The sequence below is a fragment of the Centroberyx gerrardi genome, chromosome 8 (genome assembly GCF_048128805.1).
Source record: "Centroberyx gerrardi isolate f3 chromosome 8, fCenGer3.hap1.cur.20231027, whole genome shotgun sequence".
NCBI lineage: Eukaryota > Metazoa > Chordata > Actinopteri > Beryciformes > Berycidae > Centroberyx > Centroberyx gerrardi.
In genome coordinates, this window is record NC_136004.1 from 1231735 (window position 1) to 1520092 (window position 288358).

The window sequence follows — 288358 nt, forward strand, 5'->3', positions numbered from 1 at the left end:
GAACATTTTTGACATTTGGGTTGACAAATGTTTGTCAACCCAAATGTCAAAAATGTTCCCATTTGTCACTGTGACATTTGGGAACATTTTTGACATTTGGGTTGACAAATGGGAACATTTTTGACATTTGGGTTGACAAACGGGAACATTTTTGACATTTGGGTTGACAAATGTTTGTCAACCCAAATGTCAAAAATGTTCCCATTTGTCACTGTGACATTTGGGAACATTTTTGACATTTGGGTTGACAAACGGGAACATTTTTGACATTTGGGTTGACAAATGTTTGTCAACCCAAATGTCAAAAATGTTCCCATTTGTCACTGTGACATTTGGGAACATTTTTGACATTTGGGTTGACAAATGGGAACATTTTTGACATTTGGGTTGACAAATGGGAACATTTTTGACATTTGGGTTGACAAACGGGAACATTTTTGACATTTGGGTTGACATTTGGGAACCCTGACCACCCATTCAAAAGTATGTCAAATGTCAAAATAGCCCTTATATTTTGACATTTGGCATACTTTTGAATGGGTGGTCAGGGTTCCCGTTTGTCAACCCAAATGTCAAAAATGTTCCCGTTTGTCAACCCAAATGTCAAAAATGTTCCCGTTTGTCAACCCAAATGTCAAAAATGTTCCCAAATGTCAACCCAAATGTCAAAAATGTTCCCGTTTGTCAACCCAAATGTCAAAAATGTTCCCATTTGTCACTGTGACATTTGGGAACATTTTTGACATTTGGGTTGACAAACGGGAACATTTTTGACATTTGGGTTGACAAATGTTTGTCAACCCAAATGTCAAAAATGTTCCCATTTGTCACTGTGACATTTGGGAACATTTTTGACATTTGGGTTGACAAATGGGAACATTTTTGACATTTGGGTTGACAAACGGGAACATTTTTGACATTTGGGTTGACAAACGGGAACCCTGACCACCCATTCAAAAGTATGCCAAATGTCAAAATACTGACTTTGGCATATTTTTCAATGGGGTGGTCAGGGTTCCAAAATGGACATGGCCATATCTCAAAAGCGCCTTGGACAAGGAGTCCAATATTTTACCTGTACCATCCCCTCATCCTTAGTGACCAATGCTGTGAAAACAAAGAAAATCGAAGCAAGTTGAATTTTCACGAAATTTCTCCTTTAGCCTAATGTTAAAATCCTGACCACCCCATTGAAAAATATGGCAAAGTCAGTATTTTGACATTTGGCATACTTTTGAATGGGTGGTCAGGGTTCCCAAATGGACAATTGCAAATGTCAAAAATGTTCCCGTTTGTCAACCCAAATGTCAAAAATGTTCCCGTTTGTCAACCCAAATGTCAAAAATGTTCCCGTTTGTCAACCCAAATGTCAAAAATGTTCCCAAATGTCAACCCAAATGTCAAAAATGTTCCCGTTTGTCAACCCAAATGTCAAAAATGTTCCCTTTTGTCACTGTGACATTTGGGAACATTTTTGACATTTGGGTTGACAAACGGGAACATTTTTGACATTTGGGTTGACAAATGTTTGTCAACCCAAATGTCAAAAATGTTCCCATTTGTCACTGTGACATTTGGGAACATTTTTGACATTTGGGTTGACAAATGGGAACATTTTTGACATTTGGGTTGACAAACGGGAACATTTTTGACATTTGGGTTGACATTTGGGAACCCTGACCACCCATTCAAAAGTATGTCAAATGTCAAAATAGCCCTTACATTTTGACATTTGGCATACTTTTGAATGGGTGGTCAGGGTTCCCGTTTGTCAACCCAAATGTCAAAAATGTTCCCGTTTGTCAACCCAAATGTCAAAAATGTTCCCATTTGTCACTTTGACATTTGGGAACATTTTTGACATTTGGGTTGACATTTAGGAACATTTTTGACATTTGGGTTGACAAACGGGAACATTTTTGACATTTGCAATTGTCCATTTGGGAACATTTTTGACATTTGGGTTGACAAACGGGAACACTGACCACCCATTCAAAAGTATGTCAAATGTCAAAATAGCCCTTATATTTTGACATTTGGCATACTCTTGAATGGGTGGTCAGGGTTCCCAAATGGACAATTGCAAATGTCAAAAATGTTCCCGTTTGTCAACCCGAATGTCAAAAATGGTCCCATTTGTCAAATGACAAACGGGAACATTTTTGACATTCGGGAGGGCACCCCCAAACGTCAAAAATCTTCCCGTTTTTCAACCCAAATGTCAAGAATGTTCCCGTTTGTCAACCCCAAATGTCAAAAATGTTCCCGTTTGTCATTGTGACATTTGAGAACATTTTTGACATTTGGGGTTGACAAACGGGAACATTTTTGACATTTGGGGTTGACAAACGGGAACATTTTTGACATTTGCAATTGTCCATTTGGGAACCCTGACCACCCATTAAAATGTATGCCAAATGTCAAAATACTGACTTTGGCATATTTTTCAATGGGGTGGTCAGGGTTCCCAACTGTAAACCCAAATGTCAAGAATGTTCCCGTTTGTCAACCCGAATGTCAAAAATGGTCCCATTTGTCAAATGACAAACGGGAACATTTTTGACATTCGGGAGGGCACCCCCCAAACGTCAAAAATGTGCCCGTTTGTCAACCCAAATGTCAAGAATGTTCCCGTTTGTCAACCCCAAATGTCAAAAATGTTCCCGTTTGTCATTGTGACATTTGGGAACATTTTTGACATTTGGGGTTGACAAACGGGAACATTTTTGACATTTGGGGTTGACAAACGGGACCATTTTTGACATTTGGGGTTGACAAACGGGAACATTCTTGACATTTGGGGTTGACAAACGGGAACATTTTTGACGTTTGGGCGGTGCCCTCCCGAATGTCAAAAATGTTCCCGTTTGTCAACCCGAATGTCAAAAATCGTCCCATTTGTCAAATGACAAACGGGAACATTTTTGACATTCGGGAGGGCGCCCCCCAAACGTCAAAAATGTTCCCGTTTGTCAACCCAAATGTCAAGAATGTTCCCGTTTGTCAACCCCAAATGTCAAAAATGGTCCCGTTTGTCATTGTGACATTTGGGAACAGTCCAGGGAAGTCAGATTGTTAAGGTTCCCAGCCCCACGCGTTCTAGGGAAGTCAGAATGTCGAGATTCTGCTAGAACCTTTCTCGCAGAGTCGGCCCCCACAAGTCTAGTCTAGGGAAGCCAGATTGTTAAGGTTCCCAGCCCCGCGAATCTAGGGAAGTTAGATTGATAAGGTTCCCGGCCCTGCGAGTTCTAGGGAAGCTAGATTGTCGATGTTCTGCTAGAATCTTTCTCGCAGTCGCCCCCCGCGAGTCTAGCCTAGGGAAGCCAGATTGTAAAGGTTCCCGGCCCGCAAATATAGGAAAGCCAGATTGATATGGTTCCCGGCCTGGCGAGTCTAGGGAAGCCAGATTGTTGCGGTTCTGTAGGGATTTTCCTAGCGAAACTGGCCTGGCGAGTGGGGTGACCAACCCTGACGCTAAAAGCCGGCCATACAAGAATACGATGGACAAAATCTTGCAGGACCGGCTGTTTTAGGTGCAAGGGTGTGGGGAGCCTCGGACCGGCGCCTAACACCGAAAGCCGGTTATACAAGGTGTCAATGTGGATCCGCTTAATTTGATTAATAATTCAATTTTTACAAACCTCCGATTATTGATGAATGTAAATATGGATAAAAAAATCCAAATAAACTAAATCCACATTAACGAGTGTACGAAGCCGGGTTTGCGAGATCCGACAATATGCAAATGACATGCAAATGAGGTACCGCCTCCCCCCGTGCAGTCACTGCGCCCCCTGGCAATCACTCGGGTGTACTTCGCCTCAAAAAGGCCAGAAAAATAATTAAAATAGGAGTCGCCGGGTCAGGGTTTGTGCCCCAATATATAGATGTGAGAGGGCTCGCACTGAGCGCCAAATCTTCACCACCATTCATAATCGCGTTTACTAGAGCATCCGGCCGCATTCGCAAGCTTATACATTTGGCGTTTTGTGGACGGAGTCCTTACCCTGACCTTCACCAACTTGTTTTAGTTGCCTAAGCATAACCTGAACGCAAACCTTAACCAAAGTACTTGCCTAAACTACCCGGTGTTTACGAAAGACTAGCTGCCATGGGCATAAGCCCGTCCCCCTCGGGGGCGGTGAGGACAGACATGAGCACCTTGCCATGCTCGTTGCCCAGGCATTCGTAGCAGCGGCACCGCCCGCAAGCTTCTTGGTCATCTGTAAAATGATGACAGAGACATAAAAAATTGAGTCGCCCATTATGACACATTACATTAGACAGAATCAGTTAAAGTGCAGGCTTCCTCAAAGCCATCATCATGTACTCATAACCAAAGCTTGCCTTCTTGGTGGAGTCCATCTTTAAGATGGACGTCACCCGAAGATGGACGTCACCCTGTCCTTTGTCTCCTCCAGTCTGGTCAGGGAATCCCTGACATAGACGGACATCAGCCAGGAGATGCCGGGTATGGGGTGCATTGGTGGTAGGGATCCATCCGCTGCGGCGTTGCACCCGGCACGCAAAGCTTGCGGAGCATGGAAAGGTAGCTCATCGACCGTGCCATCCACTCTCTGGTGTGCTGCTCCACCAGATACGCGTGGAGGCGAGACGCACCGTTGCCCAGAGTGTGCTCCTTTAGCTGCCCTATCACCGCCTTGTCACAGGACAACCTGTGAGAGAAAAGTACAGAGAGATGAAGAGGCAATTAGGACGGTCATCTCACACTACAATCAACATCACCTTGAAGAAATATTACAGTGACTCATTTCACTTTAGTATTTCATTTATTTATTTATTATTTATTCCTTAACTTACTTGTACATCAGAACAACTGGGAACTCCTCCTGGTGAGCCAGGTCCAGCTGATCCAAGATGTCCTGTGCCCAGCCTGCAAACTTCTTCTGACAGGAATGGCATTCCAGGTACTCCGTGCCCATGAAGTACCAGCTGTTCCTGTCCAAGACCCTCCGGACGGTCTTGTAGAGTCCAGCGCCCGTCAGCTTTCGCCCACAGACCGGGCACACGAGCTTGTATGCCCACATCCTGTAGGGCAGCCACAGGAAGAACGGGCACTGGAAGAAGGCGTGGGCCGAGGTGGGGGGCTGAGTGTACAGAGGCCGGGCTCTGGGGGGGACCCACCACAGGCGGAGGTCGGCGGTGAGGACGGCCTGCCCACCGGCGGTCCTGGTGAACAGAGCCCGGCCCAGCCACTCCTGGTGCTCCTCTGGCAGCAGCTAAAACACAGTAATATCAATTGGTTAATACAAAGAACTAAATACACACTGTCAAAAATACAGATATTCTGCTTGACTGGGCGTACCTCTGCGTCGGAGGCTGACTGCACAACAACAGGTTGCCCTCGTCTTTCAGCCGCGGCACGGGGGAGATGGGGTGGGGCGGCAGCTGGTGGGGCGGCAGCTGGTGGGACGTCCACGGCAACTGCAAAGGACAGACTCACAGTTGTCACTCTGTAATATGAAGTGCATATTGTTGATACACCAGTATTACACTAGTAGGCTGAAAATCAATCGCATTAGTGAAAGGTTATTCTTTAGGAAGCACAATGAAGAATGCTATACAAGTGAAATGAAAGAAAAGCATGGTTGAATGACTGAAGATGAAATGCAATTAGCACAGGTTAGAAGTATAATGACAGCTGACTACACTACAGACACTTTTAGTCAAATGGGATTATTCACAAGACAACTACATGTTCTACAACACAGAGGACTACACTAAGCCACAGTGGAAGCACACAATGATTATTTACAAGAGAGCGTTATGCCGTGATCAAGAGGATTCAATGAAATGGTGGAAGCAGCCACATAGAATTCACCAGGCAGTTGAGCCATGCAGATACAGGTAATGACCACATGATGGCCACACTTACCTTATCCCCACTAATATTACATCTTTTTTGAAAGCTTAAAAAAAAGGTTTAGTCAAATTATTCACAGAATTCACAGAATCTTTATTCATCATTTTGTGTGTGTGTGTGTGTGTGTGTCCTGCCTGTGTGTGTGTGTGTGTACTCACGCTGAGAGTCGACCTCCATGGCAGCAGCAAGGAACACACTGTCCGACGGCTCGGCAGGGTCCACAGATGTAGCGCCTGCTTCCACACAGAAGAAAAACATACAATTTGGAAGATGGGTTTTTACAAGCTGTTGTACGTGTGTAAAGAACAGGAACAGGGCACTTACTTGGGGGAGGAGGGCGCGTGGCCTGCCGGGAGGGAGGAGCAGCCATTGTCTTCTCCTTGTCCTGGCCCAGCACGAAGCACTGGAGCGTGTGCATCTTGGACCCCACCACCACCTTGTGCTTCCTCAGCCACTGCACAAAGCTACAGACATGACAACAACAAATCAGAGCAGTACTTCACACAGCATCACACATATCCTTCTGGTGGGACGCCAGCAGGCTGCAGGCATAGCCCACATCGTGGCTCAGCAGCCACTTGAACGTTTGACCCTGGTACTGGCCAAACTGGACCTCGCTATCACTGAGGAGCAGCTGGCAGCACGTGGGGTCTCCTCCGGCTTGGAGGACGCGAACCTTCGCCTGCTCCCTCACCTTCTCAGGCATCTTCACCCTACACGCCTCAGATGATCCTCGCCTGCAGTAGACTTGGACCGCCCTCGACACTTCGGGCAAAGGTTTGAGGGTGAGGTAGCGATACGAAGGCTCAAAACAAAAGCAAGGACGGAAATCCATTCTGCAAAGAGACAACACACATTTTGAGCTAGTTAGTCATGCTGGCATAACATTGTTTTTATCTTTAAAAAAAAAAAAAAACTTTGGAGGAAAAAATATTCATGACATGAGTAGCTTCACCATGCACTTTGAATGCTTTGTTCATGTGACAGAGCTTAAAATGAGGCACACAACCAAATGAGCCAATACTGATTGCATGCAACATTATAACGTTATACACATATCATATCCCCATAATGGGGGCACATGCAACCCTGAGAAAAGGGGTTCATATGAGAGAAAAGGGGCATATGTAAGTTAACATTAGCTTCACCATGCTTTTTAACCATTTTATGAACGTGACAGAGCTTACAGTAGTGTAGCATGCCAACGTTACAGTCTGCTAACACTGCACACAGAGCACAGACGATATAATGCACCGGTGGTGGATGAGTTGAGTCCCCCCCCCCAAATATGTGAAGCGCTTTGAGTACTTAGAAAAGCGCTATATAAATGTAATAAATTATTATTATTAATGAACATATGTGTATTTTCGATGTGTAGTTTCATTGTGCAATAGCATTTTAACAGCTTTACGGACGTAACGAAGCTAGAAATACCGTTAATACAAACGGGTGCGGGCGATTTCATGATCAATATTTGTCCATAACCTCTACAAATGCTCATTAAACACTGTCAAAAACACGGCCAATGTGTAGTTTCATTGTGCAATAGCATTTTAACAGCTTTACGGACTTAACGAAGCTAGAAATAGCATTAATACAAACGGGTGCGGGCGATTTTCCTGTCAAAAACCAAAAACGAGAAAATTTTCCCATGTTCCGTTTTAAACCAAAATCGAAAAAACGGGCCCATTTTCCGTTTTTCCAATGAACATTGAAAATCAAGTGGAACAAAGTGGAAAAAACGGCTCGTTTTTGGTTTGGTGTAATTTCCATTTTTCAATTTTCCCTTGCGAATTGAAGACCACAGGTGACTGAAATCAATGGAGAGGGTGAACCGGAAGTAAAATTAAACCGTCAAAATAAAAGTGAAATGTGTGAGAACTTTACTGTCAGGAGAACGAGGCACTTTGCGAATGAATTGGTTGCCTGTAGCTTCAGATTAAGCTAAAGTTAGCTAGTTAGTGTGATATATAGTGATATTATTTTATGTCATGGCCGGCTCAAGAACCATGACAAATAACAGGAGGTGACACAAAAAGTTAAAGGAACAACCAATCATTTATTGGTAACAACCAAAAATATCAAAAATGCTATGGGGTGTGATAGTCAGTGAGTCAGTGGTGAGGGCGTGTATGCATGAATGATAAAATAGTGAGTGAAGTGTTGTATGACAAAGGTAGAACAAAACAGGAATGGGAGTGTGGAGAGTAAGGAGCAGAGTTTCCCCTTTCTCTCCCATCATGGAACCAGTGAGATGCGCGCTTATAGGACTGGGAACACTGGGCCCAGGTGTTCTCAATCCATGAACGACCCGACCACACCTACTGGGCGTCTGCAACACAAAGCACAAAGACAAGCAGCCAGCCCAACAGTCAAAAGAGGCGGGGTCGAATGCAGCTTGAACGGCTTCTCCACACAGGGGGCGTCCAGCACTGGAGCACTACACAAAAGCGCCTTCACGTTCAGGAAAGCCTGCTGACAAACAGGAGTCCACACATATTTAACGTTTGCCTAACAAATCAGTAAGGGGTGCAACAACAGAGGAAAAATTCCTACAGAAACTGCGGTAGTATCCTACCATCCCCAAGAACCGCATTAACTCCTTTTTTGTTGTCGGCGAAGGAAACTGCTCTACAGCCAGCACCTTTGCTTGCACTGGCCGCACTTGGCCCTGGCCCACAACATGTCCAAGGTACGTTACTGTTGCACGAGCAAAATCACATTTCGCCAGATTAACTGTCAGTCGTGCATCAGCCAAACGTTCAAACAATAGGCGAATGCGCAAAACATGGCTGTCCCAACTGTCACTGTAGACAATCACATCATCCAGATAGACAGCCAAAAGGCATCACCTTAAATGAATACAAGCCAGTTGGGGTTATGAATGCAGAAATCTCTTGCGCCCTTTTGGACAATGGTACCTGCCAATACCCTTTAAGCAGATCGAATTTACTCACGAACTTCGCAGATCCAACCTGATCGATGCAGTCATCCATCCGCGGAAGTGGAAATGCATCCGGCTTGGTGACACTGTTAACCTTACGAAAATCAGAGCAAAATCTGGGGGTGTTATCAGACTTGGGGACAAGCAGACATGGGGAGGCCCAGCTAGAGCATGATGGTTCAGCAATATTATTTTCAAGCATATACTTGACCTCTGCGTCTAAATACCTGCTCTTATCGGCAGACACACGGTAAAAACGCTGTTTGATTGGTTTTGCATCCCCCACCCCTATGCTCTATAAGGTGGGTTTGGGACCAAACAGACTTGGAAAACTGCTAATTAGCTCAGCCAACTCCACACGCTTGGACTCTTGCAAATGGCCTAACAAATTATCCAAGTTGTTAAGAGCTTCAGTGTTTTTTAGCCGACCACACAATGCTTGATCAAAACTGAGAGACTCTTCCACCTCTGTCACTGCCACTGACTGAAAGGGGGAACCCACCACAGTGTTCACAAGAGCGGCAGGCTGGACAAACTTTGAACTATGTACCTTTACCACACTCGGCTCAACTGCACGAGAGTAGTACGGCTTCAACAGATTGACATGACAAAGCTGTGATTTCTTCCTCCGCTCTGGAGTAGAAATCAAGTAGTTCTCCTCTGAGGTCTGCTTTACCACTGTGTGAGGACCTGTGAACCTGGCCTGAAAGGGTGACCCAACAATTGGCAAAAGAGGCAGCACTTGATCGCCAGGACTGAATTGGTGCCGCTCAGCCCGTCGATCATAAACACGCTTCATTTTCTCTTGTGCTGTAGCCAATTTCTCCCTTGCCAATTCCCCTGCAACATATAACCTATGCCTGAACCCATTTACATAGTCAATCAGGTTTTTTGGAGGTTCACTGCTCTTAAAATTATCCCTCAACACTGCCAGAGGACCACGTACAGAATGTGCAAACACCAAGTCATTGGGACTAAACCTGGTGCTCTCCTGGGTTACCTCCCTGGCTGCCAACATTAACCATGGCAATCCTTCCTCCCAATCTCTGCCCAACTCTGTGCAAAATGCACGCAGCAGTGACTTAAGTGTCTGATGAAAACGCTCCAGTGCCCCCTGACTCATGTGCATGATAGGCTGACGACTGAGTGCTTCACCCGAAGTTGTTTTAACACCTGCGCAAACATATGGGAGGAGAAGTTAGAACCTTGATCACTTTGAACAACCCTGGGGATGCCAAAGATGGAAATAAATTGCGAGAGTGCTTTCACCACAGACCTGGTTGTTATTGACCGCAGGGGGTACGCCGCTGGATATCTGGTGGCCTGACACATCACGGTCAAAAGATACTTTGCTCCTGACCTAGAAGGAGGCAGAGGTCCAACACAGTCAATGATTATGTGTTCAAACGGCTCACCAATGGCAGGTATTGGATGCAATGGGGCAGGCTTAATAACCTGATTTGGCTTGCCAGTTATTTGACATGTGTGGCAAGTTCTGATATACTCGGACACCTCCTTTTTTAGCCGAGGCCAAAAGAAATACCGTAAAATACGGTCATACGTCTTCCTGACCCCCAGATGCCCTGATTGGTCATGAGACAGCTGCAAAACCAAGTTACGAAATCTGGCTGGTACTACAACTTGGAAAATTGGATTTCCCACACCAACCTCACTACAAGGCACCCACTTCCTCACCAGCACACCATTGTCAAGGAAATAGCCATGTGCCTTGTCCTTCACCTCTGCAACAGGGATTACGGTCTCCAACAGCTCCTTAATGGAGGGATCTGACTGCTGCTCTGCTACCAACTCTGCATGTGAAACAGACAATGGAAAGTCAGACAAGTTCACACATGGTTCTTCTGTCACACTCTCAGGTTCACCACCAGCCCGAGCCCCAGCACGCGTCACACCACATGCTGCAAACACCTCCGGGAAATCACGCTCACTCTCATCAGGTTCACCGTTACTCACAGGGACTGGATTAACAACTGGAGGTGGAGGAACATCCGGCCACACGCGCCCACCAGCTAGCCCATTCCCAAGAATGAGATGGACTCCTTCCACCGGCAACGCCGGGCACACCGCGATGCACACCTCCCCCTGCACCAAATCTGAAAAGAGATGCAGCCTGTGCACAGGAACAGACAACCCCATTCCCAGGACTAGCGCTGAATCATCAGTATCAGACTCCTCTGAAAAAGGGAGAACTGAGGCCAGGATAAATGAACCGAACGCGCCTGTGTCTCTCAGGACTAACAGGCACCTTCTCACTGTGTCCTGTCAAGGAAACATAACCACTTGTTATGAAAGGCAAATAAGCATCAGGAACTTTCTCATGCACTTGAGGACAAGGTAGGTCTGAAATCACACTCACCACCGGAGCGGCCAGTGCAACAGGCTTTACGTTCATTTGTTTGTTCCTTGTCTTTAGAGCATAGCAATCCGCTTTCACATGCCCCTTTTTGCGACAGTAGTGACATACTTTTTCCATGTCACCTTCACTTCCACCTCAGGCTTGACTGAACCCACAGACCAAAATCCATGCCCAACAGCACTACCCTTAGAGCCACCGGCACTACGCACATTTCCCCAATCACTGCGGTGCGTCAAGACATACTGATCTGCTAACGCAGCTGCCTCCCTGACTGTTGTTACCTGTTGCTCTGTTATATATGTGGCAATACGGCTGGGAACTGCGTTTTTGAACTGTTCCAAAACAATAAGATCACACAAATCATCAAAAGTTTCCACATCAGAAGCTGTATGCCAACGATTAAAAGTATTCAGCAAATCGCGTGAAAACTCAAGATAGCACTGTTTATCCTCCTTCCTACCATTCCTAAACCGCTGGCGATAAGCCTCGGGAACCATCTCATAGACCTTAAGAACAGCCACTTTCACTGATGCATAACTCAAACTATCTGTCACAGACAAAGCTGAATATGCCTCCTGCGCCTTCCCACTCAGTACACACTGCAACATGATTGTGTGATCAGCATCAGGCCAGCCCCTAGCATCAGCCACTCTTTCAAACAGAGAAAAAAATGTTTCAGGGTCCCTCTTATTAAACCTCGGAACAAGCCGCAAATTACCCACCAGATCAAAACGCGAAGAGGAGCGGTCACCTGAAGAACTATTTCCACCTAGCCCCTCACCAGCTTCCAGGCTCAACCTACCTTCGCTGATCAAACCCAACTTCTCACGCTCCAAAGTGATTCTAGCCTGCTCTGTGTCACACTTCATTTTTTCCAAAGCCAATTCTTTATCAACTCCACATTTCCTCTTCTCATTTTTCTCAACTTCAACCCAATGCTTTAACTTTTCATGTTCCAATTGTAACAACAGTAACTCCTTCTGCTGTTCAAACGACAAACCAGTACTCTGACCTATCTGCGAAGACAAACCAGCAGCATCCTCAACAACACCTCTCGCTTCACCTGGCAACACATTAATCTCATACAAGTTAGCCTTTAAAATAGACTTAACTGCGCCCTTGAGCCTTTTGTCACTGATTTCAACCTTACAGTGGTCCGCAATTTTTAACAACTGCTCCTTTGTGCAGTTATCCAAAAACAACTCTGATGGAGTCTCAAAAAAAACCTCAACCTGAGCCATTTTACAAACCCAGACCAATGGAACGCAATATAGTCAACACGCTGGCTGTAAAAAAAAAGGCAAACAGGAGCGTCCCCTCTATCTGCCTAACCAAATACTAAACTAACTCACCCCTAGTCTTCATGAGGTTAGTTGCGGCGGGTACTTATGCACTAGAGACCGCTGGTATGGAGAAGCAACCAGTATCTGGCAACCCCCCCACAGCCACGGACATGCTCCGGAGACAAAGCTCTAACCGCGTTCACCCCAACACTACAAAAAATAACAAACCAGCGAAGCTCAAAGGAGCAACGCTGCTACGCCTAACAGGGGAAAATAGCTTTAGCTCCAAAACAATTACAGCCCAGCATGTCAACACTTACCTTCCCTTGGTCAAACAGCTCCACAACTCCAACCATTCAGACTGACTGGGAAACCCCTACAATCAACAGCACCTGTGCGCATTCCAACACAAAGAGACCAACTGATTAAATGCACACAAACAAAAACCCCTAGGAACCAGACTTAGACGAGCCCCCAATTTGTCATGGCCGGCTCAAGAACCATGACAAATAACAGGAGGTGACACAAAAAGTTAAAGGAACAACCAATCATTTATTGGTAACAACCAAAAATATCAAAAATGCTATGGGGTGTGATAGTGAGTCAGTGGTGAGGGCGTGTATGCATGAATGATAAAATAGTGAGTGAAGTGTTGTATGACAAAGGTAGAACAAAACAGGAATGGGGAGCGTGGAGAGTAAGGAGCAGAGTATCCCCTTTCTCTCCCATCATGAAACCAGTGAGGTGCGCTCTTATAGGACTGGGAACACCGGGCCCAGGTGTCCTCAATCCATGAACGACCACACCTACTGGGCGTCTGCAAGAAGAAGATCAAGGCCGACTTTGTTTCCACGCACGCGCGCGAGGCAGTGCGCGCGTGCATGTGGTGTGTGCGTTACTGTGTGCGCTGTTGGTTTGTGTGTGTCTGCGGAGGGGCGGAGGGAAGGGGGGTGAGTTGTGTGCGTGTGGTGTGTGCGTTACGGTGTGCGCTGTTGGTTTGTGTGTGTCTGCGGAGGGGCGGAGGGAAGGGGGTGAGTTGTGTCTGTGTGGTGTGTGCGTTACGGTGTGCGCTGTTGGTTTGTGTGTGTCTGCGGAGGGGTGGAGGGAAGGGGGGTGAGTTGCGTGTGTGTGTGTGGTTCTGTGTGTGCTGTTCTGTGTGCCGGCAACGGCCACGTGGAGACTTTTGGTCACGTGGGTGTGGGGTGAGTGTGTCTGTGTGTCAGTGAAAGTGGTGTGAGAGAAAGGATGGGAGGAAGTTTAGGTGTCTGTGTGTCAGTGAAAGTGTAACTTTTATAATTTATAATTTAACATTTGCCACCGACTCTGTCCATTTGTCATCGGATGTATTTGTTATAATGACTTGTTTCGATAATGTGTATCCTATGTATGCATTGGTGTCAGAATGCCCCGTTTGGTCCATGTGGGAGGGGGGTGTGTCAGTCGGGAGTGTGGGAGAGAAAGGAGGGTGTCTGTGTGTTGCTGTCCTGTCATCATAAACACCGTTTCGGGGTATGTGTCTCGACATGTTTCCAACAGGTTCCAAATAAAAAATAAAAAATCCGCGCGGTATTCCGCGGGGGTCACAATTACAACAGTAACAATAACTTGATGTTTTGAAATAGGTGTCCATTAGAAATTGTGGGGTTAAGGAGACGTAGCTCATTCTATCTCCTACACAAGCCATTAGCCCCCGAGAGATGTGTAGTTGGGGGGGCGCCTAACCGTCTGGCTATCACTGTTAGGGGGTATTAAACGGGGGGTGTAATGATGGAGCAATCAGGGGGACTAAAATCTCAATATCATAGAGAGGATGGTGTTGTTGAGGGCGGCTATATGTCTGGCTATCCTAACACGTCTTACACCGGTTCTGACAGTGGATCCGGGACCCAGGTGTTTACAATCAAGTGTGACTTCCGTTTTATTTTTAAAATCTGCTGACTTTTAATGTTAGTAATCTAACCTTATTATAACGATTTAGGTACCAGTTTACCATCTAGGATTTCTTACGCCACACAGAAATACATTTTTCCATTCTGAATGAAGTAATAAAATCTATATCTAAAAATAGATATACATATGTGAGAACAGGAAGACCGCCTGTTAACTATTATCCCATCACCCATTAGCTCTATTTATTGGGTGAAAAAACAACACTAAAATACTTTTTGCACTAAACAGCAAAAGATTTATAATGAAAACCAGTTACTTTATTTTTAGCTTAAAGAAATGTTTTTTTCCCCAGCCACAACAGACGAAAACAGGAGCGTTTTCACACAACCCAGCAGGGGTTCTATCAGCTGTCTTCTTACAAATGGGTGGGGTAAACAAGAGAGGGGGGAGATACATCAAAAGAATAATAAAAAGGGGTGTATTCCGGTCAAGACCTATATATACCTGGTCCCTACAGACATTAAGCGTTGTATTTAGCTGTCAGATAGCCACTCTGTCAGACGACCCTGCTGATCTACTAGACCTACAGACCGCGATCCCAGATCTACTAGATCCTGCTACACTTTGGGAACCTGCAAAACCGAAATCTTTTATTTTTATCATGGCATCCGTATCTGGTAAGTGTCTGAGATCTTTCTTATTTCAAAGTATCTTTAAATATTATTTAAGAGTGTTATGTATATTATTTTAAATCCAACAAGGTTTGTTAAAACAGGTGTAAACAACATTCGGCGATCCCGTGGAGAGGAGAAATCCGGGGTTGTGAGAAGAATTCAGAGAGATTCTGCAGAAGGTAAATGTTTGTAATATTAGCCTACAATATTTTTAATATTAAATAGACTACTGCTGCGGGAGGGTGTCTAAATAGTAACCTAATAATAATAATAATATCGTTGTAGCAAACTGCAACGTCGTTCCAGACACCCCCAAGAGGCCTTCTCTGAAGAGATATTTGCCCAAAAATAATTCCCCCACCAAAAAGACTGACGGTTAGTCTCTTATTTAGACTAATTTCTCCTTATTACTACACACCCTACACACCCTGTTGATTTCAGGGTTTTGATGATGTGTTTTTATTTTGTTTAAGATACCACTCTGAACAACATCGATGAGCTGACAAAGTTTATATTGGCTTCAAACACCAAGAATAGACGACCTCTCTTTCGCCGTAAAAGATTGAACTTTGAACCTGGTGAGATTCTCTTGTTTTTAAATAGACAACAAACAGGGTCCTTCGACGTGTAGGCAATTAAGAAATCTTATACATTATTTTCTGTTTCAGCAGCCTGTGACGAAACTCCGGGCGCAAAACGACCTGCGGCTCAGACTTCCGCAGGACCAAGAAAACCCTGGAACCAGGAAGAAACTATTTGCTTATTCTCAGATTCAGAAGAATGGACAGATGCACAAATTCTGCCTGGTGAGATGCTAATGTTTTAAATAAGACAAATTTTGCTAAACTGGTGTTGCGAATTAAAATTCTTATACGGCGATATTTATTTTCGATTTCAGTATCCGGTGATGAGAATCCACAGACAATCACAGATCCAGAACCCCCAGCCGCAATTGTAGAACCAATCCGTGAAGAAGCTATTCATCTGTCTTCAGAACCGGAGAGGTGGTCTGAAGCGCAAATCCAGTGTTGGGATGACAACGAATTTCCCCAGGAAGAAGGGCAGCTAGTAGGATCATCCCGTACAACCTTCCGGGGGCAAGGGCAGCGAGTAGGATCATCCCGTAGGCCTACATCCTGCCGGGGACGAGAGGCCTCAACTGGACCAAGCCAAGCATCTGAGGTTGTATGCGCTCAAGATAAAATTGAACGTGTGGCAAGATTAGCTAAGGCCATATTGATGTCTGTTAACTATATAAAAATTGCAGAACGTAAAGCATGTATTGAAAGAAAACAACTAGCACGTATAATATTAAAATATTCCAAAATACAACAAGCTAACGCAAAAAAAATTGATCGGTTAATCCTAGGCAATTACCGCAAAGGAAATCGGGTGACTAAAAAATAGAGAGAGAGAGCGGCAGAGTGTGTTTATTTTATTTTATGTTCTTTCATCATGCCTCCAAAAAAGTGTCTGCGTAAATCAAAATATGGTAGACGTAGTGGATATGTTACTAGTGATGATGATGATTCGGATTATGATAATGATAGACACATGATTCCTACAAACCTTGACTTTGAACCCACCACACCCCTCATAAGTTTGTCTGATATAGAAAATGAGATTGATACCATGTGGCAAGGGATAGAGTCTGATTCGGAGGAATCTGTGGTACTTTTAGAAAGTGACAACGAATCACTAGATTTTGAAACAACTTCTCCCCTCAAAAATATATCCGATATTGAAGATAGCGTTGAAAACATGCTGCATGATGTAGAACAATCTCCAGACCCAGATCTTGAGTCCATGTCTCCTGCGGATAGTCTTAAACTTTTGCAAAGCTGGGGTATGTTCAAAGGGAGTGTGATAGAGTCTGTAATAGAAAATCTAGAAGATTTAGACCATTCTAATTTGGATTCTGAGCAGTGTGTAAAGCAGGAGGGAGGTACTGTTCCAGCTAAAAACGGTGCACCCTTAAACAACAAATCAAGCCCACAACTAATGGAGCGTATAAAACAGGCGGGTGGTATGCGTGATTTTACCATTACTGAAAGACGAAAATTTAACGGGGTCGAAATACGTCAAAATGTAAACTTGCGAAGCATTAGACTGGATGATTTAAATTCGGCGTTAGCGTTGTTGAGACACAAATTAACAGAAGTAGTTAATTTTTCAAACAGTTTAGCGGCGCCTGACGGTATTTTAAATGTTGTCCTAAAAGGTCCATCTCTGTCTAGTGACGTGTGCACTGTGTTAAATGCCGGAAACAGCTACAACGTAGAAACCTTTTTAAACACGATTGAACAGGTAATGCAAAGCAATGACAGAATGTTGTCAGATGAAGGGCTTGAGTTTGCGGTCACTATAGCTCTCAATAAACGTGGAGGCGGGGGCGCTCGGCGTAAGTTAGGGAGCATCCCATACGATCAGATTATTCAAAAGAAAAAGGCTTGTTTATACATCCCAACAAACACAGACAATAATCTATGTTTTTCTATGTGTATAGCTCGCTTTATGAACCCTCATCAGACAGAATCTGAAACTTTAGAACAGGCACGTCAAATCCACGCGGAGGTAGGGTTTGATTTGAACCACAAAGTCTCTCTGTCTGATGTATCAAAATTTGAACAACACATGGGTATCAAGATTCTAGTCTTCTATCACAATGATGGAACTAAAAAACTACAAATGTATCAGACACGTGAACAGCCCCACCCTAATACCTTATGGCTTTATCTTCACGACGAGCATTATTACGCCATACAAAGCAAAACCGGATTTTTCGCAAGTTCCTATGTTTGCGATTACTGCTACAAAGGCTATAAAACCAAGGCCTATCACAAGTGTAAATATTTTTGCAACATCTGCTTCTCTGACGACTGTCACAAAAATCGAGATTCAAAAAACATACGCTGTCCAGACTGTTTGCGCTTCTGTAGGTCGACGTATTGTTTTGATAAACACAAAAGTATTGTAAATACGACCCAGCGCGGGGGGAAATTCAGACCGTGCGATCGTACCAAATACTGTGCCGACTGCGGTCGTGTGTACGCTGTAAGTAACAAATCAAATGGTGTAGGCCATAAATGCCAGAAGGGAAAATGCGGCCATTGCGGAGATGTGTTAAATTCTGACATAGAACATCACTGTTTTATTCAGCCTGCAAGGGGTTCAAAACCGCAGACTAAATACATCTTTTATGACTTTGAAACACGATCGGATGAAAACATGCATGTGGCAAATTTTGTCTGTGCCATTGATTTTCGAGGCAAAAAATGGTGGGCGGCTGGTCCGACATGCGTCGATCTCTTTGTCCAAAAATTTAGACAGCCAAAACACAAATATTACACCTTCATAGCCCACAATGCATCAGGGTTTGATAACTACATCATGCTTGACTATTTCACAAAACAAGGTACCACACCCTACGGAAGCCCTGAGAGGCAAGTGAGAAAAAAAAAAAATCTGGTGATCCATTTTCTAAGTCTGATCTAAATTGTTTTCTCTCCTGTGTTTATGACTTAAGAACAGGTGAAAAAAAAGGTTTTGCCAGGATAATCTTTCTAAGTTCCTTAATTTTTTTTTTTCATCTGTGAAATAGGTGGGAAAAAAAAAGTTTTGCCAGGTGAAAAAAAAAAAAGGTTTTGCCAGGATCATTTTTTTCTAAGTTAATTTTTTTTTTTTTTTCATCTGTGAAAACAGGTGGAAAAAAAAGTTTTGGCAGGTGAAGAAAAAAAAAGTTTTGCCAGGATCGTTTTTTTCTAAGTTAATTTTTTTTTTTTTTTCATCTGTCAAAACGTGGAAAAAAAAAGTTTTGGCAGGTGAAGAAAAAAAAAGTTTTGCCAGGATCGTTTTTTTCTAAGTTACTTTTTTTTTTTTTTTCATCTGTCAAAACAGGTGGAAAAAAAAAGTTTTGGCAGGTGAAAAAAAAAAGTTTTGCCAGGATCGTTTTTTTCTAAGTTAATTTTTGTTTTTTTTTCATCTGTGAAAACAGGTGGAAAAAAAAGTTTTGGCAGGTGAAGAAAAAAAAAGTTTTGCCAGGATCATTTTTTTCTAAGTTAATTTTTTTTTTTTTTTCATCTGTCAAAACAGGTGGAAAAAAAAGTTTTGGCAGGTGAAAAAAAAAAGTTTTGCCAGGATCATTTTTTTCTAAGTTAACTTTTTTTTTTTTTCCATCTGGGAAAACAGGTGAAAAAAAAAGTTTTTTTTTGTCAGGCTCATTTTTCTAAGTGTTTGTTGTTGTAATACTCATTTCGGCCACAAGAGTGCACCACTACCCCATGTTCTAAATAGGACTAAGAGCATTCATGTTTTCTTCCAATCTCGTAATAGACGGGGTGGTGCCCGGCAACTGAATGCGGAAGACCAAAACCCTGTTGTCTGTAGCTTAGCCTAGCACGGAAAAATGTCCAGAAAACAATCAACTGCACCTGAAAGATGGATCTATCCTAACTGGACGTGACTCAACAGCAAACGTGCAATCGGTAAGTGTCGCCACTTTGTGATTATATTTACAGTTTATTCCAAGTACAGTCAGCTGTTGAGAACATGTCAAGGTTTGCTAAAGTTATGTTCCATTTGCTTGTTTGCGACATTGTGTTCTTGTTTATTTTACACTCTATGATGCTTTGTTGCTAAATCAGTTGCCTTATGTGGAGAGATGTGTCCGCTAACATAGCATGAGAATGAGAAATGGATACGGTAGTTTATGGTATTTCAGTCCGATTAGCATCGGGTAGCGACTTAGCTCCAGTCCTGATGAGACAGATGCGGGCCTGTGAATACGAGGAAGCCTGTTGGCCACAACGACAACAGTTAGCAATAGGGACAAAAACATGTGTAGCTAGAGTCGGTTATAGGCTACCTCCGCCGGCCAAAACGAGCACCTCGTCTCGTTAACCCGGTGCCGTTGGGACACACGTACTCAAGGTTAGGGGCTAGTGCCACTTGCAGCAAGCTAATCTAGCGTTAGCCGCTAGTGCTAGCCGCTAGCTAAGGTTAGCTCCTCTGGCTCACTTTGCAGACACATCTCCTTACACGAGACAACCGCAACTGTAACGTGGCAAAACTCGAAAAGTACTTTGTCGATCAGGGACTCTTGTCACCATGAATATTTCACTTCTAACGCCAAATGAATGGAAGGGAGTTACTGGCTGATGAGATGTAACATTTCACGTTCTGTCTTTGCACCTAGTCTTGTAAGTCTAGTCTTGTAATCAGCTGGGGTTGTGGCAACCTAGAAAACCTGAACAACGACACTACAAGAAATACTACCTCTCTGGAGGTTATAATGTACTATTTTCCTTGAGACTGTGTTGGAGACATTTAGAATCAACTACATAGTAATTATTGGGGCTGTAGTTTGTGGTAATGTAGTTTTGGATTGCAGAGATTTCAGAGTTGGATCTTCAGCTGTCCCCTTTGTTCCTCCACAACCTAGCCTGACCTCCCCACCTATCAAGAGACCATCCAGGAGACCCGTCTTGACCTAATGGAGGAGGAAGAAGATGAGGAGGACCCTGGGTCTGCTTAGCCAACCCCCTGAGCCAACTTTCAGTATGTTTACCAACACACATTTTTATTGCACACACAAAACTTTGTAAATATGAAAATTCAATAAATATACAAATGTCATAAGGTATAAACTATAGTATAAAGTAATCTATAAATGAAAATTGCAAATTTGCTACACACTAGTATGTGATGTACACTCTTGTAATGGAACTTATGATTTCTGTGTTTGTTACTCCACAGATTACGTCGATGAGTTGATGGACCTCATCTTTGATCACGTGTTCCAGGACCTGCACCTTATGTGAGCCAGGTTTTGAAGATCCCCGTCCCAGAAGACCCGTGCGCCCAGTCTGACAGGCCAGCCAAGGAGGACGTCATTGCAGCCACTTGTCTCGGTTCAATCAAGAGGCAGTCTGAACCCGACGTAGCTGGCAGCATCAGGGAGCTCGCAGCATATGCACAGCATCACACACACTGGTATCACTACTCTGACCCTGCGACCTAGAAAGCCCCAGCACTAGCTGACAAAGGATCTGTAGGCTAGACACTGAGAAGAGGGTACACATACTGTCAATATATTTCATTTGAATACTTAGTCTCTTCTTTTGTTGTTTTGGTTATCTGGCATGAGGTCAGGTTGTAGTTGGGTGTGTTTCACGAATACATAACAGATAACTAAAAACATCAAATTATAAATCATTTTTGTGATTGATACTGCACTACTTTACTACACTGCAGTAACTGCTACAGTGGAACACTCCCCTGTGTACACACAGATGTAGATTTTGTAGCATAACAGCACCCCATTATGGTCCTGCACAAGCAGTATTATGTTTCTACATGTGCCTTTTTTATGCCTTTTCTATAATAAAATAATTGTATTCTGTGAACAGTCAGTGTTGTGGTTACTTATTGGTTTCACATTTAATTTACATGGGTGTGTAAAGGGAAAAATATATATAATCCCACACACACTGTCTACACTTGCATGGTGCTTTATTACATTTCAGTCATTGAAATAAAAAAATAAAAAATAAAATAAAGCACCATGCAAGTGTAGACAGTGTGTGTGGGATTATATATATTTTTCTGTAACTTTTGTCCTATGCCTCTGTCACTAAAAGACTTGAGGGGAGAAACAGAGATTTTGATCTTTCATGATTGCACATTGGTTTTTTTTCACTACAAAAATGCTTGAAAGATGATGAGTTTGTGTAAAAGCTGTTAACTAGACTGCTAACTAGACAACTGAACCTCTATACCCCTTTTGGTGAGTTCTTAATCTGTAAATAAGTAAGTAATTCAGTGTTGTGACTGCAACATGCCAATAAAGTACTACTACTTCTACTACTAGTCTAATAAAAACAACAGACAAAATCTGTACTATTATACATGTTTATTAGTTGATCATATTACACAAGCTTTTCAGTATAACATTCAGCAAAATTTTATAAAAATTAAAATTCAGCAACATTTCATTTTAATAAAACAAAATGCAATATACAATTCATCAAAAAAGGCAAGAAACGAAACCAGGGACATTTAAGGGAAGTGGGAAACAACGCAACATGGGAAACAGCAAAAAAAACAAAAAAAGTGGCGATGGTATGTGCTGCAAATGAAAAAAATACAAACAGTTTTCTAATGACAAATATCTTCATATGACAAATTATTTGACCATGAGAAATAGGTTGATCAACAGACATTTCAGATAAAAATGAACTCTTGTATACTGAAAACATCCCTGTGTTAAGTCATGGGGTGTTAGGATTGTGAAGCACCAACCACCTACAGTGTTTTCAAAATCATAGGCACTCTTGTTTAGGATGAAGTGAAAAGGCCTGAAAGATGGATCAAGTAATGGACTATGGTTCATGCTCAAATGATTGGTAAAGTGGTATTATAAAGCATACTTGCTTGATATTTTACTTGCCATGGGTGCCATTAATTCTGGAGCAGTAAATAGATAATGTATTTGGGATATCTTAATCTTCTCTAAAATCAACTATGAGGATGCATGGTAACCAGAGACCTTGTGGCAGAAACCACTGGGTGGTGAATGCGTAAAAGCCGAACTGAGTGTAAACATTTTTCTATCAAAGAAATGTCTTTGTAACAAAATTTACTTAGATACTGATGATAGGGGTCTTTTAAGTCTTCAGCTTACTGCCTGGCTGGCATTACCAATATGGAACCGACTTGTCATTAAACAGACTGGTTTAATTAAGTAATATCTTGTCTACAAGAGATTGCATACAGTGAAATTAATCAGGTTGTGTAAATGTCTGATTATCTCCTCCAAAAATATAGGTACAACTCTGACAATACTGAAAAGCTGGAAACTTGTCATGTCCTCATCTGATCAGGTTCAGGTACTTGGCCAACAATAGAACCTTCAGGTGTGCTTGGACCCTTGAGTTGTGCACACTGTATTTTTTCTATAGATTTTATCAAGAGAAAGAATAATTCATTTAAATTAAATGACTCTACTCCAATCAGCAATAATCTTATATCGTATATCATGGCAAACAAAGGGAAGGGTCTAAAAGTAAAAAATGAAAGGGAAGGGGAAAATCCACTACTTAAAGTGAGAAGCATAATTATAATGTATTGAGAGAGTGAGCTAAGGGGTGCTGTTATGCTACAAAATCTACATCTGTGTGTACACAGGGGAGTGTTCCACTGTAGCAGTTACTGCAGTGTAGTAAAGTAGTGCAGTATCAATCACAAAAATGATTTATAATTTGATGTTTTTAGTTATCTGTTATGTATTCGTGAAACACACCCAACTACAACCTGACCTCATGCCAGATAACCAAAACAACAAAAGAAGAGACTAAGTATTCAAATGAAATATATTGACAGTATGTGTACCCTCTTCTCAGTGTCTAGCCTACAGATCCTTTGTCAGCTAGTGCTGGGGCTTTCTAGGTCGCAGGGTCAGAGTAGTGATACCAGTGTGTGTGATGCTGTGCATATGCTGCGAGCTCCCTGATGCTGCCAGCTACGTCGGGTTCAGACTGCCTCTTGATTGAACCGAGACAAGTGGCTGCAATGACGTCCTCCTTGGCTGGCCTGTCAGACTGGGCGCACGGGTCTTCTGGGACGGGGATCTTCAAAACCTGGCTCACATAAGGTGCAGGTCCTGGAACACGTGATCAAAGATGAGGTCCATCAACTCATCGACGTAATCTGTGGAGTAACAAACACAGAAATCATAAGTTCCATTACAAGAGTGTACATCACATACTAGTGTGTAGCAAATTTGCAATTTTCATTTATAGATTACTTTATACTATAGTTTATACCTTATGACATTTGTATATTTATTGAATTTTCATATTTACAAAGTTTTGTGTGTGCAATAAAAATGTGTGTTGGTAAACATACTGAAAGTTGGCTCAGGGGGTTGGCTAAGCAGACCCAGGGTCCTCCTCATCTTCTTCCTCCTCCATTAGGTCAAGACGGGTCTCCTGGATGGTCTCTTGATAGGTGGGGAGGTCAGGCTAGGTTGTGGAGGAACAAAGGGGACAGCTGAAGATCCAACTCTGAAATCTCTGCAATCCAAAACTACATTACCACAAACTACAGCCCCAATAATTACTATGTAGTTGATTCTAAATGTCTCCAACACAGTCTCAAGGAAAATAGTACATTATAACCTCCAGAGAGGTAGTATTTCTTGTAGTGTCGTTGTTCAGGTTTTCTAGGTTGCCACAACCCCAGCTGATTACAAGACTAGACTTACAAGACTAGGTGCAAAGACAGAACGTGAAATGTTACATCTCATCAGCCAGTAACTCCCTTCCATTCATTTGGCGTTAGAAGTGAAATATTCATGGTGACAAGAGTCCCTGATCGACAAAGTACTTTTCGAGTTTTGCCACGTTACAGTTGCGGTTGTCTCGTGTAAGGAGATGTGTCTGCAAAGTGAGCCAGAGGAGCTAACCTTAGCTAGCGGCTAGCACTAGCGGCTAACGCTAGATTAGCTTGCTGCAAGTGGCACTAGCCCCTAACCTTGAGTACGTGTGTCCCAACGGCACCGGGTTAACGAGACGAGGTGCTCGTTTTGGCCGGCGGAGGTAGCCTACAACCGACTCTAGCTACACATGTTTTTGTCCCTATTGCTAACTGTTGTCGTTGTGGCCAACAGGCTTCCTCGTATTCACAGGCCCGCATCTGTCTCATCAGGACTGGAGCTAAGTCGCTACCCGATGCTAATCGGACTGAAATACCATAAACTACCGTATCCATTTCTCATTCTCATGCTATGTTAGCGGACACATCTCTCCACATAAGGCAACTGATTTAGCAACAAAGCATCATAGAGTGTAAAATAAACAAGAACACAATGTCGCAAACAAGCAAATGGAACATAACTTTAGCAAACCTTGACATGTTCTCAACAGCTGACTGTACTTGGAATAAACTGTAAATATAATCACAAAGTGGCGACACTTACCGATTGCACGTTTGCTGTTGAGTCACGTCCAGTTAGGATAGATCCATCTTTCAGGTGCAGTTGATTGTTTTCTGGACATTTTTCCGTGCTAGGCTAAGCTACAGACAACAGGGTTTTGGTCTTCCGCATTCAGTTGCCGGGCGCCACCCCGTCTATTACGAGATTGGAAGAAAACATGAATGCTCTTAGTCCTATTTAGAACATGGGGTAGTGGTGCACTCTTGTGGCCGAAATGAGTATTACAACAGATGAAAAAAAAAAAAAAATTAACTTAGAAAAAAATGATCCTGGCAAAACTTTTTTTTTTTTCACCTGGCAAAACTTTTTTTTTTCCACCTATTTCACAGATGAAAAAAAAAAATTAAGGAACTTAGAAAGATTATCCTGGCAAAACCTTTTTTTTCACCTGTTCTTAAGTCATAAACACAGAAGAGAAAACAATTTAGATCAGACTTAGAAAATGGATCACCAGATTTTTTTTTTTTCTCACTTGCCTCTCAGGGCTTCCGTAACACCCAGACTGACAATGCGCGGCAGCAGAGTTTTGCTGATGTACGATGTAGCGTACAAACAGAGATGGATTGACTCATACAGTTTTTTACCAATGCGTCTGTCTAAGACTCCCGCGGCATTAGGTTTTGAAGATGCAAAAAAGGGGTACTTTCCACACTTTTTCAACACCCTTGAGAACCACAATTATGTAGGAGTGTACCCTGAACCGCGCTTCTATGGCTATGACAACATGTCAGATAAAGAAAGATCTGATTTCATGCAGTGGTACACTACCGTGTGTCACGAGGTGTTTGATTTCCAATTCGAACTGCGTAAATATGGAATAAATGACGTCGTAGTATTGCACAAAGCATGCGCAATTTACCGCGAAGCGTTTATAGAATGCACACAGCTAGATCCTTTTAACTACACCACTCTAGCCTCCTGCTGCATGGCCGTGTTTAAAACACACCTCCTCCCGGAAAACACAGTGGCACTGACACACGACGGGGCCTACATCAACCAACACAAGACATACTCCAACGCATCTATTCAGTGGCTTGAATTTGTTGCGGACAAAAACAACACCGAAATTCATCACGCGTTAAATCATGGCGAGGAACAGTTTGGGCCATATTACGTAGATGGCTTTTGTGAACATGACAATCACCGCACAGCTTACGAGTTTGCAGGATGTTTTTGGCACGGGTGTCCAAAGTGCTACAACCCAAGCCATAAAAACGCGGTCAACGGTATTGCTTTTGGTGTTTTGTACAGACAGTTAATGGAAAAAATACAGGCGCTTAGACTAACGTACAAACTAAATGTGACAACGATTTGGGAATGTGAGTGGGAGTCGTCCAAAAAAACAGATCCTGAAGTGCAGGGTTTTTTGAAAAATTATGACGCTCCTGAAAGACTTGACCCCAGAAAGGCATTGTTTGGCGGACGTACTAATGCATACCAGCTGTACTACAAAGCGGCAGAGGATGAAAAAATTCATTATTATGACTTTACCTCCTTGTACCCTACAGTACAGTCCCGCAAAAGTTACGCGATTGGACACCCCAAAATTATCTTTCGCGATTTCGAACCTGTTGAAAACTATTTTGGATTGATAAAATGCATTGTGCAGCCTCCTCGTGGTTTGTACCACCCAGTACTCCCATTCAGATGTAACAACAAACTAATGTTTCCCCTGTGTAGGACATGTGCTGAGACACAAAATCAGACCGGGGACTGTAACCACAACAATTCTGAGAGGGCTCTCTCAGGAGTGTGGGTCAGTTTTGAGCTACAAAAGGCCATTGAAAAAGGGTACGTAGTTGATAAAATTGACGAGGTGTGGCATTTTCCCCAAAAAAGCGACTCTCTATTTAAGGAGTATGTAAAAACCTTTTTACAACGAAAACAGGAGGCCTCCGGATACCCCAGCTATGCAAAAGATGACGAGTCAAAGGCTAAATACATTAAAGAATACCATGAAAAAGAGGGCATCCAGTTAAATCCAGAGAAAATAGTTGTCAACAAAGCCGTGCGAAGCATCAACAAACTGCTGCTTAATTCTTTGTGGGGTCGTTTTTCAATGCGTGAAAATCTACCCACATGCAAATTAGTAACAGATCCTGAACAATTTGCCTGTTACATGTTTGGAGATCAATATGATGTTAGACAGTTTGCATTTGTGTCTGATCATGTAGCGATTGTTCAGTGGCGATATGCAAATGCACAGGCAGCTAAAACCAAAGACATAAACATCTTTATCGGGGCCATGACAACTGCATACGCTCGACTCATGTTGTACGATTTAATGGACAAACTAGGGGAGAGATGTATCTATTCTGATACAGACAGTGTGGTGTTTGTGGCCAAGGAAGGAGACTGGGTTCCAGAGTTGGGTCCTTTTTTAGGTGACCTAACTGATGAGATTAATGGTGATACCGGAGAGGATGACTACATTGTGGAGTTTGTATCAGGCGGTCCAAAATGTTACGCGTATCAGACACTGCACAACAAAACCCAATTGAAATGCAAGGGTATCATTCTAAATGCCCGAAATGCCTCTGTTGTCAGGCATGACACCCTTGTAGGTCTAGTTAAACAGTTTGTGTCCCATGATGAACATGATGAAAGAACTCAAAATATAATGACAAAAACAGACACGATCGTAAGAAATAAAAAGACCTTTCAGCTTAAAAACACTTCAGTTGAAAAACGACATCAGGTGGTGTACACGAAGCGTAGGGTGTTTCCAGATTTCACAACATTGCCTTATGGTTTCTGAAATGGCTGTTAAAGAAACTACCGAATTTGATTTTAGACTACAACATCCTTTTAGTCTAATTGTATCAGGCCCGTCAAACAGCAGAAAGACTTTTTTTGTAAAAATGTTAATTGAAAATGCAGACAAACTCATGTCTAAAAACATTGAAAACATTGTTTATATTTATTCATGTTGGCAACCGTTATATGATGATTTGTTGAAAATTAGAAATGTGAATTTTGTTGAAGGTTTGCCTGTTTCTCTATGTGATGAATCTTTGCTACCTGTACATAAAAACAACCTGTTAATTATTGATGATTTGATGAATGATGCTAGCAATAATGTTGAAGTGCAAAATGTGTTTACAAAGTATGTGCATCATAGGAACTTGAGCTGTGTTTATTTAGTACAGAATTTGTTTTTTCAAGGGAAAGTTAGCAGAACAATTAATTTGAATACCAATTATCTAATTCTATTTAAAAATCCTAGAGATAAATATCAGGTTTTTCTTATGGCTAGACAAATGTTTCCTGGTAAAAGTAAATATTTAATGGAATGTTTTGAAGATGCTACAAGTGTGCCTTATGGTTATCTTTTGATTGATTATAAAGCCAAGACCCCAGATTGTTTACGTCTCAGAACAGATTTGCTCTCTGATATGCCTGTTGTGTACATGCCTAAAAGCAAATAAAGCATCATGTCAGAACGTATAAGAAGAAATTTGTCTTTATTACGATCGTTACATAAAGCGTCGCCTGCTCAGAAAAAGCTTATTATTCAATCTGCTTCTACAGACTTTATTTTGACATTGTGTGAAATAGCTTTCAATGTTTTAAAAGGGAAAATTCCTTTAACAAAGACACAATATCAAAAGTTAAAAAACAAAAAAGCGGGGATTAAACTGATTGCTGATAAAAAGGTGTGTTTGACCAAGAAGAAAAAGCTGATAAACCAATCTGGAGGATTTCTCCTACCTCTCTTAAGTGTGGCTGTACCGTTTATATCGAGTCTTATTGCAGCAAGACGGGGGTAGAAGATCATGGAGCATGCTCAGAAAATGTTTCTAGTGCCTCAACAGCAGTTAAATCTTTTAAGACAACAAACGGCTCAACAATCTATTCGGCAGACTGTGGAAAATGAACTGGACAGATCTATTAAAGACATCTTGGAACAAAAAAGCGACGATTTACATGAAAAAGCCCAAAAATACTCAATCGCCTTGCAAAGATTTCTAACAATGGTAAAGCAGGGAGCGCAAGAGAAGAATACTTTAACTTTATCTTTTCCAAGCAACGTTGATATTACTGCTAATGCTAATGATGGCAGCGATTCAGAACAGACTTATGCGGATAAAGATGCTGTAGTTGAAGAAATTTTGAAAAACATGCCTAAAAATTACATGACTAAAGCACAACACATTTTGGATAAAATGTTAATGTCAAGACATATTACTTCATGGACCAAGCAGGGGAAGTTTATTTTTAACGGAAATGTGATGAGGGGTTCCCATGTGTATGATTTAATAAAAAATGTTACGGCTTCTCACAAGATTCCTGATGATCAAAGACCTATAGGCTGGGAAGAATATTTGCATTCCTTAGCCTTATTGAATATACCTTTATCAGTCGTACCCAGTGGTAAAGTCAAACAAAAAATTATAGAGTATAAAAGAAGAGCTATTTCTACGCCAGAACCTTCTAAAAGGAAAAGGCGCTAATTAGAAATGGCGGATACCCCTTTTGTATCCCCTAAAACGAGTTTTAAAAAGTGGTTAGCTTTTTGAATATCTTTTTGTCAAAGTTGTACTGTGTTCAATGTAAATGACAAAGATTAATAAATGAAACAAACCGCCATATATCGTTTAGAGTTGTTTTTTATTTAGACATGTTTATTTAGACAATACATTTCCTGACTGAACACATTGCACACAATTAAAAACACTATTGCTACACACTACAGAGGGTCGTATTTTTTTCACAAATTTACAAACCATAAAATCATTCCTAGACAGATTGTTACTATATTTATTCATTACTTCATCATAGGTTAAGCCTTTTTTCATGTGGTAAAGAAAAAAAATGCAATGTTGACCACAAACAATAGAACATACATTCTGCACTTGTTTTATAGAATACTGTACAGCCTTACAATTGTTATTGAGAAATGTAGAAATAGATTCTGGAAAATGAGAATATGAAGGAGGGTTGCCAAAACTGTCAAAGAAGGAAAAGAGGAAGGAAGGAAGGAGGGAAGATGGCCGACCAAGGAGGGTGCAGTGAGGCAGGTGCTGCTCCTCCAAAGTCTAATGTCATTTTGCAATCACGCAGACCTCAGCAAAGAAAATCTCGCAATGAGTGGATACGCAATTCTGCGCCTTATTTCTGGCATGTCACCATAATCACCAGCTATGTAGCGGTATTAATGATCATGTCAGTGCGACCATGCTGGGATGTCACAATGTCGACGTCGGGAAAAGCCAACTTCCCTACAAAGCACGTCTGCTTGCCGTTTTTTCGGAGCGGACAGTATGGAGCATATCGTGATGTCTTAAACAACGGTCAAGCGTACTTTGTACCGCAACGTAACGATTCATCCAAGAGTCGAAACAACAACGGATACCACGCATTTCGGAAATTGCTCAGCTACCTGTTGACAACAACTCTCCTACTCTCTGGGGATGTCCAGCCCAATCCCGGGCCTAATAAACAAACTGAACTCACCACGGTGGAGACAGCCGGCGACGTGCAGGTGGTCGGCGAGTTGGGTGAGTGCCAAGGCCCGATGTTATCTGCATCTCCCTGTTCTTGTCCGGGAATTGACATGAGCCATAGAAAAGTATCCACTTTGATTTCAGTGTCTTCCGATATTGAACTGGACCCTGTAAATACCGTTACCAGGCAACTACCAGCAGCAGCCAATCAAAATAAGGCGACGACACAACAGCTAATCAAAAGGAAGCATAAACTCTTAAACCCTGCAATCATTAAGCGCAAGAGGTGGAACTTCTTCCAAACTGTCAATCAGGCACGAATACTGTGGGATCCGCGAGCAAAACCCAAGGGATTACTTGGAGGGCACATAAACATTCGCAGTGTCACTGGGAAAAGTGAACAAATTCAACATCTTATCGCAGACTCGAATTTGGATTACCTGTGTCTATCAGAGACCTGGCTACATAAAAACTCTCCAAGTGCAGCACTAAGCGTCCCGGGCTACAATATCTACAGGAGGGACAGACCTGAAGGAAGAGGAGGGGGGATAATGTTTTATGTCAGAGATAATATCAGTTGCCGTCAAATCCAGTGGCGATGTGATAATGGACTTGAATGTATTGGACTTAATATTACATTATCTCCACAAATGTCTTTCACCCTTGTTGGTTTGTATAGACCACCCTCTTCCAAAACTACTTTTTTTGACCAATTAAGCAGTATACTAAAAGAATGTAATTTCGACAAAGAGGTAATTTTAATGGGGGATTTTAACATAAATTGGGAAGATAAATGCAATAGAAGTGCTCTTAAACGAATTACAAATATCTTTGACCTGACACAGCTAATTAAGGGACCAACAAGAATAACACAGTTGTCAAAAACACAGATAGATTTGATATTCAGTAATAAACCAGAGAGAATTGTCAAAACATTTAATATGATCACTGGGCTATCTGATCATAACTTAACCCTTGTAGTTAGGAAATTGTCCAAAAAGCGCCTTAGTCCTTGTGATGTAAGAAAGCCCAGTCAGCTCAGAATACCTAAGGGAGAACAAAATAACTTTGAAAATGCAATTAAAGGGATTAAATGGAATAATATTCTGTCTTATTCTGATGTTGACTCTGACTGCCAGGTCTTTTTGTCCACAATCCAATGTATAATGAATACTTTTTTAAGGAAAACTAAACCTGACCGCAGACAAAAAAACGCTCTTCCATGGTTAAGTGGTGACATACATAAATGGATGAGAGAACGTGATGCGGCACTGAAAGCAGCTCTAAAATCAAAATTAGTTACTGATAGATTAAAGTTTGTGGGACTACGAAATAAGGTAACAAAAGAAATTAGGAAAGCAAAAGCAAAATTTTTTATTAATATCATTGACCAAGCAAAGGGAAATTCCAAATTGATTTGGGAAAACTTAAAGAGGTTGACAGGGAAACATCATACTGGTAATGAAAAGCGCCTTGAAATCTGTGTGAATGGCAGTATTACACAGGATGAAGCTCAAATAGCAGCAACTTTTAATTCATATTTTGTGGAATCAGTACGGACACTAATACAGAGCTCCTCCACCAATCTACTAAGTATGATGCCTGTAAATTACAATCAACCTGTGTTTGAGATTAGGGAAATTTCTGAAACAAAAGTAAGAATGATTATAAACTCCCTAAAGAATTCCAAAGCCAAAGATGTGTATGGACTGGACACAATGTTCCTGAAAATGTTTAATGAGTGTTTGTCTGGTCCAATAACAAATGTTATCAATAGATCCATTAATGAAGGGGTCTTCCCAAGAGCATGGAAGACAGCCATAATAACACCTATTTACAAAACAGGTGGTCCTTCAGAGGTATGCAATTACAGGCCAATTAGCATAGTACCTATCGTGTCAAAGGTAATTGAAAGATATGTAGCAGAACAACTTACTAGCCACCTTAACAAAAGCCCTTTCAGACTGCATCCCATGCAGTTTGGTTTTAGATCTAACCATTCAACGGAAACTGCTAACTGCTTTCTCCTGGAGAATATGAAATCTAAACTAGATAAGGGGGGAGTTGTTGGGGCCATATTCTTAGATCTAAAGAAAGCCTTTGACACTGTGGATCATGATGTCCTACTTGCAAAGCTTTCAATGTTCAACTTCTCCCCGAATGCTATTAAATGGATGCAATCCTATCTGGAAGGCAGAGCACAGAGGGTTAAGATAAATGGGGAGCTGTCATCAGCCCTTAGTTGTGATATCGGTGTACCTCAGGGATCAATTCTGGGGCCCCTGTTGTTTAGCCTTTACATAAATGATCTTTCCACTGTATGCAATGAGTCTGAGCTTCAAATGTACGCAGATGATACTGTCATTTATGTACATGCAGCGACCAAACAGCAAGCTGCATGTAAGCTCACGGCAGTGATGGCCTATGTCACACAGTGGCTTAATAACTCCTGTCTTCACTTAAACATAAAGAAAACAGTTTGTATGTTCTTCACTAAGAGGTCAACAGATAATCTCACACCTAACGTTTATGTTGCAGGGGAAAAGCTGACAGTGGTTTCTGATTTCAAATATCTTGGTGTAACAATTGATTCTAATCTTACATTTAAAAAACAAATTAAGATGGTAACAAAGGTAGTAAAGTTCAACTTGTCAAATTTCCACCATATCAGAAACTGTCTAACTACTAAGGCAGCAACACTATATTTCAATGCCATGATCATGTCATATTTGTCATACTGTTTGACTAGCTGGGCACAAGCCTCCTGTACAACACTCAAACCTGTACAGTCAGTATACCACCAGGCTCTTAAGGTGCTTGACAGGAAGCCAAACACCCATCACCATTGTTACTGCCTAAGAAATCATAATTTACTGAGCTGGGACAATCTTATCAAATTTACAGACGCTTGTCTTGTCTATAAGATTCTGCATGGCTTGGCTCCTCCCCCTCTTAGTGCTTTTATAAAGCAGAAAACAACTAATGATAGACATACTAGGTCTGTGGCAAGAGGGGATTGTATAATACCTATGAGGAGGACTGCCTTCGGACAGTCAGCTTTTTCAGTGAGAGCAGCTCACACATGGAACAGTCTGCCAACACTTATCAAAGACTGTGACACATATCGTTCATTTAAAATTAATTTAAAATCATGGTTAAAAGACAATCAAGTGTGTGGCCATACACTGTAACTTATTCAAATAATCTGAAGCGTGCTTTGTTTTATGTATTGTTGTCCTTGTTTTAAAGTATTTTATGTGTTCTTATGAAGTGTGCTCTGCTATATGTACAGTATTGCTGTTCCTGATTTAATGTATTTTATGTGTCTTTTGTAGCTGTCATTACACCTGCCCAGGGACTGCAGTTGAAAATGAGCTAAGATGGCTAAGCTGGCACATTTACAGAAATGTTTATTAATGTGCACTGTCCCTGTAACTTTAAACTGTATAAATAAATAAAAATAAAAAGATCCAACACCTTGTTTGTTTATGTAAACTGCTAACCAATGTTGACCACTCTGGTAAGAAGTGGCACTAGCATAGCAGGAAGTTTTTTAATAGGTGTTTTAGGAAGTTGATCACTGGCAAACACTCCTAAAAAGAGAGTTTTCTTGGCTATTTTATTAACAGAGGCTGTTAGTTCAATTGTATTCATTCTGTAGTCGTTTAGAGTGACTAATAGTAATCCAGTAACACCTGTCTACGATCAGATATTTCAATGACTGAATCAAATATCGAATAACATATTAAATTAACTGTTCGATTAAGAGCATTTCTAAAACGTGCATCTAGCCTGACATTGCTGTTTTTAATAAGTGAGATATGCTGTCCACAACCTTCATCAGGAGCCATATTAAAACAAAACAGGCTATAACCACGGCAAAATTCATCCCGAGTTATTGATAAAGGTTCGTTTTTAAGATACTTTCCAGTTGCCGAAACTAGTTGGTGATATTCTCTTATGGCGCTATTTCTTGCAAAATTGGGTTGAAACGGTTTCGCGGGATATGACTGCCCGTCAGCGTATATACATAAAAACTCTATATCATAATGATTAAATGCAAATGGGTTACGGGCATAACTACCTGTAAAAGCATCATTGTCAACAAACCCTATAACAATAAATTTGGGTATCTGCCCTAGAAACAGGTTTTCTTGATTACATACCCTTGTTCCTGCAGGTATGCTAAAGTTTTTGAGGCAGACTCTGTCAATGGGGTATTTTACAGTACCGTGCATTAACGCTTTGGCATGTGCTAGTTTAATAGCAGGGGATACTGTGACCTTTTTTACAAACAGACTCGCCGAAAGGATGTTGACGCGAAAGTCATCAACTGTATTGCGTAGTAAACAAAACTCATTTTTAGATCTTATAAATTTGAGCTTCAAATCAACTCCGTTTATCAACAATTTGTCTTGAAAAAACAGATCGGAATGTATGGGGGCAATCAATTCCACCACACGCCCTCCTTCTGTGTATGCAGATCTTTTGTTTAGGCCTTCATTATCTCCCCCGGCAATCACATCATCCATATGATTAGCTGTGTCCATGTAAAAGAGTCCGGATCCAAACTGGGTTTCCAAAGTATTTTTCCCATAATTGAGAAGACATTCGATGATACCCCGATAAGGATAAGTGTTTGACGACTGTGTTATAAGTCTATCTCCCAGAGAAATATCCACTTGTGAAAATAATGTACATCCCGGGTAGTTGATGAATCCCACTTCGTCCGTCTGTGCCAAATTTCCTCCATTAGCCTTGGTTATTTTTACACGTAGATAGAGATACGTGTTGTTTAAATCTAGATAATTCTCATTGCTTGCAGAAACAAAGAATTCCAAAGGAGCAGTATCCGATATTGCTGCTAGAGGAGGAATTTCAACGTAAACATTTTTTTGTGTGAGCAGCACCAGGAACAGATCCAGTTCGGATTTAATACATTCTCCAGACATGTTGTGTAGCAAAGCCATTTTTTGTTTTGTTTTGTTTTTGTTAAAATATGTTCTTTACACCGCTCCTATAACGTTTAGACGAGTCAGCTCTCCTTGCCTGTATAGCTTTTCTTGACCTAGGATTCTTCTTCTTATTTGGGATTCTGCGCCGCTTTCTCGGTTGGGCACTCCCCCTTTTGCCAGGAGGCCGTTTCATAGGTCTGCGTGCCATGGTCATCATTCCTGACCCCTCTTGCGTCTTGTTGGCGCGGGTCATGACGTTAGTGACACCAGAAACTATGTTTTTAGCGGCTGATTTGAGATGAGGGGCAGCTATATGGAGACCCCTTTTTAAAAGCGGAAATGCCATTCTAAACAATCCTCAGAAAATACCCCCTAGTCCGGCTCCGTATTGTGAACTAACTCCGCTGTAGCCCGGTAAATCACCGCCCGCTTGTGCCATATAGTACGAAACGTATTTATCCGTATTATGAACATATGGCTGATACATGATCGCGAGTTTAAAAAGAAGTCTTTGCAGGTCTAAAGTGTAACTTGATTATAACTTTCCCGTAAGTAAAGGGTATATTTTGATTCTGATCTGACTTGAGAGATATCTCTATGTCGTCGATGTGTGTCTTAGAGAGGGGTATGTAATGCGGCTTGTCATATGTCCTTGTGATCATTTGATTGTTTGGTCCGGCAATATGTACAATTCTCAAAAGAGGCACATAACAGTCCCCTACTGAATGATGCTCTATAATGTCGGTATAAACAAACATGTTGTACAACCCCGCGTTGATGTCGGCAGGATGTGGTGCCAAAAATCGCAGTGGCGAAACATCCTCGTAATCTATTTCCTTTTGCGAAGGGGTTTTAAACGTTACGCCGGGTGCAAATCCTAACATTTGTGCAAGTTTTCCATGAAATGTTATGTCTATATCAGATTCCAAAATAGACACCCTGTTTTTGATGATGTTGTACTGGAGAATAATGTACCCCATGTTATGCTGAGATAATGTTCTATTTATCTCGGTTATTAGCTGATGCATAGTTGTATAATATCCCACCGTTACACTTAGACAGGCATTCTTGCCAGACTTTTTATCTGAAACAACAAATTCATCATCTTTTGCCGAAAAGGGTGTCCAAGTCTTTGGATATTGTATTTCTATCAATCCTACTTCATATGAGCCTTTTAAGTGTAGAGCTTTGGCTAGTTTTGTTCCAAAATTAGCTATTGTATTGTTGGGGTAAAAAGTTGAGGAAGAATTGCTAGGTAATGTTACAAAAAATCCTTCTCCATCCATCCTTATACTGTTTATCCTTATGCTACTTTTTTGTTCAATGATACACATCTAGTTAGACACTGACTTATATATCTCATATGTACTCTTATTTCAAGTTTATAACTTGATTTTCAGGAATCCAAGAATTAAATTTGTCAGGCCACCCGATCCATTTCACCAAAACCATGGTTGTACGACCCTCCTTTTTTCTAGACAGAATTTTTTCTATTTTGAACGTGTTGTTTTTATCTACAATAATTTTTTGCAGCTCCTGCTCGTAGAAACATCCTTGTAATATTTCACCGTCATAATCTTTTAATCTGTAGACGGGTGGTTGACGCGGTACACATTCTGCTACGGTAAAATATTCATCCGTGTAATTTTGTTCATAACCTTTCTTAAAAGAACCTCTCAATTTTGAAATCCGTACCATATCCCCATTTCTAAATCTAAATTTAAGTAAACCATCCTCTTTTTTTTGTTTTTTTTGTACAAGTTATTAAAAGCAATGTCTTCATTGTCTTTAGTCACATTAACCGGTTTCACTTTAATACTTAATACTGTTATAGGCATGGGTTAGATCTTGTAAAACATCTACATAACGCTTAGAGTTGTTGGCTGTTAAATACCTCCACATTTTAGATTTGAGAGTTCTGTTGAAGCGTTCAACAACACATGCCTTTGTCTCGTTTGATGTGGCTAAGTGTATAATCTGATTTTTTTTCATTAGTTCTTGAAATTCCTTATTAAAAAACTCTGTGCCTTTGTCTGTTTGTAATTTTTTAGGTACCCTTCCTTCTTTTAAGATGTCTTTAAACGCAGCGGACACCTGAACACCGCTTTTATTTTTTAAACAACGAACCCATGCATACTTTGAAAACACATCTATACATGTTATCAGATAACGCACCCCATCATTTTCTTTAGAATAAATGCTCATATCAACTAGGTCTGCCTGAAACTGCCAATCTATGCCGTTTACTAATACCCTATTTCTTTTAAAAAGTATAGGAGCGCTTTTATGAAGAGTGTATGCATCTTGTTTAAGAATCCAACTTTCTAGTTCTGAGTCTAGATATTGTCTGCCGGTACTGTCAAACACAGCTTTTTTAAGTCTTTGTCTACCTCCATACCCCCCTGAGCTCTCTGGAGCATAGTATATCTTTTTCATGACCTCTGTATATAATGAATGAACACTTGTTGTCAAGTTTAACAGTCTTTATTGTTAAAACATGTTTACATCACAAATATCTTTGTTATTATCATTATTACAAAAACGGTAAAACATCAAAATCAATGATTAACTAGTTTAAGAAAATTCACACATGCCCCTCGGTTTTTTTTAACTAACAACTCTGCTAGATTTTTCATCACGTTATAAACATCTACATTTTCTTTTCTGTTTATCTTAAAAACACACAGATCAACACCAAAAGTACAAAAACAAGCAACATGCCCAATTCTAATACGATCATCGCTTAAAGGAAAACAATTTACAATTGTTGTGAGAGTAGTTTTTACATCTGAATATTTGTTTGCCCCTAGGAGCATCATGCTGGACCAATCTATATCAGGTAAATCCTTTGCTACAACTCTAACGCACATCATTTGCTTTTTAAACCCCTGGTATTGTTGAGATCTGTAAGCATTGACGTTATTGTCAACATCATGTAGCTCATTATCAACAGTTTCACACATCAACATTGTAAGCTTATACGACACACTCTGGTTTGTAGCATAATCTGTATTCCCCATTTTTGTCAAACGGTTTCACTTTTCCTCCATATCTCGAAAGACTGTTTGACTATATCGTTAAGTCTTTTGGTACCGCTCTGTTCTTTTATCTGCCTCAGTTTTGGAATGATGTAGCGACTCCCCTTTAGCTCGTGCACAACGGCTGCTGCAACGTCTTGAATTTTTGACAAAGATGACGGCACAATCCCGAAACAGTCCAGAACATACGCTTGAGCTCTTGTGTAATTTTCATTAAAAAGCTCTTTTGTAATTTCTTGAAAACATTCGTCAAAATAATATGGAGGTAATTCGTCAATACATGAGTGATATGGCCTTGAGAGAATGGTAATAAGGCCATAGTATGGACTTTGACAGATTGCACAAGCACTTCTCACTTTTAGAGTAATAATTTTGTACAAAAAATGTCCAATAGGTACCTTTACAACATTCCACATAGAAGGCGTGTTGGTTGTGTCTTCCGCGACATCATCATCATCATCATCATCATCCGAAGAGTCTGTATGTTCTTCCAAAGAAGTATTCTGTATGTCTACTTTTTCCTGGGGCAGAAATGTCAGATTTCTCTTTCCCAACTCCTCGCTGAATCGGTCTATCCAATTGTCATTGTTGTCATCACCCTGGGAGCTTGTAAAATAAGCAGGCTTGTCATGAGTGGCAAACTCCTGCACACCTGCGCAAACATATATACAGATTTTTAGAACCCTTTTAGTCCGATATAAACAAATCTCCCAAACATTCCAGCAGATTCAAAATCCCCTCCCATTCTACATCAGTAAGGGAGAAACTTTTTTCTCGAGCGGGTCTTGGAAAAGTCTTTTTTTGAGTCCTTCGTAGGATTTGTAGGTCTCATACCACTTGAACAAAACATTGATGTGAGTGAAAACATCTTGTGTTCTCTCCCAATCACTCCAGCGGATTAGAAATCCTGTAGTAAACCATGACCCCCATTCTTCAGCAGTGAGGGGGTATAACTTGGCCTCCTCAGGGGTGTCACGCCGTGCATTGTGGATAACAGAGTTATCCAGACATTTTCTGAAAAATATGTAGGATTCAGGATCCTTGATGGCTATATCCATTTCCACCCGGTAGGTTTCACCTTCCACTGACCCCTCCCATTGGGCCGTGAGTATTATTTAGCCCCGGGCATATTTTATCTCTAACCACACTCCAGTCTTTTTCAAAAAAACGAATGTGTGGTGTAACTTCTTTCAAAAACAGCTCATCAGCCTCTCTTGTATAAAGACATACTTGTCCTTTCTCAAACAAATACCCAGAGACGCGCCCGTCATCCATATTCCACTCATATAGCGGAGCCCATGCTTTCTGGCATGGCAGGGTTTTAGGAACACTCCTTTTCTTTTTGGGAGCCATAATTAACGCAGCATCAACCATGTTCACTCTACGAAGCGGTGTTGAAGCGTTAGAGGTCGTACCTGTGTTTTCCATCGTGATGCCCCGTAGCCGGAAAATACGATAGGGGTATAGATGAGTACGTGACGACGGAAGGCGCTGGAATTAAATGAAGAAAACAGATCGGTCGGTGCAGCAGAGAGCGGTGAGTCCTACAGTTGGTCGGCGTTGATTCTGTGTTGTCTGGGCATCGAAGAAGCACTCACACTTTAAATAGTTAGAAGCGTTTAGGCCACTCCTAGAACAACCCCAAAATTTAAATAAAGACCTACAAAACATGGCGAGACACAACCCCAAACGTTCAATAAAAAACGTGTTGAGACACATCCCCCAAACGGGATTTATGATGACAGGACAGCTGTCAATATGCGACTTTCTTTTATCTTTAATTATCTACCTTGGAGAAACAAATTCAGAGGAGATGGCGTATGGTTGTGAACCCCCCACCTCTAAGCTTCCTACACAGACAATGTCAGTGCGGGTCTCCGTTTTCGTTTTTTCTGTTATTGTCAGAGGGGTGTGACCTGGTTTGTTGTAGACCACCAGGAACCTAGTTCTGGTCAATATTGTATCTTCTTTTATTTTCAGACTGATCAGGTCTGTCAATACAACCCCACAACTTCTAGATGTCAATACACTATCGCTACTGTCAGTTTTTTCTATTATATTTGTTTCTCCAATTCACGTAACCAGACATGCCCCCCTTTTAGGCGATTCAACTAGCGGTCCCTGACCTGTCCTAGCATCCCCGTCGGCATTTATAGAATCCCGACTGACACACCCCCCTCCCACATGGACCAAACGGGGCATTCTGGCAGACACCAATGCATACATAGGATACACATTATCGAAACAAGTCATTATAACAAATACATCCGATGACAAACGGACAGAGTCGGTGGCAAATGTTAAATTATAAATTATAAAAGTTACACTTTCACTGACACACAGACACCTAAACTTCCTCCCATCCTTTCTCTCACACCACTTTCACTGACACACAGACACACTCACCCCACACCCACGTGACCAAAAGTCTCCACGTGGCCGTTGCCGGCACACAGAACAGCACACACAGAACCACACACACACATGCAACTCACCCCCCCCTTCCCTCTGCCCCTCCGCAGACACACACAAACCAACAGCACACACCGTAACGCACACACCACACGCACACAACTCACCCCCCTTCCCTCCGCCCCTCCGCAGACACACACAAACCAACAGCGCATACAGTAACGCACACACCACATGCACGCGCGCACTGCCTCGCGTGCTTGCGTGGAAACAAAGCCGGCCTTGATCTTCTTCTTCTGCAACACAAAACACAAAGACAAGCAGCCAGCCCAACAGTCAAAAGAGGCGGGGTCGTCACATTTAGTTGAGTGGCATTAATTAATAGTTATTGTGGAAACTGTTACCCCTATTCCATATTCCCTACCCAAATAAAGAGCATCTATAAAGTCACCAGCCGAGGTCCCCATCACCCACCGTGAAGGTTATAACATTGACATGGTTTTAAATAATATTAATAATAATAATAATTTTAAAAAAACATTTTAAATTCAATCTACATTCCTCTATCATTAAATGTGCCGTTATTGACTAATTCTAACTATCCTTTCCTGTTTTTTTTAATCTCAACCTCCCAACTTGGTTCGGTTTCCTCCTCGCTGCCCTGTGCATTGAGGCCCTCCAGACTGGGCCGCTATGGGCCCGACCACACTTCATGGTGAGCGGGGTGGTCCTCCTCACCGCTGGGCCTGTGCCTGGATCACCCGGCTCATTAGCTGTTCAGTGCTGATACTAAACCCTTCAACCGCATCCTCCATGCCATGTCTGATGTCCGGGGGGGGTCTCTGCCGAGTCAGTGACCCCGGCTGAGGCACATACTACCCATGTACACAGACACATACACCTTTTCAAGTTGGGAATGCAGACCAGTGAAAAGCCATAGGTTGTGAGGTCTGGCTGGCTAGGCTAGTGGTATTGCATGTAACTATGCATTCACAAAGATTATCTACCAGGGGGCAATGAAAAATAGATTAGACTACACCCTGACATAAAGAGAGGCCATGTCAGACCCTGTAACAAGATCTTACTTTTTGCCAATTTGAAAAGGGCTAAAGGGTTACAGGTTTAAGGACAAAGCTGACCAATATTGGGATAACATAGTTGTGCTGTAATATATAGAATAAAGCTCTGCTGTAACCCTCAACGTTTGCTATTCACAATGTGTGAATGCTTGCATGTTGCTCCTTATTCTGTGGAGTCTGCTGCACCAACAATATAATGGCAGTACATATTTGTATTGTGCACCAGGAAGACAGAAATAACATCTAAAGTGTGGAAATGTTCAGGAGGGTAAATTATGTACTTTTACAAAAGTGATTCATGCATTCATACACATCACCTAGTACAATCCGGGAATGTCAGTGTTTAGAAGTAATCTTGATCAGAAAGATCATACATGGAAAAGTCAAGACTTGTGTACAAATTATTTTATTAACAATATACAGTAGTGGGCCCTGATAGGTTCTCTCTGGGGACTTTAAAAACACGAACACATGGTGCACACCAAAACCTGCCCGGCACCCCTCCCAATCCTGCCAGCTTCACCTCGTAAGCTGCCTACCTGAAAGGCCCGAACAAAAAAAACACTAAACAAACTATGTTCACGTGGGCTAATTTTCTCCCAATCCTGCCAGCCACACCTCGTAGGCTGAACTGAACGAAACAGTCAAAATTAGCCCACGTGAACAAAAAAAAACCCTAAACCTAATCTGAAATGACATTGTGGAGGGCAGCCAAAACATCCTCCATCCCGCTCAACAAAAAAAATCTGCCCCAAAAGTGTCATCCCGGCATTTGGGGCAGTTTGGGGAGTTTAGGACTCACTCTCTAATGCAAGAGCTGCACCCCACCAGGCTCCTGCAGCAGGGTGCGACCACGATGCCATCCATCGCTCCTGCAAGAAAAAAGTATAAATGATCAGAACAATAGTTTTTGGTCATTATCTTCATGGCAGTTTCAAGCTGCAGTTTGCATCTCTGTGCTTTTACCTGCTAAATAGCCCAGAACAGAGCTCAATACATGGTCCATAAAGAAAACACAAAATTAAGGTTTTGCTCAAACCCACTCAAACTTACTGAACTTACTGAATGAAATCACATTAGGCACACCCAATAAAAGCTTATTTGTCCCTAAATGTATAGAGCTTACTGTATATGGTAGATTTGCTTATTATAGTTCTGTGTTTGGATAAACCAGACTTAAAAACAGTGGCGGCTCGTGAGTTTTTCCAGGGGTGAGGCACATGACTCATGGTGCTTGTCAAACTTGGGCATGGGCAAACGCCATTACACATACTTCAACTATCCTCTAAATGTATTATCTTACGATTTGAAAAGATGAAAAAAGCCTTATAAACAAACAATTCATGAGAAACACATTTCCAGTGGTACAAATAAATATAATGATAATCTAATGGAAAAAAGAAAATCTTTGATTATCACCAATTCCATGAAACCACTAATACCTGGGCCCATACTAAGAAACTCTATGCTTTAGTTTTAATGATTGAGTGAAAAAAAGACCCGCCTTTTGACAAAACACTGAATCGGCCAAATGTAATTACGGCATAATTCAAATAGCATTAATTCCATTCAAAGTAATGGCGAGTGCTCTGAGGGTGAGGCCGACCCCTCCCTCTGTGACTCTTTCCTTATTTGGACATGCTAAGGGAGAATCTGGAACTCCAGCTCATGTTAGCAGTGCGGCCTCGGCACAGGCAGCGCAAACAGAAAATATATACAGACGGGTGACAAATTAAAGGGAAAACTAACATAAAATGTCTTAGTAAGGTTTTTTCATGATTAAAAATGCTTTAAACTGTATAAACTTGTCTATAAACACTTAATATTTCATTATGTGTACTTATATAAGCAGATAATCATAAGTGAACTGCATTCAAAAGTTTAATTTTTAAATGAAAATGGAAATCTTGTAAGCTCATGGGGGGGGGGGGGGGGGGGTGCATTGTTTTGTTATTTAAATATCTTGGTACGTACTGGTGTTCATGATCACGTCTATCTTAACAGGTCCTCCAGGACCTGTATAACTTTTCATATTGAAAAAAAATAAAGACCACCCGCCATATTTCGAAATGCATGGGGTATATTCCTACATAGGCAGGTGGTCTTTATTTTTTTTAAATATGAAAAATTATACAGGTCCTGGAGGACCTGTTAAGATAGACGTGATCATGAACACCAGTACGTACCAAGATATTTAAATAACAAAACAATGCACCCCCCATCCCAATGAGCTTACAAGATTTCCATTTTCATTTAAAAATGTAAGTTTTGAATGCAATTCACTTATGATTATCTGCTTATATAAGTACACATATCATATAATGAAATATTAAGTGTTTATAGACAAGTTTATACAGTTTAAAGCATTTTTAATCATGAAAAAACCATACTAAGACACTTTATGTTGGTTTTTCCTTTAATTTGTCACCCGTCTGTATATATATATTTTAGTTACTGAATAGTTACTGAGGCTGTGCCTAACCTGCCTATAGTGACGAGCCGCCCCTGCTGACAAATCAAAGTGGAACATAAGGGTGAAAGTCTGTTATCAACTTAAACACTGTTGTGAGAAAAAAAACTCAAAAAAGTGTATTTACAATACAGAGTAACTTAACATGTAGGTTACAAACCTCTGCAAACAAGGCACCGGAAGGTGGCCTTGACAGAGGTGGCTTGAGCCTCCGTCAAGGCCACAGTGCGTCGTCTGTTGGTCTCTGCCAACGCGGCCATCTCCCGCATGGTCTGCGCTACTGCTGGCAGCTCTTGAGCTGCCAGGACCAGCTCCTCCACCCTGTTCAAGGCCTCTGTGTCGTCCTTGACACGACTGGGGGGAACAAGCAAAAAGTACAAGAAAGCAAGAATTTATCTGTTATTATGTCTATCCATAGTTTTAAAAAACTTGTTCAGATATCTTTAAAGGGACAGTAGCGGATGTTTGGCCACTATGGCGCTGTTGAGCAAAGGGGGACTTTATGTTTACATTTGTGCTGTGCACACGCCCTCTCCTTTGATTGACAGCAGGTGCTGCCCCCTCATAGGTAAGATAGGCTGTCAATCAAAGGAGAGGGCGTGTGCACAGCACCAATGTAAACAAATGTAAAGACAAAGTCCCCCCTTTGCTCAACAGCGCCGTAGTGGCCAAACATCAGCTACTGTCCCTTTAACTACAGGTTTGAGTATTGCTTTTTACACATACTGTACTTATTTAAAACAGATATGACGTTGAGTAACACCCACAACATTTTTAGATGTTTGTGTAACTTGAATCGGCAGCGAAAGGGAATAACATACTACTTATCCAATTGTACAATGTTCACACATTTTTCAATAGTATTCAGTATTATTTTTTTCAAAATTACGCAAATTCGGGGATATGGCCTGTTCGGTAGCGTGTACCTTAACAATGTTTGGAGGTTAAAAGCTGGTGTGACATCTCACGTTGCTTATATTTAAGGACTTTATAAACGCCTATGGCAAATAACATGGGACAGTTACACTTCCTGGTAACAGAAGACACGCCCCACTTCTGTGGTCTATTGTTAAATGATAACCTCCTGGGATTTTATCTTAATCCCTGTCGAAGTGAAGAACTTCGACAGGGATTAATAAAATACAACCATAACCATCCATAGATATTTAGAGCTGAGGCGGGAATGTTTGACAGCGCGACCAATGTTGCACTTGTACAAATAGGCCAAATAAAATGTATTTAGACAAATAAATGACGCTACAATCGAGCGGGGACTTCATACAACTTGCTACACAACAATTGGGCTTGGGAATATACAGTAGTTGTTGATTTAAGTGTTTGACCTCTTCTAAAAATGCAATAGAAAATACCTAGCTACGTTGCGATCTCCAAGCGTGTGATCTCGGCGCGCGCAACAATGTAACATCCTCGGTGCCAATATTTTTATATTAATGTGTTGGGAGTGATGTTTAGATTCATGCAGAGCCTTGCATTGAGTGTTTTTCTAATGATAATTGTACCGCATTAAAGGAATGCTTTACCCTAAATCGATGTTACCTCCATTTTGTGCAACATTCCACCCCTTCCTGAGTCTGAAAATATGTTTTTTGTGCATATAGCTGCTTCCTAGACATGGATATAGAATTTTGTTCTTAAAAGTCAAAATCCTCTCCCTGACGCTACGAGTGAAAATACTCGCCTTGGGTTCCCAGAGAGCACCACGCATTTTTGAGCACTGACACTGTTAACCTGGTCACGATTAGAGATTCCTACCACTTCGATACTGCCTGTCAATTAGTTGTTGCAACTGCCCATGCCCTAATTGAAACCACGCCTTTCCAAAGGGAGGGGGGTGGAGTGCATCTTGGGAATTGGAGTTACTGAGCTATTGACTTGATTTGGCAGAGCTAGGATCAAAACCTCAAAATCTTGAGAAATCCATGGATTTTTTTTTCTTTTTTGGGGGGGATGCAATATGCTATTTTAATCCAAATAGAATTGGTTTGATTTAGGGTAAAGCATTCCTTTAACAATGAACAGCAACCAAAACAGAAGGAGATTTGCAGAAGGATTACTCATCTTGTCATTTGCTAAGCACAATAGCAAGTCATTCAGAATGTTAAAATATGTAAAATTGTGTGTCAAAATATAAAAAATGTATATTTAAATTATTGATCTATTTTGGAAAAATGCAATGAATATTACCTAGACCTCCTCCTCTTCCTCCTCTGGAACTCTTCATACGCGTCCTCATAGAGGGCAACAATTTTCCGGGCGTTTTGTCACCAAAACCCCAGCCCTAGAGAGACAATATATCCTTTTTTATGGACAGTGAGGTAGGTGTTCTTTTTACAAAGTTACTTACCTCTATACGCATCTACACCTAATGGGAACCTCAATAAGAAGGATAATGGATTGAGAATTGATCGATCTCTTAGACCCTTCGGCCCGATTTCATAGACACAGATTAAGTCTAGTACTGGACTAAATTGACTTTTGAATGGAGATTCTCCACTCAAAATTTAAGTTATATGGACTTCCATAAATGGCACCAATCTGCTATTGGTGATTGGTGACAAAAAAACATGTTCTGTAAAAAAAATATATGAAACAATTATAACAGGAAAAAAGTACAACAACGTTCAGACTACGGACTTGAGAGTTTATACCTTACCCCCGCCCCATTCCTCTGATTTGTAAACAAAGTGGCAGGCCCGCCCAGCTGAAACAAACAAAGCTTCTGAGCTACGAAGCATTCAGCCTAGCCACCGTAATTGACCAAATAATTTTGGAATTGATTTTGTAAATACTCTATAGACTATCGTACCTGTTGTTCCAGACCCCTCCAAGAAACAGTTCCCCTGCCCATCACAGAGGATGATGTTCTCCTGGGTGCGGAGGTCAGCCTTTACTTTCTCACTGAGCATGGTGACGCTCGCCTCCCTCTCGTTAAAAAAAATGATCAGGGTAGCCCCATCTACAATCAGATGTCCTCCCTCTACCCTTCCTAGCGAGATGCTCCTTGAGACAGAGAGAGATAGAGGGGGAGAGAGAGATAGAGAGGGAAAGAAAGAGATAGGGGGAGGGAGAGAGAGGGAGAGAGAGGGAGAGAAAGAGAGTTCCAAGCCTTTATTTTTTACATTGAAAATGCCATCAACTTTATTTAGGCAACAAACAAATGCTAATACTTAGTGCATTTGGATTCATTCTTCTGTTGTAAATTCCTTGTGTGAATGATAATGCTTATGTTTATTAGCCTGGCACAGCCAGACAGATTTAGCTATGATCAACTTTGTTTCTCTGCACTTTATCAGTCTGGAAAGGGTTGCATTGAAACCATTTGAAATAGGGGCGGGACCACTGAGCAAGCTTTACTTTATTGACGGATTTTTACGTTCTGTCTGCGGTGTATTCATGAGCTGCGTGATGATAATCTTGTCGGCTACTGAGTGAGAATGTCATGCTGTAGCTTTAGTAGGAATAATGAATATCAACTCATTAATGTTTGTAATGAAATTTTTGCACTTGCAACAACAATTCCAAAAAACTATTCCGAAATGTATTCACTTCAGGTTTATGATAGTAACTATATTCAGATTACTCGTTTTTCAAATGTAACGCGAGCTGAATAGTTAGGTACTTAATTTTTGTATTCTGATTACGTAAACGCCATTACATGTATTCCATTACAACCCAACCCTGCGTATAATGCAGTGTACATGTATCATTTGGTGGTTTCACAGACAGATTAAGCCCAGTCCAAGCCATTAAAGTGCCTTTGGCTTTTTGTCCAGATTTAGGCTTAATGTGTCTGTGAATGTGCCCGTACAACATTTTTGTCAATTGTGCACTCAGTTATTGCTTTTTAATTTGAAAAGAATTTATTTGACTTGACCGGTCTTACTTGACTTGACTTAGCCTACTTGAGACTCAACGTATTTACTTGTGACTTCACTACTAGGATTTGAGATTTACGAGATTTATTTAAGTATTTTTGTTTGGCCCAACTTTTTTTTTCAATGTTCTTTGGTTTTGTACCTGGAATAGCTTCTCTGGGCTGGGCCTGGAGGTGGTGGAGGTGGTGGACGGCTTCCCGAAGCAGCACTCAAGGGCTGTGTCGCAAACGCGAAGCCCCTTGTCCCTTGGCCCTGGTCGAGGTGATGTTGAGGTGTTGGAGAGGAGGCAGTGCCTTCCTCCTCTCCATGAACCTGGTACCTTGGACCTACGGTCCCAAAAACATCGATGTAGCCGTCGCTACTCGGCAATAGGACGTCGTGATCTACTTCGGCCACCAAATAGACTGTTGCTGGCTGAAGCTGAAAATACAAGGATGACAACATTATTAGGATAAATATAAATGAGGAATTATACACATTTTACCAGATCTTTAAAAATGCGCTGCATCACCCATTGTGGATAATCACTAACCACTCTTTGCATCAAACGCAAACGATATAAAAATGTTACATAAAATGTAGTCATCACTCGACTGGATTTTTGAAACAAGGCCAACTGAAAACGTGTCACAACATTCCAGAATGTTTGACAGAGGTGTATCCAAGCAACCAAGCAGCCTGTGGAAAGGTCAATTGGGCAGGAGCTGTCTGGGACTCTGCACTTCTCATATTTTTATGTTTGAGTACCGGCACTTCTTTTTAATTCCTGTCACTATTTATATTAGAGAGTACTATGAATTTAGAGAACTGAGTAATGTTAGCAGGACTCATTTTTGTCCAATTCAAGCTATGAGCAATTCAAACACGCAGACAAACGCTAGGTAGCATTATTCGCCTATCTTCGGTTCGAGGATTTTACTCAACCAATACAGCCGTTTCGAATCAGGATGGATTTCTCCAGGCTAGCTGCTGCTGCCTCAAACAAATACAGCTGCATTTGTTGAGCAAAATCACTTCTTCATCCACGCTATCATCATCATCCACTGATGATGAATGATGCTCTGGGCGGCTCACTGTCGCTAACGTGACTCGCAGTATCGTCCATTTTCTTTTTTTAGTTCAAGTTCAAGGCGAGAGAAGGGGGGCGGGGCAGGTTAGTCACACCCCTTCACCTGTATTGCGATTCGATATTACAATTTATTGCGATTTTCGTTTGCTTTTTTAACACTAGACCATGGGAAAAAGTTGAATCATACACTGCTAGAGACTGTATATCATGAGTCATATTTCCAAAAGCAATGCACATCACGTCAGTCAGTCTTTCTGAGATTTATTTCAGCAGCATCATTGCTATACTGCATATAAAAGTGGTACATAAAATGTACAATAGAATGAATAAAAAATATATATACTTTTTGAAGTAAACTGCTACATTTAGCTGTTCCTGCTCATCAAGCTAGTGCTCAAAACACTTCCGGTGTGCCGTGCGATAGCCGCACTGACGAGGAGACATGAAGGATCCTTCATGCGTTTTTTGACCAATAGAGCTCAACAGTGACCGCCCACTTTTGAACGGCTCCGGTTCAGCCAACCAACTACGAGATGAATTGTGACCATAAATCATTTGATTCGGAGCAAAAAAAAAAGGAAAACAGAAAAAAAGGCAAAGTTTTTTGTTTTTTTTGTTTTTCCTGTTTTCCAATTTATTTATTTTTTGCTCCGAATCAAATGTTTTATGATCACGATTCATCTCGTAGTTGGTTGGCTTGGTTACAGGCTTAAAACTCTATATATAAGGATTTTCTGAAACGTCAATGGAGGAATTAATGGGAAATTCACTTCCTGGAACCGGAGCCGTTCAAAAGTGGTCGGTCACTGTTGAGCTCTATTGGAACGTCCTTCACGATGGCGGCTCATTTTTGGATGCCGAGTCAGCGAGGGGAGGAGAGGACGCATTTTGGCCAAATGGAATGCACTTGCTTTGCATTACTGGTTCTTTTTGCACATACGGTACTTTCACTCATTCAGTATGATCGGCAAACACTTTTGGAGTTACAATTGTCAGCCAGTTTGGACTTAAAGCCGACTTTTGACATCGCGGACCACGTACTCCCCTGGGTCTTTTGTTTACCTGTGTCCGACGGAGGAAAACAAAGAGAGGGAAGCGCGCCGGGGCTCTGTGCAGAACCCGACAGAGAAACAACAAACCCCCTCTGCCCAGCATTCTGCTAGCTAACGTTCAGTCCTTGGACAACAAACTCGACGAGCTGCACGCACGGATTAAACACCAACGGGACATTAGGAGCTGCTGCGTTCTGGCATTCACCGAGACGTGGCTGGAGCCCAGCGTGCTCGACTGTGCCGTCACGCCGGAGGGTTTCTCCGTCTATCGGCAAGACAGGACGGACTCAGGCAAGTCGAGGGGAGGGGGTGTGTGCTTTATGGTTAACTCTTCGTGGTAACTTCTTTCCACCTCGTCTAATAAGCATAGACTAAAACAAAGTAATTGAATTTGAATTATATTGATTCAGGAATAAAAAAATCGATTTAAAAATCGTAATAAAAAAAATTAATCAATTTTTTCCCCCACCCCTAATACTAATAACATCAATTATCTAATTAAGGAATATTACACTCGAGGGTGAGCTGAGGCGCTTGCGCCGAGGTCCGTAAGCATCACTGAAGTGCCAATAATGACGGTAAAGCTCACCCTCGAGTGTAATATTGCAATTATACAACGGTTACCAACAAAATAAAAGATATAAAGTTAATCAAAATTTATTCATATTGTGGGGCAATTTGCTCTCAAAATAAAAAACTTTTTGCTAGTGTTATCTCCGTTTCCCTGGAAATACTGGTCTGACTAATAACTGGAAAACAATCAGTCACGTCAGTAGAGTCCTATGTAATGAAACCTAGTTTACTACTCCAGCAAGTAGGCCACAACAGAGACGATTTCTAGTCCCTGTTGAGTCAGCCAGCCAACTTGAGCTAATGCTTTCTAGAGATCGTGGGATTTCCTAAACTGAATAAATACCACACATATAAACACAAAACTGCCTTGCTAGCTCAATCTTGTTGTAACTAAGATATCTGCTGAAAAAAATATTTTTTCCATGGACAGATAAAGCTACTACGTCCGCGAACTTCACATGTATTTTTAAGCTAGTAGCGCCGTGTCACCGACTCACCGGCACAACTGATACGTCCGCATACATAACATTATACGTGCTCTTTAATAAAGCTAAAGTATTTCTTATCCGATTACTCGATTAATCGATGGAATAATCAGTAGAATACTCGATTACTGAAATAATCGATAGCTGCAGCCCTAGTTGTGAGTGTACTGTGCGCCGTCTGTGGCTGCCAACACATAATCCAGTTGGGTGCTGCACATTGGTGGGTGGTGTTTGAGGTGAGTTTCCGTTTCCCCCTTCATTGTGAGCGCTTTGAGTGCCTTGGTAATGAAGCGCGATATAAATGTAATTAATTATTATTATTATTATTATTAGTTGTATCCAGGCAGTATCATTGACATTGATTTCCTGATCTACACCACAGTCCGGTAGGTGGCGGTAATGCACCTTTAACGTTGCTTGAAAGGAAGTCAGAGATGCGCGCGAAAACGATCTGCCACTTCCGCTCAGGACCGTTCTTCGTGACAGACCACAGACAGACGCAGAGATGGCGCTTGAGCCACACTACCAATTAATTCAAAACATGATGCTGCAAGCTAAAACTTTTAATGAAATATCTAGTACTTTGATTTCCATGGGTTTGGAGAAAGGTGCATCTGTCCCCAACGTTAAAAAGTTCTGCGCAAAGTACCATATCAGAAAAAATGGACTGGTGTCCAACACGCAATTGGACACCATGGCACCATTACGCACAGGAGATATATATCTCCTGTGCGTAATGGTGCCATACCGTTGATTTACGCTTACAAGCATAAGATGGATTCAGACGGAGGAGATGATCCTGGTCGGGGATCAATGCTATCAGTATTGATGGTGAATTTGTGAAATCCTCATCTGATTCTGACACACCTGTGTCCACACCTTGAGGGGAAAAATGCAAGTGGAAGTCTGTGGTTTGACCGACTGTGTAGAAAACGGAGAGCTGTTTATCAAATGGAAGACATTTGTCCAAAGGCAGCACCACACCAGTACACATCAGAGAATGACTCTTATTTCATCTATACTTATTTCATCTACTCTTATACTGTGTGACACTTATTCAGTCCATGCACTTTGCACTGAAACACGGGGAGCACATTGAATATTACGCACGGGACTACATGGCCAAACCAGCCTAAAACATTGTTCTAATCACATTGTTTTTATTTGATTATATTTTGTATCTAGGCTTTATAATGTATACAACAAATACACTATTATTGCACTTTTTCATTTAGATAATATTTTATTGTACTAAGTCTCTTCACCACCTTACGCCTGCTTCACTACGTTGCTAGGTTACAACTGTTACAACTGTTACAACGCTGAACCGGTTTCTTCAACATAAAAGCTTGATAGGAGACACATTTCCATTCAAAACCTTTATTTTGCACATAAAATAACAAATTAAGCATAAAAAAACCTAGCCAGTGCTGGTTTCTATTATTGCATGAAGATAAATTAGCTTTAATCTATATTCATAAAACGTTTATATCATACCGCTTTTATTGTAAAGGCTAAACCGGAAGTCTTGGGTTTAGTTATCCTTGTTAGCTTAACACTAGGACGCGGGACTTTGCAAAGGCAAAGGCATGAACACAGAGTTGCAGCTGCACTGCATGCTGTTCAGCCTCCATACCATAAGGAACGTCGCCAAGTAAGTTTGCACATAAACACCTTATTAGTCTCAAACTTTGAATTAAAAAGTAAATTGCAACATCCTAATATGCTTTCTGTGTAACCAAAAGACTATTGGTACGCATGTACACATGTTTTTTGAGTGTTCTTCAGTTAAACAGTTTTGGAACCAAGTGATTGACATAGTATCAGATATCATTGGGGTTCAGATACCGTGCCTCCCAAACATTGTATTGCTCAACGATGATTCTTCTCTTAATTTATTAAACCATCAGAAAAGGGTTCTTTTTGCTGGCTTAATTGCAGCCAAAAAAATCCTTATCACAAGATGGATACCCCCACATACTCTATCTATTAATCAATGGATATCTTCCTTTCATAATGTACTAGACTTAGAATTGTCAATTGCATCTGCAAACAATGCTAAAGGAGAAACATTGGAGGCCGTTAAAAGAGCTGCTGACCTGGTGATATCTTTTATGTAAAATATGATTGTAGATATGTATATATTTTTATATGAGGAAGAGTGAGTCTGAGTACATGCCTAGTTATGTGTACAATTATGATATGTTATATCAATATGCGTATGAATAGATGAACTTCTACGATTGCAGATAAGCAACACTATTATTTGTGAAGCAGCAAGAGGGGTGGGGGGTAGGGTGTGGGAGGCGGAGTGGGCAAGGGGATGGCTCCTTGCCCCCCTTTTTTTGTATTTATGTGTGTATAATTTGTATATTTGTATGTTTATGCCACCTTGTGAGGATGGCGTGGAAAAACTAATAAAAAGTTGGCCACAAAAAAAAAATTTGCAACATCCTGGGGTCTAGTCTAGTCTAGCCTGGAATCCAGACTGAAGCTCCGTTCGACTTGGATATATTACACTCCGCATTTCAGTCTGGCTTTGCTTGAACTTATCTGTTTGTGCCAGAACACCAGGTGTCCGGGCCAATCAGCTTCCTTTGAGGAACTAGGGGAGTGGTTTAGGTGATGGCGACAGCAATAAGCACGGAATTCGAAAAGCAACAAGTTGGTCTGATTGGTTGAAGTTAGGTTAGTGATAGAGATGGTTGATCTAATCACCTGCAAAGGTTTTTTTTCAACGCACATTGGTGCCACCCCTTTTACTATTGATTTGTATGACAGAGATTCCAGACCGAAAGCACTGATACAAATGTCAGAAAGTATAAACCAGTGCGATCGGACTGGATTACCAGGGTCAGCAACCAATCAGCCTGTGGAAAGGTCTTTCCCTCCCTCCCTCACATCTTTTCCAGTCTATGTCAGTGCTGTCCAATAAAGCAGAACAATATCTTAAAAGGCTGTGTGCCATTAGCTAATTTTTTTTGACATCCAAAAGTCTAGCTAATCACATGACCTCTTCTTAAAAACAATATCCATTATCCCATTTCTCTCTTGTAAGTCTAATAGCCCTTGTAATTACAGTGGAACCACAACCATACAAGTCTTCAATTCTCATACATCTGTCTCATCTATCCTAGGGATTAAGGAACCTCAATCCTGTTCCGTACAACGCGGCATATTTTGGTCAAAAACTCCACATGGATCAAAACGAGAAGATGGCCATGTATGGCGTCACATATGTTGTGGCCATAGATGGTTATAGTGGCAAAGTAGTTGGCCACTCAACCATGCCAATAAAAAATAACCTGGTTATATACGATGAAGTGTATAGGTGAGTAGGTGCCATAACCTTCACAAATGTACTAAATGTTTGTTGGTTGAATTCATCTACTTCATTGATTAAAGTTATTACCAACTTTACTTAAAAAGTTGATTTTTCGCATATGACATTACTCTACTACACTACAGGTCCTTCCACAGTATTTCAATGTTGTTTGGGTATGTCAACGTCAACCCAGACCATCTAAACTGCTGCATCACTTCTCATTTAGCCACTGTGATGTATATCTGCTTGAATATTTAGGATAGTCGTCTTGCTGCATGACTCCTTTGGCATGGCTTCAGGTCACAGATGCATGGCCTGTCATTCCTCTATAGAATTTGAAAGTAAAAACATAGAATCACTGATTTTCTCATAATGGCAAGGTCACCAGGAGCAGAGGCAATAAAGCAGCCCCCCAAAATGACACTCCCATCACCATGCATAATGATAGGTATGGTGTTATAATGGTGGATGATAATGCAATGACAATGTGAATAAGACACCTCTTGTTATAGCCAAAACCTTTGATATGCTGGTCCAAATATTCTTCCAGTGGACTTGTGGAGACTACTGAAATAATTTTGAATGGACATAATAAGTCAAAACTTGATCATTTTGGCCATAACAAGAGGTGTCTTATTTACATTGGCATTGCATTATCATCCACCATTATAACACTATACCTATCATTATGCATGGTGATGGGAGTGTCATTTTGGGGGGCTGCTTTATTGCCTCTGGTCCTGGTGACCTTGCCATTTTACTTTCAAATTCTATAGAGGAATGACCAGCCATGCATCCGTGACCTGAAGCCATGCCAAAGGAATCATGCAGCAAGATGACTATCCTAAATATACAAGTAGATGTACATCATAGTGGCTAAATGAGAAGTGATGCAGCAGTTTAGATGGTCTGGGTTGACACTGGTACCCAAACAACATTGAAATACTGTGGAAGGACCTGTAGTGAGCTGTACATGTGAGGAACCCCTACTAATCTAACATACTAATGCAAACCAGGATATTTCATGTTTAGTCATTGTATTTAGTAAACAACCCCAATATATTCAAACTATTTGTGTTTTCCTTTAATCATGTCATGCTTTATCAAAAAATGTATCTTAGATGAAGATATAATAAAGATTTATGCCTGAGGCGGCGTGGTGGTGCAGCAGTAATATCCGATGCGTTTGGCATCGTAAGTTGCCCACCGGGGACCTGGATCGAATCCAGGTCTTTCTGATGGGAGTGGGACGTCGCAATGAGAGAAGCACATTGGGCTAGCTGCTCTGAGGGAGGGTTCGGGTTGCGCAAGCGGCGGAGGTCGGCAGTACACGGGTAATTGAAATAGAATAGGGTATAATTGGCCAGCAAATTGGGAGAAAACGGGGGGGAAATCAGAAATAAATCTTAAAAAAAAAAAAAAAAAAAAGATTTATGCCTGAAATATGTGAAAAACAGACTATTCCAAAAGGGTTCACATACTCTCAAGCAGCACTGTATGCAGCTACAGGCAGATGATGAATCAAATAAAATGTGGAGTGTATCTTATTTACTTGTGATAGGATGTGGAAGTTGAGACACTGCCTCAGGACAGAATGAACCGGCTAAAACTGTCTGGTTAAGTTCTTTTTTTCTTTTTTTTCCCTTTTCACTGTTTAAGCAGGAATGCTGTTCTTACGTATGGCCTTTGGGATCAGCTCAGAGTGGACCATGGAGGAGAGTTTTACCTGTCACTCTATGTTCAAGACAAACTGTCAGAGTACAGGTTTAGCCAAGACAAGCCATCATATCTGCAGACGAAGTCGACAAGGGTACTTAAAAAAAAGCTTTTCTACACATCAAACAGTATTTCTTGCCTTTATATTATTTCATTCACATGTGTATAATGACAGATCTTAACCTAAATTAATATTACACTCATGTCTGTTCAAATTGTTGGCCAGTGGGACAATCATGATGTATGCCTGTGGGAGTCAAGCTCCATGAAGATCGTATCCAGCAGTAATACACTGTAAAGTAGATAGGTCTGTTATTACCTCTTTCAATGACAAAGACTCAGAGCAATTTGCTCTGTTAATTATAAATTCTTATTTGTCATGACAGACACTCACTCAAACCCCTGCTTTTGATAAGTTTCATTCATGTAACCCAATATCACTTATGACACACTCCTCAATCTAATGTTGCATTATGAAAAAGCCTGTGAAACAATTCAGAAATACATTACGTTTTATGTTTAAGTATAGCTGGCATCACCATGAATCCGTACAGTATACAGTGCCTCTCATAAGTATTCAGACCCTTTGTCGAAAAAGCCAAAATTAGCTCATGTTTAGTATTTGGTTGCATATCATTTGCATGGCATGCCATGACTTCCTGATGTCTGTGACCCATCAACATCAAAAGACTCTTGATATCTTATTTTCAGGTACTCTTACAAACGATACTATAACCTCTCTTCATTTGAATGGATCTCTATGGGAATTGAGTGGGTGGACTAGATTCAGCTGTAAATTACACTGGTACCGTATGGAACACATGGTTGGCTAAATGGTTGTAAGTCATGAAGGGTCTGAGGTATCAAATGAGCCTTGAACCATCACTCTGCTGCCAGATATGCGGTAGATGTGGACTAATCAATTTAAGGGTTGTTTCTCCCGACTCATTTTCCTATTGAACTCTATAGGAAAATTTCTCAGGAGAAGAAACCCATAAATTGATCCATCCACATCTACTGCATACCTGGCAGCAGAGTATTGGTTTGTGGCTTGTTTGATACCTCAGAACCTTGATGACTTACAGCCATTTAGCCAACCATGTGTTCCATACTGTACCAGCGTAACTTACAGCTGAATCTAGTCCCCTCAAGAGAGGGGGTCAAGTCTGACACGGGTGTCAACATTTGGCACCAACCCATTTGACACTCTGGAGGAGCAGCAAAATGCTGAAATGCTATTCAGTACCAAATACCCGGATTTGGGGAATTTATTTGACAGTGTAGTCAACAGACAGCCTGGGCCTTTCCAGGAAGCTGTGATGGAAATAATAGCTGTTTCGCAGAGAGAGTAACGGAGGATGTATTGACTGCCCTCAAGTAGATTTTTTTTATTATTAGGCAGCCACTCTAATTTTGACAGTTTCGTTCAGTTCAAACTGCAACACCACAAGGTGCCCCCGGCAGGTTTTGGTGTGCACCATGTGTTCATGTTTTTAAAGTCCCCAGAGAGAACCTATCAGGGCCCACTACTGTATATTGTTAATAAAATAATTTGTATACAAGTCTTGACTTTTCCATGTATGATCTTTCTGATCAAGATTACTTCTAAACACTGACATTCCCAGATTGTACTAGGTGATGTGTATGAATGCATGAATCACTTTTGTAAAAGTACATTGTTTACCCTCCTGAACATTTCCACACTTTAGATGTTATTTCTGTCTTCCTGGTGCACAATACAAATATGTACTGCCATTATATTGTTGGTGCAGCAGACGCCACAGAATAAGGAGCAACATGCAAGCATTCACACATTGTGAATAGCAAACGTTGAGGGTTACAGCAGAGATAATTTAGTCTCTAGATAGGCTTTGGTTACAGTATCTAAACTTCCACAAAGTCTGGTGCATGTTTGTGGTATATTTTCAGATGCTGTGGACTCCAGTGGCAAATCTGATTTGGCAAAAGTTGCCTACTATTATATTCTAAGTAAACCACCAACTGTTTGAGGAATGTAAGGGTGACAATGCTGTCAGAATCATCCTATAACCCCTAGTTAAACAAATACAACACAGACATTAATACAGTTCCTTTGTTTTATTGTATGGACTTCCAAACATCCAGGTCATAAATGGTATGGTATGGTTGTACTTACTATGAATCCCAATTTTCATGAAGCGGATATTTGTTGAAGTTCAGTATTGCACGACTATATTATCCCAATATTGGTCAGCTTTGTCCATAAACCTGTAACCCTTTAGCCCTTTTCAAATTGGCAAAAAGTAAGGTCTTGTTACAGGGTCTGACATGGCCTCTCTTTATGTCAGGGTGTCTAATCTATTTTTCATTGCCCCCTGGTAGATAATCTTTGTGAATGCGTAGTTACATGCAATACCACTAGCCTAGCCAGCCAGACCTCACAACCTATGGCTTTTCACTGGTCTGCATTCCCAACTTGAAAAGGTATGTCTGTGTACATGGGTAATATGTGCCTCAGCCGGGGTCACTGACTCGGCAGAGACCCCCCCCCCCCGGACATCAGACATGGCATGGAGGATGCGGTTGAAGGGTTTAGTATCAGTACTGAACAGCTAATGAGCCGGGTGATCCAGGCACAGGCCCAGCGGTGAGGAGGACCACCCCGCTCACCATGAAGTGTGGTCGGGCCCATAGCGGCCCAGTCTGGAGGGCCTCAATGCACAGGGCAGCGAGGAGGAAACCAAACCAAGTTGGGAGGTTGAGATTAAAAAAAACAGGAAAGGATAGTTGAAAGCAACATGGCAGCTACTTCACTTGGCCTAATATGATATAGAGATTTGCAATGTGGCCCAATTTTGTCTGCAACTTTTTAAAAAAGTTCCTCATCACATTCAAATGTTCAGTGGGAGCTAAGGTGTTCATCATGTCACATAAATGTTTTGCAGACTTGCAATAAAAAAATAAAATGTTCTGAGCCCTTTGATTAAAAAAAAAAAAAAAAAAAAAGGTTTATTTGGTAGTAGCCTATTTTACTAGCTGGTAGTACGTGTATAGTAAAATTAGCCAATAACGCCACATTTAATGATAGAGGAATGTAGATTGAATTTAAAATGTTTTTTTAAAATTATTATTATTATTAATATTATTTAAAACCATGTCAATGTTATAACCTTCACGGTGGGTGATGGGGACCTCGGCTGGTGACTTTATAGATGCTCTTTATTTGGGTAGGGAATATGGAATAGGGGTAACAGTTTCCACAATAACTATTAATTAATGCCACTCAACTAAAATAATATCACTATATATATCACACTAACTAGCTAACTTTAGCTTAATCTGAAGCTACAGGCAACCAATTTATTCACAAAGTGCCTCGTTCTCCTGACAGTAAAGTTCTCACACATTTCACTTTTATTTTGACGGTTTAATTTTACTTCCGGTTCACCCTCTCTATTGATTTCAGTCACCTGTGGTCTTCAATTCGCATGGGAAAATTGAAAAATGGAAATTACACCAAACCAAAAACGAGCCATTTTTTCCACTTTGTTCCACTTGATTTTCAATGTTCATGGACATTGGAAAAACGGAAAATGGGCCCGTTTTCTCGTTTTTGATTTAAACCGGAAAAACGGAAAATGGGCACATTTTCTCGTTTTTCGTTGTTGGTTTTTGACGGGAAAACGGATTATACTTTAGTACCCTGACCTATTTGTCCGTAACCTCTACAAAATGCTCATTAAACACCGTCAAAAACACGGCCAGTAAATCGTCATTTACACACAATGGTTTTCATGATTTAAGAGTTTAAAATAGCATTAAAGCATTAGCATTAGTTACCGCGAAGCGACGCTATGGCGAAACACACACATATTTCGACCTGTTTTTTCCTCATGTCCAACAGTGAGATATATTATCCATTACTCGACTTTATGGTTTATATATATTTGAACTTCAACTTATGTCTCGAGGTTGACGGAGATGTTGCCGGTGTGAAATCAAAACACAAGAATGACAGACTCCGCACTGTGGGGACCGAGTAGCCAATAGCGGGGCGGCTGACGTCACCAGAGCCAATGGGAAGAGCGCTGGCCGAAAGTAAGACAGGCCAATGAAACGTTGCAAGATTTTCCAAAAACGTAAGACAGACCAACGGCGAGAGACTAGAGGCGGACAGGACGTGACTGTCAAAGTAGGACAAAGTAAGACGGCACAGAGAGGAAGGCGCCATACTAGGCGCCAAGGATACTGCCCATTCTTCTCTGTGGGGGGAAGAGAAAAAAAGAGAGGGAAGGGGGGTTCCGCTCCCGTGTATCCGGCACAGAGCAGAAGGTTGGCGATTCGATCCCCGGCCGGACCGAGGACAGAGCAGAGCTTCAGGGGTCGGTTTAACCGCAGAACAGTGTGGAGTCTTAGTAAACAATGTAGTAGTGAAGGGAGAACAGTGAAAGCTCTTAGTAAATATGATGGTTTAGAGCTGTATTGTACGATGCACATCTCAGAAGTCTGAAGCCTGCGGACTGGTCTGACTATGTTGATGATATGTGATCATCAGAGAGGCTGGACAGCCCGAGCTTCGTGGTCCACACCAGCCAAGACACCCTGTCCCAAATACATCCTGATGACAGCAGAAATTAAAATGTCCACCGCTCATATACAAGCTTTATCTGAGTGTGTATGTATCATATAAAGAGTAATAACAAGTTTGGAGCATTAAAGTCCTATTTAATGGTGTATTTCTGGTATAATTCACATGAGCTGATAGATTCAAATGAGTTCTGTTTATTATAAATGTTAATAACAGCTGAAATGTTTGTTTAGTTTTCCTTATTTTGCACATTTGAACCCTTAAACTGTGTCAGCAGCAGCATGAGTAATCCATGTTGTGTTTTATTGACTTGTATTGCAGTTACATGTCATGTTTACATGTGAGAAGTTGTGGAATGCATTATAAATAATCAGAAATAATAAAGCTTCCAAACAAAGTGTAGTTTGCAGAGTTTTTATTTTATTTTACAGAAAAAGCTGTAAAAACCCACAGAGTCAAGCTGGTGAACATACAACATAATAAATAACAAATAAATAAAGATAAAAGAAAAAGAAAAATTGTCCCTCAGTCCCCCCCTTGGTCGCCTGCCTGTCTCCTCCTCATTTCCTCCTTCCATTCTTCAACACTCTTCCCGCCGGCAGCAGCACAGTACGACACACCCGCGATGCAAGTGTGGCCAGTGTCGAGCCTCTCGGGCTGGCCACAGACGTCGCAGACGTACTGCGCCATCGGCCCGCGGGTTTTGCTCCCGGGCAGCGGCCCCTGCCCTGCAGCAGCAGCCTCGGCCGCCTTCCTCTTCCTGTAGGCCGTGGACCTGGGCACTTGCTGCGGTGCAGGAAGAGGAGGAGGCCGAGTAGCAGGGGCAGGAGCGACGATGGTACCCGGGAGCGGTGCTGGAGCAGGAGCAAGAGGAGGAGGAGGAGGAGCAGAAGCTGGAGGAGGAGGAGGAGGCGGCGGCGGCAGACCCCTGTCTGAGGGTCCTGGCTGCTCCTCCGGGACGTGGAAATGAAAGGGCTGTCCTCGTCCCACCTGTACAGAGGACAGCCCTTTCGCTGGAGGGAGAGGCTGGGCGGCAACCGCCGGAGCAGGGACAACGCCAGTTCCCTGCTGCAGCACAGCCCTCCCCCCCTCTTTCTGGCGCCAAGAGAACCTGGAAGAGAAACACAGGCTGTTTTTAGGCTCTTCAGCTTTCATCAAAAGATAAATCACAGTACAGCTCACAACACATCGACACAGCTTCATGTTAAACTCTTACCACTGGGACAGGGTCCTCTGATTTAGCTCAAAGAGCTGAATTTCGGTCTGAGCCATCAACCTCGGGCTGTCCAGCACTGCCTCTCTGATGGCCATGTAGTCCGTTAGGATGAGGGACCACCGAGTCCTGGTGATCCCTCCGAACCGCGTGGCTGTGGGGTGGAGACGGCAGAGCTGGCTGCAAATGGCCTCCACCAGGCGACTGACGCTCGGCCAACTTGCAGGGCCCGAGTTCAGTCCGAGAAGGCAGCTGAAAGACAGCCACGGAGAGGACAGTGTGGGTTAATATACAGCAGCTTTATTAGAGGAAATGGCAATATTTGAAATGAGTCTTACCGTTGGAGACCCCCCTTCCCAGGACAGGAGGTGTCCTTCCCCTTCGCTGCCTTGAACCGCCCCCTCGGCTGCCTCTCCCGGTGTCTGGGAGGGTAGACAACTCGACGCTTGTCGCCGTCTGGCAGGCGATTCCAGAGTGTGACGAGTTTGTCTACCCTCCTGTCAGAAAGCCCCTGAAGGCTCCATGCTTCCAGCAGGGCCTTGGCCAGCTTCAGGACGTGCTGATATCCTGGCCGGCCATCAGGACCCTGCATCTCCTCCTGAGGAGAAACACAAGAAAGGAAGAGAAGGAGGGAGGAGGGAGTACTGCTGTGAGCAAACAGCCAGCAAGCATTATAATATCTTCACTGTTTTTATTATTATTATTATTACCATCAGTAGTAGTTTGTAGTTAGTGAACTTACCTCAGAGTCTGAGGAGGACTGTTGGGGAGCAGGAGCCTGAACCTCAGGGGCCTCGGGAGGGGCATCTTGGTCAGGGGCGGCCGGACTGGATGGCTCAGACCGGGGTGCGTCAGCTGGATCACCTGACCGGGCTGCTGCTGTAGCTGTGCTGGTGGAGGGGGTATCGGGCTCAAAGATGGTGGGGTCCTCAACGTCCTCCTCGATACCCTCATCCACCTCTTCAAGCGACTCAATGGCAGCAGCCTCGTCCGGAGTGTCAGGGTCCAAGCTGACATCCTCAAGCACTCTGCCTGTCTGCTGGTACAGGTACTCCACCCCGAGGAGCTCCCCTGGGACACAGCAAAAACAGAAAGCAAAGGATTTGGTAAATGCTCCTTTTCCTCACAGTTATGATGTGAACACACATCACAGAAAGTTTTCACATCACATACCTGTGTACTCAGCAGGCTTGGTGAAGTCCTTAACCATCTGAAGACCAAGCACCCTTTGGCTCTTCTGGTTAAGGACGTGCTTGAGGTGGCCACTGTAGGAGTGCAGAGGCTCCACCTGTCCCTCAGCTGCAACCAGTACTGCAGCTGCTGCTGCGCAGTCCTCATTCCACCTCACCAGTCCATCAACCAAGAAGGCCTGGAAGTACTTTCCACTAGCTTGCGTCCCTGAGGAAGCAGGTTTTAGATCAAAAATGAATTTACGTTTGCATGAAATGTGAATACAGAATATATTTTAGCTGTGAGACACATGCAAATACCTGGGATGAACCGGTTGAGTTGGAGGTGGAAGGACTCCAGAGATGTGGAGCCCCTCGCGCAGCGATAAACCGGCAGGCTGACTCCGCCCTTTGTCAGCCTGCCAGTCTGGGTGTACAGCTGAACGCCCGGTGGGTCCTTAATGCAGCTGAGGTGGCGCCTCTGCGTACTCCATATGTCCTGGATGCGGAGAGCGTCTAGCAACGGGATCTCCAGGTTGTCGCGTCCTGCTGCACCGCCGAAGGAGGTCCTGGATGAGGAGCGCTGTCTCCTCGGCCCCACGCGTCCGACGACGACAGTGGAGCCGCCACTCCTCCCTGGAGATCCTCCGGATCACCTCGGCGTCAGTCAGGCCGACCATCCCCTGCTTCCCCTCCAGCTGGGACCGCTTAGCCTCTCCGGGCATCTCCGGGGTCGACCTCGAAGATGCAGTGAGACAGCTGCCTCATGAAGGTAGGGTACAGCTCGTGGCTCTCGGTGGTGACACCCGACGCGAAGCGGCGCATCAGGGGCCAGATATCCAGGCGAACCACGAGCTGTCCCCACTCCTGTGATAAATAAATATAATCTGGTTTATTTTTCATCCGTTTGATTATTAGGGCCCGAGCACCGACCGGTGCGAAGCCCTATTGAAATGCAAGGAATTATTATTATTAGGGCCCGAGCACCGACCGGTGCGAAGCCCTATTGTAATGCAAGGAATTATTAGGGCCCGAGCACCGACCGGTGCAAAGCCCTATTGAACTGCAAGGAATTATTATTATTATTATTATTATTATTGTTATTATTATTAGGGCCCGAGCACCGACCGGTGCGAATCCCTATTGAAATGCAAGTAATTATTATTAGGGCCCGAGCACCGACCGGTGCGAAGCCCTATTGAAATGCATGGAATTATTATTATTAGGGCCCGAGCACCGACCGGTGCGGAGGCCCTATTGTATTTCAAGGAATTATTATTATTATTGTTATTATTATTAGGGCCCGAGCACCGACCAGTGCGGAGGCCCTATTGTATTTCAAGGAATGATTATTATTATTCTTAGGCCGAATGAATCGCATTTTTGAGGGGCTAAAGGTGCTCGGATAGTTGCTAACTTTGCACACGCATCAGAAGTGGTGAAAATTTTTATATTTTATGGGTTTTGCGCATGGGTGTGACAAAATGGCTCAATAGCGCCCCCTACTAAATTTCTAAAAAGTACCGCTCGCGGTACGTTTCACCTACATGTACGAAATTTGCCAGGCACATGTATCATGTCCAGACTTAAAAAAAGGTCAATAGGTCCCATGACCTAAACCCAACAAGAAGTCAGCCATTTTGAATTTATTGTGGCATTTTTGTGGCATTATTTACAGGGGTCATACTTTAACGAACTCCTCCTAGGAGGTTAATCAGATCCACCTCAAACTTGCTCAGCGGATATAAAAGACCTTGACGATGAAAAGTTGGTAAAAGCTTGAGTTTTCGTCCAACGGCGTGGGCGTGGCGAGGCGTCGAATTTCCATGTTTCGCCACGAAAGAGGAAGTGCTTTGTAACTCCACTGTACATGGTCAAATCTGCCCCAAACTTCACATATTTGGTAAGTGTCCCGGCCTGAGCACATCTACAGGCCAATATTCAGTTATGGTCATAGCGCCACCTACTGGCAAAACAGGAAGTGCTTTGTAACTCGACTGTACGTGGTCAAATCTGCCCCAAACCTCACATGTTTGATGAGAGTCCCGGCCTGAAGACATCTACATGCCAATATTCAGTTATAGTCATGGGCGAGGCGTCGAATTTCCATGTTTTGCCACAAAACAGTAAGTGGTTTGTAACTCCACTGTACATGGTCAAATCTGCCCCAAACTTCACATGTTTGAGAAGTGTCCCTGCCTAACGACATCTACATGCCAATATTCAGTTATGGTCATAGCGCCACCTACTGCCAACACAGGAAGTGGTTTGTAACTCGACTGTACATGGTCAAATCTGCCCCAAACTTCACAAGCCTCAAGACATCTACAGGCCTATTTTGAATCATAGATGTAGCGCCACCTACTGGCGAAAGGAAATTACATGTTTTATACTGAAAATTCATAGCCACATCGACCGGTCAGTGTCCCCGATGTGCGCAAAGTGCGAGGGCCCGATCATCGCTGCTTGCAGCTTTAATTATTTTTATTTTTATGATTTGAGCGCATTTTTGAGGGGCTAAACGTGCTCGAAAAGTTGTCAAACTTTGCACACGCGTCAGAAGTGCTGAAAAATTATGTGATCATCGCTGCTTGCAGCTTTCATTTTTTTTGCTCTTATATGTATCACCGGAAGATGTATGTTTTGTAAAATTGTGGTGTCCTATAATCCCATGTGGGATGGGCCAGATGTTTGGCATGACACAGAAATAAAAATAAACTAACTAACTAACTATAGAATGGCCATACTATCCTCTTGGCTTCTATTTTGATACATTTACTTTTACTTCCAGGTCACCTGTCTTGCTTTTCTTCATGTCTTTCTTCAAAAGGAAAAACGAAAAAAGGAATTTGCAAAAACCAAATTGGGCTGTTATTTGAATTTGGTTTTTTCGTTTATTGTTTTTTGATTCAGACAACAAAAACGGAAAAACGGCTCTGTTTTTCCGTTTTTTCTTTTTTGGTATAAAACGAAAAACAAAAAAACCATGGTATTTCCGGTATTTCCGTTTTTTTGTTTTTTGGTTCAAACTAAAAAACAAACTATCAAAACGTACACGGACCCTTTGATCATCATGGTTTTGGTTCTTGATTTTAACTTACAAATAGGCTACTTTTTGGTTACAATAATTTTTGTTTCATTTACAACTTTTTCAACTCAAACATATTGGCCCTGATTTGATCCCATAAAACATATCCCATTGCAAACTGTTATGTTTAAAACATCCCAGAGTTACTGAACTATCATGAAATCAAGTAACAGATGGAATCAATAGCTAGTGATGCTCTGTTATCAGCCAACCCAGAGGTCTAGCAAGCTACCTAACGCTAACCAACTATATCAGCCGCTTACAAACAACCTGTTGCTATAGCAACAGGTTGTTTGTTATCATATTGCTTGACAGATATTTATGCACAGTGAAGTCATTCAGTAGCGCCGCCGCTGTTGAAAATCTAGATTTTTCAACCCTTTGCAGCAATATTCACTCTGGTTTTGGAGCAGCTTTCTTACTGCGGGCTTTGTCAGGCTTTTGTGGTTGCACAAATGAAACTGAAAGAAGTCCCGAACTCAAGAGGGGCGTGGATCATCTCCACCAAAAGAGAGTATGGGCCAGACTGCTTGTTTAGGTAACAGTGGAGTGACGGGTTGATTAACAACACTTTCAAACGGCCCTGCTAATGTATTATGGTTATTTTGTGCAACAAGCCAGTAAAATATTACTGAGTATTGCTAAAATGATAAAGAAAATATTTAAGACCTCTGGGAATCTAATTTCAGACTTTTTAATGCCATTTAAGGCCTTAACTTTCGCAAAATTTATTTAATGCTTTTTCATACTTTTTAATGACCCGTGGATACCCTGTGCAAGTGCCTCGCTTAAGCCAGAACTTTTATTTTGAAACTATCAAGGTGGAAACCACATTAAAAATGTATTACTTCTGGGTCAGAATTAGGGAAACGCTGTCTACGTATGAATCATGTTTTACGAGTGAGGGCACAAACAGCCAAAAGTCCAAACGTAAAAAAATAATCTGTAAACGTATAAACAGAGATGCAAAATGAGAACTGAAGGCATAAATAGTCATTCGTCGGCATACTTAAGGATTTAGTTTGTAAAACATGGGTTACAATCCTGCTTATAGATTTACAGAACTGACTTTTGGTTTTCAGATAAGTTTTTTATGATTGAACCATTTCACAGTCTTGGGTTTACGTACAATTTATTTTGGCGGAAATATACCTCCATACAAGCCCATGTAACAATTTATATGCTAACAGAAGCACCTTAAAGTCAGTCCTGGTTTGAATTGGGAGCCGATGAAGTGAGGTCAGGATGGGAGTAATGTGATCACATTTTCTAGCACAAGTTGGGGGTAATCAGGTCATCAGTCAAATTATCACAGGCAGTGATGTAAATAGGTTTTCAATGTAGTGAGTCCCTGGGACCCACAGGTGGTAATTTGAGTGGGTCCCAGGGAAATTGAGTGAGTCCCCAATAATATATTTGTTTTAACAGCAAAAGCACAATTTTTCTGTTTGTATTTTTAAGTTAATTTTACCTACTCCTATTTATATATTTGATTGCAATGTTACACAGCTCTGGTTACACATTTCTTTATTCTAGTATATCTTTAATTGTACGTACATTTTTTGTTTTTATTTCACACTTGCTTTGGCAATGTAAACGTAGGTTTCCCATGCCAATAAAGCCCCTTTGAATTGAAGAGAGAGAGAGAGAGCCCAGCAGCCTGTGTGACACAGAGCTTCAGGAGAAAGCGAGGAGGATAAAACATTGTGCTTTTTTCCATGCATGAAAAAAAAACAACCGAGCCTGACATACAGTTGTAACAGTCGCAAATATGCCTACTATGCTTTTGGAACATTGTTTGAGAGTGAGACTGAGTTACAGCAATAGGTTGAGTAGGCTACTACCAACTACTCCCAGTCTACCCAATACTGACATCGTCTCGCTCTGTCATGCTATCCAGGAGTAACGTTAGCTTACTTCCCTAAAGCTAACAAGCACAAAGCTAATGTAAGCTAAGACACGACCAAGCAGTCTCGGGTCCCGTCAGGTTCGGGTCGGGTTGCAGACCTCTAATGTATAGTAAATGAAACGACTAGTTAGTGAAATCAAAGTCCGATATTGCAAACAGAATGGGCATTTTTATCTTGTGGCCATCCACAATGATATGAATCGATTTGAAGAAACATAGTGGCTGACGCACAGACATGTCAATCATGGCTTTTTTTCCCCGAATAATAACGAGCAACTTAGGGTAGAAGAAATATCTGTTTCCATCGCATTAGCCTATCTGTGCTTTCCCGAATAACGGATTCGGATTCGGGTACATCCCTACCTGCAATAGTTTGTTGGCCAGCAATATGTTTGATCTTTTTCTTTGGTGGCAGACTGAACAAAATGGGAGATATGCGCAAGATATATGTGCAGACGGTGAGAAAATCGCGGCCGGTGGATTTTTTTTTTTTTCCAACACGGCGCGTCCCCTGGACGGTAAAGCATCATCGGGTCATCATCGACATGAGTGAATACAGCATCCACGTGAGTTTATTTACCAATTTGTAGCTTTGTTGAAATGAAATCTGTGCGGCGAAAGTAGCATTGGATGCAGGCCCAGCAAGGGCATTAAGTCTCTCCCACGATGATTGAGACTATTTTCTAGGAAAAAATAGGGTGCATCCCCTGGACGCATTGATAGTGAGTTTACTGCGTCCTTTCGGATTTTAACGCGTCAGAGACGCAGGACGCGCACCTATTTACATCACTGCACAAGTGTCACAAGTTATCAGGGTATTTGTCACAAACATCATCAGAAATTGGGTTCTGGCAGTAAAATTACTTGGATCCCTAAAAAGAATCTAAAATACTGGAGGTGCCACAAGCCATGCCAAATAATGTACCACCAAGAAGAAAAATAGTACCCTCCTCTCAACCACTGATCCCAGCAGTTATTAACCACTCTTTGGCAATGGTACCACCTAGTGTCAGAAACAGGCATAGTTGATATTCTGATGTGTCATTCTGATGTGCAAATGAAGGAAAAAATCTCAGTAGTGAATAAGCTTAATAGGTTTCAAAATAAATTTATTTCAGACAGGAAATGCATGTCTTAAATTGATTTGCAGCTGAAAGAGGAGATTTGGTTAAGTTTTGAAAGTATTCCCTCATATTTCTCATGAGACCCTACAAATGGGAGAAGGAACTGGAAGAGAATGGCTCAGGTGAGTAACCTTGGGATTTGAGTGCTAAGGACTGATTGTATCTTGGAATCAACACCTGAACTGGTAGAGACATCCACTTCCATGAAGCAAGCAAAATATAAATTTTACAGTGAGTACCACGCTAGAATTATATAACCAAGGCAGATTTCTTCAATAAAATTAAAGAACCGTTCAAGCTGGAGAATAAGTTACCACTACAACTTGAGATAACTTAACCCACGCACAGGTATTAGAAATGGTTTTAAATAACCACAAAATCATAAAGTTGCAATTTAAACCAACTGAATCTTGATATGTAATAAATTATTCAGTTGTGTTGAACATCCATAAGCTTCAAATAAAAACTAAAGCAATTAATATATGATTAGGCACTTCCAAGCTCTTAGTTTATTTTTTATGGTACAAGAAAGTACACAGATTAGAGGTCCCTTTATTATTAGGATGACAGGTACATAATCTAGCATATTCTTACTCCACAATCTGAGGCGATTTTCTGATGCATAAACCTCCAAGTCACCTCTTTTCCCAGAATAACTTCACTAATCACTCCTATGTCCTTGCTACATACAATATAGGAAGGAAGCGATCTATAATAAAGCAATGCCTTTCACAATATCCATGAATTTGAACAATAAATCAAAAAACCAAAAGAAGAGACTGTAGTAGCAAAGGTTGTGTTAACAGAACACAATTAAGCATCTGCGAAAATAAAATTCATAAAAAATATGCAATTTGAAATTCAGAGCAAGATATGGTGATTGGTGAAAAGGCTTTGTTGACTGTTTTGGAGCACATTGTCAAAACTTAGGGTTGAACCATGGAGAGATGAGAGATTTGGAAATAATAATGACCAAACATCCACATTATTTGTAACCAGCTCTTATGCAAATATCTGAACGCAACCAAGATTGCATTCAGGAATCCAAGCTAACCAAGACAGAGAGAGAAGGGATGAATAAACTAAGGATCTATATACATTAAGAACTGGAATGTGACCCCATCTTTTGATTGTTCTGATCAGACCTTGGTGAGCACACAAACTAATGCATCTGGTTATTCCAAAATTTACAAAAATAAAACAGGTTTACTTTGAGAGCATTGACAAATTAATGCAGAGTGAGACTGTACTTGCACATTAAGGATAATACCATTGAATGATTGAGGTGTTTTATTGTTGCTGAACCAAGTCCAGGCGACATACACAAACTCAAAAGCTGAGAGGAGGGATGAGGAAGATTATACTAATATAAATTTATTTATCCTAGATTCAGTCCCATGGCTTACTCTTTTGGTTTTACTCATATCGGCTTATGAGTGAGGAAACTACTGTTGATCCCAGGAATAAATTTAAATGGCCATGTGGTTAACAAGCAAATACAAGTAAAAATGAAAAATCACAGGGCTGGATCCAGGCTAAGATATCTTAGCTTTCAACTGTTCCCCTCAGACATCACTATTTCTAGATTAGAATCCCTAATATAACCAGGGAAATCTAGACTTTCACACATTTTGACAGTGTATCTTGATGATATTAATATATTCATCTTTTCAGATTGACAGGCCATGTCAGATCTTACTTTGTCTCCAAGCAATTGTTGCCAGTCTCAGAAAATGCCAGGAGACCAGATTTAGAAAAGCCCATACACTGTCTTAAGAGCAGCTTTCATAAACAGAAGAGGAAAGCAAAAAAAGGAAATCTTCAATCACATTTGGCAGAAGAAATCTGTTTCAAGAATTGTCAGGAAAATTAGTTAATATTTCATTCCTATATGGTATCTATGCCCTGTACATGGTTTTGTACATGTACAACATGTTATTGGTTAATATATTTTGAGGTGAGTTAGCTAGTTACCTTGAGTAGCCTATAGCATACATACTTTGAAGAAACATTGGGGGAAAAAATGTGACCAATAGGAAAGAAAGAGGACAAAAATCGACATCTTGGCTTCAGCCTCTCCCTTATCCATATCATCGACAACAACTTGATTCAAAGTTCCATAAGAGTTAATGTTTTTCTTTTAGCCAAAAAAGTTAACGCATAAATGACATCTGGCACAAAGAGGACCAAGAGGGAGAAACAAGAAGAATTATCTACAAAGAAAAGAGAGAATCAAAAAATAAAGAGAAAAAGGGGGTATGTTGAGCAGCCCATTCCAAAAGCCTAGGCAGGGGTAAACTCAGTAAGTCAGTCAAGTCACTATGTTGAGGCCAGTAGTCTCATTCCTACCCCAACTTGCACTGACACTTGAACGCCACCACAAGTGGTTGCCGTCCTGTTTCTGGTGGTCTCATTTGGTAAAGGCAGCCACCACAGCCCACAGCAGCTCATTGGTGTTGGCCTTCACGCTTTCGCCCTCGGGCTCCAGTTCCAGCAGCTGCCGAACTCTCTTCATGGCCAGGTCGTATTGGTCGTCCAGCAGTGGGGCGAAGGCGTTTTCCAGGACGTCAGAGGAATGGGCCAGGAAGATGAGCGCCAGCAGACGCTTGTCCATTCGGTGAGGGTCATTCACCCACTTGTCTAACACCGCCTCCTGGACCTTCTTGATGAGGCGCTGCTTGATGTTGTTGTTGGTGAGTGGGTGTGTGGTCATGTCAAAAAGAAGGAAGTTCTGCTTCTCAGTGGTGAGGACGCCTTTCTCAACCAGGTTCTTGGCCAGCCGCTCACGGACGTTCCTCAGCTGGTAGTGAAGCTTCAGCGGGTTCCATGTCTCTCCTAGAGATGGACCAGAAACACAGCAAGACTGTTAGCACTAGTGCTGGGATAGCAGTGTTCCTCCCATCAAACTGTATTTTAAAAGTGGAATATAGGACATTGATCAAAAGAAAAAGTTGAATTGGATTGACCACTATATGATCTGGGCTGACTTTTTTTTTTTTTTTTTTCCAAATGCAAACTAATAGCAAGGTCACAATTTTCTTGATCAATATTTGCAAAAACAATGGATTAATTTTAGTTATGCCAAAATCAAGTTACAAAAAACAAAATGATTGCACACTATATAATCATAAATACATAATTATTTCCCAATGATCTGTTAAAGAACAGAATTATGCAGGCTCAGTCTTTGTCTGGTTCCTCAGGTTATTATCCATCTCAACACTTGTACTGGAATCAGGAAGAGCACAGCAAGCTATAATAGAATGGCTGCCAAACCGAGTGGAGAAATCACATGGTTTCCCTGCTTCCATTTCTGATTATTCATTTCTACAATATATACCTGGTTCTACAAAGGGGTATTCCATGTTAAATCACCGAAGCCCCGACACCCATCATCTCAGAAATAAAAAAAAAATAAAGATATTTATTGGTTGCATAGATATAACAACCAATAATACAACAGATATAAGAATAGATATAACTGTCAATAATTTAAAAACTATGACCCTGATTTGGACAAGCTTTGGCACAAAAAAGCCCCATATCAAGCCTCTGGACCCCACAGTTATATATAATAGAACATTATATATATAATTAACAGAACATTATATATATAATTTGTCTGACAAGATGTATGGAGTGGAATTTGTCAAATTAAACTCTATACACATTGCACATCATTCTGGTTGAATATGGTGATGGTTATTTTTTTTTCTATCGATTAATACATCTCCATAGAGGGCTCTCCATCGGCATTTGTCCGCTGACCCGGAGGCACATTTCCAAACCTACGGGCCAGTAGATTAACCTTTCAAGTAACCTGCTTGGGCCAGTAGATTTCCAAGTCCTTAACAGACAAAACAAATAATAGCACATAATTTTCCACCATGTACCATGTCTGACATTTATTGTAATACACTATGAAAGTGGTGACATCATTTGGTAACATACTTGTTACACTTGGTACCATATGGGCTTTTCACACAGCTAAAAAAGAAGTTAATGGGCTAACGTTCACACAGGCAAATTGCAAAATGGGATAACCCCGACTTTAGCCCAGGGATAGCTGATCCTGGTCCGGAGCAGGGTTATCCCCAGAAAAGCGTTTAAAAACAGGGTCATCTGCTGGCTGTGTGAAATGGGTTAGAAGGCTTTGCATCACTTGTGTGTTGTCCAATCAAACTTCACAACGTTGCTAACTTTTCATCAAACTTCACAACGTTGCTAAGAAAAAGAAAAAAATTAAGAAAATGTACCTGAATTTGGCATTCAGGTAAATTTTCCCCGTTTGGCATCTTGTGTTTGGCGTCTTGTTGCATTTATAATATGGCATTGTCTCAGCACCTCTTCTGATCCACTAGATCGAGCTGCCTAGAGTTGTTTTTTTAAAGATAGAATGAGGTCTCTACTTCTTTCGTTTAAAAAAGGTATACTATGCAGGATTTTACTTTTAAAACATTTTTAAATAACCACACTATCACCACTTCGCTGGACTGGCAATCTATAAAAATACTCATGACTGCCCTTTGTTGTGTTTGGGATGTTTCTTGGTGGTAACCTTTTTCTGTCAATCTGTGTGGGAGCTGTGTTCAAGTCAACTGGGAAACTTCCCACTTGGAGTGTTCAAGTGGTTGAGGTGGGAACAAATGGCCAAAAGAAAGTTGTATTTGTTTGGCTGCTTTCAGAGCAGCAAAAGCTTTGGAATAGCTGTTATACATCTCTTGCACATGAAGAGGAGAAAAATGTGTATTTTTTATTTTTTTCTAATCATCTGGTCATCTCGTTTGATTATGCCATGCACAACAGAAACTTTAAAAGCTTAAAACTAGGGATGCACCGATGCCATTTTTTGAGAACCGATCAGAGTACCAGGTACTTGATCAAGTGGATCGGTCGATCCGAGTACTTTTCAATTAATAGTCATTTATGGCATCTAGTAGGCTATTGGCCTCTAATAATAATTACAGGAACAAGTGTGCCAATTCTTTTTATTAATTTGACCACATTATACAGGCCATTTATTTCAATAAGTCAAAAATTGCTATGAAAGGCCTAAATTACAAAAAGTAGAAATAAAATAGCATAGCATGTGGTAGGCTCGAGGATAGCCTTTCATTATGGACGGATACAGAATAATGCCGATATACCTAATAAAACAGCCTATAGCCAAGATATCTTCTAAAAAAAGGTAGTAGTAATAATATTAAATGATGTAGGCTAATAAAGCAAGTTATGGGCCGTGACCTACTTGAATGTGAGGAAACGGTTATTGCGAACAGCAGCATTTCACATTTCACACAGCTACTTGGCTGCGCCTCTTTTGAAAATAATAATGATGATCGAAAAAATAATAGCCAGAATAACATAGGCTAGAGGTAATGGTGTCTCTTTCTTTACAGCGCATACAAACAGATTGAATAATGCGGTAGCCTACACCGCCGAGTGTCGGAGAAGCCGACTCATCAGTCGGCTTCTCCTCTCCTCCGCTATACGTGAGGCTGCACTGAATATTCTCTCTCCTACAACTTCAAATTTGCTCATATAACGAATTCCATTTCTAAAGTGGCTTATTTAATGAATTTTATTTCCTTATGCAAAGGACTAATAATTAAATATGAAATTCTATATAGGCAACAGCTGTGGACAATTTGTGTCATGAAAAGACGGACCTGCTGCTCCTGTCAAAAAAAGAAAAAAAGGTAACACTTTATTTGAATGGGGGTGAATAAGGCTGACATAACACTGTCATAACTATTGTCATGACAACTGACATGAACATTAATTAAACTTTATGAATGTTTATGACTGTTGTCATTTGGTTGATAATGACACTTTCAATGCAAAGTTGACACTGTTCTATATGTCTCTGTCATGACAACTTGACATTAACCAAAGGGACATAGCCTGTCATAAACATATGTCATGACAGACTTCATTATCAAACACAAATAAAACCCTTTTGTTGTATGTGTTAACATTGCATTAAACTGTTGTACGCTATTTGACAATGCCGTCACAAGGCCGTCATAACTGTGTCATGATTTCGCTGAACTCAAGTACAGTGGTAGAATTTGGTAAAAATAAAGTGTTATTTGACATGCTGGGTTATTTTATCTACCCAAACGCTGGTTTGAGCCTGTTGGACTATTTTTCTGGGTTATTTCCACAGAGTTGGGTAGTTTTGCGTAACCCAGCTGCTGGTTTAGTGGCTGGGTCAGCCTCAGTCACAGTTGAAACATCGCAGACAGACCGCCCCTCCCCCTCTTCACGTCACTACCCGGCCGCCCAGCTGCTGACTTGTCTGCAAAAAGTTTGTTTTGGTGTCTTTTGGGCTCCTCTTCTGCAAGGAAGCAGTCGTCCTCGTCCTCCTGTGCACTTCAGGGGCAAAAGTAAAAGGTTTGTATCCACTTCTGTACCTATCTAAGTCATCTACAGCCAAAATGATCATTCTGTAACCAGAGTCAGAGGTGGATATGCATGGCAAAATTATGCTAATTGTTAGCTAATGTTAGCGCTCGCTAGCGTTAGCGATCACGTTAACCTTAGACTTTTCTTCATGTCCATGTTTCATTTAAGGGTCATACATAAAAAAAAAATCGTTTTGGAGCAAGCCGCGATGTGTTTAACCCAACAAAATTGATCTAATGCTGCTTTATCGCGATATATCATGCTAGTAGAGATGAAAGTCAAGCTAATAGACGAACCACTGCATGTAAGCTAGCTAACCAGCACAATGTCAACAACCTGACTTGTTTCTAATCAAATGTTTCGCAGGTCTTGGAGAAATACCATAGCTGGTTAGCTAGATACAGATGTTATCAACTTAATTACTTATATGTGAGGCACATGTTTTTTGTTTAATAGCTAGCTGAACGTAAGTACTGCTTCACACTTCATCACTTTTGGAATTAAAAGGAGTGCAACCGCCATTATTTAGCTGGCAGGCTACAGAGAGTAAACTGGGAAAGCAGACTGCTAACTCCTTGCTTTTTAACTTTGTTTACATTATCTTCTCCTTTCTTTTCCTCTCTTCCTTTCTCTCCTTCATAGGTTGGAACAAACATGGTGGAGTACCTGCAACAGGCTGGGGTCAGGGCCATTATGTTATGGACTTTTTATGGGCTTGTTTAATGTTACTATTGATATTGTTATTGTCTCCAGTTTAATAGTGTCTCTGGTATGGAATTTAAAACTTGTAAAAAGTAATTTTAAAAAGAGTTTAAAATGCAGTGTTTAAAAATAGATTAGCTATTGGTTGTTGTTATTGATGATTGTTATTGTTATTAGTTTTTGAAAAATAAATATTTTTCTAAACTTTTCCAACATTGTGTTTAAAAATGTGTTTTTTTACTGCATGTATGTATGACTTGCATTACCAAAACTTGAATGTATTTTGAAGTAGGTCTGCAAGTAGGTGTAGTAACCACCCAGATTGGGTTGTTTTCAACCCTGCAGTTTTTAGGCTGTAATAACACTTTATATCTTTATGAAATGTCCAAATTCTACCACTGTACTTGAGGTCAGGGAAAACACTCATGACACTGTCATAAGAGCATTTGACAGTGTAATAACACTTTATGATATCTTTATTAAATGTCCAAATTCTACCACTGTACTTGAGGTTAGGGAAAACACTCATGACAGTTATGACAGTCTCGTGACAGCCATTGTCAAAGACAACCACATATGACAGTTTAATGCAATGTTAACACATACAACAAAAGGGTTTATTTGTGTTTGATAATGAAGTCTGTCATGACACATGTTTATGACAGACTATTGTCCCTTTGGTTAATGTCAAGTTGTCATGACAGAGACATCTAGAACAGTGTCAACTTTACATTGAAAGTGTCATTATCAACCGAATGACACTTAATGACAACAGTCATAAACATTCATAACGTTTACTTAATGTTCATGTCAGTTGTCATGACATAGTTATGACAGTGTTATGTCAGCCTTATTCACCCCCCTTCAAATAAAGTGTTACCTACAGTTGTTGCTACATAGAGACTGTTGAGGTGGCATGCATGACGACTGAGGTTTGAACACACACACACACACACACACATATACATAAACACACTCCTTACCCACTTAGCCTACATAAACTTACCTCCAGTTAGCGCTTCAGTTAACTCACTAAGTGCTGTTTGTCAGAGGCACCATCACACCATGAAATTAATACCATATCTCAGGTATTTTGTTGACTTTGTTGACATTTGTCAGACATAGTGAAATTACATTTTTACTGTCCTGTTAAATATTCAAATTGTGGGGTCCAGTGACTTCATGAGGCTTTTAGTTTTTGTTTTGGATTCCTCGTACCGTAATCATTAATTGTGCCACAGCTTGTCCAAATCAGAGTCATAGTTTCTAAATTACTGACAGTTAAAAGAACCATCAGAATCGAAATGGCCAACCTTAGCCCCAATTAATTAACTATCTATGTAACCTGCAACCTGCAACCATGCACATTTTTCAAAATTTTTCTGTCAGCAAGATCTAAGATCTAAGGCCAAGAGCCATACTCCGATAACTCCAGACAACAAAACATCATCTGAAAGAGGCGGCGTGCACAGTCACAGCAGCCCAGCGCTATCCGGCAAGAAGTAGCTTGTTTGTTGTTTTGTTGAGTATTTTATGTCTCTTAAATTTCGTAACTCAAATAGTCTGTGCATACAAATCTTATAGTCGACTGGAACTGCTGAGTTTAAGAGAAGCATATTCTCTACACGCCCTTCACGTGCCGAACTTCATTCCAGGGGAGCTCGTACACCAACCGGAGCCCACGAGGACTACCATCCCGGGAGGGAAACGATGTAGGTGGCGAAGGGATAGGAAGCAGAAGCAGGGCAAGAGAGCCGGGATACGGGCCAGGCTAAGAGCTTCCCCTCACGGACCTGCTCTGCCAAGTCTCTTTCTAGCCAACGCCCGGTGACTTATTAATAAACTTGGCGAGGTTAGACTGAGGATTACCTCGCATAAGATGGACAGCTCTGTCATGATCATAATGGAATCATGGTTGAATCACAACATTCCAGACGCTGCGGTGGAATTAGCAGGCTACGGACATTATTGAGAGACACTGTTCTCCAGATTTGGAGTTTTTAATGTTGAAATGCAGGCCTTTTTTTCTACCAAGGGAATTCACCACAGTTATTATTACCGCAGTGTACGTTCCCCCACAAGCTAACAGTAAGCTAGCCATGGGTAAGCTACATGATGCTATCAGTAGTCAACAGAATGTACACCCTGACGGTGTTTTTATTGTGGCGGGGGATTTTAACCACACCAATCTCAAGAAGGTCCTGCCTAAATTTTATAAAAATGTTGACTTTCTCACAAGGGAAAGGAACACATTAGACCAAGTCTACACCAACATTTCAGTAGGCCTTCCCCTCCCCTTGGATTATCAGATCATCTGTCCCTGTTTTTGACCCCAGCCTACAAGCCCTTTATCAGAAGTAAACCAGCCATCAGGACAGTACAAATTTGGACTGAGGAAGCCACATCAAAACTTCAAGTCTGCTTTGAAGATACAAACTGGGACTTATTTGCACAAGACACAGACATTGAGGAATACACCCTCACCCTCTTATCATATATAAACTTCTGTACTGACAATGCCACATCATACAAGAACATTAAAGTGTTTCCTAACCAGAAACCATGGTTGAACAACCAGGTGCGTGGGCTGCTTAAAGCACGCAATGTGGCTTTTAGATCTGGGGATGCACAGGCTTACAGGGGCGCCAGGGCAGACCTAAAAAAGGGCATCAAGGAGGCCAAACATAAATACAAACAGCGCATCGAGGAGCACTTCACTAACAACAACTCTCGCTGCATGTGGCAAGGTATCAAAACCATGACAGACTACAAAAATAATCACAGCCTCCCCCCAACCAACAACATCTCCTGATGAGCTAAATACATTTTTTGCTCGTTTTGACAGTCACAACAATGAACCCGCCATTAAGGCCATACCATCTGAGGGTGAGCAGCCACTCACCCTACAGCCATACCAAGCCAGGAGTGTGTTACGCAGGATTGACACCAACAAAGCGGCTGGGCCAGATGGAGTTCCAGGTCGTGTACTCAAGGTCTGTGCTGACCAACTTGCAGAGGTTTTTACCAGCATTTTTAACCTCTCACTAACCCAGGCTGTAGTCCCCACCTGCCTAAAGACTGCAACCATTGTCCCGGTGCCCAAGTCATCAGCAGCACAATGTTAAAATTACTTTCGGCCGGTTGCCCTCGCTCCTGATTAATACTGGCCCACATCAAAACCAGTATACCCCCTGACCTGGACCATCATCAGTTTGCCTACAGGGCAAACAGAGCAAACAGGACAACGGACGATGCAATCTCTGTCGCCCTACACACAGCCCTAACTCACCTGGAGCAACAGAATACATATGTTAGGATGCTGTTTGTTGATTTTAGCTCGGCTTTTAATACCATTATCCCCAAAAAGCTGTTTTTTAAACTTCACAGTTTGGGCATCGGAACCACACTCTGGATTTTAGACTTTTTAACCAACAGACCCCAGAGCATCAGACTTGGCAACCACATCTCCTCCACCCTCATCCTTAAAGGATAACACTGGTGTTTTTTAATGCATTTCTTACCATCAACAAATCCTATGAAAATAACAAAATCAACAATGCGTTTGCTCTACTCCCATTATTTTCCGACTTCCCACGTTCCCTTTTTAGCCTTCAACCCAAAAGTCATTGGCTCCAATTGTAAGTTAAAAACCTTTAAATACAGCTCACAAAGACATAGTTTCTATTTTAAAAATCGCTAACTGTTACCACGAAAAGTCAGGCTATTGTAGTTATTACCAAATCAAATGGGAACAAATTCTTCATTACGCCGGGGACTTTTTTCGGTGCTACAGAATTACTTTCCTGAGATCGCAAACGTGTTTACGGTCGGCTTATTAAGTTGTTTGAGGAAAAAGTAGGCTGGCCCGGTGCATCGCAATGATGAAATATGCTGCCCAGAGCAACGGCTCTTTGACGTGTTTTTAATCGTTTTTTTAATACAATGGAGTTCTATGGCTACTGAGACATGGCTGTATTGGGCATCGGCTACATGGACGAGACTTGTTGGCAAAACAAAATTATTGCTGATTTTGTTATTTTCATAGCATTTGTTGATGGTAAGAAATGCATTAAAAAACACCAGCGTTATGCTTTAACACAGGAGCTCCACAGGGCTGCGTCCTGACATGACTGTCTACCCACTCACAACTCCAACAGTATTGTCAAATTTGCAGATGACACTACTGTAGTGGGGTCTCAAACGACGACGAGACAGCCTACAGAGAGGAAGTACAGAATCTGGCAGAGTGGTGCTCAGAAAACAACCTCAAAAAGACAAAGGAACTAATCATAGACTTCCGGAAGTCTAGGAGGACAGAGCACCCTGCACTGCAAATACAGGGGGAGGAGGTGGAGCGGGTGACTAGTTTTAAGTTTCTTGGGGTCCATATTACAGAGGACTTCTCATGGTCGCTGAACACCTCTCACCTTGTGAAAAAGGCCCAACAGTGTCTTTTCTTTCTGAGAAAGCTGAAGAAAGCCCACCTACCTCAGCAGTTACTGGTCAATTTCTACCGCTGCACCATGGAGAGTATCCTCACCTACTGTTCTACAGTGTGGTATGCCAGTTGCATTGTTTCTGACAGAAAGGACCTGCGAGTAGCGAGATGGCACAGCGGATCATCGGGACAGAGCTCCCGGACCAGGAGGAGCGCTACCTAAGCCGCCTCCTCAGGAAGGCCCGCAGCATCACCGGGGACCCAACTCACCTCGGGCATCACTTGTTTGTCACCCTGCCATCGGGCAAACGCTACTGACTCATACAGGAACGCACAACCAGGCTAAAAAACAGTTTCTACCCCAGAGCAGTAGCCAGGCTCTCTTAGCCAGGCACTGTTAATTCCCTTGCCCACCAACAGACTCTCAACAGTGCAATTTTTGAAATTTCGTTGTATGCACAATGACAAATAAAGTAATTAAATTCAATTCAAAGCTCTGCACCAGTATTATCAATTGATCAACACAACAAAAAATTAATTATGGGTTATTGTGAAGGCATGTATCTAGCTAAATGATTTCTGATGAAAGAAAACAATGTAATTTAAACTTGCATTGACGCTGTATTCGCTGTATCATTTACACAATATTAGATCTAAGACAGGCCAACCACAAGTAGATTACCCACACTGAAAATAACATTAGAAGCATTTACTCCATTTCAACTCCCGTCTCAGCCTGCCACCACAACAAATAGCCAGTTGACTGACAAGTTTGTAGAGACGAGTACTGTCTCTGATGGATTGGCCAGCACAAAATCGCCTGATCTAAATCTTATTGAGTTTGTGTGTTATACAGTTATTTGAAATAGAAATAGTAGTTTGTAACATTGTCAATGTTTCTTTCAAAAACAATCATTTCTCAGTGATTCCTAACTTTTGAACGGTAGTGTATGTTTTTGTCTTTTCTGTTGCTTGAGATACTTCCCCTTGAGCAAAAATTAATAACTAGCCTCAGATTTAGGAGTGATGTCAACAAGTTACTGAACATTTCTTTTAAAAATAATTTTTTCCCCTCCCTGTCCCTCTTCCAAAAGCTCACCACTGCAGTTGCAGCAAACGCCGATGCCACACATCTTGTTTCTCTAATGCCATGTCTGTGTCTCCCTCTTTTTCTGGCACTGTTTTGACAGACAAAAAGTTCAACCCAGTTGAACTTTTTCTGGACGGACGGATTCTTCACCGTCCGTTCAGCCAATCAGAGACATTCCTACGTTTGTTTTGGAAAAAATAGCAGCGATCATAGAAACAACGGTACGACCAAAACGAAAAAAAGCCTGGTAACATTGGGATGACTGTCAGTTTCTTATTGAATTTATACTGTATAGTCTGTTTCTTCTTTTTTCTTGTAATACCGTTATGAGCAAAGCTGTATATCTGCCTCTCCCACCTTGTTGACATTCCAAAACAGCCCAGCGGACAGAAATATATCCTTCAATAATTCAGTTTGTTTTCCGATGGATCAGTGTGGCCGCAGCCTTAAGCACGTGCGCAACATTTCAATTTGATTGTGATTATCTTTTCCTACCTACCTTTTCAAGATGATCCTCACACAACCCACCACTAACTGGTTCCAGTCACTAGACTCGATAACTACAAAATTCTACTGGAAAAATAAAACAGCATGGATCAAATTGGCGACCTTACAGAAACACAAAAATCAAGGAGGATTAGAAGCACCAAATTTTCATAACTATTATCTAGCTAGCCAACTACAGTGCATCACAAATTGGATTCATCCCAACCAACAGAACATCCCATGGTTAGAAATAGAACAATCCAAATATAATGAAATCTGCTGAAAACTGCTTTAAAAACACTGTAATTTCAATAACTCTTACAGCCTGGTGGAAAATCAACAAAACACAATGAGGATTCACAATGAAACCCTGTAAATACACTCCACTATGGCACAACCCCGACTTCGTACTCAACAAAACACCACTTTGATTCACCACATGGGAACAAAGCGGTATCACACATCTTGACCACATCTTTCAGAATAACACCATCACTTTTAAGGACCTGGGGCCATATTCACAAAACATCTTAAGGCTAAAAGTAGCTTCCCAACTTGCTGATTTAGGAGAAACTCCTAAAAATAATGGGCGTGTCAGTCCTAATTTTAGGACTAGGACTTTTGGACTAAGAGTATTTCACAAAGCGTTTCAGCACTAAAGCCAGCTCCTAAATCTGTGAAAAGTTAGGGGTAGTCAAGAGGACTCCTAAGTCACTAAGACCAAATCACAAACAATCCTAATATGTCTGCTGCCAGTGTTCTGGCAATCCGCCTCGTAATCGAGTCAACATTTTAGAAACATTTAATGATACTGAGCTTTTAAAAAGGTATCGCCTTAATCGCGAGGGTATTATGATCATAGTAGAGCTATAGTCAGGGATGCAGTCACACAGAAACAACCCAATAACACCGGAGATCAAGGTTGTGACAACTCTACGCTACTTGGCCACAGGGAAAATGCAGCTATGATTACATGATTATGAATTATAGATTACATGTTAATATAATCTCGGATGACGTGTATAGCGAGGTTCATTTATGTATAAATACATTTATGCTCATTTTTGTATAGGCTAAATACATTGAATGATAGAGAATAAAACATTGTGGTCTAGCGTAGTTGAAAAGAATTGGCCTAATGTCCTATTATCTGTGGCAGTTGTTTGTCGCTTGAATTCTGCAATCTCTGCCCTTGCCTGAGACTGCAAAGAATACCAGCGCTTTTTACACTCATCGGTGGTTCTGGACTGAAGTGGGAAAGCCACATTCATTTGCAAGCATATATTTTCCCACGCTTCTTTTTTGGTTTTTGAGGTTATCCCAACTCCAAATTTTGTCATTATGTCATTCCTTTCATGCACAAGTTGGGCAAGAAGTAAAAGCTGTTCTTGCATCCAGTTTGGTTTTCGTTTTGGTTTGCACAATGTAGCGTCACACGTCTTACTATCAGCCACGGTTATTCTAGTCTGATAATTAAAAGGCTGCTTATATGAATATCCGCTAATTGTTTAACGAGCTGCCAGACATGTAAGAGGCTGACAATTAGCTGCACATATACTTGACTAGTCAGTATATTATTCTTTGTTTCATGTTAAATCAGTGACACTTAGCCTACATTTTTATTTTAAAATCTTTATTTGAATATGGCAACATGATACCTCCTACAGTATTTCTATGATGAATTCACTGACGAGACCCATCCCCTATCAGCCAATCACTGTTTCATAAAACACGACATCATCCATAGCAACGAGGTCAACCCCGCCCTTTCTCTTAGCTTAAGATTTCTCCCCATTCCTTAGTAAAGGTTGGTCTCAGCAGCTTCGTGAATAGGTTTTAAGAGGAAACTCTTAGCTAGGAACTTTTAGTGCTATTTGGGAGTCCTCCTAGTGGTAAGATAAAATGTTTTGTGAATACGGCCCCTGGTCCAGAAGTATGGTATCGGGGAAAAACAATACATTCAATACTTCCAAATATATGTATTAAATTCTAAAATTAACAACCTACAGCCTCCCCTCTAGTTAAAGACATTTTCAAACTGACAAATTTTAAGAAAATGTTTTCCAAATTGTACAAACTAATTTCCTCCGACGACAACTATTTTTTTTGTGACCAAGTTTTTTTTTATTTTTCCAATGTGAGGGATGCAGGTACCTTGACAATGATATTAATTATTCGAGAAAAAAAAAAAACATAAAATAAATGATAACAACAATTACAATAACAGTAGTTATAATAATAAAGATAAATATATACATATACATATATACACAGTATATATAAAATATATATAATAGTAATGATAAAATACATTCATATATACGTATATATATACATCCACACTCAAACACACACACACACACACACACACACACACCCCTACATCCTTAACTCCCCTCCCTGTGCCAACTTCCCTTTTTCCTTTCCCCCCCATTTTCCGCATCAATCTTTATCGTAGTCTAAATGTAATTTGAATAAAGAATGAGTGTAAATGGTTTTGCATCGGTCAGGGATGTTTGAAGGGGAGAAAACAAAAAAAAAGTTTCTCTTCTTTTCCTCTTTCCTTCCTCGCTATTTTTCTCTTCTCCCTTCCTCTTCCCTTTAAGTTAATGTGTATTTAACTAAACTCACTGCTTCCATCAAGGCCTCAAGATTCTTCTGACTAGCATGGTTCATCCTTGCTATGGACAGTTCTATGGATACATAGTCTGTTAAAGACTGGTACCACTGATGAATGAATGAATGAATGAATTGATAATGAATTAGAAGGTAGCCATCTTACAGCAACCATCTTTTTAGCAGCAATGATCCCCAAAAGCATCATCCGCCTCTGAGTTAAGTTAAGCATCAGAGCTGAATCACCATTTAATAATATTAAAAGTGGTGAACAGTCCAATTTCACTCCTATCATAATAGACAATTTTTGAGAGACCCTTTCCCAGAATGCTTTAACCTCTGAGCACTCCCAGACCATATGCATAAATGTACCTATCAGATTTAGATTACATAAGGTGCAATTCGTAGATGGGGATATTTTCATCAAATGTCTTTTCTTTGGTGTCAGATGAACTCTATGTACAAAGTCAAAGCTTATAATTTGATTATCGAAGTTCTGTGATGAAAGAGTAATATTGTTAAATAGTCTATCCCAATTTATTGAAGATCCACCACAATCAATGTCTTTGTTCCATACTCTTGTAATAGCAAGGGGGGAGTGTGATAATGAGGAGCTACAAAGAGAATCATAAATTAACGAAATACTACCTTTCATGGTTGTCAGAATCTTTTTTATCAATTCCATGAGTGGATGACTAGTGGGTTGCAGTGTTAATTTCGTTAACGAAAACTATGACGAAAAATGTTCGTCAATTACCTTTTTTCCATGACTAAGACGAGACGTTGACGAACTAAAAATAGATCTTTGATAATAAAAACTATGACGAAATGTATGTTTTGTTTTCGTTGACGAGACGGGACTAAAATGTTAGTGGTGGGCTATCAGACATTCAAAATGCATGATATTTGCATGATATTTTCCCCCAATTGTGCGTCTAGTCTGTCTGTCAAAATATAAGCAATGCATCCCTGTCATTGGTTGAATTGGTTGAGGGATGTGTGCAGATTCCCAGAATCCCAGCCATACAGGTGATGATGTCCCAAACCGACAGCGAGTTAATGACAACAACATGATGGCTTCAACGCAAAAAGGGTTTGGTCGGAAAAAAAGAATAGATGTATGGACACACTTTATGTATAATTCGGCAGAAAGGAAAACACAATGCACTGTAGTAACGGGAGATGGAGAGACGCCCTGTTGCTACAAATTAGGTGGAAGGAATACGACCAACCTGAAGAGACACTTGAAGGCGCACCACCCTGCTATTTATGCCATGGTAAGTTAGCTAACTGTAACGTTAAATGATAAGTCCTAATGTTAACTGAGCATATAAATTTGCTAACGTTAAGTCAATGTTACTAGCAGTCGGCTATGTCAACTTGTGGCAAATTTGCTAGCAAGCCACGTTGGCTTAGCCTGGAAGCCAGTCTTTCTCGCAAAAAAAGTTTTCAGTTTGCGGTAACGTTAGCAAATGAATGAGCCTGGCTTCCAGGCTAACGGGTTAATGTGTTAGCTAACGTCAGTTTGCTAGCTTCAAAGCTTGTGAGTGAAACATGCAGGGCTTGACAATTAACATTAAGGCTTGTCCGGGACAAGTCAACTTTTTGGTCGGACAAGTGAAATGCTTTATCATATATTGTCCTATCGTTCGAGTGAAACATATGGGGAAAAAATCATGTTGGCTTTTCAGACCTGTTCTGTTCCCCAATGTGTCTAAATGCACATCACGTGTTGCTGCTGTAACGTTTATAGCCTGCGAGTTTATTTATTTATATATTTGTACAAGCAACTTGTAATTATGCTCGATCCGTTTTCACTTACTTGTCCTTACCAGAAAAAGCTTAATGGCAAGCCCTGAACATGCATTGCAATTACTATCTAGTCAAACTGCAATTTGTTGTTTCTAAGATTACACAGCAATTTATTTGGAAGATATTTGTGTATGATTTGTTAGCTCTAAGGCCAGGTAGGCATATATAATAGGCTAGTTGTATTGTGTTATCACATAATTTGAATCTTCAAAATCTATACTTGATTTTATATTTTAATGATAATACTATTAGCGAAGTAATATCTTAAAGGGATTAGCCTACATTTAATTAATTTGAATTCATCTGTAGGCCTTTAGGAGGTCTGTATAGGGAGTAATTGTATCCACTCTTATTTTTTCCTCACCTAGATCCCAGAGATGACTACTCAAAAACAGCAACCTGGTGCAAAGAATGAGAGGACACAGTCAACTATCCCAGCAGCGTTCTCCTCAGGATCAAAATACAAAGCAGACTCACCGGAACAAGGCGCTAAAGAAAAGGCGATCGCCCAGTGGATTGGACGCACCGGTCTACCTGCCCGTACAGTTGAGGATGAGGATTTCATCCTTATGATGGAGACCATCGATAAGAGGCTGACCATACCCAAGAAAACAAAAATAAACAACTTAGTTGACAAGCTTTACAATGACGAAAAACAAAAATTCAAAGAAAGACTCACCACAGCACGCAAAATAACAATTGGGCTGGACATATGGACGAAAAAAGGACTTACAGCGTTATTCCTTGCAATTAGTGCATGTTACTTTTGCACTCAGGAGAACAAAGGGAAGCACATATTGTTGAGACTTGACCAGATCTTGACCAGAGTGTATAAAGACTTGTTTTGACCGATGCACAGAGGACTGGGGAATACCAAAACACTAAATTCTGACAGTCATAACTGATAACGGAAGCAACATGGTTGCAGCATTCAAAAATAATGAACATGATGAGCCCAGCAGCTCTGAGGAAGAATCCCAGGAGAGTGATGAAGACTCTGAGGTTGTCGAAGACCAAAGGTAAATTCTTTTAGTTTGTAGCTGTTAACATTTTCAGTAGCAGGCTAGATTATGTCTGTCATTGAGCTATGCTTGGTTATATTCTCTTTTAGCATTAAAGATGTGTGTTAATACATTGTTTGTTGTATTGCATTGTGTTGCTCATGGCAATTGAATTTCCTCTAGAGGATTAATAAAGTCTCTGTCCTTTTCTCTGTGTTTGTCTTATCTATCTATGTACGGAGCCATACAGAGGACCCCCTGCGTTGTACATACACTGCAACTCGTGGTGAACATGATCCAGAAAGAAGTAAGTGTCAAACGACTCCTTGACAAAGTTCGAGTACTTGTCAGGCTCTTTCGCAAGTCGTCTGTGGCAATTGAGCGACTGCTGCAGCTGTGTGGACTCACTCTGGTCAAAGACTGCCCCACTAGATGGTCCAGCGCATACCTGATGATATCATGCCTTCTCCAAGTGAAGGACTCACTTGTTCAGGTAGCTGATGGGATGGGCTGGGACTGTCTACTGCCAAGTGAGTGGCAGAGGCTGACTGCTCTCAGAGATCTGCTCCTCCCCTTCGCTGAGCACACCCAGATGCTCCAGAGCGACACAATGTCCTTATCCCTGGTGGTGCCTGCCCTCCTGGATCTGAGTGCTCACCTGTCTGAGTTCCCCCAGGCCCAGGGTTCTAGCTACAGGGACCTAGCTTCCCTGGCACAGAAGATGAAGGCAAACATGGACCAACGCTTCAGCTGCTTCCTTGATCCCAGTGATTCGAAGTTCTCACCCCTCACTACTGCTGCATGCTTCCTCAACCCGACAGTCTCACCTGAAGCACTCATTGAAAATGATGACGAACAAATTCAGGAGCTTCTGAGAAAAGCAGAAGATTACATTGCTCAAATGGTGTCACCAGTAATACGGGAGGAGGAGGCTGATGAAAATGAGGAGGGAGAAGAAAGAAGAGAGGCACCAGAGACAAAGCGACCCAGATTTAGATTCCTGTCAAAAGCAAGTGCAAGCCGGCCATCTAGATCTAGCCTCTCAAAGCCCTGTGTCAGGCAGGAAATGCAGAAATTCAAGGAGCAGCTGTCACAGCCCATAAACGAAGAGACTGCCCTTGACTTTTGGGCTGCACAGGGTTCTGTTTATCAGAGCCTAAAACCTCTTGCCTTAGATCTTCTGGCAATGCCAGCATCTCAAGCATTTGCTGAGCGAGTTTTTAGCATTACAGGTGACCTCAGTCGTGGTCGTCGAAATAGAGCAAGAGTCATTTTAGAGAGAAGCGCTTTCCTCAAACTGAATCGGGATCAGTAGCCTAATTCTGCTGACAGGACTCAAGGTTGTTAATGCTGCTACTCATATATCCTACTGTGTCTCTTACTTGCGACTTTGAGACTGCACTGAAGAGGGGGCCCCCTCTGATTGTTTATTAGGCCAAGTTTAATCAAAGTTTGTCTACAGTTAAAGTTAGGGTTAAGGTAAGGGATAGTTTTATAAACAACTTTTACAAGTTACTGCTTTGCACTGCAGCTTGGCCAACAAGTGATGACCCTCTGTTGACAGTCAACTGATAGACTGTTGACAAGTTACTGACACACTATGATAAATGTAGAGAGTCTACAATGGACTATAAAACTAAAATATTACCCAGAAATGGAGTTACCTGAATGAATCCTTCTTGTTTGAAATGGTAAAGTCCAAATGCAAAGTCTCAAGTCTTTCAACCTCAAGTATCAAGTAACTCCCAAGTCACTGAACTAAATTCAAGTCAAGTCTCAAGTCTGTAATTTTGTGTTCCAAGACTTCAAGTGTCATGTTTGTTTCATACCATTTCCAAATATGTATAACCTTTTCAAAGATTTTACCTCATATTTGTAAATAGTCATAAATAATATGCATCTTCTCCAAATGCACTGGCAGACAAGACAAGGTCAAGTCGGGCATATGTGTTCATCATTCATTGCTGTTTTTCGGCATATGTGTGTTCATTGCACTTTTATTTGAAGTTTCAGAAAATAAATATAACCACAATGGCCAAAGAAAGAATGTTTTGTTTCTTGACTTGGAGTAAAGAACATTCCACTATGTTACCACTTTTATCTGTGTGTAATGCACTATCCTTACCTAGTAGACCAGCAAGGACAGCACAGCAGCATTGCATCGATGGGAGAGCCTAGGCTAGAGATATCCAACTAAGGTAAGGAATCCGGATATTACACAAGTAAAAGTGTTAAGAGAGTGAAATGTTGCTTTACGAATTTCAACACTTGATACAACCTGTCACCCTGATTCCAATTTCCGATACCTGTATTAGCCTAATTGAATTAGTTTAAAGAGAGAAAACATTTTGACTAAAAGTAACGACTAAAAGTTGACTAAAATGTAATGACTTTTCGTCGACTAAAACTGGACTAAAATGTTTTGAGTTGTCGACTAAAACTAGACTAAAAGTATGAAGGATAAAAATGACTAAAATGTGACTAAAACTAAAAAGCATTTTCGTCTAAAGACTAAGACTATATCTAAAATAGCTGCCAAAATTAACACTGGTGGGTTGTATATTGATGGGTATTCCCGCTGCCCGCATAGCTGACCGTAACTGTAAATACATGAAAAAGGATGTAGGTGAAATGTTATACTTTCCACAAAGGTCTTGAAAGGTAGGCCTTTTTCATCCATTACATCACATCAGATTCAATAGTTTTGAGAGTTGGTCTATAGTTTTTCAAGACAATTTTTTCAACTGATGTATAGATATTTATACCCAAATATTTAAAATGAGTTACTACTGGGATGTTGAAGTTTTCACGTTCCTCCTTAGATATTTGATTCAGTGGTAACAAGGAAGATTTTGCACAATTTATTTTATAACTGAAAATATAGCTAAATTGGTCAAGTATACTAAGGACACTTGGAAGAGATTGCTTGATATTTGAGAGAAACAACAAAACATCATCTGCAAATAAGGATAAATAATGCTTTGTGAACTTGATTGTAATTGGGTCAATGTTGGTTGATTGTCTTATAGCCTGCGTCAGAGGTTCTGAGATAAAATAAATAATAATGGTGAAAGCTTGTCCTTGTAAATTAACTCACATATACAAAAAGCTATATTGGGAAGGTAGGAGTGAGCATCTACAACCCCCGCACCCACCCATGTACATACACTTGCATCCACAAACACTCATAGATAGCACATACATCTCCACACATATATCCCTCCCCATCCCTCCCCTGGGCAAACCCTAATATATAAAGCAAAATTGATTAGAGCTTCTGACTAGAGCTGAACAATTAATAGAGAAAAAAAACATAAATAAATTAATTAATATAAAAAAATATATAAAAATCCAAGTCACAGTATATTAGTTGCTTAAGAGGGTTGCATCCAAAGTGGATTCCCAAACAAAATGTTCCAGAGCTCCAGGTGATCCCCGGTCCACAGAACAGTATTAAGTGCAGTATTTCTGCAAACCTTTCAGCATACTCAAACTCACTTTTCTTAAAATATGACAAGAAAAGAAAAAAACTTGTGATGTCATGAATTGCAATTCAGATCGCAATCGCAACACTCACACATCAAATATTCACAATCAGATTTTGATATCATTCAGCCCTATTTCTGTTAAAGCAGGTGCTTACCTCATTAGACAGTTGACCTACCCACACATGTAAGTCACATATCACATCCCCTGTAAACAATTCTCTGCATACACTGAAATATTGGTATGCACTAATTTGTGATACAGTATAGTAATCGTTGCTATTCTCTCATACCGTGAAATACAAGAACAGACGGAGTTCATTCTTTATGTACACCAACACATTAATAGGAAATAAACCAAAATTTTCAAATATAATGCAGGGTTAAGACTCTCATAGAGAAGACTCTATTTTAGCCATTAGGTCTTTCCAGCTGTTGATGTTCTGAGGTTTGGCATAATGAAGTTTAGCAATGGATAGCTCAAGTTGTGCTATGTCCCTATAAGCTAAGAGCCATTCCCTGATTGCTAAGGTATGTGGTGGCTTCCAGCGACAGACTATCATCCTTTTAGCTGCAGTTAGGCCAGCCAAGAGAATATGTCTGTCCTGGATAGACAGTTCTGCAGAGGAGGTGTCATTGAGCAATAAGAATGTTTGTGAGTGTGGAATTGCCCTGGTCATAATAACAGACATAATGCTGGTTACATCTTTCCAGAATGAGTTTACTCTGGGACAAATCATATGTATATATGTGCCCAAGGTGTTACTTGGGCAGAAAGAGCAGTGCAGATCAGGTCTGTACTTCATTTGGTGTAGATCTTGATATCTTAAAAGGGTTGGGGCATATGTTACCTGTCATCACCCTTGCTGAGGGATTTGAGTACATAGTTTTAATCATGCCAATAAAATTGGATCCCAAGCCCATATGTTGCAGTACTTCCCATAAAAAGGGCCATGCGATCAAAGGCTTTTTCCGCATCAACAGATAGAACAGCAGTAGAGGCATGGTCATTGGAAGATGTGTTCAGTATACGTAATAAACAACGTATATTATCTGATGCCAATCTCTTTCCTACAAATCCACTTTGATCTATATGAACTAACCTTGGTAAATATTTCACTAATCTACATGTAAGGGTTTTCGAGAATAATTTAATATCAGCATTGAGTAAAGATAGAGGCCGATAGTGGGCACATTTAGTAGGATCCTTGTCATTTTTTAACAGTAATGATATAAGAGCTGTATTAACATCTCTACCAAAGGATCCTTTTTGAATAGCAGACAAATACATATTTAATAGGTGAGGACCTAATAATTTCCAAAATTTTAAATAGACTTCAGGTGAAATGCCATCCATTCCAGGTGATTTACCTTTATTCATTCTTTGGAGAGCATGATGTAGCTCCTCAAGGGTAATGGAGGCTCCGACGACACAACTATATCACTCCCAGTAAAGCAACGGGAAAAGGATTTATCATTCTCACCCGGTACTGACTTCTGGTCTCAAATCTGCAGGAACACATTCTCAATGACTAACAATACTAACTTACAACTCATACAGTATAACATAATCCACAGGGCACACATTACTCAGCACAAGATGTATAAAATGGGATTCATAGACTCAGACACTTGTTCACAATGCACACTAAACACCCAAGACAACTACCTACACTCCACCTGTCTCTGGAAAGAAGTCACTCAGACTATCCCTTATTATGAGCTGTAGCATTCCACTATCCCCATCATTCTGTTTACTTGGCGACACATCTGTAATCAACCCACCTATCCACAACACCAAACCCATACTCATTACCTTAAATATCGGCAAAAAAACATCCTCCTTAATTAGAAATCCAGAAACACAATAAACACTACACAATGGCTAAACCTCCTCAAAGAATACATATCCATGGAAATAATGACACTTGTACATCAACTCTTGCATTTTGAAAACATTTGGACCCCTTTCATTCATTTACTAAACCTGCCTGTTAACTAATCCCACTCACCCAATCCCAATCCATTCCACACCAAAACACACACACTCTCTCTCCTCCTCTCACATACATGCACTAACATATGCTTTAATCTCCCACCCTACATATCAATAATTACTGCTACCCCCTGCATGAATGTCCAGTGTCCTTGTCAATATGCATCCAGTCTACGTCTATTTATATCTGTCTAATCTAGTTGTTTAGTCTATGTCTGTATGTTTTGTCCTGTCTATGTCTGTGCACTTTGGTCCTTCAGTCTATGTCCTGTCTATGTCTGTCCACTCCGGTTAATCAGTCTATGTTCAGTCTATGTCTGTCCCCTTTGGTTGCATCACCAGTATTACTCTATATTGTATTCTGTATTGTTTTATCTTGTTCTGTTTTCTTTAATTTGTTTTGTTTTACCCTTCCCTCCCAGAGGCTTCACCATAATGTTTTGTTCATGCGCCCGGTTTCTATATATTTGCATACGTACTTTTCCTGTTTAGCGGTTAGGGTTAGGGCACGTAACCTTTTAATGCGGAATCTATGCACAGTTTTATAAATGAGGCCCCAGAATTGAGAACCACTGATGAATGAAAGATGTGGCATTCATTATGCACAAGGGCTGCACAATTAATCAAGATTACGATTACGGCCACAGCGATATGGTAATCGTGAAAAGTCACAATTACTGCATTCCATTTAAAAGGCTACTCCCACTGTGTCAAAATCAAGTTTTTCTAACTTAGTTTCAAGCTGCTCTAAACAGCAAATGGGCATTGTAACCAATCACAGACAGACAGAACCATTGAGCTTGTTGAGTGCACTGGCGAATCAGAGGCATTCACATTATATGACAAATCCCGAGCTGTGCTGCTGAACCTGCATGAGCATCTTTTAAGAAGTGTGGATTTCTCCTCTGTTTGCGGTAGCCTCCAAAACAAGGTAGGCCTCGATTAAAATGAGTAACGTTGAATAAGAGTTTTGTTTTGTTTTATGATGCTGCTAAGAGGAGCAATGTGAAGTTGAAAACATATTAGATAAATGACCCAATTAAGTTTTACATATATTCTCATAGGTTTGTTAATTGCTTCCCAAAAAAATGGATATTAAACCAAAGATGAATCTGTCATCTTAACACTTGTGGTGTATTTTATTGTAAAATGACAAAATTAAATAACTCAATTTAACTGCAAACATGAAAAGTCCGGAGTGGGCTTATAAGCCCATATGTGACCCAAATAAATCCACAAGAGTTTCAACAATATACACCTCACATTTTATTGATTCAACACTTGATATTTTATTGATATTTAAAGTCAGGCCTCAAATAACCAACTAAAATATATCCATATAAATAATAGTTTTTTTGCCCTGGCTGAGCATCAACCTGGATTTTGTCTCTGACTCTCTGTCTCAGGTCCCTCCTATCCACTCCATATTTCCTTGCTAGCGCAGCGAAGTTGTCACACTTGCCCTCATGAAACTCATGGCAAGCTTGTGCCATGTTTAGGCAGTCCCTATAATTTTTCTCTGCCTACTCATTTCGTCTCTACAATGAAAATTAATTAAGTAGTTAAGTTCAACAATGGAAAGGATGTGTTCTGAGTTAAACTAATTAATTTAAGGGCTCTTAATATGAAGTACAATGGGTTCTGGGCTAAGTGGGCTTATTAGGAACAACAGTGGGCCATGGCAAATGAACCTCACCAATTTATTATAAAGTTAATGTAAACTTGTAATATCTTAATGAATTGATTCTAATTACAGTTGGAATATTAAATATTTTTTGTGATTTAGAAGCCTTTCAAATATTTTCATTTATTCATTTATTATTATAACAACAGTTATTATCAATTTTTGTTGTTCTACAGTAGTGTTTCTCAACGGGGGCGTTCAGAAAACGTTGAGGGGTGCTGGAAGCAATATTTTTGAAAGGGGGGCGTTGAGGTGTTCTTGGGGGGCGTTTGTTTAAGGCGAGTTTACACCAAAGATTCACGACGAGACGAAACTTGCAACTACTTGCACAAGAATGTGGTCTGCAACATTCTAAAACCTGCCAGTTTACACCAATGAGACTAGTCGAGACGGTGTATCGTTTCCATACTCTTTACTTCAGTGTTTCTGTCAGCTTTCTGTAGCACAGCTTCATGCTGCCTTCACGGAAACGGGACGTCAGAGTATCATCTATAAAATTTCACCAACATGGCGTTTACTGTGTCAACTCAGGAAAATGGACGCTCTCTTCGTTGGTATTCCCCGTGGAGGAAATGAAGAGTTTCTTCCTCTTGAAAGCATTCATTTCTCCCGAGGATAACGCCGTGTTATCGCCGTGGTTACAAATTTACAAGTGGGATATTCCGCTGCCGGACTTCCCGTGAAAGCAGCTTAGCGTCTAGCATGCAGACACACACTATAACACTATTCAATTCAAGTGGCTTTATTGGCATGACTGCATACAATACAACGTTGCCAAAGCATATTAACACAAACTATACAATCATAATAAACATAAATAAACAATTTTCTAAAACAATATTCTAAAACCAGACACCTGCCACCTGACAAGCTGAGTCACAGCAAAGCGATCAGCCGGCTTGATTCCAGCTGAGACGGGGGAGTTTACACCGATGCAAATTTTCTCTGCAGCATTTCGTCTAGTTGTGAACTTTAAAGTCTTCATTAACCCTCTACACCCCATAGCGTCCGAGAGCGCCCGTTCTATATTTCACTATAGCGCCCAAGAGCGCCCGTCATTGTTAAATCGTTTAAAATGTACCAAAAACTGAAAATCAAGTTATCAGCTTTGTTTTATATATACTTCAAGTTGTCATCGATGAACCGGAACCGGAAAATTTATCTGGTGACACTGAGACGTTTGATTTTCCCCGGGTTTAGTCGTCCTCCACCGGTAGATCTAAAAATGGCTTCGCCGGCTAAGCATCACGCTTTTAAAACCTTCTGGAAGCTGTCAGATTGTGCTGTGAGACAGAACCTGACCCGCCGTATGTAGTGGAAAGTTACGAAGACATTGTGAGTTGAAGTGTTTTGATCAAAATCGCTTCTTCTTGCTCGATAAAACAAGACACAAGATCACCTTCACTAAACAGCGGGACCTACCTGGCTCTCACTGCCGGAGACGGACGCTGTTTTCTGGGAGGCAGTACGCCGAAGAGTCGGTAGGAGGACTGGCCGGGTCGCCGCGACTTTTATCCATATAACATTAAGTTTGGCAACTTTTTCCATATTTGTTTGGCGACTGTTACTGTCTGATCTTATTACTGTGTGGGCTGAAGCGCTGGAGGTTTTGTATGTATTTTGAAAGCTTATCGTTAGCCAAGATAGGAAGGATCTGTTTTGTTGTCATACTGTGAATGACACTTAAGTAAGGAGACGCCCTGCATCGACTTGCCATGTATTTGGTACCAAATTAAAGGGAAAGTTGTGTTTTTATTAAATGGAAAAACTTGTGATTGTCAATTTCTTTTTATTTTTGAGATATAGCTGTTTGTTTGAAATGAGCAAGAAAATGCTGATTTAAGTGAGAATTCTGTAGCGATACCAGGGAGACATTTGCAGAAAGCCCACAACCTTTCTGTTGCCTTCTTGAATCAACACCAAATGGCCTATCACAACAAGTGGCCATAAAGGTGTCGAATGGACACAGTCCATGGCTCAAGGAGTTGAGTCTATGCCAGCCAGAGATGTCTCCACAGGACAGCTCAGGAAATTAACGACAGGATACCAACCCGGCGAAGAGCTTTGAAACTCTCACATTCCACAATTAACGACCTTTATCTTTCAGCCATCAGGAGGAGAAGGACTCAAGAACTCAGGAATACTAATGAACTATACAATCACATATCCATACTTCTCACACATCTGAATATAGGGAATCACCCTCCTTTCTTCATTTGGAGTACCAGACTGTTCTGGTTAATCAGAAGGGACAGTCACCATTGGGTGAGAACGGGAATACACACCGTGTCAATACGAAGGAACCAATGACTGCTGTTGACACTATCCAGAGTCTCATCACTACCCCTCTCTAAATCAGGACAGTCATAAATCTCTTCCCTTTTCACATTCCTTTAAAACCTACTTTCAACTATATTTTCCCAATGTCTTTAATGGATCTATTTTGTAGTTTGAAGTATACTAGATGTGTTGACTATAGGCCCATATATATGTTGAAGATGTTCAATAGCTAAAGTTACATGCATAGACCATGATGCGTTAAATGATTGAAGTGTATCAGATATTCATCCAGAGACACTCCTATTTTCATGGTCCTACACTACCACCTTGTGGTCATTTATAGCGACGACATGTCAGTATAAAATGTCAGTGCGTCCAAATGTCTTAAATGATTAAATTGTTTTTGATATTGATCACGCAGTTAGAAACACAAGTCACATATATGAGTTAACTTGATGAAGACTTTATAGCCACAGATTGTACCAGGAAGGTTTATTTGATGTCCTTATATTGATGTGCTAGCTATATAAGTTTGAATGTAAGTTGACAGGTTTTTATTATTTCGATCAATTGACAGTAATTGGTGGAGATGTAAAATACCGACATATTATTTTAAAAGGAATCTTTATTAAGATCACGTAATAGATCCCAAAATAAAATAGACTAGAGGAATGATTCCTCTTGCATTCCTTTCCCCCCTCCCTCTCGGTTCGGGGTGAAATCTTCTCAAACAAAGAAATTAATAAGTAAACAGAAAAAGAGCGCGAAGCGTGATTTGCATGGCAAACCACGCCTGAGAATTCAAAGAGCTATAAAATGTTCTTATCTGGGTTTTCAGACAGTTCAACATTTCGCCCTCGCCAAGAAACCTGCTGAAGCCAAGACCAACAATTTAGCTACAATTCGACCTTAGCTGAAACTTAGAGTTTGAACCTGGAGTTAGAGACGTCTTCTCCAGATGAACTTAAGAATCGCGTACAAGAAGTTTGAACCTCGCGTCTAGTAGTTAAGAAGTTATCAACGCTCGGCCAAGCGAAGATCATTTTCGGAGCTATTTAGGAACGAGATAATTTAGTTTTATAACAGTTAGAAGAGCTAGAAACGTCAACTCTTCCAAGACCAGCAGTCAAACACTGATGCAACGTTGCCACAGTGTTCCACATCCAGAGAGGCCTGTTGTCTACAGTTGTGAAAAACCGGTAGCGCTGCTTGCCTCGACGTGACGATAACACATCAGAGACCAGCTGTTCCAGCGTCTGCCGTTGCCAGGTAACCGGCCAAGCCGAGCCCGTCTCTCCGAGCTCAGCTGGACCAGACAACCCGACCGGCAGGACTTCTCAACTGAACAAAGTAGGCTCTGATTATCCACGTCTTTACTGCTGAGAGTTGATGCAACAGCTTTGATTCAAATTACTTAAATAGATCAGGAAAAGTTAGGCTTTTATAGTTTAGTCGCCCCGTAGCTTTCCGCCTCGTTTCTCTGGTTGATTGATCCATACATACCTCCATTTACTGCTGCCAATTCTTATTCCCATATTTCATTATCATTTCCCTTTCATTCTTAATTTGTTTCATTGCATTTCATGTCTATTTTTAGTCTATAGTTTCCGTGCTTCATTCTGGTGATCAATATACGTGCCTTATATTGCTTATCTCATTGAATTTGTTATGCTTGTATAGTTAAATAAATATTCCCATTTATTACAGAGAAGTTGTTATGTGTTTCCTTACTTGCAGAGTAAAGTAATCCCTGTATTGAAAAGATTTCATGATCTTTAGACTGATGACTGATTAGTATAAGTAAAGGTCCTTCATCTACGAAGGTGGTGCCCCCTACGAGTGTAAATTGATATCTTTATCAAAGTTTCATATTTTCATGCCTTTACTAAATTCTAGATTTGATAATTGCGACTCTACACGCTACAATTCCCAGTGAACTGCAGCAACATTCTAGAATTCTACTGGGGTCTACATCTTTAATGAGTCTATGAATAAAAGGAAATGTGAAATCCCAAAACGTGGGACATTTACCAGGTTTAATTTGCCTGGAATAGCACAAAACAGTCAGACCAAACTCCATTCAAAAATCTGCTAAATTAATTCTGCCCTATTTAATGCCAAAAAGTTACATGCTGCATAATATTATAGGCTATGTGACATATGTGACCCGCACAAATCTGTTATTTGGCATTCAATGACATGCTTTTTAATGATATAACACAGAATAATAATCGTACTAATAATAATAGTAATAATAAGAATATAATAAGAATATAAATAAAGAATAAATATATAGGCCTAATATAAATATAATAAATTATATAAATAATAACAATAATAACAATCAGCATAATAATAATAAGAATCATAATAATAAACAGGATAATAATCCACATTAATATTCAGGGAAGACAATTAGCCTACATTTTATTTGATGGGGGGCGGTAAGGGACCTGGATAATGGATAGGGGGGCGCTGGCCCAAAAAAGGTTGAGAACCACTTTTCTCAACTTTTCAGCATCTGTGACCATCATTCTAACAGTGCCCCGTGCTCGCTCAATACACTCATGAATTCTATCTTTTGAAATACAAAATACTGTTTTTAAATGCCAAGAAAACGCATCATATAAGGTGTCGTTTAATTTATTAATCTCTTATTTTCATAATTCTTCTTACCAATACTCTAATTTTGGCCATCAAATCTGACAAAAATGACTTTTTGAGAGGACCACTCATAATGCAAAGTTTTGGGGTCACTTCTAAAATGCTTCTGCACAGTCAGCACATACTCATACATAACTCAAGAATGAAACATCAGGTTCGCTCCACATAAAAAGTAACGTGACAGAAACAATTTTATGTAGTTGCTGTAAAACAGATCATCTCTCTAATGTTTTGTGTATTTATTGTATTTCAGAATACAAGAGCAAGTGTGCTTGTATGGTACATGGGCTTAATTGGGTCACTTCCCCTTTTTATTGATTTATTGATGTTTAAAAGTGCAATTAAGTAATTTCAGTGGCGCACTGCCACAATATTGACACGGCCGCCACAAAACCAAAAGTTAGTGTAAATTGATCTAAATTATTCTAATTTGTCTAATGTGCGTATCACGTAGGGGTGTAATTGTTCAGAAAAGTCACGGTTCGGTTCATAGCACGGTTTTGGGGTTGCGGTTTTGGGTCGGTATATATATCTGGTTCACTGGGGAGGGGAAATACAATTGCAAATTCCAATTTACACAATGTATTTATTTAAAAAATCTTAAGTTAACTTAAAAAGAAAAATTAAAGTACAGTATAACAAAATCAACAGACTTTCTTTCAAAAGTAAATACTCCTCTTTGTTATTATAACATAAAATATCCCTGCATTTTAGGTTACGTAGGCCGACATCAACAGTGCAACATAAAATGCAACCTTCAGTGGCTTTACTCCAGGGGCCTCATTTATAAAACTGTGCGTGGATTCCACACTAAAAGGTTATGTGCGCACAAAAGAGGAAAAGTACGTACATACAAAAATAATCGGATTTATAAAACCGTGTGTACGCACACCTGCACGCAATTTCCCCTTTATAAATCACAATCCAACTTGAAATGTCGCGCACGTGAATGAGCCTCATACTTCGCCCCTTAACTCCCACAATTAACCATAGATGGTCAATGAAATGCCCTGAATTAATACTGATGTGTATATAAATGTGCTTGTCATTCCATTCTCTGAGTGAGAAAAACAGCGTGACACTGACATGACATTAGAGAGGAAGATGAGAGAGCTGCGACTGGCCCAGGTATCGTAAATGTGCCTTTTGTTTTTGGAAAGCGTGAACGTAACCACGCACTCATTTCACATTCATTTGATTTGAATAACAAACGCATAGACAAGTTCTGTATTCTCGTTTTCTGACAGATCATAGTGTGCGACCGCGTTGAACAGCTGGCTGTTCAACAGCTGGCGTTGAACAGCAGGCTGCGCCTGGCACCGGCGTCTCCAATACGCCCTGTGTGCCAACGCATCATTATTTTATTACCTTGAGACATCCAGTCAAACACCTTGAATTTGTCGGATTTAATTGTGACAAATTGGGGCTCTGCTAAAAGACTGTAATGTATGTACTTGAGACTAATTCACACCATATCAGCCTATCATGACCTCATAGCCTATAGATGCTTTTTGGACAAATGATCGGCTTTCAAACTAAAGCAACAAAGACGCTATTTAGTTGTAGCCTATAGACGTTCTTTCGACAAGAACTATTATTATTAGAGGGGTTTCTAAGTTGGTGTGGAGTCAGCATGAAAATTAACTTAGTGTAAAGGCAATTTTTGGCTTTGGCTTTATTTTACTACTTTGCCATCTCAGTCGCCGTTTCCCACTGTCTGCAAAATGTGCGCACGCATGGGCCAAAGTTTCCGTGGCGGTGCGCACATTTTCACGCCAAGTTTGTTTTTATAAATCTGAAAATCTGGGGGATCATGTGGGCTCTTGACGGAGATGGCGGCGTAAAAAGTTGCTCCGTGAACTTGACACCAGAAAATTAAGTTATCGATAATTACCCCTGTCTTTTCGCACAAGATAGTTAGTGGTTAACAACAAGAATAGCTTATCATCTCTTCGGAATCAAAATACCAATGCCTAATCGAGAAATCCGGAAGCCTCAGCGTCTCAAAAGATTTACCACCGACGCAACCGGCTAAAGCTAGCAAGAAAATGGACGCCTTCGTTAGCAGGCCACCAGAAGATGCACTAGCTGCACCATGTGCGACCGCCGGTGAGCCCACACTGAGTTTTCTTGCCTCAGAGATAAGAGCAATTCGCGTGTCCACACAGAATATTGAACATGACACAAAAGAAATTAAGGCTACTGTGGAGGACATCGAGGGGAGAATTGATACATTGGGCTCCCGCATGGAGGAGGCTGAAGGACGGGTCGCTGCGCTGGAAAGCGCCGTTGACACATCCAAATAACAAATCGATGCTATCCAAGAAGAAATGCAAAAGCTACGAGACCACATCGATGATTTGGATAATAGAGGACGACACTGCAATGTTAAAATCCTGGGAATACCGGAGTTGAAAGAAGGAAATGACATGATTCAGTTTCTACAGCATGAAATTCCAGTCATGCTGGAGCGCCAGTTCCCATCAGATATCCCATCCCATCTGGAGATACAGCGAGCGCATCGAGTTCCCACCGGCCCGCCGAGGCGAGACCAGAGAGAGGGGGACCGACTGTGGCCCGTCATGGTCAACATGCTCCGCTACCAAGTGAAAGAGGAGATACTTCGAGCAGCCAGGGAGAAGGGACAGATCTTATGGCAAGGAGCCAAGATCATGTTTTTCCCGGATTACTCCAAGCAAATCACGGATCGGAGGGTCTCCTTCAAACAAGTCAAGACTGATTTGAGGAACAGGGGAGTGGAGTATTCACTCCGCTTCCCCGCCACTCTGGAGATTAAACACAACGGAGCACGTCATCGATTCAACTCGCCCGAGGAAGCATCGGAGTTCATCAGGAAGAAGATTACCATGGAGAGCTGATTTAAGGACATAACCTGTGGGGTAAATGAATAACTACTGGTGGGCTCCTTTCTCTATCTTAAACATTAGTAATCTGTACTGGTACATATTAATGGAGCCTGTTAATATTTTATTTCTGCTCTTTATTTTTGCTTATTTTACTTACTGATCTAAGCAGAAAGTCAGATTTTCCCTAGATAAAATCTGTCGCTATAATAGCTGCCATCCAGTAGAGGTCGACAAAGACCACATTTAAGTTTTATTACTCCCCACCTAATACGGCTGATAGGGGGTACTACAGATGTATACTGGTGGGTTGACGGAAAGTCGAGTTCGGGTGACCATTTCAGGTTTTCCAGTTTTAGAGTCTATGACTTGGCTTAAGTTTTCATGTCCCAGCCCTCGGAACTTGGCTGGGTCTGTACATAGTTTGTTCTCTCATGTCTTAGATTTTTATATTTGTAAGACTTGTTCACCACCACACTGGACCATTTCGTTAATAATATATATATACACAATACACACACGATGTACGATCACTTTGCTATTCCATAGCCAATATAATTGACCTAAAAATGGCCAGTTGGAACCTTAAGGGACTTAACTTAAAAAATAAAATCTTGACATATCTAAAGACATCTAAAGTCGACATAGCCTTTGTTCAGGAAATACATTTAAATAAGAAAGAATCCCTAAAGCTGACGTGCTCTTGGGTGGGGAAGGTTTTTTCAAGCCCAGGAACGGGCAAAAGTAGAGGGGTCTCCATTTTAATCAATAAGACAGTTAATTTTAATGAAACGGAAGTGTTAACTGATTCGGAAGTTAGTCGCAATTACTGGACACACCAGTTGTTCTCTGTAATATTTATGCGCCTAATTCAGATAGGCCAGAGTTTTTTCATAACCTATCACAACTTCTCTTGGAACTAGGGAATATTCAGATAATATTAGGTGGTGATTTTAATCAAATACTAGATCAGGATCTTGATAGGTCCCTACCTAGACCTAATACAGAGAGTAGATCAGCTGTTGCCATTAGACAGTTAGCCTCTGATTTGGGTCTAAAAGACATCTGGAGATTGATGCATCCAGATAGAAGAGATTACTCGTTTTTTTCTCCCCCCCATAATGTTTACACCAGAATCGATTATTTTCTAATCTCTCAGTCATTAGTGGATTGTTCTGTTAGTTCTAATATAGGTAATATAGTAATTTCAGACCATGCTCCAGTTTTCCTTTGCCTAACTAAATTCTCACAGACACCTAGAAGCCGGAGGTGGCGTTTAAATGTATCCTTACTGAAAGACAGTATATTCCTCAAGATGATTAGAAATGAAACTTTGCTTTTTGAGGAAACTAATAGAAAGCAGGACAGTGCCCTTGCCATCTGGTGGGATACTCTGAAAGCCTACTGGAGAGGGAGAATCATTTCCTATGCTTCCTTTAAGAAGAAGTCAGCTAATGAGAAATTCACTGAATTGGAGAGCGAACTTAAAATACTTGAAACTTCATACTCTCAAACCAAGGACAGGCCCACACTGAACAAGATAATTGCCACTAAATATCAATTAAATAAATTATATCATAAGAAAGCAGAGTATGCCTTATTCCGAACCAATCAGACATACTGGGAAATGGGTGAAAGGCCTGGTCGGCTTCTGGCCTACCGCTTAAAACAACAAAACAGTATGAACCATATAGCTGGTATACGGCAGCCAGATGGAAATATCTCTACCTCCTCTAAGCAGATAAATGATAGATTCATTCTATAACACTCTTTACTCATCACAGTGTGACTTAGACAAACAAAAGTTTGACAGCTTTTTTGCTGATCTTAATCTTCCACAACTTTCTGACAGTGACAGAGACTTCTTGGAGGCACCATTAAAAATAGAGGAGATCTCTCAGGCGATTAAAAGCATGCCACTAAACAAATCCCCCGGGCTAGATGGACTTCCTGCCGATTTTTACAGAACATTTGAAGATATTATCAGTCCTTTGTTGCTTGAGGTTTATAACGATGCATTTACAGCTGGCACCTTGCCACAATCCATGCACGCCGCAGTTATATCTCTCATTCACAAAAAAGGAAAAGATGCTTTAGATCCTAGCGGCTATCGGCCTATTTCTTTACTTAACTGCGATCAAAAGATCTTAGCAAAGGTTTTTGCAAACCGTTTGTCAAAAGTTATTGGAAACATAATCCACATGGACCAAACAGGCTTTATCCCAAATCGCTATAGTTCTGATAATATTAGACGACTAGTCGACTTACAGTACCTTGCACACGACTCTGTCCATCCAACAATCGCTTTGTCGTTAGATGCCGCCAAAGCCTTTGATTGTGTTGAATGGAGTTACCTCTTTGAAACACTTGAAAGATTTGGCTTTGGGAAAAACTTCATTACATGGATTAAAACCTTATATGACACCCCCTACGCTTGTGTTTTAACAAATGGTCTTATATCTGATCTATTCCAGTTGCACAGATCCACAAGACAAGGCTGTCCCTTAAGCCCAGGTTTGTTTGTACTTGCCTTAAAGCCCTTAGCACAGAGGCTGAGGAATAGTACAGATATTCATGGGATCACAGTGGGCAGTAGTCATCATAAACTTTTACTGTACGCGGATGATATGTTACTACTACGCAACCAGAAAAATCTATACCCACTTTGTTAAACTGTATTGAGGAATTCACACTATTATCTGGATATCGTATTAACTGGGATAAATCAGAAGCTATGCCTATATCGGGTTATTGCCCATCTACCCTGTTTCATCAGTGGAAATTTTGTTGGTCTTCAAAAGGCATCAAATACCTGGGCATTCAAATAACTCCTGATTACAAAGATATGGTCCGAGAAAATATCAATCCACTACTACAGAAAATTAAATCTGAATTTGGTAGGTGGACCAAAATTCATCTTTCGCTTTGGGGGAAAATTCATTCTGTTAAAATGATGACTGCACCTGTGATTTATTACATACTATCCCACCTTCCTCTGAATATTCCCGACTCCTACTTCAGAGATTTTGATACTCTTATTTTTGATTTTCTTTGGGGCAACTCACAGCACCGTTTAGGAATGAAGAAATTACAAGCTCATACCAAGAAAGGGGAATTTTCTCTTCCCAATTTTAAATGGTACTACTGGGCTATCAATATAAAGTATATAAGAACATGGTTGCCAGATAATGAGGCAAGTGATAATCCAAGCTGGTTCCAGATAGAGACTGTAGTTAGCGGTGGGCTATCTCCCTGGTCTGAGCTATTTGGCACAAAGTCGCTACAACAGAAGGATCATCCTATTATCACTAATGCTAAATCAATGTGGCACAAACTGCATGGAGCTAGCACTTCCTAAGCTTCAACCAAATGGTAGATAAATATAAATTACCACGTAATCAATTTTGGAGATATGTCCAAATGCAAAGTGCCTTGTCTAAATGGTTAAGAAGCCCTCTTACCCGCCCCACGGGCAGCCCGATTGAAGAACTGCTGATTAGATCATTATCATGTAGGGGCATCGCTCCCAAGATCTATCATTTACTACAGGAACAATTAAGTGACCCCTTGCTCAAGGTCAAGGAACACTGGACGGGGGACCTGGCTGTGGACATATCTCCTGCGGATTGGAAGTCATGTTTGAATAACATTAATACAGTATACAAGGAATTGGGCAATAGGTTTATTCAACTGAAAATAATACACAGATGGCATCGGACACGACAACAACTATATAAATGGAACCTAATACCTGCAGATTCTTGCTGGAAATGTGGAGGAAATGGTGCCTCTATACTACATATACTTTGGACATGTCCAACACTTAAGGACTGGTGGAATAATATCCAAGAGATTATGTTTGAAGTCCCAAACAAAAAGTTCCAAATTTCTGCAAAACTGTCTATCTTGGGCTCAACCACTGAGCTCCAGGACTCTGACTTCTCCTCCTTCGAAAAGAGATGGATTATTTTGGCTCTTACAACAGCCAAACGGATACTACTGAGACACTGGAGGAAGAAACGCCCGCCTCATTACGAAGAATGGTCCACAACAATGGCACAGTTAGCTGCTTATGAGAGAGTGACATACTCTCTACTGAATAAGCTTGATCAATACGTGTTTACGTGGGGCCCTTTCGCCAACTGGCTATCTGTAACTTAGTGGTCAACTTGGTAATTCAATGTCATCAATGGACTGTTGTGCTTATCCTGGAGAAGATGTCAGTGTGGTGGTCTGTGTTTTGTTTTGTTTGTTCTTTTTTTTATTTTATTTTTTTTTTATTTTCCTATTTAATGAGTGAGTGGGTATTTAGTTTTGATGGTTCTGCGATTAAGTGAATCGATCCCTGGCTGTCTTATTTCTGTGTTTAAGTTTTCAATAAAATGTTCATTACAAAAAAAAAGAAATCCGAAAATCTGCGTGAAAAGTGGCGCACGCAATTTTCAGGCCAGTTTTGTCAATCTTCAAACCCACAGGTCCCGCAGACTTATCCGCAGGTGGGGCAGGTTAGGGTCGATTGAAGATAATATTTAGAACGAAAGGGCGGGTTCGGATAGGCTATGTTGTTGTGTCGGATCGGGCGGTCGCGGGTTGAAAAAAACCTGACTCGCCGAAGAGCAAGTTGTTTTGGTCCTACCGGCTCTCCTCCTCCTCTCCTGCGTCTGCCAGCGTGATTGCAGAATGACGTCGGACTCTTCTCCACAATATCGGCACGGAAGCCAAAACGTCATTTCTATCATTTGGCAATTCACAGACCAGCAGCAGCAGCAGAGCCTGAAACTGAAACTTAAAAATCCACAATTTATTCCATACTCGCTACAGCTGTGATGTCGTCGTAGATTGACATGCAATTCTGACAACTGATAGGACAGATACTAGGGGGGACGCAGAACCGAATGAACCGCGGCACGCATGCGTGACCCGAACCGTGGGTGGCGAACCAAACGGTTCGGATTTTTTTCGGGAACCGTTTCACCCCTAGTATCACGTCATGCAGGGATTAAAGCAAAAAAAAAATCTTCTGACTGAAATTTTTTTTTCAGGCCAAGTCATATCTACAATTTGTAAAACAAGTTACAGAGGAGGCCCCCACATTAGGGCGTGTACACACCGGACTGTTTTTTTTATAGAAAAGGCAGGTGCCGCACACATTATCACATTTCTGGACACCCTCCACAACAGACTAATTCCTAATGACCAGGGACCAGAGCAGCCCAGGTACATTATCATCTGGGACAATGTTAGTTTCCACCGGGCTGCTTTGGTCCGCAATTGGTTCACAGGTCACCCACTTTTCATCGCATTCAATCTCCCCCCATACTCTCCGTTCTTGAATCCTATTGAAGAATTCTTCTCTGCATGGCGTTGGAAGGTGTATGATCGCCAGCCCCACCAACGCATAGCCCTTCTACAGGCAATGGAGGAGGCTTGTGGAGACATCGATCAGGGGTCATGCCAGGCCTGGATACGGCACTCCAGGCGATACTTTCCACGCTGCCTCGCTCAAGACAACATCGCATGTGATGTGGATGAAGTCTTATGGCCAGACCCACAAAGAAGGCGAGATTTAGCCTAATTTTTTTCTGTTCTTTTTTTTCTAGCACAAATGCTTTTGTTTTCTTCTACTGCGCTTTTGTTGTTTGAGGAGTGTTACTGTAGAACATTTTACAGTAAGAAAAAAAATAAATAACTTTTTCCCCTTATTTGTATTGATAGTGTGTTATGTTCGGAATACACATCCATACTTTACACATTTGGATACCTGTGTGTATGTGTGTTTACTACATGTATGACAAAACTTTATTGCAAACTGCTATGCCCTGCACACAGAAAAAGCCACAAGTGTTGTTCATTTATACTATCAGTGCGTAGTTGGTGCTTCGTGTGCTTATTCAAATGATGGTTTGTGTGTACTGTATTGACGCAAAAACATAATTTTTTAAAGAGTTTTGCAAGAATTGTTTGCTTTTGCAAGAGATGTATAATGTTTTGCTGGTTTGGTGTAAGGTTTTGTGGTTAGTGTGTAGAGTTTTGCAAAAATAGCCTATAGTTTCAAAGATAGTGCCTAAGCAATCAGAAAAAACTGTAAATGTCAGGTCACTACCCTCAGAATCTTTTATGGTTAGTGACATTATTAGCAATTTTAAACTTGATTTTATTTTTCTGACAGACCTGGCTTGACAGCAATGGTCCCACTGTTCTTATTGAAACTGCGCCACCAAGTTTTAATTTTAGTAGCTCTCTTCTCTGACATATTTCAATGCAAGCAAGCCTCTTTTGGTGATTTTACTATTTTTGAATATCTCTTTTATTTTGAAATGTCTCACTGTTTACCGTCACCCTAAACGCTCGAGTGATTTTATTGATGATTTTGCTTAACTGCTATCAAAAGTCTCTACAGACTTTGATAGTATTTTAATCTCAGATGATTTTAACCTTCATATAGACAACTCAGCTGACCTTGACGCCAGAGAATTTACCAGCCCGATTGATTCATTTGATCTCTCAGCACATATCTGAGCCCACCCACAATCGGGGGCACACACTGAACCTCATTGTTACCAGAGGTATAAATGTGAATGCCACCTCAGTTGTTGATATTGCCGTATCTGACCATTTTTGTGGTCTGCCATGTCACTGATCATTTAGATCTACAAGTTGTTTTGAAAACTGTTAAAAAAACGATTCTATGTATGGGAAACCCTGTGATAACACTGCAGAGATCTTTAGGAACACCAACAAACTAACACTGCCCACTACAGCATCACCCAACGACCACGTGGAGAATTTTAACTCTAAAATAAGAGATCTTATTGAACAAACGGCTTCAAAGAAAACAAAGTCTCACCACAGGAAACAAAAAGCATCCTGGAGAAGCAGTATAAGCTTAAGGCAGTCAAAGAGAAAATGCCGCTAAGCAGAACGAAAGTGGTGTAAAACAAAACTCCAGTTGCATTACGATATTTATAAAGCCAGTCTTCATAATCACAATAATCAAATTAAAAAACGGCAGACATATTTTGCCAGGATCATCGACGACAACACAAAACAATCCACAGACACCTTTCTCTACCATTGACAGACTAATCAACCCACCTTCATCAGTCCACCCTGAACTTCTCTCCTCCTCTAAATGTGAACAATTTGCAGATTTTTTCAAAACAAAAATTACGAATATCAGACATGCCATTAGTAGGCCTACTGCCACGCCTGTCACCGATGATACAACATCAATCCCCTTTCATTTAACCAGGAGACCTAGTGCTATCATGGCACTTTTTTCTCCTGCAACTTCTAAAAAAATTCAGGAAGCTGTGGGCCAGCTAAAATACTGTCTGGACCCTCTCCCCTCAACCTTTTTCCCCACGGTGCAGCTGAGGGCATCACAAGGCAAATTCATGCAAAGACAATATGCTGGTTAAGGGTGTTACTCCGGTAGCACATATACTAAAATATGTTGGTTAAGGAATGATTTCAACAAATACTATGCCGAAACACCAATGAAAACTGTTGCATAAACTGTTCAAACTCTAGTCCCGCCCACAAAGGCGGTGATTGGCACAATCGTTTTTCCAATCAAGAAATCACCTTTGAATAGACACCAGACTCTCTGAATCGCTCGACCAAATCTGAGAGTGGGCAAGTCGCAATTCAGGAGTCTGGAACCAGGCTAGTAATCTGGGGAAAATGGTGTGAAAAAAAGAGTCTCATGAGTATATTAGTCAACTACATTAGGTCAATTTTCTTAAGAATTTATAAATGTATACATGTGAAACAAATAACATATATCAAGATATCAACACATCAGAGGTATAAAAAACAAAACAAAAATGCCTTACTTAGGGGGCTCTAGGCTCTCTGCTCCCCCAGAGAGAAAATTCTTTAAAAAAGCCCAACTTATTGGGGTCAAGTTAATGTCACAACAAAATCATTCTAAGGGTAACTTTGAGGCGCTGGTGTCACAGAATTTGGCATGGAGGGAGAAAGAAAGATGCAGAAGAAATTAAAACTAGCAGAAACTTCAATATTGTCAATTTTGTTAAGTTTTTGGCATAAAACGGATGATACCATTTGTAAACTACCCCTTCCCCCTTGCTTTCACCTGGTCCCATATGTTTGAGTTGCTACAGCGATATCTACTGAACAGTGTCTCCTTTTCTAAAAGCTTCTTAAGGCTAATATGATCATAGCATCTATCTTACGAAGCCTAGTTAGTTTGTAAAGTGTTTCCGAAAAGCATCGTAACACTCAAATTATGACTGCCTTTGACCAGTTTTAGAACACTAAGAGCATCTTGAGAAGGAAAAAACACACTGCAAGATTCATTGCAAAGTTAAAAAAAAGGTTTATTAGTCTTAGAGTCCAGTTCTTGAAGTTTCAGAGAAAATGTAATCATCCCTTTCCAGTCACTATAATTGAAAATCCACAAGGTGCAGTTTTGGGGTTTTCCAGTCCATTTTTACTATGGAAGTCAATGGAGAAATTGGACAAGAAAAACTCAACAATATTTCAAATTCTGTCTTTTCCCAAACTGTGATGGGAGGGTGATGATTTATATTTTCTGTGAAACTTCAAGAATTGGACTCTAATGTCATCCAAAAATGAACCATGTATCCCAAACTGTGTAGAAGTATTCTGGTGTCAGGTGGTGACAGTCCATCCTACACCCTAAAATCCCATTGAGTCCCATTAAGGGAGCTGGTCTCAGCTTTGTTAGCAAGAAAGACAAATTAAAAAAAAAAGTTTAAAAAAGGAAACATTGTTCAGAACCGCTAAATACAATCTAAATAATATAACCGCATGCGGCTATATTATTTGACGAGGGGTCCAAGCACAAAGTGCTGGACCCCTCTGAGTAATGACATCTGAGTAACAGATGATAAACCTTTGATAGTGTAGCAATTTAGCCTAAACGAAGCAAAGGGGTCATACTTATGCAAAACAGATTTCTGTTTATTTTAATTTTATGCCTCAACATAAATTTCTACACATTTGTTTTCACTTTGATGGAACAGATTGCTTTGCATATAACTCGGATATATTTATATATAGATATATATAGATATATATCTATATATATTGACAGACTGCTTGCCTGACCTGGAAATGCCTCTTCATACTGCCGTGGGAAAACAAGCACAGATCATGTACAGGTCCACTTAACGTTACTTCAATACCACAAGGTAATAACGTTTCCTACACTTAAAGTGTGTAGGGCAGCTAGAATACATAGGCGAGTTTGGTGAAAATTGTGGAATGTTAAGTTTCACTTTTGTTTTCACAAGAAGAGACAATTAAATACAACGCTGCTGGTCTGTTGGTCATCGCCAAATGACAGACATGACGTGATCTGCACATCAAGTGAATTAGAGATCAATTTAGATAAATTTCTATACATTTACCAACTTGTATTTTGCCTATGTATGGGAAACACTGCATCTCACAGTCAAAGACGCCCTTTGCTCCCAGCAAAAATATACATACAGCAACTTATACTATAAATTTGGTGGCGTAGAAAGTTCTAAAATGCCATTTAACTTTATGAGATTGCTTCTTAACTTCTTGTTAGTGATTGTGATTGACTACAGCTGGTAACTTCTCTGTGCCTGTATAAATAGGGCTTGATTGACTGCACGCATTAGATTAAGCTACAAACATCAAACAACAATGGGAAAGTCCAAAGAGGTCAGTACAGATCTGAGAAAGTGCATAATAGATTTACACAACTCAGGAATGTCACTTGGGGCCATCTCAAAGCAACTTCAGGTCCCAAGATCATCAGTGCAAATAACTGTTCGTAAGTACAGAGTACTGGGAACAGTGGTCTCTTTGCCAAGGTCTGGAAGAAAACCCAAACTGTCATCCTCTGCTGAGAGAAAATTGGTCCGGATGGTCAGATGTAATCCAAGAATCACCAAAAAACAGGTCTGCCATGATTTAGAAGCTGCTGGAACACAGGTGTCACTGTCCACAGTCAAGTGAGTTCTACATCGCCATGGGCTGAGAGGCTACCGTGCAAGACAGAAGCCCCTGCTCCAAAATCGGCTGATAATGTCACTTTCAATGCAGAGACATCTAGAACAGTGTCAACTTTGCATTGAAAGTGACATTATCAAGCCAATGACACTTCAAATAAAGTGTTACCATTTTTGCTTACATGCAAGTATCTCAAGCAACAGAAAAATCTGTCAACGCATTTATCAATACACAGGATATGATGTTAATATCCCTTGTGCCATAATCCATGGTGAGCATTCATATGGAGGCCCAATTCAGTTTAACAGAATGATACACTACCATACCATGAAGAGAACCATGCTGTGTTCTGGAATTTTGGAGTGCCGCTATCCCATGTTCCTCAAGGTTCTCTTCATGTTTTAACGATAGCAGAGCACCCAGCCAAAAGCATCAGGCTACACCGTCATAAAGTCGCTGCAACAAATATTCCATGAATAATTACACAAATATTCCACACATAAATGCAGGAAGGAGGGAGAAGGAGAGATGCAGAAGAAATAAACACTAGTAAAACTTAAATATCCTTGATGGGACTGTCGAACCTGGTTTTCCTAGTCATAAAACGCCCGATACCAGTTGTGTGGGATCAATGAATGTGGGTGTTGTACCTATGAGAAGGCTAATTTTGTACTTGCCTCAAATAAAGGTTGGAGTTAGACTCTGACCTTACTGTAAACACCATGGCAAAATTAAACAACAAATAGATCCAGAGGAATCAATGGGAAGACCCAATTGAGTCTGACGAGGGTTCCAATGTTGGATTTGGATGATGACTGACACCGCATGGCACAGTTTAAGTAGACAGACAGGTGATGCACAATCAGGGGTGTAGTGGGGAGGCGGGGGAAGCGGTGCTCCGTCACTTATTCGTTTCAAATTGTGTCTTAGACTTCATTGACTGTAGTGGGAAAAAAGTTCCACCTGGATTTAAACTCTTTATCAACTTATACTCATCCCATACAGCTCAGCTGAATGCGAGCGTGGTTTCAGCCACATGAATCTAATCATTGTAACTCCACTCCGTTCATGCATTCATATACTGCATGTATGCCTATCTGCTCTGATGTTTATCAAACAACACGGACCTCCACTACACCGTTACACGTTACAATTTGACTACAAGTACACCTCTGCAGAGAGGGAATGGCTGAGGACCCAGACCCACTTAGGCAGTTTTTTATAAACCTGGCAGTGAGCTTTTTTTAAATTGTCACTAATGCTTTTAAAGTATTGCCTTGTTAATTAGGCAGTTTTGGTAAGATGTGCATTGATGCAAACTGTCCAAATAATTGTTTAATGTGAAAGACAGCAGCATAATATTTGTAGCAGCCTATTGTAGCAGATGCAGTGCCTGAAAAATACTGCCCTGACTAAATGACTCCCCGCCCTGCAGTAGGCCAGTGAAGGAGCTTTACTCACCACTGAGGAGTTCGATCCAGCTCTGCACTGTCTCTGGTGGTTGGGTGTCTTTGATGTGTTTCAGGGCTTCGTCCAGGAGCACATCGCCTGTTGGTGCGTCCGACTTACAGATCACCTGGATATTGAAATATGATGACAGGCAATTACAAGTTATAGTCAACAGGAAGCAGTCTAGATCTGATGTATTGGGTATTTCGCTAGTTCGACTGGCTGGCAGAGGGATGCATGGAGTTCAGTTGTATCGTGTCCAAGAACAGTCATGACTCTCCAGAAGGCCTTTGAGGTAGACAACTGTGTGGGTGGAGGGTGGGATGGGGTGGGGATTCATTAAATACTACAGCACTAAACTGATAATTCTACAGCTAAACCAGCTTGAAAATGAATGCCTTGTCTATTAGATCTCTAGCATACAGTTCTTCCTAGGTAACATCCATCCAAGCAGTGTTCATTTTGTCAACAAAATTCATGATGATAAATTTTCGTTGACGACCAATATTACCATGACGATGACATGACGTTGGCGATAATGTACTGATCCTTGAAAATAAAAAATGACAAAATCTACTTACAGCTCTCCATGACAAAAATTATGAAACAAAAACCACAATGGAAAAAAAGACTTGAAAAGAAATTGGTGCTCCTAAAAAAAACCTACGCTTAGAGCCCTGGGGCCGCACAATGAAGGAGCAAATGTAGCCACATATGATTCGAGTAATTAGCGTAACTAACATAACTACTGGTATGTTCCCTTGTTACATAGCATACACACTACATAATCCATTCTGAAATTACCAGTGGCTACCAGAGAGGTAATGAATACATAAACTGTATAATTAAACAATAATAAATAAATAACTAGCAAAACTTAATGTACAGTGTTACTGTGTCATGCTGCCAAAATGTGATCCAGGTAGGGTCTATTTAATTATATTTAAAAATATAGCCGCAAGGGGCTATATAAATTTCTGACTGGTACATTGCAAAAAGAGTGTTAGTGGTTCTGAGGACATGGTCCAAATATATCCCTTAATATATCTGCCAAGTTTTGCGATAATTGAACCAAGGGATGTGGATTTACGGCCATTTTTGTGTTAGGCCACGCACATTTTTCGCATTTGTGGCGCCCCCTTCAGGCCGAATTGCACAAAATTTGGTACACGTTTGACATGCCTTTCCAGACAAGGCTGAGAAGTTTGGGACTGATTTTACAAATGGACTTTGATTTACCAGCAATTACATGGTTATTACACCATAGGCCCCGCCCACTTTGACCAATAATGACAAAACTTCAGATTTATATTAGTACCTTGTCCTAGAACATTTGTGCCAAATTTCACGCAATTTCATCATCTGGATTAGGAGATACAGTTTTTTGGCATTTGTGGCACCCCCTACTGTTCAATCTTGAAACAGCTTTGCAGACATGGTCATTGACCATATATAAACATGTTCACTGAGTTTCGTGACGATTGGACAATCGGTCGTGAAGTTATAACAATTTAGATGACAGGTCACGACCTCTTATAAATTAAAAAATGTATATTTTCAAAACTAAAGTACATATCAAAAATCCGAAAAGACAATTTAAAGAGCTTGGTCCATAGATGCTACTGACCGATTTTGGTGGTGATCGGTCAAATGGTGTAGGAGGAGATGTTAAAAATGTGTTTTTCAAAACTTTCAAAATATCTCAAAAACTTTCCAGGCAGATCGTGAGGGTCCTTATGGCAAAGTTGTAGCGCAGTGGTACTCAACCTTGCCCTACTCAGGAGCCACACTGACAAAAAAATATTTTTGCAAGAGCCACAATCCAAAAACGTCCCTTTCCTCCCTGAAACCATTATGCAATTAAGAATAAGGATAATAGTAATATGTTATTAAGGAATGAAAAGCATGATGTATAGTGCAATAACTGTAATTTATTATTACCATTGCAACCACGAATGTCACAACAGACAGCACATTGCTGATCATCACAGTCCATAACAGTAGGTAACAGACAGCCCATTGCTGATCACAGTCAATTGCTGATCATCACAGTCCATAACAGTAGTTAACAGACAGCCCATTGCTGATCATCACAGTGCATAACAGTAGTTACCAGACAGCCCAATGCTGATCATCACAGTCCATAACAGTAGGTAAGAGACTTTCGGTTCTACTGTACATTAGTATTTTAGACTAGAAGGGGTTGTCAGAAGAGCAACATTGCACTTACTTCACTCAGTGCGATTTCTGACACTCCTTCTGCCGCACAAGGGATTTGTAGTCGGGCTCTGCGCTGGAAACGGCGATCCGAAGGGCCTCCGTTGTGTGCCGCAGACTCAATCTGTTTCGGTTGCAACATTTTATTCTTGAGAGCGCAGAGAATGATGCTTCACACCGGTAAGTGGATGGAAACATTGAAATGATGCGTCTTGCAAGTCTAGAGATGTTTGGAAGATGCCCCACCAATTCCAAAAGTCCACGACATCTTTAATCCGGAACGGACGCTGAAGTTCATCCAAGCCCTTTAACTCCACAAACTCCATTTGAAGCTGCAGAAGTCCAAGCTGGTCGCTTATTTGCTTCATTTCTTCGACCTCAATCAGGAATGGGTTTTTCACAAGTAGAAAAACATTGCCTTGGTCCTTGAAGTCGCTGAATCTTGATTCGTAGTTTTGCTTGAGCTCAGTTAGCACATCACAGAATTCTGACTGACAGGACGGGGCAGCATCCGCATGCATCGGCATCACTTTCTGCACGTGGGGAAGAATCGGTAATCAGAACCGCAGACACTTTGTTCGTGTACATCCAATTTGTCAGAAAATGCTCTGATAGCCGTGTAGAGCTCATACACGGTCTGTTTCTTCCCTGCATCTTGACATTAAGTTTGTTCAAGTGCTGTGTAATGTCACACAGGAACGCAACAGAAAGCACCCACTCTGTCATCCAAAAAGGAAAACCGGGAAGTCTCCCCTTGGCCGACAATAAAGGTTTTCAGTGGTTCAAGCATATCCATGAAATGTGCAAGCATACGTCCTTTAGATAGCCATCTAATCTCGGCGTGTAACACCAAATCCCCATAGTGAGTGTCAAACTCTTCACATCATTTAAAATTCAAGTGGTTTCTTGCACGGGCCCTGATGTAATTAACCACTTCGATTACATTTCCCATCACATCATTCAGACACTTGAACTTCGCAAACAAAGCTTGTTGATACACAATACAATGGTATGAGAAAATGTCCTCAGCAACCCCTTTGTTTTTCAGTGCTCTTTCAGCAAAGCCACGGCTCCGTTTATCTTACCAAGCATCGCCGGTGCGCCATCCGTTGTGAATGCTGCGATTTTTTTCTGGTCCAATGTTAAACTTTGCCAAAGTTTGCAGTACAGCATTTTTGATCATGCCCATTGTTCCATTTTCCAGGGGAACCATGTCAAGCAGTTCTTCTGTAATGTCAAACTGACTGTTGATTGCTCGGATAAAGAGGAGTAATTGTGGCGTGTCATTTATATCCAGGCTTTCGTCCATTGCAAGGCTGACAAACTCAGCGGATGACAGTTCATCCTTAAGAATATTTTCAGTGTTCTCTGAAATGTCTGATGCCCTCCTAGCCACAGTCGAATCCGACAGTTGAAGTTTTTTTGCCTCTCGTTCCAGGTCTTTTTTTCTCGGGAAACAACGTTGAAAAGGCAAGCAGTATGCAATCTTTCACCATTTCTCCATCAGTATACGGTTTCATCTTTTTCATCAGTTCATGTGTGATTTTATATGATGCCTCTGTCGCCCTTTCACTAGTATTGGTGTGGAAGAAGTTTTTCTGAGCAGTTCGGTTCTGTTTGAGTCTCACCAGCTTTTCAGCCCTTAGCTCTCCACCTTTCGGGAAGTCGGTACTGAACCTTGGGTGTTTTGTTTTGTGATGGAGCTGCAAATTGGACCTTTTAAATTGTGAAATTACGTTATCACAAAGTAGACAGATGCATTTTCCCGAACCGCTGGACACGAAGAAAAACTTGAGTTCTCAGTCCTCTTTAAATGTTTGATATTCCTCTTCATATTTACGTTTCTAAAGTTCTTTAGCCATTTTAGCTTCATGCTAAGCTAGTTTTCCCAGTGTGACAGGGAGTTTGCACTTGCAGGTCTCGCGCTGCAAACAGACCGCGAGACCAGAGATAAATTGTAACTGGTTGGTCAGACGGTTGAGAGGTGGGGGCATAATAGATTGATGTGACTTATGGAGAATGAAATGTTGAATTCTGCTGACAATGTGTCAAACAACATTTATTTAAGTACTTTTTCGATTTATACATTTTTTTTAAGTAGGACTTTAAAGAGCCACAACTAGCCATAAAAGAGCCGCGTGCGGCTCGTGAGCCACGGGTTGAGTATCACTGTTGTAGAGTATGGTCAGCTGGACATGTGTACCAAGTTTCGTGTAAATCGGACAAACGGTGTAGGAGTTATGGCCTTTCAAACGGTAAAAATTTGGACCTTTAATTATAGCGCCCCCATCAGGCCGATTGGGTAAATATTTATTGAGCAGCAACTAGCCACCAATATCTATCTATGGGCAAAATTTCATGTCACAAAAAAAGTGTTAGTCGTTCTGAGGACATTGTACAAATATATCCCTTAATATATCTGCCAAGTTTCGTGATCATTGAACAAACGGGTGTAGAGTTACGGCCGTTTGTTGCTTAGGCCACGCCACACTAGCTTACTTTCGCTCCACGGATCAGTCTGGACTTCTAGCCGCCCACATCGATTTCAGTGGGTGGGAGTACTTGCCTTGACAGACAAACTCCTTCAGCCAATCAGCGAAATCGAAATTGAAAATGTCTTTTCCGCCGAGAAACTCCGCTAGTGCATAATCTTGTTCTTGTTTAATTGTTGTTATTGAGTCTATTTCTGCAATAACTGCACTTATGGTTGTGTTTACTCTACTAACGTTAACGTTACCGCTCGTTGCTTCGGGAGATGCATTCACGTCATCAACTACGACGCAGTCCCTGATTGGCCCGGTTACGTCATCAACTACGACGCAGTCCCTGATTGGCCCGGTTACATTGTCATTTCAGGAAATCGATGTGGGCGGCTAGAAGTCCAGAGTGATCCGTGGAGCTAAACAGAATGTGAGGTCACGTGATCAGGATGGTCTTACCAGGCTAACGCCGCACCACATTTCACGCAATTTCTTCATCTGGATTAGGAGATAGTTTTTTGCCATTTGTGGCGCCCCCTACTGTTCAATCTTAAAACAGCTTTGCACACATGGTTATTCATGATATCTGAAAATGTTCACCAAGTTTCGTGATGATTGGACAATCTGTCATGAAGTTATAACAATTTAGCTGACAAGCCACACCGTCTCATAACTTTAAAAATTAATATTTTAAAGCAGATATCAAAAATCTGAAAACTTAAAGAGCTTGGTCCATAGATGCAACTGACCAATTTTGGTGGTGATCGGTCAAACGGTGTAGGAGGAGATGTTAAAAATGTGTTTTTCAAAACTTTCAAAATATCTCAAAAATTTTCCAGGCAGACCTTGAGGGTCCAAATTGCAAATTGTAGGGTTAGGACACCTGCATATGTGTACCAAATTTCATGTAAATTGGACAAAAGGTAATAATAAACCAGCACAAAAACAATAGGGTTTCAGCCCTACGGGCTTGAACCCCTAATAAACCAGCACAAAAACAATAGGGTTTCAGCCCTACGGGCTGGAACCCTAAAGCCCTATATGACACGTATCTCATAAATTATTATTGCAGCAGGCTACTGAATTAATTTTGTTTTGCACGGTGTGTTTCTCACTCTCCCTATCTAGGCTTGTTTGTCCCTGCCTGCTGCCTGTCATTCTGTGAGAAGGGAGGCGGCTCCTCCTGTCCCTCACTCAGGTTGAGAGAAACTTTTTCCCTCGTCGAACGGAGAATGCGAAATATCACAATGTCAAACAGAGAAAAACAAATATATGATGCACCGCCAAACGTCTATAAATGCCAAGTGTGCCCACTTAAATAAGAAAGGCGGAAAACTGGACAACAGTGTGGCAGTATGCAGAAGCTGCTGAGCAGCTGTGAAACACACATGCAGCACTACAAATCCTGCGACCCACACCAAACCACACCACAGATTTGCTGTTGGAGAAAATGTAGCCTACCTGCTTCACCCTCTTCATCTGCAGGTAGTTCCAGTGATATTAGCACTATTATAATAACAGAAATGTAGAGTGGCATATCGTATGCAATGGAATTACAAATTACCACAGGTGGTCCTAAAATAGCCCACTCCCTTGCCTAGAAGAGCAAGAGTTTTTTGGTTTTTTTTTTAAGCAATTATACAGTACATGTGTACATTGTGTATATAACACTGCAGCAATGCATTATCAATAAACACCATGGCCAGTTTGACAGTATTATGTTGAGTTGACTGATTTTCAAATTTTTTACCATCAACAACAAATTAGATTCCAAGTAGGATGTTATCAGGTCATTTAAAGGAACCATTTCAATGTAAATCTTTCTCTCTCCTGTAACTGGATTCTGTTGATTAAGCCTGCCTACTAGATTTCTTATTGCAACCAGTGTTAAGGATGTAGTAGAATTAAAATGGAACCTTTTCCATGAGACTAACCTCACAGAAAAACGTCAAATGAACATGACTTGTTAACAGCAAATTACGTGTTGGTGGAACGTAAAGTGTTAAATTTACGTATTCCCAGCACGAAACGTTTACATGAAGGAGACACGACTATAAACAGGAAGTAGTGTCACATTGAAGTAGCGTGGTGGCCAGGCGTATGCGTTTGCCTTCGATGCCGGCGACGGGGGTTCGATTCTCAGTGTTTTCAAAGGACATTTCAACCATAAGTCACATTTTAATTCTTAACAAACGTTTTTCTTATTTAACCATGACCAAGCCCGTTCCCTAACCTTAACCAAGTTGTTTTACTTGCCTAAACTTAACCATAACCTTTATCCTAACCTTAACCAAACTTGTTTTACTTGTCTAAACTTAACCAAAGTTGTTTTACTTGCCTAAACTTAACCGTTAACCAACCTTTGGGACGTAGTTCAATTTGTGGCGGAGGAACGTATTTCAATTGGTTGCGGGGGACGTAATTTGGTTCGTGGTGGAGAAATTATTTATTTTCCCATAATACATGTCCACAGCACATAAATCGCCGCTTTAGAGTTCGTGTTCATTTCACGTATTTGTGTGAGATCATGTTGTTTTCCATTATATTGAATCGCATCGTATCGCATTCATATCGTATCGCATCTATACTGGGCTGAATTGAATCGTATCAAATCGTTGGCTGCATAAAATGTACCTTACATGAATCGGATCATTGATCACGTATCGAATCGTCTCAGAAGGAGAGATACACACCGCTAGAGAGGCTGCATTCAGCTCTTATGGTGGTCTCAGTGAGGACAAACAGGAAAGGCGGCATGGTGGGGGGAGTTGACATCAACAACCCTGGCCTGGATTCCAACCAATTGTTGGAGCCAGCACAGCCAAAGCGAGCCTGAGGGTTGACTGCAGAGCTGCAGTGCTACCTACTATTGGTCCATAATAGCCACTAGGAAAACAATCCTGTTTTACATCCGTTATATCCCATTAATGACACAATTAATTTGAAAATCGCCTTAAGGACACATTAGAAGTGAAATTAGCTAATGGGACCATAACCTGTTGCCGAAAAAATTTATTGACTTATTGTATTGTCACTGTATTGTATTGACATATTTTGAGTGAGAAGTTGGGTTGTGGTCCCATTGACTTGCACATAGTTGGGCCGGGTTTGGAGTCTTTTTGCAGCCAGTCCCTAGCAGACGTTAGAGGAATTGCTGCCTGCCGCCACTTCCTTATTGGCTTCAAAATTCACCGGTGGTTTTGGCATAGACCACTGAAACACTAAACAGGAGCTGCGTGCTTTGTTAACACAGAACTAATAACAGAAGTAGTAGTAGTGTTTACATTCTCTGAAGCTCATGTTCTGGGATATTTCTCACCATGAATTCAGTGACATCTGGTAGTCTTTATAATTTGGAGATGAGGGGTCCTACAAATCAATATATTTGCAAACCTCCTCAGCTCGTCTCTCTTCGATCTGCTCTACTGTCTTTGCTATCTGCGGACATCAACCAGATACAGGTAGGAAGAAATACAAAGCGGGCCAATCACAGTTCTTGCAGTCTTGCGTTGCCCTAATCGCGGTTACATTTTTGGAGAGGTGCACGTAAGCTACGGCGGCAGCCTCCACAGGCTATGCTGTACCACCGTACCGACGGTGTAGGTACGACGTGTAAGTATAATTTACCCTTTAGACCACTGAGCCACCAGGACGCCCATCAAGTGAAGCTTTTAAGCATATGCTTAGATTTTTGTGCAACACTTTAATTAAAGCTCAAATTGTTCATGGAGCTGAACGCCAGTTCGATAGATGATCCCCAAACTCTGTGGGATGCTATAAAGGGATGTATTAGAGATTCATCAATCTCGTTTGCATCATATCTCAATAAAAAGAGATTAAGTACAATCAATGATCTTGAAGCAACATTAACTCAATTAGAGCAAAAACAATACAACTCGTATTCCACCGAGACACAAAATAGGATAAATGTGACAAGAACAGAACTTAATTCTATATTAAGGTATAGATCTTAATTCCTTGGGCATAAAACTAGAAGAACATATTTCAGTAGAGCTAAACCAAGCCATCTCCTTGCGTTTAGATCAATACACCTCTAGGTTTGGTGAGCAATCCACGGGATATTAATGCAGAATTTAGACCATTTTATTCTACCCCTTTATACATCAGACATTTCTTTCGGCATTAATGTATGCAAAAATTTTCTTCAAGGACTTGATCTGCCAAGTCTCTCTGCTGAAGAGGCTAAGACTCTTTGCACCCCTATATCATTAGAGGAAGTGAAGGAGGCTCTGATCAACATGAAAAAGGGCAAATCTTATGGATGGTATGGGATGGGATTCCCAGAGCTATACCTCACATTTTGGGATGAACTGGGCCAATCACTGTTAGACATGATCGTATTCTCAATTGAAAGGGGTTCCTTCAATAAAAACACTAATTCCTCTATTATCACACTGTTAGCTCAGCCAAATAAAGACCTGACACAATGCAGGAGCTATAGACCTCTATCACTATTAAATTCTGAAGTTAAACTAGGCTATATGCCACAGTTCTCGCTACCCACCTGTAAGGTTATATGACAAAACGTATTCATAATGATCAGATGGGCTTTATTAAAACTCGCCTGGCGTTGGTTAATATTCGTTGTCTACTCCATGTCATTCATGCTGCTAAAGAGATCAGCTCCTCTAGTGCTGTTTTGTCCCTAGATGCTGAAAAAGCATTTGATAGATTAGAATGGGACTATCTCTGGACATTCTCTTAAAAATTCAGTAGCTGATCCGTCTCCCTGCCTGTTCATATACCAGTAGTGACACAATTTAAATACCTGGGTACAGATAAAGGAAAGACAAGAACCCCGAAAACTGTAACTTGAGCAATTTATTTTGCTTTGCGCATCGGCCAAACGGCCTTCGTCAGAGCAATCTGGTGTTTTGTGGGGAACCATCCCATAAGTAGACTATGCTCCACCCCATCCGTTCCATACATTGAAGGAGGGTGGAGTTAAGTGAAAATCACAGTGATCCAGTAGAAATAAAAGTTATCCAGGTTGTTTTTATTGTGGAACATCTTTATAATACACAGAGCTCTATGCAGGTGTCTATTTCATTGTTTCATCTCCACTTTAATGCACTTTTTGGTGGATAAAAAGCTGGGATGTTGTCTCCTCTCTGTTAGCTAATGTAGCCTCCACACACACATAAGCAGTGATTTTCTATCGTAAGATGTTTTGACAGGTACAGTCTTGTGCAAACGTGAGGCTGCATTCAAAAGCACAGAATCGCAGGCGGAGATACCGCAGCTTCTAAAATGCTTACCATTTGAAAACCGTGGCATTTTAACGTGTGGCTAATAGTGACATCGGTTAATCGCTGCATCCCTACTCTCGAACCAGTGCCCCTAAATTCAACCTCTCATTTTTAAAAAGGTAAGAGAAAATGCGAGCATTTTGCTTGCACTGTACTGCAGTGGTTCCCAAACTTTTTCTGTCAGGCACTTCTTTTATGATAAAGAAGTGCCCGGTCGCCAGTCGCCTTGATATTGCCTAAGATTGGCAGAAAGAGGACATGTTGTAGATGAAATGTGGTGAATTCCATCCATTCATCTAAAAATTTGTAATTTTGGCAATTTGTTGAGTTCTGTGATCATTTCATAATAGAAATGTGGGATTATCACCTATGACCAAGCACTTGTTCCTTTGTTTTGTTTCCCCACTGTGGCACACCAAAGTGGAAGTTGGCAGAGTGGTTAAGCACAGGACTTTGGACCACAAGGTTGTGACTTCAAGTCCCTGATGAACTGTAACCATTTTGAAGTTTCATGAAAAGTAAATCAACACTAAATCACATAGGGCAGAAAACTCACAGCAGGTGTTTGACATTTTCTGTCAATGGCAAAATACATGATTTGGTGTCACTGATTGGGGTGTGGCCAGATGTTTCAACCCATAGAGATCACTGCAGATCAGAGGCCCATGTGATTTAGTATTGATATATTTGTTAATGGAGAGCACTACAAAGTCCTATAGTTCTAAGTTCTTCCTTTTCTCTGGCGTAAACTACTAAATGGCTAGATTGAGCCCGGGCACCATATTGCTGCTTGCAGCTATAATTTAAATTGCAATTAGATTTTTTGTCAATATCTTTGAGTCCCACTTTCAAGCATGTTGACTGCTGGCCACACCCCAATCGGTGATGCCAAAGCAGGTATTTTGCTAAATCTGCTAATGGAAAACACCTACTGTGACATCACTGATTGGGGTGTGCCCAGCAGTGCAACATGCTTCAAAATCTCAACCCATCAAGAGAGCAGCAGCAATGTTCTTCCCTATGTGATTTAGTGTCGATTTACTCTTTGAGTATTGGATTTGACACTACAGGTCAAAAATGTTTCACTAGCTGGGCCTACCTTCCTGGCCAGCAGGCCTTTCCTCCTCATTCCACAGGCCTCCAGCTGCAGGCGTCCTCGAAGGGCCAGCTCGATCAGCATGCAGCCACGCAGCCCTGACGAAATGCAGTCATTCCAGAAAGAGGTGTAGCCCTACAACATAGAAAAGCCACTTCAGACGACTGTTTTGTTTAAAAGTGTGTAAGTATATTACAACAAGCACATTTGAAAAGAGTATATAGACAAACAAATGCGCTAGCGTTTCATGTTCTGTTAATCCGCTAAACTTGACTTAAACCCAAAGTGCTGTGGTAGCACAGTTTTGTTGTAACTAAGACAATCACTGAAAAAATATTTTATTCATGTGTCGACTTAGCCACTACAGTTACGAAATCACTGAGCTACTTCCTGGTATGTATGAATGTACTGCACACCAACCTAGAGCTGGATTATGCTTGTGTAACTTATACCGTACTGCCTGGTGTATAAGCGCACACTGCATTTTCCTTGTGCAGGGGTCTTAGGGCTCTGTGTGGCCTAAAGAGCACATACCACAATTCCCCTGTGCATTGCAAAAAGCGATATGCACGAACAGACAAAAGAATGAATGAACAAATGAACACACAGAGCCTAGTTCTTACAGAGGTGCTCCCAAGCACCTAAAATAACATGCCTGTGCTTAAGGAAAGGTCTTTGGCATTGGGCACAAAAATCATTAACCCAGGGTCTTACTGTCTCCGTCCAAAAAACACAGTTGTGTTGAGGAAAACTTACAATTCACAGATCATTCTCAAGTGTGTTGTCCAGGACACTAAAGGTAAAAATGCTTCATTTAACTGCCCAGATAACTGCACTTAAGGAACCGATATGACAGGATGCCAGCTATTTGTTTTTCATATCCTCTATCTGATAGACCTGTCTGCCAGCTTGATATTGCTCTAGCTCTATACTCAACTTCACCCTTTATCCAAATCACAAGTCCCATACTGGAGAATTAGCAATCTAAACGAAAAGAATGTAATAGGCGTATAATGTTTATTGTCGTTGCTATCATGTGTATTGTTGCATTTTTATTTATTTTATTTGCATTTTACTGTGTATGTATGCATGTCTGTGTATATGTTTGCGTTTGTGTGTGTTTTTTTTTTAACTTTTGTGATAATGACTGCGTATTGTGCATATTGTATTGTTTTTTAAGGAAACACCAACAAGCATTTTTATATATATATATATATATAGACACACACATACATACATACACACACACACACACACACGTTTGTCTGGTGTGTAGTTGAGATCAAAGTCGTATCTCGTTTCATCATGAGGCATTCAAGCTCTTTCTGACGATTTCTTTTTTTATTTAACCATTATTTAACCAGGAAAGCCTCATTGAGATACAGGACCTCTTTTTCAACAGGGACCTGGCCAAGAAAAAGCAGCATCAATGACAGGTTTAAAGGTTACAGACACACAACATAAATCAGTATAAAGCATAAAAACATACAATAAAATAACTTTAACTCCCTTCTGGGAGATCCAGTGTGTTCTCCCGCAGGGCTCTTTCAAATATAGATTAGGGCTGAAATGATTAGTCGACTACATCGATTACGAAAAGATGTCGATGTGGATTTTTATCACCAACACGTCGCATCTCTTTACATTTTCAGGCTGCATCAGGGCTATATACAGTCAATGATGCAATGCACAAAGGCAGCGCTAGGTGGCAGCAGTGCTTAAAATGTCCATCTGATCGACATGCAGTAGAGAGGCAAAGAAGACGTTTCCCTAATCCCTAATTTTCCTTAGACAGCTGAAAATACCATGGAAACTACAACCAGATCTGCGGGACACTCAAAGAAATGTACCGCGAGACTGCGAGTTTCAAAAGCTCTATCAAAAGTTTTTTCAGCTCTAAAGCATAGACGCTCTGAAGCCAATACTACAGCAGAGTAAAACCTCTGAAGAATAGAATGGCACCACACCAGCATTTAAAACAAAAGTATCCCGGAGCCACTTCTGAAACTGATAGTAGTTGGTGAGTAACGTTGTTTATGCTAACTGGCTGTCAGGGATGAGTAACGTGACTGCAGACCTATATGTGATGCTCGCTCTGGCTAGTTATAGTTAGATAATTACTAACCTTATATGACAAAGACAACTGACAGCTCTCGCGCTCAAATAACACAATGTTAAAGAACAAGCCCAAAGTTAAAGTAGTAAATTCATGTGGTCTCTCACCTCTACTTCCATGGCATTTGCAGGCATTAAATTACTGAATAAAATTCATCAATACATTTCTGTATTATCAACACCTAAGACAATATTATTCTATCATCATACTATAAAGCAAGGAATCTCTGTCTGTGAGTGAGTGAGTGTGTGTGTGTGTGTGTCCGTCGCATATCTCGAGAACCGTTCGTCCGATCGACTTCACACTTGGCGGGTGTATTGCTGGGGACCCAAGGACATGCAGTGTTGGATTTGGTGCAATTTGGACACGCAACACGTTCAATATTACTAAACTTTGAATAAACAAGCAGACAGCGTTCTGTGCAGCAGCGGGGCTCAAGCGGTACGAGCACGCGCGGTTCTCGAGAAAGCTGCACTACGGGCATGCGCAGTTCTCGCGAAAGCTGCACTACGGACACACGCGGTTCTCAAGAAAGCTGCAAGCAGCAATCGGCCCGTTCCGGACAGGCACGTTTTAAACGGGCACTGCACTAGTAACATACAAAGGTGTATAGATGATTTTCTCCTCAGCAGTCTTGACAGAAAGCATCCTACACCTGCTCCTCCAAGACTTGAGAGCTCAATAAAGCTTTGCATTTTGAGCTGTTCGATTCATTTTTATTTTGTCATGATTGATGTAACTAGAAAATAATCTTTAGATTAATCGAAAAAATAGTCGATAGATTAATCGATTACCAAAATAATCATTACCATTACTATCATTAGTTGCAGCCCTAATAAATGATGCAGCAAGGGTACCCCCATGAACGGATACCTTGCATCCACAAGTGCCAGAAGTACAACGTAGTTATATGCCCTATAGGCAGGGCTTGACATAAGCACTGGCCCGGTGGCCCGACAGTATATTTACAACCCCTGGGCCAGCTGATAAAGCCTTTAACTGGCCCAGTGTGCCAGTAGGATCCACAAGCCCACATAGTACACAAATGTAGTAGCCCTTGTGTCCCGTACCGATTACTTTTTACACGGATTTCCCACCCGCGTAAAAAGTAATCCCAATTCAATGTAAGCCCCGCACCACGCTCGGGACCGGCCTACTGTGCTTTGGCTACTGCTGCCATGTTTTTAAAATCCCCTGCTCCTGGTCAAAACGCCAGGCAAAAAAACATCTACTACAAAAACACAAGAAAAAAAACAGGGTGCAGACTATAAAAAAAAAGAGGAAAAGAGCCTTCATACCTCATTGGTTAGAGCAGTGGCCGTGGCTAGGCTATAATGAAGAAAACGGCCAAGTCTACTGCAAACTGTGCAGATCCTTGCCCGCATACGCAAACAAGTGAGTCAAGGTGGAAAAGTGACAGGAAGGTTGAATACAAAGTTTGTATCGAGCTAGCCAAATGGAGGGTGATGCTGCAGCAAAAACGTAACTTTCCTTGCAGAGTTACCACACACCGGTGAGCCCAAGATAACGTTACCCTGTCAGTGGCTAATGTTAGTTTGGTAAACAGTGCCACCAAGCGATTTTTAGGCTAATGTTACATAGCGCCAGACTTCGAGTGAACAGGGAATCAGTTGGCTTAATCCTAATCATCTACTAGGTTAAATACATCTCCCCAAAATAGTTATACAGTAGTTACAAATATATAGATATGCAAGTGAATAAATATGTAGATAAATATTTATTTTAAGCAGTCATTGTAAGCATGTATGTATTTTCAGGGATTCAGCTCTCTTCAAAGGGCAGCCTGTAGACAGGTGCACAGGTTTTGACCCCCACGCCCAAAGTGTCAGCCATATTATATGTGAGCAGAGGGAGGCAAGCCAGTCGGCCCTGCCAGTGCCAGCTGGTATTCATGTGAATGGGGAGATGGATGTAGGGTTCGAGGAGCAAATGACAAATATGTTCCACGTCAGTTACTACATCACCAAAAAGGAAAGGCCGTTGACAGACTTCGCAGATCTGTTGGCACTGAATGAGAGGACAGGAGCAAACATGCCTAAATGCTATTCATCTGACAAGGAATGTGCCAGGTGAGATCAATCAAACATAGTTTGATATAATTTACTTAATATTTCAAGTAAAAGTTGGTAGAAATATAATAATTTTGTTTATTGCAGATTCACAGTAGAGATCTACAGTGTTGAGAGGGAGGCACTCCTTGCAGACCTGAGGACAGCCAGATTTATCAGTCTCCTTATAGATGGGGCAACTGATTCTGGGAATCTGGAAAACGAGATAGTGTATGTCAAGTTTTGTGACACAGAGAAAGGGGTTGTCCAGAGCTTCCTTGGCATTGAAGATGTTCAGCATGCCAATGCAGATGGAGTTATAGCTGCAGTTGATTCAGGTACAAGTTCATTGAATTGTTGATTTTTAACTGATAATATTTTTGTAAGAAGTAGTTTTTTGGGCATGGCAAAAACTGCAATTACTTTCAATGTTTTTTTCTTACAGTATTCAAGGAAGCAGGGCTAGAGAAGTGGAAAGAACATCTTGTCTTCCTGTGTGCTGATGGTGCTGCAGTTAATATGGGAAGGCGGAATGGAGTGGCGGCCAAGCTGAAGGCAGAGGTGAAGCATCTGCTTGCCATTCATTGTGTTGTAAACTGACTTGAGCTTGGACTGGTAGATTCCATCAAAGAGGATACACAGCTCAATAAACTCCAAGAGCTCCTGCAGTTTCTGTACCAGCAGTACCATTATTCACCAAAGGCCCTGAGGGAGCTACGGATGCTTGCTGAAGCACTGGAGGAGAGGGTCCTCAAGCCCACAAATCTGAGGGGGGCGAGGTGGTTGCCCTATATTCATAAGGCAACTAAGGTAGATGTTTGCTCATTTAAATTTCCCGTTTTCAATACCAGTTATTACTCAACACTTTGTGTGTCTGTGTTTGTGGCTCAATTTGAGGACCAGATAAGCCCTGAACGGACACCACAGCTATACGCAGCTGTCATTGGGAGAGCAAGAAGCATTCTCAAATACCTCAAAGACCACAGAAATATCCAGTATATTCACTTTATGTGTGACATGCTGGATGTTCTGAAGACATTGAGTCTCCAGTTTCAAATGGACAACTTGACTCCCGGTAGGCAGAACAGACATTCTTACTTTGCTTAAAATTGTAAGTTCACAGTAGATAATACATTAACTTACCTTCCTAAATGTTTTCACACTTACCAGGTGAGGCACTCCAATATTTAGAGGCGTGCATTTCTGGGCTTGTGGAGCTGTCTTTTGAACCTGGACAGCAGCAACAGCAGATGCTCACTGAAGGAGCAAATGGGGTGTTCAGAGGTGAATGATGGTTATATTGTTGTTGGCAACTTGGTGTCCAATTTCTGATAAACAGATAAATTGTAATAGGCTTGACTAAAATAACAATGTGATTAAATTACAGAGATGTTGACAGAACACATTCAGTCCCGGTTGTCCGACTTGACTGAGGGGAGCCTGATCACCAACTTCAGTGCACTGGACTACAGCATGTGGCCTTCAGTGACTGAAGACTCCAAAGAAGCTTTCATCCTCCATGGCAAGCAAAAGATGGAGTCCTTATGGCACCACTATGAGGAAATTCTGGATCGTGAGGGGGCCTCGACTGGGCAAGTGCTGGCAGAATACCGGCTTTACAAGACCTGGGCCAGGAAGCGTAAAGTGCCACTCAGAGAGACAGTGAAGGAAATCCTCCAGAAAGGTAAGCATAGCATGGAAGTTTGAAGACTATATGCAAGTAAGAGTGGCTACAGTACACAATCATTAATTTCATGTCTATTTACTCTCTAGCTGACCTGAGGGAGAAGTTTGGCGGTCTGGGCATCCTGGCACAGATCTACTTGACCATGGCTGTTAGCACAGCAGTGTGTGAGAGAGGTTTCTCATGCATGAAGCGTGTTAAGAATGACTGGAGGTCCTCCCTCGCCACAAAAGAACTGAGCCGCCTCATGTACCTATTGAGGGACCACACATGGATGCATTCAATGGCAAAAGAGCTGTGCAGAGGTGGTGGAGGTCTGGTCCAAGACGACCTGGATATTCTGCCTGGAGACGCATCAACCAGCCTACTGAGGAGGAAATGGAGCAGGAGCTCATTGAACTCCATTAGACTATGGAATACAGTGACATAGAACTAAATAGGCTAAAGTTTGTGTTTTTCGAGGGAAAAAACCTCCAGAGCACTACCTGTTACTAATGGATGTAGCCTACGCCACACTGTTTGTGAGATTACTGTAATTAATAAACCTTTTTTTATTCCCATATTATTATTTTGGTCCTTTTTTTTATTTTTTTATTGTTTATAATAGTTCTAACCATCATTGAACACATATACACATGATAAGAACCCTTACATAAGGAGAAAATACATTTGATGTTAAAATAATGCCGAAACAACAAATTCTTTCAGGGCCAGTGGCTTTAATGGCAGGGCCAGTGAATTTGGAAAGTTACTGGCCCTGAGAGCCAGTGGAAAATTTTGCTCATTGTCAACCCCTGCTATAGGGAACCTGAGTTTGGTGATGCATGGATCACCACGTTTCCCATCCAATGCTCCCACACAGTTTGGGAAGTTCCACCTCTCATTGAAGCCCTGGGAAGTCCTCTTTCCAATCTGCAGCCTTTGGCACAGGCAGAAATTCATCCGCCAAGCTATCCCAAATGACCTGGGAGACATCTGGTACGATGGCTGCCACTGTGGAGACACCCACCCGGTAACTGGAAGTTATGGTGGCATTGCCAGTTGCCAGGTATCTGAAATTAATGATATAATACTTTAAGTCAAAATACAATTGCAAAACTATCCAATAATGTACTCTCATTTTGTCAAATAAAGAGATAACTAGAAATAACCACCTCGCGGTTGTATGCCTCCGCCAATAAACTTTGTTTTATCATTGCAAGGAGTCTTTATTTATCGAACATATATAATTAATGTGATTATTAGGTCAACTTAAAGGATTTTGGTGTCTGCAAAAGTAAGTGACAGCACTTCCACCGTTTTTGTAGAATGACCCAAGATTGTTTTCTCAGCTACAGTGGTAAGCAAAACATTATGATATCACAGTGAAGTTGACCTTTGAACTTTTGGATATAAAATGTCATCACTTCATCATTTTATCCTATTAGACATTTGTGTGAAATTTTGTCATAATTAGCGTATGAATTCTTGAGTTATGGCCAAAAACGTCTTTTGTGAGGTCACAGTGACCTTGACCTTTGACCACCAAATTCTAATCAGTTCATCCTTGAGTCCAAGTGGACGTTTGTGCCAGATGTAATGAAATTCCCTCCAGGCGTTCCTGAGATATCGCGTTCATGAGAATGGGACGGACGTGAGGTCACAGTGACCTTGACCTTTGACCACCAAAATCTAATCAGTTCATCCTTGAGTCCAAGTGGACGTTTGTGCCAAATTTGAAGAAATTCCCTCAAGGCGTTCCTGAGATATCTCATTCATGAGAATGGGAAGTACGGACGTATGGAAGGACAGACGGACGGACGGACGGACAACCCGAAAACTTCACCATGATTCATTCATGATCAGTTTGCTTGAGATTGACAACAAGTAGGCTGGTCCATAGAGTTGCAGAACACACTCTACATATTGATACATACATACAGACCTATGGATCTACATATTGATTCATACATACTATGGACAAACAGACAATACGATCTATTGAGCTGTGTTTTGCAGCTAAAAATGTCAAATAAGGTCAATAGGGACACAAATTCAAATGGTTGAGAAGGGTTGGAGACATCAAGAGTCAAAACGTATTAATAAATAGGCTGCATACTATGGACAGACAGAAAATCTGATCAAGCCGCGTTCCGCAGCTACAAAGTTTGGGATCCCCTGGACTAGGCTAGCCTAAAAATAATTAGCCTACAGACTCAAATGCTTAAAGGATAAGGCTGTGTTTTTTTAATGCATTGCTTACCGTCAACAAATCCTATGAAAATAACAAAATCAGCAATGATTTTGTTTTACCAACAAGTCTCGTCCATGTAGCCAGGGCCCAATGAAGCCATGTCCCAGCAGTCATATAGAACTCCATTGTATTAAAAAAACGATTAAAAACACGTCAAAGAGCCATGCCGTTGCTCTGGGCAGCATATTTCATCATCGCGATGCACCGGGCCAGCCGACTTTTTCCTCAAACAACTTAATAAGCTGGCTGTAAACACGTTTACGATCTGAGGAAAGTAGTTTCGTAGCACCGAAAACAGTCCCCGGCGTAATGAAGAATTTGTTCCCATTTGAATTTGATTTGGTAAAAGCCTGACTTTTCGTGGTAACAGTTAGCGATTTTTAAAATTGAAACTATGTCTTTGTGAGCTGTATTTCAAGGTTTTTAGCATACAATTGGAGCCAATGACTTCCAGGTTGATGGCTAAAAACGGTATGTGGGAAGTCAGAAAGTAACGGGAGTAGAGCAAACACATTGTTGATTTTGTTATTTTCATAGGATTTGTTGACGGTAAGCAATGCATTAAAAAACACCAGCCTTATCCTTTAATTATCACATAATCACCCACCTCAGACAAATTTCCAGACATTCTGTTGCAGTGATCAGCTGTCGGAAATTTGTCCTCATTCTAAGGACCCTCCCAAACAGACTGCCGAATTGCTTCCAACCTCAAGTAGGCCTACAATTGGTCACTGTGGAAGCGTAGCTCTTTGACAAGCCTCAACTCCCCAAGCTGCTGTCTTGCCCTGAGGATTTCATGCCCAGACCCTCTTCTTCCCTGCTGCTCCTCCTCTTCTTCCTAGCAGGGTTAGTGCTTGGCCTTTCTTTTGAAGAAGGGACACATACACTGAACAAAAATATAAACGCAACACTTTTGTTTTTGCTCCCATTTTTCATGAGTTGAAATAAAAGATCTAAGACTTTTTCCATGCACACAAAAGGCTAATTTCTCTCAAATTTTGTTCACAAATTTGTTTAAATTCGTGTTAGTGAGCACTTCTCCTTTGCCAAGATAATCCATCCACCTGACAGGTGTGGCATATCAAGATGCTGATTAAACAGCATGATTATTGCACAGGTGTGCCTTGGGCTGGTCACAATAAAAGGCCACTCTAAAATGTGCAGTTTTATCTTGAAAAAAGACATTTATTAGGCACTGAACTATGGATCTCACATGATTAAGGCTACAGATATGCATTTTTTGAAAACCAGTCAGTATCTGGTGTGACCACCATTTGCCTCATACAGTGCGACACATCTCCTTCGCATAGAGTTGATCAGGTTGTTGATTGTGACCTGTGGAATGTTGGTCCACTCCTCTTCAATGGCTGTGCGAAGTTGCTGGATATTGGCAGGAATTGGAACACGCTGTCATACACGCCGATCCAGAGCATCCCAAACATGCTCAATGGGTGACATGTCTGGTGAGTATGCAGGCCGTGCAAGAACTGGGATGTTTTCAGCTTCCAGTAATTGCATACAGATCCTTGCAACACGGGCCGTGCATTATCATGCTGCAACATGAGGTGATGGCGGTGGATGAATGGAACGACAATGGGCCTCAGGATCTCATCACGGTATCTCTGTGCATTCAAATTGCCATCAATAAAATGCACCTGTGTTGGTTGTCTGTAGTTTATGCCTGCCCATACCATAACCCCACCGCCACCATGGGGCACTCTGTTCACAACATTGACATCAGCAAACCGCTCACCCACACGACGCCATACACGCTGTCTGCCATCTGCCCGGTACAGTGAAAACCGGGATTCATCTGTGAAGAGAACACTTCTCCAAAGTGCCAGACGCCATCGAAGGTGAGCATTTGCCCACTCAAGTCGGTTACGACGATGAACTGCAGTCAGGTCAAGACCCTGGTGAGGACGACGAGCACGCAGATGAGCTTCCCTGAGACGGTTTCTAACAGTTTGTGCAGAAATTCTTTGGTTTTGCAAACCAACTGTTGCATCAGCTGTCCGGGTGGCTGGTCTCAGACGATCTCGCAGGTGAAGAAGCCGGATGTGGAGGTCCTGCGGTTGTGAGGCCGGTTGGATGTACTGCCAAATTCTCGGAAACGACATTGGAGACGGCTTATGGTAGTGAAATGAACCTTCAATTCACGGGCAGCAGATCTGGTGGACATTCCTGCAGTCAGCATGCCAATTGTACGCTCCCTCAAAACTTGCGACATCTGTGGCATTGTGTTGTGTGATAAAACTGCACATTTTAGAGTGGCCTTTTATTGTGACCAGCCCAAGGCACACCTGTGCAATAATCATGCCGTTTAATCAGCATCTTGATATGCCACACCTGTCAGGTGGATGGATTATCTTGGCAAAGAAGAAGTGCTCACTTACACGGATTTAAATAAAATTGTGAACAAAATTTGAGAGAAATAAGCCTTTTGTGTGCATAGAAAAAGTCTTAGATCTTTTATTTCAACTCATGAAAAATGGGAGCAAAAACAAAAGTGTTGCGTTTATATTTTTGTTCAGTATACATTACAAAAAGCTTTTTCCAGCGGGTGACCTTTTATACTTGAAAACTGAAAACCCTGCCTATGTTGTGCGCCGTACCAAACAGCAAGAGCAGAACAAACTGCATCCTATGTGAAGGGGCCTTAAAGGAATAGTTTACCCACAAATGAAAATTCAGTCATTATCTACATTACCAAACCCAGGGTGCTACGGTAAGCTTTTTGCCAGGAAGCACTGGTGCTCCTAAGTTGGAAAAAAACAGGAGCACACAGCAAAGTCTAGGAGCACAAACTGGTTATGAATGTCTATGTCCCTGTCTGTCTGCTGTTCAAACTCTAGCAGCCAGGATACTTTTCATGGAGTCTGCTATCTGCCCAATAATTGCACAGAGCAAATACTCTTTAGGCTGTGCCACAGGTGGCAATGGTTTGAGCTTTTGTTGGTACAATTGTAGTGTAAGGAAAAAAATCACGGTTTCACGATTATTATGCCAGGAAAATCAAATGAGAATTTTACAATTACAGGTTTTATTGTATTTCACAACATATCACAACATTTCTTCTGGTTCTACAAAAAAAAAAAACGTACTCTATATTAAAACCACATTTAAATACAGTGGAAAAAAGTATGTAGCCTAGCAGTGTTAATTTTGACAGCAAATTTTGATTTAGTTTTAGTCAATCAATCAAATTTTATTTGTATAGCACATTTCATGCAAGCAAATGCAGCTCAAAGTGCTTCACAACACAGATAAAATTGCAGTACAATAAAAGAACCAAAAAAGGAGAGGTCATAAAAATAACATAAAAATAGACAATGTGTATAAGAGTAGAATAAAATGGGAACATTAAAATTTAAAATAAACAATATTAAGACATTAAAAATTACAGGAAAGCTAGGCTAAACAGGTATGTTTTAAGTTTTCGTTTACAAGTGTCCACATTCTCTGTAGTCCTTAGATCCTCTAGTCATAGTCTTTTGACTAAAATGCCATTTAGTTTTAGTCGTATTTTAGTCATCTGAATTGTTTTAGTTTTAGTCTAGTTTTAGTCGACCAAATATTATAAGATTTATAAGTCGACCAAATCTACAGTAGATTTAGTCGATGAAAACTAACAGGTTTAGTTAAAGTGTAATGCATTATTTAAACATTTCTCTTGAATTTCCTATTAATTTTCTGTATATAGCCTATACACAGATTGCTCTATTTATCCATATGACTGTTCTTCTCTTTCTCCCAAATGCTAGCTGTGGCAAAGACATTTCTGAACAGTTTATGCTCGTTCATCAGGTCTTTTTATTCTTGTATTCTCTTATATTGTCAATAGGCTATTATCAATAAAGGATCCCATTACCTGGATGACTGAAAAATTATCTAATGTACTTTATTTTAAATAGTTCCATTTGTCAAACAAATAACTAACCTGTATCTAAAGTGCTCCCTTTCAAGTACTGTGTCAAAGATAACATAACTTAAAAATATAAACAGTGCTACACTGTTCTGTTTGTTGCTTGCTTTTGTCTACAAGGTACAGAAGAATAGAAATGAGGCCCCTTGTACAGAGAAATCTAAATAATAAATATAAATTAAATTATATTGTTTATGAATCAAAAATGAATAAATAATCAGCCGTATGTCCTAGAGAGTTGAAATTTTCAGAACATGTCGGCTCAAGTGAGATAAATCTTTCATACAATGGTACCTACCCCCAATTCTGAAGTCGCCCCCCTCTGTTTATAGCAAAAACTGACTGTGATCCCACAGCGTTGTCCTCCTAAACCGTACATTACAGAAAAAAACTAACATGATTTTTTAAATCAGCATTCCTTAATTAGTAAACAGACAAAAAGTTGTAATGACATCTTGAAAACTGAGCGTATGGTAAATCGCAGTGACTAGCTGCAAATAGTTTGATAAATTGAGAATGTGATATGTTCAAGATAGTTTGATCAATCTTTATCAAACTAAAGACAAATGATGTCTGGACTCTCAAGATCATATCTGCAGAGCCATGTTTAAATTGGCCCTATTTTTTTGTGCCATCTCAGTAGTATATCAGTAGCCTAATGGTTAATGAAAAGGTCTACAACGCAAAAGATTGTGAGTTCAAATCCAGTGTGTGACACTGGTTTCTCACAGCAACAAACTTCACCCTATGGTTGCAGTTGATAGTTATAAATTAGTTCGCAGAGAACAGTGACAAAATGAGTTCAATTACATCATAAAGCTTTTTCATTGCCTCCTCTGTTCGAGCAGATTCAGTGGCAAAAGATATTCTTGGACATTAGACCAAGAAAGATCTCTAAAATGCATCAGCTTTTTGAGCCATGCGCTTTAATGCGGCTTGAACCGTTTGAGCTATCGACACAGTTCCAACTCTCAAATGTTCAGCATGTTCGGGAATAGCATGCTATTACTTTTCTATGCGTTTGGATTTTTAGCTTTTTCACAATTTATGTTTAAACATATTTTTCCCCATAGAAATGAATGGAGAATGTTCTGCCTGCTAGAGCGTTGATGTCATCACACACTCTAGGCACTCAAGAGGCTGTGATTTTTAATAAATATTCCAAGTTTTGAAACTGTGGTAGCTCCCACATTCTTTACCTTACATACACATATTACACATCAAACTGTTCTGCTACTTCTTGTGCCACTCACAATGTCAATATCTAAGTCATAGCGTTTATAGGTTTTGAGTTACAAACATTTGTTTAACACTAGTGCAAAACTGTGTTTTACAGCACTCTCCTCTCATTTCAGCAGCTGTCCTGTACATTTTTAAACTGTCACTTTTCCTACAATTTTCACACCACATACATACATTTTACATCAAACTGTTCACATACTTCTTCTCTCTCTCAAAATGTAAATATCTAAGTGATAGCATTTTTGAGTTAGGAACGTTTGTTCAACACTAGTGCTTTACAGTAATTTTGCCTTTGTTCAGCAGCTTTTTCATTTTGCACATACAATATTTAATCAGTAATAGTTCCCACAATGTTCACACTACATACACATATCACACATCAAAATGTTCACACACTTCTTCTCTCTCTCACAATGTAAATATCTAAGTGATGGGATATGTAGTTTTTGAGTTAGGAATGTTTGTTCAACACTAGTGCAATAGTATTTGTGTCTACTTTCAACAGATTTTTTAATTTTAACTGTAGTCATTTACACAAATTTAACACTACATAAACATATTACACACCAAAATGTTCGCTTACTCCTGTCTCTAACAATGTAAATATCTAAGTGATAGCATTTGTAGTTTTTGAGCTATGGACGTTTGTTTCAGAGTCTCAGTCTCCACACAGCCTTTTCTTTTTTTTTTCCTTATGTGTGTGCAGAGTGTGTGATTAGGGATCAAGTACACCTGGTGACTGGTGGGAGACCGAGAGAGAGGCAGAGAGAGAGAGAGACACACACACACACACACACACACACACACACACACACACACAGGTTACCATTACATCTACAATGACTGACCCTAACCCTTCTACTTCCATTACAACTACTGCTGCTACTACTACTACTATTATTAGTATTACAACTACTACTGCAAATAATACCACTACTATTACTACTAATTGTGTTACTCCTACAACAATTAAAATTAAACCTGCAAGCAGCCTCGAAAGGTATTCACAGCGCGCGACCTCCTAGTACAACGACCGCCTAGTACAGCGACCACTTCTGAACATCACTCAGGACCGGTGTGAGATGTGTCCACAAGCAATCAGGAGTGAATGCGAGTAAAAGTTTATGAGTAGATGCTGTTAATGTGTGATTTCAAGCGTTAGCGGTTAGCTTAGCACAAATTGAAATCAGTACTGTGTTATCGTTCTTTGGTCTATCAACACCCAATTCGGTACAGTCCCTAAGGGTGTTGTCACTAATGCGCCCACCAAGTTTCAAGGTCATAGGCCACTGTGAAGTGGACTTGCGATAGATTGAATATTGTCAGAATCTGATTGGCTAATAACCCATTTTTTACCGAATCACTAAATCAAATGATAGTTTTGTTGAGGAATGTCCATGTACCATGCATACCAAATTTGGTGTAATTTGGACTTATGGTTCAGGAGAAGAAGATTGTCAAAAGTTTTTCAAAATTTCCAACATGGCGGAAAATCTACCCAGACAGCATGCCAAATAACAGCTATATACCAAGTTTCAAGTGTCTAGGTCAAACGGAGCAGCCGGGATGACCGTTTAAGTTTCGCTGCATGTTATAGCGCCCCCTGTGGCCGAAATGTCACCAAACCACTTGGACACCTGCTCACCGGGGTGTGCTATGTGTGCGCCAAATTTGAAAATGTTCTACCAATCAGACGGTGAGCTAGAGCAAATCTGCATTCTACTACTCATGGTAAGGCATTGCTTATTTCTAAAAAAAAAAAAAAAAGGAAACCCAGTTTAAATTTTACTTTCTTAGTCAGTTCATTGACATGGGTTTAAAAGACAATTTTTCATCTAACCAGATACCTAGGTGATTGTAACACTGGCCCCTTTTGAATTTGACAGACTAGACTCAGTAAACAGAGCCAGTTGCGTTCAAAGGCACTGGGATACTTTTCTCATCACTCCACAACAACATGTTTGGTATCGAACGAAACTACAGATTCCCAGCTTTCCAAGGACCCTAAACGCATCACAATCCTAGAGCTAAACATCGCCGACTTTGGAGCTATCTTACGCCCGCTTCCCAGCGAGCTAGCATAACATGTCTGGTACCTACGTATTCGTCTGGATGTCTAGTTTCCGTTAATAAAGAGCTCGTGAGAAGCTCCGTTAAGCGTTGGCCGACGCGCAGAAACCACCATACTCTGTGTGTGTACCTTAGCTTCAGTTAGCTTCAGCTACTGTGTGTGAGAAACCAGCTAACGTACCTCCCGATCTCCGCGGCGCCGTCCATCTGTCCCAAATGCATCAAGCCAGCCATTAAAAACTGCACTAGACTTTTAATATACAGAATAATAGGCCAAATACATCCATACTGATCTGATTCTACCTTAGCTTCAGTTAACTTCAGCTACTGTGTGCTAACATACCTCCCGATCTCCGCGGCGCGGTCCGTCTGTCCCAAATGCATCAAGCCAGGTAGATCTGATTCTACCTTAGCTTCAGCTACTGTGTGGGAGCCTCCCGATCTCCGCGGAGAAACAAGGACAAAACCAAACTTCAATTTCTGGCTCTGTGATCCTGTGATTGAGTCCACACGGTTCTCAGGTTCTCATCCTTTTACAATGTTCCAAATGCATCAAGCCAGCCCATGTGGGGAACTCATGGTCTCTGTCGCCATCTGCTGGCTGTGTCGAAGCACTGACATGAATGAGCTCGACCATTTAATTTCATGTCATTTTATACAGTAAGGTCAAGTTTTAAAAAATGCTGTCATCACATTGAAATGGTTACTATGAGGCCATATTTCATCACACATGAATGCAAAAGACTTTTAATATACAGAATAAAAGTCCAAATACATCCATACTGATCTGATTCTACCTTAGCTTCAGTTAGCTTCAGCTACTATGTGGGAGCCTCCCGATCTCGGCGGGGAAACAAGATGGCGGACAAAACGAAACTTAAAAATCTGGCTCTGTGATCCTGTGATTGAGTCCACATGGTTCTCAGGTTCTCATCCTTTTACAATGGGTGTGTATTGCGTCTAAAAATGCCATTTAATCATTAATATCTCAAAAAGCTTATGATGGATCTCTTAGTAATAGTTGAAGACAGTTGAATTCATTACAAAGAGTTTAAATGTCTTTAAATTTTGAGTATTTGGGTCTTATGCAATTTATTTGAAAGCCGAAAGTCCTGTCGTTATCAATACATGAAAGGATAGGTAGGCCTAATAATGTTTTTAAAGGTTTAGTTTTATGGGCATTAGTATTATGGGTTGTAGTAAAAGCAGCAGTTGTAATATCAGGAGGAGAAGTAATACAATTAGCAGTAGTAGTAGTATTTGGACTCTCAGTATTAGAAACAAGTAGCACTAGTGGTAGTAGTAGTAGTAGCAGTAGCAGTAGCAGCAGCAGTAGTAGCAATAGCAGGAGTAGTAGAGATGTGTGTATGTTACACAGTGAAATACACTGTAGATTAGGGCTGCACGATATTGGAAAAAATGTACATTGCAATATTTTTTTTTTCTGCGATATATATTGCGATATGAAAAAATACAGGAATTTTCACCAAATGACGTGAATAGCTCTATCAAGCTTGCCCCTTTAAGAAGGTGGCCTTGTGGGTAACCTGCGCGGGTGACGTAGTAGGAAGTGAGTGTGTTTTTAGCCGCAGCCAGAGTGAGTTGCAGGATGCTCAAGGAAACTATAAAAGAAGGAAGGGTCATTACGTCACTGTGTAGCGCGTGCACGCACATTGGTGCCAAGTGTGAAAACTTTCAGTTCGGCCGACGTTGAGGTGAATGGGATCGCCATCTCCTCTGTTGAGACATCCGGTTTTTAAACCGTTAAAAACCGTTAACGTTAGTAAGAAATAATCCTCGTGAAGGTGTAAAAGAAACAGACAGGGTTTGAAGAACTTGCATTATTTTTTCAGTCAGGGAGCTGTGGTGTTGGTGAGTGATAGCAAATGTTACAGCCTCTCTAGCTTAATCGTTGTCATCATGACTTATGTGTGTGCTAGCTAATAATATAGGCTAGATGACTAGTACGAATGTAAATCACTGAGGCAAACTGCAAGGCATTGTAGCATACGGTCAAGTCCTAGTTTGGCTTAAGGATATTTACCTAACTCTGACAGGCCATATCATTGAGTCCAGCCAGTTATAATCAGAGCCATTAATAAATTGATCTGGTTATAATTGCAGTCTGGTCAGCGATAATAGGTCGGACCTGCCCCATTTGGTCATGTATCATGATGTAGCTATCTTGGACCAAACAGGGGCTTGAGTTGAGCTATATGCAGCTGCTGGGCAGAGCCGTGATCTGTTTGGAGACCAATAACAAGGAAAACAAACGCGCACATTTAGATAAAAAACGTCAGTCAACATCACGTAATGTGTTTTTTTTTATTTTGTGGAAGCATTTTTCAGTCAAAGGTGAAACAACACAGATATGATGGGTTATAGTCGGACTTGCCATGCCCGCCCCATTAACTTAAATAGAAGTGGCACCAAAGTCTGGCACCAATGCAAAATTTGAATGCTGTCACATGACGTAATGACCCTTCCTTCTTTTATAGTTTCCTTGAGGATGCTAAGTGAGTAAAGTTAGCGGGAAAAGAGCTTAGAACGTCACCAAGAGGCCGTGCATTATGTTCGCTGCTGTACCGAAATAAAGTGCCAGTTCTCCACTGCAGAGTTGGTCCGGACTCTTAGTAAAAAGCTTGTTACCAGCTATGAGCCAGGCTAAGCTAAAGTAGGCTAGCACAACACCAGAGGCTTCCCAACTACGGTTCGGAGCCGCGAAAGCTGGAAAGGTAACATACGCTACTCTTATAACAAACCCTTAAATCGGAGTAAATTATGTTATATCAGACTTCTCTTGTAGGTTAGTCATGGAAAATGAGAACCGTGTGAGTTTTCGTTTTGTATCAAGCAGCAAAAAAGTTGTAGCATGACGTGTTTGCGTTAATTTGCCTTACTTGACATCGCATGTCCTGCGATGTGACTATTGCGCATGCGCACATCGCGATGACGATGCTGAAACGATATATCGTGCAGCCCTACTGTAGATGGTCATATTTGACTACAGCAAATGACTGGATCACTTCAGAAAAACTTTAGAATAATTAGGTGGCAGTGACTATAAGAAATGACTGAATACAAGCCTTCAATGTTAAGGGTACAATGTCAGTAGAGCTCCCCCTGGTGTCATAAACATGACACAACAGTACAGGGAGAATCAACAGTGTCATGTGGGGCTCCCCCTGGCGCCATAAACACGATACTACAGTACAGGCAGAATAAACAGTGTCGTGAATAGGACACCAGGGGGAGCTCTGCCGACAGTGTTTGCAGAGAAAGGCGAGAAGCCTTCTATCAGTAGTAGTATTTGGACTACCAGTATTAGAAACAGTAAAAGTAGCAATAGTGGTAGTAGTAGCAGTAGTAGCCGTAGTAGCAGCAGTAGCAGTACAACAGTAATAGTAGTAGTAGTTTAAGTGTTTGGAGTAGTTGAATTAGTAGTTTAAAATGGTAGCAGTATTAGTACCAATTGAAGTAGCAACAGTAGTAGTAGTAGTAGTAGTAGCAGCAGCAGCAGCAGTAGTAGGACTTCTAAGTTGCAGTAGTAGTGTTAGTTGTGGTAGTAGTACTTGTTTTTGTTGTTCTTTACGATTTACGGTTCAGAAGTTATAGACCAAAACGTGAAGTTGCTTGTTATTGCGCCACCATGAGGCCAATTGACGTGGGTTTTGATGCCTTAGTAGCAGCTGAGACTTTGGACCTATCTGCCAAGTTTGGTTGCTGTAGCTCTTACGGTTTTATGAGATCCAGATACTTTTAGGGGAGAAGAGGAAATGGAGGAAGCAAAATAATTGCCAATATAGCCGCAAGCGGCAATTGCGGCGTCCAAGCACAATATGGTAATTTGTCAAAAAATTTGAAACTTAAGACATTATGATTAGTTACGAGCGTATAGCTTGAAAAGCTGATGCATTTTAGAGATATTTGTTGGTCTAATGTCGAAGAATATGATTTTGTCAAAAACAGCCTGCAATACTATTCTCTGCTAACTGATTTAGAACCATCTACTGCAAACATAGGGCAAACTTACAAACTCCACAAAGAGAAGACAAGGGAAAACTTCCCAAACCACAAGTTTGGTGGTGTGAGGAGACCGTGTTACCCACGGGATTTGAACACCCACACCCGTATGTGACACCCACACCCGTATTATAACAACAGTAAATAGTGACAGTTAACAGGAGCGGTCTGTTCTGAGGTGAGTGATAAGAGCATTTTTAAATGAACCTAAATACTGCAGAGATTTCAGAGAAGTTGGTAGGTTGTTCCAGTCTCTAGGCGCCTTATAATTAAATGCTTTTTTTCCTAATTCAAGTGAAATGGTGTACTTGATCCCTAATCACACACTCTGCACACATATATGGGGAAAAAAAAAGAAAAGGCTGTGTGGAGACTGAGACTCTGAAACAAACGTCCATAGCTCAAAAACTACAAATGCTATCACTTAGATATTTACATTGTCAGAGACAGAAGAAGTAGGAGAACATTTTGGTGTGTAATATGTCTATGTAGATCTGTTGAAAACAGACACACATAGTATTGCACTAGTGTTGAACAAACATGCCTAACTCAAAAACGACATATCCCATCACTTAGATATTTACATTGTGAGAGAGAAGAAATGTGTGAACAGTTTGATGTAAAATATATGTATGTGGTGTGAAAATTGGGGGAATAGTGGCAGTTCAAAAATCTGTACAGGACACAGCTGCTGAACTGAGAGAGAAGTGCTGTAAAACACAGTTTTGCACTAGTGTTAAACAAACGTTCGTAACTCAAAAACTATAAATGCCATGACTTGGATATTGGCACTGTGAATGGCACAAGAAGTAGCAGAACAGTTTGATGTGTGTATGTAGGATGAAAAATGTGGGAGCTACCACAGTTTCACAACTTGGAATATTTAGGAAAAATCACAGCCTCTAGTGTGTGATGACATCACCACTCTAGCAGGCTCAACATTCTCTATTCATTTCTATGGGGAAAAATATGTTTAAACGTAAATTGCAGAAAAAGTAAACATCAGAATGCTTGGAAAAGTAATAGCACACTATTCCCGAACATGCTGAACATTTTAGAGTTTGAACCGCGTCAATAGCTCAAACGGTTTAAGCCGCATTAATGGGCAAAAGTCTGTCCGGAAGAATAATAATAAGTAAACAGGAGAACAATAGTTCTTCGCTCTTTATTAGTTGTGCTCTAGCAGTTACTTGATTTTGTGATGTGGCAGTAGCTGAAAAATGGGGAAAAAAATAGTTTAAATGTTAATCACTCCAAATCTATCAAAGATACCTCAATATCCTTTTACTTGGATTATTCGTTGAGTACTCAAGTGCGTTTGGCGACGTGCCTATAATATTTTATATAATAAAGTAATGGCTACGCCTCAGTTTCCCCCTGTATATATTGTATACACAGACACTTATTTGGTTGTGTTGCTTTTATTACAAAGATGAGGTTTTGAAGTATGGTGTTGTTTTCTACATTAGGTTATTAGATGCAGACAGGTTGTAATGCTGATGCGGTCTGTTGGTGTCTTTGCTTGGGTGGCAAAGCCTATAATCTAGACAATAGCTGAGAATGATGGTCTCCTTATTCCTTTTGGTTTCAATTATAAGTATTAATCATGGACTGATGCACTGATGCTGCATTCTGGAAAAAATTTAATTACGTATTCAATGACTTTTGTGTTGATATAGCCTACATATAGGCTTATTTGCCATATCAATGATGTATTTCAATTTCTGCTAGTGTATTTTGAAGCTTTGTTGTTGTTTTCACGCTTTTGAATGCGCAGCTAAAATGCAACTACAACTGAACCAGTGTAGACACAACGCAGGACTCGTAAGATATTGGCGTAAGATATAAGCGACTGTGACTGGTTGCGAGAAGAATTCCTAATAGCTAGGCCTATATATCTACTCCATACGTTATTGGTAATGAAAACAACCCGCATCTTCTTTTATCTGATTGGCTAAGCAACCAAAATGTGACATTGACGAGCAGCGCTGTTTGGCTTTCAAACAAAAGTTGGAAGGTGAGTCGCACTGGAGAGGAAAGCGGCAGTCGCGTCATACCAGAAAAATACAGTGGATTTCAAGCAGTGCGCTCCAAACAAAAACGTTAATGAAGGTGCGTGTGGCGGTTTCGGAGCACCGGAGGGTGGATATTTCAACCGGTAGCTCAGGCATGACACCGAAATGAGGCACCGAAATCTGCGTTGCATTTCGGTCCAGTAGGTACCGGTTGTATAGGAACCGGTGCCATAGTGGTGCCGGGTATCGGTACCCAACCCTAGTGACAAGGGGATGCTTGAAACTTTCTCCAGGATCCCAAAGATAAACCAAAAGCCAATAGGAACAAGAGCGCAGCTGATTAGTGATTACTCAGTAGTAACCTAATGCTTTGTTGTGGCCAGCAATGTAATACATTGTTTGCTGTGGTTATGATTGCTAAAAGTGCTAAGTAGCTTCTAACGGTGGCTAGTTAGCATTAGCAGAGCTAATATGGGGATGTTTACTGTTTAGCCTGAATACTACGGTAAGCTTTTTGCCAGTTTTGTAAGTTGAAAAAACATACATAGGCGCACACAGCAAAGTCTAGGAGCACAAACTAGTCATGAATGTCTGTGTCCCCATCTGTCTGCCATCTGCCCAATCATTGCACAGAGCCAGGCCACAGGTGGCAACGGTTTGAGCTTTTTATGGTAATACTAGTGAAGAAAAAAATCACGGTTTCACAATTGTTATGCGCTAATGACAGGGAAAATCAAATGAGCGTTTTATAATTACAGATTTTATTGTATTTTTCACAACATTTCTTATGGTTCTGCAAAAAAATAACGTACTCTATATTAAAATGTAAATACAGTGGGAAAAAGTATGTAGCCTAGTTGCTTTTTAGAATTCACAATAGTTGCCATTTGAAAGTGAAATAATACAGTAACTGCCTTTGGAGATAAATTTAAAAAAAAAAATTAGACTTGTGTGCAATAGGTTCGTTTTTTCCACCTAGCCTGATACAGATGCAAACAGGAAGTCAATAATTGCACCAAACGAGCTGATTCAGCCCTGCGAATGGAAGACACACTGCTGAGAAGAAACGCTGGAATACCTTTGGACTAGATTACGTCATGCCATTTTGAGCTTTTATAAAATTTAATGCATGTAAAGTAATGATGGGCGCTACAATACTTCCATTTCTGCTTTCCTGATGTTGGTTTACGTACAAGTTAAACCTGTTTCAATTTACTTTTATTACATTGTCTTGATCATACAAGGATGGATGGTGATCTGGAACATGTCTAAGTAAGTTCGATGTGTTTGAGCCATTGGTAGCTGCTTTTCATCGGCAGCTTTGCAAATTGGATATCAGTCTTCTTCAACAAACCCCGGTCATTTTGTAGGAATCCAAAATGCTTCCACAGTGCTGATTTAAGGCGTTTTTTGGTGGATAAAAAGCTGGGATGTTGTCTCCTCTCTGTTAGCTAATGTACCCTCCACACAAACAGTGATTCGCTCTTGTGAGAAGCTTGACAGGCCCAGTCTTGTGCGAATGTGAGGCTGCATTGAACATTGAGTACAGAATCGCAGACGGAGATACAGCAGCTTCTAAAATGCTTACCATTAGCAGTGATGTAAATAGGTTTTCAATGTAGTGAGTCCCCGGGACCCACAGGTGGTAATTTGAGTGGGTCCCAGGGAAATTGAGTGAGTCCCCAATAATATATTTTTTTTTAACAGCAAAAGCACAATTTTTCTGTTTGTATTTTTAAGTTAATTTTACCTACTCCTATTTATATATTTGATTGCAATGTTACACAGCTCTGGTTACACATTTCTTTATTCTAGTATATCTTTAATTGTACGTACATTTTTTGTTTTTATTTCACACTTGCTTTGGCAATGTGAGAGAGAGAGAGAGAGAGAGAGAGAGAGAGAGAGAGAGAGAGAGAGAGAGAGAGAGAGAGAGAGAGAGAGAGAGAGAGAGAAGTAGGCAGTAGTAGCATAGTAGGCAAATATGCCTACTATGCTTTTGGAACATTGTTTGGTTGCAGTAACAGATTAAGTCACTGGGTGGCGCTCCTTGTTTTTTTTACTGAGACTGAGTTACAGCAACAGGTTGAGTAGGCTACTACCAACTACTCCCAGTCTACCCAATACTGACGTCGTCTAGCTCTGTCATGCTATCCAGGAGTTACGTTAGCCTACTTCCCTAAAGCTAACAAGCACAAAGCTAATGTAAGCTAAGACACGACCAAGCGCGTTACAGTCTCGGGTCCCGTCGGGTTCGGGTCGGGTTGCAGACCTCTAATGTGTAGTAAATGAAACGACTAGTTAGTGAAATCAAAGTCCTATGTTGCAAACAGAATGGGCATTTTTATCTTGTGGCCATCCACAATGATATGAATCGATTTGAAGAAACATAGTGGCTGACGCACAGACATGTCAATCATGGCCTTTTTTCCCCGAATAATAACGAGCAACTTCGGGTTGAAGAAATATCTGTTTCCATCGCATTAGCCTATCTGTGCTTTCCCGAATAACGTATTCGGGTATATCCCTACCTGCAATAGTTTGTCTTTTTCTTTGGTGGCATTTTAAAATGTTTTCCTTTCACTCATTGAGACTGAACAAAACGGGAGATATGCGCGAGATATATGCGCAGACGGTGAGAAAATGGCGGCCGGTGGAATTTTTTTTTTTTTTTTTCAACACGGCGCGTCCCCTGGACGGTAAAGCATCATCGGGTCATCATCGACATGAGTGAATACAGCATCCACGTGAGTTTATTTACCAATTACCAAGTTTGTAGCCTTGTTGAAATGAAATCTGTGCGGCGAAAGTAACATTGGATGCAGGCCCAGCAAGGGCATTAAGTCTCTCCCGCGATGATTGAGACTATTTTCTAGGAAAAAATAGGGTGCGTCCCCTGGACACGTCGATAGTGAGTTTACTGCGTCCTTTCGGATTTTAATGCGTCAGAGACGCAGGGCGCGTACCTATTTACATCACTGCATTAGAAAGCGTTGTGTGGCGTTTTAAAGTGTGGCTAATAGTGACATCGCTTAATCACTGCATCCCTACTCTCACACCGGTGCCCCTAAATTCGCATTTTGCTCATACAGTAGAACCCTATTGTAATGTTGTTATGTTACATAAATGATTACTGTGTTTGCATATTTGGCAGACAAGTGGAAACGCTTGCTTTCTGTGGACATCAGCGTAAACAAGGTATCTGCAGGTATCAGCAAATTGAATTTAATGTTTTTTAAGACCTTTTTAATAGCACTTTTAAGACATTTTAATGCCACTCCGAGCCGTAACTGGTCAAACCATTAAGGTTACACAAAAGTAGTATGTGAAAGCAAAACCAAGCACAGTCTTGATGGGCTTTCGGTTCAGTACACATTACAAACTGAACGATTTGTTGGAATAATCCTATTACATTTGGAAAATAAAATATAGCCTAGCTTAAATTGTGTGAAATACAATGTTTCAGTGCCACTGCACTCAACAAGGCCTGTTACGACGTAACAGGCAATGTACTGTCTGCCCCTCCCTCCCCCAAACAAAAACATTCCCTACTCCAGTGAGGCACACCAGCCGGCACGTTACGCTAAAGGCGCTTTTCCACCGCATGATACCGGCTCAAATCAACTCGACTCGCTTTTGGTAGTACCACTTGGTACTCTGACCACAGACGGCTGGACGTCAAGGGCTACACAAAGTTATCGGACTGTAACGGCACATTACCTTACCGCTGAGTGGGAGATGAAAAGCCCCGTTCTTCAGGCACGCCCCCTTGAGAGTCACACCCCTAAGAACAGTCATCCAAAGGGATGACAGAAGCAGTAGAAGTTGGAGCGAGCTAATGTAACTATTCCTGTGACTACTGACAATGGCAGGGTATTTTCCACTGCACGTGACATCAAGCAGATCTGTGCTCTCTACAGAAAATGTGGACATTCTCATCTTTCTGAAAAAAAATAATAAATTGAGTAAAAACATACTGAGTTACATATAAAAACAGAATTGTTTCTTTTGTTTGTATTTGTTTATAACTACTACAATACTACATTTTATTTTTTGTAAGGAGCTGTTTTTGTTTTATTTGCTGCTAAGAAGACACCCCAGAAGATGGGTCAGGTATAGCTCAATCATTGTGTTCCAAGTAAAACAAAAATCATACTTTATGATGTTAGTTTTAATAAATTAAAATGTTTTAAATCAAGGAAATTTCTCTGGCATGTCTACTTTTTTGCTGTATCGAAAACGTACCGAACCATGACACCACTGTGTTGTATCGAACCGCACCGTGAATTTTGTGAACCGTTACACCCCTAGCAAGTAGTGTTACAGTTCAGCATGTCAAGTGAAGAGGAAACATATCCCATTGCACACTGTTATAAATGTTTAAAACATCCCACAGTTACAGAACTATCATGAAGTCAAGTAACAGATGGAATTAATAGCTAGTGATGCTCTGTTATCAGCTAACCCAGAGGTCTAGCAGCTCAAGCTAGCTAACGCTAACCAACTATATCCTTTCGCCGCTTACTAGCAACAGGTTTGTTATCATATTGCTTGACAGATATTTATGCGCAGTGGAGTCATTCAGTAGCACCGCCGCTGCTGAAAATCTGCTAGATTTTATTTTTAATCAAATGTATTTCTGCCGAGACGCATCTTTATGGTCGAAATAACAATTAGCGACATATGGTCGTGAAAAAAGCGTCAACCCCCTGCGCTGTCAGAAAAAAATACAGGGGAAACACTGGAGCTAACGTTTGCCATTTGGCATGTGTCGCTAACTTTAGCTACATAATAAATTGCTTATCTGTCCAATAAACGTAAGGCCAACTCCACATCGCTCTTGTTTTCAGAGTCCTAAGCTCCTCCACCTTTGCAGCAATATTCACTCTGGTTTTGGAGCAGCTTTCTTACTGCAGGCTTTTTAAGCTTACTGCAGTTCGTTCTGCTGTGGTTGCTTGTTTAGGTAACATTGAGGTAACAGTGGAGTGACTGGCATTGATCAACAACACTTTCAAACTGCCCCGCTGATATATTATGGTTATTTTGTGCAACAAGCCAGTAAAATATTACTGAGTATTGCTAAAATGATAAAGAAAATATTTAAGACCTCTGGGAATCTAATCTCAGACTTTTTAATGCCATTTAAAGTGGAGATGAAACAACGAAATAGACACCTGTATAGAGCTTTGTGTATTACTAAGATGTACTACAATAAAAATAACATTAAAAATAATAATAATAATAATAATAATAATAATAATAATAATAATAATAATAATAATACTAAAAGTAAGCCATTGTTGAGGAAATCCATTTTTGAAAATGCCTTAGGTCAGTTTGGATAATCTGATACGAGATCGCTGTATCACAACCAACCCGACCGTTCAAATAGAGAGAAAGAGAGAGAAGGAGAGATTGTCTCTGGGGGACGTCCTGCTGAGACACTGGATGCTCAATAAACAACAGGTGAGCTTATAACAGTACCTACATTCAGCCGCCACGGAAAGGTCCTTAGAGCATACCAAGAAACCGCATCACGTCTCTGCTAACCTAACTTTAGCAGCCTAATCCAGCGGTCATGGCCACACACCACAATATAATGATCAATACACCAATAAACCAAGTCAAGTCAAATCTAAGCACTTTCTGCACCACAAAGCAGGCAGACTAGGCAAAATAAATAAACAGTATGACTCACCATCAGAAGACTTGTCACGGTTGATCGCGACATTTCTCCTGGCCGGAATGTCGCGATTCGGGTTAGATAATAGATATCTGCTGCCAGCTGAAAACCGCTTGGTTTTGTGTTCCTGCACCTATCCTCCTCTCCGTGTGGATAATTAATTTTTGATCCTTGATGTGGAGACAACAAATATTGAATCATGCTGGCACTCCGGTTAAGGTTTGGCCACGATCCAGCTCCCTCCTCAACTGTCTTATCGGCTATGCATGTTCGCCATGCTGAAACCGTAAACCGAGATCAGTTCACTCTTCAGCCGCATCTTGTTGTCCTCTCCCGCTTTAGCCATTGCTTCTGCATATCCATATAATTAATCCCAAAGTCCAATTCTTCCGTGAAAACGGCAAATAAGAACTAGATCAGCCTGCACCACCTGCACGGTGCAGCATGTCCCATGTTTACAAACACCATGCGCAGTAAACGGCGTTCCGCCCCTTCACACAGCTCCAACTTGATTGACCCTACCCTGTCATGTTAGTTGTGAAAATATTCTATTTTTTTATTTTTTTTATTTCAATATATTATGATTAGCTTATAATTACATATAATTACTGTTACGATGTAGACTTAACTGACTTAACTGTATGATTATACAGTACTGTCTCATATATTGTGTGATAATTTAATAATTAATTAAATAATAAATTTTTTGTTTTAAATGAAATATTAATGAAATATTTAGGAGCACAGCTTTGGCAGTAGCCCAGCACACACATTTGAAGGCAGCATCTGCTTGCTATTGTAGTGACGGTTGGCGACGTGTAGAACAAGTATGGCAAATCTAGGAGATAATGACGTAAATATTAAGACTTTTTGTCTCACCGTGCAATAATTTGCCTGACTCAGGCTACGTTAAAAAAAAATAGGTATCAACCCGATGGCACCCAGCATGGAAACATTTTTGTGGAGAAGTTACCCAGGGATAAGATCCTGGCACTGGGAATACAGATGTCAATGTTTTGAATACTACACAACTCTACAAAGCGCGTTTATCTACTACCTAGAAGTTATGGCAGCTTGGTGAAAGTTTGTCTTTTTGCTTGTGCAGTGTCCTTCAAGGCTCCCTGATGGCCGATTGGAATGCGGTCGCAGACTCATCTAGTCAAACCAGCCTATGGTCAGACCCAACTAGCATTTTAGCCACACCCATCTCATAATGTTGGAGCAATAAAATAGGAAATGGAAGGAAAGGAAAATTCTAAAAAGGAGAATCAGAAAATGGGTAAATAGATTAATAGCCTAAATATGTGCATGATTGAATAAAATATCCTAAACAGACACATAGTTAAATAATTCAATGCAAAGGCTAAAAATGAGAAAATATTAAAAATGATAAATTAAAATAAATAAAACAATAAACTAATTAAAGCTGTGATTTGTGAGCAAAATAAGTACAAAAATATAAAGCACAGAGAACAAAGCATATCCATTTAATTAATTTTTCCACAGGGATATACGTGTATTTATTTAAAGCCCCTATGTGTAGAATTTGTATTTGATTATATCATCCTCAAATTAATTTTTATACCATAAACGTTTGTCAGTAGAAAAATGAAACCATAGAGGAGAAAATTGGTTTAGTCAATGTGTTGCTTTCATTCTGTTCATTCTCTCTGTCCCCGGACCGTGGCAACTGGCCGTACTGACTTACAGCAGAAAGATGGCGCCTCAACCAAACCAAGAACAAAACAGAGGCAGTTTGATTGCAGACTAGTTGCTTCGATTCAACAGCATGAAACTAATCAATATGAAGAGGCTAAAACAGCTAAGAGGGAGAGGGCAGGCAGCGTGAGACCTGGAGCTCTTGGTCGCCCCACAGATCGATCGGCTTGAAGTGCCCGTTACCAGCACCTCCGGAACACAGTGACTGTGGTCACCAAACCCCGGGAGCCTCACGGAACCATCGGCACCCAGCACTAGTTCTATAAGAGGCTAAAAGAGCTACGAAGAAGCGTGACAAAGCACGGTGTCAGACCAACCAGAGTTAACCGCGGCCGGGCGTTCACTCTTCGGAGAGCTCCAGGAGCCGAGTGCACCAGCTGGGCGTACGCCTAGGTGTAACGTTACGTCCGACTTAGAACTGAAAGTTATGACCAACTTAAGGTTATGACTAGTGCACCATTTAGACTTAAGCCCTGTATGTGTTGCGCCTGGGTGTAACTTTTACGCCTAGTATGGAGCAGGTGTAAATTGGAAAGTCCGACTAGTATCCATGGTAATAATGGAATATGAAAAAATAACGGTAATGGAAAAATAATGATCACACAACCTGAAAAGAAAAACAAGGATGGCAGCGCGTCTTGTTTACAGGATAAATAACGAAAGGGCATTAAGACGAGAAAGAGTCGTCCGTGATCGGACAAACCCACTGGACATCTATTCAGACAGTGAGCTGATTGAGAGGTTTCGCTTTGGCAGGCAAGCCCTCTTTGAGCTAATCGAAGGGCTCTCCCCTCAACTACAGCATGTAACGGACAGAAACGCGGCGCTGTCCCCCACCCTGCAGGTGCTGATTGCGCTCAGATTTTATGCAAACGGGGCCTTTCAAAATACTGTGGGAGATATGATTAATGTACATCGGACAACAGCATGCCGGGTTATTAGAAGAGTGTCCTTGGCTCTCCAACGCCGCCTCAGGCATTATATTCACCTACCCACCCAAGAAGAAGCAGCAAAGACCAAGCAGGACTTCTATTTAAAATCAGGACTACCTGGTATTGTCGGGTGCATTGATGGTACTCACGTTCGTCTCCAAGCCCCCTCTGACTATGAATATTTGTATGTTAATCGAAAGGGTTTCCATTCAATTAATGTACAAATTGTCTGCAACTCGGACATGGCCATTGTCGACCTCGTTGCAAGATGGCCTGGGTCGACCCATGATGCTCGCATTCTCAGAGAGAGTGCCCTTCATCGGGAATTTGAGGCAGGGAGAGTGAATGGTCTTCTCCTCGGAGATAGTGGATACCCACTGAAGCGGTGGCTAATGACACCTGTCATCGCAGCAAGAACTGCACAAGAGCGCAACTACAACACAAAGCATGCAACAACGAGGAATATTGTTGAGCGCTGCATTGGAGTGCTCAAACGTAGGTTAGTAACGAGTTTATGGGCATAAACACCATTAACAAAAATAAAAAAGACCAGTATGGTATATGCAATGTGTATAGTCTATAGCGTCTATAGTGATGTAGTTTTTTTTTGTTTTTTTTTGCCCTGATATATATGGTAAAGCCCTTTGAGACATGCTTATGATAAAGGGCAATATAAATAAACTTGACTTAGGCTATAACTAAATGAAGTTATGCCTATATTGTGAAATGGTATTGACTAGCCTATATTTGATGCTTGTTTTTTAGGTTTCACTGCCTCCACAGTGAAATGCGAATGCATCCTGAACGCGTCTGTGTCATCATTGCTGCTACTGTGGTGCTGCACAACATTTGTGTTCAAAAGAGAATCCCCCTTCCGAGGCAAGGAGAAGTGGTGCTGGAGGCGGATGAGAACCCCGCTGCTCCTGTCATCCCGGAAGATATCGGTGGACGACTTGTCCGCAATCATATCATAAACAACTTATAGGGCCTAGAACATGTTGTAAAAGAATTACTGCACTGTCAGTAAAATATTTGTAAAATGAACGCTTATAATCTAACATTGTTGTTTCAAATGGTTTAAATTCATTCTCATGTTGTTGTTTTTTTGCATTTAATAAACAGCTAGTCGATCTTTTAATTAGCTCACCTTTGTGATCACATATTTTTATTAGGTCTTTTTATAGCCTATTTTATTTAAACAACAAATATATAAACATAAGAAACATAACAACAGTAAAAGCAATCTCATACATCAATAACTTACAGTTCATTACAATTCGGCTCTGAATTATAGCCTACCTATAAATATAAATTATATTTATACTATTATTATTATTATTAGTACTAATACTATTATTATTATTATTATTATTATTATTATTAATTATACTATTAAATGGCCTACGTCTATCATATTTAGAGCTGAATTTGGCATAGAAATGTTACGCATATTTCATGACATCGTGGACAAACATTTGGAGAACTATTAACATGAAATTGAGAGAGGAGAAAGTAAATAGAAAACAAAAAAAATCAATTGTTTTCACTAAAGAATGGTGAATGACACATTGTCTTGTTCTGAGAAGTTATATCTGTGCTGCTGTCTCTCAAGAAGTTTAATTTCCAGTTTTAGTTTTTCTTTTTCGAGCTCCAACTTCTCATGTTCTGCTTTGAGTTTGGCAGTCTCGGTCTCCACACGAAGGATTTCCTTTTCCACAAGGATGCGCTGCAGCTCCGCAAAAACCTTCTTTCGTTTTGGGGGTGTGGGCGTAGAGCTATTTTGGGATTCCTCCTGCGTCATCGTTTGGGGTGTGGGACATGCTGTGGGGCTTTCCTCTTCTCTCGGGAGGTCGTTTGAGTCTGTAAAATCGCAACATTGTATTTTAAGGTTATTTGTAGCACTTAATTGTAACAATGTAGGCCTGGCCTAGCTGTAGGAATAAAGTCATTTCTTAGGGTAACGTTACTCTATTAATGACCTACCACTCATACTGACAGCTGTCACATCATGATCTGCGCTGTCCGAGTCATCCACTTCAACCGTTGGCGCTGACAGCTCTGAACTATCAATGCCGTTCAATCCTGTAAAAGCGGGGGAATCTTCTCCAAAAATATCAATGATGATACTGCTATAAATAGACGTTTTTGGTGAAGGACCTCCCCCTGTCGGCGGGTTTTTAAGAGCTGATGAATCCTTTTTGGCTTTTGATAAAAGATCTTTCCATTTCTTTCTGACCTCTTCAACTGTCCGCAGTCCCCCATCGCATTCGTTATTGATTGCACTGGTGATCGATTTCCATGCTGATAGTTTTTGTTTGTTTGTGTTGGTGTTGTTAAATTTAGCTGTGAGAACGTTTCTATGCTCTGCATACAACTCTATAAGTTTTCTTATTTCTCTATCAGTAAAATTTAGTTTTCTTTTCTTTGGGTTTGCGTTATCCATATCTTTCAGTTAGAGTTCGCTTTGGATAGAAGTGTGTTGCTTGGCAACAATCATCGCTTCGCGTGTATTCACGTGGACGCGGCTACGACCGTGGTCAGTCAGGCTTGGTGCACTCGGTGTAAATTCAAATCACAAAGTCGGACGTAGCTAAGACCGGCGTAAGAGTTAAGACCTACTTTTTTCCGCCCAGCTGGTGCACTCGGCTCCAGGAGCTGAAAAAGTTTAAGACCGACGTGCAGCTGGCTTTCTCCTACACATGTATGTGAAATACCAATAAGGGTCTCAAATTGTGTTACCGAAGCTTTTAACAATTTTTTTAGGACCATTGTGGTTTATATCTGCGGTTATGTGTAATGGCAAAGTTTATTTGTGTAGTCAGCTACCTGTACAGCTACTAAGCTATGTAACCTAACCTAGCAAATTAGCTTCACTTGTCGGGACATAGCCGGCTGACGACAGAGTGGAGCAACAGAAGGGAAAGAAACTATAGTGACTTACATTAGTGAGCAAACCATGGCGTTCCAGTGTGTGTGTGGGTTGTAATCGCGTTGTTTAGTCCGCATTTGCCGTCTGGTTCCCACATCCTATGTCGGTGTCCTGCCTTCTGCCAGCTTGATCACCCGTAAACGCCACATTTAATACAACTCCATACTCAGATTACATTACTTGATTTGTGTTTAGTGTAGTTTGTTAGCGGTAGCACTTTCCATTAGCTGCAGCTCCTAGCATCAGAATAGTAAATGTTGGATAGACTGTTCACAACGACAGCAATCCGCCAAACAGGGTCCAAAATTAACACCCGCCAAGCACCAAATGCGGGTAAATTTAGGGTTTGGCAGAAAAATAAAATGGGGTCACCAGCCAGTTGGCCGGTAAATTATTTTGGAATCACAACACACTGCGAGGTTTACATCGCTGTGTTTACGTGCTTAGACCAGCTGAGACTAATATAAATAACAGTGGTAATATGACCGTCATTGTACCGTACCTATCATAACGTGAGCGAATCAAATCAAAGAGTAAAGCAGCCTACTAACAAAATATTGGCTGTTCTGTAGCACGATTACTCAGACTTCAGTGTTTCCCCTAGATTTTGTTCTTACAGCGGCGGCATGGTCCAGGGGAGAAACACACACGCAGCAGTTATTAGCCTATAGTAAATGACTGAATGATTATAGAAAGATTATAAGCAGCAGTGTGTCTGTGTGCTTCTCTTGCTCTGTCCACAACGTTTCAGCAGCAGCTCCTAGAAACACTGGTTCTAACAGCAGTTTAGCCTACCAAGTGATTTAAGCCAAAAATTTAACTTCAACATCCGTCTATCCTTTTATTCATGAAAAAAAACACAGAGCGTTAGTTACACTTTGTTACCTTACAGATGTGGCAACACATAGCCGGTGTTAAATCACCAAAAGAAAAAATGAAAACAAAGAGGTAGACAACGAAAAAGTCACAGAGGGGATCTGCGTTTCAGCAAGAGGTGGCGTCAGAACGATACATGAGCCCCATGTGTGTGTGTGTGTGTGTGTGTGTGTGTGTTAAAGGTGCAACAAAGTAATGCCTGTTTATTTAGTGTTGATTTTTCATTGAAAAAGATTTGAATAAAAGTTGTGAGGCTTAACATGAATTTGCATACTAAGAACTTACAGTAATAATTTTAAATGAAATATTGCATGATGCAGTTTTATGGCCGGTAAAAAATATTTTTGGCTGGTACATTTTCTCAGTTTACCAGCCATCTGTTAACTCGAATTCTCACAATTGCAAACTACTTCATAGTACAATGCTGTGATTAGGAATAATATGGGGACTAATGTTTGAGCTACAGTTATCTGCAGCAGTATTTTGTTTACATATTCTAGCTGTATGAAGTGGGGTATCGCAAATGCCGCTACGAGGTTGCAAAGACAGTGCTGACAGTGTTGTTTTTTGGCACTACCACTAGGAGTCGCCAAAATCAACAATTTTCAAATCCTACACATAGGGGCTTTAAATATCTATATTTGATAGCATGTATTGTTGATCATAACAAATCAACAATACATGCTACAGCTCTGTAATTTTCTGATGTTATCGGCCCAAACAAGACAAAACTTTCATCCACTGGTACCTATACTAAATTATGAAGTCCACCACTCTGTTTTTATTAAAAACTGTAAAACGAATTAAATCTAACTAGTCCCACATACTTTGCACAAATTACATGAAAATGACTACAGAGCATCATAAGACCTGCCCAAATAAAACTATTGTGAGGTTTTCCATTTAATCAAAAATTGAGCCCACAGCTTATCAAAATGTCTGACTGTAAATGGTACTGTACATAGCCACGGTCAATTGCTGCTTACTCGATGTCCAATCTTCATGTAAAAAATAGAAAATATTTTCCTATGTTGGTAGATGAAACGTACAAAATTTCAGAGTTCTATCTCAAAAACTGAATTTTTAAAAATTATTTGAATTCTACGGAGCCCCTCTGGGGTCACATGGTAGAAAAAAAAAACTATGTGTAACGCATGGTTTACAAATCCGTTCGCACGGATTTACACAGTTTTTTTTTCTACCATATGACCCCAGAGGGGCTCCGTAGAATTCTGCCCTTATGCCCTCCTCACTTCATTCTCCTTTACATCCTATTTAGTGCACTTACTATTTCCTCAGCACCCCTTACTAGCACCTTGGTCTCTGCCACTAATCAACCTGATTGTGCTCACCTGTTCAGCCCTATTTAAGCTGCTGCAGCACTGCTCTCTCTTTGTCATGGGGTGGCAATCAGTTCACCTCTGTGCATGAGTACTGCTAAGTCAATTTCATTTGCTCTTGACTGTTTAGTTCCGTTATGTCCATATCTTCCTTAGTTTTCAAGTTATCCAAATACTACCTTAGTTACAAGTTGTCCAAAATATTACCTTATCCTTAATTATGGACATTTCATTTCAAGAGTGAACTGATTTGATTTATTGTGTTCATGTACATTGTTTGTTAAATGTTTTGATCTCTTTTCTTTGTCTTTGTCTGCTTTCCAGATAACTACCACTTGAAATCATCTACTTCATCAGCCCATGTGTGTCTTTTGTTTTCCATATTGTGTGTTAAATAAATAACCATTCACTGGACTTCATTGAGCCTCCTCATTCATACTGGCATTCTAACCGATGCCCCCTGATGATAGTCACCAGCCATTCCTAATTCCTATTTAATACTGAGTAAATGTGCTTTCTTTGCTGTAGCTCTCTTTTTCCTCTTACGGTACATCTGCCGGCCCCGTCCATGACTGCTTGCAGTCCTAGTTCTATTTGAGATCCTGGCACACAGTGGCCCCCATACTAATAACAGCTGGAAAAAAAAAATGTATTATGCATTTATTGTTTCCCAAATAAGTCAAATGAAAAGTGGGGAGGAGGGGGGAGATTTGGGGAAAAATAGATTTGTCATAGCATAATATCTGATTCAATCTAAAAATCTATTAATCATAACAATAAATTGGGTTTATCCTGTCATAACATTAGGAATACTTGAAATCATAAAGGCAATGGCAATCATCTTTTATGGAATCAAAGTAAAAGATCCCAGCCACCTATAAACATCCCTGTTGGGAATGATTGGGGGGCGGGGGGAATTCAGGAAATGGAGAGATTAATATTAACAAACTTATGTGTGTGCTCTGGTTCTCTTAGCCATGGAAAAATGAATAAAATTAGATTTAAAAATCTGTGCCTCAATTAGGACAGTGTTATGTTAGTCTGCGCTTGTTAAAAAAAAATGTCTTCTGTTTACCATCTCCTACTTAGTCTCCAATGCTCACCACATTCTCAACAAATTCTTTTTTTTTTGTATTAAAAAAAAAAGCACAATTTGTGATGTGACCGGATTGGTGTAGGTTTGGTTATTATGGCTTAATGCAATTGCGGCATGTTCTTAATTAATGTAAGACGAGTCAAAATAACTTTACTGGTCAGATAACGTGGAGCTACGCGGTCGCGGTAGCTGATGATCCGTCAAATACATTTTTTTCCTGGTTGAAAAATGCTAATAATTAGCGGGACTGAAAACTGAGTTTTTAGAAACGCTCTTTATAACGAGTGGGACCGTGTAGCTCCGCCATACTGATGTCATATTGATATTGTGGCTAATCAGAAGCTAATATGGGCACTGCCAGCGCTGTACCATTTACCATCTCATGAAGAACAAACGGCCGTGAAAGGGCAACCAGCCTTCACTTGCACATAAACACGTTAGTATGAAAAATAATATTTGATTGAGGTTTTAGGGATCACACTAATGTTTATAGCTAATGGTGTGGCTGCTGAGCTACTAAACTCACTGTAGTTTAGCCATCCATCGTTTACCTGTTTGCAAAGTGAGTGAATTACAGATTATTGTAAGGACTTGTGAGTTAAACTTCTATTGTATGTGAAACTTAAGTTCAGTTCTGGTCACTTTGTCAATTGTTATAGCTTACAACTGAGATAATTTACCTCGTCTGCGGCCATGCAGGTGCTCAGCAGCTGCTCCCAAGTTATGTGACAACAAACCGAGCTCAGCTCAGCTGCTGCTGAGCCGACAGGCAGTGGTTGAGGGTGACAGTTTCCTGAATAGCCACTAGAGGGCAAAATCAGACAAAATGGGCAGGCCAGGAGGCGAATACAGTAACCTCTTTCATATTAGGGAGCTAGAGAATAATCTCTTTCATATCAGAGAGGAAAGACATGGACACGACGATATCCGATATTCAAAAAAAAAGGCGGATATCGGCCCGATATATCGGCGAACCCTAATGCAAAGACATGCATATTGCCCCTGTTCCATGATGTATTGAAAATAAGTCTGGACATATTAGTCCATACATATAATATATATCGAAAATGAGTCGTCGCCCCACCCACCCCCGTCTGCCCCACAGGTAGACTACACTGTCAACCTGTGGTCTGCAGATATATCAGTGCGTCCCTGAGAAATGTTTATTATTGCATACGTTTTTATTAGTCTGCGCTACATTTTTTTTCTTTATGCTACAGAATTTTTGACCGTAATAGCACCAGTGCTACCAGCCAAAAAAATAAGCGCACAGCCCTGCGCCAGCCCCTCATTTCAACAAGACACTTTTCAAGGGAACCTTGAAGGGAATTTCAAGGGAGCTGGCCTAATATTTATTGAAAAGACAGCTCAGCTGGACTGGTTTAGACCAGATTCACATTGCAATACAGAAAAACACAATTAATCTACCTTAAGTACGAAATTCAGCCATTTATGCTGTCACCACTAACAAGTCATTCATCTGTACTGTTCAAACAGGTCTAGCTAGATTGAAGATAAGTCGTAAGTCATGGTTGAGAAACTTTAACAATCTATTGAGTTTGATGGGACACTTGAGAGTGCTGACTTTCTGAACATAAATCCACAGAAGAAAACCTCTAGTACATTAGGTTTGTACTTTTGTTAAGTAGCCTACCACTTGGGTGCATACATACCTTCCACTACTGTCTGGCTAGTAATAAGGTAACGTTAGCTGGAAGAACCGAATTACTATCAGTTCAATGCTTCCACTGTGCAACTGTATTCGGCTTGCCTTGGGACTTTTCAAACAAACATCTACATTGGGTTATCAACCTTCCTGCTTTAGCTGTCACAATTTGCTTGCTGGCTAAGTAGCTTGCTGGCTCGATGTAGACACACAGACATCACAACACTGATTGTGAAAAGACAACATGATGTTTAACCAGACCACTGGGTTAGCTGGAAAAAAAATAAAACCTTTTCGACTTGTTCTTTACCAAAATTGAGCGACGTTAACCACTGAACGCGAAGCCCATTACTAGTGTTAGCTAACGTGGCTAACGCTCTATATCAAACCAGACCGGTACTACAAGCAGGACACCAATGCTATCTAGGTTAGCATATAACCTGGACAACTTAAAAACGTCTAATCGGGCTTTCGCGTTTTAAGGTTACTTTAAGAACCAGTAATTGTCTGCTAACCTCTCGGTCCTTCAGTCCTAGTAGGAGGACTTCTTCCATCAAAGTGAGTCGTGTTTCTTTGGAGTCTCCGGTATCGTCGTCGTCCTGCTCATCTCCCCGCCGAGGCTCGTCGTCCTCCTGCCCGGACGGACGCTCTTTGTCGACGGCGCTACGTGAGGCCTCGGTCCGCCTCTGCACGAGGCCCGAACTCCGCTGAGTCAAGGAAGTCATGGCTACCGGCTAACTAGCTAAACAACGACGAAAAACAAACCGCCTCGGACTCTTCTGCCCGAGATTTTAGACTTAATCAGTTATCCTGACACATATAACAGTTCTGTCGATGATTCTGCGTGTTGACTATTATGGCCTTGCTGTCGTTACACACTGAGTTACTGTTTACCTCCTCTACGCCGTCCGCTGTTAGATAATGTGCAATTGTGCATCTAATATGGCGCCGAGCGGTGGATGTGGCACCAGGCTGAGCCAGCAGGTAAACTTACCTGAAGCCAAACAGAGTCCAGGTAACATAAGCTAGTTTCAAGGACAAATACGTACATTTACATTATTATATGTATTATTACGGAAGCGTAGCCTATTGCATTCACTTAAAAATCAGCCCGGTTTTTCCGAATTATGGTTATTCATAATTATGAATGATCTCGTAATTATGAGAAAAGATCTTAGCTGACATTACGTAATTTAATCAAGTTTTATTTCAGTCTTGGTTGGCATTGTCATTAGTTTAACTTGAGCAGACACATCAGGGGTGCATTCCATTTGGTAACGATTTCTCCTTGTCTCCTTGCCTCGCATCTCTTCCTCGACTCCTCGGTCAAAGGTCACGGAGGAAACGAGGAGAAGATGCGAGGAGGTATGGAAGGCCGATGGTGCGGAATCCGCGTTACAAAATACTTGTTTACACGGGCGTTTCTTACCTCTAGACATGACCAAAAAACCCACATTGAGAGTAGCAAAAAGCACGCAAAACACCTGTTAACACGCATTTTATACTGTGTCAACAGCGCAAAAACGTATAAAAAAGAACACGTTACTTTAAATACCTGTAAAGGCAAAACTATATACGTGACATCACTGATGACGTACAAGGAAGCGCTAAAAAAAGCTCTTGCTAATCTCCTACACACCTTATGCAGTATTTCCTTATCCCTTTCCACCACATCATAAACAAATCTTCCCCAGTTTATTTATAGTTTTGTATATAGCCTACTTTTTTTTTGTTTTTTATTGCCATTTGTTAGGTCTAGAGTTTAGAAGAAAGTTCCGAAGCGCCATTGTTGAATACACACTTGTGTTCCGCCTGCCTGAATGAGAATAAGACTTACGGTCTGATTTTCTCAGAATAAAAGCATAATTTTTACAAATCCACAAGACTCAAATTTGGACTAAAAAACATATTTTTGCACAACCCCCCCCCCCCCCCCCGCCCCCCCACCCCCACACACACACACAAACAAACAAAATGCAACTATACAATCTGTACAATGTTCAATAATCACTTTGTTGAAGGTTCCCCTCTACATTTAAACAGAGATTTGTCATTTTTGGACTACAGGCTACACAGATTAAACACTACACAGGTCACCTGTCATTGTAACAGCACAAATTCTATGTCAAAACACTCCTACAGACCTGTACTTTCACTACACACTAACTAATTTCCTGGGCAGCAGGACCATCACTGATAATATGTCACAACTGTATAGCCTGAAACAATTTCATTTGAAATGTCTGAATCAAGCGTGAACATGACTGGCTAGTAGGACATAAGCTTCTCTGTCCAAACCATGAGAAAATATCAGCCCCACTCCCCAAAATCATGTAAAACTGATGAGTGCAAAAAAACTCCACTAGATGGCAGTATGCGCACACAGATACTCCCGTTCCTGTCTTGTCTTATAAGCCTAAAAGCCAAAAGCCCATTCGACAACACAGTGTAGACTGTACACTAAAACGTACACTGAGTGGACAATCTATGCTATTTCTCGAGACCAGAATAAAGAAAATAGATTGAATGAAACTTCTTATTAATAAAGAAAGAGGGAAAAAGAACATGTTGTTATGACATGCTATTTATTCTGCAGACAGGTGATAGTCCCAGTCGTCATTTTTACAAACTGTAGGCTATTATTATCTTCCTTTCAAATGGTTACATTTCTAGTTAGAGCAAGTAAAAAAAAAGATTCCATTATGGTGTTATTAAAGCAGACTGCAGTAGCTGGTTGGAGGCGGTGGAGGCTTGTAGGCTCCGACTCGCTTTCAGAACGGACACAACAATAACCTTCACAATCTGGGAATATTTGCATTACTTTGAACTGATGGAAGAAAAGGGTAAGAACATTTTTGTTAACTGCTGTGCATTGGGGAACTGAAGCACCTGCCAATGTGTTGTGAGCACTATCCGCTGTTTATTTTTTAGACCATGATCAATCAAGGCTTCCTCTGTGATCGTACTAGTTTACCATAAAGACTCAACCCCGAATAAATGAAAGCTACCTTGTTTTAGATAAAAGTAGATTACAGTAGATAACAGTATTGTAGCATACTCTGTGATGACTTCTATACGAGAGGACATCACCAGAAGACATACAGGCTGTGACGTTTTTAAGTGGAAGCACTCTACTGAGTTACTTAGTAAAGACTACCTTAGTAACTAGCCTACTATTTAGAGCTATAGTAACGACGTAAAGTAACTGGATGATTGTCTGCCTCCATGTCTTGAGAGCAAATGACTGAACCTCGATGCGTTCTATAATCGCTCTAGTGTTTATACTTTTTATGAGCGACAGCATCCAAAATCAAAATCGAGCGTTAATGGAATGTTGTTGACAACATTAGCGATGTCCATCGGGCGATCATAAATCACTGTACTGCCCTTAAAAGTCTCGGCGATGGGCGCAGCGGCCATCGGGTGATTTGACATAGGCTACAGTGTCTGATATTCTGCACAGCTAATAGGCCTATGCAGTCTTAATAGTTAAAATGGCACATATTATGGCATTTTTCATTATTCTTATGACTATATAGCTATATGAATATAACACAGCGTCTTTACATGCTCTGAAAGGTGCGGAGGTGCTTACATACCAACTGACCAAGCCAACGTAGTAGTATGCAAATAAATGCAAATCTAAGGAACACTGTAAAAAAAAAAAGTTATTTCACAGAAATTCACTTTATTATTTTACAGGTTTTTTTTGTTTTTTCTACATTAAGTGTAAATGCCATAAAAATACAGTAAATTACTTTTATTAAAAATATTAACCATAAAATAAAGGTTGTAATCTGTAAATTAATATAATGGGAAATTATAGATTTTTAACAGGATTATTCAATTGCTTAATTGTCTTGAATGTTAAATTACATTGAATTCTATGTAAAAACACAAAAAATACACATCCTATTGCTGTATGTAAAATTAAGGCAACTTTCTGTTTTTTTTACAGTAAAACTTTAAATTTAATGTAAAAAAAATTCTTAAAAAAAAAAGGTAAAAAGTCAGGCCGCAACAGTTGCCAAACACTTACCGTCAAATGACAGTTAAAAACCTTTAGTTATTCTACAGAGATTTTTTTTTTAAATACATATATTTGCTGTATATTCTCTGCATTTTTACAGTCCAACTGTTGTAGAATAAAAAAAAATTCTTATTATAAAACATCTCTAGAATGTTAAACAAATGTATAAATCTGCACAAAAAATGAAAAATATTGCAGAAATACCTTAAAGTTACCTCATTTAAATGAAGACTTGTTTTCATACAGTATTCTTTGGTAAATTCATAGGATTATCCAATCCATCCACAAGAACTCCCCATCAAAGTACAGATTTCTGGATGTACATCCATGTACATGTGGTGTAACACAAAAAATTATGTAAAATTACATTCAAATTACCCTCTTTGAAAGCCCATTGACAGTATCTTGACAGCTTTAGACTTTTATTTTATGTGATTATCCAATCTATTTACAGTAAATTCCTATTAAATATTGGTTTTATACTGTACAAAAAATTAAGATCATGTGATAATAGCTTACAGAAACATAATTTTAACAGTCATTACTTTATATAAACATTACTTGACAGTAATTACAAGCAACTATCCAATATGTCTACAGGCTTTTCCCATTAATGTATGGGGTTTACCTTATATAAACATTATTTGATAGTAATTAAAAGCAACTATCCAATATATCTACATACTTTTCCCATTAATGTATGGGGTTTACCTTATATAAACAATATTTGATAGTGATTAAAAGCAACTATCCAATATATCTACATACATTTCCCATTAATGTATGGGGTTTACTTTATATAAACATTATTTGACAGTAATTACAAGCAACTCTCCAATATATCTAAATACTTTTCCCATTAATGTATGACGTTTACTTTATATAAACATTATTATATATATATACAGACTTTAAAAAAAAAAGTCTGTGATATACTCATCAGTGAATATTTATGATTTTACCCCATCCCACTATATGATCATCATGTTTTGGTCTGATGAATGAGTTGACAAAAGAACCATGCAGCCACAGTTCACGTCAACCTGTAGGCCCACTACCCTAATGTAGATACAGTATATGAGAATACCAGTACACAGAGGGCATACATAATAGAGAGAGCCAGAGAGCCGGCACAGAGAGCCAGGCAGCCTGCACGGAGTAAACCTAGCTTGCATTACTATCCTGACATGTTAGCAGTCACCATCTTTGGATTCACAGTCATTAGGGGGCATCTGGCGTCTTGCCTCATCCCACTTCCTTGGAGGCCATGGGCCCATGAGCCCCTAAGTCTACAGCCTATTCCAGATGCTGGCCCAGGGATCATTTTCCAGTGACTGCCTACTTTGCTGGTGTCTGCTGTGGTCTCTTATACTGTGCCCACTCTGGCTTCTGATGTCTGTTCCCGGCCATGTCGTGCGGACAGCCCAGAGCATCAGTGGATGTGAGCTTCCCTCCATCCAGGATACAACGGACGGTGTGTCAGCAAGGCCTGTAGGATTATCAAAGACCCCAGCCACCCCAACCACGGCAGCAGCTGCACTCTCAAGGTACTGCAGCCTCAAGACCCAGACCAGCAGGCTCCGGGACAGTTTTTCCACAAGGCAACCAGGCTCATGAACAATGGACACTAACGGCCTGTTGCCTGTTTGCCCGTTACACACACACACTCACACAGACGTAGCTGTGCATACACAAACACACACAAACATGCAAACAATCTACATGCACATATGCACATTTATTAAGGCAGGGCCTACACACACACAGCACTTTACCCACACTACACATTATCCATATTATTATTGTATTATATTTTTAGTACTATTTTTACTGTTATTTCTATTGTTGTTTTATTGCTATTGTTGCTATGTCGAGGAGCCAAAACCCAAGAATTTTACTCTCTTATACCTGTAATGGGATGTAATGGGATGTAACAATAAAGGAATCTTGAATCTTGTCTGCTGTGATGCCCTCTTTTGCCTTGCCTGTTTAAAGGGTGTCCCCTCCTGTGAAGGTCATGCCTACTGTGATGTCCCTTCTTCATCATGTCTCCTGCATTTCCCAATTATGTGTGGTGTCCTTTGTTGTCTGTTATGGTATCTCATTGTCCTCTTTGTCTGTTTGAAATGCTGCCTTGACAGTGTCTTTTGTTATCATACAAATTGACACGTGCAACATATATGCTTATTTGAGAAAACATCTGTGATTTCATTTCAAAAACTGAAGGGGTACACTGTAAAAAAAAAAATCTTAAAAAAAACGGTCAAATGACTGGCAGCAACGGCTGCCAAACAAAAACCCTAAAATTAAAGTAAAATACCTTAGTTCAAATAAAGTGCAAAAACAATAAAATTACAGAAATTTACATTAAATGTTATATAGACAATCACTGTTAATTTACAAATATTTGTAATATATGTTTTATTAAGCTCAAATACCTTCAATAAACTGTGGTTGAAAGTAATAACACATTCCAAAGACTGGAAAATAATGGTTTTAGTTTGGGAAAAAATAAAAATTGTCAGTAAAAATACTGTGAAAAAAACACATTAAAATGTTTTCAAACTTCAAATTTACAGTTTTTGTGATTAACTGTAGTGTTTAAATATGTACAATAACTTCAAAAAACTGTAGAAATAAAATCTAAATACAATATTTATTGATTAAATTATTGTAGATTTAAAGTAGAAAACTTAAATAAAATGCTCATTAAAAAATAAACTGTAAAATTACTGTGAAATATCCTAAATTAATTGAAAACAAATTGTAGAAAAGCAAACTAAATTGTTATATCTATGAGATATTCATGTATATTAAACGTATTGCCCATTGTATAGAATAGCCCTATTTAATAACATACTTAGGGTCTAAATTGAATGACAAATACTAGTAATAATAGTACACACCAATATTGCTTTGTTTTTTAAAAATCTTTATTTGCAGTATTCAAATGTAATTTTACAAGATCAAGTAATTATTCATTAATAGTTCAAATAACATATTTGGACACATTACACTGTCTTCACAATCCAAACCATACAGTATGTAAGTATCAAGCAAAATCAACATACCCCACAGAGACAATTAATTTGTACCAGATGTGACAGTGTTAGCATGGGCGGAAATTACGGGGGGGACAGGGGGGTCCGGACCCCCCCTTCCTGGGAAAAACAGAGAGTTGTCCCCCTCAATATATCATTGTAAACATAACTATATAATTTTAAATAATATAATAATATGCATTGAAAGCACTTGTGCAAATTATAGACATAAAACAATGCGTTTTTAAGTTTCTAAAGATTGACACCCCCCCCCCCCCCCCACCCCCCACCCCCTCATACGCCTCACAGTGGTTTGGTCCACTGCCTACCTGCCTCCCCGAACCCCCACACACACACATCAGCCCTCGGTACAAGTGTCTGTGGAGGATCTCTGGAAGTGTGTCAGTGGTGGCTGACCTCCAGTAAGTAGCTGCTTCGCAAAGGTTAACTTAAATCAAAGGATGTGTCAGACATTTTTCTTTACTTCTACCACTCAGTAGAATAAAACACATTCACAATTGTAACCAGACTACATTTTGTTAGCTCCATTACCTCGCGGTTAAATCTTGTGCGTCAGCGTGTTGGTGGAGCAGCCGCCCTTGCATGAGGAACAAACATAGCATACAACCAATAAACCTCATAGCCAGTGTGAGGGGATATGCCTCAGACTGTGAGGAAAGTCCTTCTGATCAAGGACACTGCAGTCCTGACCCCTCCACAGCTGAACACTCTGCCAGAGCTCCACCAGAACCACTGGTATCACCATCTGCAGCCGCCTCATCCAGCCAAGCCTCATCCAGTCAAGCCTCATCCAGTCAAGCGTCCCGTAAAAAAAGAAAACACAGTGAAACACTGGATTTTCTTAGGGAATACACAGAACAACAAATGCAAAGGGAGCTGGAGGACCGGGAAGAGAGGAGAGAACAGAAAAGACAAGAGCAACTAGACAAATTAATCTCCTTATTTGGCAAAATTGTTGAAAAAAATAATTGACTTAGTTTCGTGTTTTTGCAAGCCATGTCGTTTATTTTGTTTTCAATACAGAGGTGTCCTTGTATCTTTATTTTTATCACCATTGTTTATTACCATTGTTGCTTCACTTGTTTTGTATAAAAGAATAAAAGGACAACCTCAATTATCTTGCTGAAACGCATAAACAATTAAAAATTCCATGGCATGAAAACAAAGCTTGTTCCTTTTTGATTTACCTCACATTACACAATGAAAGGTCAGGTGTAAAACAAAAATAAAATGCACACAATAAACTGATCACACAGTTTACAAGGCTGCATAATCGTGGTCTCTCAGCATGATTGGCAGCTGAACTGGTGCTGAAACCTGGGCTGACAGTCTTTCCCTGATGTGTACACCACTTGTTTCCCTGAAGTCCACATGCTCTTGTGGTTCTGGAGGACCAGGGTCTTCTGGCAGAATGTCCTCCTCCATGGTATCTCCTACCATGACACATATATTGTGCAGGACAGCACAAGCAAGGATGACCTCAGAGCAAAAACCTGTGTCCACCTCCAGAGCTTTAAACAGGGTTGCCCTCCACCTTGTCTTCATCACTCCAAAGGCCCGCTCAATCACAGAACGAGCCCGAGCATGGTGTCTGTTGAACCGCTCTTGGGTTCTATCCCTTAGTGGCTGCCTGAAAGGGGTTATGATCGTAATGGGTCTTTCAAGGCATGGATAGCCTCCATCACCTAAAAGGAAATAGCCAGGTGGAGGATAGAGAGCGTCAACATAAATGGGGCTGTGTTTTAGAATAAGTGTGTCATGTACTGAACCGGGATATCCAACAAAAATGTCCAAAAACAGTCGTGATGCATTTGAATTGAGTAAAATTGTTTGTAGTTGAAATAATCGATGTAGTTGGATTTTGGTGGCTTGATTCTAATGTGGCACCCATCTATGGCTCCTACAGCTTTGCTAAAGGCATCATTTTGTGCCAGTCTTGAGAAGCCCTGACCAACTTCAGCAATGGTATTGAGGTTTGGGAAAAAGATAACCTTGTGTTTGTTCTTTCTGATGTCTGCTGCAATTTTGTGTATGATAAGATGTACAGTGGATTTTGGAACATCAAATACTTGAGCTGTGACCTTATATGATACTCCATGAGCAAGCCAGTAAAGAAAAATCAGAAGCTCTAAGTGGTATCCCCAGCCATGATCTCGGTGCAGGTGGAAAGTGGTGAGTAACATGTTGAAGGCTGCTCTGGAGATTCGGAATGTTGGTTTGAGATCCTCATTTTCATCCAGATAGATCTTCAACACTGGTGTGTTTGTGTTTATGGTGGTGTAAGGAGCCCTTGTCTGCAACAAGGGAAAAGAAATACCAAAATGACTAGCTGATATGAAGTTTTAAAATAGCTGTAATGATAATAATAATAATAATAATAATAATAATAATGATGATAATAATAATAATAATAATAACAACAATCAACATCATCATCACCGTTTTGGGCTAACACAAAAGTAATCATAGTAACTTTTCACAACCACTGCCAAACTCACCTGTCTTTCTTGCAGAGCAACCGCCTGAATGATTGGGTCAGGTAAAACAACCCTTGGCCTCTGGTATCGTGTAAGGATTAGAACGATTACATACACAAGTGCTGCAGCGATCACCGTGTGCTTGATTGTAGTTGTCACTAGACTGTTGCTTCGAACGTTTCCACAGCAACGAGTGAAACAGACTTGAGGCCTGTCTATCAGTGGCTTATATAGCCTTGCAGTCTCGCACCCTCGCAGACTTGAAGTGATGACGTTGAACACGTCACGGTACGTACGACTGAAGTTCGCGAGGGCTCAGTCCACAAGTCCGGAGGGTGGACATTTGGATTCAGCCACTCCCTCTCTGTGTCCTCTCTGGAGTGTGGGTAATTGCTTGCAGGTGGGGGTTTTACAATTGGATGAACCAGGTGATTGGAGGGGTGTGTCCTGTGTGCTGATTGGCCTGTGGATGACAGCTCCAGGGATATAAGGCCCGAGGACAGCTGATACCTTGGGCTCTCTCTTCTTCCCTGTTCCCAACCAGCCAGACCATGTCGTGATGCAGCTGCGGACTTTGTAACTAAGCTCCAGTAACTTGTATGCAGTTGCAGTATTTAAGGCCCTTGAGTTATCTGTAAATACCTGTTCTAGTAGCAGCTCCAGGCCTGTAGAGGTGGGTAGCCTTTTTGTTTAAGTACTCAGTTTTCTCTTGTTTTGTTTAGGGAGTTAGGTTAGCTACCTATGTTCTTTTGTTTCCCTTTATTTTTGATAGGTAAGTTAGACCTGGGGCCTGTACTACGAAGCAAGTTCAACATACCCAGGATATCTTTCCGTGATCTGGCTTGACTAAGCCTAACAACCGCAATCACGCTAAGCGGTCACATGATGGTGGTTATCAAATCGGTAAGTCAACCCAGGTTTTCCCAATCTAGCTATGAGCGTGTGCACATAAAAGGGGCGGGGTTTGCAGCATATGACCAATCGCAAACATGGACAAGTCAACAGGCAGCAGAGCGGCATATTTTACAAACGAAGAGCAAACTATAATATTAGACAAATGTGAAGAATTTAAACACATAATCCAGGCTAAAAGCAACACAGTTGCAGCTGCCAAATGCAGGAAGGACAGCTGGCAAAAAATCGCTGAATGCGTAAGTTAATGGGCTTATAATATCACTGCCCCATCATTAGGGCATGAGTAGATCTGACTATAATTACATTTGTGTATTCCATTAAATTAATGTGTTGCTTAGATGTATTCTTCTGGCGTGTATGACAATATCAGCCTTATTCTTTCAGCTGCAACCCCGGCGGGGTCAAACGTACTTGGGAGCAAATAAATGTAAAAACATAATCCAAAGTGGTAAGTAGGCTTACTTTAATATCTTACAAGTACAAGGCTTCAGTGCTCCAATCAGTCTCTGTCTCAGGATGATATCGGTATAGAAAAGCACAATGAAATGGCTTTGACATTGCTTGCAGCCAACAGGGGGAAAAAATGAGATGAAGAAGACAGGAGGGGGCCCTCCTACACAGGAGTACACTCCTGCTGAGGAGCTGGCCCTCTCCAACAATCAGGGTCGCCCCTTGATGGAAGGGGGTGTCACATCAGACCCTGGTGGAAGAAGCAACTCCCAACAGGCCACATTTGTACAGGGTATGTGTCAATGACTCACTGTTAAACTACTGGGTTGCTAATAAAACACAATTATATAATATACTAATTATTGTGGGAGTAAGTAACATGTACGCCTACCTACTGCCTCTACAGTTGATGGGGAGACATTGGTGTTGCTGCCACCACCCACTTATACACTGTCCCAGACAGAGGTAACAGCGAAAGCAACCTGTCATATACACTGGCATGTCATCTGTGGTTGCTGATCATGGATCAAATAGACCATTTACATGTCTTATTTTCCCAGGTGGAGGTCCTAGATGACGAGACGATGTCTGTATGCTCAGAGAGAGCTTTGGAGGTACACTTTAGTCCTTTGTTACCAATTTTATGCAGTGTTCAACTTGCCCATCTCAACACAGATGGTGAGAGTGTGGACACTTGGCTGTAATTGATTTATCTCCAATTACTTGCTATTGGTGGTGGTCTGCACATGGGACTAATAACTGCTTCAAGTGCTCTCTGTCCTAAAATGAATCAATTGCTTCCATTGCTATGATGTTAATCTTGCAGGAAGAGAGAAATCTTCCTCCCCCTGAGCCTGTGGCCTCCACTTCTAGGCCAAGAGGATCACACGTGGTAATCAATTAACCTTAATTTAAACATGGTAGTCAATGTGACATTTGCACCTTCCTTCAAGTGAGCCTTGCAAAGGGACAATGCTTAAATGTTAAAGCAACTGTATTATGTGTTTTATTTGTTTCAGGTTGGAGCAGACTATGTGAGGTCTCTCTATAAGAGGACCTTAGAACTCGATATTGAGCACAAAAAACATTTAATCAAAAAAGTGAAACTCGAGGTGGAGAAACTAGAGTACGAAAGAAGGTAATTCAGTAACGTAATTGATTTCCAGGCATGGGGAATCTCGATGAATGGTGATGCCATTTGGAGAAAAATTATTGGTCAGTGGGCGGTGCTTTTATGCCTGTTGATCTGTTATCTAGAACATAACCTGCTCCGGAGCAGCTTAGCCGTGCAGCATAAGTTGCCATGGTGATCTACCCCGGTAAGAAGTTAACCACCTTCGTCAGACTGAAAACCCAGGGTTAAACCTGAAGTTACCTCGCTAACCCCAAATCCTGCTTCGTAGTTCAGGCCTCTGGTTTTGTATTCCTTTTGTTTATTGTTTTGGCTATGCCCACTCTGAAGCAAAAGGTGCACCCGAGAATAAACCTGCTACTTCTGACTGTTATCCCGTTTCTCTGGTCTTCCTTGGGAGTGGGGAAAAGTGGGGAGTCACACTCATTTCAGTTGTGTCCAGTTCCCCTAGGCTGGGCATAACACTCCTGTAGCCCAGTAGTTTTGCTGTGTGTTTACAAAATGTGTTGCTACGGAAGAGGATTAGGGCCACATGTGAAAAAATTATTTGAGTTCTGAGTTTTAAGTCAGAATTCTGAGATTAAACTCAGAATTCAGACTTTTTTTCTCAGAACTCAAATACATTTTTCACGTGGCCCTAATCCTCTTCTGTATGTTGCTGTTTCTGTCACCCTCTAGTGGTCGAAAGAAATCGCTTAGTGTAGCTTTAAGAATGTTCCAATTGGCTAAAAGACACATGAAGAATTCAATTCAATAAATCTTTATTGTCCCCGGAGGGCAATTCTGGTGCAGCATAAAAAACATGGGAGAAACATACTGTACATACGACAACAACAAAAACACTATAAACAGCAAGTAATAGCAAACATCAAGTTAGCAAAGTGCAATGAGTATAAAAAAAAGTGCAAGTAGTAGAATATGCAAAGTGCAACAATAAAAGGTGGACTATAGTTGATGGTTGATGGCAGCAATTGCCTTATATTAGGAATGAAGGAGCCTTGAGCTCTGGAGCTCCTGAGCCTAGGGACCCTGTACCTCCGCCTAGAGGGCAGAAGGTGGAACTCCTGGTGCAAGAGGTGGGATGGGTCAGCCAGGATGCAGGTGGCCTTTCTGACCATGGGCCTATACTACGAAGCAAGTTCAACAAAGTCAGGGTATGTTTGAGTTAGCCGGCTTCACTAAACCTAAAATTGGCGATCCTGATAACCGGTCTCACGTAGCTGGTTATCAACTGGCTCTGTCAACCCAGGATTTACCTATCCAGCTATGAGCGCGTTCACATGAAAGAGGCGGGGTTTGTAACAAATAGCCAATCACTTGCAACATGGACAGATCCAGATCAGACAATTCGGATAAGATAAGATGAAACTACTGATCCCCGTGGGGAAATTAGATAGTTGTGCAGCAAAAGTAATATGATTCAGGGGAAAAGGACATAGAATATAAGCGCAAAACTATAAAAATAAGTAATGGCCTAAAAATAGGTGAAAATAATAACATAGGCTAATCAAACAATAAAAGCCATAAACAATAGACCTAATTATAGGATGATATAAGCCCTAATATTTCCTGCTGACATTTTCAACACATGGGTATCGGAAATTAATGGATAGCTACTAACATTGGGTTCTTCTCTCAAGAAGAACAAAGTCTTATAATGAATAACTGTCAGCATTACAAAACATAACCGCGAAAAGTAAGTTGTTTCTGCTTCCAAGGCTAGAGAGGATTACTGGAGGAACTGCCCCGTCATTAGGACACAGTGGGCATATTTTTCATTGATAAAATAGTTTGTGGACACATTGAGGCTGTAAAAAGATTTTCTATTCATAAAGTCGGCCTCATGTTCTTCGGGGCTGCGGTAATGGAATATGAATAGCCGACATTGAACCAAACACTGTTGGAAACAAATTAAATAAAGTCAGCGCAATTAATATATGCAACAGTAACTTTAATCCATCAATAATATGGTCAATTAAGTAGCCTACCTGCTATATCTCCGATATAATAAGTTATCATGGAAAACAACGTGATTCTACTGGTCTGTAAACACGTCGCCCTGCGAACAGCACTTCTTACTGTTTGTTCATTCAAAAATAACAGGTTTCAGTTTTTTATTGGAATTTTCATTTGTATATTTGTCCATATCGGGATCCTGTAGGAATGGTGACTCCCTGTTTCCAGAGAGCTGATTGGTCAGAAGGCGGGCCTTTCATACATTTTGATCCGATACCCTGAACTTAACCTGCTCCGGAGCAGGTTAGCCGTCCAGCATAAGTTACCATGGTGATCTACCCCGGTTAAAAGTGAACCACCTTCGTGAGACCGAAAAGCCAGGGTTAAACGCAAAGCTAGCTCGCTAACCCCAAATCCTGCTTCGTAGTATAGGCCCCAGGTGTCTGTTGTACAGAGCGGAGAGACTGAGCTGGGACACCCCTGTAATCTTAGAGCAGGTGTTCACCACTCTCTGTAGCTTTGTCTTGCTCCTCACTTTAAGATTCCCAAACCAGCAGATCAGGACAAAAGTTAAAATTGATTCAATAAAAGATCTATAAAACAGAGTCATAACTGTTTTGTCCACATTAAAAAAGTTTAGCTTCCTCAATAAAAACAGTCTTTGTTGTGCTCTGGAGTGGATGGCGTTTGTGTTGTTCTCCCATTGTAGTTTGTCGTCGATGATTGTGCCCAGGTATTTGTAGGTACTAACAATGTCAACTGTGTTGTCTGCTATGGCAGTCTGAGGTGGAGTGGGTGGGTTTTTCCTAAAATCAATCAGCATGTCCTTCGTTTTGTTTACATTGATCTTTAGGTAAAAAGCTTTACACCAGTCAATAAAATCATCTAAGACCTTCCCGTGCGCAGACTCATCGTTGTGAAGCAGACTGACAACAGAATCGTTGGCGTATTTTATAATATGCCTATTCTCATGCAGGCTCCTGCAACTGTCAGTATACAGTATGTACAGTAAGGGGGATAAAATACAGCCCTGAGGAGAACCAGTGGAGGAAGTTGACGAATAGGAGGCGAGCATGAGTTTTCCCTTGTTCAAGATGGCTGTAAAGGAGGTTATGTAAGGTGAGTGTAGCATCCTCCACCCCCCTATTGCTCCTATAGGCAAACTGCATGGGGTCCAGTATAGCTTCCGTTTTGTCAATGATAATAGATTTGATGATTCTCTCAAAACATATCAGCTGGGACGTGAGAGCAACTGGTCTAAAGTCGTTCAGCTCTTTGGCAAACTTTTGATCCTTCATGTCTCCTCGCCTCCATCCTCCAATGAGGATACTCAGGTGTATCCTCGATGCGGAAATACGCCTAAACCCAGCTCCATACCATCAGAAATGTGTTGGAAAAAAATGACAGATAAAATCCACAGTTGTAAGCCTTGATTCTTGTGAATTGTGCTTGTGTGTTGCCATGGAATTTCTCTTTGGGGAGAATACATTCTTACTAAACCTCATTAACAGCATTTCATTGTCTATTTTGCACATTATTTTCTTGCAGCTAAATCGATGTGTGACCGTAGGGTGCGAACACAGAGGGAACCTCTGGCGTAAACCTGACAACGCCACCCTGGGAATTGCGCCCAGAGAGTTAGTTTTACCAAAACCTCACACAAGAGAACACAAGTTCGTAAAGGAGGAGCAGAGACCAGGTTTCCAAGGTTAAAAAGATACTTTTATTTAGGAATAAAAGGATCAAAAGATGCTGCAGGGGAAGACCCAATGAATATAAAAAGATACCATTTATTTGGGCATAAAATAGTTAAAAATATTAAAATGGTTTAACCAATAAAGAGAATTTGCATTAGTTAGAGCGGGAAGTTACCGACCAAGGCAGGTGGTATGCCAGAGCCAGGGGGGACCAAGGGCCGAGCCTGGTTGGAAGAAAACTATCAGCAACCATTCGTGAGTTCACACACACAACAAATCACAAGGGTTAAAGTGCACAGTGCAGCACAGCAATAGGTTACACACTCAAGCATGCAGTGAGAGAGGGAGGCTATCGGCGCAATAGGCCCCCACCAAACCCCGGAAGGCAAGACCCCGTCTACAACAAGGGAGACAAACAAACATGGCAGATGGTTGTGAACATATATAATCAACCTATTCATAGGATGACAGGAGGCCTAAAAACACTAAACAATATAATATAAAAACAACATGGGCAAAACAGCAGTTTTGCTATAAAAAAGAAACAAAGAAATGGTTACACACTGGCAATGCTATGGTCCAACTCAAACATGTAAGGGCTGACTGTCCATCAATCCCATTTTTACCTTAACTTATCACACAAGGGTCAAGACAACGCTCCTTGCGTCTGGTACTCTGGGCAGGGGCTGCGATCCACTCTAGGCTAAAGAAATGTTAGATATAAGTGGCTGCCATGACCAGTCTGAAGGAGGTGGTGCATGCAATATGTTTAACACACCTTTGCCAGTGGGCCCACAGATACTCCAGCAGGTTTGCTGCAAGTCAGGGGAACAAATAGCCTTTAAAGTAAAAAAGTACTGCTGCCCAGTTTGAGGGAAAGGCCATACCTAGTCTGCCTACCAAACTGCCAGCTTATATAGGGGGGAGGGGGAAGACACACCTGGAACCTGTTAGGAGGGGAGTACCCTTTAAGGTGGACCCATGTTCTTAAGGTGGACCAGTTCACCCTGTTACATATGGTCATTTAGAGGAATAAAAATAATAAAACTTTGCTTCATTGCTAGTGAGATGTCAGACAGCCCACAGAATCTTTGCCATGGTATGGAATCCTTGCCTAACCCAAATTCCAAAAAAGTATCAAGTTGGACAATAACGCACAGACACACATCAGCAAGAAATTATTTTTTGGTGTTCTACCTCCATGAGGAAGACGAGGCTCATTAGAGGTTGACAGAAATGAATTACACATTAATATTAACTTTGTGAAACGTTTCTATGTTGACAAAACTAGATAGCTGTCATCCGTGGAGGGGAAGGAGATACTGTGCGCGAGGCACCTGAAATGCCAGTTAATGCGTTACCCTGGCCAGAATAAATGCATTAAATGGCCAGAATAACCAGAAAATAAGACTTCCAGTTTGGGTGTTTAGCGTTCAAAATAAAAGCACAAAAGTTTAAACATGTAGAAATACTACAGATTTAAACATATTTATATGTATTTAATCGTCACACCCACAGATTAATATTTGATGTCATAAAAATAATGAAAATATACCATAATATATATATGATATTACATTGTTAACCATAAAAGCTGCATATACACTATGCATACACTGTGCAGCACTGTGCACTGATTAAATTGGACACTGCACCTTTCATTGCTACTGCACAAGATATGTGTCAAAACACTCCTACAGACCTAGGGCCTGCCTCACAAAGCAAGCTCAACATAGTCAGGCTATCTTTGCCTTAGCAAAGATAGCCTTGGCTATTTTGGCTTCCCAAAACCTAACATTGGCAATCCCGGATAACCGGTCTCACGTAGCTGGTTATCAACTGGCTCTATCAACCCAGGATTTACCTATCCAGCTATGAGCGCGTTCACAAGAAAGAGGCGGGGTTTGAAACAAATCGCCAATCATATGCAACAGTGACTGCGTTTACATGGACTTGAGTATCCCGGTTATGATCAGGGTTTTTGAAGTATCCCGTTTTTGTGTTTGCGCATGTAAACATCATATCCCGATTTCAGAAACCTGGATAAGCCCTTATCCCGGTTTTGAGAAACCCGATTATGCTAGCTGGAGTACTCTGAAAGAAACCGGGATACTGTTGCATGTATACATCTAATCCCGGTTTCTGACCGCTGCCGACTACCTGCGCAGGCGCGGCTTCAGCCAAGTGAGGTAGCAGAAAAACACAAACAATGGCAGCAACGAGAGCGTCTCACTTATGGAGCGATGAGGAAACAGAGTTTTGTCTTTCGGTGATGAAAGAATTAAATATACTTGGCAGTTTAGATGGGAGAAAGCATCGAAATGCTGACCTATTCAAGTCTGTAGTATACAGACTACAGGACGCCGGTTTCCCAACACCTACAGTGGAGCAAGTCAGGTCACGGTGGAAAATACTAAAGAAGCATTACTACGTGGCCAAACATCAAAACAAAACAGTCAAATTAATTTAAGGTTAACAGTTACAGAGGAATATCAGATTAATGATATCAAAATTGTCGGTTTGTGTTGTAAACATCACAGGCGCCTGCGCAAATAGCATGCAGTAATCAGTAACCGGGATACTAGTATTTATCATGTATAAGGGGATATGAATAACCAGATTTCTCTGTGTTCCATGTAAACGCCATATCCCGAATATGATCAAAACCGGGATAAGCCTCATAACCGGGATACTCAAGTCCATGTAAACGCAGTCACAGACAGATCCAGATCAAACGATTTGGATAAGGTAAGATGAAAGTATTGATGGGAAATTAGATCATTGCAACGGCAAAAGTATTATGATTCGGTGGGGAAAAGGATATGGAACATAAACACAAAACTATAAAAAGAAGCAATAGAAATAGGATAAAATAATAAAATAATCAAACAATAAAACCCATAGACAATATAGACAATAAAATGGATTACTAACATTTGGGTTCATCTCTCAAGAAGAACAAACTCTTAGAATGAATAAATGTCAGCATTACAAAACATAACAGCGATGTTATTTGTTGTTTCTGCTACCAAGGCTAGACAGGATTATTGGAGGAACTGCCCCATCATTAGGACACAGTGGGCATATTTTCCATTGATAATAGTTTGTGGACACACTGAGGCTGTAAAAAGATTTGCTATTTATTGAGTCGGCGTCAGGCTGCGGTAATGGAATATGAATGCAATAGGCTGCATTAAACCAAACACTCTCGGGAATCCAATCAAAAAAATTGGTAACCCTTCATTTTACAGGTCCCTAACAATGTATGAACTATTTCTAAGTAGACGTTAACAAAAAAAACTATTACACAGTAACGTGGCTAATAATTATACAACAACATATTTGCGTTCATATATAATTATATACCGGACCTGTAAAGTGAAGCGTGTCTATTTTCTACAATTCAATAGTAATTCCTATGTAGTTACATGGTACCGGACCTGTAAAATGAAGCGTGTCTATTTTCTACAATTCATACGTTGTTAGGAACCTGTAAAATGAAGGGTTACCAAAAAATTCAGTGCAGTTAATATGCAACAGTAGAGTTCATTCATTGATAATATGGTCAATTAAATAGCCTACCTGCTATATATCTGATATAATAAATTATCATGGAAAGCAAAGTAACTTGTCATTTTCATTTGAATGCAGTATTTTTGTCCATATCGTGATCCTGTAGAATGTAACTCAATGTTTCCAGAGAGCTGATTGGTGAGGAGGCGGGCCTGTTACACTTTTTGATCTGATAGAGGCCATGCGTAAAATAGGCCACGCCCATCGTTAGGGAAATCACTGCACCGCTCTCCATTCACCTTGTGTGACTGAATGTACATCACTGTCATTATTCCCAAAATTAAACATGCCTAAAAGCTGTTGTGTGGTGGGCTTCAGTCAACAAACTTAAAAACAGTGGATTACAGTTTTTTGTGTTCCCGAGGAAAACAAGGGAGCCGTTAAGAAGAAAAATGTATGTGGCCAGTATTTTGTCACTGGTAAGTAAGTTACCAGTAATTATCTAGTTATATTCTTGTAAGATAACCTATATGTTAAAATATGTTTAAAAGCTACCATGCTGTCCTAACATTAGGTTGCTACTAAGCTAACATTACTGAGCCAATTTCTCTCTATAAAACAGATGAGTGTGTTCATGTGTGGGGTCTCAGGATATTTTTGGTCTGTATTGACTGCCATTCCAGGGTGCAAAAGTAATGAGAAATATCACCCTGACTTGTTACCTAACACAAGATAGTTAACTTAGCAACAATCCACATCAGTGTCGCTCAAACTTATACTCTGAAAAGCATAGCTGTATTTCAAAATTTTAAATATGAAGTGAAAATATTCAAGGTCAACTTATTATGGTGATTCAATTAAGGAGTGGTAAATGTTGAAGTATTTCACTTTCAGGCCACTGTGTGGGATCATTTATCCAGCTCTATTGGAGCAATGAAAAAGGACACTGATGGAGGCCAATTAAGTTCATTATTCATGTACCTTTCCCTCTCTGTTGGAGGCAGCATGCCAAATTAATTCTTTGACATATTTGTCTACTCGAAAACAGGAAAAACCTTGTCAAGCTGTCCATATCTGTTAAGATTTCCTCCTGACTGCCGCTATTGCCGGTTTGTTAGCGATATTGTTTTCCCCCACAGTGGGCGTGGCTTTCGAAGTATGACGCACTCCGCAGTGTGTCTATAGCCTGAACTTAACCTGCTCCGGAGCAGGTTAGCCGTGCAGCATAGGTTACCATGGCGATCTACCCCGGTTAAAAGTGAGCCACCTTTATGAGACCAAAAAGCCAGGGTTAAACCCGAAGTTAGCTCGCTAACCCACTAATCTCGCTTTGTGAGTCAGGCCCCTGTACTTTCACAACACACTAACATTTAGACAATTAAATCCAAATAAATTGGTTTGAATCTATTTCTACAGGTTTAAACTTTTGTGCTTTTGTGTTTTGTCTTATTTTCCAGAGTGGGCCTTCCGCCTGAGCAACCCTAAAGTCCTATGGTGCCTGCGCAAAGTTTAAGGCATACTGAGCAGGATTTTACCACTTGAAATTGCATAAATTCATCCAAATGTGATCCTACTCAATCATTACTTATTGGTAGTATGTGAGTGTCTGTGTCTGCAGAGACCCTGCCTTCTGCCTGGATTTTCTTATTTCTGAATGTTTGGTACGTTTCTGGGCATCAACCTTTTGGCAGTGGGTGTGTATGCCTGCAACCAAAACCACTGCTGAATCTGCTCTAATACAGAGTAACTGGAGTTCTGGTCAGAGCTAGTGTGGGTCGTGAGCTGGCAGCTAGCTACCATTGTCCGCGTCACTCTTCATCCCCATTCTCTCCTTCAATACGGGTGAAAGCCAACCCAAGATTCACTCTTGTTTTGGAACGTACCTTGTCTGCTTGCCGTTTCGCCTCGCTGTACTTTTTTACAATTTTTTTTACCGTTCAGGGAGGAGGCGTCAACTTTGAAAGTTGTGTTTACAAGCCACAGCCAGCAAAATCCTACTCAGTATTCAGTGGCCTTCTGTGAAATGCAGCTCTACAACCTCACATCAACATCTCAGCTCTGTTTTATCAAGATAATTATCTCAGAATTATGAAATAATTATCTCAGAATCAGGGCTCAAAATAAATTTTTGGATTGAGGAGGATTTGCCCCCTTATAAACATCTGGGGGGATTTTAAAGGTTTGGGAGTGAATTTGAGTCGGGGATGGGTGGCGGCAAAAGAGGTGCTGTAAAAGACAATGATGGACAAAATTATGCTATATGCTTTGATTAACTACTTTTAGTGTTGTAGTGTACGTAGTGCAGAAACACTATTGAAGTTGTAAGGATTATTATTTTTCTCTGCTAAAAGTATCTGGGGCTCAGAAACCGCAAGACCCACAGCAACCAAACTTGAATTGTCAGCCACTACTCAGGCCCCAAAAAAATTTAATTTTATACACATACTCAGTGGCCAGGTACTAATCATAATCCAAAATCCAAATTACTTCCGGTGGGCGTGGCCTATGACATTTTATCTTATACCTTGGCTTGTGATTGGACGATTGCTATAAAACTGGCTGGGCTCTTTAGTAATCCTACAAAGTTTTGTCCCAATCGGTGAAAGTAAGGCTGAATGGCAGTAATAATAACCAAGTCTCTCATAGACTTCCATTGTATTTATAAGTCAGCCACTGAAAACAGTAGAAACTCCATTCAACTTTCTGTCAGGAATCCAGCCGAGGTCCATTGATCTTCTCTTTTGCATATTCAGTTCATTTTGTGTTTGCCTTTTGCCTGTCTTGTTTTCTGCTCTGTGTGTCTGTGTCCAGTTCCCATACATCCAGCCCCTCCTGCTTCAGCTCCAGTGATTGGTTACCTGTTTCCCGCTCTTACCTGTTCCACCTTGTCTCCGCCTCCTCTGCACCATCTACCAGCCAATCTTCTGCCAGCCCATCAAAGCACACCTGTCTCCACTTATCGTTAGCTAGATGATGTATATATACCTTGGCTGCGGTCGAATAGTCAAAAAAATACGTCCTAACTCCTATTCCTAACCACTTTTCCTTGACCTCGTTGGAAAACGTCATGAGGTCAAGGAAAGATGTGAAGGAGAATTCATAAGGGCTTAGGAAAAGACAACCGCGGTGCTAAGAGAATCCGACTGCACTTACACTAGGCTACGTAATTATGCAACGGCGGATGTTAATGACGTGGGTCTGCCGTGGTGAAACTACAATGTTCCGGAGATGGACTACTAAAAGCGCATCTTAGATACTTCGCCCCGTGCGTTCTTACCGTGTTGTTTCATGCAGGCTGTATAAACGTGGACAACCCGGTGAAAAATATTGCTTCATCACCAAGGTTGGAATTGAAATAAAAAAGGAATATAGGCTACCAGTCACAAAAGTGAAACGAAATGGTTGTCACATTGAGAATGGTTGCTCACGCTCACCCTCCTGTTCACTCATATTTATCGACATGAATCCCAATTAGTATGATTGTATGAAAATTATTGTTAAATTCATGCAAGATAGGCATAACTTGTTAGGCCTACAAATCTACTACTGTACATATCATCATTCTTAAGTTTCAAACATGTTGAATTAAAAACATCATCTGTCTAAAAACGTCTCATATCCCTTTTTCTTGAAAGACAGACTTCTGTGTTATGGTTAATATGCTGATTATGATCTGATTATAAGCCTATGCATATAATAGCTTAAGAACCACCACACAACTCAGTAAACACCTTGAAATGTTGACTTGATTGTGCTTTGAAGTTGTTATGGCTGATACAGGCCTTTATTAAGGCAAGGGTTTCAGCATCTGTGACTGAAGTAAAATTAATTAGTGATATTCCTAAAGGCTGGCAATACAACAACGCTCAGAATGAAGAAATAACTAATGCAAACTGAGCATAGGTTACGCTACAATGTTAACTTCACTTTGATCATTTTACAACAGCAGCATAACGTTCATAGTTCGCCTCTATGGGTTTAACATATTGTTGATAGTTCAAAACATATAAACATATTAGCAAGTTATGGCATAAGATGGAACATGCTTAATAAGCAACGGTAACTTGCATGATGATCTGCGTCCCTTGTCGGTCATGATCGTTTGTTTTCGTGAACGGCCGAATGGTGCGTCGTTGCTGCCGCAAAGAATTGTGGGACGGCATTATCTCCTTTCCTTTCATAAAGGATGGTCCAGTGTATCCTATGCTAAAGGAAGCATTGAAGCACCTTTCCTTAGCATGTAGAGAATTCGAACAGCTCTTATCATGGCTGCCACTTAGGTACTTCCGGGTCATTTCACTCAGTTAGGAACCTTCCTAAGCAAAAAAGACTATTCGACCGCAGCCCTTGTGTTGTCAGTCAGTCTTTGCCAGTTTGTCCCTCCCCAGTGTTTTCTCCTGTGTGTCCAGCCTGTTTCCTGTTTTCCTGTAGCCCGTAACTTGTTATGACCTTTTTGCCTGCCTACTGGATTCTGTCTCAGCTCACTGTTGCTGTACTGTTGCCTGGCTTGATTTGGATTATCTAGTTCAGACTTGGATTTGGACTTTGGTTTTCGGCTCAGTAAAAACCCTTGAACTTTTACCCCTGCCTCTGCCTGGTGTGTTACGCTTTTGGGTCCTAACTACAAACCTGACACTTTTCTAAATACTCATTATGGCACACTGATCAACTGCATAATATTTCACAACAACTTTCATAGTTTTAGTTATATAATACATTGATGCCAATGAGCCATATCCACTACACGGTATATGTGGGCATTACATACAGCAGAATCTTCTTGTGTTTGTTTTTTTCCTTCTTCTGCTTCTTCTGCAAAAAGTAATCTTCAGTCATATTAGCGTGTTGGGCTTGAAACACTACAATTGTATTATTGCCATTATTTCTTGTAAACATAAATGTTAAAAGTAAAACAAATTCTATTTTATGTATAAAATATATGATCAAAATGATAAAATAAATCACACCTGCCCAGGCTACTGTAGCTGTGTTCATCACATTGTAGGTTTTCAACAGCGGGACATTTCATCATCTTCAAAAATGTAAGTTCCGTAAAATGTGTATTTGCCTTCTTCAGGACCGCTATGAACTTATTGTCATCCTGTGATTGTGCTACTGATAAGGCTTTGGGTATCGCATCATGTGATCTCTTGGCTACACATTTTCTTTTTGAAGCTGCATTATGACTAGCATCGACTTGTAAACCTCACAGTGGCATGTACATGGCATATAGAACAACTCAGTTCTTAACCATTGAAAACTAGCCATGCATATATACTTAGCCATTTTGATTAAAATTTGTCTTTCTTGCTAGTTGCACGAGGTCCCTTCTCGTTCAGAGTAGTTTCACTCTTGCTATTGCGTCCATTCATACCCACATTTGCTTCCACAGGCTCACTCTGTCGAGCACATCTTTAGAAGATCAAGCTGCAGTTTTCTTTACAAGCCAGCAGTCCATCTTGTTTGTGATTGTAGCCAAAGCTAGCAGAGGCTACATGCTTTCAACTAGTCTCGTATGATGGCTGGGGGGTGAGTGGCTGTTTGTTTAAATGACGTCTCCTCTAGCATTTCAGTAAAACAGCCGGCACACACACACACATCCCTAAACTAGCTTTTAATTGGAAATATATAGCCAAGAGAGAGCAGCCCTCAAAATTATATTTTTCATTGTAAATTATTAATGCAAACCAGTTTTCATGCTAATTATATCAGTGGGATTTTCCCGCTTTATGCCAGACATGCATGCAGGAAAATACGCCATTTGCGCAATCTCACCTTGAATTTTGAGCCTTTCATAATTACAAGATCTTTTACGAGATCTTTTCTCAGTATTATGAGATAATTATCTCATTAATTCGGAAAAACCAGGCTGATTTTTTATTTTTAGGTGAATGCAATACGCTTCCGTAAATTATGACAAATATGATTTAAAAAAAATAAAAACCAAACATGTTCTTTTGACCAGTTTTATTCAACAAGTTGATGATTTTATGGACTGGAATTTCAACACATGCATATCTCAAAAACTGGAAATTGCAATATTTTCATTGGGATGCATTATAAATGTATCTGGGGGCTTTCTTTTTGAGACTATAATAATCTTGTCATAATGTCAAACTTTTACTACCAGTGTTTGTCTCCAATCCCTCAAACTAGACTTTTACATTGTGCTTGTGAACTTTGTAATCATGCATGTGGGGAGGCTTATTAATCTCTGAAGATTTCTCTGTATCCGCGGGTACGAACTGGCGCAAAGTGTCGTACTGACTTATGGCAGAAAGTAAAACCAAACCAGGAAGAAAACAGATGCATGGAAGTAACATGGAAGACAGGACTCTAACTGCTGGACCCTCTGCAACAAAACAAAACAAGAAGCCTATAACAGAAGAGGCTAAAAGAGCTAAGAAGGAGAGGGAGGGCAGCTCGGGACCCGGAGCTCCCAGTAGCCCCACGGATCGATCGACTTTAAGTACCTGGCCCCCCGGAACACCGCAGACCGGAGCCCCCGGTCACCAAACCCTGGGAGCCCCATGGACCCATCAACGCCGAGCACTAGTTCTATAAGAGGCTAAAAGAGCTACAAAGGAGCGTGAGAAAGCATGGGGTCAGACCGACCAGAGTTAACCATGTTCCAATGGGAGCTGAAGATGTTTAAGACCGACATAGAGCTGGCTTTCTTTCTCCTACACATGTAAGTGAAATACCAATAAGGATCAAACTGTGTTACCGAGGCTTTTAAAATTTTTCTGTAGGACCAGTGTGCGTTATATCTGTGGTTATGTGTAATGGCGTACTTCATTTATGTAGTCTAGCTACCTGTACAGCTACTAAGCTATGTAACCTAACCTAGAAAATAAGCTTCACTTGTAGGTACATAGCCGGCTGCTGACAGAGAGTGGGGCAGCAGAAAAAGAAACTATCATAGCAACTTACATTAGTGAGCAGACCATGGCGCTCCTCCTGTCTTTCTTCCTTTCTTTCTTTCTTTCTTTTTAAACAGGGACGGACAGTGCACATTGATTGACCCGAGGGTAAATGTGCCAGTGTTAGCCAACTGGCTAATTTTCAACTGTAGTCCCTGTGGCCAGGTATTATTAGCCAAAAACTAAAGTTAAAAAGTACATACAAAAAAACACAACATGCAATAATATGGATGCAGGTACAGTACAGAACAAATATGAGGCAGTCTGACAAACACACAAGCTGGCACACCACCAACAAGTAAGCAACATGGCAGCATTTTACATGCAAAACAAGCCAGATCACCATTACATACAAATAAGTATTGGGCCTCACAAAGGGTTAGGATTCATGTTGACAGACTTCATTAGAAATGAGCCATTTATTTAGACTATGTTTAAATATTGTAATGCATGTGGGTTTTGTCCTTATTTAGCAGGAAAACACTGCTATTAATGCCAGAGCCTTTGAATAATCACAATGCGATGATGTGTAGTACAAAAAGGCAATCTTTATTAAATAGACAAATATATAAGCGACTTCATAAAATGGCGAGGGGTCTACAAACAATTAGGGGCAACTAGCCACACTAGGACAATCAAGGCTTCCACGGAGTTGAAGGACCACTACACACAGGGCTAGACTCTAGCTTTAAGGCACACCACTCGAACACGGCACGCTGGCACCCTCTAAACTGGAGGCACTGCAAATATCAACCAAAACAACACTGCACAGGCACTGCACTACACAACCATCACCGGCTTAAGGTGGAACTAGATGAATATCCCGCCTATGGGTTTACAGTTGCCCCTCCCTCATCTGTTCTCCCTCCCCACGCTATTAAAAACAGGCCTACCTACACACATACACACATACAGACATACAGGAATACACAATATTTTTAAGCATGTATGGGCTACTTAACTCGCCCACTCGGCGAGACCCTCCCCCGGGGTCTGAGCTTGAGACGCCGTCCAACTCCCCGGGGAAACGGCTTCGCTGGACGGCGTGGACAGGGTTCAGTCGGCGTCAGTGACACACCAGACGGCAGGAAGTAACACACAGGGAGCGGTGGCGGCTACTGCACTCTTCTACGGTCCCGGCCCTAACTTTCTACAGGAGGCAGCAGACCTCCCCTCCTAACACAGGAACAGCTAACCACCTACTCTGTCTGTCTTCATCGCCGGCAGTCCTAAATGACTGCGAACGATACCCTCCCTCCCAAAAGAGTGCCGAACCGCAGCAATAAGAGGCGTCTGATCAAATGCGGCGTCTGCCCAGTCTTTTGTCTGCTTAGCGTCTCTCGTCTCGCAATCAGTCCCACCTGTATTCACTTCAATCAATTCAGTCAATCGGTGAGTCCATACACATTACGTCACTAATTATGAGTCCCACAGCTCATTCACATCACAATATGTTGTAGGTTTTACTAATGCGTATGTATAGTGGCAGGGTATTCCAAAGATGTGCGGCTCTCACTGAGAAAGCTGACTGACCAAAAGAGCTTTTTCTGAATGGAATGATACAGTCTCCTCTCAATGTAGATCTAGTAGACTTGCTACTTTGTGAATTCTGCTTAATGAAATCATTAAGAGGTGGCGGGACTAAACCATGAAAAACTTAAGTGAAAAACAAGACAAGCATCTACAAATTTTATAAGATTATCCCAACTCATAAGATCATGCTTGGAGAGAATGGTACAGTGGTGATAGCTCTTAGCTTTCTGCAAGCACTTTTAGAGCCTGTTTATACACCCTTGAAACAGGCTTTAGACTTGCACTGCTGGCTTGTGCCCAACTGGTTAGGCAGTATGTCAAGTGTGGGAGGATCATAGCATTAAAATATAATTTGGCAGCCACTAAGGTTAGACGGCTTCTTATATACTTAAAATTTGCCACATTAAATTTTGTAGCATTTGTCATTGTTTTTACTTGTTTTTTAAAGGAGAAGTTAGAATCAAGAACAATGCTCAAATATTTAAAATTAGACACTACCTTGATCCTCTCACCAGAGACATATACATTTGGCTCAGGAACATTACAAGCTACCTTCGTAAAGAACATGCAGACTGTTTTTTTAACATTCAAGTGTAAGCATGAGTCTCTAAGCCAGTTGGACACACTGATCATTACAGATGTAAGTTTAAGCGCAGGCTGTTCTTTGTTTTTGACATGAACATAAATCAGTGTCGTCGGCATACATCTGAATGTAGCACTCACTGCAGGCACTGGGCAAATCATTAATATAAAGACTAAACAATAGAGGTCCAAGGATAGAACCCTGGGGCACTCCTTCATCATAATTCAGAGTGGACGCTATTTCGGCATCCACTCTGACACACTGAGTTCTACCTTCAAGGTAGGATTTCATCCATCTTAGAGACTCTGCAGAAAAGTACAAATTGGACGGCTTATTGATCAAGACATTGTGGTTAACAGTATCAAAGGCCTTCTTGAGATCAAGAAATACAGCCCCTACTATGCGCCCCTTATCCATTTTACACTTGACATTCTCAGTGAAAAAACAGTTAGCCGTTTCGGTGGAATGGTTAGCTCTAAATCCAAACTGCATGGGATGTAGCTGGTATGAAGTGCTATTAGGTATTGTTAGGTATGTGATAAGTTGCTCTGTGACACACTTTTCAGTAATCTTGGATACAGCTGGGAGGATACTGATGAGTCGGTAATTTGCAATATCAGATGAATCACCTGATTTAAAGATAGGTGTTACTATGGCTGATTTCCATCCCTTTGGAAACACTCTGCCTGAAAGATTCATTAATAATGCTTGTGATGGGGCAAGTGAGTGACTCTTTGTGTGTTTTTAAGAGCACAGGGTCCATTTCAAATATGTCTTCAGTGAGCTTAAGATCTTATTCACTTTTGATTCAGTGACTTCATATATGGAAAAGCTAGGTTGACCTTCATTTAATGGTGACAAATCTAAGGGACCAATGTTAAAATGTTGTGATAGGTCTCTCACAGAGTTAATAAAATATTAATTAAAAGCTGTAGAAATAATAGCAACGGGGAACTGATCTGGCTTCCCAAATGACCCCTGCAGTGCTCTCTGCCAAATCACACAAGGCTGCAGGAGCCTGAAGTGTCTGTGAATTAGCACCTTCATTTCCAGTCACTCTCTCTGTGCCGCATCCTTGGACTTAAAGTCGATACAGGCCTGAAGCTGCACACTGAAGTGTGCTATGAAATTGCTGAGCTCACTGATCCCAAATGTTGCCAATTCAACTGTATCCTCCGGCCAATTTGAAATGTCAAACAGGAAGGATGTACATTTGAGAATGCCCATCTCAAGACTTCCAAAGCGAGTTGACACAAAGGCGCAGAAGTCATTGGTGAGCTGTTTTTTCAAGGCACTGAATGTGTCATCTTCAGCTTCATTCCCTGGTAATTGTGTGCAGGCCATGGTCCAACTTCATCCATGAATTGCTGCAGCCTTGAACCAGGGTGGGTCTGTGGTGGGAATGTATTTTTTTTTAAGTATTTAATTTCAAAAGAGTAAATTACATTTAAGTAAACTAACACTGAAAGACTAGACAGTCTGTGCCTGTTGATACTGTACTGTTTTTTTATTGATACTGTGTTTTGGAAGACTATAAACTACAAAAGAATTAAATTAAAAATATTTTGCTTCACCTGCATTGCTACCAGAGACAATGTTGTCCTCTTTAGCCCATCAGCGACCATTTGCAGAGTCAGGCCATCCCTCTGGAACAACAGACTGAGCTCCTTCAGCTCTTGGATCCAACATCAGATGGATGAAGAGGAGCATCCTGTACTGCTTCAGGCTGTGATGTATCTGCCTAGCCCTACCTTTCATTGCTGCACTGGCCTCTCTGTCATTCATCTCACTTGCATGGTTTTCAAAGTGTAACAGGATGGGCTTGAGGTTCTTCACAAGTGCTTCAAGTGCATGTGACATATGAGGCAGCCACCTTGTGCCGTCCATATTCCCAGTCTTCGCAGTATTCAGTTCAATGGCTTTTCCAATAGCTTGGAGCTCCTGCATTGCCTTTGCTGACTAGGAGTAGTGCTTGTGTATGCCTGTTGTTGTTTCCTTGAGATCAGAAAGCATTGGAATTGCCTTCACACTGTCCAGGGCAACAAGCTCAAGGCGGTGAGCAACACACCAGATAGTGACAAGAGAGTCACAGTAGTTCTGTTTAATTTTTGCAGCAACCCCATTTGTAGCACCTATCATCACAGACGCTCCGTCACATCCAAAGCCCACTAGACGGGTTCTCAGGTCCTCCTCTGAGATGCTTGAATTTCTGAGGCCAGTGATAATGGCATCCAATATGCCTTGGCTGTGGGCATGCTCTAGTACAACCATATTCAGAAGGTGATTGACTGGTGTGCCGTCTTCAACATATCTGAAATTAGCTCTTGGTCCTTAACTGACCTATCCATGGATGAATCTGACATTAGAGAGTAGAATTGTGCAAAGTGCATTCTTGATTTTCTGCCTAAGATCCTCTTGCATACACTCTCCAATAGCTTGAACAAATGTACGGCTTGCCTTATCATTTCTGTATGTATTTCCCAAGTCTAGGCCATTTGTATGATAAAGATCTATCAGTTTTGGAAACATTGAAAATGGGACCTCTTCTTTTGCAGCGAAATAAGCTATGTTAAAAATCATTTTTTCCTTGATAGAATTGTCCATTGTCGCCAGTGCTGACATAAGAGGTGTAGTCTCAGGATTCTCTCTTGCCTTGGTGGCACTCTCACAATTTTTGTGAGCTGTGGTCTTCATGTGATCCTACAGCGCTCTGACTCTAATTTTATCCCCACTGATCCCATGGAACAGGCTATTGCCTTGTGCTAGCTGGTCTCCTGACCATCCCCACCTCCCGCCTCAGCACCATGGGTGCCAGGGCTTTCAGCTGCACTGCTCCCAGGCTCTGGAACTCCCTGCCCCCACACATTCGACAGTCTGATACCATAACATCATTCAAATCCCACCTCAAAACTCACCTGTTCAAACTGGCCTACTCATTGTAACCCTCACCGTACTATGCGTTTCCCCTTTTATCCTTACAGTTTTACTGTTTTTATTCCCCCTCCTACACGTGTCTGCCCACTCTATGTAATTTGTTTTGTCTATGCTGTTGTTGTTGCCATGTTTCGCTCTTTTTATCTGTTTCGAGTGTGTTTCTCTTTTTTATGCATTGTAAGGCGACCTTGGGTGTCCTGAAAGGCGCCCTCAAATTAAATGTATTATTATTATTATTATTATTAAATTTGGGCACTGTCTACAGATCTGGCAGTACATTACCGCTGCTTCTTTATCATATTGGGCAAATGGGTACTTCGACTGCCATTCCAGAAGCCATTGTCTTTTTCTTTTAGCCTCATACTTTGCTTTTGAGCTTTCAACCTGAAAAGACAAAAATGAGACCAGTGTTCAAAGCCATTTTACCAAAATCTATTATCATGCCAAATAAGCCCACAAGATGGCATTCAAACATAATCATCATGTCAGCCTATAAATTAGACTATGTGTGGTTGTTGACCAATACATAGATGGAATCAGCAACACTGTGCAGGTAAACATAACTAGGCTCTTGTGGATTGCACAGCCTGTTCTAGTGATCTACTGAACTATAGAAGTGGCTATAGAAGTGTTTGATAGAGTCGGCCCGTGAATGCACGTCCTCAATACGTGCCAACGTGGATCACACACACACACACACACACACACACACACACACAAACACGAACACGGTGGAAATACAGGTACGTTAACATTACGTAGCGTTACTCATTCATTGACGGAAAAAATAGTACCTTGGTAAATTATGTTTTCAACATCATGCAAAATGCCATCTAATAATTATTAATAGTCTCCCAATACATTTGTTGATAGCTAATGTTAGCTAACGCTAGCAGAACCCTTACGTTCGACAGTCAATCTAGTGTTAGCTAGCGCACATGCCTGATCAACTTTGTTAAACCTTTGCTAGCCATCATAAAACTCATCAATCACTTATGATAGCAATCGTTGCTGTGTCAGGAGGCTTGTTGTCAGTCCTGTCATGGTCATGGTCAGTGTTGCCATCTTCAACCTCAGAGTTAACAGATGTAACAGATGCTGATGCTGGCACTTTCCTCTTAAGGAATTTTAGGATTCCGCCACTTGCCATATTGTCGACTGACTACTAGTGATACACTAGCCCTGGCAAACAGGCATAAAAATGCTGCGCCAAAGTTTGCACGGCGTGTCACCCAGCTTTTTTGACACATTGTTAGTTGGCTTAACAACAGTAGACCACAGGCTCACCACCAACAAGAGGAAAAAAAAAAAAAAAGAATGAAAATTAAAAATCCATCAAAAATCCAACTGTCCCGAACCAGTCCCGACTGACAATTCTGAGCGTACAAAATCATTTTTTTTACGGCCCCAGGACGTCCTTAAAAAGTGCTATTTTAAGCGCATGATCCCGCTCCTTCATTAATTTCCAAATGTCTCCATTTAACCAAGGGAGTGTGCTCTTTTGACCATGTTGTAGGATCTGGTTATTCGCTCAGCTCTATTGGTGAAAATCAGGTCAATCTGAGACTGAGAGGAATGTGTTACTCTTGTGGGTCCTGTCACTACCTGTTGCTTTACTTGATCACCCAGATTAAAGTACCCACTCTAATCTTATTCACCCATTGCCTGGCAGTGAACTGATCAAAGCCTATCAACCTAGCTTGTGCTCTCGAAGCGATGTAAGGGAGTCACCCCTGATTCCAACTTGGTTCTTGTCCTATAGTTAGGCTAGGCCCTTAAGAACCTCTAGAAACTCATTCTGCCATAGCCCCTATTATTACACTCTTCTCATCCCCAAGCCCCCTTTAACCCGGTTGAAAGTTTTACGCACAAGTAAGTTCGGTCTGGGGGTTTGACACCCAGACACAGGATGATTTTAACCAGACTCAGGGGTTGTAAATGAAACACTCTGCCTACCGTTTTATCATATAGGACAAAACCACTTCAGTTCTATGCAGAGCTGAGGAGGGCTCATCCTAACAAACACAAAACTGCACTTCCTTTAAGTTATTTTTAGACACACTCTCAAGAGAAATAGAGAAATATATTTTAGAAAATTGTTTTTTATTATTCACCCAACAAAACCAGCAAAAGTTTGTCTTCAAATGCAGTTCAAGTTGACAGATTTATAGAAATCAAAATATGGTCCTTGTATTTAGCTATCTACCATACACATTCAAAGTTCTGCTATACTAATTTCAGCAAGAATTAAAGAGAATGTTATCCTTCTACGGAGTGTCAAAGAGCTCCGCTGCAGTTGTCCAAAAAGCGGCCCCGGACAGTAATTGCTCAGCCTCTTTATACTGTCCAAGTTACACACAAAGCAAGTTTCAAATGTCATGCATCAAACACCCACTCATCACGTGCCATGTATAGGACACACACACCTTTTTCTACTGAACCTTGTACAGGATTTACACACAAACAAGTCCCAGGGGTATATGCTTCACACGCACACACACACACACACACACGTTCCAAGACAAGTGTGACATTTTTTTCTCACAACGTGCTCGCTCAGTTCATGTGTAATCACCAGTTCAGTTCAACCGTGTGGTTTTATGTTCTTGCTTTTCATCGGTTGTGATGAGGGGGAGGTAGAAGCAGCTTGTACAGGTAACACTTTAGGTCACATGGAGGGCTTTGCACAGGGCCTTGCAGCAGTCCCATAAGATGAAAAGCAGGGAAGGGGAAAGATGGGGAGAGGCCGTTTAGCTGGGAATCTCTTGGTTGTGGCTCCAGAGGTGTCAGGCGATGCAGGAGAGGAGAAGTCAGAGGGGTAGTAGGGGATGACGGGAGGCGATGAGTAGTTGGCGAGACGGGGAGATTCATACTCGCATGCTCTCTCCTGTCGTTCTACTAACTCTAGTATCTCACCCTCGATCTCCTCTCTTTCCATCTCCACACGTGCAATCCTCTCTCTCATTGCTCTGATGACCAGCTTCTTCTTCTGACTCCTCACGTTGTTTCTTTCCCAGTTTAGTCCCCTCGGAAGTCCCGCGCCGGCTCCTCTCCTTATGGAGGCAGTACGTGGTCCTGACCGGACCCATGCTCCATCTGTCCCACGTTCTTCAACACTGTGTAAAGCCAAAATTCTTAATTACTCGTTTTAGGGACTCTTCCCGAGATTTATCCTGCCAGTTTACATTAAAGTCCTCCATTAAGATAACCTCTTTATCAAAATCACACTCCTTTAGCATTGAATTTAACAGAACATAAAATTCACTTTTGCAGGATGGTGGTCTGTAAAGTCCAACAAACGTAAAAGACATCTGAGGTGACAATGACACTTTCATACCAATGCATTCCAAATAAAAATTACTTGACCACACAATCTGACTGCAGCTAATGTGTTCTTTAATATAAAACATCACACCTCCACCTTTACCTTCTGACCTATCCCTTCTAAAAATGTTGAACTCTTTGACATTCAAAGCAGCCGAAGGTGAATTTTTATGCAGCCATATTTCTGTAAGGCACAGAAAGTCCAGATTAGAGTCCATAAGAAGATGTGTAATTTCATCCATTTAATTTGATCCATTTTTTTGTCCAGTGTGTGTGTGGGTTGTAATTGTGTCGTTTAGTCCGCATTTGCCGTCTGGTTCCGATGTTCCGAAATCCTGTGTCGGGTTCAGGTGTCCTGCCTTCTGCCAGCTTGATCGGCCGTAATCGCCACATTTAATACAACTCCATACTCCGATTATATTACTAGATTTGTGTTTAGTCTAGTTTGTTAGTGGTAGCATTTTCCATTAGCTGCAGCTCGTAGCATCAGAATAGTAAATGTTGATAGGCGATTGAACCTCTGAAACATCAATGTAACAATCACTAAAATTAGCAGTGAAACAGTTGCAGGTGTGGAAGAATTGTGATTGAGGTGAGATAAATAACTTATACTGCTGTTGATTCTGTTTTATCGCTGATCATGGCATAGAGATAGGATTGCTTATCTCTATGGAGGTTTCCAGGATGTATTCGTTCTAGTAATTCCAATTGAGGAGCACTGAGTTGAAAAAAGTATAAACATGTACGTAGACATGCCCTGGTCGCTGAGGACCCGTCGCTGAGGACGCATTGTGTCTCCGGGAGGCACAATGGGTGACAGAGCCATCGATTGCTTGAAGCAATAATAGGGGTATTGTCGTGGGCTCCGGGAGTCCCACTGTAGTTGCGCTGAGGCAACGAGAAGCCAGCTGTGTGAATCATTGTGGATTATTGTCTTATACAGGTCAGCCTTTTGTGTTTTGCGTGTTTGTTGTTGTGACAAGGCCTTTGTCTTTTGTTTGTGGACTTTAATAAGGACTTTAATTCAGAAACATTAGTTGGAGGGGGCCAGTTAGCAACTGCAGAGACCTTGCGGGGATCAGTGGAGACCCCATCCTGGGAGATGAGGTGACCCAAGTACTGCACCTCCTTCTTAAAGAAGGAGCACTTCTCCAACTTTGCCTTCAGTCCTTCCTGTTGGAGGCGGTTCAACACTACATCGAGCCGGTTACTGCCGGTAATCAACACACAAGCGAAGACTGCCATCCTTTTTCCTCACCAGGACAATAGGGGAGGCATAGGGGCTCCTACTCTCCCTGATAACCTGGGTCTCCAACAGCTGACGTATATGGATCTTAACAGCATCATAATCAGATGGAGGAATGCGCCTATACCTCTGCCTAACAGGTACATTATCCAACAAGAGAATATCATGGGAGATCAAGTTAGTGCAGCCAAGGTCACCCTCAAAAGCAGAAAACACTGACTCATATTTTAAGAGTAGTGACCTAACTCTGTCCTGCTCTGCTTCTGAGAGAACAGATAAAGCACTGGTCTTGATTTGCTGTGCCACTGAGCTAACCTGCCCTGTTTGAGTGTTAACGGTTGCTGTGGCTCCCCCTGACTTGCCTTCACTCTCGCTGACCCCTGTGGGTAAGCTCACAATCTGTGCCTGGGTTAAAAGCCCGATTGGACGGCGGGGGTTAAGGGAAACCGTGGTAACGCCCACATTGACAACTGGAATGTAGACTGTACCCCGGACCACATTAACCAGGGCAGGGGACACCAATAGCCCATCAGGTAAGGAGTGGGTGTTACTCAATGGCTCTACCAGGACCGAACCAGGAGACCCCAACTGAGAAGCACAGGTTGCAGCTACTACCTTAATGGTACCCCCTGGTATGTGGATGGGTTTCCTTCCACGAACCTTGGCAAGACTGAATCTTAGCCTGGTGACAGTGCTGGAGGGCTTGTTGCCATGACTCGGGGGCATGTTTTACCAATGGGAGGTCAAATAGGGCACGGCCGTATTGACTGAACAGCTCATTATAGCAACCCTGAATGATATTCATCCCCAAAATTCCCGAGACCTCGGGTGGAGAAGACTGACCAGGGGGGTCCCTAACCACCAGCACACCACGTCGGGGGATTACTTTATCGAGCACTTCCACATCAGGCTCCAAATAGCCGATATAGGGTATGTCTGACCCATTGGCAGCTTTTAACTGTAACCAATGACAAGAGTGGAGTTTGTCTTGAAAATTCTCTCTAAAGAAACTTTCAACAATTGTGGATACTATCGACCCTGTGTCGAGTAAACACTTCACCTCTATGCCTCCTAACTTGACAGTTACATGGGGGCAGCAAGCTATTAACCGGGATGTCAACAACTCATTTACTGGGCTGCTGTCTGGGGAGCCATTGATGTCCCCTCCTAATGTGTGGCTCTGCACATCAGAGGGAATCAGTTTTCCGCCTGCTGAAAATTGCCGGTTGCCTCAACCTGGGGAGCACAAACAAAATTATGGGCTGGAGGAGGAACACGTTCATTATCACAGTCTTTAGCATAGTGGCCTGACTTCTGACATCGTCTACAAATTACATGATTAGGGCGACTAGGTCTATTTTGGCGTAGGGGTACCTGCATCTTCAGCAGACTTTGAGTCAACTGGTTAAGTTGCTCATGTTGTTTCTGTAGCATTGAAGAAAGAAAAGCCAGCACTCTTAATGTCCTTTTATCTTTTAAAGTAGGGAGTAGAGCCACTAATTAATCGCCACCCTCCACGTGTCCTAAGACATATGAGCCCGACAACAAAGTAGAAGGACTGAGTGCAGCACATATCAATACACAACAAAGAAAAAACTTTAAATATGTATTCAAAAACAATTTCACAAATCCTAGTTCAGACAATTTCAGAGAAAAAAAATAATTCCTCATTCAGACCTTTGGGGTGTTCAGTTTGTAGAGTATGTATCCAAAACGCCTCTCTCTGCAAAAGTGTCTTATCCCTATCACCCCCTCTTTTCAAAGGTCTGACTTCTTCTATACCTTGGAACCTCAAGGAACACACGTCATGGCCTGCTGAGTTAAAGTGTCTCGCTACTGAGGACTTCTCATCCCTATTCCTAATATTACTTTTATGCTCAGATATCCGGGTTTTTAGTTCTCTTTTAGTTTTGCCAACATAGCACATCCCACATGGGCATTTCAAAAGGTAAACCACATGTTTTGTCTTACAAGAAATCCTACTCTTAATAAAAAACTTTTTGCCAGAGTGTGGATGTACAAAAGACTCTCCTCTGATCATAGCATTACACTGAACACAATTGGAACATGGGAAGTTACCATTGGGTAAATTGGATAAGAAATGTTGAGGACGTATGTAACAGTCAGCTCTAACTAGTGTATCCCTTAAGTTTCTAGCTCGTTTGTGGGCAAAAATAGGAGCATTCTTAAAAACATGGCCTATGTGGGGATCACTAGATAGGATGTGCCAGTGCTTCTTAACACACTTTTTAATTTCATGAGAGTTTCTGTAGCATTGTGTTGGGCTTTGATAGGGGCAGGTTTGGTTATTAGCAATTAATAATTAATAATTGTGAAATTATTAATATTCATAAAATTATTGACGGGAGTCAATATAAACGGGGCACCACCCTGGAATCAGGGACCAATAACCGAACCTTCAATACAGTCTCAGAATGGCTGTTCACCCCCAAATGACAGTTTTTAAGGACCACTGTACATTTATGAGTGAACAGTGAAGGGTGAATTCGTACACAGGCCCTCACAACCAGCAGTTATTGCAACACATACGCACAAGGAATCATAGACAACTTCTCTTTAAAAGTATAATGGAGTTTTATTTAACTTTAGCAATATCAATCAATAATCAATAACACTGCAGTTAATCAACAACTTATTATAGAACTATAACTATCAGTCTAACTAACAAGCATAAAGGCACAAACAGCATATGGCACGTATGGATGCGTGCGTGTGTGTGTGTGTGTGTGTGTATGTGTGTGTGAGAGAGAGAGAGAGAGAGAGAGAGAGAGAGAGAGAGAGATGGCGGACGTGACCACGTGAGTGGGAGGTCTCGCGAGAGTTCAAGATGGCGGCTGTGACCGCGCAGTTTGAACAAAGGGGGGTTTTGGAACCAAGATGGAGTTGGAGTTAGGCAGCTAAACCAACACCATCTAATTCTTAGGTAGCAATGAATGTGTAGTAGGATGTGGGGGTGTGTGTGTGTGTGTGTGTGTGTGTGGGTTAGTAAGGGAGAGAGAGAGAGAGAGAGAGAGAGAAAGGGGGAAACACTCAGGGTAAACCTAGAGGTTCTACTCGCCGTCTGGAGACACGACAATAGCCTTTTACCACACAGGAACTCGGGGTACGACTTGGAAATAGTACGCCGGGTTACTGGTCTTTGAACTGGTAAAAGGCAGTATATTGGCTTTATACGGTGGCTACTAACATGGATGCAAGCTCAGCGGCATGCAATTGAACACAAATCAGCTTCACATTAACACAATCAAATTAAGCAGCAAGCATAATGATTGAGGTATTATTCATACAGCATAATATGGACGCGGCGGTCCGATGCGCTTCCCAATACGCACAAATACAGCTTCTGATCAGTAAGCTTATTCAACACACCTATTCTAGTCTCTGCCCAGAACCAAAGCCTCTTACTTGGGATTCACTCTCGAGTGATTGGTGTGTGTTTGAGTCCGTCTTATCGATTCCAGGGGGTTTCCCAGGATATCTGCGGGGCCGTTATCTCTCCGTGCACGGAACAACGGCCAGCTGGCTTTCCTCGTAGGCAGCGAAGATGTCAGCCAGGAGTCGACTTGGTGGAAGAAACGTATCCTTACGTTGTCTTCTTGGAGGGAAGGAGTGTCCTTAGCTGTATTCTCTTCCAGTCCACTTCTGCAGGTCTGCTACACACGGCAGTGCGTGTAAGGAGTTAGAATGCCGGATGCACAAACAGCTAATCTAATCCTTCTGGATCCAACAGTGTTATGGCTAACACTAAACAGTCTGGTCTCGTCCCGCGAGTTGAAGACTGCGCCTCGGCTAAACAAAAGAATAGTTCGAACGTTTCAGGTACCACCTTGTTCAGCAACGGGGTCGCAATAAGGGGCCATGAGGAAAGGTATCTCTGGAATTTATACTCTTGGTGACGTCATGGGGACATCCCGGGGTTCTCCCGAGTCTCGTCCAATGAGAGACCAGAGGTTGGCTTTCAGCCAGTTCGCACCTAGGTGTGAACTTCAGGGCCTGTTGGAATTTTGGCGCTGCTTTCCTTTGTTTAAGGTCCTAGCCCAGCGGGTGGGCTAGAGTTCAGGTTTCTGATTCCCTTGTTAGGCCGGTGTTTTAGGCTTTCAATCTTACATGTAGGCCTTTCCTTTGTTTGACCACATGGCCTGGCCCAACATCCCCCCTTTGGTCTGAAGAGTGGGGTGCTGGCCGCAGTCTTTAGAGCAACTCAAGGGCCGGACAGTTCATATAGGTGTAATCCTGAGGGTTACGCAATCCATATGTTCCTGAGGATAGGAGAAAATGGGAACAGTCCATACAGTTCATAGAGTTCACAAGTTCACAGAGGGCTCTGGTGTCTGGGCAGACAGTGAGGCAAGGTCTGGGCAGAGTTTTTACTTTTCTAACTACAATAACCAAACACATCAAACACAGGCATCCACATCCTAAGTAAGCAATATATATTAACCCCAACACAATCCTTTGCTGCTTTTGATCCCTATAAAGAATTCTAAGAAAAGGGAGGAAAAGGAAAAGGGAAAGGTGGTTAGCGGTTAGTAGGCTTACTCCTTGAAAGGATTGGAGCCGGCCAGTGTGATGGTCTCAGACTGGTGTGCGAATCGTGGTGACCTGAGCAGTCCAGTCTGGCTTGTAGCTTCGATGTATTTATACATGAAGTGTGCGACAATAGCAGTGATGATTCAACCACTAAGGAGGATGTGGTAGTGAGTCCAGTCGGTTTGAGACTGAACTGCACCAATTTAGTCCCTTCAGCCAGAAGCTGCTGCTGAAGGGCGTTGTTGATTGTCGTTGAAGGTCCTAGGGCCTATGAAAAATAGGAAATTGCACTGCCAAGACTATATGCCAGATGTACCTGTGAGGGTTGCACAACAGTGGTAGTAGCTGATTTTAAGATTTGTTCAACAAGGTCTAGGGAGACCAGATAGGATGGAATCCTTCCACCACTCAGACTGTTGGCTGAGGAGCTTACTTCCCTAGTGAGGTCCTGCATCAAATCTCTAACTACCAATAGGTTATGTCTTCCTGGACAACTTTTGACAGAGTCTCTAAGGCATGCAAGGTGTTGTTGAGGAGAGCGGAGTGGAGGTTCGCCGCGACTATGGTACCCTGCAGGGTTTTACCAAAGATTATTACCAGGGGGAGGGGGATAAGGTTAGGAGCTAGTGCATGCCGGCGGAGTGAGTTGGGGCATGCGACTCCCCCTTGTGGTCCTACTGGGGTGCGGCCTCCTCCTATTGGAGTGGAGCCAGCTCCCCCCTTTCGGGTGTAGAGCCTGCCCCTCCTCCTGGGAGTAAGAACGGCTTGTAGGGTTTGACCAGGATCTGGACCAGAAGGTAGGTTGAACGACTGTTCAACTCAAGAAGGGGCGTGCCGCAGACTGTCAAGTGGAGTTCCCAGAAATGGGGCAAAGGTTGAAAGAATGCCTGTGTGCCAGGCATCTTCTGCCCTTTAAGAGTCACGAGGCGGATGGGGACACCTGCTGTTCGCGTGGGGATCATCACATCAAGCTCGCTGGCAACTTGACACACCTGGGGAATGGTCTGCCCTGATGTTATATGTTCTGGTTCAGTGGTCGGGGAATAGCTTATAGCGTCAGCTTGGGACCACAGGACCTGGTTGACTGTGTCCAGCTGGGTGCCGAACCTGACAAGAGGGTCTGCCCCTAAGAAGAATGGGGGACAGAGCTGAGGAACCATGCTCACAAAGCATTCGACCTGTTTTCTCCCAATCTGGATAGAGAGGGCGCATACTCCAATCGCCTTACAGAGAGTCTGTGGTGACTCTGCTGAAAGGAGGCGGTGGCTTCGCTGTGCGAAGGCTGGCGGAGGGTTCGGTTGGCACAGGTCGTTGTGCAGGTCCTGACTGATGGCGGATTTCTCGGACCAGGGCGCTAGGAGCGCGTCCGGGGTCGTGAGACCGTTGAGGTGTACACCTTCGACCACACGGGGGCTGTACAGTGCTGCGTTAGTGTTCTTCAACGAGCACAAGAAATACCTGTGATTGTGAAACAGGTTCAGGCTGCCAGCCTGCGGCGGACATGGTTTCACGGGCGGCCTAGAAGACTCGGAGCCAGGATCAGGCTCCGAAAGAGGCATGAGCATCGGCAAGCCTTTGGTGATGGGCGACTTGTTCTGAGTGTAGCTGGTGATGCTAACGTTGCAGGACTCGACTTGGAGTGGTTTGCCGAGGGAACACATCGCTCTGGCGACCTTCGCAAAGGTATTGGAACACATCAAGCTGATCTCGGAACCGGAATCGAGCAAGGCGAGGGTGCTTACACACCTTTCTATTTCCACGGAGGTGTATATGTGTCGGGCGTTGCCCTTGCGGACAAGGTCGCCCAAGAAGGTTAAGAAAGGTGGATGAGGGACGTTTGGAGTGGTTGCACTGGGGAGAGCCCTGGGCTTTGGTTCTGGTTCTCGGGGCGGCCGTCGGCCGTCCGAGTCATCCGGAGCTCCCGAGTCGCTCAGGTCGCCATAGCGATGAGGACTAATTCTTCCCCTTCTTGGTGGGGAGGGAGCTCGGTCACGGTGTGGGCGTGAAAGGTGCGACGCGTAAGGCTCACCGGTTGTCGGGGACTCCAAGTCCCTTCGACCACTCGGTAGTCGCATGTACTCCTCCTCCCTCCGCGGGGGGGATGGAGTTTGATCACGGCGCAGTCGCAAACTGCGTGACACGTAGGGCTCACTAGTGGGCAAGGGCTCAAAACCACTTTGTCCACTCAGGAGTTGAGTGCGTTCCTCCCCCCTTCGCGGTGGGGAAGGAGTCCGGTCAAGGCGCGGAACGGCACGGCAGAGGCTGGGCCGGGGTACGTCCCAGGGGGGTATGGCGCTTAGCTCCACCTGGCGGCTTGCCGGTGGAGGTGCTCTATAGTTATCCAATGTGATGAACTCAGAGACTGCGCTTTCAGGAGCTCCCAGGCTCTTGGGCATGGTCTCCGGATTGGCGGGGGTGGCCTGGTTGCTTGGTTGGCCACTTTCAAGCCGTTGGGTAAGAACCATTTCTCGTTTTTGAGCGGCCTGAGGTTCTTGACGCAGCCGGCTGGTCTCAGCTGGGTCGTCTGGGTTTCCTCTGACCGGGTTTGGACCAGGTGGGTCGAAGAGAGAACCCGTTGGGGAACCAGAGGTGGCGACAGGTGTTTCCTGACCAGGGGCGTCGGCAAATGTACTTACTTGACCGACCTGAGGTTCTTCGCTTCTGGTCTCTGCTGGCCGTAGGGCAGCCTGTAGCTGCTTGACCAGATCCTCACTGTGCCTCCTCATCCGAGAGTTATCTGATTTTGCGTTTTCTAATCGTTGACGCAGGTGATGATAGTCTTGCCTTATGTGGGCAAACATCTCTTCACGCGCTACAGCCTGTAGGTGTACTTTACGCTGGTGAAGGAGGTTTATCCGCCCAAGCACTTCCTGCTTGGTGAGCGGAGGTGACCTCGCTATTGGGTGGTTAACATAACCTATGAGCTTCTTTAGCTCCTCCTCACACTCGCTAATCGTATAGCTCTTGAGGTTGTTCCTTTCCTCAAGGGTGAGGGAAATAAGACCGACGACCACATCCAGTAGTTCTGGATCGTCTACCTCCCAGGGAGCTGCAGCTCCAGATGCGGAGGGGTCTTGGCTACTCATTGTTATCTTTCCTGATCAACACGTTTAGTAGCCCACTCCTTTGTTATGACAAGGAGTGTCGCTGTGATACCAACAAACGCACAGGGGAGAGGCTTTAGACCTGTGGTTTGTAAGCTGAAGTGTTAAAGCTAGTTACTCTCTGGCTGTCTATCCTATTAGGACGTTAATGAGGTGACCTCAGTAGCTCTGATAAGTAACAGCTATGTTAGTGTTAGAGTATGTCCAACTCAAGCTCAATCTGACAACTCAATAATTATCAAGTAATTTATCAATTACCAACCACTGGTACACACTGAAGCAATCCACAAACCACAACTGGCTATATGCTTGGCAAGTCACACAAAATGTTAATTTCCAAAAATAAAAATTTCAAAAATTTTAAAATTTCAAAAAAAAATTAAAATTTCAAAATTCAAAATTCTGGATTATTATGCATAAATATTGCAATAATGCTGGTATTAGAAGGCCTCACACGGGGCACCATTTGTTGGGCTTTGATAGGGGCAGGTTTGGTTATTAGCAATTAATAATTAATAATTGTGAAATTATTAATATTCATAAAATTATTGACGGGAGTCAATATAAACGGGGCACCACCCTGGAATCAGGGACCAATAACCGAACCTTCAATACAGTCTCAGAATGGCTGTTCACCCCCAAATGACAGTTTTTAAGGACCACTGTACATTTATGAGTGAACAGTGAAGGGTGAATTCGTACACAGGCCCTCACAACCAGCAGTTATTGCAACACATACGCACAAGGAATCATAGACAACTTCTCTTTAAAAGTATAATGGAGTTTTATTTAACTTTAGCAATATCAATCAATAATCAATAACACTGCAGTTAATCAACAACTTATTATACAACTATAACTATCAGTCTAACTAACAAGCATAAAGGCACAAACAGCATATGGCACGTATGGATGCGTGCGTGTGTGTGTGTGTGTGTGTGTATGTGTGTGTGAGAGAGAGAGAGAGAGAGAGAGAGAGAGAGAGAGAGAGATGGCGGACGTGACCACGTGAGTGGGAGGTCTCGCGAGAGTTCAAGATGGCGGCTGTGACCGCGCAGTTTGAACAAAGGGGGGTTTTGGAACCAAGATGGAGTTGGAGTTAGGCAGCTAAACCAACACCATCTAATTCTTAGGTAGCAATGAATGTGTAGTAGGATGTGGGGGTGTGTGTGTGTGTGTGTGTGTGTGTGGGTTAGTAAGGGAGAGAGAGAGAGAGAGAGAGAGAGAAAGGGGGAAACACTCAGGGTAAACCTAGAGGTTCTACTCGCCGTCTAGAGACACGACAATAGCCTTTTACCACACAGGAACTCGGGGTACGACTTGGAAATAGTACGCCGGGTTACTGGTCTTTGAACTGGTAAAAGGCAGTATATTGGCTTTATACGGTGGCTACTAACATGGATGCAAGCTCAGCGGCATGCAATTGAACACAAATCAGCTTCACATTAACACAATCAAATTAAGCAGCAAGCATAATGATTGAGGTATTATTCATACAGCATAATATGGACGCGGCGGTCCGATGCGCTTCCCAATACGCACAAATACAGCTTCTGATCAGTAAGCTTATTCAACACACCTATTCTAGTCTCTGCCCAGAACCAAAGCCTCTTACTTGGGATTCACTCTCGAGTGATTGGTGTGTGTTTGAGTCCGTCTTATCGATTCCAGGGGGTTTCCCAGGATATCTGCGGGGCCGTTATCTCTCCGTGCACGGAACAACGGCCAGCTGGCTTTCCTCGTAGGCAGCGAAGATGTCAGCCAGGAGTCGACTTGGTGGAAGAAACGTATCCTTACGTTGTCTTCTTGGAGGGAAGGAGTGTCCTTAGCTGTATTCTCTTCCAGTCCACTTCTGCAGGTCTGCTACACACGGCAGTGCGTGTAAGGAGTTAGAATGCCGGATGCACAAACAGCTAATCTAATCCTTCTGGATCCAACAGTGTTATGGCTAACACTAAACAGTCTGGTCTCGTCCCGCGAGTTGAAGACTGCGCCTCGGCTAAACAAAAGAATAGTTCGAACGTTTCAGGTACCACCTTGTTCAGCAACGGGGTCGCAATAAGGGGCCATGAGGAAAGGTATCTCTGGAATTTATACTCTTGGTGACGTCATGGGGACATCCCGGGGTTCTCCCGAGTCTCGTCCAATGAGAGACCAGAGGTTGGCTTTCAGCCAGTTCGCACCTAGGTGTGAACTTCAGGGCCTGTTGGAATTTTGGCACTGCTTTCCTTTGTTTAAGGTCCTAGCCCAGCGGGTGGGCTAGAGTTCAGGTTTCTGATTCCCTTGTTAGGCCGGTGTTTTAGGCTTTCAATCTTACATGTAGGCCTTTCCTTTGTTTGACCACATGGCCTGGCCCAACAATTGCCTTCAACCACCGCCTCCGCCATTTCAGATGGAGCTGAGCTACTGGATGAGTGACCAATCTGCCCTCAGACCCTAGAGCACTGCATGGCACAAAGGGAGGGAACAGAATAACTTCTACCTCTGTCATTTGGGCTACCCTCACGCTCCCATCGGATGCCTTCAGCACGAACATCAAGCAGGGAAAGCCCAGGGTTCTGGCGGACGAGCCGCTTCAGTTCCCTGCGGAGAGCAGAATTGTTGACATTCTCTACAAACTGGTCACGCAAGAGGATAGTAGAATTAGGCACTCTATTTGGGGCACTCTGAACAACCTTATCCATGAGCGAGCATAGAGCATGTGAGTATTCTTGTAGGGATTCCCCCTCGAGCTGTTTTCTGGAGAAAAAAAGGTTTTTGAACACCCATACACTTCCTGAAGAATTGTTAAAACCCGCTCGGGGTCCTCTTTCTCAGCCCTAGTTCTATACCTAATTTCGTCTTTTGCTTCTCCTTCTAGATGATCAAAAATGAAATAGGCTTGGTCAAGGAGCCCCAAATGCCGAGCTCTAATGCTTGCCCGTACTTCCTCCACCCACTCATCTACACCAATACCATAGTTGCCTCTAAACATAGGGCACTTCCTGTCCCTAGGAATTTAAAACATACGCTCAGAAGGAGCAGAGAAGTTAGAAGTTGTATGCCCTGTTATGTTACTAGCATTGGCGATTTTAGACTCTTTTTAGGGGTGTTCAAGCACACCTAAATTTCATCTCAGCACCCCTAAAAAATAATAATAATTAAGCCCGACGGACCCGCCGGTACCGGGTGCATGGCGCAGTCCGCGTTTGACGAGCTCTCGCGAGCGGAGAGAGAGATGAGCTTCTGGTATTAGTGGAAACTAGATATCCAGACGAATGCGTAGGTACCAGCCATGTTATGCTAGCTGGGAAGCGGGCGTAACATAGCTCCAAAGTCGGCAAAGTTTTTGACAAAGGTAAATGGGCATGACTATTTTCAAATGGGTCCCTTGACCTCTCACATCAAGATATCTGAATGAAATTGGGCTCATTAGAACCGCAAGAGTCTTAGCTTTACAGCCATGTCTGACATATGTCAGCTACATAGGGTATATGAGCTCCAGGGTCCTAAAGACACAGTGTTCTGCATGCAGTGAAAATTTGTTATTCTCGCCTTTTTTTCTTTCCCTATTTCTGCACACTGTGGTACCTAAACAGTCATGGAATTGTAGAAATTGGGTATGGTTACAAAGCTGAGACTCTTGTGAATCCAAAGAGCCCAATTGCATTCATGTGATGAAATATGGCCTCATAGTAACCATTTCAATGTGATGACAGCATTTAGGATAAGGATTTTCTAGGATAATCACAGCCTCATGAAACTCTAGACCCATAATCTAGACACCTAGACCATTCAGAAAATGTATGGGATGTCCAGGTACATTGAAGATAAATGGGTTTTTCTGAGCCATTTTCAGAAAATAGTGCTTGTCATCCAATCGTCAAAATTGTCAAAATCGCACAAATCTCCAATTTTCAAAAGTTATTGATACTGCATCACAGCATTAAGTTTTCTGAAGTGTTTTTCAAGGTCATGAGGTCTTCAGGTGGTCTTTTGGGGAGATTTTAACTGATGCACTTTATTATTTTAGTTAAAGTAGTCACAATGTTTCTTATTCTGATAGAATTAGGCTTTATGGTATATTTACAGTACATTTATGGACAGTGAATTGAAGCATTGGAACAAACCCTCACTCATTGGAAATGTCTGTTTTTCCATAGATGGATATACAATTTTTTCCCCCCCAAGGAAACAGCCAGGTTCAGGTGAGACCGTAAGGTCAAAATGACATTACCTGACTGCATTGCCCACAGCAACCCAATATTCAATTAGAATAATGTTATAAATTTATATGGATCAATTTATACCTCTTATTAGATTATAAATACTCTGTTTGGTTGTTATATTTGCCTTTTGGTTGACAGCACAAAGAGGGAGAGAGGAGGGTAGAGAGGGAGAGAAGGAGAGAGAGCAGGATGGAGTCAGCACAGAGAGAGAGAGAGAGAGAGAGAGAGAGAGAGAGAGAGCAAGAACCAGCTGAGAAAGTGGATAGGTAGTCAAGACCACATAGTTATAATGCCAAGGCAGCTTCTGTTTTGCCCACATTCATTCATTGCTTGATGATATGGTGGACTGTCCCCATGTGGTTCAGAGACTGAAACAATGTTTTGTACATTTCTCCTCATATCTGCTTTGCTATAACTTGATCTTTTACGTACTTTGGAAAGTTCTGGTCATTATGATTGAGTCTTTGCCTCAGGTTTTATTAACTAACTGAGGGCCCTCTCTAAAACAGGTGTATTATATTGAAATATGTGATTGTTCATTCTGAACCATTATTATACACTACAATAGACCACCCAACTAATTAAGTTGCTTCTGAAAGTAACATTGTGTACCTAATTGAATTGAGGTTTGCCAAAGTGAAAGGGGTTGAATACTTTTGCAAACAGCATATTCAATTTTTCATTTTCTTAAAAAATATTTTGTGGTGTAAAACTCATGTTACTTACTAGTAATTTATTAAAGGTATTATTGTTGTAAATTAAAATATCATATATAGAAAAATATTCATGTATTAATTGTTATCCAGTGAAATGAGTGATTTAGCAGGGGGGGGGGTTGAACACTTTTGCAAGGCACTGTATGCATGTCACATTCTCATTAGGGGCTGAGCCCCCCTAAAGGTCTGATCCTAGAATCGCCCCTGGTTACTAGGTCCAGCCTGTGCCTCTACTTGTTCTTGCAAGAGACGGTTGTTGTCAGCTTGGAGCTGTCATAGCAGTTCCTGAAGTTCTTGCAGTTCATTTGCCATGGCTGTAGAGTACGACAGGCCAACCTCCTGTAGCAGATGAATGCTCCTCCAACCAGATGGATCCTGAGGTCCCACATGGTGCCAACTGCTGCTTTGCCTCTATACAATGTACTGCCCACTGTTACAGAAATACAATAAACAGACTTACAAACAAAAAAAATTACACACGTCTCTGATGCAGATCCTGCCGACTACGCCAGATTGTGACCGGGCCGCGGGGATGACTCAACTAGATCTTAGCTATAGGCCAGATAGGTTGACTACGCCACCTTGGGACTTTCACCCAAAGGACTAGCTGGTTGAACTTGTAACCAACAAAAGAGGGTTTCCACATACACAGGTTAATTCTGCAGAATTGAGACGGAGACTCACAATAAAACGTAGAATTTATTTTCACCTATCCATCACAATTAAAAGTAGCAACACATAAGTTAATATCCTAGTTCTCTTAAAACAGTTGAGCGTAAAATAACGTTCACAGTTACCAAACAATTTACAATTCAATTGAGCCAATGGAGGGCTGCAGGCTGACTGCAGTTGGGGGGGGGGGGGGGGGATTTCACTGGCATTAATGTGTGCTCTGGCTAACACCACTCGTGTTGGAAACACCACACATACACTGCAAAGGAAAAAGAAGTGATCAATTAATACTATCACTACAGGAAAGCATGCAATAAGGAGCCGCTATACTGCGCACCACCCCAGAGTGAGTACAGCCGCAACCACTCTAGAGGAGCCAACAATTACAACTGTTACGGTTACTGAATCAGAGCCACGGGATCACTCCAAAATGTTGGTGATCGCCACGCTTTACAGAGGTGGATATACACTAAAGCCCCTGACACACCAAACCGACAGTCGGCCGTCGGCCAATGTCGGGCCGTCGGTAAGCGTCGGTGTCCCTAGTTTTTGCGGTGTGTCCCGCACCGTCGGCACTAGTCGGACCCTGTCGGCGTCTTTTCGGCCGATTGAGCATGTTGAATCGGCGTCGGAGCCGTCGGTGAGAGAGATCACTCTGATTGGTAGTTCGTGTTTTGCCTCTGGATGATTGGACTGATAAATTCCTTCAACATGTGGAACTGAACAGGAAAGAGCCGAGCGAAATTTTTAAAATCGGAGGTTTCATTTATCTCCAGCTCTCGACACAGGTTCGGGAAAGCCCCTTGAGCCTGTCGCTGGTGTAACTTTGTACTTGTAACTCTTCCTTTCTTCTTCCACAACCAAAGACCAAGGGCTGACAACGCCAGTGCCATTTGCAACTTCTTATCAGACATATGGTTATTTCCCTTCACGCAGGCACAGAAAGTACATACTAGTTGGCCGTCGGGTGTAGTCTTTGCGGTGTGTTCAAGTGCAACTTTTTGGACCAGACGCAGGCGACGTGAGGCGACGCAACAGTCGGCCTTTGTCGCCGCTGGTTCTTTGACGTCGGTTTGGTGTGTCAGGGCCTTAAGACAACTGATAAAAAAACAAAATCAAAATAGAACAAGGTAAAGCAGCAGTGGCAGACGTCCTACAAAATACAAAAAGTTTGTTAGTTGCTCTGTTGAGAGCACATCCACATGCTGTACACTAAGTGGGATGAACTAATGTGGAGATTACCTCAGTGGACACAAACATCTGCTGTGTCTCCTATCAACCATGGATCTCCCAGCAACCTATTGTGGCGGGCCTATGGTGGAAGGCCAGCCACCCGGTACCGTCTTCGCCCTGAGACCCTCGGAGTGCCTGAGCGCGCTCCCGCGCTCTGCCGTAGCCCCCAGCAGAAGCGCCTGATAAGAGTAAAGACAGAAAAGAAAAACAGCACCGCAAGCCAGCATGTAAAACCAAATCACTCTAAATAGGAAACATGCAGTTCCTTTACCACTACAAACCAAACCATGTGCACAGTTATGTCTTATCACTATACCACCTGAGGTGGGAGATGAGTGTCCCTTCCTCCACCAGCACCCCACGCCAGTAGCTGCAACGGAGATGGAAGCCACCACCCGACAACCCACCCAGGGCCAGGACGCGCCGGCCCAGCTGCGAGTCGGTAGCCAGCTAAAGAGGAGCACACCGACAAAATGTTAGTACAAAACAACATCGGAGCAGCTAGCGCTGCTACATATGGCGATAGTCTTGTATGGCATGATAGTCAACGCTGGCCAGTTACTCCACAGCAAACAACGTAAACGATATACTATTTGAAATAAAAGAAAAAACCCTATAGGAAACAGTGGCTGATAGCCCTGCACTCTTCTATTCATCTGCCCGTCTGGACTGAAAAGAACAAAAACAACATTACAATTAAAAATGTTTAGCATGAGATAAACAAAAAAAAGGAACACCCAGAACACATACTTGCTGAATGCCACGCTTGTGCCAACTGGGTCAATCTCTCCGATTCCTTTCCTATAATCCTGCGGGCACAAGGAGAGCACTTAAAACACAACCACACCGCCACACATGACGGACAGTATTAACATAAAACCATCGGGGCATACCCGGTACGAGAATGGAGCAATGCCCAGCCTGGATCCACTAGCACTCTACTGGTACTAATGGTACTAACCAGACCTCCCTCATTGCTCCCTCCACACGTGAAGTGTTGATTGTGCAACCTCGTGAGAATGTCAGGAATGTGTATTGACTAAGGGGGCCAATTGGACCTCTACTGGTTGGGCTAGGGCACCACATGTGTTTAAGAAAAGAAAGAAAACAATAAAAAGAATAGATATGGTGCGGGTTTCAGTGAACTACATGGCAATAGACTGTATATGTCTGCCTTGAGTAGGGGAGTGAATGGACGCGTTGGAAAAGCCTACTCAAGGAAGAGTATTGTTATTTTGCTGATATTTTACTTGAGTAGAAGTAAAAGTACTGGTGTAAAGGAAAAAAAGAACAGAAACAACTCCACTAAAGTGAATTGGTCAGATTGAAAACGCACAAGTAAAAAATTGCTGCGTTACTTTTCAGAAATTAGAGGTTAAAAATGATGTGCAGAAACAAAGGAGAGTCAGATTCCTCTTCTCAGTGAGAATGAATTCACAGTTGTTCGTTACATCAGTCCAGTTTCTGCTGCTGATGGAGAGATGAAGTGTCCTCTGTAATTGATGTGACTTAAATTGTATTGTACTTCAGGAACAAAAAGTAACATCACTGACGTAAAAGTACAGAAAAAGCCACTCAATTACAGTAACTTGAATAAATGTAATTAGTTACTTCCATCCTTGGATGTAACTAATTTCCTAAACCAGTGAATGAAGAAGTAGGATTATATTATGCTCAGCCTAGCTTCTGGATGGGCAGGAATAATTTTATGGGAGACTACAGACAACAAAGAGGGAGAGCAATCCCAAGGCAACAAGGTGTAAATGTAGAGAGGGACTGTTGTTTTGTTGACAGCCATTTGGGACTTTGGTCTAGGAATTTGCCCCCATAAGTCTGTCCCTACTTCTCACCTGCAGTTAATTTCACTGTGAATAACCCCTTTCAGAACAGCGAACAATAGGGGAGCCAGCAGGTATAGTACTAGAGAAGTGTGATGTGTGTGTTTTGCATTCCCTTACTAAAGGATGTAAGGAGACACCCACACTGAACTTGGATGTTAACCGTAAAACTGTTTAGTTTTAGTCGATACAGGAACAATATTTTTATCTGTTAGTCATACAGATGTGCCCTTATCGTCTTCAGGTAAAGAGGTGCTAACTGTAGGAATATCTGGAGTACCACAACACACTCTACTATCTGTTCCTGCAAAAGTAGCATTAACTATACATCCATTTACCACAAAGCATTCTTTGCTATTAACATCTCCAGTTAGTTTGTTGGGTAAAGACTAGTGAAATACATTGTACACCTGAAAATGTTTTTCTAGAAGTACCAGTTCATAGTTGATATTGTGTTTTGTTGGGAACTAACTGGCCTTCTATTCAGAATTTTGTTTCCATAGCATTAGGTGTGATCTAACACCCCTCACCAGAGCTGCTTGGATTGATCTTCAGCATGACACCTTGGCCAATTTGCATGGCACAGCTTCCTATTGGTATGGTAACGTTCCAGACGACTATCCACAGAGAGTGGACCCTCATGTTGGTAAAACTATAGCATGTCCAGCATTTTCAAATTTTATAATAACCCAAATTCTGTTCTTCTGTTGTCATAGCAGGGTCTTCTACCAACACATCAGGCCCTATTGAATGCTTGCAGACAGAGAAGCATGGGGATAAGGAAAATCTAATGGGTGGACAATGATGATTAAATTGGAGAATGAGCATGGCATCACATGTTCTTCCTTCACTGCTGAAGGATTATTCAAATTTACTTCCACCTCTCCACAGTTTGCTAAGTGACACCTTAGCGTTAATACCATATCACCAACTGTGAGCTAGCCACTCTTCTGAGAGTGAATTTGTAAACTATGCTGCTCTGCCACTCTATTATTTTGAAGCCTAAAACTATTGCCATTATTGCCCCAATTATCAATTGGAAACTATTTTGGTAGTTCTAGACTTCTAGATTTAGAAATAATGCTTCTATGCAGATGACAGCTCTACTGAACACTTGAATGGAAAAGACATAAATGCTGAATGTGTTATAGTCACTGATAATGAGGTCATTGAAAGTGCAAAGTTACCTAACGATTTTTCTGCACAGGCAGTTGAATTGTTAACCTGTACACGTGCATGTATCCTGGCCAACAGTAAGACTGCTACGATTTACGCAGGCTCTACGTAGGCATTTAATGCTCTTAAAACAAAGGTTTATCACTAGTGCTGGGATAAACTTTAAGAATTCCATGGATGAACAAGTCTCCTAGAAGCATGTTTGCTTCTTTGTTGATTGGCCATTGTGAACTGTGGGACACACACTTCTTCCATTTCTCTAGGTGCAAAGGGTAAAGCTAGGGCTGATATGTACGCAAAATGTGCAACAGTTAACCCGTCCCTGCTGGTGAAGCATTCACCTAGTAACATTGTCAGTGACCCTGTCCCTACTCTTAATGATGTCGCTGTGTTACAGGCTAGCACTGAAGCTGAGTGGATGGGAATCTGTTGAATGTTGGAAGGCGTCAAATGGCATCTGACGTCACCCTGCTGGTCGTGTTGTTGTCCCCAAACAATGCTTCCTCTTTTGATCAACTTGTAATATGGGCAAGCCCATGTTTCAAGAGGGGGGATGAGAGCTGCAGCCCATCCCCCTCCATGGGGACCCTTTTGTAAATACCGTATTTCCTCTAATAGTGGCCTGTAGTCAATTAAAAGCCGGGTCTCCGATAATGGCCGGGGCCGTCGTCGACACGAACAAATAAAGGCCGGTCTCAAATACAGGCCGGGGGAAAAAACAAAGGAAACAAGACTAGGTCAAAACCTAGTATATGGCTGCACCGTGTCCGTCTCCTCTCTCCGCCGCTGCCTCTCCACCGCGCCCACGGCCCGCATTGATCCTCCCGATCCAAGCCCCGGACCCCCGCCGAAATCTCGGCCGGATCACCGGGAACACATCGGCGCCCAGGTTCAGTTAGCTTCAGTTAGCTTCAGCTTACATGCAAACAACGGTGGATACCGGTGCCTGTTTGTAACTGTAGTTTGTAGTAACGTACAAGTGCCACAAGATGGCTCGGCCGGCGGAAGTCTCTGGAGCGTGCCGTCGTCGATTACCGTAATTATCGTAATGCATTGCAGTAACAAAAAAACGTCTACCTAACGTACCCCAACAGAAGCAGATCAGAAAACAAGGAGGCTTCGTACTAAAATATGAGCAAATATACTTATCAAACAGAGGGAATTAGAAATAAAGGCCTGTCTCTAATATAAGCCTGCTTCCAATAAAGGCCTGGTACCCTCTGCAGTTGAGGTAAATAAAGGCCCGGGCCACTATTAGAGGAAATACGGTATGCAAATAAGAGTTTGTCTAGTTAGAGAAAACTTTAAATTTTGAATTTGGTATTGTAAAAATGTTTTCTAAGTGGGTTGAGGCTTTTCCCTGCCGCCATGGGGACGCCCAGACGGTAGTGAAAATCCTTGTAAAAGAGATTATCCCCAGATTTGGTATCCCTCACTCAATCAATGGTGACAGAGGAACACACTTCACAGCTCAGGTGGTGAAGAACCTCAGTACTTAACTTTCACACTCCTTATCATCCACAGTCTGCAGGAGCTGTGGAGAGGCAAAATGGCCAAGCTCTGTAATGAAACAGGACTGAAATGGCCAGATGCTTTATTGCTTGTGCTCAGGTCATATAACCACATGAAGTGTTAATGGGAAGGCAATGTCAACTCCACTAACGCCTCTTCAACCCCTCTCTAAGGTCAAGCCATTGATGGCAGATGAGACAGCCCTGAATAATCACAAAGCAGTACACAACTAAACCATCTTCACCCACAGGTTCCACAGGTTCGACACAGCCACCTAACAGTCTGTGCCATAGCTTTGAGCCTGGTGATCATGTGTACATAAAAGTGTTCAAAAGCAAGAACAAGCTGTCTCCTAGGTGGGTTAGTCCGTTTCAGGTGCTGCTGACTGCGGATGCTGCAGTAAGGTGCAAATGAACGAGCCAGAGCACCTGAAGTCCCTGACAACCCCCTGGATGCAAGGCCATCATGAGACCTGGAGTGCCCGGACGTGACTCATTTCATCACCATCATCTTCCTGTTGCCGTATCTTGGACCCAGGGGACTAGGCCAGGACAAGAAGATGACATCGATCCCGTGCCAAGGGATCCAACGCCACGCACCCTGGATTAGAGGTGCTGAAGAAGATGACACTGATCCCGTGCCAAGGGATCCAACACCGTGCGCCTGGCAGCGCTGAAGAAGATGACATCTATGTCACCAAGACCCAAGACAAAAAATCTGAACATTAAAAGATCAAGAATGGACATTGCAACAACCTATGCCTCAACTTCAGCCGTACCATAGCCTTCATGGCTTACAAGACCAACTGCTACGTCTGTGTACTGATCCCTCACTCCTTGCCACTTATGATTTAGAATGTTTGTTCATTTGTTCATCAAAATCTACATTGGCTGCCGCAGCAGCTATTCTTCCTAGGGTCTACTTAGAACTTTACACAGCGGTAATACATTGTACAAAATATACAAAAGTACAACTAAACGCAATATATAACATTGCAGACAAAACAGGATGACCGCTTGCAGACAGATAAGACAAGCTCCGAAACGCAAATATAATCAACTATTAATTAGATATTGGATTTAGACTGCGCTGCAGTTCCCTTTAATTTACTAATAGCAAACCTGGTAGCCACCATATGATTATTAGGGGTCCAAACACCACAGGTGCTGAAGCTCTATTGTTTTGTGCAGATTATTCTTATGCTCCTTCTTCTTCCCTAAAAGTATCTGGATCTCAGAAACCATAAAATCTATAGCAACCAAACTTGACAGATTGTCAGATTGTCAGACTTTAACAAGCAACTTTAGCTTCTGGCCTATAACTTCTGAACTGTAAGTCGTAGAGAGGAAATTTTGTGTCCCTAGATTCTTTGGAGGGTGCTGAGTCCACACTTTACTTTCAATATCCACCATATTGGATTTTCCGCCATTTTGCATTGTTTCCAAATGAGTGTACGCTACTCCTCCTAGGCCGTTCATCCAATGCCCACACAACTTGGTGTGGATTTGTATGTTCTCCCTATGTTTGCAGTAGATAGTTATAACTCAGTTCCCAGAGAATAGTATTGATGGTTAGGGTTAATTGTCAAGCCTTTTCCATGATAACAGTGGCAAAAGACATTCTTGGACATTAGACCAACAAAGATCTCTAAAAATGCATCAGCTTCCCAAACCATGGACTCATAACTAATCATAAGGTCTTAGGTTTCTCATTTTGGGCAAATTACCGCTTGCGGCTATATTTATTATTTTGGTTATGAATTAATGAATTCATAAAAGACACAAACAATACAAATATTTACACCTAGCTTAAATGGTACTCACAAGGTCTAGTGATCATTTGTTATAGTGCATAATCCCAATACAAATGATTTGAGCATGTAGATGTAATTCACCTTAAAACACTCATTTCTTAGCAGTCAATGAAAATGTAAATTATAATGTTGCACATATAGTATATTCCAAGGAGTCCACTCACCAAACCCTGCTTTTGCTAAGTTTTCTGATAAGATTGATGCCTTTGTTACATTACTTTACATTATATTCTTTATGCTTTATTGTGTTGATATGTCTTTACTGATGATATACTGTTTAAAACATTAATCTCTTCTTGTTGTACTAAGACCTCTGCAACCCTCATGATAAATAGATATGGCCAATCTATTATCGAAGAGAATTAGGAACCGCTGAATCCCTTAGCTCCATACATGGGTTCCGCTAACCTACCTTACCTGTATCCTACCTGTACATAGATTTTCCTTGCTCCATTTCCCATTCATTGTATACTATTTTTATTGCATAGTTTGTTTTGATTTTCTTCTTCATGTTATTTTCATGATTTCATTTCTTATAAAAGCTACGCCTCCACATAGTATAAAGTTGATCTATATGATCAAACAGGGGGGAATGTGGAAGAATTGTGTATATATATGCTGTGCGCCGCCAGACCTGTAGGTGTCACTGCAGGCTGGTTGTCTGTAAGATTCTACTTCCTCTATAAGCTCCACCCCCGAGCAAGTATAAATACTGACTGGTGTATCTAGTGTCCGGTGAGAGAGATTCATTTGATTGCCACGGCAATGGTCTTCTCCCGTGCACGTAAAATAAAGCATAATCAACAGCAGTCCACTGAGTGGTTCTTGAAGGGTTCCACGACACAGGAAGGTATATATCTATGCCACACACCCCTGCTAATTGAATGATTGGCAGCACTCTGGTGTGAAGCTCTGAGGAAGTGGGTGTGTGGAACTCTGAGGGAGTGGGTGTGTCTGCCAACACCACCCACACTAGTAACTCTACTGGTTATACTATGTTCACAGACAGAGATCCCCCAAACATCTGTTAACTCGAATTGTCACAATAGCAAAGTACTTCATAGTACAACGCTGTGATTAGGAATAATATAGGAACTGATGCTTGAGCTACAGTTATCTGCAGCAGTACTTTGTTTACATATTCCAGGTGTATGGAGCCTCTTGCTCCGTGGCGGAGCATCCGTACCTGCAGCTGAATCTGCCAGGTTTCAAACTTCACCGTCGGTTGTGTACAGAGAAAGTAACTGACAAGCTTTGCCTCTGTATGAGGTGCCCTTAGGGACATTATTCAGAATTACCATGCATATACATGTATTTTTCCTCTCACATACACATATGAAACCAAACTCATTCACATACTATACTGAAAACCACACACACATACAAGTGAAATGCTTTTACATACACAACTGAAACACTCTCACACAAACAACTGAAAAACTATACGCTCACATACACAACTGAAAAGCTCTCATGAAAACTATTGAAAAGCTTTCACACATACTAGTAAAGTGTGCTCATATACACAGTTGAAATGCTCTCATATAGTATTGTGAAAACCTTTTACATAAACTATTGAAAAGCTTTCACACATACTAGCAGGGGTGGAAAGAGTACAAAAAAATCTACTGAAGTAGAAATACTGTTACTTTGATGAAATTGTACTTAAGTAGAAGTAAAATTACTGGTGTAAAAATCTACTTGAGTAAAAGTAAAAAGTAGCTCATTTAAAATGTACTCAGAGTAAAAGTTACCTAGTTACTTTTTTTTTTTTTGGGGGGGGGGGGGGGGTTGTTATATCATCTCTCCCATGCAATAAAAAAGTACAAAAACATATATAAAGCTCAAACTAGGTTCTTTTTTTATTAAAGAACACCATTGCAAAATAAAGTGCAGAAACGGAGTCAAACATGTCAATTCAATTATGAGAGGTAATAGTGCTTGTGTCAGTACAGACCATCCCATAAAACATTTTCCAGTAACACAACCATTCCTATCTTCAGGTATCTCTGTATGCAAGAAATGTGTGTGTGTTATCTAAACAAATCTAAAAGACAAAACATTCTGGATGTCAAAAACTTCGTATGCATCTATGAATGTAAAAAATTCTAACTCTGTATGTTTAATGAACACATGACATTGATTATTTATACAATGATGAAAACAAATTTTGTTCACAGAAGAAACATCCATCAAAGCTGAAGGCCTGATATCACTGTGCTCTCGGTGTGCAGCTGTTGCAAAACTACACCATTTATGTATACAGTACTGCACTGTATGTATGTTAGGGCTAGGCGATGGGAAAGGGGGGTATCACAATATTCAGAAGGACTTTTTTGATATTGATATACAGTATATAGATATCTGCTTAGCTATGGAAAATCACATGTTAAAGGGCAAGTTCAGAATTTTGGACCCGTAGCCCTATTTCCTACTTACCAATGATGTTGTCGATTAGTAGAGTCCTTTCTCTGGACAATCCATGCTGTTCTTCATACTAGATACCCGCAGCTCAGGCTAGTTACCCACAAACCAATGCAAAGTAAGTCAATGGGGCCACTCTCCAGTCTGTACAAGCCCTGAAATAAACGCTGAAACCTACTGCACAGTGCACCCAAAGTATGTTTCAGTGTTTATTTCAGGGCTTGTACAGATTGGAGAGTGGCCCCGTTGACTTTGTGTAATGCAGTTGAAACCACGTTGTAGTAGCCCCTTGGGTAAACGCACTCCTAAGTTAAATACCTCCACTTCGCTACCTGAATTAGATCCTTTTCAGGTGGTGGACTGGATAAGACCATGATATTAACTTGCGTGGTCAAGTGCTGCCGGTGAGGGGAGGGTTGGTGGTTCGAGGCCAGGTCGGTGACAAGTGCCCAGTGCAAAGTGCCTGCCAGTAGCTAGTAACCACCTGCTATATTTGCATTGGTTTAAAGCTAACTAGCCAGAGCTGCAGGTATCCAGTATGAAGAACAGCATGGATTGTGCTGAGAAAGGACTCTACCGATCGACAACATCATTGATAAGTAGGAAATAGGGCCAGGGGTCCAAAATTCTGAACTGACCCTTCAAGATAATCTAATCAATGTTCATCATAGTGGACTGCTTGGTGATGGGTAGCGTGATACAGTATTGAAATTAATCTGTAATTTCCAATTAACCTTCTCAAATATTTCTGAAATCATTGTTGTGAGAAATCTGACATAATATCTACGTTTTAGCATTAATTTAGACAACAAAATGTGTATCACGATTCATTACATCAAAAAATCCCACAATACGGTAATACAGACAGAAGATAAATGGTATATATCGGTATATTGCCCTGCCCTAATCTATGTCCAGATTACAGTTCCTCTTTTTATTTAATCTTTAGACCATTACTCTCTGAACTTGCTGTTTAGTTTGAGCAGGAGCTGGTTTCAAAATTAGTAGAGTTCATCCTAGCTCGCATTGCAGTGAACAGCAGTCCAGCACAGCTGAAGAGGCGCTCACAGGCGGCAGAGGCAGGCAGGCCAGTGTTGAGTTTGAGAGACAGTTTTTTGATATAAGGAAATGAGTTCAGTAGATCCATCTTGTCTGAGACACAGGCAAGGTACCCATCCAGCTCCCCTGTACCTTGTGACTTTCTGGACTTCAGTGACGAGAAGAAATCCTCTTCATCTGATGAGTGTTGGCCGACTTGCTCCATCTCATCCTCTGTCATTTGGTCAAGGTGATGTTTCACATAGGCCAAACCTGTAAAGTGACAAATACACATACAACACATAGAGTATATCTGACATTTAGGCTTTAATTTATGTGGCAACATAATTCATCATAATGTTGACATTACAATAACCAAAATGCTTTCCATATTTATGTAGACAGGCTCATTATATTGTTGCATGTATGACATTGTACTGAGTAGGAACACAGTGGACAGCATTGGGATTAATAATAAATAATAATAAAAATATGAACAACAATATTATTAAGCAATAATATTAAGTAATGAAATCATACCTGCTTCTGTGACATTAGCTTTCTCAGTCCAAGTGGTCTTGAACTTTGGCAGAAGGATTGCTGCAGATATCAGTTCAGGGTCTTCCATCATCCCACCAAAGTGCTTTTGGACACCATCTTGAATGGCTCTGATCAGTGGTAGACACACCTTGGAGGATGATTCTAGTCGTCTGAGTTTTGCTTGCAGCTGGAAGATCACCGGCAGCAGCCATCCTATGTGTGTGTTTGTCTCAGACTGAAGGATGTTTAATGACTTCACCACAGGCTTCATCACAGTGCAGTACTCGGTCAAGAAGGCGATTTCAGCCGGACTCAGCCTGTATGAAATAAAGCAAATGTCAACAGATAAAAACTATGTTTTAAATGAGAAGTTTGCCACAACCAAAATTCACAAAAGACAGGAAATTCAAGTTACCACCCCAAAGCAAAACAACTCTGTGCTAAGGATTTCCAGCAATCAGATGCTTTATTTAACTATCTCACTACTGATAATATTGATACCTTGTGATCATTTTTTTTCATGATATGAAATAACAAGTCCACTCATGTTCGATTCAGGCTGTATGCTCAAGGTGTGTGTATTTATGTACTATTCACCCTGTATGTTTTATATATGGGAAGAGGTGTAATTGAAAATGTAATGGAAAATGTGTAGGAACCCTGAGATGGAACAGTCATAATTCCAAACTGTGAATAGTGATTACATAATATATGAATATCCTATTTAATGAATACTCACATTTTCACCTTGAATTCTTCACAGACATTTCTGATGGCGCCCTCTCCCTCCTCTTGTATGATTCGTATGATCCTCTCCACAGCCATGTATGTCGATTTCCACCGAGTTTGATTTGGCCGGATGAACTGGAGCTTGCATTCATCTTCCACGATTTCTGCAGCCATGTATGACCGACCTGTTTTGTTCCACACTGCTTGGCATTTCCCAAAGGCTGCACGTGATAGCCGTTTGTATGTATCATTCTGCCTTGGCAGCATCTGTTGCGGCAATTAAGTTTAACAGGTGGCACGCACACCTTTGATGTGGAGGAAGTTGGTACTCAAGACCGTTGTCTTCTTCCAGGATGTTGAATGTGTCCTGATGGTTGGCTTGGGGCTCTTCTTCAGTAGAGTCTTGGTCTGACTCGGCTTCCTTGGACGGGCTCTGCTCACCAAACACACTGAACGCTTTGATGAAGTTTGAGCCGCTGTCTGTTGTGGTTCTTATCACTTTTCCCCTTATCCTGTACTGACAGTGAACATCATCAAGGGCACCTGCTAGCACATCGAAGGTGTGGGACCCTCTCAACCTCTGGCACGCAAGTGCAGCGGATCTTCTCTCGAAGGTTTCCTCATCTATCCAATGACAGGTGACCCCGATGTAACTTCTCTGGTGCGCTGTCCAACAATCAGTGGTAGTGGCGACATAGCTGACTCCACTGAGGTGCGACATCACAGTCCTCTTTATTTGAGTGGAAGCTGCCTGTATTCTGGTCCGGAGAGTGGGTCTGGAAATTACCTTGCATTGAGGATTGAGGAAGTTCTTTAAAAGCAGGTTGTTCAACCACAGCAAATGGATGAAGACCCTCGCAAATGAAGTTAATCATGACCTTGTCAACCTTCGCTTGCGGCACACGTCTGGTTCCACCCACTGCCATCAGGTCACATATTTTTGCTTGCTTGCTTGGGGTTTTTTCTGGTTCCAGGGTCCGCTTCCGTGCTGCCACGAGGTCAGTGTAGGCCTTCAGCTTTGATGGATGTTTCCTCTGTGAACAAAAATGTTTCATCATTATATAAATAATCAATGTCATGTGTTCATTAAACATACAGAGTTAGAATTTTTCACATTCATAGATTAATTCATAATTTTCATAGAGTAATTTATAGACTACATCATGGATGGGCAACTGGCGGCCCCTTAAGTGTGGCTCCCAGATCAGTTTGTTTGATCCTGCATATAAGATTACTGAATGAGAAACATTCACCAATGCCTATTTGGCAACAGACAAATTGATGGATATTACTTCTACCTTTATTTTGTTCAGAATAAAGACTTTATTAACAAGCAATTGGAAATATCTGAAAGCATGACGACAATTGGGGGGGGTACCTGTGCTCTCGATTACCCACTCTGACATTGGACGAATGGGACAAATATTTAAAAATACATTGTCATACAGCTAGTGAGTGATTATATCCAAGCATATCAAATAATTGGAGATGCTGAGAAAGCCGACATCCACGTGAGCAGTTGGCAGTGATTATTTACTATTGGGCCCCAAGTAATAATGCTGGTTGAAGACTGAGAGAATAAGGAGGTGGAGTAAAAAGCCCACAAGAAAAGGTGGTGTCAACGGGCGCATATATAATACGCCGTGCCATGGACTGACAGCGCAGGCAGTTGATCAGTTGTCTTTCCTATCTCTGTGTCTGTCAAGCAAAGTTTACTACCAAGTTAGCTAGCTAGCAAAACTAGCGCGCTAACGTTATACAACCAGGGTAGTGGTGATGCAAACCATTAACGACATGCTGCCACCATGGATAGATTGCTATTGTTAGCTAAGCTAGCGTTGCTAACATTAACGTTACCATAGATAAATTTAAGTATTAATGGTAGCTAACTAGTTATTTAACTTAACCTGACGTTATCTTACCTGTACATGCTTGCGCAGGTTTGATGCAGAGTTTCTGTGAACCGATAACCGCATCTCTGGGCGAACAAAGCTTAACTTACACTGCATAACAAGGCTGCTGCCGTTCTTGCACTTGAAGTCGAAGAAGTCCTTTAAATATGGCCAGGGATTCACCTCATTTTCTTCAAGTTCATCCTCAACTTCAACCAAATCCGATGGGGTTTAGGTCTGCAGAAGTTTTCTAACTCATCCGTCTCCATCTCCTTTGTGATTAAGCGCCAACGTATTCTCGTTGCTGTCTGACTGACCGTCATTCACCTTCTGACGCTGCAGTTAGCCAGGGCCAATAGACTGGGCAGTTTCTGGCGCGCAGTTCATAGAAAACTTGGGGAAACTTTGGATTTCTTTTACTCTGTAACGGAAGCAATTTAAAATGTAGCGAAGTACATTACTTCAAACAAAATATACTTAAGTAAAAGTAAAATTACTGATTTTAAAAATTACTCAAAAAAGTACAAGTACACAAAAAAGCTACTCAATTACAGTAACGAGAGTAATTGTAATTCGTTACTTTCCACCACGTTACACTTAACTGTATCTGAATACTTGCATGTCCAAATACCAACCTGAAAAAGGATGATCTGAATATTTTGATATTCAGAGCCAGACCTAACTTACTCTATAGCTTAGCTTGATATATTTATAGAATGGCAATTGTTTCCAATCTTATGTATTAACAGACTGTCACCCATTATCGACCCCCTTCTGGCAGGGACTGTGAACTAGAGATGCACCGATCAATCGGCCGGTTTTCAGCTGATCGGCCATGACCGGTGACCGGCAGATCAGTCTCATATATCCGATTCTGTGCCAGTCAAATTTAAGACAAGGTAAAAATAGCCCTGGTCGGCCTAGTACCCATCGGTGCCGAAAAAGCCCCCCCGAAATCTTGGACGGATCACCGGGAACAAATCGGCGCCCAGCTATCGGCCCTGACCGGCACCATGCCCCCGGGAGACTCCGGGAAGCGTCGGCCGATGCGCCGAAACCACCATACTCTACATGTCTCTCTCTCCGCCGACAGAACAGACGGCTGTCAGGTGGACACTGGACAGAGCTCGCGCATATGCATGGAAATAAACGGTGATATGATCTAATTGTATAGATTTTACTTTTCAAGCTTCAGTTTATCACATGCATGATATTGGTCAGCCTGCTTACTGTGTGGGAGAAACGAGCTACCTCCAGATCTCAGTGGAGTCAAAACAAAATTCATTTTTTTTCACCACAAGATGGCACTATGACTCTTCAAATCTCCATTACATTGGGCTGGGCTCCATGGATAATCTTTTGATGTAAATAAATGACATTAGGTGTGTTGTTATATAGATCTGTTGCACCTGTTTTCTTTTGGGAAAGTAAAACATGTTAGATAAAGTGGGATATACTGCAATTCATTTTCAGTTGGATTTTATTTGTACAAAAAAGCTCTGTCCAGTAACCTGGAGCACTTTTTTATTTTGAGATTTGTTTGAGTGAGAGAAGGTCCTGTAACCTGGTGCAGTTTTGGAGAAAATGTAAGTTATTAATAGTCAATGTTTTGAAATCTAAAATTTTCAAATCTTTATAAGTCAGAAAGTACCTCAACAGACATGGAAATTAACTGATTTCCTGATGGCCTGAATCTTCCTAGGCTAGACCAGGGGCGGAAATCACGGGGGGGACAGGGGGGTCCGGACCCCCCCTTCCTGGGACTAACAGAGAGTTGTCCCCCTCAATATATCATTGTAAACATAACTATATAATTTTAAATAATATAATAATATGCATTGAAAGCACTTGTGCTAATTATAGACGCAAAACAATGCGTTTTTAAGTTTCGAAAGATTGAGTCCCTCTCTCATATGCCTCACAGTGGTTTGGTCCACTGCCTACCTGCCTCCCCGAACCCCCACACACACACATTAGCCCTCGGTACGAGTGTGTGTGGAGGATCTCTGGAAGTGTGTCAGTGGTGGCTGACCTCCAGTAAGTAGCTGAGGTTAACTTAAAACAAAGGATGTGTCAGACATTTTTCTTTACTTCTACCACTCAATAGAATAAAACACATTCACAATTGTAATCAGACTACATTTTGTTCCGTTACCTCGCGGTTGAATCTTGTGCGTCAGCGTGTTGGTACGGAGCCGCGTCTCCTAATGCATGTGTGTGTATGGAGGCAGGAGGTCTGTCCACAATTAAAATCATCATAACTCGCTGAATTTTCGACCGATTTTCAAGCGGTTTGGTTTGTTACAAATGCCAGACATGTATTTATGATACAGGATAGTTGGTTAAATTAAAATGCGGGATTTCATACCAAAATACTTTATCTTTTGTAGATGGTAACAGTAATATTTCTATAATATAATATTTAAGATTAACTTACCCTATGTAATTAGGTTCTAAGTATATTATTTTTTTCTTACTGCATGTAAAATGGCTGCCACTATGTTATTTTGTTCATAATTTTGGAAATAAATGAAGACTTAATTAATAAAAAAGACATAATTACAACAAACATTATGTTAAATATAAGTACGTTTCTGGCAGGCTTCATAGCGTTCTGGACTTTTACACATTGACAGCAAAACATTAGAGATCTGCTTTTTCGGGAAAACAAAATCTAATTAGGCATATATTAGCTTTAGTTCAGTTAATGGGTGTTGCATCTCACCTACTACTGTAAATAACCTGCATGCTGTGTGTGTGTGTGTGTGTGTGTGTGTCTCTATTTGTCAGCCAGCCAGGTCAGTTAAAATGGCAGAGAAAAGAAAAACAGACATCCGATCATTTTTCAGTGCACCGAAACGCCAAGTAGAAAGACCCCAGTAATATCAAAGGCAATTTGATAAAATCTTCATAAGAAAGGAATGAAGTGCTTATGGAAATGTTTCATAATGGACCTCTATATACATTAATACAACAGTACTTTTGGCGGCACCTTTGGTGTCCCCTTCAGGAATTGCTCTTGAGAAATTTTTCTGTTTATTGTCCCCCCCAACAGTGAAATGAAATATCCGCCCTTGATGAGAGAGGGACTCAATCTTTCGAAATTTAAAAACGCATTGTTTTGCGTCTATAATTAGCACAAGTGCTTTCAATGCATATTATTATATTATTTAAAATTATATAGTTATGTTTACAATGATATATTGAGGGGGACAACTCTCTGTTAGTCCCAGGAAGGGGGGGTCCGGACCCCCCTGTCCCCCCCGTGATTTCCGCCCCTGTGTCTGGTTAAAACTCCAAAAATCATACTAGTGTTAGCTAGCTACAACAGGGCTTGTTAGTAAAATACTTCTATGCTTGAAACTAATGTGGGCCCACCATAATGATGACGACAAAATTGTTTTAGAGATGAACCAACAGGTACTGTACTGGCTTTTTGTGTGTACTTTATGTTGCTATCGTCTTCAAGTTAAAGCTGGGTGTTATAGTACGGCTTGGGGAAAAAACACACATGCTCTTAAAGGGCCGACGCACCACAACATGAAAAGGCTAGAAACCAGTCTATGCTAGAAACCACATAATATCACTGCAGTAAGTTGGAAGGAATACACAAGTACATAAAACACTCTTAATTCCAAGAAGGCAAACTGTACTTAAATAAATATAATAAATTATATTTGCAATTCGGTCTACTAATTGAGAGGCTTGAGTTGATATAAATTACTAGATTACTTTAAATTCTTTGATGTTCAGCACTAGCAGGTAGACCTGTCTGTGTCCCAATGTTAAATAATAAATCTATGTGGAAAAAAATATGTGATTTGGCTATTAATGTGCCAGGGTATGTATAGCTTAGAAGGGTCAAGCTACAATGTTATTATAATCAGGAATTTCACTGTTCATTCAATGGTAAAATTCAACCTAATTAGATCTTATTGCCTACATTTTAATGTTATTTCTGGCCACCCACATATCCTATTTGGCCACCTAGTGATAAAATTATGGCTACACCACTGGGTATGGAGAGTTGAAGTCAGCGGCCAGCCATGTCAGATGAAGAAGATGACAGGGAGAGAGATAAAAAGCTACATATACACCACATACATTTCTCCGCAGTTATAAAGAGAGATGTCTTCAGCCATCTAGACTACCCAGCCATGCATTTTTATTTTTGCAATATGATATTGATATCAACCACCAAGGAGCTAACTGGCTAGGTAAGCTAATGTGATTTGTGTTGTTTTTTTTATTGCTAGGTTCATCAAGCCTGTATGTAAAATAGAGAGGTTGAGGGAATGACTAATGCACACTCTAATATGATATGTGAACATGGATAAGTACTTAGTACACAATGAGTACAAACTACTGTATGCCATTGGACTGGGCAAGGCCCAGGTCAGAGGTCAGCTGATGTTGGTCTCTACAAGTATAACATGTCTTTATACTGTAGGTATATGCAGTGTTAATTTTGACAGCAAATTTTGATTTAGTTTTAGTCATAGTCTTTTGACTAAAATGCCATTTAGTTTTAGTCGTATTTTAGTCAGCTGAATTGTTTTAGTTTTAGTCTAGTTTTAGTCGACCAAATATAAGATTTTAGTCGACTAAATCTACAGTAGATTTAGTCGATGAAAACTAACAGGTTTTGTTAAAGTGTAATGCATTATTTAAACGTTTCTCTTCAATTTCCAATTAATTTTCTGTATACACATTGGCCTATACACAGATTGCTCTATTTATCCATATGACTGTTCTTCTCTTTCTCCCAAATGCTGGCTGTGGCAAAGACATTTCTGAACAGTTTATGCTCGTTCATCAGGTCTTTTTATTCTTGTATTCTCTTATATTGTCAATAGGCCATTATCAATAAAGGATCCCATTACCTGGATGACTGAAAAATTATCTAATGTACTCCATTTTAAATAGTTCCATTTGTCAAACAAATAACTAAACTGTATAGCCTACATCTAAAGTACTCCCTTTCAAGTACTTTGTGTCAAAGATAACATAACTTAAAAATATAAACAGTGCTACACTGTTCTGTTTGTTCCTTCTTTTGTCCTGTCTACAAAGTACAGAAGAATAGAAATGAGGCCCCTTTTACACACATTACTCCTGTACTGAGAACACTTCACTGGCTCCCGGTACAGTATAGAATTGATTTCAAAGTATTACTGCTTGTTTACAAGGCCCTAAATGGTATAGCTCCTAAATACATTTCCGACCTGCTCACTGGCTATAAACCAATCAGATTCCTCAGATCATCAGGCATGTGTCTCCTAAATGTACCTAGAGTTAAATCTAAATCAGGTGAAGGTGCATTTAGTCACTATGGTGCTGTTCTCTGGAATAAACTACCTGATGACCTGAGATCTGCTACAACTGTATCCTCTTTTAAAAGCAGTCTTAAAACATTGCTTTTTTCTCAGGCCTTTGGTAGTTAGTGTGTGTATGCCTTTGTGTGCGTCTGCTGTAGTCCGTGTGAGTGCTGTTGTATGAATAGGACAGGGGTTATAAAAAGCTGTATTTTATGTATGTGTGTGTGCGTTGTATGTGTGGCTGAAAGGTTATTTTATTTATGTGGAATATTTTATATATGTGTGTATTCTATCTCCTTATCTGTTTATTGTTACTATTTTGCCTTTTTATGTGAAGCACATTGAACTTACCTGTGTATGAAATGTGCTATACAAATAAAATTGACTTGACTTGACTTGACAGAGAAATCTGCTTTTCTCTCTGTGCTATCAGTTTCACCTGTATCTTTACATTGATAAATTACTAGCTTTTAACATTGTTACATTATCTGCTCTGTTTTACTGCTTAACAGCTCCTCTGGTCCAGACTGTCCCTGCTCCTCCTCAGGACCAGTCCTTTTCCTTCTTTGAAAATATTTTTCAATATTAATCTGGATTGAGGGAGCAAACATTCAGAGTCAGAGTTAAAAAGTTAATATTAACGTTATCAGTCCACTCAGTGGATACTGACTAGCAGCTATATACAGCTAATCTGCTAATCTCGGAAACCCAGCTGTATTCCGAATAACGTTAATAACTGTTAGTTCTTCTTTTCGGGAATTCAGCCGGTCATCTTCTTGGCATGGAAAATAAATATCCCTCACGCCCACGTGTGCAATGGGAGGCAGAGGGGTCCGGTGAGAGCGCGAGCGAGCAAGCGAGAGAGACAGAGAGAGAGAGAGACAGAGACCGAGCGACAGAGAGAGAGAGAGCGTGACACAGGGAGAGAGAGCGAGAGACAGAGAGAGAGAGAGTGAGAGACAGACCACACAGAGACTACTTTTGTTTGGATCTCTTCCCAACTTGTCTCTCCCTAACATTTTCGTCTCGTTTTTATTCGTTGACAAAAGTGTCAATACATTTCGTCATAGTTTTTGTCATCATAAATTATTTTTTATTTAGTTATTGTCTTGTTTTCGTCAATGAAAAATAATACGCCCCATCAGTAATGGGAGTAATAAAGTAATACATGTAAAAGTGTGAAACCCGGTGACAGTTACAGGGACAGTGCCAGCCGGGGACAAAGCACCAAATCCGCGTGCTGTCCCCAGAAAATGGGGATGTCTGGTCACTCTAACACTGTAGATGTTAATTATTTCACATACCTCCGTTCTTTGTAAAGACAGCGGTAGACTTAAGAAGAGGTACTTCTGTTTTTCTTACCTAGACTTTGGATGGCAATTGTCTGAGGAGAAATGTTCACTACACACCCAGACTGCACAGAGTGATTCAATGGAGAAGTTGACATCCAGGCCAAGAGCAATTAGCCACAGTCTCTCTGGGTCATGCAGTGGTAGTTTGTGAGAAGAAACATTTGCATCCCATCTTACAGGCTTCTCTCTGTTGAAGCATGCAGGAAAAGCACACACTTGAACCATTTTTAAATGATCAGCTAGGGAGAGAAGCTTTACACAGCTTAGTTACAGCCCAAAGACCAAAAAGTAGGGATGTACGATTCCAAATTTTTTGGCGTCGATTACGACTCCTTGTAATGGAACTAATGGAATCGAAAATCAACACAAAAATGTAATTTTTACGTCAGTTGGCATTCTACCAATGTGCCTTGAATTTCTCCCTCCCCACAAGGCAAGCAAACACAGATTAGTATAGATAGGCCTAAATCAGAATGAATTAATTACACATTTGTTTAAATTAATCAGTTTCTTTGATTCTCAGTTTGGAGTCAAGATTGCAGCAGGAGTCGACTCCAATTCCTTTATTAGTAGAATCAGAATCAACGTAATGGGATTGAGAATCGCTTCGTCAGATTTTTTTTTCAAGTTGTGTGACGTAGACCTATGTGTAGCAGTGTAAACACGGAAGTGTGCACGTTTGTGTGCAAGTGTGAACAATTTCAAAAACAACAGCTCTAGTGAAGGTTTGCGCCAAATAATGGTGTAAATGTAGGTCTTTTCCACTCACAGTGAAATAGTTTGCCTTAAGAAGACTTATGCTGCATGAGCTGTATGGAGTAATTTTAAGGTCATTTTTTGCTCTTTTTAGAACTCTAAAGAACTGGTCCCTACTGACTTCAATTGTGTTTTATAAGGACAAACAAACTTCACCTGTGTTTCAACTGACATGAAGGTGAGTAGATAATGTTAGAATGTTTTGTTTTGGGTGAACTATTCCTTTAGTACTTTCATGCAACGTGAGTTTTTATGTTACACTTGGAAATAACAGGTTAAACAAGTACTGGAATAAACATAAGAGTGATCTTTTATTAGAAATCAGAAATTTACAAAGCTATGATTAGATTCAACAGTGTGACACCTCTGAACATTTAGATGCTTGCACCAGTGGTGTAACATACAAGTATATTACAGTTTCACCATTCTCTCTCAGTAGTGCAGAGAAAATATAAAGGTTTATAAAAATACAAAATGACGATTTTATCTTTCATACAGTAGAAAATAATAGTACACCTTTTCATCCCTATTTTCAGTGTTCCCCGAAGCTTAAAGGAGAATACCGGTATAATTTATAGTTATAGTCCATTTACTTCTTTACCTATGTCTGATTTCACCTTATCAATGGTATGCAATGCATACCATGTGTAATTAGATTTTTTTAACATTTACTTGGTTTTTGTTGTTCTTAAAATCCTAACTTTACAGTGTCAAACCTAGCTTGAATTTAACTGCTGTGTCGGCTTACAAAGACACCCTGAATAAAAAGACATGGATGTCACAATAAAGTTTGTAAGGCGACATGTTTTGAGGCATTATTTCCTGGTGGAGATTTCTATTTCTTCCTGTGAGTGTCAGGTGATTGACAGTAATCAGAGTATAATGTAATGCGCTTACTAACAAAACCAAATTAAGTCTTCATGTTTACTATGATGGATTATCTAGTTCGGGCAATTTTGAAGTCTGTGGAAGTCGTTTTTCATACTGTACAAGAATGATTGGCAGCAAATGGCTTGTTCTGAAGGCAGGAAAACAAGCCCTGATGGTGACTGTGAGCAGACATCACCAGGAATAATGGAAAGGAGACGGGGAACCTAGACCATTGGCACAAACTTTAAAAAACACCGGTATTATCCTTTAAGGTACATACATAGTATTAGATAGGCAGCAGTACAGTTGGCTAACCCTTGCCCACAACAGGGCTTTTCACACAGCACATTGTTAGCCTTGATTTGTCTTAAACCTGGGCTAACAGTTGGCCAAAGGTTAACATTTAACCCATGGCTAACTCTTAGCCCAGGGCTAATGATTCACACAGTGTTCTCAGTCTTCTAACCCGTTTCACACAGCCAACAGATTGTTTTAAAACAATTTTCTGAGAATAACCCTTAAAAGTAAAGGGTAATTCATACTTCTGCATCTAAGCTATATAGCACATTTCATGCACAAGATAAATTCTTTGCGGTGCCGGCATAGCCCGCAGAGGTTGCTGCCTGGTCTGTGTACCTCTCCAAAAATGTAACTGCACAAGAACTGTGATTGGACAGCTTGATATTTGCTCCTACCTGTAACCGGTTGATGTCTGCCGATAGCAAAGACAATGGAGCAGATTGAAGAGAGACTATATTCATTTGTAGTACACCTCATCTCTGAATTATAGACTACCAGATGTCATGAATTGTTGGTGAGAAATATCCCAGGACATGAGTTTCTGAGAATGTCAAAACACTGTTATTCTGTTATTACTTCCGTGTTAACAAAGCACTCCACTGCCGTCTAGCTGTTTGGTGGTCTAGGTGCAGAATCACCAACACAGGACCATATATGCTTGCACCGCCGGCATAGCTTCGATGCATAAGTATAACTTGCCCTTAACCCTTTTCCAGAGCAGGGACAACTAGCTCTGTGTGAAAAGCCCTAATCAATGTTATCAGAAGTAATGGAAATTGGTTTGAGATTTTAATATCCCATTTGTATAGCCACAGTGTGAGTATACTGCACACTACAGTTAGGCTTATGAGAAAGTTGATCAAATACCAATTCAACATATCAAATATGTCTTTAGAGATATGCATTTGACATACAATGGATATCCAAGACAGGTCATAAGTAAACTCAAATCACTTGAGACATTGTGTTATCACTAATGTTGGATTCAGATTATTTATGATAGCAGTCATGTTTAATACTTACAACTTCTAAATAGTGAATCCTAATTAGAAATAGCTTCCATCAAAGATTTAAAAATTAACCTATAACATCACTTCCATAGGCTAGTTGCTATTAGTTATTTACCACATACTTAACAACTGTGAATAAACTATAAAAATGTATGCATTTCATTCTAAAATAGTCAATAGTAAAATAGTTACCATGTAGGGGGTTGGGGGGGGGGGTACAAAACGGAGGCCAAAAGCAAACCAACTCTCTCAAAATCTGCCTAATCTCACCTGTTTTATTACAGCTCCATTTTATGTACAAAATTGGCTAGACATTGCTCTAATGGCTCTGGTGTGCATATTTTTGGCTTTGTTGCATTTGGTCCACCAACCACTACATTAGAAAAAGCAGCATTAGGCCCCGTTCACACATAGCATTTTTTCCCCAACTGCCAGCACCCTTTTCTCACTAAAAGTAATGGGAAGCAGCTGCAAGGTGCACAAAAGGCAGCCGCTCCTGAAAAGCACTGCAGCCGGTGTTTTTTTCGTCAGAGTGGAGCGCTGGCAAAAGTTGAGAAATGTTCAATTTTTCAGAAAAGCGCCAGGTGACGTGAACCACTTTTTCTCAGCCAACCAATGGCGATGATGGAGACGCTGGCCATTTCCCATAGCAACAACAAATATGGAGAAAGTGAAAGTGCCGGTGGAGAAATAGGTTGTTGTAATCAGTGAATTTCCGTTACCGCAGCAGCGATCATAAAGGCAGTATGGATTATGCTGGACATGTATTGGAAATATCTGGTAAGCCTTTGCTTGTTCCACAACACTGTATTGTCTGGTAGAAGAGCTAACCACCTGGTTACTGAGCTAGCAGCTGCTCAGCTAACGTCAGGTGACGTTATCATGATCCGCTTTTTATTTCTTCTCACAAAAAGCGCTCCAGGCAGCGCTTTCTCCACACAAAAAAACGCTATATGTGAACGCAGCCTTATAGGGGACATGGCTTCTTTCCAAGGAAGCAACCTCTGGTACATCTACCCATTTCAAGAAACCTCATCTATCTATCTAAACTGTATACAGACTTTGGGGACGTGTTCACCACCCTGCAACCTCTAATGCCAACTTGATGAAGACATTAAATGTTTACTAAGATGCTACTCAATTGTCATGTCTCAAAGCTGTACATTCAACAATATACCACCCTCTTTGGATAGTACTCGCATCAGTATGGTAAAGCATTCATCACAGTTAATTCCTTGTATAGCATTATTCTTGGAAAATGTTCCAAGCTCAGGTTTCACCAGTGCACCACTGGTATCACGTTGGCCATTGTTCTTTAGTTTAAAGGATAAGTTTGCTGATTTTGGACCTATGTATAATTTGTCTCTTACATAATACATGGATCCGCAGACAATATTGGCTCCAGAGTCATCTGTTGGTTGAAACAGCAAGCTCCTGTTGCTAGCCTCTTGCTGCTAACAAGCAGTCCAAAATGGGTATGTCAAAATAACAATAATAAAAGCCAGTCCGTGAAAACGATATGGCAACCCACAGACGTCTTTATTTTCATAGCCCGGAAAGCTATAATAAATAATCTTCTACCAAACTCTAACCGGCTCCATGTGCAATTATTTACAATCTGACCTGACCGTCTGCAAAACTAGATCACATCACCAGTAGCGCACTTTCACCTCACAGCAGTCTGAGAAAAATAGTTCTGTGATTTCCTGATTGGTGGAATTGCATCATGAAATCAGAGCTAATTTAAATTTATTTACTTTGCAACTCTTCTGTTTACTCTTAAAGAAGCCTACAAATGGCTTTTTTGGAGATATTTCGACACCCTGTTTAGACTGCTTATTATCAGCAAAAGGCTAGCAACGGGAGCTCACCGTTTCAACCAACAGCTGACAAAGGAGCCAATAATGTATTACAGGCTTGAAATAGACAAATTATCCTGTATAATAGGTCCAAAATCGCCAAACCTGTACTTTAAGGTTGCATCTTGATTCATTATTCTTAACCTTTGACCACCTCAAGGGGAAATTTAGAACCAGCATTACTAATGAGATCTTCAAAACTACCCAATTATTCTACTGGTGGTGTATGCTACTGTCAGACCATAGATTCTGGGTCATTATCATCCTCCTTGTCTTCTAAGTTCCCTGAATTCATTAGGCTCTGAAGAAGGCCAGTGGGGATAGCTGGCTTATAGGACCAATTATTTCTCAACGTGGTGAAAGGAAACGATGATGAGAGGCGCACAGATGATCTACTACCAGTCTCAGCTGTGGCTGTTTTGGCCCTGGTTCTTTGGCGATAGGAGGCCAAGATGCAGCCATGATGGTCAAGTTGCCTCTGCAGCTCCTGAACTTCATCCAGCAGGTCAGACACTTTGCTGAGGACGGTTACCAGGCCGCCGCCAAAGATCTGCACCTCCTGGATCCAGCGGAGGTACCTCTGCATCCAGACCCGGACTGCAGGGCCATCCAGGCAAGGCAGCAGTAGGCCATGGTAGTCCAAGGGTTTGCGCTGCCAGGTTTCATAGAACTCTCTGGTGTTGGAGGAGGGTTGCGGAGAGTCTGGGGAAAGCATCCAGCGGCTAATGCGTTTGACCCGCAGCATCTTCTTCAAGCTATCTGCCTCATCCTTAAAGAAACCTTTCTTTGGAGGGGTCTTGAAGGCTGAACTGGGCAAGGACAGCTGCCTCTGGTGCTAGAAGTGAAATATGCATTTCAAATTTTACTGAATATCATTTTAGTAAAGCTTAAGTGATGTTATGTTTTGGCAATGGAAACTATCAAAGGCACGGTTCAGTATTTTGTGTATCTTATTCATTATCAATTATCAAGCCTCCACTTAGCACTATCAAAAAGTTTGCCAGATGGTGTTTTTGTTTTTATGAAAACTTTTGGCTCTTGTTTGCATTTGTTAGAAAGACATTAAAATGGCATTAAAACAGTCCTATTTCTCATTAACATTATTAGTGGGGAAATAGAATGGCTTGCGTGTCATTTGGAAAGAAATCCTCATTGACTAGCATGAGCACTGATAGCACGTCAAATGAGGCTGCTACCAGTTTCTCAAAAACAAAATGGTGTATTTTTCTATGTCTTAAGGGGAGGCATGATTAGATATAAATAAGACTGGCTTCTAAAAGTCCTTAATCTTCCCTTTAAAGGAATAGTTCATCCAAAAATGAAATGTTGTCATTATTTACTCACCGTTATGTTAGTGGAAACACCAGTGAAGTTTTTATGTCCACATAACACAATGAGTTAGATAACGCAGCTCCATGTCAGCCTTCTCCAAAACAACTGAATTGAACGGGAGCTGGTTCTTTAGAGTTCATGACCGTAAAAGTACTCCAAACAGCTCATGCAGCATACTCAAAATTTTTTTGGGGTGAACTATTCTTTTAAGAGTACTATTCTTTTAACAGTAATTACATTAACATCACAGACTTGGCTTCATTGAACAGGAAAAAGAAAGCTCTAGGCTATTTTTTTTTTTTAACCTTAGGCCGGTGTGACTTCCTCACAGACTTGTCCAGTTTGGGCTTCTCGGCATACAGAGGGTTAACAAAGAGATCCTGGGCCTTGCAGTCAAACTGTACTGACCAGTCCCACACAGTGGGGCAGTTCAATGGGCCTCTTTGTGAGTGTGGTGACTCAGCCTGCCAACACAAGAGAACGGAGTATGAGTTAGGCTTAGTAAACACTACAAGATTTCCTTCACTACAAGATTTCCTTAGTTATGTAGAAAGTTGCTGTCTGAGCTAAAAAAAATTCTAGATTGGAGAATGAGAATACAGCGGCTAGCTGTAATGAAGAATATAGCAAAATGAACCGGGTTGAGAGCAGCAAAAACGCTGTAGCAGTAGCCTGCATATGAGGCGTTTAGGGAACATCTGTAATTTGTAGCTACAGAAAATAACCTGGGTTACACTTACGTTATTGTGTGTTACTGGACAGGTAACTAACTTTGCAGTCTGAGCCATCTTACATATGTGCTGTATCACACTGCAGCACTTAATTTTTCTATTAGGATATTTATTTTGTTGAGGAAAAAGGACTGAAAAAAGGATTTTAATAACCATTGGTTTTGGCCTTGGTGCCCTACATTTTGGCCGCGATGCCCCAATAAATTTCTATTTATCAAAGGCCAAAGTGGCCTTGCCCTAAAAATGACTTAATTCCAGGCCTGAAATCTCATCTCACACATACAGGGGGTTCCCCAAATTTTTGAGTAGCCAGCCAGATGGGAAAAGTAGCCGGCTAAGGGATGTTTGCGATGGCAAGATACATTTTTCCCGTGATGCATTTTTACCGAATAATAAACAAACCTTAAATATGTTTATGAAAGCATGACTTAAAATAACATAAATAAACATTTTTATTACAGGACCAATGCTCAATTGAAAAATAAACTGATAATGTTTTTTAATTGTGAATGTTTAATGTACTTTCTTCAATCAGTGCAGAAGAAATAAATAATAGTCTAAAACAAAAATATTATTACAAATAGTAAAAAATATAATACCAAAGTGCATATTGTAGTCTTCTCAGAGCAAGACTGGATCTCTCTCCTGAGTACTACTGCACTCACAGAACTGAGATCCAATAATGATGGAACCATAAATCAGTTTAAATAATGATTTTACATGGTCATGGTAATGTAGCCCCTAAAATGATCTCCTCAGCTAAGGCCTTGTATTTAGCGTTATACAGTAGTTTCAGCTGTAACACTTCTGTCATGTCCATCGTTACCATGGCAACCATTCACTGTGCGTTGCGCAGAGGCTCGGCAAAGATCGCTATTATTTTGAAAGATCTAAAAAAAACTCACAACTCCCCTTGCAATTTCACACACAGTTCAGTTATTAAGGAGAATGACAACCGCATTCTATAACCAAACTCACTACCTGAAAAATTCAGGTACTGATACTGAATTTGAGAGCGGCCTTTGGCCCAAATGTTGCGGTTAAAAGTATAAAGTTCCTGCGATGGAAAAAGAGAATATGACGCCGCTGTCAGTGGCGGTTTATTAAGATCTTATGGATAAACTGACGCCTCTGGTTACTGGTGTCAAATAAACTGAAAATACAGGTGATGGTAGCCGCCATATTGGTCTGAAGTAAACGTTACTATGGTTACAGACATTATTTCCAGCCATCGTGAGATCGGAGGAGTGGAGTGACTCCTGTTACCCGTACAGACACAGGCAAATTTATGGTTTCTGCGGTGTGCCCGGTGTTCGCGGTGCGGAGGGTCTGTGCGGCGAGTGCGGAGCTCTGCAGGGGGTCTGCGGAGGGTCCGCACCGAGCTCTGCGCTCCTCTCAAAAAATGAAACTCTGCGGAGGCCTCCGCAAACGCCGCAGTCAGTTCAGAGGCTATGATTGGTTAATGGTTGCTATGTTAGTTGGTTACCAGGGAAGTAAGTCTAATCGAGCCAAGTGACAGCTGACAACCGGCAAAAATGGACAATAGGAGGAGATTCTTTGCTCTCCGCGAACACCGCGCTGCTACCGCATTTACCATGAAATGCTGTGCCTCTGCGGAGAGAACGGTCTTGCCGTGAACACCGCGAACACCGGGCACACCACAGAAACCATAAATTTGCCTTGAGTCTAGTCATTTTACTTCAGTCTGCTCCAGTGTGTACCAGACATGCGCAGTCACTCTCATTAAAAAATTCTGTTGTTACTACCAAATTCTGGTAGTGTAGTGACATTCAGTTATAAAAGCAGCCGGCCAGACAGAGGTGAGTAGACGGCTAAATAGCCGCCAGCCGGCACTTGGGGAACCCCCTGCACATACCCTGCCGAGGGCAGATGGTGTCTTTGGCTGCAAGATGCAGTGTTTCCCATATATAGGCGAAATCAAAAGTTGGTCAATGTAGGCTACAGAATTGATCTGAATCGTTCTCTAATGTGCCTAATGAGCACATCACTTCATGTTTGTCATTTTGCGATACACAGACCAGTAGACCAGTTTTGTACTCAGTATCCCGTTGTGAAAATGAAAGTGACCCTTAAAAATCCACAATTTGCTCCAAACTCGCACTTGATAACACGTCTTTTGCTGCCGTACAATATGATATACAGTACTGTTTTTGGATATTTAGACATTTTTGAAAGCATTATCGCTTTATGGATTTTTTTTTACATGTGCCTAAGACTGTACTGTACATATACACTCACCGGCCACTTCATTAGGTACATCTGTTCAACTGCTTGTTAACACAAATATCTAATCAGCCAATCACGTGGCAGCAACTCAATGCATTTAGGCATGTAGACATGGTCAAGACGATCTGCTGAAGTTCAAACCAAGCATCAGAATGGGGAAGAAAGGTGATTTAAGTGACTTTGAATGTGGCATGGTTGTTGGTGCCAGACGGGCTGGTTTGAGTATTTCAGAAAACTGCTGATCTACTGGGATTTTCACGCACAACCACCTCTAGGGTTTACAGAGAATGGTCCAAAAAAGAGAAAATATCCAGTGAGCGGCAGTTCTCTGGGCGAAAATGCCTTGTTGATGGCAGAGGTCAGAGGAGAACGGCCAGACTGGTTCTAGCTGATAGAAAGGCAACTGTGGTGAGCAGAAAAGCATCTCAGAATGCAACACGTCGAACCTTGAGGCAGATGTCACTTTGGTAGCCGGTTGACACTGAGCTGAAAGCTGATACCTACCCAGTATTAGTAAGGTGTACCTAATGAAGTGGCCAGTGAGTGTATATATTAAGATGATTTGGGCATTTCTGCTGTATTTTGACAGTCACAGTAGAAGGGCACGGGCCGGATTCAAACCTGTGCCGCTGCGATTAGGACTTAGCCATAATGGTGTGCGCTCTATCGGTTGAGCCGGACATTTAAGGTGGGGGATCTGGGCGTTCTCCCCCAGAAGATTTTTTGCTCACTATGGTTAATTTCATGCATTTTTACATTATTTGGCATGGCTTGTGGCATTGAAGATCTTTTTAGGGATTCATTCATCAGTAATTTTATTCCCTGAACCCAATTTCTAATGGTGTTTTTATCATTATTTACCCTCAAAAACAAATTAGGCCGTATGACAAATACTGTGATAACTTGGCAGGTATTGTGATAATTTGACCGTCGACCTTATTAGCCCCAAACAGAGCTTTTCACAGAAACAATGCATATGTCACTATACTCTAACATGAATCAACAGAATAATTAACAGACCTCTGTATTATATTATACTTGAATGGAATTCTTTTATTTCATTATTATTTTTGGATGGAAGATTTCCATCACACTTAGCACTAACAACTGCATACATAAAATAAACACAATAAAGGCTTTAGTGAAGCCATGGGTTGTGCAGTATCCTGTCTGACAGCTTCTGCATCACTATGGATTTGGGGTTTGGTTGGTATGACTACTCTCCGCTGTCTTCCTGACCCTGACTCAATCTCACAGGGTTGCATATATTGCTAGCATTTCCCTGTTTGAAGGTGATCGTACCTGGCTATCACTAATATTTTTTGCCACTTCTCTTCCATTAATATTTATTGTTAGGGCTGCGAAAATTAACATGTAAATTTTTGCGATTCATTTGAAATGTTTAACCTAAAAAAATTAACCCAATTGACGCAACATTCTTTTTTTTTTTTTTTTCATGTCGCAGCAGAGGGTAGAGGGGGTCTTTGGCTGCGAGATGCAGTTTTGTCTATGTATGGGAAAATACATAGACAAAATCGTTGGTCAGTGTATAGAAATTGTATAGAAATTGTATAGAAATTGATCTAAATCGATGTCTAATGCACCTGATCACATCACCACATCATCAATCAAACAGTGAAACTTTAACAATTTGCTCCAAACTCGTATGTGGGATTTGTAAACAGTAACTTGATAACACGTCTTCTGCTGCCCTACAAACTTTAACGGTAGGTAATGTTATGACCTTGGGGTATTTAAGTAACATTAGCAGAATTTGCTAATTTATGGCAATGCTTCAATGCATCACACTGAATTGATTTGAATTGAATTGAATTGAATTGAACTGAATTGAACTGAACTGAACTGAACTGAACACGCATGATGTGGGCCTACACAAGATCTGTGTTTTTGTTTACTTCCTGTAGTGGCAGACCCGCCATTTTATGGATATTTTCTGTTCTTTTTCTGCTCTTTTTTCTTTGGAGAACGCTGCTTCCTCCCCAACTCCCGCCAACAACCACTGCCACAAGTAAATTGTCAACCTGTGGGAAACACTGGATTTGTTTTGGTTGTTTGTACAGAATACAGGATATACAGTTGGCAACACAAAATAGGTATTTACACCTGCAATAAGTGATATCAGACCTTATAACCAATCCTGAAACTAACGTGTGCTATGTGGAGATTTCATTGGGACATACTGATATAAACCAATATCCACATATGCTATGTTGCTATTTTCACCCCTTTTCTAAAGGTTGTTGTCAAATTCCGCTCAAGAATGAAGCTCCTCCCTGGCCATTCAGTAGCTTTTCATTTTTTTTTTTTTAAACTAGCTTGGTTCCTCCCTCACTGTTTAAAAGCTGCCCTCACCCCATCCCTGAAAAACATTCTCGTATTGGCGGAATCGATGAGGCGAGCGAGTAAACTTGTGAAACTAGTAAACTTGCTACCTACCCCTTCACTTGTCATTGTGGGACACATAACCTTCACTAGATAATTTGTAGGTACTGTGGTTTTTCAGAGTGCCAGCTGGGTGGTACTCATTGTTTTGTATTGTATTTGCAAGAAGCATGGCAAGAGAGGGAGTTCTCAGATTATTTATGTGACAGTAGTGCACTGGTTGCTGGTTGTGAGCTTAGTGGCCATGTTGAGCGGGTTTTGCATTGAGCAATTGGATTCAGGTTGTATTTCCTTTGCTCATGTGTCTGTGTGAAGTAGCTAAGTGTTCCCTTGAGTTGGGAAAATGAGTGCTTTCTCTGTCTCAGTCTGTGTGTGGAAATGGCAGCAGACATAGAAGACTTTATTAGTGCTCCTTCCGAGGACCTATTGGAGCAGTTCAACAAAGAGCAGTTGCTAAACCTCGCTGCCTACTATGAGGTTGAAATTACAAGTAGCGAGCGAAAGCTTAAGGAAAGTGTCAGTTTGATGTTAGTAAGCATATCAGAATGGTTCCTCAGTTTGTAGAGAGGGATGTGGAAAAATATTTATATTTTGTGGGCTTATGAACTGGTCCCAGAAGCATATTGTCAGCGCTTCAAATTTGACAATCAGACTTAAGGGCAGTTTATAGTACAACAATTTATGATCGCCCGATGGACATCGCTACAAAGTCACCAACATTCCATCATCGCTCAACTTTGATTTTGGACGCTGTTACTCATAAAAAGTATAAACACTAGAGCGATTATAGAACACATCGCAGAGGTTCAGTCATTTGCTCTCATCTAGTTACTTTACTTTGTTACTTCTAAATAGCAACTAGTTACTTTACCAAGTTAGTCTTTATTAAAAGTAACTCAGTCGAGTGCTTTCAAATTACCTGCTTAAAAACTTAACAACTTTTATGTCTTCTGGTGATGTTCTCACTAGTAGGCTATAGAAATCATCACCGAGTACACTGCTGTTATCTACTTATCTGTTATCTACTTAACAGGCAGCTTTCATTTATTCGGGGTCTGAGCGTCTTTATGGTAAACTAGTATGATCACAGAGGCAGCCTTGATTAATCATGTCTGGTCTAAAAAATAAATAGCGGATAGCGCTCACAACACACTGGCAAGTGCTTTCAGTTCTCAGATGTACAGGTAACAGTAATGTTCTTGCCCTTTTCTTCCATCAGTTCAAAGTAATGCAAATATTCCCAGGTTGTGAAGTTTATTGTTGTGTCCGTTCTGAAAGCGAGTCGGAGCCTACAGACTCCAGCTGCTGCAGTCTGCTTTTAATAACGCCATGTAACAAAATATATTTTCTTAATTGCACTAATTGAAAATTTAACCATTTGAAAGGAAAATAATAATAATAATACAGTTTGTAAACTAGTCTGCAGAATAGCCTAATGTACCTACATGTTATGTAACTGCTTTTGCAATGTTATTTTTCACTCTTTCTTTTTAAATAAGAAGTTTCATTCAAGTAAATCTATTGTCTTTATCCAGGTCTAGATAAATAGCATAAATTGTCTCCTCAGTGTACGTTTTATTCTACAGTCTATTACAAAAGTACGGTCTTCCAGAGCTGTTGATTACCGTTTAATTTGAGCTCAGAGAATTAATCGACGTTAGGATAAGAGAGTTCCATAATGTTGTCATGACAACTGAGCCAGCGATGGGGTCAAAGTTCAATCCAATTTAAGTCTCAGCGATGGGCGCAACGACCATCGCAACGATGACAGATCGCCTGTCGCTGGAAGTATTAACAACATGTCATTGCGACCGACGATAGAATATGATCATTGCCGGTGGTGACAAATTACCATATTGTGCTTGGACCTCGCAATTGCCGTTTGCGGCTATATTGGCAATTATTTTTGCTTCCTCCATTTCCTCTTCTGCCCTAAAAGTATCTGGATCTCATAAACCGTAAGAGCTACAGCAACCAAACTTGGCAGATAGGTCCAAAGTCTCGGCCGCTACTAAGGCATCAAAACCCACGTCAATTGGCCTCATGGTGGTGCTATAACAAGCAACTTCATGTTTTGGTCTATAACTTCTGAACCGTAAATCGTAAATAACAACAAGAACAAGTACTACTACCACAACTAACACTACTACTGCAACTTAGAAGTCATACTACTGCTGCTGCTACTACTACTACTATTGCTACTTCTACTGGTACTAATACTGCTACCATTTTAAACTACTAATTCAAACACTTAAACTACTACTAGTATTACTGTTGTACTGCTACTGCTGCTACTACGGCTACTATTGCTACTACTACCACTATTGCTACTTTTACTGTTTCTAATACTGGTAGTCCAAATACTACTACTGATAGAAGGCTTCTCTCCTTTCTCTGCAGACACTGTCGGTAGAGCTCCCCCTGGTGTCCCATTCACGACACTGTTGATTCTGCCTGTACTGCAGTATCGTGTTTATGGCGCCGGGGGAGCCCCACAGACAGTGTTGTGTCCTATTCATGACACTTGATTCTCCCTGTACTGTTGTGTCATGTTTATGACACCGGGTGGAGCTCTACTGACATTGTACCCTTAACATTGAAGGCTTGTATTCAGTCATTTCTTATAGTCACTGCCACCATTATTCTGAAGTTTTTCTAAAGTGATCCAGTCATTTGCTGTAGTCAAATATGACCATCTACAGTGTATTTCACTGTGCAACATACACACACATCTCTACTACTACTGCTACTGCTACTACTACTGCTGCTGCTACTACTACTACCACCACCACCACCACTAGTGGTACTAATGTTTCTAATACTGATAGTCCAAATACTACTGTAGCGATCTCCCAGTATATGTCACCAGCCATCACCATACAATACAATACCTCTATCGTCCTGCCTCTGATACCCACCTCCACACACCCACCAGTCCTGTCTACCAGTAATATGGCTCTGTTTACCCGCTTGAGACAGACCAGTCCCACTACGTTTTTTTTTATCATGGTGACTCAAGAAACTATCATGGCGACTTACATCGGCAAGTGAGTAGATCATCTCTCCTGTCCTGTGTGTCGGCTGTGATCGCGTCGTTTAAGTCCGCGTTTGCTGTCCGGTTGTCTGCTTGCTTTGTATCTGCCTTTGGCCACCTTGACCGCCTGGATCACCACTGAATACAGCTCCGACTGAGTAACAAAGCCTTCGGAGACTTGACAAAATCACGGACGTTCTGACTCTCAACCGTAACTGTGAGTAACTAGTGGTTGCTTCATTGACTAATTTTCTTTTGAACATTGACGGGTTTTGTGGATATTCTTTTTTGTTATTGGGAAGAGAACTGAATCTTGCTAGACTGTCTTGTGTTGAACTGTGATTGGCTGGATTACTTCCTTGTTTGGATTTTGACCACTGGATTACCGGGAAAACCTGAAGTAGATTTTTTGTTTCTTATGAACTGAACTGAACTGAACTAAAAGGAGCTATAAGCTCTCGTTATTATTTCATTTTGTTCTAATACAATTATCACTTGAAATAGAGAACTTTGTGTTGCTTGTGTTTATTTACTTGTTGAGTGTTTATTGCTATTTCCATTGCAAAGCTGCATTTGGTTGTTTTTATGCTTGGTTATTATTCCAGGGGTTCATGCATCCTTTGTGGGGTTTGACTCTTAAAACGACCCAGACTAAACAGTCAACCTTTTCTCAGACTGTTTTGGCTGGCACCCCAGTTACACTTTGTCAAACCGCTGCACTACTACTACTGCTAATTATATTACTTCTCCTCCTGATATTACAACTGCTGATTTTACTACAACCCATAATACTACAACCTTTAAAAACATTATTAGGCCTACCTATCCTTTCATGTATTGATAACGACAGGACTTTTGGATTTCAGATAAATTGCATAAGATCCAAATACTCAAAATTTAAAGACATTTAAACACTTTGTAATGAAGCACACAAATTTTCTTCAGAAAATTTAACCTTTTCTAGTTTTAGATTGTTGTTGTGTGCCAGGTTGCTAGTAAACCTACTCAAAAAATACCCCCAGCTCCCTTGCACCCTATTCCTGCTATTGGTGAGGCATTTGAGCAAATTTTGATCGGCTGTGTTGGTCCTCTCCCTCGCACCAAATCAGTAAATCAGTACTTGTTGACGTGTCTGCAGCCCAAGGGCGTAATTTATTTTTCTAATTTATTTATTTGCGACCCCTCCAATATCACAAACAGGCCAGTAAGACCCCCCCAATAATATAGCATATAACTTAACTCCATATAAGACAAGGATAAACCGATAAAATCCGTTTTTTTCCTCGCCTTTGTTGCGCGTTTGTTACGGCCATCCCAGACCCACCCCCCCTCCTCAATTTTACACTTGGTTGTGCCCATGTTGCACCTCCGTCTCAAGGGCCTTTTGCACGGAAAGTGACAATCACCTGGTCCTCGTTCATTTTAAATGAGAGGTGCGCTGGAGAGATGCGGAGTAGCGGGCGGAGTAGCGGGCGGAGTAGCGGGCGGAGTAGCAGGCGTGGGCTCGCGAAAAAGTCGCGTTCGTGCTCGTTTCACGCACACGCCCACCCGCGGGCGCCTTCACTTTTTGACATGGCGACGCGGAGTGTCACCACACAACTGATTACAGTGGGCACCATGTCGCCTGACAAGTGAAATGACAGTTTGTAAAATTTTAAGTTTGAAAAATTGAGGAAAAGTTGATTCTTGAGGTCTGTGATTTCACAAAACTTAATGACTGCTTTCTAAGCAGCTACCGGGACATTAATGTGAGCACAAAGTGTCGGTGCAAGAGTGGGTGTATGAAGTAGGCTATGTACATTACAATTCAGTAGTTATATGTGGCTATGTAAATATGCAAACGTTAGCTAGCTAGCTGTCATTATAGCAGCATCTTCTGGACTACACAGCTGTGCGTTGCAGCCGTTTCTATGGTTACCACGCGCAGAGCACCAGCTGTTTTTTCCCCTTCACATGAGGCGCGGTGAGTGCCACGGAGAGGCGGTGCGAGTCTGCATGCGGCTGTCGCCTCCCGTGTAAAAAGCCCTTAAGGCCGATTGGCAACTGACAGACAACTTGGCAACAAAAAGCATAGTTGCTACTGTTGATAAGGCTAGGCTTCTTATGGAAAACACACTAGCTTCTGCTGTTTATTACACCATGTCATGAAATATATATGGCCTTTGAACTGCTTTCTGCTGATTGTTGGATTGAAAGTGGTCTAAAAGCATTTAGTTCTTGATTTTTACAAATAGGCCGATGTCCCAGGTGTGTCCAAGATGTGTGAAGATCTTGATCGTGAATGAGGTTCCATTGCAGTGAGCAAGTGCACAAAAGACCATTCTTTATAAAGACATTAGTGGGGAAAATGTTCTAGAATCAAGCATTAAGCTGTTAGTTGGTACAAAAATCTCCCAATAATCAGGGGTTCAAGCCCGTAGGGCTGAAACCCTATTGTTTTTGTCAAGTCAAGTCAAGTTTATTTATATAGCCCTTTATCACAAGCATGTCTTAGAGGACTTTACAGAGAATGTGTCTAGCTAGATCTAACTAAACACAATCAGTGGTGAACAAAATTATGTAGGACAAACATAGCGCTGGTTTATTTTTTCTTGCAGACATTTTTTCATTTTCAAAATGTGCGCCCTACATCGGGTGAGTGCGCTTGTGTTTTTCTAAGAGATCTGTCTTGAGGTTTCGGAGATATTAACTATAAATCTAAGCTGATACTTATATCTGATCTGGCAACACTTAATGGCAACAACCCAGACAGGCTGACAGTGAACTTCTGCTTTGTCTGTGGACTCAGGGAGAGACCTCGCTGCTACAGTTTAGAAGATGTTGAGAGCAAGAGCAAAGCCTGCTAAATGTCTTGTTGTTGGATACAAGGCTGAACACAAATAAAAAAAGGAAAGAGTGGTTGGAATGTATTTTTGACAATACGTTCCAACTACAGTTAACTTAGTCCAAATTTGTATGTTTGAGCTAATGGCTTTGCCTCGGATCGTTCCTAAACGAGTGTCAGTACAAAGCAGGATTTGCAGCAAAACTGTCCCGATCAAAAGAGCTATTTTGGTGGTTTGTGAAAGATGGATCAATTCTAACTGCACGTGATCCGGCAGCAAACGTGCAATTGGTAAGTGTCGCCACTTTGTGATAATATTTACAGTACAGTCAGCTGGGTTTGAGAACATGTCACGGTTTGCAAATGTGTGTAAAGTTACGTTCCATTTGCTTGTTTGCGACATTGTTTTCTTGTTTATGTTTTAAAATCAGTTGACTTGTGTGGAGAGACTTGTCCGCTAATGTATCTTGAGAATGAGGAATGGATACGGTAGTTTATGGTATTTCAGTCCAATTAGCATCGGGTAGCGGTTTAGCTCCAGTCTCGATGAGACAGAGTTTGTTGTGGGCCTGTGAATACGAGGAAGCCAGTTGGCCACAACGACAACAGTTAGTTAGGGAAAAACATATGCAGCCAGAGTCGGTTGTACCTCAGCCGGCCAAAATGAGCACCTCGTCTCGTTAACCCAGTGCCGTTAGGACAAACCTACTATCATCAAGGTTAGGGGCTAGTGCTGCTAGCAGCTAGCTAATCTAGCATTAGCTTTAGCTAAGGTTAGCTCCTCTGGCTCACTTTGCGGACACATCTCCTTAAACGAGACAGCTGCACCTGTAACGTGGCAAAACTCGAACAGTACTTTGTTTATCGGGGACTTTTATCACCACGAACATTTCACTTCTAACGCCAAATGAATGGAAGGGAGTTATTGGCTGATGAGATGTAACATTTCACGTTCTGTCTTTGCACCTATTCTGGTAACTCTAGTCTTAGCCTATAGCTGTTTTTCCTAATGTCCGCAGAATTAGGGATTTTTTTTCTGCAGAATCCTGGAGGGACTAACTGATAGCCTACTGTTTCCAATACTTGCAATTCAATAGTTTCATATTTACATTTTAAAACAATACTTTTTTCGTTACCTTTCTTTGTTGAATGCAATAACATTTTATTATGCAATGCCGTATAACTTATAATATGCTTATTTGAATTCTCCAATAAAAATGCCAATAAACTACTAGAAAATACTATTCAATAAGTTTCAATTCCTTTGGAGGCCTTAAAATTGATTTTGATACAAAACAAAACTGTACAGTACTGATAAGTATCACTTGTTTGACATCCAGCCCTGTGTGTATGAATGTGAAGGTTCTCACCCTGAGGATGCTGGCCTTGTGGTAGTGGGAGTTGAAGAGGAAGGTGCTGAAGACTGGGACATGAATGCTGTCGGACAGAACAGTCAGGTACGTCTCTGAGAACTGGAATGCCGGTCCATACTGCTGGAGGAGCTGCCATACACACTCAAGGAAAAGCAGGAACACTGGAGAAGCATTCTAGGTGGAAGGGTGCAGTTACAATCAAATCAGTCAGGTTTTTCAAGAAGCAGGATTACACAGATGGCCAGTGTTGTCCATAAAGATATAATTTATTAGTATTGGTAGGGCTAAATGACTATGGCTAAAATTATCTTGTAAAGTCTTGATTATTTTGCCGAATATTCCAATCTTGTAATAACAGCAGTAATAAAACTAAATGTAATAAAGCTGATAATGTAATAAAACGCCAATAATGTAATATAATCTTGAACCAATAATGTAATAACATGTTTGTAAAATAACTTATTACATTATTGGCTAGTCATTACATTTTTGGCTTGTTAACTTTTTTGGGCTGAATAATATACTTATTTAAACCAATGATGTAATAACACTGAAATCTCTTAGAATGTCTTTTAATCTTTGCACAATAAGTGAAATAAGTATAAAATAAGTGTTGATTAATTGTCCCAGTAATAATTAGCCTTGTGACAGCAGGGGCTGTATGGATGGCATTGTTCGTTGGTCGCTCTGTTCACTACTTTATGGGTCACAATAATAATTTTTAGCCCCTTGACAGCAGGGGCTCTATGGATGGCATTCTCAGTTGGTCACTCTGTTCACTACTTTATGGGTCATGTGGACCGCAGGGAGTTAGATTGCAGATTCTCAAGCGGGAGACCCGAGCTCGATTCCTGGCAGGAACGCTTCCATGGGGCTGTTAGACTCTTAGTCTTTTTGACTAAAGTCTTTCATTTTGATTTTGTATTATACATTATGCAATTTGTCATTAAAAGGTGTTTTTTTTATGCATTGTTGGGTGTAAAAAACAACATGTAACTGAGAATCTGAAGGTGTTTCTACACTGAGAAAAGCCTATCAGTTGTCGAGCAGCCAAATGAGCAGTTTTGCTGGGGAGGGATTAAATTACTTTCACACATAAGAGTGGGGGATATCCTATCAGAACACAACCTCAACAAACCGCTCTCTCTCCAGTGTAGTGAGAACCTCGCTTGACCAAGACTTGTAGCAATGTGTGTTTGTAACTAATCTGGCTAATCTATGCAGACAAAAAATATTTTTGCTGGCAAATGGTTTAGTTACAATTACATTGAGCTAGCTGAACTGTGTTTGTGGAAAAGGTTTGGAATTTATTAAAGGATAAGGCCGGTGTTTTTTAATGCATTGCTTACTGTCAACTAATCCTATGAAAACAACAAAATTAGCAATGATTTTGTTTTGCCAGCAAATCTCGTCCATGTAGCCGGTGCCCAATGAAGCCATGTCCCAGCAGCCATAGAACTCCATTGTATTAAATAAACGATTAAAAACACGTCTAAGAGCCATGCCGTTGCTCTGGGCAGCATATTTCATCATCGCGATGCACCGGGCCAGCCGACTTTTTCCTCAAACAACTTAACAAGCCGGCTGTAAACACTTTGCAATCTCAGGAAAGTAGTTCCGTAGCACCGAAAATAGTCCGGCGTAATGAAGAATTTGTTCCTATTTGAATTTGATTTGGTAGTAACTACAACAGTCTGACTTTTCGTGGTAACAGTTAGCGATTTTTAAAATTTAAACTATGTCTTTGTGAGCTGTATTTCAAGGTTTTTAGCTTACAATTGGAGCCAATTACTTCCGGGTTGACAGCTAAAAACGGTACGTGGGAAGTCAGAAAGTAACGGGAGTAGAGAAAATGCATTGTTGATTTTGTTATTTTCATAGGATTTGTTGACGGTAAGCAATGCATTAAAAAACACCGGCCTTATCCTTTAAGTTTGCACCTCTCATGCATGCGGCTGAGCCTCATTTGGAAGGAGGAGTTAAGGGAGCGAGGGAGGGGAGGAAGCAGAGAGGGATTTTTTTTTGTTGTTGTATATAAGGCTGGAATGATTATTAAAAAAAAAAAAAAGATTAATTTGATCCTAAAATATTATCCGTAAAAATTTCTAATATAAATCAAAGGCGCTCTATGGCATTCAAGGGCTGTTCAGTGCATTCTAGCCCCACCCCACTAGCTAGGCAACTCTGACAGGCAGCACAGGGCAACAAACACATACACTTTCAACATGGCTGAAAATCAGGAGAGCTCTCAACAAGATAGCCCTGCTGACTCGAGATAGTTTTTCTTACAATCTGACACTTGCCTTCTATCTTGACTCAAACGCTACCGCAAACACTGTATTTTGCAGTAGCAAAATTGCCCGGAAATGCCGTTCTGCAGAGTTATGCATTTCAAAATCCAATTCTGATGCAATGCTCTTGTAATTTACAATCCAATAATAGTCCACATTGGTATGAAGTGTCCACTTGCCTGATTTCCATACAAAAATAAGCTTAAAAAAGTGACTGCGCAAGCACAACATCAATCATCCACATCACGTCCTCATTCCCCATTGTGCTTGTGAGGAGGCTAATGTTACCCTAGGATTTTTTTCATGTTTTTTCATGCCCATTTACTACAACTCACATATACTTTACATTACTTCTGACAGTTTTCCAAATCACAGCATGTGTTTTTAGATTTATGTTTTTCCTACCTTCCAGGCAGCCACTGGCTTCAGATCATTCCAGTACAGTATGAAAATCAACTTGCAGAAACTCGAAACTTGGTTTAGATAGGTAATCCATCACAGTGAACATTTAGTCGCCTTTATTTTTTTGGCAAAGCTTTATCGGAAGTCTTGTTTCTGGTAATTGGAGCTAGTCTTACCTATTTAGGCCGGGGTGTGCGCAAACATGACGAAAACAACAGGTAGAGTGACGATTTCAGATAAATAATGGTGTAAATGTCCGTCTTTTCAAGTCACTTTGGGATCGGTTGGCTTCAAGAGACTTGGATTATGCTGGATGAGCTGGATGGAGCCATTTTATGGTTATTTTCTGTTATTTTTTGAAGACTGAAGACAGGTCACCAGCAACTTCAGTTGTTTTGGAGAACGCTGCAACTTACAACAGCTGGCAAGCTCTGGGACTGTTGTATGGACTAACAAACTTTACCCGATTTTCTACTGGCATGGGGGTGAGTAGATAATGACTGAATTTTCATTTTTGGGTGAACTATTCCTTTAACATATTTATCTGCAGAGTAAAGCAATGCCATTCTGGCCTCATGTGGTCCACCAAATAAATGTAGCGTGTAAAGTAAGGCTGGGTATTGGCAAGGACCTCACGATACGATACGTATCACGATACATGGGTCACGATACGATTGTATCACGATACATTGCGATACGATACATATTGCGATACATTGCAATACTCTACATAATTTACTGAAAATGTAAAAATAGAGCTGAAAATACAACTTGCTGTGTACCACCTGCAGGCCTGGAATTAAGTCATTTTTAGGGCAAGGCCACTTGCCACACGCCTTTGATAAATACAAATTTATTGGGACATTGCGGCCAAATGTAGGGCACCAAGGCCAAAACCAATGGTTATTAAAATCCTTTTTTCAGTCCTTTTTCCTCAACAAAATAAATATCCTAATAGAAAAATTAAGTGCTGCAGTGTGATACAGCACATATGTAAGATGGCTCAGACTGCAAAGTTAGTTACATGTCCAGTAACACACGATAACGTAAGTGTAACCCAGGTTATTTTCTGTAGCTACAAATTACAGATGTCCCCTAAACGCCTCATGCAGACTATCGGTAGACGCTACAATTTACCGATGTTCCCTAAACGCCTCATATGCAGACTACTGCTACTGATAGCGTTTTTGCTGCTCTCAACCCGGTTCATTTTGCTATATTCTTCATTACAGCGGCTAATTACCCGCTGTACATTTAAATTTACACTAGTTCTGCTCAAACACTCATAGCTCTCTCCTTTTAGCGACTTTCTCGCTAACCCCACAGTTGTTTACACGCTTTTCAGATCTGCTAGTTACTTAGCTTAGCAGTTAGCGATAGCTTCTCTCTCTCCCTCTCAGTTTAATTAATAATTAGCTGTTAATGTTTACGTTAACACATATATTTGCGGGAGTGGGAGAAATCTTGCGCTACTGTTGATGTCCAGCGTGATGACGGAGACTCTGGGAAACGTGAGTTTGTTTATTTGCTGCGTCGCATGTAGTTTTAAATGAGGAAATCCGCAACTTTCTTTTAAGGGCACAACGGCCAGTTCAAAACAGGGCATGCCAAACTGGCCATGTGGATAGTTAATTTTAGAAGGGGCATTACGGCCACACTCCGGGGCATCCACGGCACTGGCCGTTTAGCCATGGTATACATTAATTCCTGCCCTGCACCTGGGTAGTGTAATATGTACATCACATTATATTGATAACTCAGCGGACAAATTGAGTCAAAACTATTTAATTCAAAGGGATTTGAGGGAAATTTAAGGACATTTTAAATCTGTTTAAAACATGAATACATTTTTTAATGTATCGATATGAGGGGCTGGAAAATCGATACAGTATCGTGGAAAAATCGATTTTTTTGCACAGCCCTAGTCACAATGTATAATTATTTTGATTCCTGAAATGAGAAGAAAAACACTTCAATTTTCATTATTTACTTTCATGTATACAAATTGTTTTTATGTTATAGTGTTTTGACTTAGACTGTTGTAATTAACATAGGTAACCTCATAATAAGAAAGTAAGCATTTTTGTAATTGGACTATTGGCTCTAAAATATGTAGTTTCAGAAATAAAGCCACTGAGACAACTTACCAATGTGACAACTTGCCCTGTTCTCCCCTACTCAATCTGCCAGAGCCCCCCGTTGAATTGAACGCGCTGTGGGCCTTTAGAAATCGGTCCTTGTTCTTAGAACTTGTTTTGCAAAACTCTTAGTTATTTCTGTAGGCAAATTGTATTGTATTGAATGGTAAAGTTTTACATCGAATCACAGTAAAAATATATATATATATTTTTTTAACATTGTTTTTGTCTTGAAATAAAATTCTGGCCCCATTTACACTTGTCATTTCATGCGTTCCTTATCCGGCTAGTATCCAGATATGATTTATCCACATTCCATTTACACCTGGCCACATCAATGCCTCTCCGTTAGCCAGATAGAAATCCGATTGCATCTCTCCCTGCTTTCCCGCGATGTATGCAAATGTGGAGTGTATTCTTCAAGTTAGACGGCAGGCGCTACTTCACACAGATTATTAAAAAAAATCACTTGTAGTGAGAATGTGCGTACCGCTACAGAAACTGACCCATGTGTGTGCACATTTTGGACACAGTGGGGAATTGCGACTTCAATGGTAAAATAGTGAAATAAAGTAAAAATGGCTTTTACTCAGTTCATTTCCAGGCCTACTCTACAGCAAATTAGAAATACCTCTAATAATAATATTCCGTCAGAAGAATGTCTACAACTAAATTGTGTCTTTGTTGCCTATCGTTTGTCCAAAAAGCATCTACATTTCATTATAAGCTCTTATGGTGCGAATTAGTCTTAAGTGCATTACATTCTTTTAGCAGAGCCCCAATTAGTTCCATATAATTGCAACAAATTCAAGGTGTTAAGCAATTGGACTTAATGTCATAAGGTTATAAATGAATGATGCGTTATGGTTTTGTGGCGCACGGCCGGGGCGCATTGGAGATGCCGGTGCTGGGCGTACAGCCGTCCTCTACAGCCAGCTCTCCACCACCGCAATGAGCTTCTTGGGGTCAACCTTTATATCTTCATATATATTTTTTGTTTTAGTTTTATAAAGGGTCCGGCTCCTGGAGCTGGCGGTGTACTGCTGCTGTGACATGTTGCCACTCAAACTATTTAGTTGGTGATGCCCGAACTGAGGCCACCGGGGAAATTTCTCTTTTCCATCTTTGTCATTTTCTCACACAGAGAATGTAATGACAAGCACATTTACATGCATCAGTATTCATTAAGGGCATTGTTAAGAGACGTTTTTCCGTTTGGGAGGAGTTGATGGTTGACGTATGCGGCTTGACAAGACCGATGCATTTACACTTGGCAAACTCGAGGATACAATTAGTCTCAAACCACCTCAGAAGGTGGTTTGACCAATCGGATACCAAACCGTCTCCAATGCGTCTTGGTTGCATTTACACTTGGCTTTTTTGCGTCTTGAGCAGATTGGATGCTCAAGACGCATGAAGTGGCTCAGTGTAAATGGGGTATATGAGTCCTCTTTGTCAGTGTAAAAATGCAGTCGATTCCGAGACGAGACAGAGACCTTCAAAATGTGGTCATAAGACCGGTCTCGAGACCAAGACCGATGTTGAGTACTACAACTCTAGGTAAAAAGGCAAACAAATGTATAAAGCAAACTTTGTTCCTGTGTTTGAGAAGGTGAAACAAGTATTGGAGTGCTGGAATTCCTTTATCCTAGCTAGGGCGTGTATCCTTGGCAAAAATTAATATATTACCAAAATTATTATACCCTATTCAAATGATTCCTGTTATATTCTCAAATATGGTAATGAAAGACCTAAATAGTTGGCTAAACTCCTTTATATGGAATAAGCACAGACCAAAGTTTAAGATTGATGTATTAAAATTACCTGGCTGTGTGGGGGGATTAGATTTACCAGATATTGGAAAATATCAGCTATGTGCTCATATGAGATATATTTTTGATTGGATTACTAGTGACATTGACTCTTTCTGGTTGGATGTCAAAGCCTCTCTGTCAACAGTCCCATTGAGAGATCTATTGTTTTTTAAGGACTTTAAAACTATAAATTGACAGTGTTTACTCCCATTATAAACAACCGTGATTTTCAGCCTGGAGCTACTGATGCTGGTTTTGTACAATGGAGGCATTAATGCTTTAACAGATTGAAAAACTTACTCTCTGATAATACTGTAATGTCTTTTGAACAAGTAATCGAGAAATATGGTATTTCCAGGCAAGACTTCTTCCGTTATTTATAGATAAGGCATTACATAATACACAGTACAATGTTAGTTAACAATTCCGACCCATCACCTATTGAGAGAATATTATTACGTACAACTAGAAAATGTACTATGAGTCTGTGTTATAAAACTATGTTCAGTCTCATCTGTGAGTAAAGAGGGAAGTAAGGGCAAATGGGAGAAAGAGCTATCTATTAAAATTAATAATAAAGATTGGGAAGATATTTGGAGACATGCAAACTCAATTTCTGTTTGTTATCATAACAAAGCAATACAGTTCAAAATTTTACACAAAGTGCATGTGTCGCCTAATTGTAGACACTACTTTAATTCTTCTTTTTCTCCCATGTGCCTTAAATGTAAAACAGATATTGGTACTTTAACCCACTGTGTCTGGTCTTGTCATCAATTACAAATATATTGGTCCAACGTGTTAAATGAAATAGAAAGAATATTGAGTTTAGAATTGGAGCTGGATCCCAGTGTCTCTGATATTGGGCCTTCCATGCAAGGGTATAAAATCAACTAATAACAAAAGATGATATTGCATCCTTACCTTCTCGGCAAGGAAAAATATTTTATTACAATGGATTAATGACAAAGTACCAACAGTTAAAGGTTGGCAGAGAGTATTGTTTGATTTAGTACCATTAGAATATACATGTATTTTGCATACTAAAATTGATGCTTTCTTTAAAATACGGGGACCCTTTTTGAATTATGTAGAGCCTGGTGTTGCTGCAATACTGCTGCTGGGATTTTTGGGAGTTACCTTACTGTACACCGCCGTGGTTAATAATTTATTAACCATTTATTAACCTGAGCTGAGAAAATTTTTTTGTTTTGTTTTTTTGTTGTATTATTGTCTACTAAGTTATTTTTGAATAAAAGGAAAAAAAAAAAAAGGCAAAAGTCCTTAATTAGGGCAATAATTGAGATATAATATTTTTTTTCTTTCATAAAGGGCTCCCAGATTCCTATGTGTGAAAAAGGCAGAAAATCAAGTAACTTTGATTTCTAGACTTGATTATTGGTAAAGTGATCTTATACTGATACTGCGACAGAGAGCCTACCTCTTTGTCCTTGAGGTGCAGCTGATTGCAGCGGTCCAAGAAGCTGTGGCCACCTGCCACCCATTCCTTCTGGACCAGGCTCTGAAAGCCTGGCAGAGTCCTGTAGAAGGAATCCAGCATCAGCTGGGCCAGACTGGAGATGACACAGCAAAGGTCCGAGCCGCCCTCCTCTGGAACAGACAGATATCATCACCCTCAGCTAGTTGTCATTACTGTCTTAAGTAGACAAAATTAGACTCAGTGAGGAATTACACTATTGAAATACGTGAAATTCATGCAAACAGCTACACATCAGGCACTTCTGAGTTTCCATTTCTGTTTTAGTCACTCTATTGATGTTTACTTAGCAAGCTGAATGCCACTTAATCTTAGATGGATGGCTAAATATTAACAAGTTTAGTCAGCTATATAAATTAGGTTAAGTGGTATTCAGTTAACATAGCAGCTAACGTGAGCCGTAGCTAACTTTAACTAACTTCACTAACATGGCACAAAAAGGTTCTATATGGCTTGTTAAAGCTGCACCAAGCGATTTCCGACCACTAGAGGGTGACAGAAACCGCAACACATTTGTAAATAAAGCACAGCAAAACTACTGGACTATGGAGGCCCCTAAGGACAAACCGTGCATAAAGGCTAAAAGCTAAACGTACCTACGGAGATGTGTCGCCGGTTACTAGTCTCACTTTGTTAGATTTTTCTCCCGCTGAAGGTTACATGTCCCACAATTACAAGTGAAGAGGTAGGTAGCAAGTTTACTAATTTAAAAGTTTACTCACTCACTTCATCGATTCCGGCATTACGAGAATTTTTTTCAGGAATAGGAGGGGGTGAGCGGTGCTTTTAAACAGCGAGGAAGGAGACAAGCTAGTTTAAAAAAAATGAAAAGCTACTGGATGGGCCGTGAGGAGCTAGTTTATATCATTATGTCTCCAGAAATTCTCCACATAGCACACGTTAGTTTCAGGATTGGTTATAGGGTCGGAAATCGCTTATTGCAGGTTTAAGTGAACAATGATAGAATGGCTAGAGCAGATTATTTGATAGCTACAAGTCTTTCTAATTCCATGAATCAGCCTCTTCAGCAAATTTATCAGGCCAGCAGCAGCACTTTACTGCTCTGGGTCCTCCTCTCAGTTTAATTTTGTCACCCAGTCCTCTGTTTTTTACCTGTTCTGCCTTTACTGACGTAACCCAAAAGAATCCCCAAAAATTTGCCAGACTTCTGCTGGTTTCAAGTTTGTGATCAAAAAGTACCTGGAAGCACCTGACGCGTAATTGTTATGTGAATTTCACATATAAATGGGTAATATCACAGGTAAGTGGTAGTTCCTTCATATTAATGTTTTCATATGTCTTCATATGTTTATAGTTGTACTTAAACATCCCCTCAATGACTGTGAGATTAAATGTTAAATTACCTACCCATTATTAGAACATTGGTGTTTTCCTTTTCAAGGCACTCCACTACCTCCATTGCTTTGTGAAGGCACTGCCTGAAGTACATCAGTGCAAGTGTTAACACATGTATGCTATAGAAAAAGGCTGATACATGTATGCCTGCCTGGGTAAAATACTAAATTTGAGGATTTTTTCTTTGAGCTGACCTGATGATGTCCAACCATCCACAGTTGTCAAGTGAGGAGAACCATTTCATATCCGATACCCAGAAGTCTGTTGTGCTGTCTATGAGAAAACAGAAAATGTATAAACAAACCATGCAACCTGTAAGGTAAACGTTTGTATGTCAGTGTGGCATCACATTCAGCTTCCTTATTTTGAAACAAAGATAAGAGTGCGTGTGCCCCACTAAGCTACTACTCTCATTCATTTCTAATAGTGATTCCTCTATTCCTACTTTTACCCCAGTATTTCCTGCTTCTTGCATTGTCCAGATACCATCCCTGTCTCTAGTGAGAATAAGGCCTCACAAAGCCTTAAGTGAGACAGTCTGAAAGTCAACTGACCAATGAAGAAGAACTGTTTAAATTTGTTGTAAGACAGCTGTACATCCTGGACGGTAGGCAGAGTGTCAGAAAGGTCCTCTGTCTTCACTGAGAAAAGGTAGTTATGAGCCACAGCTGTCAACATTCTGCAAGACAACAAAAACACATTGTGAGACAGTGGGAAGTTGATTCAACCTTATTTCAAAAGACCTATTTTCTAGAGTAGAAGAAATAAAACTGCACCTATCCTTCTGAGCATTGTTCTTACTTTCCCGTGTCATATGACAAAATCAACATTGTCAATCAATACACCCAGCATGAAGAGCCACAATGCCATCTAAAGGGTAAATTATGCTTCTGTGTCGAACCGACGATATAGGTACCAACAGCATAGGTACTGCGGAGCCCACAGAGGCTGCTGCCATAGCTTACGTGCACCTCTCCAAAAATATAACTACAAATAGGGTGACGCAAGACCGCAAGAACTGTGATTGGCCTGCTTTGTATTCCCTCACACCTGTATGGATAGTGTCGATAGTGAAGACAATGGAGTAGATCGAAGAGACACGAGCTGAGGGCTGCAAATATATTGATTTGTAGGACACCTTGTCTCCAAATTATAAAGATATACCAGATGTCACTGAATTCATGGTGAGAAATATCTAGAACATGAGCTTCAGAGAATGTAAACACTACTTCCATGTTAACATAGCATGCCACTGCCGTCTAGTGTTTCAGTGGTCTACACGCACAATCACCGACAGAGAACCATAAACACTTGCATGCAGGCACCCGCGCCATTGCTACGGCGGCAATTTGACGCAGAAGTATAATTTTCCCTTAAGGCTATTGAGGTGCCGTGGGAAGTGGCTGCCTTTGAAGAACTCTGCTACTGTACGAAACTACAGCAGCTCATATTATGTGTAAATTATCCGATTTGCCTAAAACATTGTTTTCTAGTTCACATATGAATTAGTGTTGTAGAGATTATAAGAACTAGAAGAGAATAGCAGAGCTTCTAGTGTGGCAACTGGCAAGATGAGAGAGGAACACATCCAAAATGTTACAGTACAGGATCAATAGAGAAAGAATGCATTATCTGTCTGATTCTTACTTTTCCATATAAGAATGTGGGACATTATCCTCCTGTAGCAACGGCAGAGATGCAGTTTTGAAAAGTGCACATCCACTGTGATGGGACCAACACCAAATCTGGCAGGACATAAAAATATTTTTTGCCTTTTTAATCAACTACTCTACAATATCAGTAAGAGCACAAAAAAGTCAACAAAACGATCAACAAAAAGTCTGAGGAAAGAATGCCATATTTGACAAGGTCCCTTTCTATACCAATAAATTGCAATATCAAATGAAAAAAAAAACTACAGGAATCAACATGAATTCATGTAACTCTATTAATACCCAATGTTAGAAATGAGAGGTTTAGGGCTCGATTCAGACAGCGCAAATTTATATAGGTCTTCCACAGATTGAGATCTGCATGTCTGAGCTTTTCCTATTCATGCCTTTGCTTGCTTGTGGGTTTATGAAAAACCATACACAGAAAAGGACAAAAAACACCCATCCCAACACTAGGTGCCAAACAGAATCCTAAACATGAAGAATGTAGGATTTGGCATACTGTTCTGCTCCCAAGGTGTGTAAATTTATTAATGGATAATACCTGTGTGAAAAAAAATAAAATACATATGTTTAAAATGATGGATTGCATCAGTCACGGCAGCAGTATGTCTCTGTGAGCTGTTTTTTTTAATGTATTGTTTTAATGTATGTATGCTATGACTTCCAGGCGGTACAGCATACCTGCAGTGGAACAGATGGCAGCTTCTGACTGTGGCAAATACATTGGTGGGTTTAAACTTTTCGTTATATATTATTCATTGGGTTAGACTTTGTGTTTTCTACACCATTAAAGTCACACTGTGAAATGAGAAATGAGTTTCACCTTTTTAGCTCATTCCAACTATCATACCATACCACCTCATATACCTATTTGACAATTTATGACAAAAACAAGACAAAATTTGTATCAAAATCTTATTTTTACTTCCTGGAAAATGGAAAATTTTTCGTGACTTTAGTGACTACAATCCCGCCCCTCCCATCAAAAAAACTCCCTGTCAAGTTCAAGTTGTATTTGTCATATGTACAGGTACAAGTACAAGTATAAATAGTATCCCTGCCTTCAAGTGGTGTCAGATTTACGGTCTGAACGAGTTTCCGACCAGGAAGTGCCACATGAACACCTTACTACGTCGGATGGTCAAGTAAGAGAAATCTGGACTGTAGATCTGTTTCCCTGATGGCAGGACTATGAAAAGTCCATAGTTGGGGTGGGTTGGGTCTTTGATAATATTGTTGGCCCTTCTGACAACGTGTTGTATATGTCCCCTATGGATGGGAGTGGCGCTCTGATGATGCATTGAGCTGCCTTCACTACACGCTGGACGGACTTGCAGTCAGAAGCAGACCAATTGCTGTATCAGACCGTGAGACAGTTTGAGAGGATGCTACTGTGCACCTGTAAAAGTTTGTTAAAATCCTGGGTGGCATGCCAAATTTCCTGAGTCTTCTGAGGAAATAGTCTCTTGGGCTTTGCTGAGCAGGGTGGTGGTGTTATGCGACCATGACTAGAGTTGTCACGGTGGTGCCATTTTGACACCGGTGTTGTTTCCCTCCTCAACACCGGCCATACTGGTTATACCGCCTGTCGCCAATAGGGGGTCTAAGCACTATCAAAGTCAGCCACCACAATGAAAGCGAAACTTAAAATTCCTCTCCAAACTCGCGTGTGTTAATGGCATTTGTAAACGGTAACACTTTTTAATCAGAGATTTATTACTGCTCAACACTCAGAGAGTTAATGTGAGTGCAGTGCAGACTCTGTCATATTGCCCTTCTTTAGGCTCCCATTGGATTATACTGGACATATTACTGTCACTAGGTAAGGACAAATAATTAATACTATTCATCCTAATCCATCATATTAGTGAGCAGGTATTAGTGAATATGTGCTTTTATTTTACAAAATTCAAAATAACGGTATTCCCGGTGTGGGGCTAATAACACCGGTGTGGACTCCAAGACCGTATGCCACCGGTAACACCGCCCACCGCGACAACCCTAACCATGACAAGTCCTCAGTGAAGTGTACTCCGTGGAACTTGAAGCTGTTCTACCTCCGCCCCATTGATGTGAATTGGGGTGTGTGGCCCGCTTGGTTTTGTTCGCATTAAGTGACAGGTTGTTGTCAGTGCACCACACTACCAGGGCCCCGTTTCACATACGTGGCTAACTCAGTTAACCGGATAAGTTTGTTGACAATTTGGCATAAGCCCAGGATTTTCCGTTTCACAAAGCGAGATAACAATTTAGCCCTTTTTACCAGGGCAACAGAGCCTTAAGCCCAAACCTGCAAAAACCCAGGTTTAAGCTTAAGTTAGCTGGATAGTATGAACACATATAAGCCAGAAATCACAGACACCCAACAGCAGAAATAAATGCAGTGTTTGTAAGAGAGGTTCTTGTTGATGAAGGAGCGTGTTTTTACAGATTGATCCTTTAGCGCACGCAAATAATCACTTTATGAACGCTATCGATTTAGTCGTGAGTGAATTATTTACCTACAGCAATTAATAGATAGCAATTAATAAATTAATTTATATCCACAGCATAAATGTAGTGTCTCATAACGTTCATACAATATTGAGAGCAATAGTAACAACTCTGATGCAAAGAATAATGTCCACTTACTTGCACATTACCTGGTTGAAAGTGTAGAATTACAATAAAGAGGCTACCTGTTTAAAATATAATTTTATATTTGATTTTCACTAGTTGTCAGGTCCTTGTCTTGCCACTGCCAGACACCTGAGGAAAAATTAAAAATAATATAGCCTACTATTTAATATTTAATTTCATTTAATATTTATTTAATATTTGGTGACATTATTAGAAAGCACAAGAGTCCAAATATTATGGGTTTACAACCACTTCAAACTTGACCAAAATTAAATTAGCCACACTCTTTAGTGAATAAAAGTTTTTTTATTCACTAAAGAGTGAAACGTTTTTTTATGTTCTCTGCCTCCTTCCTCCATCAGTTAAGCCGCTCTGCCAGTCTTGGATTTTCTGGATAATATTGTTTTTTCTTCCGCTGACAAAAATGTAATTTGGTAAACTGACACCACAAAAAAAATCAAAGCAATATACAGGTTACATTATGAGAATAAAAAAAAAGGTGTTGCTTTGGTCAATTTCAATATGTTATGTCATCCTGCAAAGGTATCCTCGCCTCGCCTCATGTCCATATAAGGAGTGTGATCCTGTTTTTGGCGTGCGATTCATCTCCCCTTTGTAGCAGAGCGGGAGTGCGCAGTTATCCAAGATGATTTAATGCGGGATTGACTAATCAAATCCGAATCCACATTTGTGAAACGGACTAAGCCTGAGCTCAACTGATAAGATAATTCGATATGGCACGCATCCAATTATCCTGGATTGTTTAAGCCACGTACGTGAAACGGGACCCTGGTCTTAACTTCTTCTCTGTATGTTGACTCATCATTATCCATAATCAGACCAATAACTGCTGTCGTCCACAAATTTGACAATGACGTTGTTGCCATGTCTGGCCTTGCAGTTATACGTATACAGGAAGTAAAGCACATGCTGGAGGTTTGATTCCCAATCCTGACTGTCAGTGGTCTGCCTGTGAGGAAGTCTAGCACCCAATTGCAGAGGGAGTTTCTCTCCCCCTAACTGATATCCCATTGGTTTACACTTTCGATTGATCCCTCCCTGCGTTATATACCACCCCAATATCCTTTCAACAAAATGCACCACAAGAAAGATGCTCTCAAAATGGGGTTTCACTGTGACTAAAAGTACTCAACAATACTAGACCTGATGTACAGTCATGTTTTCTCTAATTCATGTGTATATTTTGTATTGTATGTCCTCACAATAGGTGTTAATAAACACCTTGGAAGCAGATAACAGTGTGTAGACTCTTTTTGATTCTTTATTCAAAAACATGGCTTCTTTGTCCTCCCCAATGGTACGGTGGAAAGAGTTAAGGACTTTTTTTCTTGTCTTGCTGCTGAAGCAGTGCCTTTAAACCTGCAATAAGCGATTTCAGACCCTATAACCAATCCTGAAACTAACGTGTGCTATGTGGAGATTTCCTAATGACATAAACAAATATCCACACACGTGGGCCAGCTGTGTTGCTGTTTTCACCACTTTTCTAAACCTTGTTGTCAAAATCCAGACCAACTCAAATCTCCTCCCGGCCCATTCATTAGCTTTTAATTTTTTTAAAACTAGCTTGTCTCTTTCCGTGCTGTTTAAAAGCACGACTCACCCCCTCCCGTTCCCGAAAAAAATTCTCGTAATGGTAGAATTGATGAAGTGAGCGAGTAAACTTGTTAAACTAGTAAACTTGCTACCTACCTCTTCCCTTGTCATTGTGGGACATCACCATAGGTATGTTTAGCTTAGCTATTAGCCTTTATGCACGGTTTGTCCTTAGGGGCCTCTGTAGTCCAGTAATTTTGCTGTGCTTTATTTACAAATGCTGTTTCTGTCACCCTCTAGTGGTCGGAAAATCGCTTAGTGCAGCTTTAAATGCCATGCCATGCAACAATGAAATATACTTTACAAAATCTGAAATTATTTATTCTATTCCACATTTTGTGAGGCGTAGCCTTATCCCATGCTTCCGGGCACACGACTGAAGTGATGCCTCATTATCCAAGTCAAAAGTGGGTAACCTCTATCACTTATAACAAGTGAAGTGTATATTTGACCTTTGGAAAGTGTTTGGAATCTGCCGTTGACTGTGAATCTTTGTGAGTCATGGCCTAACTCCAGGACTGGAATCAGCGGGATGTAAAAAATGAATTAAGGACCACCGTATGACGCTTTAATGAAGGTCTGAATCGGGCCCTTACTGAATGGCACCTACTGGTAATCCCTTTCCCTGGAAGAGAGTCATGTCTGCTTCAGAAACATTCGCTGGAACAATGAAAAACTGGGGCAAGCTGTCAGGGGGGAAAAAAAGTTTTATCATTCAAACCACTTATGCCAATCCATGGCATACTCATTTCTGAAAATTCAATGTGAGCACTCCCAACTTGGAGCACATGTTTGATTATAGCTCTCTGGATCACACTTTTACAGCATGAAAGAAATCCATGTTTGCCATCACCCAATTAACGATTGGTAGATACCTTGTTTTGTCATTTTCATCGTGCCAAAGAAGGGGCTTTTACATTGCTTTCCTGCTCATCTTTGACTGAGATTGGTGGGCTTAAACATACTCACTAGGGTGAGAGCCCAAAGTTGGCATTCTCAGTGACCAACCGGCAGCTCCCTTTGGTTCTCTTCAGGTCCTGGGCCCAGTCCTCAGCTGAGTCAAACATCATGGTCCTCTGTTGCATCTGCATCCCTGAAAAACATTATAGAATACCAAACAAAAGAAAGGAGCTTTTCTTCAATTTGCGGTGTAACAGGCTCACCATGAACTCGGAAGTTCTGGCCAGACATGGGCCTATGTCCCACCTCCCCTTCCTGTTCAAGGATATCTGATGGCACTTGGTGCTGGGTTGCCCTCACTTGTCATTACCCTGAACCGGCAACATTTGCACTACTGACTGTGCCATAGTGAACATCGGCATTGCCCTTCCAAGATGGAGAGTACTTAAAGATGAGATGGGACTGAAGAGAGATGCAGTTGTCGCTCTTTTTCTTTCATTTTGACTGGTAGGTTTCGCTATTGATTATTTATTTATGCTGTGGTCTACATTGAGTGTCTCCATTATTATGCTGGGCAAGTACCTATACTGAGTTGCAGTTTGTTAGATCAATTGCTACTTAACTTTAGCTCTGCAACGTTCTGATACTGGAATTTAAAAACTTTGGGCTTCCAACTCCAAACTTGGACGCTCCCCCTTAAAACTTGTCCCTCAATAATATGGACAAAAAACGTTAGTAGTAAATCTAGGTAATGTTACATAATCAAAAGGCCAACACGCTTTTATTCTCCTTAGTCAAATTATCATTATGTTATGTAACAATGCTGCTTTTGTAGGTACAAATTACTATCGTCAAATTAAATAATTTAGCACCCATATCAATGTTTGATGTCCACTTAAGTCTCTGTTCTGTATGTATTCTGCAGTGTAATACATGCATCGTTTATAGTTAAAAATGGCACATTTTATGGCATTTTTCATTATTATTATGACATCAAACACTAATATGGGTGCTCACTTATTGGATTTGACGATTAAATACAAAGTAATTGGTTTAAAACAGTATTTCTACCTATTTTCTAGATCTCGCGCTTTTATTTTGACGGCTAAACAGCCAAACCGGAAGTCTTGTTTCTGCTAATTCGAGCTAGTCTTACCTATCAAGGCCGGGGTGCGTGCACACGTGACGTATTTTGAAATAGCTAGAGTGGCGATTTCAGCTAAATAATGGTATAAATGTCTTTTCAAGTCACTTTGGGATCGTTTGGCTTCCGGAGACTTGCGTTATGCTGGATGAGCTGCATGGAACCATTTTATGGTTATTTTCCGTTATTTCCAGGTCCCCAGCAACTTCAGTTGTTTTGGAGAGGGCTTCTACGCCGTTCTGCTGTGGAGCTCAGGGCCTGCTGTACGGACTAACAAACTTCACCCGAGTTTCAGCTGACATGGGGGTGAGTAGATAATGACTGAATTTTCATTTTGGGTGAACTATTCCTTTAAAGCAATATATAAGCGATTTTGGTCTTTGAGACATTTGGCAACTGCAGAATTTAACTTCCAGAGAATACTCTTACTTCTCACTTATTCACAACTCCTTTTCCCACACTGACTTCTTTCTCACTAGCAACTCAATCATACCTAATATCTCAGATACTAAAATCCATCCCATCTTGATCAGCGATCATGCCCCCGTCTCTTTTTCCCTAAACACCAAGTACTCCAAACCTCCTGTTACAAGATGGCGTTTTAATACCGCTCTGCTCGAAGATCCTGATTTTGACATCTACTTTAAAAGAGGGTGGGCATCCTTGGTGGAAATGAACGATTCTCCCGAAACATCCGCAAAGCTGCTAAGGGAAAAGGCCAAGGTAGCACTGAGAGGAAAAATTATATCATATTCATCATACAAGAAAAAAAAAAGAAATGGAGGTTGAAATGGATCTGAAAGAAAAACTAAAAGAACTGAATGACTCCTATGCCAGTAATCCATCTGAGCTAACCCATAACAAATTATGAGAAATTAAATTCCAACTAGATAACATAATTAACAAAAAAACACAATTCTTGATAGAAAGATTAAGACATGAAAAATTTGAATATAATAACAAATCCGTAAAGTATCTAGCAAACCAACTTAAACGTAATAAAGAAAAATCTATAATTTCAATGGTGAAGGATTCAGCAGGGAAGCCAATGCTAACAGCTGAAGACATCAACAACACCTTTCGATAATTTTACAGAAAATTATACACCCCTGACTATGAACCACATACATCAGATACTGACTCCTTCCTAAACAACCTAAATCTTCCCAAAGTCACTAAAGAACAGGCAAATGAACTGGATAAACCACTCACACATAATGAATATTTTAAAGCACTCAACCAAATGCCAAACAACAAAGCACCTGGTCCTGATGGCTTCCCTGCTGAATTCTTTAAACATTTTTGGAATACAATTTCACCACTATTCATCAGTATGTGTCAAGAAATTAAGCATAGTTCCAAAATTCCACAACACATGAATTCAGCCCTCCTCTCAGTGCTACTGAAGCCAGACAAAGACCCAAGTCAATGCTCCAGCTACCACCCCCTATCTCTCATCAACACAGATATTAAAATAATGACTACTTTTACTGTTTCTAATACTGGTAGTCCAAATGCTACTACTGATAGAAGGCTTCTCTCCTTTCTCTGCAGACACTGTCGGCAGAGCTCCCCCTGGTGTCCTATCATGACACTGTTGAGTTTGCCTGTACTGTAGTATCATGTTTATGACACCAGGGGGAGCTCTACTGACATTGTACCCTTAACATTGAAGGCTTGTATTCAGTCATTTCTTATAGTCACTGCCACCTAATTATTCTAAAGTTTTTCTGAAGTGATCCAGTCATTTGCTGTAGTCAAATATGACCATCTACAGTGTATTTCACTGTGTAACATACACACACATCTCTACTACTACTGATACTACTACTACTGCTACTACCACTAGTGGTACTTCTGTTTCTAATACTGATAGTCCAAATACTACTACTACTACTGCTAATTGTATTACTTCTCCTCCTGATATTACAACTGCTGCTTTTACTACAACCCATAATACTACAACTAGGGATGCACCGATCCGATACTGATATCGGATATCGGTCCGATACTGACTCAAATAGCTGGATCGGGTATCGGTGACAATGGGGCCGATCTATTCAATTCAATTCTATGTTTATGTCTACGTGCGCATACTACGTCATGCGTCAGCAACGCGCCGGTAGACCCGGCCAGAGCCATATAGAGAGAAAACCATCTCTCTATATGGCTCTGGACCTGGCCATTTGCCTTCGGTCCGTCCGGTGGCTCCTCCGGTCCAGCAGCTCCGGAGGATCCCGCCTGCCGTGCGCAGCATCTCGCGCACTAAATTCTCGCTCGTGGGGCGCGAGCCTCCCGCAGCTAGCATCCAGGCTAACAAGCTAACCTGGCGCCCAACCCTCATAACAGAGCCGGGGTCGGGGTGAGGTGACCGGGGGTCGGTGCTGATGCTCGGTAGTTAAAAACACACCTGCATGAATACTCTGTCTCTGTTATATGTTTAAACTCTCCCGGGTCACCGCGCGGCCGAGCAGGCTGCCATTTAACCTGCGAGGTAAAGTAGTTTTCCACCAATTATACAATCGGCGCGTCCAGCCAGTAGGTCAACGTTGTTTCCTGCCACAACATGATTTAAAGTGTTTTCCGTGTTCGTCAGGTACTGCTGCTCCATTCGGCCGACACATAGTCAGACTAACATACCTTGATTTTTTTTCTGAGGGCTGTTTCATAAAGCAAGATTACCAGTTAAGCCAGAGTTATTTCAGTAATTTAGGTTTATTCTGCATATTTTGAATGTTTTGTTTTTACCAAGTTACTTGTTTATACTACTTGTGTGAATTGTGATTTAATTTATCAAGTTTGTTTGCACTAGTTTGTGACTTAATTGTGATTTAATGTTTACATTTTGTTCTCATTTGATGCAGTTGTATTGTTTTATACTGGAATTTTAATTCCTGACCAATTTGTTGCTGCATTTAAAAGGTTTACACTTGAATTGTAATTCCTGTTAATTTTGAAGATGTTTTACCAAGTTGCTGGAGCACGATTATTTATTATTTTAATAATAAATAACAATTGAGTACATTTATATCTATGTATTTATTTGTTACATTTTGTTTTACAAAGTTAGGAAAGCAATGTTAAAGTCAAGCCTGATGTTGCTTTACACATAAAAGAATGATCCCAGTCTCTTCCACACAGTGAGGCATAGCCTACAGTTTATTAATTAAACACTGGTATCGGATCGGTACTCGGTATCGGCCGATACCCAAAGCCCAGTTATCGGTATCGGTATCTGGACTGAAAAAGTCGGATCGGTGCATCCCTAACTACAACCTTTAAAAACATTATTAGGCATACCTATCCTTTCATGTATTGATAACGACAGGACAGGGCTTTCAGATAAATTGCATAAGATCCAAATACTCAAAATTTAAACTCTTTGTAATGAATTCAACTGTCTTCAACCTTCCTTGCTGAAGCAAGCACACAAATTTTCCTCAGAAAATTTAACCTTTTCAAGTTCTTTTTCTTATTCAGTGACATCATCTGGCTGCTGGGGTGGTCAGACGCTTGCTGCTTTGCTCCTGCTTTTCTTCAAATTTCTGCTCTATTTCCCCTTTTTTTTCCTCACATCGGCTGCTAATTTCTGGCTTAATGACAACTACTGAGATGGATCATCTGACCTACTGACGACTAAAGTTGCCACAGGTAGCGATCTACTACTTTTAAACTTTAAAGAATACTACAAGCTGAACTACTGGTGTGACCTGCTAGCAGACTGCTAGCAATACTAACATTACTAGCCTGTTGTGGCCGTGGATTTCTACGATGCCTCACGGTCCCAGAGTCTCGAATCCATCAAAACCCACAACAGACTCATTATGCCAAAACTGTCGGAAGTATCTACAGGAAATCGCCGTGCTCCAGGCAAAGATTTTTACACTGGAAGCTGAGAAAGGACTACATGAAACACTCCCCATAACAACCTGTGGTAAGACGGCTAAGTCTGGGGCTAACCAGAATGCTACCACTTATCAAAGCAGTGCTAACCAGGATGCTACCGCTAATATGCGAAACCTAGATGATACAATGTCTTTCCTGAAACTTGCTAAAGCGGGACCCGAACAGACTGATTCCACTGCCACCTGGCATACACTTGGTGCTAAGCCAGAACGCAACCACAGAATGAGAAAAACGAATGATAACGTTACAAGGGGAAATACAACATCGCCAGATATACGGCTCAAAAATAGATATCAACCACTGTCTGAACTAAGTGAGAACAAACTGGAAAGCACTTTTATGAATGGGAAACTCGGAAGAAATAATGATTTCGTTCGCAAGGGGAAACGTGGAATTAACACCAGCACACAGAAGGAGCACAAGGCCCATGGAGAGAAAGTATCTGGGCCAGAGGTGAAGGAGAAAGATATACTCCTTGTGGGAGACGGTGCCATCAGCGCTGTGAACAATGAAAGGATCATCGCATGCAGCTATCCAAGTGCCATGGTCCGTGATATAACTGGACTTTTCTCCCAGGTACTGTCTAACCACCCAGGAATCAAACAAGTTATTGTACATTTGCCACCAGCAAAGGGGAATCAGAACTGCTAAAACAAGATTTCTCTAAACTTTTTAACAGACTTGATGAGCTAGAAATGCAATCATTTATCAGTGGGCCTCTTCCAACTATTGACAGAAAGACAAATAAATTCAGCCGCCTACTTGCACTGAATACGTGGCTCTCTAATGCCTGTGAGTCTCAAGGGATACATTTCACTGATAACTTCACCCTGTTTTGGGAACGTGATGATCTCTTCAAAGGAAAGCGTCCCCACCTAAACGGACGTGGACTTAGATGGCTGACAGACAATTTTCTACACTGTCTGAGGCACCAAACAACTTACTGCCATACTCTCTACCAGCGAAAGGCTCCTCCGCAGAAAGAGTGCCAGCTCCAGGGTGACAACAGTGACCCTGCTCCACTTGCCCTCTCTGTGGATCCCCCTTCCACACTACCCCCACCTCTGCCCTGGACTCCCCCACCTCTATCCCCACTCCCCTCTGACTCTCCAGCATCAACTCCCTCCCCTGTCTCTCCTCTTAGGTTCACAAGCCAGATGGACGACTTGGTGAAGTCTGGGATCAAAATGATCCCACTCACCCCCAGCATGGCCAGGTCACGAGTATTGCCATCACCTATACTCCACTCCCCAACGCCCCCCCCCCCCCCCCTCAACCCCCCCCTCAACCCCCCGAGTTCAACCACCTTGTCCACCTCAGCCATCACCCACACTACTGGCTTCTAAGGCCTTGAACAGCACGAAAACGGCTGCTATCAGCGTCGGCAGCAACTAGGACACCCTGGGCCTCTGCTGTTCCAGAACTGTTATTCATAAATTATCCTATAGCAAGCTGAGACCCTGGGAGAGAACAACCTTCCCAAATACAATAGCCACAGTGTCAAGACAAAGATTAGATAAGCGGGTCACAGTAAAATCTTCCAATCCGACAAATTTGATTCACATTCCCTGTAAGCCAAGTATCTCAGGCCCTGCTCTAACAAACCTAAAACTAGTCCTATTTAATATTAGGTCCATGTGTAACAAGTCACTTTTAATCAATGACTTTACAACCTCTTACAAGCTTGATTTTATGTTTTTAACAGAGATTTGGCTGGACACCAAGAATGGGAATGCTATCCTTATTGAATCCACCCCACCAAATTTCATATTTGAGTTTGAAGCATGACAGAACAAAAAAGGAGGGGGTGTTTGTGCCTTTTTTAGGGATAGGTTCCTTTGTAAGAAGTAATCATTTGGAGAGTTCTCATCCTTTGAATATGTCGTTTAAAATGGAAATGAAATTCTCTCCATGTATTCTATATATAGTTATATACAGGCCACCAAAATACTCTCCACATTTCCTTGATGATTTTACTGAGATGCTTTCAATTGTCTGCACTGAATTTGACTGTGTAGTCATTAAGGGTGATTTTAAAGTACACATAGATAACGTCAGTGACAAAAATACCAAAGAACTTTCTGCCATACTTGACACGTTTTATCTGTCTCAACATGTGAAAGGGCCGACCCATACTAGAGGACACACTCTAGATCTGGTTATTACTAAGGGTGTTAACATTTCAAATGTCACTGTGCTTTATGTTGCTCTATCAGATCATTTCTGTGTATTCTTTGATCTGTCTATTACACCAAAAATCAACATTAGATCTGAAACTGTTAAAAAAAAAAAGGTACATTAGAACACTTTTTATGGAAGCCATCAAATCTGAAACTGCCCCAGCTTCAAATCATGTTGATGATCTGAACTGAATACCTTCAATTCTAAAATTTCGAATGTAATTGATGCCATTGCTCCTGCTAAGGTTAAACTGATCGCTAGTAAGCAAAAGGCACCATGGAGAAACACTCATTCTGTAAGGGCCCAGAAAAGGGAGTGCCGGAAAGCAGGGCGAAAATGGCGTAAATCAAACCTCCAGATTCACTTTGAAATCTATAAAGAAAAAGTACATATTTACAGTCTGAACTTGAAAAGTGCTAGGCAATCATTTTTCTCTGAGATCATCAACAAGAACAGTAACAATTCACGCATCTTATTTGCTACCGTTGACAGGTTAACTAACCCTCCGGTTCCAATATCCCCGGAACTAGTTTCTACCAGCAAATGTAGCGAGTTTGCATCCTTTCTTAATGACAAGATTCAAGGCATCAGACATGCTATTAACTCCTCATTGCCAAACAAAAAAGCATCATCACTGCAGTCTTCCAGAAGTAACTTGGTAGGTATGACACAATTTAATCCCATTGACAACAAAACACTCGAAGAAACTGTCTCCAATCTCAAATCATCCACCTGTTGCCTTGATGATGACCTACTAGCTTCCTTAAAACAGTTTTGAGCAGCCTGGTGAAAGAACTAATACTTGTAGTTAACAATTCTCTCCAATCTGGCATTTATTTTTTCAATCAGGATTTCGGCCCTGTCACAGCACTGAGACTGCACTCATAAAGGTACTAAATGACATTCGCCTGAACAATGACTCAGGAAAAGTCTCTGTTTTAGTACTGTTGGATCTTAGTGCTGCCTTTGACACTGTGGACCATACAATTCTATTACAAAGATTAGAAAACTGGGTGAGACTCTCTGGAACTGTCCTTAAGTGGTTCAAGTCATATCTTCATGACAGAAAGTACTTTGTCTCCATTGGAAACTGTGTATCCGAGCAGATGGCCATGACCTGCGGGGTTCCACAGGGGTCCATTTTGGGACCTATCTTGTTCAATCTCTATATGCTTCCTTTAGGCCAAATCCTACAAAATAATAAAGTAGCCTACCATAATTATGCAGATGACACGCAAATCTACATATCACTTACACTAGGTGACTATGGACCTGTTGAATCTCTGTGTCACTGCATCGAACAAATCAATGACTGGATGCGGCAAAATTTTCTCCAACTAAACAGAGATAAGACCGAGATAATTGTCTTTGGAGCACAGAAAGAAAGACAGAATGTCGGCTCTCACCTTGACTCCCTGTCTCTCATAACTAAGAGTCAAGCCAGAAATCTTGGCGTTATCCTGGACTCAGATTTAAATCTCAATAGCCACATCAAATCGGTAACTTCGTCAGCTTACTACCATCTAAAAAATATTGCAAGAGTCAGAGGAATAATGTCCAAACAAGACCTAGTAAGGCTTACCCACGCCTTTATTTCCAGTAGATTGGATTACTGCAATGGTCTGTTCACAGGGCTTTCAAAAAAAGCTCTTCGGCAATTCCAACTTATTCAGAACACCGCTGCCAGGGTCCTGACGAAAACTAGGAAATACGACCACATTACACCAGTTCTAAAATCCTTACACTGGCTACCAGTCACTCAGAGAATTGATTTCAAAATCTTGCTGCTTGTCTACAAATCACTCTGTGGCTCTGGGCCCAAATACATCTCTGACATGCTTGTGCCATATGAACCTTCTAGGACCCTTAGGACATCTGGGGCTGGCCTACTGGCTGTCCCAAGAGTTAGAACAAAACACGGTGAAGCAGCGTTTTGTTATCATGCAACACAGACCTGGAATAACCTCCCAGATGATATTAGACAAGCCCCGACTCTGACCACTTTTAAGTCAAAGCTAAAAACGTTCCTATTTTACACTGCCTACTCTACCCTGTAATGGCTAAAAACGTATCTTTTCAGCTTAGCTTTTAAATAGCCTTCATTTTAACTGTTTCTGTTCAGGATCCCAACAGAGCTGACACGGGCAAGTACGAATTTTCATTCGTCTTGTCTGGGTAATGCTTACTTGCGCATGAGTGAACACTATATGTGGGGAGGACAGAGCTTTACCCTGTATGATTCTCATCCATCTGTGGATGGTGAGGTTTTTGACCAAGAGGAGAATCTATGATTCTCGTCTGCCTTAGGCAGTGAGATCTGACGTAAATATCAGATCAAGAGTAGAATCAGGAAGGACAGGGGATAAGAAAACTCAAGAAAAACATATGGGTTCACTCACAATGTGCATCTAAAAGTGGGAGTATTTGTTGTGTTCTTTTATCTTTCTATTTCACTTGATTTGAACTGCACTAGTTTACTTTTTAAGTCTTTTATCTTTTGTATCTCTTGTCTGTACTTTTGCACTTTTTAATTGTAAATACTCTGTAAAGCACTTTGAATTGCCCCAGTGTATGAAATGTGCTATACAAATAAAGCTGCCTATTCCTTACACTTTTTTGGCATCTAACTAGTCCTTCATACTTTCAGCTAGAAACTCCATTCAAACTTCAAAATGTTCAGCTTGTTTAGGACATTGTTGCTTGTATTCAACTTTTTGAGACGTTTTATAGTTTAAGATATTTAGCTTTTAAAAATCTATTTTTCAACCAATCAGTGCTGTTAATATAATCACGTGACTATTCACAGACTTAAGTTTTGTTTTTGTCCTCCATCTTGTCATTAGTATTCCTGTTTTTTTTGCACCTATCTAGTTACATTATTCTTTCAGCTAGAAACGTTATTCAAACTGTAACCTTTTCAGCTCCTTTTAGACATCTGTCCTTGTATTCAACTTTTTGATAACGTTTATAGATTTTAAGATATTTAAGCTTTAAAAGTTTTTTTTTCGACCAATCTGCGTTTGATATGCAAATTAGCCTATTTTGTGGCCAATCAGGTTTTGGCCGCGTCTACTGTCAGTCTAGCTGAAGTGGAAGTGAAGTTGTTTAATTAGCCTGGTGAGTAACAACGATCGCTTCTATTGTCACAGTTACTCACAGAATACAGACTCAATATGGCGTTTACTTTGCTGCAATTCTTATGCGCAAATAAAACTTTACAAGTTTGAACAGTTGTATGTTGCAAATCCATGCTGAGAAAAAGTATTTTGCTGGCGAATGTTTTAGTCACAACTACACTGGGCTAGGCTTTCTGTCTGACTGAGACGGCTTTGTTTAATGGCAGACCATACCGGTGTTCCGCGACTGTCCCCCTGTACATGCGTCCTGTCATGTTTTTTTAAATACCTTTATAGTTTGTTGCTGTTTATCATTTAGTTGCTCACTTCTTTTTGCAGTTTTACTACTCAAGTGCTTTTGGCTTGTGCCTGTAATATTTCATATAATGAAGGAATGGCTATGCCTTTTCCCCCTGTAATGTTGTATTTTGGTTGTGTTGTTTTTATTCCAAAGATTAAGTTTTTAAATTTTTCCCTATGTAGGCTACATTAGTTCATTAGATTTGCCGTGGATGCAGACATCAGCTGTACTGCTGATGAGGTTGGTGTCTTTGCTTGGCTAGAAAAGCCTCTAGTCCAGACAACAGCTGACAATGATCCCATCTCTCATGATCACTTTGTTTCTTTTCTGTATTCCTGTTGGTTTCAATTATAAATATTCATCATAGACTGATGTGTAGTCGTAATCCCTATGATATTTTTCTATTTTCACTTTTATTTAGGCTACAAGAGCTTGCTAGGCTATAAAAATTAAATAGTGATTCCTCAAGTAAAATAATCACTTTTATGAATAGTAGGCTATGCGTCTGTGAGAGCACTGCTGTTGCTGAATCCTGAAGAATGTTAAATCAAGTATTGAATGACTTTTGTGTTACAGCCTACATATTTCAATATTTGAAAGTTAAACTAGGCATGCTCTTGGGTGAGCCTATGAAACTCTGTATTCCATCTGCCTTTCCAAAATAGGATGGTCCCAACACTTTCTCCTCTTTTTATTGTCTAAAGGAATGAAGGTAACAATGTTGTCACCGCTACTTCCTAGGTCCATTTCCTCTCAGATAATAAGCACATTTTTTTTGTTCTTATTTTTCTATTAAAATAATGGGAGCATGAAATTTGACCATGTAAAAGTTGTATTTATTTTCAGGCAAACAAAAAACTTCATGTTTCACATCCACTCCATCTTTTGTCACTTTGTGGTGAGACTTGGAGCTAACAGTGACTTTAGGGCTGAGTAATGTGACTGTTCCGGCCTTAGGCCTGTTACTTACTCCATGCACAATCTGTCTGCTTCCATAGTCCACACACCAGCAGCTTCCTACAAATACTAATGCTACTACTACTTCTACTGTTACTATCACTTATAGTCTTGCAACTACCACTGCCACCTTTTTGACTCGTTTGTTTTGTTTAACTCCCTTTTCATGCTGTGCAGCAATCAGACACATTTTCTCCAGAAAATGCTCCATTCTAGTTATTATTATTGTTCATCCACATTGGCGCAAATTGCCGTGAGCTGGTACATCGCAGAGACATCAAAGTTTTTGAGATATTTTGAAAGTTTTGAAAAACAAATTTTTTTCCTCTCCTGCGACACTGTTTGACCAATTACCACCAAAGTTGGTCAGCAGCATCTATCGACCAAGCTCTTTAAATTTTGTTTATAGATTGTTGATATCTACTGTAATTTTGAAGATATTGAAGATATATATGTTAAAGTTGTGAAGGAGGCGTGGCCTATAAGCTAAATTGTGATAACTTTGTGATAGATGGTCCAATCATCATGAAACATGGACAACATGTTCACATATAATAAATGAACATGTGTGCAAAGCCATTCAAAGATTGACCAATAGGGGGTGCCACAAAGGCCAGAAAACTCTATTTCCTAATCCAATTGGTGAAATTGCACAAAATTCGGTACACATGTTCTAGAACCATGTCCTAGTTGAAATCTGAAGGTTGGTCGTCATTAGTGAAAGTGGGCGTGGCCTATGACGTGGCCGATCAAATTTTGCCCAACAGCAGCACATGTACAGCTAAACACAGTAAAGCCAATACGAAGGTGGATATTGACACATTGTTACTTGCTATTACATTCTTCAGTATCAGAACTTGACAGCCATGGGCCTGTTAACGTCCAATTAGGAATAATTCATATGTTGTTAGGGACCTGTAAATTGAAGCAAATAGGTGACTATGACAAGCACATAGGTTATAATGTTTTCATTCAGACAACAGCAAATACTTTTTCTTTTTTTGTTTGTTTTAAATTCAAGGTATGGGTATCGAAAATGTTCAAACTATCCAGACCCACTTACTTGCATATTTACTCCATTACATACCTGGAAAAGCAGTGTTTTCACAAAAGGAAAAGGCAAAGATATTTTTCAGAGGCTTGGGTTCTAAACAGTGGTGGACAATTCCTTGGAAGATCTACAAGGGGAACAAACAAATGAACAGATCATATGCATGCAAGTCATATTTTATGACGAGTAAATGACAAAACATTAGATGTTTAGCTATTTTATCATTAGTGTTGATACTATTAATACCATTAATACCATTCTCTTGGTTGGAAGAATAAGGGACAATAGGGTTGTTTTTATAAATAAAAAGTGCACATATATTTGAATTATATTTATATTTTCTGTACCCTTTTTGCATCCTCCTCTTTACAGAAGGTCAGAGCGAACTGAAACACACGCAGATCTTTGCAGTGAATGATGATTTTAGAGGGATACTTATTCTTCACAAGGCTTCCTGTGACCAACTTCCTTTTGTCCTCATACCCTGAAACAAAGGATCACAAACTCAACAATGCCAAGAACAAATCTCTGAAAATCATTAGTCAATAGCAAAAAGAAGCAGCTATTGTTAAGCTTTACCTCCATAGATGTTATCCACACACGAAAGAGGGATGTCATTTTCCCCATAGAGTTTATTTTTGAAAAGCAGGGCCTAAAAAGGAATAAAGCTGAATTAGATGGGTTTTAATACATTAATACATTTTAAGAGGGTGAGGGATATAGTTTGTAACTGGAATCTCTTTCATCCCAATTTGACTACTCTGTGAAGTCTACAGTTCTCGATAAAGCATATGGTTAAAAAAGTGGCTCTGTTTGTAGTTTGTACTTTTTGTTTGGTCAGCTGCTAGGGGTGCTCCTTTTGATTGGCTGCTGATCAAAATCAACAAATAATTATTCTACAATTACTAAAATTGTTAAATTTAAAGTTACTTGTTCACTATCAAACTACATCACTTATCTGTACCTGTACACAATCTAACAACATCACTCCTCTACACCTGTACAGGGTCAAAATGCATTACTCCTCTATACCTGTACGCCATCAATCTACATCACTCCTATACCTGTATACTACTACCACAAAATAAAAACTACTTTATACCAATCAAATCTGTTTTTAATTGTGCAGTATCTACAGTGCCTTCAGAACGTTTTCAAGCCCTTTAAATTTTTCTCCATGTTGTGGGGTTTCAGCCAGAATTCAAAACAGATTAAATTAGTATCTTGTCAACAATACATAAAAATGCCCCATAATGACAAAGTGAAAACATGTACATTTAGAAATCTTGGCAAATGTATTGATTCTTCGGCTGAAGTCATTCCAGTGTTGATTTATGCTCCATTCCCTTAACCCCTAAAATTAACCATAGATGGTAAATGAAATGCCCTTCATGAATACTGATATGCATGTAAATGCACTTGTCATTCTATTCTCTGTGTGACAAAATGGCAAAGTTGGTCTAAGACAAAAAAAAGAGACATTTCCCGGTGGTCTCAGTTCGGGTTTCACCAACCAACAAAGTTAGAGTAGCAACATGTCACAGCTGCAGTTCACGCTGCCAGGTCCGGGAGCTGGACCTTTTATAAGAAACCCCGACCTCCCTTTTGTCATAATAAAGTCTCCAAATAAGAACTGAACCAAAACTGAGACAAAGTAAGGATAGATGTGGGACCAAAACCCAAATGACCCCAACCACTGCTACATAAAAATGTAGGGGAAACACTGTTGTAGTAGTTGTAGTTTAACTTCAGTTTAATTGGTAGAGCAACATAGACAGGTGGTTTGTTAACATGAGCACCATAGAACTAGAAAAGTGTATTAACTCCCATGTGTTATTAATGGGATTTGTAAAACGTAATCAGAGATGTGTAAAACTGCTCAACACACAGAGTTAACATGAGTGCAGTGTAGACTGCCATACTGCCCCTGTTTACCATTGGATTCCACTGAACACGTTGTAGGAGACAAGCCCCTCTGTTTCCAGAGCAGGAAGATATCCGCATTCCTGAAGTGGCACAGAGGCCACCTGCCATGACAAACACGCACCACCCCCCACCGGAGAGACCGCATCCGCACCTGAGCAAGGCGCCGGTTACAACAACCTCATGTCACGCCAAATGAGCAAGGTCTCATAAAAACCAGCTGACCTGGTTTTCACCCCAAGCCAGACCAAAAGGCCAGAGCCATTTCCCCTTTCCAGGTCTGCTAAAATCAACAACGCCGGGTCTCCTGATCAACTGTTGGCTGATAAGCGATCAGCCAGCCCAGTATGACTAACTAACAATTGGTCACCAGACACTCACCATTGGCAATAAACAGCTGCCATAAAACACTTTGACATGCGCACTCCGCGTGACCGCAGGACCCTCAGGAATTCCATCATTGAAACAAAGGACTGCAACTATATGAACTGAAATTTAATGTTCTTAACTTATTTTATATACAGGAACATGATTATTTTATGTTGTCTTACTCTGTGGATGTGATAGTCAGCATCTTGTCCTATTTGTAAGCTCACAAAGTTAGAATGTATTAAGTTAATGAACAAAACACTATTACTTCACCAATCTTGACACTACAGGCCCCAAGTTTGGTATCAACTTGTTTGTTTTGATCTTGACTTTTCAAATCTGCCACCAGAAAGGTACTATGACCAAGTGTACAACTTTGGTGAAAATAATAGAGAAGCCAAATATGGTTGCTGTAGGACTTATGGTTTCGGAGCTGCAGAAATTTTTGATGGAGAAAAAGAAAGAATTCCAGCAAATACAATAGGGTTCTATTGTTCAGCCCAAACTATTGTTCAGCTCAAACTCTTATGCTTTATTTTATGATTTACCAGTCATCCCATTCCAATTGCAAGTTATCAAATCCCTCAGCCAGTTGATTATAAAAAGGCTGCCATGTAATATTTTTACATATTGCTTTTGTGGGGCATTAGTGGGGCCGTATGTTCTATGGACTAATGTTACTACTGGCCCGATTTTCATGAAACTTCATGGAAGGGTGTAGCATGGGCCAAGGAAGAACCCATTAAACTTTGGAGCGGATCCAGATCCGACTCACGAACAAGCAATAATAGCATGAACCTTGGCGGAGGTCTGCGCTCTCCGAGTGCCCTTCTAGTTTTAAATCACGGTGACATTGAAGACTGAAGGTTTTGATAAGTTAAGCTGTTGTACTTGCTTCATCGAAATGCAGTGGTTATGGTCAGGGCTGCAGCTAATTTATTTTCATTATTGGTTATTTGTTTGATTAATCGATTGGTCATTATTTTTGACATTTTTTAAATTAAATGATTAGAGCCCAAACTGATGTCTGAAAATTGCTTACTTAATCTTACCAGGAGCCAAAACGTAAGTTTTTATATTATAATATGAAACAGAGAAAGCAAGTTAATGTTAGCATTTGTGAAGCTGTTACCAAGAAATGTTTGGTATTTTACTTGATAATTGACTAAACCGATTAATCCGTTATCAAAATTATAATCAATTAATTTTTGGTCAATCAAATAATCGTTTCAGCACTGTTATACTGTCATGCCAAATCTGTCTCTAAATGATTGACCATGTTGATGCAACTCAAAAACATGTGGCAAGACTAACAGTTTACTGTTTATGCCATGTTTCCTGTTGCAAAAATGGTTCATTTTTTGTACCACTAACTTTATTACTGCCCTGAATAAAGAAAATAAAAGAAACTTCTTGTGTTAACTGAATTAATTTGTGTGGAACCTGTTGACATAATTGAATTAAGTTGAAATAAATTTGGATGGAAAAGGAATGTTGAACTTTAACTGAAATTGTTGCTGTTGGATTAACATGTTTAGATTATGTTTGAAGTAAATTGTGTAGATTGTAAATGTGTTCCTTAAATTACAGTAAAAATAATAAATACATAATAAATATTTCATTGTCATCAAGTAATTTAAATTACTATCTTAAATACATTTTATTACTTTTACTTGAGTAAAATTATATACTAAACAAAGCTATGACAGGAGTTTGGCTCAGTAGGTAAAGCATCAGCCTCTCGTGGAAGGTTGTGGTTTCAAATCCTGGTTTGTCTTTTCAGAAGTCATAAACTGCCAAGAAAAAGGGTCATATTTTCCAATAGAAAGTTTGACCATTGAGAATAACTTGAACGATGGGTGATGAACAATATGGTTTCAATTAAATTAATATAGCCGCAAGCGGCGATTGCGGGATCCAAGCACAATTTGATAAGACAGACAGAGAGACAAAACATTACAGAAGGTAGAAAGACACACAAAAACGGACATGTTGTGAAGATCGAACATGCAGTCTAACACCGGCTTTTGTGTTGGCCCGTGGCTTCTGTCAAGTTAATCTTTTCATTGCAACCACATTGCTGGAGTTGTTCACAACTTTCTATTATTTGTCCTTGATGACTAATGACTTTGGAAAGGACAAGTCTGGATTTGATCCCACAACCTTCCACATGAAAGGCTGATGCTTTACCTACTGAGCCAAACGCCTGTTATAGGTTTAGTGAGGAGAAACTAACTAAAGGGAGAAGTAGTGTGATACTGCAACCTATGATTGACAGACTGACAGTGCTAATCACTTTATAGAACATTGTAGTGCTCTCCATTAACAAATAAAAAAATAGTAAGTCACATGGGCCAGAAAACTGCTGCTGCACTGCTCTCTATGGGTTGAAAGGTCTTGACAGACCTTGACGTTCAGGTATTTTGCCATTGACAGATGATGTCAAACACCTGCTATGAGTTTTCTGCACTGTGTGATTTAGTGTTGATGTACTTTTTATGAAACTTCAAAATGGTCACAGTTCATCAGGGGCTTGAACTCATAACCTTGTGGTCCAAAGACCTGAGCTTTACCACTCTGCCAACTTCCACTTTGGTGTGTGCCACAGTGGGGAAACAAAACAAAGGGACAAGTCATTGGTTATAGGTGATAGTCCAAACCATATTGAAAGCCTCAGAAAGAATATTATAACTGTACTAGCGCACCACATTAATCAATTTACACATGGCTTTACAGACATCATCTTGACAATCCAGACATCATTTGTATTTAGTTTGTTGAAGATTGATCAAACTATCTTGAACATATAACATTGTCAATTTATCAAACTATTTGCAGCTGCACATTTCCATCTACTGTGCGCTCAGTTTTCAAGATATCATTATAATTTTTGGGCTGTTTACTAATTAAGGTTCATTTCAAAAATTATGTTGTTTTTTTCCTGTAACGTACGGTTTAGGAGGACAACACTGTGGCATCACAGTCATTTTTTGCTACAAACAGAGGGGGGCGACGTCAGAATCGGGGGTAGGTACCAGTGTACGAAAGATTTATCTCACTTCAGCCGACATGTCTGTAAATTTCAGCTCTCTAGGACATACGGCTGATTTTTAATGAATTTTTGAAGTTGTGACTTTAACACCAATGAAGATTTGGTTATTATGCAATAAGCCACGCCCACTTTAATCAATAATGACCAATTTTCATAAAAATCTATGTAGTCAAGTATGAGATATGAACTTTTCGCATTTGTAGCGCCCAACAGTGGTACAGCTCAAAATGCTTTTGTGGGTGTGTTCATGCAACACTTCTCAACATGCGTTTCAAATTTTGGCTTGATTAGATGAATGGTTAATGAGTTATGGCCAATTTAGTGTTATGGCGTGTTTCGTTAAAAGTTTATTGGTCGATAAAAGCCAAACCATTTGACCTATCAATAACCTTTACACAACTTTGAAAGAGGACGGTCCCAAGATTCTGCACACCAAGTTTCGTGTGAATCAGATGAACAGCCTAGGAGGAGTTGCGAAAAAAGTATTTCTTAAATAATTCAAAATGGCAGACAATGCAATATGGTGGACATTGAAAGTGAGTGTTGGGCACTCGGCACATTCCAAAGAATCTAGGAACACAAGCATTTTCAGTCTACAACACACGGTTCAGAAGTTATTGGCCAAAATGTAAAGTGGCTTGTTATACCGCCACCATCTGGCCAATGTGCATGGGCTGCCTTGCCTGAGTAGTGGTGGGCCATAGGAGCCCACCTGCCAAATATGGTTGCTGTAGGACTTACTGTTTCTGAGCTGCAGATACTTTTAGCGGAGAGAGAGAGAGAGAGAGAGAGAGAGAGAGAGAGAGAGAGAGAGAGAGAGAGAGAGAGAGAGAGAGAGAGAGAGAGAAAGAAAGAAAGAAAGAAAGAAAGAAAGAAAGAAAGAAAGAAAGAAAGAAAGATATTTAGGGGTTCAAGCCTATTGTATTTGCTGGAATTCTTCTTTCTTTCTTCTTTTTCTCCTTTGAAAGTGTCTGCAGCTCAGAAATTTCAGTCCCACAGCAACCATATTTGGCAGGTGGGCTCCTATGGACCCCCACTACTCAGGCAAGACAGCCCATGCATATTGGCCACATGGTGGCGCTATAACAAGGAACTTTACACTTTGGCCAATAAGGTAAGATAAGATCTTAACAGCTTATGCAGCATACTTTTCTTGTCTTGTGGGAGATGACGCCGCACCAGTTTGTCTCTTAAAGAGGGTGCGAAGGGAGGAATCATTCAAAAGTCTAAACCAATGGAATATCAGTCAGGGAGAGAAAGGTAGTTTGATTTGATAAGAGGGGTGAAGGGGCGTGATTGTTTAAAAATCTGTGATGGTTTTATTGGTTCGAATTTATATTTATGCCTCCTAGTGCAGCATGAGGTCACCATAAAAGATTAACTGTTTTCCAGCAAGGAAAAGTAATGGGAATTCATTTCATGGGGACTTTAATGTTAACGGTGAACAGGAGGAACTCCAGGGTTGGAATCAGTGGAGCCTAAAAAACAATATAAGCGCCATTGTACGATTTAAGCACTACTGTACAATTTAAGCACCACTGTACAGCGCTTATGTCAAGGTCCAAGTCGGCCCCAAAAAATGCTGTTGAGAGTGCAAATGAGTTACTACACCAACACGCACATTCTAGAAATTATTGCAGTTTACAGGGTTCCTACACATTTTCCATTTCAAAATTCCATACTTTTCCAGACTCAAATTTCCAGACTTCTCGGTAGATTTTTCAGACCATATTTGACATCTGAGTACAAATAGCTAGATGTTTATTATGTATATAAATGGTTTTAAAATCCAACTGTTAACATACATTCTGACTATGTATGCTATTATGTTGCCAAATAATTGCCAGAAGATTGTAGCTAGGTACTGTAGCTCATACAAATCAATTAACCAAACCCAGACAAGTTCAATGCACAGCATTTTATTCAATCCGTCCGTTTACTTTTCTGATAACTACATCACTGCATAACTCATAAATGTTCAGACAAGCTTAGCTAATATTTGGTTATTTGTGATGCTACGTATATATGCAATTCAAATGTATTGCCGCATTTTCTTTCAAACTAATTTGGTCGCGGATGTCCGGATTTGGTACAGTTGTAAGGCACTTGGGGCAGAGTTGTTTTGCAGGCTGTGACGTACAGGCAGCTCTGCG

At 41.0% G+C, this 288358-nt stretch overlaps 3 protein-coding genes and 1 long non-coding RNA gene across 4 annotated transcripts in view; all 4 read right to left on the reverse strand.

Moving 5' to 3' along the window:
- Window positions 1–42433: 42433 nt before the first annotated feature.
- Window positions 42434–46694, reverse strand: LOC144539586 (uncharacterized). The gene is made up of 3 exons (XR_013505030.1): window positions 46653–46694; window positions 44608–44801; window positions 42434–42849 (listed from the first exon to the last, which is right to left on the reverse strand). It is a non-coding gene; the product is annotated as an uncharacterized LOC144539586 (long non-coding RNA).
- Window positions 46695–61583: 14889 nt separating this feature from the next.
- Window positions 61584–64237, reverse strand: LOC144539599 (uncharacterized). Its single transcript, XM_078285129.1, has 7 exons — window positions 64114–64237; window positions 63834–64061; window positions 63517–63741; window positions 63086–63414; window positions 62682–62941; window positions 62347–62595; window positions 61584–62241 (listed from the first exon to the last, which is right to left on the reverse strand). Exons 1-7 carry the CDS (start codon window positions 64235–64237, stop codon window positions 61656–61658), a joined length of 2001 nt encoding a protein of 666 aa, XP_078141255.1. The 3' UTR covers window positions 61584–61655.
- A 5364-nt stretch (window positions 64238–69601) lies between these two features.
- golph3a (golgi phosphoprotein 3a) lies at window positions 69602–164205 on the reverse strand. The gene is made up of 4 exons (XM_078285436.1): window positions 163780–164205; window positions 125650–125781; window positions 114596–114710; window positions 69602–72468 (listed from the first exon to the last, which is right to left on the reverse strand). The coding sequence occupies exons 1-4, from the start codon at window positions 163987–163989 to the stop codon at window positions 72044–72046; spliced, it is 882 nt and encodes a 293-aa protein (XP_078141562.1). The 5' UTR covers window positions 163990–164205; the 3' UTR covers window positions 69602–72043.
- A 69998-nt stretch (window positions 164206–234203) lies between these two features.
- The window catches only part of mtmr12 (myotubularin related protein 12), an 83426-nt gene continuing 29271 nt past the window's right edge, over window positions 234204–288358 (reverse strand). Inside the window, exons 4-16 of the mRNA XM_078285433.1 lie at window positions 281441–281513; window positions 281209–281345; window positions 280898–280988; window positions 268275–268398; window positions 267916–267991; window positions 263041–263138; window positions 261948–262072; window positions 261588–261666; window positions 261406–261476; window positions 259981–260150; window positions 251892–252068; window positions 239588–239746; window positions 234204–238785 (exon numbers count right to left, since the gene is read on the reverse strand). Coding sequence (XP_078141559.1) covers window positions 238186–238785; window positions 239588–239746; window positions 251892–252068; window positions 259981–260150; window positions 261406–261476; window positions 261588–261666; window positions 261948–262072; window positions 263041–263138; window positions 267916–267991; window positions 268275–268398; window positions 280898–280988; window positions 281209–281345; window positions 281441–281513 — 1980 coding nt within the window. The 3' untranslated portion in view covers window positions 234204–238185. The remainder of the gene's footprint in view (window positions 238786–239587; window positions 239747–251891; window positions 252069–259980; window positions 260151–261405; window positions 261477–261587; window positions 261667–261947; window positions 262073–263040; window positions 263139–267915; window positions 267992–268274; window positions 268399–280897; window positions 280989–281208; window positions 281346–281440; window positions 281514–288358) is intronic.

Excerpts from the sequence above, each read along its gene's own strand:
- LOC144539599 (XM_078285129.1), bottom strand. The coding sequence starts at position 64,237 with ATGCCCGGAGAGGCTAAGCGGTCCCAGCTGGAGGGGAAGCAGGGGATG. Across the intron at positions 63,742-63,833 it reads ACTCAACCGGTTCATCCCAG|GGACGCAAGCTAGTGGAAAG; the intron begins GTATTTGCATGT and ends CTGCTTCCTCAG. Across the intron at positions 62,596-62,681 it reads GGGAAGGGGGGTCTCCAACG|CTGCCTTCTCGGACTGAACT; the intron begins GTAAGACTCATT and ends GCTGTCTTTCAG.
- golph3a (XM_078285436.1), bottom strand. The coding sequence starts at position 163,989 with ATGACTTCCTTGACTCAGCGGAGTTCGGGCCTCGTGCAGAGGCGGACC. Across the intron at positions 125,782-163,779 it reads TAGGACTGAAGGACCGAGAG|GGCTACACCTCTTTCTGGAA; the intron begins GTTAGCAGACAA and ends TCTATGTTGTAG. Across the intron at positions 72,469-114,595 it reads CTGGATCGAACTCCTCAGTG|GAGAGACATGGAACCCGCTG; the intron begins GTGAGTAAAGCT and ends GTCCATCTCTAG.